Source organism: Schistocerca serialis, chromosome 3 (genome assembly GCF_023864345.2).
Source record: "Schistocerca serialis cubense isolate TAMUIC-IGC-003099 chromosome 3, iqSchSeri2.2, whole genome shotgun sequence".
In the NCBI taxonomy this organism is placed as follows: Eukaryota; Metazoa; Arthropoda; class Insecta; order Orthoptera; family Acrididae; genus Schistocerca; species Schistocerca serialis.
In genome coordinates, this window is record NC_064640.1 from 490,401,056 (window position 1) to 490,689,413 (window position 288,358).

The 288,358-nt window shown below is 41.0% G+C and overlaps 1 protein-coding gene across 3 annotated transcripts; it reads right to left on the minus strand.

The window, feature by feature from the left end:
* Positions 1-14,863: 14,863 nt before the first annotated feature.
* On the minus strand, positions 14,864-159,961 carry LOC126470375 (uncharacterized). Of its 3 annotated transcripts, XM_050098200.1 has the most exons (9): positions 159,805-159,952; positions 139,862-139,914; positions 125,159-125,281; positions 94,998-95,075; positions 70,719-71,217; positions 54,841-54,987; positions 54,495-54,747; positions 48,398-48,600; positions 14,864-15,579 (listed from the first exon to the last, which is right to left on the minus strand). In XM_050098200.1, exons 3-9 carry the CDS (start codon positions 125,266-125,268, stop codon positions 15,286-15,288), a joined length of 1,584 nt encoding a protein of 527 aa, XP_049954157.1. In that variant the 5' UTR covers positions 125,269-125,281; positions 139,862-139,914; positions 159,805-159,952; the 3' UTR covers positions 14,864-15,285. The 3 variants fall into 3 exon arrangements, with proteins under 3 accessions (XP_049954157.1, XP_049954156.1, XP_049954158.1); XM_050098199.1 differs by lacking the exon at positions 139,862-139,914 and having other exon boundaries at positions 159,805-159,961; XM_050098201.1 differs by lacking the exons at positions 125,159-125,281; positions 139,862-139,914 and having other exon boundaries at positions 159,805-159,944.
* Between the last annotated feature and the right edge of the window lie 128,397 nt (positions 159,962-288,358).

The following is a 288,358-nucleotide window of genomic DNA, read 5'->3' on the forward strand; positions in this document are numbered from 1 at the left end:
GTGTTGAATGTTTGGTTTTGTTTCCTTCTATTGTCACTTTTTTTGTATCTTCTAAGTCGTTTGGCCAATGCTTGTAATTTCTGCTTCTTTTCATCTAATTGCTCTATCACTTCTTCTTGTGAGATTTTACCTAACCTTTTTCGTTTTTTTTTTTTTTCTCTGACATTTCATTTCTTATAAATTGTGTTAGCTGTCCGATGTCTTTTCTCAGTTTTTCTATTCTGATCTGTAGCCTGTGTTGCCATGCTGGTTTTGTGGGTTTCTTCTGTGTGTTGGTTGGTTCTGATCTCTGCCTAGTGTGTATATTTAGTGTCGTGAGTGCTCCTATATAAACCAGTAGTTGTAACTCTTCCATAGTTGTGTTTTCATTTATTTTGTTGTGTATGATTGTGTTGATAGTTTTTATTGTTGTTTCGACTTGTGGGTTATTTGGCGGTCTATGCAAGAATGGTATGATGTCTGTATTTGTGTCTTTGTATTCTATATATGTCAGCTGAATTTTTTCTTCTATATCTAACATGTGTGTCACTTCGTGTTCTATTTGTGCTTGTTCTGGTGGCTGTCTTAAGATTTCGTTTTCCTCTGAATGTTTAATTGATGCGTGTTGTCCTTTGTTTGTTTGCTCTGGGATGTTTGAATCCATTACTGTATTTTCTTCTTCTTCTGATTGCACATTATTTTGTTCCAGTATTTGTTGTACTTGTTGTTTGATGTTTTCTAATTCTGACTGGGGTATCCTGTTATTTTTGATTATTATTGATCAGCTAGTCGTTGTTCTGTTAAAAATTTTAATTCTGGGTATCTGGTAATAAATGTTGTGTATACTTGTGATCTGTATCCAGTTGTGTTGGTTCCTAGGTTTGTTGCTTGGTAATAACAGAACATGAGGTGTCGGTTAACTTCATCTGACCATCTCATCCTCTGTCTTTGTTTTCCTTCTAGGGTGGTTGCAGGAAGCATATCCTGCAAAACACCTCTATTTGGATTTAAATCATTTTCCAGTTGGCTAGCAGTGTCGTTACCATTGTGGGCGGGCATAGGGTTCAAGCGTCGTCCCCGACCATGATGGCGCATGTCCGAGGCTTCTTTAGTTCTGTCCTGAACCAACTAATCACACTAAAAGGGGGGTTAGCCCTATTAGTGGTTTGTTCTTTTCATCGCCTTTTACGACTGGCAGAACATACCGGAGGCCTATTCTTTTCCCAGGCCTCCACGGGATTTATTATTATTATTATTGTTATTTGAGAATATATCCAATTTCTCAAATGTTGGAATTGCTTGAGGAGGAAACTCAGGGTAGACTTTTTCCATTTGAAGTGCATTTACACCTCATCAGTATTCAACTCACAATCTTGAATGAACTTTGATGGCAGTTTCAATATCTCACTTATCTTTTTTCTTGTTGATTTCTGTCTTACTACCTGCCATGTTGAAACATCTTCCAGCAGCCTGAAATGCAGCATGTACTTTGAGTATTACACTCCTGGAAATTGAAATAAGAACACCGTGAATTCATTGTCCCAGGAAGGGGAAACTTTATTGACACATTCCTGGGGTCAGATACATCACATGATCACACTGACAGAACCACAGGCACATAGACACAGGCAACACAGCATGCACAATGGCGGCACTAGTACAGTGTATATCCACCTTTCGTAGCAATGCAGGCTGCTATTCTCCCATGGAGACGATCGTAGAGATGCTGGATGTAGTCCTGTGGAACGGCTTGCCATGCCATTTCCACCTGGCGCCTCAGTTGGACCAGCGCTCGTGCTGGACGTGCAGACCGCGTGAGACGACGCTTCATCCAGTCCCAAACATGCTCAATGGGGGACAGATCCGGAGATCTTGCTGGCCAGGGTAGTTGACTTACACCTTCTAGAGCACGTTGGGTGGCACGGGATACATGCGGACGTGCATTGTCCTGTTGGAACAGCAAGTTCCCTTGCCGGTCTAGGAATGGTAGAACGATGGGTTCGATGACGGTTTGGATGTACCGTGCACTATTCAGTGTCCCCTCGACGATCACCAGTGGTGTACGGCCAGTGTAGGAGATCGCTCCCCACACCATGATGCCGGGTGTTGGCCCTGTGTGCCTCGGTCGTATGCAGTCCTGATTGTGGCGCTCACCTGCACGGCGCCAAACACGCATACAACCATCATTGGCACCAAGGCAGAAGCGACTCTCATCGCTGAAGACGACACGTCTCCATTCGTCCCTCCATTCACGCCTGTCGCGACACCACTGGAGGCGGGCTGCACGATGTTGGGGCGTGAGCGGAAGACGGCCTAACGGTGTGCGGGACCGTAGCCCAGCTTCATGGAGACGGTTGCGAATGGTCCTCGCCGATACCCCAGGAGCAACAGTGTCCCTAATTTGCTGGGAAGTGGCGGTGCGGTCCCCTACGGCACTGCGTAGGATCCTACGGTCTTGGCGTGCATCCGTGCGTCGCTGCGGTCGGGTCCCAGGTCGACGGGCACGTGCACCTTCCGCCGACCACTGGCGACAACATCGATGTACTGTGGAGACCTCACGCCCCACATGATGAGCAATTAGACGGTACGTCCAGCCGGCCTCCCGCATGCCCACTATACGCCCTCGCTCAAACTCCGTCAACTGCACATACGGTTCACGTCCACGCTGTCGCGGCATGCTACCAGTGTTAAAGACTGCGATGGAGCTCCGTATGCCACGGCAAACTGGCTGACACTGACGGCGGCGGTGCACAAATGCTGCGCAACTAGCGCCATTCGACGGCCAACACCGCGGTTCCTGGTGTGTCCGCTGTGCCGTGCATGTGATCATTGCTTGTACAGCCCTCTCGCAGTGTCCGGAGCAAGTATGGTGGGTCTGACACACCGGTGTCAATGTGTTCTTTTTTCCATTTCCAGGAGTGTATAAAAGGTACTAATAACAAAACATTGGGTATCCTTATGGGTAAAATTCTATAATTAATCCACCTACTCATAAGAAAAATTATCAACATTTGAATTTTTGAAATGTGTGTTGTACCATTGAAATGATCATAGGAACAGTACGTGTTTATGGTCAAGGGCACAGCAAACTGTCAGCATCTTTTTACAAATCATGCTATTTGCTTAATACTTCTTGGCTGATTAAAACTGTGTGCCAGACTGAGGCTCATAAGAAATTAAAAGATCCATTATTGTGGATTACCAGTTACAAAAACTGCTGGTGAGATCAGAAACTTTCTTGTATGCACTATTTAATACACGAATGTGTGCTGGCAATGAAATATTTAAGAAAGTCTTCGAGCAGATTACATTTTTATTAATCCTCTGACTGAAGTATCTTTTAAATACATCTGGTGACTGCCAATATACACTCCTGGAAATTGAAATAAGAACACCGTGAATTCATTGTCCCAGGAAGGGGAAACTTTATTGACACATTCCTGGGGTCAGATACATCACATGCTCACACTGACAGAACCACAGGCACATAGACACAGGCAACAGAGCATGCACAATGGCGGCACTAGTACAGTGTATATCCACCTTTCGCAGCAATGCAGGCTGCTATTCTCCCATGGAGACGATCGTAGAGATGCTGGATGTAGTCCTGTGGAATGGCTTGCCATGCCATTTCCACCTGACGCCTCAGTTGGACCAGCGTTCGTGCTGGACGTGCAGACCGCGTGAGACGACGCTTCATCCAGTCCCAAACATGCTCAATGGGGGACAGATCCGGAGATCTTGCTGGCCAGGGTAGTTGACTTACACCTTCTAGAGCACGTTGGGTGGCACGGGATACATGCGGACGTGCATTGTCCTGTTGGAACAGCAAGTTCCCTTGCCGGTCTAGGAACGGTAGAACGATGGGTTCGATGACGGTTTGGATGTACCGTGCACTATTCAGTGTCCCCTCGATGATCACCAGTGGTGTACGGCCAGTGTAGGAGATCGCTCCCCACACCATGATGCCGGGTGTTGGCCCTGTGTGCCTCGGTCGTATGCAGTCCTGATTGTGGCGCTCACCTGCACGGCGCCAAACACGCATACGACCATCATTGGCACCAAGGCAGAAGCGACTCTCATCGCTGAAGACGACACGTCTCCATTCGTCCCTCCATTCACACCTGTCGCGACACCACTGGAGGCGGGCTGCACGATGTTGGGGCGTGAGCGGAAGACGGCCTAACGGTGTGCGGGACCGTAGCCCAGCTTCATGGAGACGGTTGCGAATGGTCCTCGCCGATACCCCAGGAGCAACAATGTCCCTAATTTGCTGGGAAGTGGCGGTGCGGTCCCCTACGGCACTGTGTAGGATCCTACGGTCTTGGCGTGCATCCGTGCGTCGCTGTGGTCCGGTCCCAGGTCGACGGGCACGTGCACCTTCTGCCGACCACTGGCGACAACATCGATGTACTGTGGAGACCTCACGCCCCACGTGTTGAGCAATTCGGCGATACGTCCACCCGGCCTCCCGCATGCCCACTATACGCCCTCGCTCAAAGTCCGTCAACTGCACATATGGTTCACGTCCACGCTGTCGCGGCATGCTACCAGTGTTAAAGACTGCGATGGAGCTCCGTATGCCACGGCAAACTGGCTGACACTGATGGCGGCGGTGCACAAATGCTGCGCAGCTAGCGCCATTCGACGGCCAACACCGCGGTTCCTGGTGTGACCGCTGTGCCGTGCGTGTGGTCATTGTTTGTACAGCCCTCTCGCAGTGTCCGGAGCAAGTATGGTGGGTCTGACACACCGGTGTCAATGTGTTCTTTTTTCCATTTCCAGGAGTGTAGATGTGAAACACTGATAAGAAGAGGGGATCTGAATTAACAGCACCTGAGATGCTGACCTTAAGTCTAGATGTAAGTTACTAACCTGAAACACCTTTTGGAACTGAGAAACAAAGCTGCCATTTGCCAATGATACTTCTGAAATGGAGGTAGAGATGGAGAGAGAATTCTGTATTTACTTTATATCAGAGTGGAGATATCAATGACCCAACATTCAGTGTTTGTCGGTGCTGTGAAAGAACATTCTACAAAACAGTGGTATCATCATTGTTAACACTAACAAAGACATAGATTTTATGAGAACTTCAATAGTTTTTAAGCAAACACAGTCATGGCCTGCCAGGGTCACAATAACCACTGTAATTAATATTCACATAAAAAGGCTACAAGCCCCTCACAATTTCAATTACTATTGCTGGTTTCAGCCACCAGATGCAAGCAGCAACAGATCTGTGAAAACTTCTATAGATCTGGTGATATTCACATCTGATGAGGGAAACTGGTTTTAGTCAACCAAACTGTATGCAATGTGTAGCTGCTGTATCTTTTTATTAACTTCAACATTACTTTCAGTTTCAAAACAAACACAAATAGAAACTGAATCTGAGAGGTGGCCGCCTGTTCTAGGCCTTACTTCACATATTATACTGCTTTGCAAACCCAATTGGCATATCAAACTTTAATTTCTTTATTTTGCTTTCTGAATTGTTCTGTGTTTACTATCGCTAACTCACAGTTGGACGGACATAACTCATGAGTGGTTAGACATAGTTATTAATGTTACATGGGTGATCATATGGGATTTTGGTATGAAGCTCATTTCTGGTGACATTCAGGTTTCTCTGTTCACATCTTGGCTCGACAAGTGAGATCTCTTCTAACTGTGGAACAACAACCTTCCCACACACTGCAGAGAGACATGTCAGTCAAGCCTCTTTTTTCCTAGTACCTAGGTTTCCAAGAAGACAGTTATGTGGCAAATGGTGGCCTGGAGATTATTCGATGACTGCGTCTGGTCAATAGGAGACAGATCTGATGGTGCTCATGTGAGCTTTGCAGACAGTAGCGTATGGTACCTCATGGATGGTCAGACTGAGACCTGGCCATCATTAAAAGCCATTGATGATTGGTTTTGGCTGTCCACAGTGAAACTGCCTGCTTTGTGCTAGTGGGACTGTCTTCCCCAGCCAGAATATTGATGCATGTGCATTTCGAAAACCTCCGCAGCACTCCTTCTGTTGGAATGAGCCATGAAGCCTTCCTAAAATTTGCAGAATTTCCCATTGTGAAAGACCAGTGGTGGGAATCTTTGCCTGGTCTCTGCTGATAAGCAAACTATAGTTTTCATTGGCTGATGCACATTAAATTATATGGCGGGAAGACAGGGAACCAATTTCTAGGTCTGGGGTTGGCGATTCACCCAGGCCCATTTGCTGATTGGTCACAGAGGGGTTTTTGGAAGTGCTGTTTGAGGAGAGAATGCAGGGCTTGCATGCCAGTGTGAGGGGAGTCAGGTTGATGGTTAGCTAAGTGAAGGTGTTGTTCGGACTTTGGCCTTCTGTCATGTCATTCTGGAGCTATACTTTAACTTTTTTGTAACTTTGAGATTATGCAGCCACATCAGTATCAACAAGATGATGCTTTTGGCTTCATGTATTCAACTCATTACAACCAGTGGTATTCTCCATTAGCTGCTCTCATGTCTCAGTGCTCAGTGCCACCACCTTCACCTCTAATTATGCCACCGATAGTTACACAGCCACTGTTAGGACTGCAAATTGCAATGTGTGCCTTAAATTTCAGGTTATGAGGTAGAATGGGGAAAGAGAGACTTGACTTCACTTTACAACTCGGTTTAGTGTTTGTGAGGCAGCACGGTTTGAGTATCTTGAAGTCAGGCACTTTTTTTCCTTTTTTTTTTTTTTTTTTTTTTCAAAGCAGCTTTTCTTTTCTTGAGGATTTTCAGTTGCTAACCTCTCATCAATCAATTAATTGATGCTGTTATCACCTGTAGGACTTGCAACTGTTATGATGATCTTGCAACTCCTTGATTCTGAATTCCTTTCCAGCTGCGTACTCCGTTGAGGTCATACTAATATGATTCTTTTTTTTACCACGTTGAAATTATTATTTGTGTGTCTGTAAGTTGTTTTGTGACCACCATTTCAATCAACTTGTCCAGTGTAATGCTGGCGATGGCCCTTTGTAATTAATTACTCAATATTCATCTTGTTAAAGAAACCCATATTTCAGTAGCTCTTGTGTTTCAAAACTATTCATGAAGTTTTCTAATTTACCTAGTTTCTTCATGAAGAATAAAAAGTTACCTGATCCAACTCTTTCATTTAGTAGTTATTAATTTACCCTACATATTTATTGCCTGAATTCTCTAACCATCAGCTAGTGCACCAAGCCACTCGATAATTTCACGTATTTAATTTCAGCCTTTCGTATGTGGAAGAGTCAATACATCCATGTAATCCACGTGCCCCATGGGAGTATTTAATTCTCTGTCAGGATGAGATGTGATAAATTACCAAGATTTGGTTATTTGCATATCCATAGTGAATTCGTTGAAGCAGTGTCTGTGCTCACAGAACATCGACTTCTGGCATAATTGGAAACCCTGCCATTCCTTCAATTCTGGTGACTCAGTGATGCATAACTGGCATTCTTGACATTCCTTAAATTTTTGGGACTCAGTGATGCATAAATGACATATGGTCTGGTGACTAACTTTCTCTTTTGATTAGTAGTCAAGTTCAAAATTTTTGCATGAACCAAATACTCAAAGTGAGTTTATACAAAGGAGGAAACAAAAGCCAGTTACTTTTTAAAATTGTGAGGGATTTTTCTCATTTAAATTTCTGTGCAGCACAATTTGATAATTTTGTGCCTTTCTTTTTCAGCATGATGTTCTGTCCACATAGTTGCATGCTTTCAGTGTTGTTAGTGTTAGGGTGTAGGTGTTTTTCTGGTACCATATTTCACAGGTTTGGCAGGTTCCTCATTCCCACAGTGAATGAGGACTAGGAGCCAAACCTGGCAACTAAGCACAATGGAAAACATAATGGTGTTAGTTCACGTAGATGCAGAACAAGCAGTTGAAGAATGGAGTTAGATAATGTGCAGCATCAGGGGGAAAGTAGTGGTGATGCATTTGATACCCCACTGGGTCAAGCAGAGGATCAGTTAGCAGCAGGGAAAAAATGATAGTTAACAAGCGTTTGATGGTACAAACAATGGTGGATTAGTTGGGGCATATGATAGAATGGGGGAAGACATAGGAGAAGACTCTTTGCAGGACATGGTAGCTCAAATGAGCCAAGCAACAGAGCCACCCACCAGATCTACTGTATGCACACATAAGATGACTTTTAGTGTATAGTTTCGTACCTCATACTTCAGCAGAGTGAGCAGATGAAGAAGATGCTGGCTGATCATAATGCACTTCAATAGGAAATGTGACAATATAATAAGGAACAGAAAGTGGAGATCAAAACAATTCTCAATAAATTCAAAGTTCATGAGGTGCACAACAAGAAGGTTGACCATATGTTAGAGAAGCCAGAAGAGCAAAATAAGGTAGTTGTGGATAAGCTAAGCAATCATGAACAGTTTATCACATACATTTCCAAGGAGTTAAGAAAGTTTTAGAAGTCTTTAGGAGGAATAAGATGGTAGAAACAGTAGTTAACACCACTCTGACTCAAATTCAGTGCCAGGTCATGACAGCAATATGAGATTTAGACCTAGGATCTGACAGGACATCCCCTGTCCCAGTTTCCAACTACACAGACACTGAAGATTTGTTACAATTTAAAGAAATGCAAGAGAACTTAAATACAAGCTGCAAACAGGGAAAGGAGGTGATCATGAAGAAGCTCATTACTCTGCAGTGTAAAGTGAAGCAAGCTGTAGGCGTGATGGATTACCCTGGAGTGCCTGACTGTAGCATACAGTCTAGCCTAGATGCAACATTAGGTACTAACCAGAATCTGTCACAGACAAGCAACAGAAGTTGGCGGTCTCGACTAGCATGTGGCACATGTGTCGAATCACATCTGCCCTTTAAAGAAGACATGAGGTCAGTAAGGAAGCAGTGTTTGAACTCCAGTTACTTCTCAAAGCTCAGGAAATTTCAGGCATTTTTGGAGAATAATTAGAATCTGCACTCCAAAGCTTCTATAGAGCAATTTGATCATTCTGTTCCACCCACATGGCTGGTTCAATTCCAACTCAAATTTATTTGCAGATACCTCAAGGTGAAAGCCTCGTCAAAAATATTATCAGCAGCACTAAGCTGTCAAATGTACAGTGAGTTTAAAAGAAAGTTCCTCATGACATATTGATCACAGGAGGTACAATCTAGACTCGAAGATAAGATTATGTTAGGGATAAACTTCACAAATTTTGGCATGTGCAGTCCAGTGACATATTTTGAAAGGCCTTCTCACAAAAATCAATTCCTCGACACCTTCTTCCCACATAAAGATTTCATCTAACTCTGCAACAGTAAACTCCCACAGTTGTACCAGCAGACACTGGTTGGGAATTGTGGAGAGTATGAAGAGGCTTTTAAGAGAACATTGTTAAGGCTTTCATGGCCACTTGTTGACAAACTGCTTATTTGCTTCTGTCTCAGGTTCTTTGGCCAACATTCGTCTGATGATTTTACTGACGTTTCGCCAGCACGAGTGGCTGGCATTGTCAAAGCTTCACCCTCCATTGCCGGTGGTGAACTGGAGCTGAGCTCGCAGTCGCAGACTACATGTACCTGGTGCGCCAATGTCTGAGGGCTTCTCCGCGGTCTTTTCCAGTGTGGTTCTCCTCTTGTTGCCTGTGACAGTCGTTCACTGCAGTACAGATCCTGGCTTCCCGTACTGCAGCGAATGACCATCGCAGGTAGCAAGAGGAGAACTGCACCAGAAATGACTGCAGAGAAGCCCTCGGGCATTGGCATGCCAGGTACATATAGTCTGCAGTCGCGAGCTCAGCTCCAGTTAACCACTGGCGATGGAGGGTGAAGCTTTGACAATGCCAGCCACTAGTGCTGGCGAAACGTCAGTAAAATCATCAGATGAAAGTCAGCTGAAGAATCCGAGACAGAAGCAAATAAGCAGATTGTCAGGCTTTTAAGACCTTTAAGACCTTACTAAAACACGTTGAGTACAACAGCAGCTTGTTATGCTGCAACACCAGTACAATAAGCGCAGGGATGAAAGATTCCAATCATAGTGAGGCCACCCTATCATAGAAACAATACTAGATGGGTGTCCGTTATTGCTTTTCACCACATCAGATATTTTGCTTACAATCTAACATAATGATTTTGTTGACTGTGTGAGTGTAGTGGTGCTGACAGGGCACTACATGCATTTTGTTAGTGCTTATCCACAAGTTCTGTTTCAGAAGTTTTGGAGTCAAGAAATCTAAACCAGCCTAAATTATATGCCAGAGTCATAAAGTATAAAATGATGAACCCCAACTCAATGCTGAACATTCTGACAGCAATCATCCACAAGACAAGTATGTGATGGACTGGATCAACTGTCCACAACAGCATGCACACAGGATGAGTACAACTAACAGCTGATGTTCTTTCCTAGGAGGGATTTGCAATGTTTTACATGTGAGGTGAAAGTGTCTGGGCAAGATATATTGTGTTTGATGTGGGAATTTTGTTGTTGAATTGATAACTTGGGTATGCATATTGCACACTTGTAAAAGATATCTTACAGAAGCAGTAGCCAGAAGAAGATATAAAGATGGAGATGATGGAGGAATTGATGAGCTAGGTGATGACGTTAAGGGAGTATTGAAAAGAAATTTTTTAATTTGGCCACATAGCAGATGCCACTATAAAAATGACAATGATATGAGTAGTTGATTAGAAAACAATCACAAAGCAGGAAATATGGTATTGTCTAATCCATATTTGTGTGGCATGATGACAGCAGAGCACATGAAGTTGCCCAGTGCTGTGTCATGAATATACTACAGACATCCGGTGTTGAGATACTACTCTAGATTAGGTAACATCTACTTTGGGCACAGTTAAAGCATGTGATTAACCACTAACCTGGAGTAAGTCATCTAACAATGAAGATGAATGTATGATAGAAGATTCTATTTCTTTTCCTCTCATATTTCCTTGATTGTACAGAATCTACAGATTCCTCTATTGTCTGCCAGTTCAGTGTTCAAAGGTCATGTCATTTTCTATCCTATCTGTACAAAACCTTTTGAGCAAGAGAGCCCATGTAAATCATTAATTCTTAGTTGACTTCAACTGAAGCATAGAAACTTGAAGCACATTTTCACATTAGTTTGATGAATAAATATTTAATTTTTGTGAGGCCAGCTGCTTATTAAACTATAATTTTGCAATGAACAGTTTGAGCACCTAGGCATAATTTAGTCACCCATAAGGTGCAGGAAATTGTGCTGTTAATTGTCTGAACACAATTACTGACATGTTTAGTAATCCAGGTATTGTTAGTATACAGAGAGAGTAGGTAGAAACACAAAGGCACTCACATGTGCAGCTCCATCGGCGGTGCGAAATGGGGCATCTGACACGGCCAGAGGGGTGCTGATGTGTCTCAGCTGGGTCATAGATAGCTGGACGACAAAACAGCTGTCCTTCAAACACTGAGACCAAGTAAGTGCCCCAAAGGGTGGTGGCACATGATTGACACAATGAGAGCCTATGGACTACAACACTGTGGCAGCTCGTCTGGTGTCAGGTCTATACAGCTGTGCAGGATGAATGAATAGGGACAACTGACACAGACAGCAGTTGGTAAAGGACAATAAACTGCTTCCAACAAGCCCTCTTGTCTAGTCAACAAACAGGTGTCATGCAATACTTACTATGTGTCAACTGAGGTTATCCTAAGCCAAAAGTACATTTTCTCTTGTTTGTCGAGCACCAATTTCGTGTAATTCGTCACGCATGATGACAAAGCACGCAACTATGCATCAGATCCGTTCTCAAAAGGGAATGTCATCTCAATTCCCAGTGTGCCTAGTGATACCATAGATTAACACCACTATTTTTGTCTCCTCGTGAATTACAATACCCCTATTCACATGCAGTGAAGAACAATCACTCGCCTGATTAAATGTGACATCCTACAAGCACACTCATTTCCTGCCACAAAGCAACTACCTAAGTAACCTAATCACTAACTTGCACTCTAGCCTGTGCTGCAACACTGTAGGTAAAAATCAAGAAATGGTGTACGGTCATCCCACGTGCCACCAGGTGTAACCACTCAGATGTCCTCCACAAATCACAATCTGCCACAAACTTTTGATTGAATATTCTTCACAATAATGATCCATGTGCAATGTGAATGCAGAGCAATATTACAATCTTTATATCACATGCTGCTGCTAAATTATTGTCATATCTGGAAGTCACAGTGAGGCATATTGTGTTTCCTCAGATCTCACAGAGATGTGTAAAGGTTTGTTTCCCTGATCATTTGTCATGTATTTTTCTGCAGACATTTGAAATTGTTTTCATTATTATTATGTAAAATGGGCTCAGCATGTTTTGTCATGGCATCAGTCTATGCTATTTATTGTTTCTTAATTTTGTTCATGGTTGCACAAAACACACATGCACAGTGACACATACTACTGTGATTTTGATGTTTTTTTGTGGGTTCTGTTCACAACACACATTTACACACATATAGATGATGATTCTTGTACAAAGTAACATGTCACAAAGAGTTGCATGAGCTTTATACTGATGAGTTTTAAAAAATGCTGCAGTCGCACATCATATTTTATAAAGTTTCACACTTTATGCTTGTACAATCTTGTTTGAATATGCACATCTATTGTCAAGAGTGTCTTTCCTTTTCTGAGAAAATTAATCATTTTTCTTACTCATTTACAACTGCGGTAGAGGTTGGTGTTTAACTTGTATGAATGTGTGGCAAACTGAAGCCAATTCTTTCTATTTTAGATTCATTTCTCTAAGGTCTTTAGCTTAAGTGTGTCTGTGGATATCATGTAATAATGAAGAGGAATACTGCAGAGGCACAACAGATTCTCAATGTTCACTCTTCTCCTCTTTCAGTTTTTCTACTATGATTCTTACATTTTCGCTATTTGTTGGGTTGTGAAAAATTTTCTGGGAAAAATCTCACCATATTTCTTGGTGAAACCTCTACTGGCGTCAATTTTAAATATGACACAAGGCTGATGTGAGGCAGTATATTGTTCCAGGCCTTACCTCACATACATCCTGCTTTGCATGAGCGATTAGCATATCAAACTTTGTTGTCTTCATTTTTCTTTCCAAATTGTTCTGTGTTTAACATGCATGACTCACAATTGTAAAGATTTAACTCATGAGTGGTTAAGCCACAGCTGCTAGTAATGGAAATTGGTGATCATACTGGATTTTGGTATTGAGCTCACTTCTGGTTACATTCAGATTTCTCTGTTCAAGTCTTGACTCAGCATATGGTACCTCCTATAACTGTTGAACAGCAACCTTCCCACACACTGCTGAATGACATAGTGAAGCCTCATTTTTCCTAGTACCTGGGTTCCCAAGAGGACAGCCATGTGGCAAACAGCAGCCCAGAGATTATTCAGTGGCTGTGTATGGTCAATGGTAGATGGACTTGAAGATGCTCAGGTGAGCTTTACAGATAACAGCATCCGGTACCTCATGGGTGGTCATGCTGAGACCAGGCCTTCATTAAAAGCCATCAGCGAGTGCTTTTGGCCATCCACAGTGAAACTGCCTGCTATGTTTGCACTCACTGCACTGTCTTCATATGCCAGAAATATTGACACATATGCCAAAAGCCTTCTCAGCACTCCTTCTGTTCAAACGAGCCATGTAGCCTTCCTTAAATATGCAGAATTTCCCATTGCGTAGAACCAGCTGTGGGAATCTTTGCCTGGACCCTGCTGGTTAGTGAATCTAAGGGGTTCCATTGGCTGATGTATGTTAAATTATTCTGTTCCTATTTCTAGGTTTGGGATTGGCAGTTCACTTAGGCCGTTTTGCTGATTGGTAGCAGAGGGGTTTTTGGAAGTGCTATTCTGAGGTGAGATGGAAGGGCTTGCGTGCCAGAGTGAGGGGAGTCAGGCTGGTGGTAACTGAGTGAAGGAGATGTTTGGACTTCGACCTTATACCAAGTCATTCTGGAGTTATACTTCAGCTTTTTTGTGACTTTGAGATTATTCAGCTGTGTTAGTATCAACAACATGATGCTTTTTATTCATGCAGTCAACTTGCTACTATCAGCGGCATTCTCCATTAGCTACTCTCATGTCTCAGTGGTCAGCACCACCACCTCTAATGATCTTGCAACTCCTTGCTTCCGAATTCGATTCCAGTAGGATACTCTGTTGAGGTCATGCTAATTTGATTCTTTTTTTTTACCATAATTGAAATTATTATTTGTTCGTCTGTAAACTGTTATGTGGCCACCATTTGAATCAACTTGTCCAATGTACTGGTGGTGGCGACCCTTCGTAATTAATTACTGAATATACCGGTACATCTTGATAAAGAAACCCATATTTCAATAGTTCTTGTGCTTTGAATCTGTTCATAAAGTTTTCTAATCTTGTTTCTTCATGAAAAATAAAAATAAAAAGTTAAAAGATCCAACTCTTTCATTTAGTAGCCACCCTAAATATTGACTGCCTGAATCCTCTAACCGTAAGCTAGTGGACGAGGCTGCCTGATAGTTTCAGGTATTTAATTTCAGACTTTCTTATGCACAAGAATCAGTATATCCATAAAATCCATGTGCTCCAGGGATGTATTTAATCATATTTCACAGGATTAGTTATGATAAATTAGCATAATTTGGTCATTTGCATAGCCACAGCAAATTCATTGAGGCAGTGTCTGTGCTCACAGAACACTGACTTCTGGCAAAACTTCCTCACAGATTAAAGTTGTGCGCCCAGACAACTCTCTACCAATAGAAAATTGCTCATGGCCTTACTTTTTCTAATGTTGGAGAGGCATTGGCACACTGAAATTTGGACTCAGGTTATGAGGCAATAATTAGATGGCAGAGATCTGCCTGTGAAACATAAAGAAATAGATTTGAGCCTTTATTCCACACATACTTTTAGCCTGTGAGGAAGGTTCACAATTGCCTGAACTCAGCTGGAAGTTTCATTCTAAACAGAAAGTGTTCTTCTTGATGATGGTTTCTCTGATACAACAGGAATGGATTTTGTATTACAACTTTATTTCACAACAAATGGATTAATAGACGAATAAGAATGCAATGTTCTATCGAAAAGGATCTTCAATACATGTTCCAGAATCATATCCTCAATAAAACAACAGTAAACAAATATTTAAAAAGTAATATCTGTTCACAACCAAGTGAAATTCGATTTACATACACACACGAAAGTTCAGAGGTTTACCCCGAATTGATAATTTCCAAAATCTTTCTCTTATTCCTTAGGCATCAGACATTATCATCATACAAGTTGAGTGTTTTAGCGCCAATTACAAAGTTTCATCATCAGTAGTCTCAATTTTATCTGATGGAACATTGTTTATTTCAGTATTATCATTTATGATGCAATTATTTTTAGTGTTTCTTTTAAGTGACTTTCCTGATTTCTTTTTAGAACTGGAACTTTCCCCTTTTCCAGGAAGTTGTTGTTTTATTCTGACTTTTTTAGTAAGAGAGTTCTTTGGGATGCGATCAGTGTAGTTAGTAATAATATAAACTGGTTGCTGAGGAAGCGCTTCATACGATGAGCCTGGTACACTATTTCTTCCTCTGGGTTTAAATATCTGCAACAATGAAATGAATATAATAATGTAAGAAACAACTTTCATAGTTAATTAAGCTTAAGCTTACCAAGTCTTTGTATTAAAACAAAATTTTACAAAAATCCAGACATTAGCTAGTTAAAAAACCAAGACTCATTAAAATAGAGCACATATTCCATCTGCATTTGTTCACTTTTGTAATTATAAAACAAGTAATTAATGCATTACGCTATTCAAGAAGAATAAATTAGAGAGATCACACAACTAAAACGAACTGACAATATAAGACAAGACAAGCTACATAAATAAGAATTATGAGCAAGTTAAATGGCTACAGAAGTGTTATGATGAATCAAATAATACTTATAAAGATTATACACTGAAGAGCCAAAGAAACTGGTATAGGCATGCATATTCAAATACAGAGATATGAAAACAGGCAGAATATGGCACTGCGGTGGGCAATGCCTATATAAGACAACAAGTGTCTGGCGAAGTTGTTAGATCAGTTACTGTTGCTACAGTGGCAAGTTATGAAGATTTAAGTGAGTTTGGGTGTGGTGTTACAGTCAGCACATTGGTGATGGGACAGAGCATCTCCTATGAAGTGCAGATTTTTCTGTGTGACCATTTCATGAGTGTACTGCGAATATCAGGAATCTGGTAAAACATCAAATCTCTGACATCACTGCGGCCGGCAAAAGATGCTACAAGAATGTGACCAACGACAACCGAAGAGAATCATTCAACGTGACACAAGTGCAACCCTTCTGCAAATTGCTGCAGATTTCAATGCCGGGCCATCAACAAGGGTCAGTGTGCAAACCATTCAACAAAACATCATCGATATGGGATTTCGGAGCCGAAGGCCCACTTTTTTACCCTTGATGGCAGCACAACACAAAGATTTATGCCTGGCCTGGGCCTGGCAACACCAACATTGGACTGCTGATGACTGGAAACATGTTACCTGGTCAGATGAGTCTTGTTTCAAATTGTATTGAGCGGATGGATCTGTACAGGTATGGAGACAACCTCACGAATCCATGGACCCTGCATGACAGCAGGGAACTGCTCAAGTTGGTGGGGGCTCTGTAATAGTGTGGGGCGTGTGAAGTTGGAGTGATATGGGACCACTGCTATGTCTAGATATGACAGAAGGTGATACACACAAAAGCATCCTGTCTGATCACCTGCATCCATTCGTGTCCATTGTGCATCTGATGGACTTGGGCAATTCCAGCAGGACAATTGGACACCCCATACATCCAGAATTGCTAGAGAGTGGCTTCAGCAAAATTCTCCTGAGTTGAAACACTTCCACTGGCAATCAAACTTCCCAGACATGTACATTATTGAGCATATCTGGGATGCCTTGCAACGTGTTGATCAGAAGAGATCTCCACCCCCTCATATTCTTATGGATTTATAGAAATCCCTGCAGGACTCATGTTGTCAATTCCCTCAAGCATTACTTCAGATATTAGTCGAGTCCATGCCACATCGTGTTGTGGTACTTCTGCGTACTCGTGGGGGGCCGACACGATATTAGGCAGGTGTACATGTTTCTTTGGCTCTTCAGTGTAATATACACATGCACGGTGTTCATGAAATGTATTTTCATTTGCGAATATGAAAAACCACCAGCTGACAATGAAAATTTGTGCTGGATCAGGAATCGCAGGCAGATTTCCCACTTATTGTGAGGGGTCACCTTACTATTAGGCTATCCCAATACACTCCACAGCCAGACCCAAACTGCCATACATTGCCAACAACGTGTCTACAGCTTGCACTCATAAATTCATTATGTATGTTCCTGTACAAAGAGACATTTTAATTATAGATTGCTTGCCAAGTGTCAGCAAATAAATATGATATTGAGGTGCCTGTGTTGTTCAGAATTATGATGCAATGTTGAAACTTCCTGGCAGATTAAAACTGTGTGCCAGACCGAGACTCAAACTCAGGACCTTTGCCTTTCATGGGGAAGTGCTCTACCAACTGAGCTACCCAAGCACGACTAACACCCCGTCCTCACAGCTTTACTTCTGCCAGTACCTCGTCTTCTATCTTCCAAACTTTCCAGAAGCTCTCCTGTGAATCTTGCAGAACTAGCACTCCTGAAAGAAAGGATATTGCGGAGACATGGCTTAGCCACAGCCTGGGGGATGTTTCCAGAATGAGATTTTCACTCTGCAGTGGAGTGTGCGCTGATATGAAACTTCCTGGCAGATTAAACTGTGTGCTGGAGCGAGGCTTGAACTCAGGACTTCATTTCAGCGCACACTCCGCTGCAGGGTGAAAATATCATTCTGGAAACATCCCCCAGGCTGTGGCTAAGCCATGTCTCTGCAATATCCTTTCTTTCAGGAGTGCTAGTTCTGCAAGGTTCACAGAAGAGCTTCTGTAAAGTTTGGGGTCGGCCTTGTTACTATGGATTTGGCAATGTTAGTCGCAGACATTTCTGTGGCAAGTAAAGTACTTTCAATTTATGATAAAAATAAAACTTTAGTGAGAATAATTCAACTAAATTACTGATAAATAAGAAAATACATTTACAAAAATTAGGCCTATACACAAGTGTATGTAAACAAAGTACTGACGTAAAGTTTCTGAATCAGACAACTTGAAATTAACACTACTTTCTGGAAATATGAACTAAATAATGAAGAGATATGCTCTACTTAAATTGCTGGAGAGAAAAAAGAAGAGTTAAACCAGTTTCTCTAAGTTCATTACACCAAAACATAAACAGAAATTTGACTGCAACCCAATTTTACGATGTTTTTGTATTTTCTGGAATAATTCATGTAGGAAAGTGAAACTCTTAAAAGTAAGCTTATAAAACACACTAATTCACATATTTATTGAGTAATCTGTATAAACTAACTGTTAATACAATCTAAATAACTTATCTTTACAATAGCAAAGGGATGCCAACCTCAGAAGAAAGAAGTGGGATAAAGTGAAATGCTGCCAAATGTTTTGAATCCTTCATCTCTTACAGGAAACAAAGGGAGTCATTAGGAAAGACTCATGTATTAAGCTATGAGGCATCATCCAACTGGGAACTAATTATATATGGTGTTCCACAAAAGGTTATTTTAAATGGCATCCCACTGGAGATTGTTAATGATGGTATGAGCATATGAAAAAGGTTCCAGATATGTGAGTGGTTCGAAGACTTCTTAAGTGATAGAACCCAATACATTGTTCCTGATGGCGAGTGTTCATCAGAGACAAGGGTATCATCACGGGTGCCCCAGGAAAGCGTGACAGGACTGCTACTATTTTCTATACACATAAATGATCTGGTGGACTGGATTGGTAGCAGTCTGTGGTTGTTTACTGATGATGCTGTGGTGTACGCGAAGGTGTCAAAGTTGAGTGGCTGTAAGAGGAGACAAGATGACTTTGTCAAAATTTCTAGTTGGTCTAGTTGGTGTGCTGAATGGCAGCTGGCTCTAATTGTCTAAAAATGTAAGTTAATGTGGATGAATAGGAAAAACAAACCCATAGCGTTCGGACACAGCATTAATGCTGTCCCACTTGACCCAGTCACATTATTTAAATATCTGGGCATAATGTTGCAAAGCGGTATGAAATGAAACAAGAATGTGAGAACTGAGAAAGGGAAGGCGAATGGTCAACTTTGATTTACTGGGAGAATTTTAGGAAAGTGTGCTTCATCTGTAAAGGAGACTGCATACCGGACACTAGTGTGATGTATTCTTGAGTACTGATTGAGTTTTGGGATCCACATCAGCTTGGATTACAGGAAGCCATCAAAGCAATTGAGAGGCAGGCTGCTAGATTTGTTACCAGTAGGTTCAAACAACAAGCAAGTGTTACAAAGATGGTTTGGGAATTCAAACGGGAATCCCTGGAGGGATGGCGATATTCTTTTCAAGGAAAAATACTGAGAAAATTTAGGGAATCAACATTTGAAGCTGACTGCAGAACAATCCTACTGCAGCCAACATGCATTTCATGTAAGGACCACAAAAATAAGGTATGAGAAATTAGGGCTCATACAGAGGCATACAGAAAGTCATTTTTCCCTCGTTCTATCTGCAAGTGGAACAGGAAAGCAAACATCTAGTAGTGGCGAGGGCTTTTAGAATGTGTATGTAGATATAGACGTAGATCTCAGGGTCCTTACTTTTTCTTATGTATATCAGTGACATTTCATCTGTAACATTACCAGATGCCAAGTTTGTTTTGTTTGCTGATGGCATTAACATCGCAATAAGAGCAAATGATGTACAGTCTTAAAAAGATTGGCTAATGAAACTGACATCAATAAATGGTTCCTAGCAATTCTTTGTCACAAAATTTTGAAAAAAGAAAAACCACACACCAAGTGCAGTTTAGAACTTGTAATAGTTTCCCTTCAGTCTATGCTTAAAATATAATGACAAAGAGAGAATAGAAGTTGGCAGTGTTAATGTCTTGGGTTTACAGCTTGATAATAGATTCAACTGGGAGAAGTGTACCACAGAACTGCTGAAGTACCTGAATAAAATTCCATTTGCAGTGTGAATGTTGTCAAACATAAGGTAATATAAAAACAAACAAGCTAGCATACTATGCTTACCTTCATCCCATAATGTCATACGAGATTATTTTTGAGGTAACTCATCAAGCCAAGTTAAAGTTTTCCATGTCCATCAATACTAGAAATAAGACTAGTCTTCACAAATATTTAAAGTCACTTGCTTTGTTCCAAAAAGTTGTCCATTATTCAGGAACACACATTTCCAATAATTTGTCAGCAACCGTAAAAATTTTAAGCCTTAAGGATTTATTGGTGGCCAATTCCTACTCCAATGATGAATTTCTAATTAGAAACAACTAATGTGTGTATGTTACTAATAATACCAAATAATGAGAGTATTAGTACAATCTGATTTCTGTACAAGTTCAGTGCAGTAGTAAGTGTTGTAAAATGATTTTTCTACTTGATGAATATTTCTATTTCAAGAATTATCAAATGCACCTCAGTGTACTGAACATTTACATGTTTTGTGAGTGTTAATTATTACCATTTAGATTAAAATATGATTAAGATTTTTTTAAAATTTATTCCACATCCAATGGGACCATTCCACTTGGGATTTGTGGAAGGTACATTAGCATATTTGCTTTTCTTTGTAAATATTTATTGGATATTCCTGCTTTTTCTGACATGTTCTACAGTCCAGAGGATCTCCTGATTCTGGACCTATTGAAATGAGAAGTACATGTAATTTAATCTCATCTAGTCTAATCCAAATGCTTAAAGATTCCTATTACTCTGACACAAGTGTTTTGATCAGCAATATCTTTCATACACAGATGATACTCATCCATTATCCTACTGATAAATCAAAATCTGCCAAATGCCTTACCTACACCAGAGTCTATGTCAGTGATTCCCAACCTTTCTGATACTGTTACTCTGAACAAAATCATACAGAAACCAATACCCCAACAGAGTTTAGTATCTAACTAAAGCTTAAAATGGAGAAAACTTGCTTCAACATTTCTATTCTTAAAATTACATAAAAAAATAGTATTTCATTAACATTCAACAAATAAAACTCTCATGTTTTTGTATGTGTTATACTAAATCAAAATATAATGAAGGTCAATAAGATGATTGGTACTGCTTATTTCTAACAATATTTTTTATATTTGGTTTGTTCTTGGCCAGAGCAAATTATAAATTGTGTTCTAGGTTCATTTGGATCCTTGCTTTTGTTTTCATTGCCATCACATTCACAAATCCACTTTCGCACGTACAAGTTGTCGTGAATGAAATCAATATTCTTAAAACTTTTTCTGATAATAATGAACACTTGTCACTAATCTTTCTCCACAATATTGCTAATTCTGTTTTAGAGAAATCTACTTTCCATGTGTTGCCTCCACGTAGTCCGATACATTGTGTTCTGGCTAGAACTTCACTACCCAAAAATATTCCTTGATTTATTGAAGATGGTCTTAAAACTCAGCTTTTACATGTTAATTGTCTCATTCAGGAAAACAGTTAATGACAGGATTTACTATTAATGATAAGAAATAACTTCACTGCTGGTTGTTGAGGATCACTATCAGTTCTGGTAACATCAAAACGTGTTAGCTTCAGCCCTGCACTGTTAAAGCTCCAATCTGTGAAGAAAACTGACAACTTCACCTTGTGCTGTCAAAATATTCATCATATTTACTTGCAAACTGAGGTTATGTATATTTATTCCTACAAAGAAATCCATAAAATATGCCACTTTGGAAATCAATGTATTGTGTGTTTTCTTTTGGTATGGAAAAGAAATGGTTACTGGCAATATGTTATGAATGGTGTGTGCTGCAAAACAATTGAAAAGGAAAACAATATGTAAACTTTGGTGACAATCATTGATATACTTTGGATATCTTGAACAGATAGGTCAAATTAATAAAAGAATCTAGTTGCCAGAAAGTGCAAAGTTGTTGTCAGCCTCTCTGTGAGATATTACAATTGTACAAATTGTGTTCATTATTCATGGTTCAGATACAACATATGTTCAGAGTATTCGACTGACATTTGGTAACCCTTCTGAACTGTCTATTCTCACCAGTATGCAGTTCACAGGAAAGACTATTTTTGCAACGCACTGCTCACAGTTTAGCAATGATTTCAGCCACTAATGATGGCTTTTTCCTTAAATAAAAAATGATGGTACAGCATAATAAATCCTGCATTTGCTGTCTTGACTTGCTCCAGCTGCAAGCCTGCATTCACTTAAACTCACCGCTATTCACAGTGTATCTCTGCAAAGCTCTGCATGGTGTGATGCAGCCCCATCCAAACTGAGAGTGCAAAAATGCTCTGCCTCTGGGACGCACCTTCATATAGTAAGATATTATTTGTTTGGACACTTTGAAATTATAGACAAGACTGGTAAACTATTTTCCACTGGCTATAAAGAGATATAGGTGTTGTACAATCATAAATATTTATTTTGATATGATAGCTACATTTTGTTCACAGCAACATATAGCTTAAAGTGCACCAGCTGAAAAGTAGTGGCAGTGTATAAACATTTGGTGGAGTCCTGAGCTTAAAGAAGGAAACAGAGTTGGGCACAAATTTTCTTGATGCCTCAAAAAAATGAAGGGTGGAAAATTTCTTGCAGATGACAACAGAAGATTTTGTAAGACTTCTGGAAATGGTTTGGGGGACGAATTTTTTAAAAAAATGACAATTTTAGATTGCCAATTTTTGCTGCCTTCAGATTAGTAATCACACTCTGCAAATTCTTCAGACAATGGGCTGTGAGTTACTTAACTTCAAACTTCAAGGAACTGTGGTAATTAGTCTGAACAATGAATCAGTGCATACTAAGCTTTACAAGAGGAATGTTGTCATGTGCTACATGTCTAGAACAGACATGTTCAGGAGGTGACTTGGCAAGTACAAGAGCCATGATAAAATGCATTACAAATTGTGTGCTCTCTTTTGAGATATGACCAGATGTCAACCTGTGTGTGCAAATTTTATTCTGCAGTGAACAGATGGCTTGAAGCACATGCTGAATTCAGTTCTGTCTTTACTGTGAAGTAATTTTTAGTCTGTAACTGTGTACATCCTTTACAGTGACATTTTCATGATCACTGCTCAGTGGCACCACAATTACACACAAAAAACTGACACACCTACTTATATCTTACTTACTCAGCTATTTATGTTCAATAGTATATGAAAGATAGTGCTGTAAATTAGCAATTGCTTAACCAGTAGTTGGTACTTGAACAGGAAAAATTCATTCACCTCTTCTTGAGACTCTTCTTAACAATCCAAAATACACTGAGAAAGTTGTGAAATGGGAAGCAGCAATAATGGATTCACTTCACATGTCTGTCAACTTGGATGGCAAGCAAACAACTGACTAACAAAAGCAGAACAATGAGCAAGCCAATAACTAGGTGGAGCCAACAATGAACATACCACACCAAGGAAGTGGCAGGCTGCATCTAACTGTCATCGTCAACTGCATGCGGATATCAAATTATGTAATTAATGCATTCGCTGTGGCTGCTGCCTTGTCATGTCATGCATTAATGCTTATATCTGACAATTTTAGAATTAGTTACCTACCTAAAATTATTAGTCTAATGAGATAGGGATGGATGGATGGATTGAAGAGGTTAAAGGAATCAAACTATGAGGTCATCAGTCCCTTAATCCTTTGTGTTTCAAGCTGGGAACAGTCCCTAGAGAGGAAGTACACAAAGACAAATCCAAATGGATTTGACTGTGTCCAAGAATCAAGAAAGCCAAGAGAGAGCAGCAAGTAGAAATGAAACAGGGGTAAAAGGGTGAATGTGGAAGAGTTTCCCCATCCATAAAGCAGCTGGAGGTCCCCAGAAAACATTATATGACCGCAAACACATCCTTTGCATCCAACTGGTGCTTCCACACCCTCTATTGCCACAATAATACTAGCTACATAGACAAGATAAAAATTTCAGGAAACAGAACAATGATGATGAGTCTGTCAACTAGTGACACATGTATGAAATAAGAATTAAAATGGCAGGAAGGGCAGCAACCAGGTCAGACCACTGAGCAAAGGCACCATGTGCCTCTCAGGTCAGAGCAGGCAATGGGGTACCCCTCAAATCGTTCAATCGGCCGACGAGGCTAATGTGCCCTGGATCAGAGAGATGAGTAAAAACCACTTCCACAGGTAAAATGGAAAACCAAACCAGCTGCTTTGGCATTGTCGTCTAGGTTAGGTTAGGTCATGTCAGAGCAGGCAGTGGGGTACCCCTCAAATCGTTCAATCGGCCGACGAGGCTAATGTGGCCTGTATCAAAGAGATGAGTAAAACCCACTTTCACAGGTAAAATGTAAAACCAAACCAGCTGCTTTGGCATTGTCCTCTAGCAACTGATACAGTGTGTCAGCAAGTTTAAGGTTTTACAGTAAGGTTGCCAAATTAGGGCAATCCAGTAGGATGTGGGTTGCCGAACCTGGGCACCACATCGACAGTAGGGCTGATCCTCACACCGAAGGATGGGGCCATGGGTGAGCCAAGTATGGCCCATGCAAGGCTTGCAGAGGACAGTAGATTCCCTCTGAGAAGCATGAAGGGAAGACTACCACATGGTCATGGTCTACTTTATGGTTTGCAGTTTATTCGGAGAAATCAGAGCACACTAATCCACATTACAAGCCTCCAACAACTGTCAGCATAGAATCAACCAAAGATCTGGTTCAGGTACTGCCACCTCTAAAGTGAGCATCCTGGCAGACAACCTGGCCAACCGGTCACCACGTTCGTTCCCTGGGTGCTCCCTGTTATCAGGGGTCCATACGGAAGACTCACCATTCAGTGTGGTGGAGGTCATACAGGAGGTCCTGGTTAGTGACAATCAATGGGTGTTGACAGCTTGAAGACTACTGAAGGAGTCACTGCCAATTAAGAACAACTAGCCAATGCAGGAGCAAATGTGACTGAGGGCTCACGCAATGGTCACCAATTCTGCACTGACTATACTGCAGCCATTCAGAAGGAGTATAGTTTGCTGCATCTTGCATGTGCCTACTGTGGTGTCACCGCCAGACACCACACTTGCTAGGTGGTAGCTTTAAATCGGCCGCGGTCCATTAGTACATGTCGGACCCGTGTGTCGCCACTGTGTGATCGCAGACCGAGCGCCACCACAAGGCAGGTCTCGAGATACGGACTAGCACTCGCCCCAGTTGTACGGACGACTTTGCTAGCGACTACATGGACGAAGCATTGCTCATTAGCCGAGCAGATAGTTAGAATAGCCTTCAGCTAAGTAAATGGCTATGACCTAGCAAGGCGCCATTAGTAACATTGCATGTATCTAAAGAGTCTCACTTGTATCGCCACAATCTCCAGATGTACCAAAAGGATGGATTAAAGTTAAGTATTCCAGAAGCTACGTACTTTTCTTTATAGCATTCATAACATATCCTGTTTCAGACCTCACGCACCCTGCTTTGACTTAGCGCGTGCCTTTCGGCTTCCTCTCATTGTGTCTAGGCTGTCTTGTCTAGACACAACACCTACAATGGGGGTGCTCACAGTTTCTCACTGCCAAGAGAAGACAGTGGAGAAAGATGGAGTTCAGAGCAGAGACTGTATGTGACCTGCAATTGTGACTCCAGGCCTTGGCCTCTGTTGTGGGAGGTAGATATCCCTACCAGGAAATAGGACACAGTAGTTTGGATGCTCATGGAAGCAGCAAATGTGTATTACATAGCTGAACAACAGTTGTTGGAGTTTGATCTGTAAGAGAGGGATGCCAGCCTCCATGAGTTGGCTGTTCACAAGGCTGGTGAGAAAGACACCTATTGCAAGTAAGACCTCCCAATGGTGTATCAGGTCTAACATCCGCAATGTTAAAGGTGATGCTGAGTCATATGCCAAGCTCCTATAATCAAGACACAACAGGATCATAGCTTTGTTGAGCCACAAAAGTGTAGGGTGATCTGCATCCCAGATGGTGTTACCGAGACAGCGAAAAGTATTAAGGTGTGAGCAGCATGTTTGTTTTGACCTGAATGTTGGTTAAGTTGGTGAAGACAGGGAAGCCACTTCAACTGGCCATCAAAGACAAATCCCAAAAAACTATAAGACTTCACCACACTGAGCATTTGGTCTTCGAGGTAGAGTTTGGTTTGGGGACGAGCAGTATGACAGTGACAGAATTGCAGGACACGTGTCTTGGTGGTGGAAAACTGGAAGCCATGGGTGATAGTTCAGGACTGTGCCTTGTGTACGACATCCTGCAGTCAATGTTCAGCAACACCCACAGTTGAGGGGCAATAGTACATGCAAAAGTCATCAGCATACAGGGAGGGTGACACTGTAGACCCCACAGTGGCAACTAGAAAAAGGTGCTCTCTCAATACAGATCCCTGTAGAGCCCCATTCTCTTGTAAATGGGAACTACCTCAAGTACGCAGAGCCGAGGGAAACCGGAGTGCAACAGCTGACAGGGTGACAGCGTCAATGGGGAATCTCCGGTAAAACACAGACACACACAACAGGGACAACTGACCACAAAGAGAGCATACAAATCCACCAGCAACAAAAGCAACGATGAATAGAGATATGATCATCTGCACTGTCAGAAGACAACTATGGTCTGAGGCCCGGTGTTACCCGCTTTATAGAACCCCTGTGAGTGCCGATAGATAGGCGCAGCAAATATGGCCCAAGCGTAGCACTGTGGCAATGACAGCAGCACTCGCAGATTATATAGGCGTCACTTAGTGGCTGTTGTCTATGTCCATGTCTTTTTGCAGGCTGTTAAAATTGTTGGACCAGGATACCAGAGTACCACAGAAAGCACCAACTTGAGCCCAGAGAGTACAGTGAGATGAAAAGTTCCTGATAAAAGTCGAGAGTTGGACCTGATGGTCCCCCTCATGGAGGGTAGTGAGGTTGTAGTAACATCATATAGTGTTATACATCCTACACAAGTAAAAAAAAGAAAAAAAAACAGTGATAAGATGCTGATGTTGAGCAAAAGCTGACTGAATAGCAGATTTGAGGCAGACCAAATTGTCAGTGGAAGAACAGCCTTAGCAAAAACTGCCCTGGGACAGAACCAAAAGACCCAAGACTCAAGGTACCAACACAGCTGTTGGATCACCATATGTTTGAGCAACTTGCAGAGAACATTAGTGAGGCTAATTGGGCAACAGCTGTCCATATCAAGGGGGTGTTTACCCAATATCAGTACTGGGACAATCACACTTTCTCACCATTAAGACAGAAACCCAACCAGATATGATTGACAATGGCAAAGATGTGTTGGAAATCCACTGATATGGGTTTGAGGATTTGTCCATAGAGATGAGTCAGGGCAAATAGCTAGGGCAGTGAGGAATTCTCACTCACTGAATGGAGTATTATAAGGTTCTAGGCGGTGTGCAGTAAATGGTAAAGGAAGTTTGAGGACATGAAATGCTGGCTGATGAATCTCAGATGCAAAGGCTTAACCATAATGAAAAGCAAAATGTTCAGCAACAGCATCTGGATCAGTGCAGACATCACCAATCAAAGAGATACCAGGTACACCTGCAGGGTACTGGCATCCATAGGGGATTGACTCTTTACCCAGACCTGTGAAGGAGGGGTATGGAGTCCAATGGTAGCAACATATCACTCTCAGCATTCTCAGTTCTGTTGGCAGACCTTAGCATGGAGCCATTTAAAGGCAACGAGGTGCTCCATCGATGGATGTCACTTATGGTGTTGGAGAGTCCGCCTGCCATCTGTAATGGAAATGGCTATTTTGGGGGTCCACCAAGGTACTGTCTTCTTACAGGTGGATCCCAAGAAAGAGGGGATTGCTGAGTCAGCTACCAACAGAATGGCTACAGTTGTGCTCTGGAAAACTGCAACAATACCTCCATGTGGCGAACTATGAAGGGCAACGGCAGTGGTGAAAGCATCCAAATCAGCTATGTAGAGAGTCCATCTGGTTGGGCTCCCAGGCGAGTGAAGCTGTAAAAGTGTCAAAAAGTTTGGAAAATAATCACTGTCACATAGGTCATCATGGACTCTCCAGTGGATGGATGGAAGAAGACCTGGGCAGAAAATGGAGAGGTCAATGACTGAATAAGACCCATACGCCACACTGAAGTGTGTGGCAACACCATTATTCAAGAGGCAAAGACTGAGCTCTGCAAGCAAATTTTCAACAGTTTTACACCAGCCAGTGGTCGTAGTTCCACCCCACAAAGGGGTGCGGGCATCACTCAATACTAGGAAGGGTGGGGTGAGTTGAGAGAACAGTGCAGACAATGCATTCTGGGACAATTCACCGTCGGGAAGGAGATACGCTTTACAGATGGTAAATTCCAGAGTTGTTTTTACACCATCAGCCACAGTTCCCAAAATCACGTTGAGCGGCATGTGTTTCTGTAAAGAGAGTCCAGAACGTACATGCAAACACCACCCAATGCTCTTTCATAGTATGTGCTCTTCTTAAAATAGCTCCAACAGTCGCAGAGGGTAGGAGTCCGCATTGCTGGAAAACAAGTTTTCTGGAGGACAATGCAAAAAGGGGAAGTGCACGGAAGATGTCGTAACCCAAAAAAGTGTCAGAAAAAACTGTTACAGTTCCACAAGAGGATCATGCTATCAGTATCTTGTGGGGCATGAAGGGACCCAGAAGACATATCACACCTCCATGCCACATGCTGCCACTGGTTGCGAAGATACACCATCAATACACATTTGTCCAGAAGCAGGGTCCATGGGAGGGTTTGGGGCCATTGGGGCCACCAGGAATGCTGCCTTGGACACAGAAGCAGAACATGCGGGGTCTGGTAGCATGGGGGCCATCAGAATCTCCCTCTTTTTGTCCTTAAGATGATTTAGCCTTTGGCAAGAGCCTGTTGCCCCCCCCCCCCCCCCCCCCCATATTTTGGAACAAAAGGAACTCAAAGTTGTATGACCTGCAACCTGTGGCTCCTTTGGTCACCAGTTGGCTTCCAGTTGCAGGTCAGCAGAGCTCTGGGAAGAGTATGTCTGAAGGAACCCTTTCCAGGTAAGTGGTGCTGGAGGAGGGAGTTGCTTCTACAGCTGGGGTTGGGTACTGATGTCCCCGGCAAATATGAAGCTGACGTTCCCAAAAGGGGTGTGGGGGAAGCAGTATGAGGAGAACCACAACCACCAGGGAAGCAGGTGTAGTCGGGTGGCCCTGAGGGTCAGATGTAGAAGATATGGAAGGTGATAGTGCAGTCACTAAAGTGGACAACATCGTTGTAACAGTAGCATACGTCATTGTCACATGTGTCAGATTTAGGTGGTTGTACTTCTTCTTGGTCTCTTGATATGTGAGGCAATCAAGGGTCTTGTATTCCTGGATTTTCTTGTCATGTTTGAAAATGGTGCAATCTGGTGAACAGGAGGAATGGTACTCTCCAAAGTTGACACAGATGGGGGGCAGGGCAAAAGGTGCATTCTTTTCCAATTGACGGCCACAGCCCCTTCAGGCTAATCTGGTGTGCAACACGAAGACATGTGTCCAAATTGCATGCATTTGTAGCACTGCATGGGAAGATGAATGTATGGCTTGACACAATGCTGATGCACTACCACCTTGACCTTCTCAGGCAATGAGTCACCTTCAAAGGCCAAGATGAACATTTCACTATCCACTTTGATTTCTTTTGGTCCTTGCTGGACACAAAGGACAAAATTCACATTTCACCACTCCAAATTAGCACACAACTTGTCATCAGTCTGTAAAAGAAGATCTCAGTAGAAAATGGTACCCTGTACCATTTTAAGACTTTTATGGGAGGTTATAGCAACAGGAATATCATCCAGCTTGTTGCAAGTGAGCAGTGCCCATGACTGAGAAGGGGAAGCTGTTTTAAGCAGAATGGAGCCACTTTTTATTTTTCAAATCACTGCCACTTCCACAAATCTGTCCTTGAGATGTTCAACAAAGAACATATGCTTTGTAGTAAAAAATGAATCATGGTCCATCATCCTAGAACATACCAAATATTGGGGGGAGGAGTAGTCCTCACTTTGTCTCTGAGCCCTATGTTCCTCCCGTGACATAGCTCAGGAAGGGAATAGGGTCATACTTCTCCACATTGTAATATGTCTTACCTTCAGAAGAGACTGTTGGGGCTGTGCAGCCACCCGCAGAAGAAAGTTTAATTTGCTTAATGTGTGAATGTTCTGCCATGGTACCACTCACTCCGAATGTGGGCTCTCCTTTCACAGGCGCCACTCAGGCCACAGCAATGGTTACCTGTACAGTATTTTATGGCTTGAATGCTACAAGCTGGCCGGCCGGGGTGGCCGAGCGGTTCTAGGCACTACAGTCTGGAACCGCGCGACCGCTCCAGTCGCAGGTTCGAATCCTGCCTCAGGCATGGATGTGTGTGATGTCCTTAGGTTAGTTAGGTTTAAGTAGTTCTAAGTTCTGGGAGACTGATGACCTCAGCAGTTAAGTCCCATAATACTCAGAGCCATTTGAACCATTTGAGCTACAAGCTGTAATGATAACCATGTATTCAAAGGCTGCTGAAATTTTACATTTTGTGAAATGTAAACTAATGTATTTCTCTTCATTAAGAACAATTTGTCAGTTTTAGTATGATGCTGATGTTTTGGCAAAGATCTAGATGGATATCACTACAAAGTTCATAGGACAACAACATAAAACAAATAACTGTATTACCTTTGAAAAGCTTTGAGGTTGGAATTACATTATCCACTGGTCACAAAGATATAACATGAATAGTAAAGGCTCTAAAAACTTCTATGGTCCCCACTTCAAATGATTTTCAAGTTTGTAGATGATTCTCCATCTAAACAGTCACTGACTTTATCTTCCTTACATCTAAAATGAAATGCTAAGTTCTGCCATTGAAGAAGTTTCCAATCCAGACAGAAATCTTCTTAGATGCACCATACAAACATATGGTATTCAATAAGAATTGGTGTGGTCTTTAAAAATTTTGAAAGTTTAGGAACACTAAGTCAGCAAGTACTTATGTCAGCAGGTCTTATGATGTCACAAACGAATACTGCCAGCTGAGCTTCACATGACCTAAATCTATATCTGCATTCCATAAACCACCATTGAACATGGGACCAAAAATATGACAAATTTTCCAAATACCGTAACGGGAATCAGTTCCACTGGGATGTCAAACAATTACTTTAGACCAGACAAGAGAGGAGAGATGTTTTCAGAATTCTTACTGAATGAAATGGATGGCAATTTGTTCAAACTCAGAATATGATGAGGAATTATGCTACATCCAGATAGAGACTGGTAGTTATGTTGGTCTGTTCTGCTGCCTTTCTTTTTTTTCCCTAGGTGAGTGTGACATGTGATCCTTTTCAGTGTGTGTGAACAGTTCTCTGCTAACATGTCAGTAAATTATGATTAAGAGCAGAGCTAACTCAATTACAAATCTACTTCTGTAGAGAACCCAACAGCCACTATGTCAGGCCCTGAGGCCTTGAGTTTGTTGCTTTCCAACAACAATAACCATGATAGCTATATCAGTTCTATTGTATGACAGCTGAAAGGTGGCAGTATCTCTTGATTTTCCTTTGTGGAAGAATATTTGAAGAAAACATTAAGAACTGATGAACTCAGAATATGCCAAGGTAATCACTGCTAATTTTATTAATAATGATTTGTGATATAATTACATGGGTTCTCCATACAAAGAGTGGTTTCTGTTGTACTCTGAGCAGATTCCTCGATCCACACACTGATTAATGAATTAGTGCTGTGGTCTGGATGGAAACCAAACTGTTCTGGGACAATGATGATTTTGATATTTTATAGAAATCCCTGTTCCAATCTTCACCAAATCATTACAATAGTACTTGACTTGTGAGTTAAAAGTATTTTTAACAGTGAATAAGTGAAAGATTCAATTGTTACTGGACACATGTATTGGAGTGATTCTGACAGCAATCTATCTCGAAGGAAAACAATAAAGCTTGTGACTGCACATGTATACAAATATATGATTTATAATAAATGATAGTGGTATGTATTTGATAGGTAAATCCCTAATATCATTTGGATTAGACATGTGGCTTGAATCTAGTGTTGGGTTCAGTTTAATGTTTTTATTCTTTTACCCAGCTCATCATTTCCGACACTTTCATCCTCCTTGTAATCTAATTTTCTCTCAGCTGATATTTTACAAATACACTCCTGGAAATTGAAATAAGAACACCGTGAATTCATTGTCCCAGGAAGGGGAAACTTTATTGACACATTCCTGGGGTCAGATACATCACATGATCACACTGATAGAACCACAGGCACATAGACACAGGCAACAGAGCATGCACAATGTCGGCACTAGTACAGTGTATATCCACCTTTCGCAGCAATGCAGGCTGCTATTCTCCCATGGAGACGATCGTAGAGATGCTGGATGTAGTCCTGTGGAACGGCTTGCCATGACATTTCCACCTGGCGCCTCAGTTGGACCATCGTTCGTGCTGGACGTGCAGACCGCGTGAGACGACGCTTCATCCAGTCCCAAACATGCTCAATGGGGGACAGATCCGGAGATCTTGCTGGCCAGGGTAGTTGACTTACACCTTCTAGAGCACGTTGGGTGGCACGGGATACATGCGGACGTGCATTGTCCTGTTGGAACAGCAAGTTCCCTTGCCGGTCTAGGAATGGTAGAACGATGGGTTCGATGACGGTTTGGATGTACCGTGCACTATGCAGTGCCCCCTCGACGATCACCAGTGGTGTATGGCCAGTGTAGGAGATCGCTCCCCACACCATGATGCCGGGTGTTGGCCCTGTGTGCCTCGGTCGTATGCAGTCCTGATTGTGGCACTCACCTGCACGGCACCAAACACGCATACGACCATCATTGGCACCAAGGCAGAAGCGACTCTCATCGCTGAAGATGACACGTCTCCATTCGTCCCTCCATTCACGCCTGTCGCGACACCACTGGAGGCGGGCTGCACGATGTTGGGGCGTGAGCGGAAGACGGCCTAACGGTGTGCGGGACTGTAGCCCAGCTTCATGGAGACGGTTGCGAATGGTCCTCGCCGATACCCCAGGAGCAACAGTGTCCGTAATTTGCTGGGAAGTGGCGGTGCGGTCCCCTACGGCACTGCGTAGGATCCTACGGTCTTGGCGTGCATCCGTGCGTCGCTGCGGTCCGGTCCCAGGTCGACGGGCACGTGCACCTTCCGCCAACCACTGGCGACAACATCGATGTACTGTGGAGACCTCACGCCCCACGTGTTGAGCAATTCGGCGGTACGTCCACCCGGCCTCCCGCATGCCCACTATACGCCCTCGCTCAAAGTCCGTCAACTGCACATACGGTTCACGTCCACGCTGTCGCGGCATGCTACCAGTGTTAAAGACTGCGATGGAGCTCCGTATGCCATGGCAAACTGGCTGACACTGACGGCGGCGGTGCACAAATGCTGCGCAGCTAGCGCCATTCGACGGCCAACACCGCGGTTCCTGGTGTGTCCGCTGTGCCGTGCGTGTGATCATTGCTTGTACAGCCCTCTCGCAGTGTCCGGAGCAAGTATGGTGGGTCTGACACACCGGTGTCAATGTGTTCTTTTTTCCATTTCCAGGAGTGTATATTTCACACAGCTCCAAAGTTTTTCTGGTGCCTGTATTCTATGCCACTCTACCATCATAATGAGCTAATGAGCCTTACAGATTGCTACAATTCTTTTGTTAAGAGACCTACAGTCAATCCATATTGTTCTTGACTTCATTTAATATTTTCTGTTGCCAAATCCAAATGGCACTCAACTCTCTCATGCAGAGAATCAGTTTGTGAAGTATTTGATGGTTGGCAGAATACCCATGTTAGTCATATAATTTTCTATTGCTGATAAAGCATCTTAGTAATCTCAAGTCATCCATACCAAAACAACATATTTCATGTGAACTGTAGTTGCTTTCCAGCATGCTGAGATACCCAAAGGCAGTCTGCTTGTAATAGCTTTTACTTGATTTACATGCTCAATTTTCAGTATTTCTAGCAAGTTATGTTACTTAGTTAAATCTTTTTTAGATAGTATACTTTTGGATCCAACAGTGATTTGGATTCCTTGCCTAGCATGGACATGGACATTTCAGAGGTACTAAGGCTGTCAGCAGTGGTTGCAGGCAGCTATTGTAAGGGGAGCCACTGCTGAGATACACACACCACTTGGTGCCATTCGGTGTCAACTGTTTGTCATTGATCTTGTGGCCCAGGCTCACAGCATGGCTTACTCCTTGCTATATTTTGTAGCTGTTTGTAACACACAATTGCACGTCCAGGTTGATTTAGTTTGTTTCTGGATACTAATCTGGAACCGTTGTATTGCTTCGTGGACTTTGCTACATCCTGAACTTGTTAGTGCGTCATTCACTTCGTGAACTCAGTCTATTGCAGACTTATAGGGCAACGTGTTCTTTTCCCCATGGTTCAGTGTACCCACTGGAGCAAGAGAGGATAAACAGTTCCTAGCTAGTTTCTAGCTATGCCAGGCAGGATAGAAAATGTACAAATAATTGTTAGGATCCAGAAAGAATGTTCACTCTGCAGGGGATTGTGTGCTGATTTGAAACTTCTTGGCAGATTAAAACTGTGTGCAGGACCAGGACTCAAACCTCGGACCTTTACATTTCAAATGCAAGTGCTCTACCAGCAGCTATCTAAGCATACCTCATGACCTGCCATCATAGCTCCACTTCCACCAGTACTTCGTATCCTACTTTCCAAAAATTACAGAAATTATCCTACTTACCTTGCAGGATTAGAATTTCTGGACGAAAGGAAATTTTTCACTCTGTGCAGGACTGTGAACTGATATGAAACTTCCCAGTAGATTAAAACCATGTGTTGGAATGGGACTTAAACCTGGAAATTTTACCTTTTGCGTGCAAGTGCTCTACTGACTGAGCCATTCAAGTACGGCTCACAACCCACCCTCACAGCTCTATTTCTACCATTACTTCTCCTACCTGCTGACCTTACAGTTCTACTGCATAGTTTACATCACTACCAATCCTAGAGGAAAGGATATTGTGGAGATATGGCTTAGCCATAGCCTGAAGTTTAGAAGGTAGAAGATGAGGTACTGGTGGAAGTAGAGCTGTGAGGATGGGTCATGAGTTGTGCTTGAGTAGCTCAGCTGGTAGAACACTTTTCCACAAAAGGCAAAGGTCCAGGTTCAAGTTCCAGTGCGGCACATTGTTTTAATCTACTAGGAAGTTTCAAATCACACACAGTCCACTGCAGAGTGAAAACTCATTGTGAAAAAAAAAAATAAAAAAAAACCTCAGGCTGTGGCTTAGCAATATGCCCACAATATCCTTTCTTCCAATATATTTTCAGGAGGTGGTGACCCACAGCTCATAAGTAACATATATTCATTCATAGCTTTATCACCAATTGCTTAGGTTACATAAAAGAGTGGACTGCCCTGCATAGTTTATATATACTGATGATGTAATTTATATTACAATGTGGGGACAGTGACTAATTCATGGTTTTATTATCAGACACCAATGATTTAAGAACCTGATGATGGTCTATAGACTGAAACTGGTTGTTAAATAAATAATTTTAGCAGCAGCTTAAGAGGGAAACTATGACATTTTTCAAACACTAACAAGGTATGGTGCACCACCTTCTGAAAATACACTGGAAGAAAGCATATTGTGGAGACATGGATTACCTAAAGCCTTAGAGATATTTTCCAGACTGAATTTCCACTCTGCAGATGAGTGTGCATGATTGAAACTTATTGGTAGACTAAAACTATGTGCCAGACTGGGACATGCACCTGGACCTTTGCCTTTTGTAGGCAAGTGCTTTACTGACTGAGCTAACTTAGCACGACTCACAACCCTTTTTCACAGCTCTTCTTCCACCATACCTCATATTCTACCTTATAAACTTCACGCTATGGCTAAGCCAAGTCTCTGTAGTATCCTTGCTTCCATGTGTCTGCAATATCCTTTCTTGTAGAAATGCTAGTTCCGCAAGGTATGCAGGACTTCTGTGAAGTTTGGAAATAAGGATAAGGTACTGAGATGGCAGGTCATGAGACATGCTTGGATTCTTCAGTTGATAGAGTACTTGGTTGTGAAAGGCAAAGGTCCCAGGTTTGAGTGCCAGTCTGTTAAACAGTTTTAATTTGCCAGGACATTTCCATTTTAAGATGCTTGTCCTATGCTCATTGCAGACAGAAAAAACTTTTGCTGCCTACCTCACTAGCAGTCTATATGCATAACTTGGCTACGTGAAGCGGGTGCAACCAGATTTTACGTCGGCATTCATGACTGTTGGCTTCTAACTAAGATAAATTGAGATACATTAACTGTTTGGGGGAAAGTTGATTCAGTGTTGTACAAGGGTTAGAACTTAAATAGTGGCAACTATTTATTCGCAACCGATACAAAAGAGTTACATGTTCGCACCTGTTACTGTCCTTCAAAGTAGTCACCAGCATTGTGTAGAACCCATTGTGAGTGATGTGGAAGGCATAGTATACCGTTAGCAGAGCTTGTTCTGTTGATCATGCGAATGGAGTGGTCTACTGCCTGTCAAATCTCTGGAACAGTTCTGAAGCGAATGCCATGAAGTGGTTCCTTCATCTTCGGAATCAAATCAAAGTCACAACGACTTAAGTCCAGGGAGTATGGTGCATGGTACAGTATTTCTGAGTCCCATCGACGAAACAGAGCAGCCACAGCTTGCGCTGTATGCACCCGTGCATTGTTGTGGAAACTGATGGAGGGGGGGGGGGGGGGGGGGGTTGCGCAGAAAGTGTCGCCGCTTCTTTCGCAAAGCTGGTAGCAGGTGATGTTCCAATGTTCCAAAAACGAACAGTAATACTGTGCACTGATGGTCTGCCATGGAGGAATGTAATGTGTTAAGATTACACCATCACAGTTGTACATGAGAATCACCATAACTTTAGACCACTCCATTCACACCATCAACAGAACAGGCTTGGTAACGGTATACTACGCCTTCCACATTGCTGGCAATGGGTTCTACACAATGCTGGTCACTACACTGAAGGATAGTAACAGGTGAAAACATGTACCTCTTTTGTATCGGTTGTGAATAAATAGTTGCCATTATTTAAGTTCCAACCCTCAAAACAGGCCTATTTTGTTCCACGTTGAATATTAGTTACTGGTAAGTTAGATGTTTTCCAATAAAGGAAATGGGCTTCTGTGACAGTTTACTTACATGGAGGTGGGAAAAGGTAGTGTAGAAGAGTTCTGTAAATCTTACTGCAGCTTATTTGATTTACTAGAGTGGTTTGAAAAGTTTTCAGAATGAAATAGAAAAAGAGTACTTAAATCACTGAAACTTTTTTTATTTTTCTATGTAGTCTCCTTGTAGATTAATGCACTTGGTCCATCAAAGTTTCAGTGCCTTGATCTTATCTCAAAAATGAGTTTCCTCAGGACCTGCAAAATAGTTGTCAACTCCGGCTATCAATTCTTCAGTTGAAGTGAATCTTCATCCACCAAGAGAAATTTTCAATTTTGGGAAGAGATCGAAGTGTGTTGGAGCGATATCAGGTGAATAAGGTGGGTATGGCAACAATTCATACCTTAGTTCATGTAATTTTGCCTTAGCAATGGCTCATGTGTGTGGATGTGCATTGTCTTGATGGAAGATGACTTTCTTCCTTACTAAATCTGGCCTTTTTTCACATATCTTTTATTGCAATTTGTCCAAGAGGTTAGCATAGTATTCTCCAGTAATTGTTTGCCCAGTGTGGAGATAATCTACAAACAGAATCCCTTTCCCATTCCAGAAAACTGATGCCATGACCTTTCCCACCGAAGGAATTGTCTTTACTTTCTTTGGTGGTGGAGAATCAGCATGTTTACACTGCTTTGACTGTTGTTTTGTCTCTGGGTTATAGTAGTGCTCCAAAGTTTCATCTGTAGTCACAAACCAGTGCAAAAAATCTTGTTCGTTTCTCTCATGGGTTTTTGATCCAGCGTCAAGAGCTGCGGCACCCATCTTGCGGATAATTTTTTCATTTCTAATTCTTCAGTTAAAATGTGATATACCCTTTCAGATGACATCTGGCAAGCATGAGTAATTACATGCGCTTTCAATCGGTGATCCTCTATGACCATTTTGTGCACTTTTGCAATGATTACTGGAGTAGTGAGACACCTTAGCTGACCACTGTGCAGATCATCATCTAAGATCTCCTGACCAAATTTAAATACATTTGTCCACTTGGCAACAGTTGAATATGAAGGAGCAAAGTCCCCAATGTGTTCTGGAAGTTTGTTTTCATACCTTTCTTTATGAAGTACTTAATCACTGGTCGAATCCTGACTTTTTCCATCTTTGCAAATCATTACGTGGGAACAACAACAGAGTCACATCACCACCACAGCTATCTTCCAAGAGCACTGACATGGCATGTGTTTACAGGCAACAGTCCAATGAATATCACGTGAACAACTCATTGCGCTAGTGCTGACCTCTCGTGGTGATTTTGAGAATTTTTCAATCTACCCTTGTAACTGTCCTAAACAATACAATTTGTAGAGAAACACTACAGCTTCTGGCAGCAGCAGCATTATGTTTTAACTCCAAGATTAATAACAGTAAACTCCAGGTCTGTGGTTGTAACAACATCACATCCTATGTCATAGCAAATCGGTGTTTGTGTTTTGCAGTTACTATAAATTAGCTCTGTTTTTTAATAAGAAATTATATTCCAGAATGAGATTCTCACTCTGCAGCAGAGTGTGCACTGATATGAAACTTCCTGGCAGATTAAAACTGTGTGCCCGACCGAGACTCGAACTCGGGAGCTTTGCCTTTCGCCCGTGAAAGGCAAAGGTCTCGAGTTCGAGTCTTGGTCGGGCACACAGTTTTAATCTGCCAGGAAGTTTCAAGAAATTATATTGTCTGCATTTATCATAAATTAATGCTACTGTCAAATTTTTTCAGTGACCTTAACCTTAAAAGAGTTTCAGAGAAACAGTGAAACCCGTACAAAGTTTTCTGTTGTCATAACAGACATGTCATGTTTGGCTGTAGATCACTTTCTTTCCAATAGGCTACTGGTAATGCATGTACAATACCAGACTCAGATATTAAAAAGAGTGTCAGCAAGCTTAGTATACACTTATTTGTTTATTATTCTGTAAAATACTGCATCAGGCACAAGGTATTTGTTTATTGTTCTGTAAAATATTGCACCTGGCATAAAGCAGCCCCACTGTGCTTGCCGTTCTTCAAGAGGGAGAGTAGGTTACTACTCGCATGCAGCTGGAAATCATTTTGACTACTGTCAAGTGATTAAAGAGTGGCATGTCAATGGTTCAATGGTATGTTTAGATGTAGTGTATAGTGTAGACAGATTAGGAAGAACTCAGGATGTTCTAACCATCATTTAGGTGTATTGTATAGAGTTGACAGATCAGGGAGAACTCAAGATGTTGCAACCATCCAACCAACCAACAAGTTTGAAGGTGCTGTCTCCCACTGGAACCAAAACTGAACCAGTGAGACTCCCTTCACCTGGTGGGAAACCTGCTGCGTCCTGTGTCAACAGGCAGCAAAAGCAAAGGGGTAGGGGTCAAGTAGTCAACAACAGCTCAAATGCATGGCAAATAATTGCACTACTTATGGAAATGGCACCAAAGGATGGGAAGGAACATCAGGTGCACATAGTGTGTATACCTGGACGCCTCATTCAGCATGTTGAAGAGGCTATTCTGGGAGCCACTGAAAGAACAGTGTGCAATCAACTGCAGACTGTGTGCACATTAGAACAAATGATACTTGTCATCTGGGCTCTGAGGTAATACTCGGATTATTCTGCTGACTAGCAGAGAAGGTTGAGAATACCAGCCTTGCTAACAGAGTTTTAACAAAGTTCATAATCTGTACCATTCTCCCCAGAAGAGACTTTTTTTTTTTTTTAGACAACTGTCCATCCAATCTAGATAATGACAGCTGTAGGAAGCCCAGAAGTATAAGCATAAGATCCAGAGAAATGCCATCACACAGGTGAAAGTATTAAAATCCTAGTAGTTAACCACCAAAGCATTTGCAACAAAGTACCAGAGTTTGAAGTACTCCTAGAAAGCACTAAGCTTACATAATATTAGACACAGAAGATTTTTAAAACTAGAAGTTGACAGCAGTGAGATCTTTGGAGAAAATTTAAGTATATATTGCAAGGATGGGGACATGGGAATTGGAAGTGGTATATTTGTCCCAGTGGGCACGAAAATAAAAATCACTGAGACTGAAATTGAAGCTGCATGTGAGATTGTTTGGTCGAGGCTCAGTATCAAGGCTGGGTATAATATTAATTTAATGGGATCCTTCTATCGACCACTAGTCATCTCCTGATGTAACCAAAAACTTGCTTCCTTAATCATACAATAATCATTAGAGGAGACTTAAATCATCCAACTATCAGTTGGGATAATTATAATATTATTGTTAGTGGTGGGCATGAGAAAATATCCTGTAAAACATTACTAAATGGCTTCTCTGAAAACTACCTAGAACAGACAGTTTGCAAGCCCACTCATGGTAAAAATATACTACATCTAAGGGGAACAGAGAGACCTGACTTCTTTGAGGAAGTCCACATCAAAACTGGTATCAGTTATCATGATGTAGTTATAGCAACAATGAATACCAAAGTACAACTGGCAACTAAAATAAGTAGACAAATTTACATGTTCAGTGAACTAGACAAGTGTCATATCTCAATGAAGAACCTGAAACTTTTAGCACTGAGTAGGTGCATGTGGAGGAGCTATGGCTCAAACTTAAAAAAATGGTCACTATGCATTGGATAGACATGTACCATTGAATGATTCATGACAGGAGACATCCTCTGTAGCATACAGTCACTGTAAAGAAACTTCTAAAGAAAGAGACTGCTGCGTAGTGGATATAAAACAAAGCAGAGGGCTATAGGCAGAGAGGTGTTGAATGAAATGCATTTGGCTCTCAAGAAAACAATGTGTGAAGCCTTCAGTGACTACCTTATCAGAATATTGTCAAAAGATCTTTCACAAAACCCAGAAAAATTCTGGTTATATGTAAAGGCTGTTAGTAGCATCAAAGTTAGCGTCCAGTCACTCTTGGACAAGACAGGAACTGAAACTGAGAGTAGTCAAACGAAAGCAGAAATGCTGAACTCTGTTTTCAAATTTTCCTTTACCAAGGAAAACAAAGGACTATTCCTTCAATTTAATCCTGTTACCACAGAAAAGAAGAGTGAAATAGATATTGTGTTGGTGACAGTGAGAAACGGATGACATTGTTAAAACTGCACAAAGCCCCAGGGCCAGATGGAATCCCCATCAAATTCTACACCCACTTTGCAGCTGAGTTAGCCCCTCTGTTAAGTACTCTCTACATGAAGGGTAGCAGAAGTGACCCACAAAACGAATGTCCACAATATCATTGTCATCCATTTGGTGTAGAATCTTAGAACATATTCCAAACTTAAACCTAATGAGGTGATTCGAACAGAACAACCTCTTCCATGCCAACCAGCATGGATTATGAAAACATATAACAAGTGGAACAAAACTTGCACTTTTTTCACATAACATCCTCAAAACCAAGGCTCAAAGTAGTCAGGTAAATGCAGTATTTCTCAATATCTGAAAAGTATTTGACTCAGTACCACACCTATGCTTATCATCAAAAGTATCATTGTATGCGGTATCAGGCAAAATCTGTGAATGGATTGACAATTTTTGGTAGGGAGGAAGCAGCACTTTATCTTGGATGGAGAGTCATCGACAGATGTAAAAGTAACTTTGAGTGTTGTATATTAATTACCTTGCAGATGATATTAACAGTAACATCAGACTTTTTGGAGATGATGCTGTTATCTATCATGAACTGCAGTCTGAAGGAATATTCAGTCAGACCTTAATAAGATATCTAGGTAATGCAAAGATTGGAAACTTGCTTTAATGTTCAGAAATGAATAAACATAGCATCCTACGAACACATCAGTGAGTCACAGCTCGAATTGGTAAATCTATAAAAACACCTGTGTGGAACACTTAGTAGGGATATGAAATGGAATGATCATATGGATTCAGTCATGGGTAAAGCTGGTAGCAGACTTTGGTTTATGGTGGAACACTAGGGAAATTCAGTCAGTCTACAAAGGAGATCACTTAAAATCGCTCCTGTAAGCATCACAGTGTAGTGTATCCACCATATTTGGTCAAAAAGTATGCCAGAATGAAAGTGAGTTGCAACAGAGCCAGCTGCAGGCAGGCAAGAGTGTTATGTGTTGTGAAGCAAAACGCGGCTGACAGGCATTGCGAAGCAGAGCCAGCTGGGCCCGGTATAGCAGCAGCCTACGCTGCAAGCCTTTCCTCACTTTCTACCGCAGAAGTGTTTAGAGTATGTGCCTTAAGCCCTAAATGAACGTCATAGTCTGGAGCATATAAGTGCTCAGCCATTTGTGTACTAAGATATTCTCATCTGAGTATCACAGCCTACACCATGAGCCTGTGACATCCACAGCAACATCCTGGAATGCAGTATGGGGTCCGCTGTACAATCAATGGTCAGGGCACCCTACCCTCAGTCATGAGAGTGCCGCTGCCAGAGCAGAGAGCCGCCCATTTGCTGGAAGCTGGCTTCTCCACAGTATTGTCAGATGTGCTGCCATACTGTCATCACAGCTGCAGCTGGAGGCATCACTGACAGTGGCATTCCAGTGATGTCATGCTCACCCCACTTTTGCACTGTCACGAATGCCAGGCATCTATTGTTTTGCATGCTGCATCAGGTACAGAATCAGTTCCAGTAAAATGTTATACATGTAACTGTTAGGGGCAGACAGCTAGGCAATGCCTGGAGTTGGGATGGCTCAATATTAGATGTAAGAATTAAGTTAATGTATTTTGTTTTCTTGACTTGTGAGTGTTAGATCTCAAGTCTTCAACAGTACTAGAATTGCGATCATCACAATTGGGTGCAGCTTTGTCAGTTACAAGTTTAACTGCTCCTCTTTCTGGTAAGGTAACTGAGAATGTGAAGCCTTTGTGTGAGACCTTGGAAATCTACCAGAGATGGAAAGTTGGTATGACAAGGAATTATTGAGTGTTGCAAAGTTGAGATTATTAGTGGAAGCTAAGACTTGTGCAGGGCATACAGAAGCTCTCACAGGAGTCACAACATTCGAAGAATTTACAGAAGGGTTAATTCAGAGATGTATGAAATGAAATAGTGGCAGACACTATAAGGAACGCTTAGGGGTAATAACTAAGAGAAACTGTGGAACAATCTGCAGAAAGGATAAGAAAATTAATGGATGTGCCTATGAATTAGGACAAGATGCTGCAGTCAAAGAAATTATTTTGCAAGAAGCTAAGCAGAAGGTGCTGGAGTGTGGTTAGCTATAGGGTGTGAGAAGATCAATTCGTTAACTGGAATGCAGAGTAAATAGTCTGAGTTTGTAATTAGTATAAAATGTTTTAGGTGTGAATGAACAGGGCATGTAAGGATCAATGTCCCCAGTCTCAGGGTGATGTGACTAAGTAAGAGGAAGTAATAGTTTTAGAAGTAGATGACAAGGGAAGAATAAGGTGTTAAATGCCATTGGGAAACCCAGGTCCACCTACGGCCATTCCCAGTAAGACTGGGTGCTACAAAATCGTACGCAGAGGTGGATTGTGCATCAAGAGAAATAGTAGGAAAAATGATTGCCGGATATTACTGGCCACTGGGGTGCATGTGTCGGTCACCAGTAGTGATCTGATGAAATATAAGCAATTGTACCCACCACAGTACATTTAGTGTGGGGTGGGGGATAAAGATGTCACACCATTAGAATCGGTGACCACAGACTTTTGCTGGGATACGGTTCAATTTAAACAATGTGTAGAGATTGTGCTACATGTGAGTGAGGGCTACAACATGATTTTAGGACTAGATTTCTTATATCAGCATTGCACCATAATCGATCTTTGGGCAACATAGGCTAGAACTTGACAGAAAAATGTTTCAGTTAGGTGAAGCCACTGCCAGTGTAGTGATGCTGCGAGGGGAGTCTGTCCTGCAAAACAAACCGATCAGACTAAGACTTTATTCGCATGATTGTATACTTAAGGGTACTGGGAAATCACTTTGGGTCAGAGTTGAGTCTAGCTTACCGGTATGAATTTTGTGTGTGGTGGAACCATTAGAAGAGAAAGACATATAGATCAGGCGGGTCACTTAGTTAAAAGAGGTACTGTACACATACAAGATATAAAGGGTGAAAGGAAGGACAAAGAATTAACAGGTTGTTAATCAATATTATGGATATCCTGGAGGGAGAAGAATGGAACATGAGGGGTGTCAGCCACAGACAATTCTGGATGCCATGCAAACAGCCTTATGAGGAAAAGAGAAGCACCTAGACAGAAGCAATAGGGAACAGTTGGAAAAAATACTTTTGGAATTTAAGGATTTATTTTCTTCGAAAGGTCTATTACCAGCCACGCATATTACACAGCACAGCACACCAATGGGAAATGAATCACCAGTCTATGGCAAACTGTACAGAATACTTAGGACTTGCAGCCAATTTTGGAGGAATTTATCAATCAACAGCAGAAAGATGGAATAATTGAAGAAAGTAATAGTGTATGGGGGGTAGGGATAGTCATTGTGTCAAAAAAAATCAACAAATGGAACACCAAAATATAGGTTTTGTTGTGATTACAGACACCTAAATGCGAAAACCATAATAGATGCCTACCCTTTGCGAAACATCACAGAAACGTTGGATCATTTAGGGCAATGTAAATATTTTTCAACAATGGATTTGAGGAGTGGTTATCACCAGACAGAGGTTGCACTGCAAGATCAACACAAAACAGCATTTTGAGCAGCTTGGGGACACTACCAATTCAGAAGAATGCCAGTCGCATAAAAAAAAGCTATTTCCTCTCAAAAGTAACCCAGATTAGACAAGTTTACAAAAAAGAATCCATGGATTACAGAAGAAGTAAAGGTATCTAGTAAGACACAAATGAAACTGCACCTGTCAGACAGAAATTGCTCTGATGTTGATGCTACAGCTCACTGCAAGTGATACCTCAAAATATTGAAGATCCACACATCAAAGGAAATTCATTACGATAAAAAAAATAGTCACATCAGGTAACAAAGTAGAGACAATGTGGAATACAGTAAAGAAGGAGTCTGGTAGAACCAGCGATGAACAGAAGTAGACTGCATTAAGAGTAAATGATATATTGATAACATATATGTTCAGTGTTGTAAAATATTTTAACAAGCATTTCATTAATGTTACTGGAAGATGAGGTAGTCAGATTCAATAGATGCAGCCACAGAATACCTCCAACCAGCCCTTACAAATAACTTCAGTAATATGAATATGACTCTTACAACATTAGTACAATTAATGACCACCATTACACATTTAAAATCAAAAAATTCTGATGGTTAGAATAAAATATTGTGTTTCATAAATAGAGCAGTAGTGCAACCCCCATATGACCAGATGAGAGGAAACACCGCTGCCAACTAAAAACATGGAGATCCATCCAACTGATGATGCCTTAAAGTGAAAAAAAACGTGAAACGCGTCTGGGAGAATAAAATATAGTGCAGCAAGAAGAAGCGTTTTTTATTTACAAAACAAATATTCCCCGTCAAGATGCTCCAAAACATGATGACTATTTCCACCCTCTTTCCCGCCCAGAACGCCCCAAACCAAGTGACCTCCTCATCATAAATAAGTTGCAGATTTTTTGTCTACTGTCCACTGTTTATGAAGACCATCAATTTTAGTGCTTCAAGCAATATTGTGTTACAAATTTTATTTGCCATCATTTTATAATGATTATCAATAATAAGTCCCACATTAGAACATGAATATCTTTTCAATGTGATTTCACAAAATAGTAGAGCTAACTCCTGTTAGAAAGAAACAAAAGCAATTACTTATTTCACATTTTTTAAAAAGAGGCAAAATTTAATATGCTTTAACTTTAAATTCTGCACAATATTAGGAGAATGTCAGTATGAGTAATTTATCCATTTTCACTTGTTGTGTTGCATACGCTTTCATGGATTTTACACTTTCCTGCATTTTACACTTTCCTGTATTTTACACATTTTTGGGCCAGTCTGCTGAAAAGTTTTAAAAGGGGGTTTTACTGTAACTTAAAAACTGAAAACTAAAAAAATAAAAAAGTTTCTGCATGGGGCTTGACCCCATGACCTTAGCATTTCTGTTCTGTATCCTTTCTGCTGTGTCACCTCCTGCCTGGGAACCATGCCTGGCCCAGATGGAAAATGCTTTTTTTCTAAACACCTGGACATCTGGAGCTCCCATTTACGTTATTTTAATTTTGGGCCAAGGCCTGCATATACCAAAAGTTTGGACAAAACAAGTGATAACAGTTAGGTGCAGTCCCCTTGTCAGACAAACATTACATTGGAAGTTTGCAACAGAGTTGGCAGAAATGTGTTTGCTACTGTTGCTTAGCAATTAACTGATTGGTTCAGTTGATGAATGCTACCAAATGCATTGTGTAGTGTTTAAATGTTCAATTTGTTTTTAAATTATGGTGCTTTCAACTGAGGAACATATTTTTCTTGTTGAACATATTTTTCATCAAGGTGATAAGTACATGGATTTAGTGCAGGAGGCATCTGCTGAAATATTTCCTGAAATAACTGTACCTCATAGTAATAGGGTTCATCAATTTATTGAGAAATTCTGAGGGACACACTCCATGTAAGATTCTGAATGAGATGGAAGATCATCTAAACTAAATGAACAGAAGTTGTTGGATATTTATGATTTCACACAGCACAGCCTAGCAAATCATTATGCAATCTGGCACAAGAAAAAGTTACTGAGCTTGCATCAGTGTTTAGGCAAACACTGAAATTTTTCTCATATAAAGCAACAGCAGTAAAAGAACTGAAAGATACAGATAATGAAAAGTGAATCTATTGACGCAAATGGTTTATATCTTATATTTGGAGGAATACCACTGATATTCTTGATGTCACCTCCCATACAGATGAGGCCTAGTCTACCTCTCTAATCATGTTAACACACAAAACACATGATTATGGTCAATGAAGAATCCTCATGCTATGCTTCAAATGCCATTGCGTGATTAGGAAATTGGAATGTGGGTAACAGTATCCAAATGGTGCATTATCAGACTTCTATATTTTGACGAAACCATAAAAAGTGATCACTGCTATTTAGTGATCCATGACTTTACTGGCCAGCTAAAGGAACGCCAAATCAACTACTCATGGTTTCAACATGTTGGTGCTACTGTGCACATAGCTAACACCACTATGTGTATTCTGGAGGAATTTTTGGGGAACAGACCTTACACCACCACACTTTTTTCTTGTATAGATGACTGTGGACATTATTTTCAATATATGTTGTAAATGTGCAGCAACTTTGCAAATACCCTGTATTATTAATAATACCAAATGTGAGTGTTATGTAAAATCTAACTTCTGCATGAATGTGGTAAATGTAAATAAGTGCAGTAAACTGACTTTCTCTTTGATGATGCACGTCATATTATTCCACATCTGTGAGGATAATTTTATTTGGGACCTTCAGAAAAGGCATTAGCATATTCCCTTTTTGTGGCTACAAATACATATTAGTTACTCTTGTTTTATGAATGTTCTACATCCTTGATAATCACCTCACTATGGGTCTATTGAAAAAATTACATTTAAACTAATCTAGAGGAAAATGGCAACTACATTCCAACCCTTCTGTACTGATGCAACACTTTGCTTTGGTCTTAACATGCTTATGCTGCCTCCATTGGAGAAGATTCAAAACCAGCTCATTAAATGTCCCAATGGGCCAGGTTACATAACAGTGTTAATAAAATTTTCTGCTAATTTGCTGCTCATATTTGATGTTTTCTTACAAAAATTATTATGAAAATAAAAATAAATAAATTAATTAATTTAAAAAATCTTCTGCAGGAGTAAATCTGCAAAAACAGAAGCTGCAGCTATCTTCTATATTTCGATACAACATAAATTATTTCACATTTTGTGATGTGGAGCACCTGAGCCTGAAGATAGCCACATGCTGTGTTATGAAGAAGTTGTCACAACATGTTGTTATACGGTTATTCTAAAATTCATGCATAAATCCTAAAGGGGCATAAGAGTTTTACATAAATTGTGAATACAACAGGTATTACAAAAACAGACAAAAATATACTTCTCAACCAAGAATGCCAATGAAGTATGGTACTTGAGGATCATTACCTGGCTTCTACTATCTGGATGAAATGAGCTAGCATCTGGTTCTGTATCACAAAATCGCTGACCTGCAAATGTATAAGGATAATTGTGGCTTCCAAGACCTCTGCTTCTACCATGCAGCCCATAACAGCAGAAAAAGATCACACTAATAATGATCATGACAGCTGTTGCATATACAACCATTCCACGCAAGAATGGTTGTGATTCTGAAAATTAAACACTAGAATTACTATGTATCTTCTCAATTATCTTACAATAAGCTACTATGTTTCAACACCAAGAAAGAAAAAGATAGTAAAAATAACAAATAATCTTAGATAGTCAGTTAGGGAGCAGATTTCTGGACAGGCTGCAGCCTAGGGAATGTTGGATAACCATATACACTAGAACACACAAAGAAAGAATAAACACATCATACAATTTTCAAGTTTCATATATCATTCTACAGCAACAGAAGATTTAAATGACTGACTGAAGTTGTTGTTTAAATGTTTTAAGAGGACTATTTCATTAAAGAAATTTCTTTTTAACTGTAATGAAACCCCACTCTTTCAGTCATTGTGGTTCATGTGCCAGACATGGAATAAGAAAAACTGGCAAAACAATTTCACAAACTGACAGTAACTGTTCTGAATGTGGAAGGAGAACTGATTCTAGTTTGTTTCACTGATACCTTTTTTTTCCTAACTGTTAATATTCTGCAGTCCATTCCATGAAAATGAATTTCTGCATAGTAGAAAAAGCCTTAAGATTTAGATGACATCTGCAGAGAAATCTTTCAAAATATACAAAACATAAGAAATAATTCAATCTACTTGAAAGCATGTATAGCATGTAAATCTTTGATACTTGGTGAAGGACCTTGGCATGGACAGTGGTAGGACACTGGCAATTTTTTATTCACCTCAGGGACTTTAGAAATGCAAAAACTAATCAGACTGATGTATGAACTCCACAGACTGACCCAGTCTGCTCTCTCACAGTGTGCTGTGTGCCGTTGTGTTTGCTACTGGTTATCATGATTTCTCTCTGGCAACTTTTACAATATTCTTCTCAGGTTGTGTCAGGATACTTATGATCAAGCACTGTGTTTTCCTTTAATGTTGTGTAATTAACTGTGGCAACCTATAACTATTCTAAGTAATTTTTCATTGTTTATTTGAGTCTTGAATTATGAAAAAGAATCTGTATCAAATCTGACTGTCCTTCAGCTGTTTCATATCATAAACTGAGGAATCAAAACCTGCTTAATAGAGCACTAGTCCACCAATGGAAGACAACACAGCAGTGATCTGCGTAGCATGTATTCAACAAGTCCTTGACAGGTTTCTAGCAACACTTGGCACCAGATGTCTACCCATAGGCCACTTCACTTAAAATTATGGGCTGCTAATCTGTGGACACAAAACTGGAATCCAATAGCATCATGAATGCATCCCATTGGGTTTCAATCAGGCAAATTTGGTGGTGATGACATCAGTGTGAGTTCACTGTCATACTCCACAAACCACTGTAGCATGATTCTTGCCCTGTGACATGAACAGTTATCCAGAAGATGCCATCATGACAGGGCAAAACATCAGGCCTGAAGGGATGTGGTTGGTTTGCAGTAATGTTCACACTGTCCACAATTGTCATGGTGCCATCGACTGCTATTGCAGGTCCCATGGAAGTCCCTGTGAACGTCCCTCATACTTACTGCTCCCACCAGGCTGAGTCCAAAGCATGGTGCATGTTTCAAACCTGGATAACAGTATATATGGACAGGACCAACCAGCTGGTGTAACAATATAAAGGATTCATCTGAACATGCAATATGTTTCCATTTACTCACAGTCCAATCTCAATGATCTCATGCCCACTGAAATCAAAATTCATGATTCCGTTAGGTCTACATGTGAACACGTAGGAGTCATCTACTGGGGGGGGGGGGGGGGGGGGCTCCATATTCAACAATGTGTACTGAACGACATGCTCCAAAACAATTGTGCCTGCATCAGCAATGTACTCTGTCATCATATCTGCCATAGATCACCAACTATCCTGATTTGCAGAGCAGGCAAGCCTCTGCCTCCACATTATGAGATACGGGATGGCTTTCGAACACCTTGTCACTTCACCGTCATATTAACCAGTTTCCACAGATGTCCACAACAGTACTATGAGAACAGCTGATCAGATTCACCATTTACAAGATGCTCATACACAGATGCTAGGCCATAACAACTTGCTATTTGTCAAAGTCACTTATTTCAATGAACCTTCCCATTTTCAGCCTGCATTGTCAATAGAATATTTCCTTATTGATCACTGCTCCAATTTATACAATTTTCTTATCAGAACACATGCCTGCAATGGCACCAGGTACCATTGAATATCACAATAAGATCGTTGTTCTCCGACAATGTTACACAATATTATATGTGTACATTATGTCTGAGATTAGCATCTCTGATCATAGAATTAAAACAATTTGGAATACTGTTAAAAGGGGAACAGGGCAAGGCACAGGAAGACTGTATTTCTATTAGACCCAATGAAAAGATTGTTAACAAAAAGCCAGAGTACAAATATTTTTAGTAATCATTTTTAAGTGTTATAGAGAAAATAGGAGCCAGATGTCCATTAGAAAATGCAAGGCTGTATATGGAACAGGCAATGCCTATGCAGTTTGATAAAATTGTAATTCAGCCAACCTCTCTTACTGAAATTATGAAAATAATAAATCCACTCAAAAGTAAAAGTGCACATGGAATTGATGGCATTTCCAACAGAGTACTATAAGCTTGTTCCCAATAGATAAGTAGGATTCTCAGCCACATATGTAACAGCTCACTGAAACAGGGCATTTTTCCAGATAGACTGAAATATGCTATTGTTAAATAATTGTATAAAAAGGGAGATATGTCTCATGCTAACAACTACAACCCAATCTCACTTCTGACAGCTTTCTACAAAATTCTTTAAAAAGGGATTTATTCTAGAGTAGCTTCACATATTTGTAAAAATGAAGTACTAACAAAATGTCAATTTGGTTTTCAGAAAGGATTTTCAACAGAAAAAATTCTATATATGATTTCAATGATCAAATATTAAATGCCCTGAATAATGAAACATCACCCATTGGGATTTTTAGTGATGTCTCAAAGGCTTTTGACCGTATGAATCATGAAATTCTTCTAGATAAGCTTAATTATTGTGGTATGAGTGGGACAATGCACAAATGGTTTAATTCATATTTAACTGGAAGAATACAGAAGGTTGAAATTAACAGTACAGATAGTCTGCAAAAATTAGCAGAGGAGTGAGGAGGTATCAAGAATGGTGCCCACAGGGTTCAGTCTTGGATCCCTTATTGTTCTTAATATATATCAATAACTTGCCACTCTATATTCATAAAGATGCAAAGCTAGTTTTTTTTATGGTGATACAAGTAGAGTAATGACACACAGCAAACAGGAATTACGCGAGGAAATTATAAATAACGGCTTTCAGAAAATTATTCAGTCCCTGCAAATGGATTCTCACTAAATTTTGAAAATATAGTATATACAGTTCTGTAAAGCAAGTGGCATAACACCACTGTAAATATAAGTTTGAACAGAAGTCTGCTGCTAAAGCAGAATATTCAAAATTTCTGGGTGTGTGCACTGACGAGAAATTGAACTGGAAGAAACACACTGATGATCTGCTGAAACGTTTGAGTTCAGCTGATTATGCTATTAGGGTTACTGCAAATTTCTGTGACAAACATATCAGTAAATTAGCCTACTATGCCTGTTTTCATTCACTGCTTTCATATGGCATCATATTTTGGGGTAATTCATCAGTAAGAGAAAAAGTATTCATTGTTAGAAAAGCTGGAGCCCACCCAAGATCACTTTCCAGACATTTATTTAAGGAACTAGGGATATTCACAGTACCTTCAAATACATATATTCACATATGAAATTTGCTGTTAATAAGCCATCCCAATTAAAAAATAATAGCAATGAGCATAGCTACAACACTAGAAGAGATGATGATCTTCACTACTCTGGGTTAAATCTTTTACACAGAAATGGGTGAATTAAGCTGCTACAAAAGTCTTTGGTCATTTATCAAATAGTATTAAATGTCTGGCAGATCACCAACCACCATTCAAAAACAAACTAAAAATAATTCTGAATGACAACTACTTCTACTTAATACATGAATTTTTACATATTAAGTAGTAACTGAAAAGAGAATAAGATTTAATTATAACATGTAAAGAAACCTTATGTTAAAACTGACATGTTCCACATCATTACAAAATGTTGTACTCATGATCTATGGAACAAGAATCAATGTAATGCAATGTAACCATACACTTATTTCCACATGTGTAATAGCTCTCTGAAGCAGGGTATTTTCCCAGATAGACTGAAGTGTGCCATTGTTAAACCACTGCATAAAAATGGGGATACGTCTGATGTCAACAACTACCGCCCAATCGCTCTCTGAAGCAGGGTATTTTCCCAGATAGACTGAAGTGTGCCATTGTTAAACCACTGCATAGAAAAAGGGATACGTCTGATGTCAACAACTACCGCCCAATCTCTGTTCTGACTGCAGGGTCCTCTTGCCACAGCAGGAACCCCATGTTATTTGAGTGTACGCTATCTGTAGCGAAGTGAAATAGATTCATCTCATCTCAGTGGCTGAAAGGAAGTAGAGCACAGCCAAGTAGTTGATTTTACAAGCCACAGTTTATTGTCCATCACTTCCAGGCTCTATTCTTCACATCAAAACATGGTGCTGAAATTTAACATTATGGACCTAGCATGTCAAGAGGACAGCACATGTAACCCTGAAAGTTTGAGTACAAAGTGCCCGTCTGCTAATCCATTTTCCTGAATTACCATATTAGCTGGTACCCAGTAGAATGACTGCTCCTTTTCCCATCATCCCATCATTGTAGGTGGGGAAGGTAGTCCTAGATGTTCTGAGGATGTCTGCCTGTTGGGGACATGCTCTGTATAAATTTATGAGCACTCAGGGAGTTATAGCAGATAAGGATTTGCCTAGAGCATGGACAAAGCACAGTGGCAATCTATGTGGAAATCTGCTCCCATAGCAGCAACCAATGAGGGTGTTTTGTTGCCACATCAGCAGAGACCAGTGTCAAGCACTGGCGGCAGCATGATCGAGAGCCTTGGACTGTATCCCTATGACATGGTCACCACACCACTGCACTAGGTCCGCACCTGGAGCTGGCTGGATAGATGCTGGTGATGGTGTAGGGGATATAAAGGTGGGGCCCAGCAAAAGACAATCAGTTGTCAGGACTGCCTGAAAATGCCAAGAAATTGGCTTGCAAAATATCGTGCCTTCTGGACAATGCAGCACTGCTGAATACCCAAGAAATATTCAAAATCTTCCTATACCAGGAAAACGTAAAATCACACATTTTATATTCTTTATAAAAGGTGAAAATGTTATTCTGAAATAGTTCACAGTATGCATGAGATCATAAATACGGAATTTATTCATGACCAAATGCTTTAGCACATACAAAAAAAGTTAATGCTTAGCCTGTTTCTTATTGTATACAACTTCTCAGTGTTCAGAGTATAAATTGTGATGCTAGCTTCTCTTCTTTTTCTCCTGACATTGTGCAAAGTTTTGCTTCACTATTCAACACAGTCTGCAGTAGCATAGTGTTGTTTATTTGTCTTAAAATAAACATGCTTATTATTGTGATCCACAGATTTAGTTTTGTGCTTTATTCCAATCCTCAGTTCAATACAATTGTTTTACTTTTCTAAATGTTTGTAACTGTACGGATCACTGTGTCATTGTTAAATAACTACGTTTCTGACATGTCACTTACAATTTTCTGTTCTGTATGTTTCTTTCCTCCTTGTTTCTAGCAGTGTAACTGTTACTGCACAACAAAATTACAGGATCACTTTTCTGAAACCCCATAATAGTCTCCCATTGTGACAGATAAGTTTGAAATTTGTATTTTTTTAAAGCTGTGGTTGCAGAAAGTACTGCCTTGCAATATGTTCTTTGGCTTTTGAAAATACGTACATGATTTTCAGAGGAATGACATTAAAACATACAGTAAACTTACCAAATATTTGGCTTGAAAAACTTGAAAACATGATCCCAAACTGCTCCAATGGTTGGAATATGATAACTCCTATCATATGGGATATGACATTCACTGGTGTAACTTCATCAGAGGGGTCAATGTGCAAAGCATTCCATCTTTTCTGGCATTCACTGTCACTGCTGGACCCAAATATACTGTGATACCAAGATCGTTCCTGTGGTGTACATGTTAATGTGTCTGATAATATTCTCTCGTTCTTTTCTCTTGCTTTCTGTGGCACAAAAAGGGAAGTCACTCACAAATTCATAATACTACACAACTACCAAAGATTTACCATTTCATTATTAATTTTGCATAAATTTACCATCCGAAGGAATCTATAAGTTCCATAGTAGCTCACAGAAAAAGTCATAAGTAATGTGATACAAATAATTCTTGTTATTCTTCCACCCAGTATGAACAAAAATGACGGTAAGATGGCAAAACTGATTACACCAATTTCCATCCAGACCTGAAAATTCATTTACAAATTTATTTCATAGATTGTATTCTTACAACAGCATTGTAATCTTAAAATTATAATATTAATGTTTTACAGTCTAATAATTTAGATATGAAAGGCTCAAGTCACCGACATGGCAATCACCATAGATAACAAATAAAAAAAAGCGTAGTAATACTAGTATAATATACAATCAAGTAATTCTGTACAAATTTTTTATGCTGTGAATGGTATCAGCATTAGAATTTCCTTCTAAGATGCCTAGAGATGCCTAGGACTGATGCCATGGAAAACCAAATACATTTATGACTTCTTTGGGCTGGGGAATGGAAGTGGATGTTGCATGGTAAAAATTATTTTCACCTAATTTGAAAAGTTCTAAGCAGCATCCAGCTACATTCACATAATTTCATTTCACAAGAGTCATTTAACTGAAGTAGCTTTCCATTTTTACTTACTTCAATTCCAACAATTACTTTCTTATAGCACAAGGAATTGCATTAATTGAGCTTAAAAGCATTCCAGTACTGCTTAAACTAGTCATTAGGCAGTGAAGACTATAGCTTGCAAAACTGAACAAATGCTGAGAAGCAAGAAAAGAGAGAGAGAGAGAAAGAGAAAGAGAGAGAGAGGAATCATGTTATGAGGATGAACTTTATCTGAAAGCTTTGCAATTTACCTTTCCTATCTGCTGACTAATGACTAAGTGCGGCATTAAGGAAAAGAAAAAAAAAATGAAATTATATAATGTAAAATCTTGGTTTCATCTGGTGATTTGGTGCAAAGACATCAACAATACATTTCAAATATATATTCTGAGTAACATCTAAATTTTCAGTTGTTTACAGATCCAGCATGTTCAGTCCACACTTGTCTTAAATTTTAGTTATTTTCCAAATATGATTCTTTACTAGTTCATTTCCCTTTAAATACAAAAAAAGCCTTAACTGATAATTTCCAATGAGGAAGAGCAGTTACCTCTGGTATGTCGATCTGTGTGCCTTGCAGGGGGGGGGGGGGGGGTATTTGTGTAGTTTCAAGGGGTTCTGCTGTGGCTATATCAGTGCCCTTGTTGAAATAATTAAAACAAGTGTGCTTAAATTGCCTCAAATATTTGAAAAGTATAAAATTCAATCTTGCTGAAAGCTATGCTCGCTCTCTCCAAATTTCACTCTCATCCACCCACACATTTTATCACACCATGTAAAATATTACACATTTTAGCCAAATGCTCTAAAAAAATTGTAAAACACAGGTAATACAAGGAGGAGGATAAAATAATACCATGAGTATGTATGGCTAACTGACCACTTGAAAAGAAAAGACACAAATCAACCCACAACCCTTCAAAATTATTAAAATTTCCTCTCTAATGTCATTTTAAGCATGACTTCTTAACTATCTTAGAATTTTTATCACATTCATCTCACTAGCTTCTGAAAAGCAGGGCAGATCCACATGTAAACTAGCCTCTGCTATCTTGTCTAAGTACAGACCATTGTCAACTAAAAGTTAACACACTATGATCTGTACCCCACAAGCATTGTACACTGGAGGGTCCTCTTGTTGGAGCATGAGGTCAAGCATCTTAGGACAATGTCCTGTATAATAGGCAAATGCAGGTAACCACATTTCAACTGTGAGGGAGGAGGCATGACTCTGCTGTATTGCTGACTTTCCAAGCCACAGCTTATTATTTATCACTTCTTGCTGTTCTTCTCTCGAGCTTCACACAATTCTGTGCCTCCTAAGGCAGGATGTAGGGGGTAGCACACTGACCCATCTCATTATAACTACATGGCTCCTTGCTTGCTACATGTACTAATTTGTTTCCATTAATTCCCATGGGTCTTGGAATCCTACAGAATGACATCTGCTTCAACAGCCTTTGTGCAACTTTGCAATCCAAAAGACTGAGTGATCATAAAAATTGGAATGTTTGTTTTTTGGAAAGAATTGTGTTTTCTTGTCTACATCAGTGTTATCCCTTCAAACTAGTCCCTCATTAGATATTATACATTTATGCCACCACTTCTTCAGATCCCTGAAACACTCCTGGAACTTGATGTGTCAGCTATCTTTTAGCTAGAGTAATGCATTTTTAATCTCATCTATGCTTGTAAAACAAAGATCTTTGAGGTTTTATTTATTTTTGGGAACAGAAAAAAGTCACCTGGAGTTATGGCTGGTGACTATGAACACTGGGACATTGTTAAAGTATTGTTGTTGAGCAAAAATTAATGAACCAACAATAAAGTATGAGCAGGTGCATTATTGTGATACAAAAGTCATTAACTGTTTCATCAGAAATCAGAGCATTTATTCAGATTCCTTCATGCAACAGCACTACCAGAAGTAGTCCTTATTGATTGCTCAACATTGCAGTAGGAAATCATAGTGCACTATGCAGTTAAATTTGAAGATCACAGTAAGCACAACCTTAACGTCTGACAGCAATTACTGAGATTTCGTCCCCCCCCCCCCCCCTCTCAGCATCTGAAACACTGCTGACTTCATCTAGTGACTCTTGATCAGCTTAATTCGGTACTACTTTTGTCTGAAATTCAACAATTTCGGAACAAATTTTGCGTAACAGGTTCACCACAAGTGATATTTGACTTTCTTAAAACTCTGTGCACTCTATTTTATTTTAGGAAAAATTTATACAAGTACTATGATCAATTTTTCATTCAAAATAAGTAATCACTGATACTACTAAAACACAAGTGTTACTTTTGACAGCTGACAACAGACTATATATCAAACTAGCTGATCCGGTGAACTCTGTTCCACCTTAAAGCTAATAAATAATCAGATTTTGGATGTTAAGTTCAATTTTTTATTGGAAATACAAATAAAAAATTAAGTATTTTAATGATTCTTTATATTTTTTGGTGCATAGCTTCCACTCTTCAATTAAGTACCTGGTGATGCATGAAATTTTTTGTTTTATTATCAGGCGCAAGAACAAACAATGCAAATGGTCTTCCGACCTGTCAACATGCCACATATAACTGACCATGTGAAACACATGGATATTCCAGATTTAAACCACAAACTTTCAAGGATTGGCTTTGTGATTTGTTAATGGTCATGGTGAATGCAAGATGGATCAGAAATTGAAGTCTTTTAAACTCAAATGGCATATCGGTTGGGATCATTGCGATCCTTGGAATGAGAACCTCTTCACCTTCAAATTTTCCCTTTGAGTATCGTCACGTAAATAACATTGTTCATCAATTTACTTACCACCAAACATGTACCGTTGCACAGTTTTGGTTGGTTTATGTTTCGAAGCATGATTACTATGGAGCCAACTTTTAGGTGTGAATTGTGTGGTGGTAAGCCAGGCACATCCAAGGAGTTTAAAAATTCAATTGGATAGTTGGTGGCTTCATCTTCATTTGTTACACAGTCAATAGATTTGAATGAATGCATTTTACCAATGATCTCATTCTGAATTATGTAGTTTAGGTCATCTACATCTTTATTCTTAGCAGCTAAAATTGCTCGCTCACTCACTCAACCATTCATTACTTTTGTAGTTAGTAATGATGTTTGCGAATACTTTGTTGATAAGTTCATCTTTCGATGAGACAAAGTTGCAGAAATTATGAGGAAATGAAGTAATCTACTCGATTCTTCGACAGTTACTCGACCATTACCAATAGTCAGCAATTGCTCAGAGAAATCTTCAGCAGATGTATCATTATTCAATGCAACTCTCATATTTGTTGTCAGCTGAAGTTTCTTCAGATAGCGCCATAGATTCAATGATTTGAGGCAAGCATTTATTTCATCTGCAGCTGTCGATCTTGGAAATACTGGCAGTGTTTGGCGGAAATCGCCAGACAGTAAAATAGTTGCTCCTCCAAAATATCTCAAGTCATTGCATAGATGTTTCAATGTTTGGCTAAGTGCCTCTAATGCACGTTTATGCACCATTGTGCATTCGTCCAAGATGATGATCTTGGATGTTGATAAAACTTCAGCTATTGCTGAGTTTTTTGTAATATTACATGTTGGTTCTTCAATAGCTTGAAGATTTAACGGTAATTTTAATTCTGAATGAGCCGTATGGTATCCTTCTAACAATGTGGCTGCTATTCCAGAAGAAGCAACTGCTGTTATTCCATGTCAGATGCGTTTTTGTTATACCATGTTGTATAGTGATGTTTAGCTGACATGTGTGTTTTGTTATTCCATGCCAGATGCGTTTTTGTTATACCATGTTTTATAGTGACTGAATGGGATAAAAAGTATCCTCTTTCCGTCTCCTGGTTCTGAGCTCCACCAATTTTCAGCCAAATCGGTCCAGCCGTTCTTGAGTTATAAATAGTGTAACTAATACGACTTTCTTTGATATATATAGATAAGCTGGGTTTCCACAGGCATGAATTACACATGCATGCTCCTGCTACCACTTGGGTAAACCAACTTACATCTGGAAATACCGTACTTGCACACTGTCATGCCAAATTATGCAATGAAAGTTAGAAGCTGTTTAATTTTCTTGTATGAAGTCAGCTCCCCCACCATTGCCTATGATTTCCTCCAACCACCACACACTGGATCAGTATATTACCATCTGTCCAATTGTTAACTTGTGTCACAAACTACCAACAGAGTGTTTCTTCTTGTTTAGCTTTGTCAGAACTTCACTTCTGATATCTTGTATAGCTTCCTGTATGGCCAATTCTTCATGAAAACTTACAGAGGTGTCACTCCAGCATATTTAAGTCTTTGAGTAAATATGCCATGTGCCATTGACGGATCACAAATATCATGGTAATCTTTCCAAATCAGCACAACATGATAATACTCTACATGAAATACCTTCATAGTTAGCAGAATTACTAACAGTTTGGCACTTGATTAATTTTGACATTTCCTGAGAGGTTTTAGTTTTGACATTAATGTCTGTTGGTTGTACATGCAGTGTCTGCTGAAGTAAATTTAATGCATCTGTATGTAGTTGTTCATTAATGGGTACCATTTTTGCTGCTACTGTGAGGCAGTAATCATCAAATCTGGTGACCAATGATGTCACCATTTCTGTTACAGTTATTTTCTGTGGACTTGATTTCAGATGCAGTACTGTTTTTGTTTCTTGCTTTGTCTGTATATATGTCTCTCTCTCTCTCTCTCTCTCTCTCTCTCTCTCTCTCACACACACACACACACACACACACACACACACACACACACACACATATATATCTACATGATTACTCTGCAGTTCACATTTAAGTGCTTGGCAGAGGGTTCATCGAACCACAATCATACTATCTCTCTACCATTCCACTCCCGAACAGCGGGCGGGAAAAACGAACACCTAAACCTTTCTGTTCGAGCTCTGATTTCTCTTATTTTATTTTGATGATCATTCCTACCTATGTAGGTTGGACTCAACAAAATATTTTCGCATTCGGAAGAGAAAGTTGGCGACTGAAATTTCGTAAGTAGATCTCGCCGCGACGAAAAACGTCTTTGCTTTAATCACTTCCATCCCAACTCGCATATCATATCTGCCACACTCTCTCCCCTATTACGTGATAATACAAAACAAGCTGCCATTTTTTGCACCCTTTCGATGTCCTCCGTCAATCCCACCTGGTAAGGATCCCACACTGCGCAGCAATATTCTAACAGAGGATGAATGAGTGTAGTGTAAGCTGTGCGCTTTAGTGGACTTGTTGCATCTTCTAAGTGTCCTGCCAATGAAATGCAACCTTTGGCTCGCCTTCCCCACAATATTATCTATGTGGCCTTTCCAACTGAAGTTGTTCGTAATTTTAACACCCAGGTACTTAGCTGAATTGACAGCCTTATCAAGTAATCGAATTCCAATGGATTTCTTTTGGAACTCATGTGGATCACCTCACACTTTTCGTTATTTAGCATCAACTGCCACCTGCCACACCATACAGCAATCTTTTGTAAATCACTTTGCAACTGATACTGGTCTTCGGATGACCTTACTAGATGGTAAATTACAGCATCATCTGCGAACAACCTAAGTGAACTGCTCAGATTGTCACCCAGGTCATTTATATAGATCAGGAACAGCAGAGGTCCCAGGATGCTTCCCTGGGGAACACCTGATATCACTTCAATTTTACTCGATGATTTGCCGTCTATTACTACGAACTGTGACCTTCCTGATAGGAAATCACGAATCCAGTCGCACAACTCAGACGATACCCCATAGGCCCGCAACTTGATTAGAAGTCGCTTGTGAGGAACGGTGTCAAAAGCTTCCCGGAAATCTAGAAATACGGAATCAACTTGAGATCCCCTGTCGATAGCGGCCTTTACTTCGTGCGAATAAAGAGCTAGCTGCATTGCACAAGAACAATGTTTTCTGAAACCATGCTGATTACGTATCAATAGATCGTTCCCTTCGAGGTGATTCATAATGTTCGAATGCAATATATGCTCCAAAACCCTACTGCAAGCCAACGTCAATGATATAGGTCTGTAGTTCGATGGATTACTCCTACTACCCTTCTTAAACACTGGTGCGACCTGGGCAATTTTCCAATCTGTAGGTACAGATCTATCGGTGAGTGAGTGGTTGTATATGATTGTTAAGTAGGGAGCTATTGTATCAGCGTAATCTGAAAGGAACCTAATCAGTATACAATCTGGACCTGAGGATTTGCCCGTATCAAGCGATTTGAGTTGTTTCGCAATCCCTAAGGTATCTACTTCTAAGAAACTCATGCTAGCATCTGTTCGTGTTTCAAATTCTGGAATATTCCATTCCTCTTCCCTGGTGAAGGAATTTCAGAAAACTGTGTTCAATAACTCCGCTTTAGAGGCACAGTCATCGGTAACAGTACCATCGGCACTGCGCAGTGAAGGTATTGACTGCGTCTTGCCGCTTGTGTACTTTACATACGACCAGAATTTCTTTGGATTTTCTACCAAATTTCAAGACAATGTTTCATTGTGGAACCTATTAAAGGCATCTTGCATTGAAGTCCGTGCCAAATTTCGCGCGTCTGTAAATTTTAGCCAATCTTTGGGATTTCGCATTCTTCTGAACTTCGCATGCTTTTTCCGTTGCCTCTGCAACAGCGTTCAGACCTGTTTTGTGTATATACACACACAAATAAATAAAACCTGCATTGGGCTAACACAACATGCAACATTTCAAAATTTTGGTTACTTTTTGAATACACCTTGTACATTTAATCTGCTCCAGTGTCTTCAAGATCACATGTAATTCTGCATTACTTACAATAAAGTTCTTAGGTACTGAATCTTGAGGACAAAGTCAGGGAAAGTCACAAAACAGGCAACAGTCCTCCTGCTTGGACCCCTCTGGGAACACAGGCAGAGAGTTGTAGTGTTCATTTAAAATATCATAAAACACTGCATTAAAAATATTTGCAGAAATGCAGTCTCTTCTGTACCTCACCAGAACTAAAATTACACTGGGCCTCTTCAGTAACCTAAGAGACAGTTGGTTCCAACATTGGGTTTGGATCAGTACTTGTCTCTAGTTCATGTTTCAAACAGATCCCAAATGGACTGATTCATCATAGATGATTTGAGCTAATTTATTCCATAGTAGGGCAATCCATAGCTTGGTATGATGGGGAATTTGAGGAATATTAGCTATGTTAGCCACAACAGTTTTGAATCAAATATGAGGCCCAGAAACCTAAGTGAATCTGTAAAACATGAGATGGTGTGCATAATTTGCAAGTTTGAGAAATTAAAAACACATCAAGAACAATTAAAAATACATATACTTATCCAAAAAAAATTAAAACCTATCTTTGCAGCCCACTCCTCAAATCTTCTAACTGAGAGTTGCAACTAATGAGTTGCTGCAGCAGGGTTAGAACTGTCCACAAATAAGGAGCATTGCACATGGCTTCTGATTGTGGATGTTATACTATTTATGATTATGGTAAGGAGGATAACACTTAAAACACTCTCTTTGGGGACAAGCATACCCATGGTCATTGCTGTCAGGCAGAACTTCATCAACATGGTACCTGAAAATACATTGTGGACTAAATGAATATAGGCAGATGGTTGTGGAATCCCAACTTTTGGAGCTGCCTGTTACTGTGAACTCTAATATGATATGTATGGTAATACTTAAAGGTGAATGTGTTGAAAATATGTATTTTTCAGCTGATTATAATACATACGCTGAATGTTTACTAACTGTTGAACATGTGTAAACCTGGCAATGTACACAATAATACAAGAAATATCAATGTAAATTAAATCTGTTCTATCTCGGAAACCATTTGGAATAGGGCATATAGCGATATGAATTTTTTTGCTTCAAATTATCATTCATCTCATATTCCTGAATATTGACTATTCCTCCTAGGACATACTGTATTGTTAGTCAATTATCCACCCTTGCATTATGCACTGATTCCTGCGTTTGGCTATAATTTGCTACATTTGCAACTTCCCTGTTTACAATGTCATCTACAAATAGCCTTGCGGACTTTTTGATATTTCATCAGCTAATTCATTGTGAATGACGTGCTTTGTTACAATGTGGTGTCCAAACGTTCTTGAAATATATTAGTTAAAATTATTACAGCTTACCTAGATCTTATTTTGCACCATCACCTTCATGGTAGTCCCCTTCGAGTGAATATACTAACCCAACTGTTTGTATGACACGTCTGTGGACAGTCTCCCCATATCCTTCCTCAAATTTCTTAGAATATCACTCCTGAACTCTTTATTGACCATGTGAGCAGAGAGGACAGCCTCCTTATGAACATGAAATAAAAATTAAACAACATGCAGCTGTCTCTTTTCCATTTAATTAATGTATGCAACCAGTTTCAATGTTCCATTATACCATCTTCAGGCAGCTTGACCAATGTAAACTGGAAGGAATCCAATCTCATGTGCAGTCATAACAGCAGCCAATATTAAATAACCAGTGTCTGTAGACACTATCGCTTCATTAACAAACATGGCTACATAAACTTTCGCAGCATATTTAGTGGTAATATTCTTGCCGTAATGTAATTTTAAGGTATAGATCCCCAGTGGTGAAAGTTGGCAGAAACAATGAGTTGCTGCGGAGTACGTGCCTCTGTTTGTCAAGTCAAAGACTTTTCTTTTTTTAATATCATAATTATGAATGAAACATGATTTCTCATTTTACTTAAAGGATAACCCTCCTCTCTATTTATAATATTATCTTCCAATCTACACTCCTGGAAATTGAAATAAGAACACCGTGAATTCATTGTCCCAGGAAGGGGAAACTTTATTGACACATTCCTGGGGTCAGATACATCACATGATCACACTGACAGAACCACAGGCACATAGACACAGGCAACAGAGCATGCACAATGGCGGCACTAGTACAGTGTATATCCACCTTTCGCAGCAATGCAGGCTGCTATTCTCCCATGGAGACGATCGTAGAGATGCTGGATGTAGTCCTGTGGAACGGCTTGCCATGCCATTTCCACCTGGTGCCTCAGTTGGACCAGCGTTCGTGCTGGACGTGCAGACCGCGTGAGACGACGCTTCATCCAGTCCAAAACATGCTCAATGGGGGACAGATCCGGAGATCTTGCTGGCCAGGGTAGTTGACTTACACCTTCTAGAGCACGTTGGGTGGCACGGGATACATGCGGACGTGCATTGTCCTGTTGGAACAGCAAGTTCCCTTGCCGGTCTAGGAATGGTAGAACGATGGGTTCGATGACGGTTTGGATGTACCGTGCACTATTCAGTGTCCCCTCGACGATCACCAGTGGTGTACGGCCAGTGTAGGAGATCGCTCCCCACACCATGATGCCGGGTGTTGGCCCTGTGTGCCTCGGTTGTATGCAGTCCTGATTGTGGCGCTCACCTGCACGGCGCCAAACACGCATACGACCATCATTGGCACCAAGGCAGAAGCGACTCTCATCGCTGAAGACGACACGTCTCCATTCGTCCCTCCATTCACGCCTGTCGCGACACCACTGGAGGCGGGCTGGACGATGTTGGGGCGTGAGCGGAAGACGGCCTAACGGTGTGCGGGACCGTAGCCCAGCTTCATGGAGACGGTTGCGAATGGTCCTCGCCGATACCCCAGGAGCAACAGTGTCCGTAATTTGCTGGGAAGTGGCGGTGCGGTCCCCTACGGCACTGCGTAGGATCCTACAGTCTTGGCGTGCATCCGTGCGTCGCTGCGGTCCGGTCCCAGGTCGACGGACACGTGCACCTTCCGCCGACCACTGGCGACAACATCGATGTACTGTGGAGACCTCACGCCCCACGTGTTGAGCAATTCGGCGGTACGTCCACCCGGCCTCCCGCATGCCCACTATACGCCCTCGCTCAAAGTCCGTCAACTGCACATACGGTTCACGTCCACGCTGTCGCGGCATGCTACCAGTGTTAAAGACTGCGATGGAGCTCCGTATGCCACGGCAAACTGGCTGACACTGACGGCGGCGGTGCACAAATGCTGCGCAGCTAGCGCCATTCGACGGCCAACACCGCGGTTCCTGGTGTGTCGGCTGTGCCGCGCGTGTGATCATTGCTTGTACAGCCCTCTCGCAGTGTCCGGAGCAAGTATGGTGGGTCTGACACACCGGTGTCAATGTGTTCTTTTTTCCATTTCCAGGAGTGTAATTTCAGCTGATCCCTGTAAGGAACGGCCTTAATAGTAAGATGCAGGAGCAATTATAAATAATATGGAGCTACTATTATAAACAGAGACAAGGCCTATCCTTCATTTGTTGAGCTCCTCCATCCCCTTCTCTCTCCACATTATCACACTCACACCAATGGGTGGCTGGTGGTTTTTACACCAACAGTATTTCTTTCCACAATGTAACTAATATGTGTACAAAATTTGACTGAAATCATTCCAGCAGTTTCAATGAAATTTTTACCTGAGGCTTTGTCCATGTACACACATGTCAAATATATTTCACATGTATTTAATATATTTTACTTGTATTTGTACACATATTTCACCTGTATCTCTAGCTCTGTAGTATCATTTTCATGCTGCTCAATGTTTATGATGATGTATCTTCTGAACTATGTGCTGTACAATGACATAATGTTGCAGATACATTCCAGTGGCATATGTGGCTACTGTCAGTGAAAAGTGTTGTAAATAGAGTTAGTAGCGATGAAGTAATAGATTTAAGTGTTTTGCATGATGAGGCAGTTTTCATGCATCTGTGTTCGTGATGTCATATGTCCTGAACTATCAGTCGTATATGTGTCATGAATACAGTTAACAGTAAAGAGCTAGTAAATTAAAATGTCACCCTTCATGCTGCTGTTTTACTGCATGAACAGTGAAAATGTTGATGATATTTTTCTTCCTTTATCATTCTGTTGGGGTAGTCAGTGTGAAAAAGTTTCTTAAAGGTTTGAAATTATGTTTAAGGTTTGGTGCAAGTCTCTAAGTGCTCTCATTCTCAAATACTGGATGACTAAAGTATTGGTATTTGCGTGTTATTGGTTACATTGCTTTTTCACCCCTACCCCCACTCTGTTGATAGGTAGGTGGTTCTTGCCCCCACAATGATGATTTCCAGACAGTAAGTGATATGTGTGAAAAGTTGGTTGAAATCCGTCCAGTGGTTTAGGAGGAGATGTGGAACGAACACACATACATCCACATACGTTCATTTTTACAATATGTATGAAAAAGAAACATTCATTTGGCCGGCAAGGACATGCTACACAGCATTTCACCATTTCTGCCAGTTTTCCACCACCGAGACACTGTACTTTCAATTTAAGTAACGGAGCAGCAGCAACAATTTCTCACATAGATGCTTTTAGTAAAATGTAAACTTCCACAGCCGGAAATGTCACACTTAATAAAATGTTCCAGGCTGTTACACCATGGTTGAATGGATTTCATCTTAAAACCTGATGTTTCATTCTCACCTGCTGAGGATATTTTCAAGGAGGATCATAGCTTTGTTGAATGTCTGATTCGAACCTCACTACTGACTACAGCAAAATTCTGCTTCCGCACAGTGGCATGACATCACACATTTTGAATACGCAAGTGCAATTGGCCCTTGTTGACTGGCATCGTTCGTTGTTGCTATCATCCCGTAGTGCAAGAATGGACCACATCTTCTTCAGCACCGAAATCCAAACATCATTCAATTTAATGTCGTCCTCCTTCCTATTTGAAATTCCTGGGGCACTTTACAATATCTATGGCCTCTCTGTATAGCCTTTCATGGTATCCACTTGTACCTGCTAGTACTTGAGTCCTATCAAAATGAATGTGATGGCCTCCTGGCTGTAAGTCATGTTACGCAACAGCTGATCGGTCAATCTCCCCTCTTCTGCAATTGCCCTTGTGCCCTTCAAGTCTTTTTGACAGTTCTTTTAGTAGTATCCACGTCCACCTCCCGACAAATACACAGAATCCTACAAATTACAGCTTTTCCCAGTGGTTATCAAGCATTGTTGGCCAGTTTTAGGTGATCTTGTATCTTCCGCGTAGGTGTGATGTTCCAATTCTGGTCTCCAGAAGAAGAGACTGTAGCTTTTGTGTTCCTTCACATACCTGTCTCGCTGCAGAGCAGTCAGTGTTATTCCAAAGTTTTTGAGAATTAATCTACTATACAACTTGGCCAAGGCACAGAGGATTTTCAAATGGACAGAAGAGGCTTTACTATGACAGCGAATTCAACAGATCCATTGGAACCTGGCAAGCACAGACTGTAAGTTAATGTCTCTTCATATTACTATCAGCAATAAATTGTGTAGTGGTGACTGGGATAGAACTGACAGACCATTGCACAATACTATTAGGAAGAGTATGTTGACAATGTCTAATAGACAGATGAAGAAATTTGATTATCTGCAGCATAATAAGGCACTTCCTGCATGGTTATCAACTTATCAGGAAGTTTGTTATCTGACTATGAGAGATCTGTGTTTGCCAAGAGTGGATATTTTGCCATTAGCCTGTGAGTTGTGCCCATGGAAGTAATAATAGCCAGTGTAGAAGCAGGCATTAATAGTGTGGACCAGGTTACGGCTATCCACAGCTCGTGGTCTAGTGGCTAGCCTTTCTGCCTCTGGATCACGGGGTGCCGGGTTCGATTCCTGGCCGGGTTGGGGATTTTCTCTGCCTGGGGACTGGGTGTTTGTGTTGTCCCGATCATTTCATTATCATCATTTGTGACAGTGGCTAGATTGGCTTGAGAAAAAATTAAACTGTGTAAAAAATTGGGTCTTTGTACAGGCATTGATGACTGCACAGTTGAGTGCCCCACAAACCAAACAACAACAACATAGTCAAGGTTATGGCTGAAGAAATTCATAAAGGAGCTGTAAGAGTACTGTCTCACACAAAGCCTATAAAAGGTAATTTAACTGTGGGTGAGAGGAATGCCATAAAACACCTGAATGAGGAAGACAGTGTCATCACTCTCTCCACTGACAAGGAAAATGCAATGGTTGTTTTGAATGTGACCAACTATTATAGTAAGATTAATGACTTATTAGATTTGCAAACATATATGAAACTAAGTAAAGACCCCACTGACAATGTTCTTAGAAGTGTTATGCAGTGGATAAAGAAGCATTCAAAAACGTCTGTTCGATTCAGTAACCCTAGCACCAAGACTTTATGGATTGCCAAAGGTGCACAAAGAACATGTTCCTCTAATGCCTATAGTGAGTGCTATTGGTTCACTCTCCTATTCAATTGTCAAGTTCTTGACAACATTATTACGACCGTATGTGAGCCGATCAGATTCATATTTAAAAAATTCGGCACATTTTATCAGTACATTAAATGGCATAGTGATACAACTGGAGGACATATTAGTTAGTTTTGATGTGGTGTCTCTGTTTACAATGGTTCCACTCAGTAAATTGTTGCAACAGCGGAATCATATTTTTCCTCCTGATGTTGCGAAACTGTTTAAATATTGCCACACAACCACATATTTCAAACGGAATGAAGAGTTCTATGAACAGAAGGATGGTGCCACTATAGGAGGCCCCTTAAGCTTGGTTATAGTGAACTTCTTTAAGGAAAAAGTTGGGTAGTAGGCTTTGGAAACTGCAAACAAGACACCAAATATCTAGTTCTGTTATGTGGATGATACGTTTGTTTTGTGGCAGCATGGCAGGGAGGAACTGGATCGTTTTCACAAACATCTGAATGGGATCAACCTGAAGATTCAGTTTATGAAGGAGGAGGAGGCAGATGGAAGATTAAATGTTCTTGATGTACTAGTTTTCAAGAAAGAAGATGGTAGCTTGGACCTCATGGTTTACTGAAAACCCACACACAAACCATTACCTACACTGGGATTTGAACTAGCACTCACAACAAAAGCGAGGCATCATAAAAATGTTGGCAGATAGAACAAAGAAAATCTGTGAACCAGAGCTGCTTGAAGCAGAATTAAAACATCTCATCAATGCATTGCTCAAGAACGGTTATTCTTTGAGCCGGGATGAGAATCAGACATTCAACAAAGTTACGATCCCTCACGAAAATGTCTTCAGCATATGGGGACACAATGCTGGGTTTTAAGGTGAAATCAATTTGACCACAGCATAATAGCCCACAACATTTTATTAATTCTGATAGATGCTTTTAATCCAATGAGGCATTAAAAACAGCTGCTGTTCATGGTAGGAATCAGTTACAGAAAGATTTAGCAAACAGCATTTGCCTTTAAAGATGGCAACCGGCTAGACTGCTAGAATATTGTGTTAAGATTATTGTATGATCCAGTTGCAGATCCAACAAGAATATTATTACAATAATATACTATGTCAGATGATTGAAGCAAAAAATTACTTACAGTCACATGTATTTCACAAACTGACCATTACATTAAATCAGACAATTCACAAATTGAACAGGAAACAGTTGCAGTTCATGAAATACCCCCACCATGCACCATAAGGTGGCTTTGGAGTATTAATGTAGATGAATGAACTGCTGAAGCCTTTGGTGTTGCCAGCAGCGGCATATTTCCAAACTCTGAATCTTGATGGCAGTCAAGTCTGTTTTCACATTAGCAACTGGCTTGGATTTAGTGACTGCAACAGTTAAGACTGTACTGGAGATGGTTTTGTTAGTGTCACTGATAAAACCGTGCTGAGGAGACAGATTTACCATCTTCATTTATGATGCATTTTGTCAAAATCTCTCTCCCTACTCTTCTTCCCTACCTCTTACATCTTCCCCTTTCACCCCACTCATCAGAGCTGATACCATTGCTCACTAGAGTTATGATACAGAATTAGTGTCTGGCAAAAAGTTGAAAGTTTGAGAAATGTGCTAAGGCATTCAGTGCTCCTCATTTGTGGAAAAAATTGCATTCTGTTAAACATAGCTGTATGCTACTCAGTGGATTTTCTCACAGGCAAATGGTTGACTTTCCTAAGACCATATGTTAAAAGGAAGATAAAATAAAGTTCTGAATTATAGTTCTGAAAGGTATAAAATTCATTATTTTCCTGCAATTTATTGAGAAGTATAATGGAAATTCTTAAAAATAGGTCTAGAAAATTGTGGAAAACTAACTACAGCTTTGTAACATTGCACTAGAGGCCACATTCTCAATTAAATCACACATCATTCAGCAACACAACTTTTTGTTATCCATGCATTGACCAGCCTATAAAGAGCACTCACTGGCAGACTAAGGGTAGATGACTAGAGTCAGTTAAATGCATAATTACATGTCTTAAAACACAAGTGCATCTCTTTAATTTTTTCTTACCTCTTTTGAAGAAATCATTCGTATAACCCCATGAAAAAATGAAGAGTAGTCTTCCTCATGGTCATTAAATTTCATATCTGAGATTATGGTATTTAGCAGTCTGATGGCTGGGGCAACATCTCTGTCATCTTTCAGTCTTTGTAGTTGCTTCAGTTCCTCTGGTGAAATTTCTAATGTAACTGAAATCTTTTTTTGGATTTCATTATTTTTACTGACACAAATGTTCACCAGTAAGTTAATAAATCTTCGCAGGAAGTTATGCTCCATTTCATTTTTTGCACATCGACAAATGTCTTCCTTTGGCAAATTTTCATCAGACTTTGTTTTACTTTCAGTTTCTGTGCTTTCTCCTTCATTTTTTTCAAGCATATTTGTAGAAACTTCCAACTCTTCATTTATTTGCAGAATTTTTTTGGTGCTCTCTACATTTCCTGGTAGTTCAGCATTTTTACTTTCTTCTGGTAATTGTTTGATAATCTCATTCTCAGATGAAGATTTTCTGTAATGAGAGAAAAGAACAAATACTAAACACACATAGTTCTTTATAAGATGACACCTTATGATTGTTACAGTAATAAAAGCCAAAAGTCCTGTATTCTGAGAAAAAAGTAAGAGAAAAATATTATACCTATTGGGAAACAGAGCATATTCACCAATGGAAATTAGAGGAATAAAGGCAATAACACCTGAAATTCCATTTAGAGACAAATTGTAGCATCTCTTACATGTAATAAAAGTTTTGTCACAAGTACGCACACAAAAATCAAATGAACACAATATTAATTATAGAAAACTTTGTCAAAATGGTAATAAGTGGGAAAAAATTATTGTTCTATTATCGTTAAAAACAGAACTGGGTTCTGCAGTAATATTTACAGATTAATGTGTGTCCCCAGCCTCCAGATACCAACAATTGGTTACCACATTGCTAACAAACAGGAGATGATGTAAAATCTCTTTTTTCTCCCACTACATTAAAAAAAATTGAAATAATCCAATATGAAAACATTTTTGATGATGTAGAATTTATTGTGGCCTCTGAACACCCTGCTGTAGAATTCAGAATTTTTCTATCAGGTGACACTAATTTTTGTTTTTCTTACTCTTATTTAAATGATTGCAACTGGTAAAAGTAATTAGATGTAGCAATGGAAAAACATAAATGAATATGGTCAGCAACAAGTTTCATAATGTGTGACCAGAGCTATCATTATGAACAGCAAGGAAAGAAAATATGTTCTGGTAATGATTATGGAAACCAATAGTGACCATACAGCCTTTTCTCCAAAGTATATCACACAGACACAATAAAATTGAGATCTGGTGACAGTCGCAGCCAGGGCAGCTGCGTCATTTAATCCTCATGTTTACAAAACCAGTCCTGGATGATGTGAGCCATGTGAGCAGGGGCCCTGTCATCTTGGAACACAGCATCATCATTATTGTACTGTGGAATGGACCTGAACAGCCAAAATTGTGACATAATCCTTGGCAGTAATGCAACCTTGCAGAGTAAGCATGGGGCCCATGCAGTATCATGATATTGCTACCCAAATCATCAATGAACGCCCACCACATTTCAATCTCGGCAAAAAGAAGTCTGCATCATAGGCTTGTGACAGCATACACCAAATGTGAACTCGGCTAGAAGTTGGGGACAGTGTGTAGCAAGACTCATCTGGCCAAACGATTTTTTTCCATCGCTCCAGTGTCCAAGTTCTATGGCTTTGGCAGCATGTTTACCTATTACAGGCATTTGCATTACTAATGTGCGGTTTCAGAATTCCAGCTCGCCCTGTAATTACAGGCTTATGGAGCACCTTTTATGTAGTTTTGGTGCTGACACCTTTCATGAGTGTGAAATTCAGTTCTGCAGTGACTTTGCAGCTGCTGTCCCCTTATTTTCCATCATAATCGTCTTTAATGACCGTCTGTCATGGTCATTGAACACACATTATCATCCGCATTGTGACTTAGCAGATGATGATGTTTTTGCTGTATCTACACTTCTTATTGAGAACCCCAACATACACAGATTTACACTGGGTGATAACTGCATGCCAAATAATGACAAGGTTAGAGAAACATTAACAGAACCATTAACTGCCCAAGTACAGAGTCCTATGGCTGGCATGTCTCTGGCTCAAGAACATTCACATACAGTGAAGAAAACACATGTGGATGAGGCCCTGCTGCAGCAGCCTGATATATTTATATTTATATTTGTATTTGCTGGTCAAGGTGCTGGCTGCAGGTGCACCTGCTTCACCCAGCTGCCGCTGACACCAGATACAAATCCTGCAGTGGCAGATTGTGCAGGTGTGCTGCCATATCCCTCCCCTCTTCTGCTGAGCTGGTGAAAACAGGAGGACCACGCTGGCCAGGTCGATGCTAGCAGAAGGTCGGCATAGGTGAAGAAACCATCAGATGCATCCAGAAGACCCGACAACAATGATAACGGTGACAGCAGTGGTGCAACGCCAAATTCATGGCAACGATGTTGGCTTCCATCGGTTGATCCACATCTGAAGAGGCAGCAGCCCCACAGGGCTTGGCTGTCAACTGTCTCTGGCCTGGCGGGGTGTAAGAGCTGAAGTGGCCCCGACAATTGTGCACTGGCCATAGTGATGACCACACATGTGGAGGCTCTGTGGGCCAAATGGCAACAAGCGTTGCAGGCTGCAATAACAGGGGAAGGTCTGCCCCATGCCCTGATGAGCAGGCGATATCTGGCCAGACGCTTTCCTACATCAGTTAAGGGATCAGGGTGGGCAGTAGATCCATCTTGACATCAATGATGCCTGCTGGCAGGCTGTGGTGCAGGATGGAGTGGATGTAGCAGCGTAGGTGTTGTTGGCCGTGTAGGACTTCCACTAGGCTGCACCTGTTCAGGGGGGTGATCCTCTAGGTGCTTAGGAACAGAGGCTACATCATATCAGTAGACGAGTTCACCAAGCACTTTGCCATTTGCATCTTAAATGCATGCACCATATGTTCCACCTCACCACTCCATTGGAGGTGAAATGGTGTGGACGTGAGGTGACAAATACCAGCCTGGCTGCAGAAATCATGGAACAATGTCAGGGCAAACTGTGAGCTATTATCGGAGTCAACTGTCTGTGGTAACCTTCATCTGCAGAAATCTACATTAGAGCCCGCACAGTCATGTCGGTTGAGATGCAACTCATGTGCATGACTTATGGGTAATTTGACAGTGCATCCACAACTACTAAATACACGGAATGACAGAAAAGACCCGCAAAATCGATACGGGTGCAGTCCCTCGGCTGATCAGGAGTGGGTTGGAATGACAGAAAAGACCCGCAAAATCGATATGGGTGCAGTCCCTTGGCTGATCAGGAGTGGGCCATGGAGCAAAATTTCGAGGAAGGGCGGGGGTTCCCTGACGCTTGGCACACTATTTGCAGCCACGCGGAGGGGCAAGCTTCTCAACCGCTGAATGAGGGCTGGGCCAGTAGACAACATATCTTGTTAGCATTTTCATGTGGGTTATGCCACAGTGGAGAAACCACAGGACTGATGGGATGCCAGTGTGGGCTTTATCCGAATCCATACTAAGGAGGAGGGTTTCATCAACAATCGCCAGCTGATTACTGGTCAAGTCTTTGTGTGGTCCTGCAAGGAAGCCAAGAACGGGGGCCAAAAAGTGCCACAGGTGGTTTATGGTTGGCAATGAAATGAAATTTGTTTCCATATAGGAAGGCATGGAATTGTAGACTGTGTAGACTATCATCTGTTCTTCCTTTTCTATTTGTGAACAATTCATTGAGATGCTATCGACATCTTTGAGGCCAGCTACCCACGCTAAATAAGATTGGCCAGAGTTCTTTTGCTGTTGGTGAACTCCAAATAGGCAACTACCACATGGGTTTGCTTATGATAAGGAAGTCACACATTTCAGAAAATGACAATGCAGATGATCTTTCAATAGACCAAGTTTTTGAAGCAAATGAAATGTTCCAGATGCAGTCCATGACAAGAAAAACGCTGAAACGTTGCAAAATGTTGCTGCTTACATCATACTTTTGTGTTCAAATGTTTTTCTTTGCTTCTTGGAATGGTGGGAAACCTGCGGGTGAGAGGTGGAGGAGGGAGGGGGGGTTGCACGGTCAGGCACATGACAGCTAGTGGCTGGGGAGGGGGGGGCGGTGGCTATTGCTCCCACTGAATTTGTAAATATAATTGATGAAAAAATCCTAACTGCTGCTGCTGTCACTCAAGTTGTTGCAACTGAACCAATGCCGGATCCGTTTTCACTTATGAAAGACATGCGTGGAATGAACTATATTGTTGCCAAACAACTGCATGCTGAATAATGACTAGGATAGGGAAACATGGACACAACTATTAACTGTCCAAGTACAAAGTGCTATCACTAACAACAAAAACACACCAGCACAGTGCTGGACTGACTCAAGAACATTTGCATACAGTGGAGAAGATGTAAGTGGACAAGGACCTGCTGGCAGCAACCCGACATGTTTGTATTTGGCGGCCAATGATACTGGCTGTGGGCAATGGTGGCACCCGACTGCCGCTAGTGTCAGATATAAACATTGCAGTGGCAGATTGTGTAGGCATGCCACAGCAGTTTTTCTAGTATCCATGCATTTGGTATTTCTTTCCGACTGTGTCTCTTCAAATACAAAAAAACTTCATCTATCTTGGTTACAGAAGCACCCACCATACGAGGACCAACAGTTTTCCCACATTTGAATTCACTATCTCCAATATAATGCATGCACAACTACACACAACACTGTTCTGACCACAACTGACACTTGCAACATAACAGATGGGCCCTGCATTCAAATGGTTAAATAGGAAGCGAAATTGTTATTACTTTTATCTTCAATGTTAAAGCATTTAAGTCTCTTTATATGAACGTTGTCACTTGTGCAGTCAAATAACTAAAATAACAGAAGATTCATTTGGTGATTTTCTGTCATTTGAATATTTTATTTTGTTCTGAATGACTGAAAGATGATTTTATTGTGACAAAAATGTTTGCTATCTACATGTAACCACATTTCATTTGTCATTTCCCATAATAACTATATTTGGGTCCTGTTTGAGACTTCCTGGTTTTCTTTTTGACAAAGTCCCGTATAGTTTTACTTTTAGCTTTGGGTTAATTAATTTTATAGATAATTTACAAATTTATTTGTTACTGCAATGTGAAAGGTGATGTACTTCCTTGCTTGTCCTAGCCTGTCCACATAGTTCCCTATTCATGATATTTTAATTTCCTTCTTTATCCGTGGTCAGCCAGAACATTTCATAATTCCCATATGGAAACAGATTTAAAAGGTGTATATAAATTTAGCCAGAAATATATTAAACTTACAAATGGCACCTAATGCATTATAATGCCACACATAATCCAGGATCAAATACCACTTCCAATAGCCAGAGCATCAACAAGAAGTAACAGTTCCTCTGAAAGCACATTTATTCTGCACACACTAATGTACAGACAGAGCAGAACAGCTGGTCTCAGCAAACATTGCTCTTGTTTATATGTACATATGTTCTAGTAAATTCCAAAATTAGGTCCCAAGTTATTTCAGAATTCTTAAATTATAAATAAATGCAGGAGGGAATCAAACTGGCAATCTGCAAGTTACCTGCTAGTGATTACAAGTGCTACATCCCAACATATGATGTACAGCATAAAGCATTGTTCCTCGTCCTGGAAAAACTGCAACCCATTGTTTCAGAATGAACTAGAGCTTTCTGCCACTGGATCTAGCTGGTGGATCTTCATATAACATTACTGGAAGAATGTCATATACAAGTTGTATTGTCACTTCCTCATCTTCAATATGACATTCAAAATTGAGTTTATTCCATCGAGGTATCACATCATCAGGCAGATATTCATCTTCAATATATGGAAAGCCCCTATTATTGATCTGCAGTTCAGAATTAAGATACAATTTCATGCAAAGTGCACAAGATCACTCCAATTTTGTCTCCTCTATTTAGGATCATCATCCTTGGCTTTGTAGGTGATGTCTGACATGTGACATAGGATTTGGTACACATTAAAGTAGTGCTTTTATCATTTTTCTTACAGCCTGACTATCCACACAGTGAAAAACTGCCTACTAAGACACGAGTTGTAGATTACAGGTTGGTATTTGGTATTATTATTTTCACAGTCCTTATCCTGGGCATCCAAGGGTTGAACACATGCCAACTGTCTTTCTTCTTTAGTTCTGAATAGCGATGAGCTGTTTTTGTAATCCTTCTCAGCACTATCAGGTTGTAATGAAAAGAGAGTATCCATTGTTGTTTCAGACTCTCAACCATGGATCACGTGAAATGATTAACAATGTGTATTGTCTTGCTTTGCTGTCATGTACATGAATGTCTTGACTGGCAGTACCATATCCCAGTCTCTGTCTGATGTCAATGTACACAACAGGTCAAAAGTTTTCACTTACCCATGAAAGAAGCTATATACTATATTCCAATGTACAAATACATTGTACAAACTAAACAGACCAACAAAATAAATATTTTCTCTCTCTATCATCAAGTACGACACAATATGATTTAGATTTTAGCTTCTTCAAAGTATCCACCAGCTGATCTCAGAACAGCTGCACAAACTCTCAGCATTCTGGAGATAAGATTTTGTAGTGTTTTTGCAAATTTTGCCTGTGAATTACTCTCCAGATTTTCAGCCTGTTTTCTGATCTCCCTGTCAAGTTCATCCCGTAAGAGTTCAATGGGATGTAAGTCAGGTGACTGACTTGGCAAAATCATAGTTCAGTTGCCCACATTTCTCTTTTCTATTGACATACCCTCTGTAGTGACCCGCATAGCTTCCACACCCACAATTGGGTTGCACAGTTGTAAGGTGTGAAATGATGCTAGCACTGGCAGAGGCCATCACTCTTGGATGTGCATGAAGCCTCTCTGCAGTGCACTACACCAGTCGGGTGATGGCTTATAGAGTCAGGCCAGGCCAGCCTCACTCTCCATCATATGTTGACATTTGGCCTATGTTTATCAGACTAGTTGTGCACCCATCCATGGCAAGTGTCTTCTCGTACAAGTATTCTAAGCATAACAAAGTGTTGTGTCTGTTATTATTTGTGAGTACTTGTGCTCAGAACACGCTGGCAATGAGCAGGGTCCTTTTTTTTTCATCTGTTGCTTTTCTCACGCTGTTTTGACATCGAGTGACTGCTTCAGATGTTGCTGCAACAACAGTAGGAACTACTTATGGTCATTTGACAAGCTGTGCTGGTGTTGCGCTCTCCCCCTTCATCTCCAACTATGTTTTCTCCTCAGTTCCTGCCTTTGACGAGACAGCGGAAGATTGGGACATGTACTTACTTTGCCTACAGCAACATTTCCATGCCTTCCACATTACGGATGTGAGGGTATGTTATTAGCTGTTTTTGTCATCGATTTCTCCCACCATTCATCAGGTGTTGCAGCAGCTGTCCCATTGCAGGAACCTTCCCGATTGGAATTTTGAAAAGTTATGCTCACTGCTGTCTTCCTATTACTGCCGCCGCGCACATGTCATGGCCCCTAGGGTTGAAGTGCACCAATGCATGAAGCAGTCCCATCAGTCTAATCATGCCTAGGCCTTGAGCATCCATGGCCTTAGTCACAAGCACCATTTTGTCACAGCAAAGTCAAAAGAGTCATATGCGGACATCATGGTTTGTGATATTATCATCTGTTCCCTCCCCCTGAATAAGGATGTCTGGCAATGGGCCCTCCAATTAGAAAGCCCCTCCCTCGAAGAAGTTTTGTCCATTACCCCATTGTATGAGGTCTACACTGGTGGCCAGCAGCTGGAAGCACTGTGTGGTGTCACAGCAGTACAGTGTGGCCCAGTGGCATCCACTGCATCCAGACAGGACGACCTCTCGGTGGTGCAAGCCAGACAATCAGGCAGCTTCTGCACGGCATGTAAACAGTATTCCAGCTGCCGCTCCCTGTTGCCATTGTGTGCATCTTGTTACTCCAAAAATGACAGATCAAGTGTTTCTCCAGCATAGGGCTGTCTGTCAAAAAAAAAAAAAAAAAAAAAAAGCCCACATTGTGGTAGTCTGCCACATAACTGCACAGAATGCAGCATAAGAGTACATGGATATAGACATCCAGGAAGAGTCCTCATCAAAGTCCATTCTCCATCAGGATTCTAACAAGTTTTTATGAAGGGTTTTGGTTCTTTTGCGACATCTGTACCTGCAGGTAGGCACCGGTGCTATTTTTTCCCTCCTTAATGGCCGAACATATTCAGATCTCGGCCCACTGCTGCTGTCACTTGTAAACAGGTGCCTACAGAGATATGGTGATCAGCAAATCCCCTTGCCTGGCCATTTCATGATTGATGTCACCTATAGATCAGTGACTTGGCCTATTACCTTTACGGTCATGCACGATGCTAGTTCAGCAAACCTTCTCGCATTTGATGCCTTTTATGCCTTTGGCTTTTCAAAATCAAATGCATGTGAATTCTAGGAAAACTACAGTTTCCATAATGCAGTGGAATGATGCTGGGTTGCACAGCACTTTTGTCAAATGGTGTTTATACGAGGTCAATTCTCCTTTGCTTAAGATACCGAACTTAGCATTTTCTAGCATTAGTTTGACATTTTGATGTGTAGTGCGAAAGCATACTGAGTGTGTTCTACAATAACCGTTCTGCAAATTTAGAATGGTTCAAATGGCTCTGAGCATTATGGGACTTAACTTCTGAGGTCATCAGTCCCCTAGAACCTAGAACTACTTAAACCTAACTAACCTAAGGACATCACACACATCCATGCCCGAGGCAGGATTCGAACCTGCGACTGTAGCGGTCACGCGGTTCCAGACTGTAGCGCCTAGAACCGCTCGGCCAAACCGGCCGGCTGCAAATTTAGAAAATCCAATCTTCATTGCTGGAATTTAGTTTTGAAATAATAAGTCTTTCAGGTATTACTATTCTTAGAAAATCCAATCTTCATTGCTGGAATTTAGTTTTGAAATAATAAGTCTTTCAGGTATTACTATTCTATCTCCATCTCCCCCCTTCACAGTTGCACAGTATTTCTTCCTTGGCATCACTCTGCTTATTTTGTCATTTTCATAAAAATAATTACTCACTGATTGCACAACTTCTTGTGATAATAAATTCTCTCACAGTTTTTGATCAGGATTTTCTAATATACTTCTTTCCTTTTTGCCTGGCGTACTATGTAGTTGGGAGCATTGAATTCACGCATTATCTTCCTAATACTCCACGATTCAGGCAAACAAGTTAGTAGCATTACTTTATTTTTCCTATTACTTGAACAAAAACTAGCTTTCAAGTTACCTATTACAGACTGCTCCAATGGTTCATGTTCATTTTCTGAGGAATTCTTTGCATTAACAAATAACTGTCTTTTTTTAGTGCTCACTCAATGGTTTTTAATTTTTTGTTTTTTTGTGGACTGCTCCTTCATCTGATGTACAGGGTAATCTCCTAATCCTGAAGAGACATATTTAGTGTCTCCGGAACAGCAGAGGTGGAGGAAAATAGCCAAAGAATTTTTGCAGTCATTAATTTCTTGAATATTTTTCAATGAACCAAACTGCTTCCTACAATTATCAAAAATTTTTGATATCTTTGGGGATCAGGAAACATATCAAACATCTATTCAGGCACATTTCTTAGTCTCTTTATGTTTTTAATTGAATGATTATATATATTTTTTTAAGGATTGCAACACTGTAGTGCAAAATATCTTTCTTCCTGAGTCATTGCATAATACCACCCGCAATTAAAATTTATAAATGATTCTCTACAGAACGCTAAGAAAATATACTGAAATAACAAGTAATGACTTAGATAATAATTTTGTTCACTAACAAACACCCTACAGAATATTAATGAAGCTTGTATCACTACATAATTACCAACAACATTTACATTAACTTCCACTAAATGAGCATGAAGATTTATAGGTTTAAAGCAACTGAATCATAACATCTTTGGACTCATAATTACAGATGGCTCGACCCTGAATTGGAATAGCAGGGCCTGGACTGCAGCCACCTAAGCTACAGTAATAGTAATTAGCTATTTATTATTCCTGGAATCAACCACTGGAACTTCTACCCCAGTTTGTTCTTTTTGCATATAGTTATCACACCTGTCTGTGTGCATCTTAGAGACACTGAATCTGTACCTGTTATGGTCTGGGGTAAAATTTTAAATGACAACAGGAGCACTCTCATGATTATCCCACAAACCCTGACTGCAAATTTCTACATCAGTCTGCTGATTTGGCCAGTTGCACTACTATTCACGAACAGAATTCCAGGGGGTGTTTTCCAACAGGATAAAGCTCACCCAAATACTGCTGTTGAAACCCAAGAAGCTCTGCAGAGTGTCAACATGTTGCCTTGGCCTGCATGATTACCAGACCTGTCTCCAGTCAAGTACATATGGACATCATCAGATGACAACTCCAGTGTCATCCATAAACAGCACTAACCATCCCTGTAATGACCAACCAAATACAACAGGCAAGGAACTGCATACCACAAAATGACATCTGGCACCTGTACAACACAATGCATGCATGTCTGCATGCTTGCATTCAACATTCTCGTAGTTACACATTAACCTGTGCTCTAGCAACATTAATCACTTAAATATGTTACCTAAACAAATTTATTCCCAAAATTTCATTATTCTACATTAATTATTTTTTGATGTTATGATTCTTTTCCATCAGTATACATCACTCCAATGTCTGAAGTTCACTGTTATGAAATAACACCCTTTTTCTTGTCAACAACTGTTTATGGGTGGTCATTTTGTTTATAGGGGTTAATGGGTAATTGTAGTTTGAAAGACAATTTGTAACTGCATTGATGTTAATGTGACTGACCTTACAACACATAAAAAAGAGGAGTAACCCTTATTAATATACTACTGCACTGTTTGGTTATTATTGTTGTTAATATTATTACCATACACTCTCCCAGTGCTACTGACCTTGCCATTGGCTGGGTGGCTTGCATGCCTCAGTGCTAAAGATAGCCGTACTGCAAGTGCAACCACAGTGGTAGGGTATCTGTTGAGAGGTCAGACAAATGTATGGTTCCTGAAGGAGAGCAGCAGTCTTTTCATTAGTTGCATGGGTAACAGTCTGGGTGACTGACTGATCTGACCTTGTAATATACACTCCTGGAAATGGAAAAAAGAACACATTGACACCGGTGTGTCAGACCCACCATACTTGCTCCGGACACTGCGAGAGGGCTGTACAAGCAATGATCACATGCACGGCACAGCGGACACACCAGGAACCGCGGTGTTGGCCGTCGAATGGCGCTAGCTGCGCAGCATTTGTGCACTGCCGCCGTCAGTGTCAGCCAGTTTGCCGTGGCATACGGAGCTCCATCGCAATCTTTAACACTGGTAGCATGCCGCGACAGCGTGGACGTGAACCGTATGTGCAGTTGACGGACTTTGAGCGAGGGCGTATAGTGGGCATGCGGGAGGCCGGGTGGACGTACCGCCGAATTGCTCAACACGTGGGGCGTGAGGTCTCCACAGTACATCGATGTTGTCGCCAGTGGTCGGCAGAAGGTGCACGTGCCCGTCGACCTGGGACCGGACCGCAGCGACGCACGGATGCACGCCAAGACCGTAGGATCCTACGCAGTGCCGTAGGGGACCGCACCGCCACTTCCCAGCAAATTAGGGACACTGTTGCTCCTGGCGTATCGGCGAGGACCATTCGCAACCATCTCCATGAAGCTGGGCTACGGTCCCACACACCGTTAGGCCGTCTTCCGCTCACGCCCCAACATCGTGCAGCCCGCCTCCAGTGGTGTCGCGATAGGCGTGAATGGAGGGACGAATGGAGACGTGTCGTCTTCAGCGATGAGAGTCGCTTCTGCCTTGGTGCCAATGATGGTCGTATGCGTGTTTGGCGCCGTGCAGGTGAGCACCACAATCAGGACTGCATACGACCGAGGCACACAGGGCCAACACCCGGCATCATGGTGTGGGGAGCGATCTCCTACACTGGCCGTTCACCACTGGTGATCGTCGAGGGGACACTGAATAGTGCACGGTACATCCAAACCGTCATCGAACCCATCGTTCTACCATTCCTAGACCGACAAGGGAACTTGCTGTTCCAACAGGACAATGCACGTCCGCATGTATCCCGTGCCACCCAACATGCTCTAGAAGGTGTAAGTCAACTACCCTGGCCAGCAAGATCTCCGGATCTGTCCCCCATTGAGCATGTTTGGGACTGGATGAAGCGTCGTCTCACGCGGTCTGCACGTCCAGCACGAACGCTGGTCCAACTGAGGCGCCAGGTGGAAATGGCATGGCAAGCCATTCCACAGGACTACATCCAGCATCTCTACGATCGTCTCCATGGGAGAATAGCAGCCTGCATTGCTGCGAAAGGTGGAGATACACTGTACTAGTGCCGACATTGTGCATGCTCTGTTGCCTGTGTCTATGTGCCTGTGGTTCTGTCAGTGTGATCATGTGATGTATCTGACCCCAGGAATGTGTCAATAAAGTTTCCCCTTCCTGGGACAATGAATTCACGGTGTTCTTATTTCAATTTCCAGGAGTGTAAACCAGAACGGCCTTTCTGTGCTGATACTGCACATGGCTGAAAGCAAGGGGAAACTACAACCATAATTCTTCCCAAAGGCATGCAACTCTACTGTATGGTTAAGTGATAATGGCATCCTCTTGGGTAAAAAATCCTGGAGATAAAATAGTCTACCATTCAGATCTCCAGGTGGGGACTATTCAGGAGGATACTACCATCAGGAGAAACAAAACTGGTGCTCTAAAGATCAGTGCATGGAATATTAGTTTCCTTAATTGTGCAGTTAGGCTAGACAATTTAAAATGGAAAATATATTCTCAGTTTGAATATAATAAACTTTCTTGAGACAAAGAAGCTTATGCCCATGAATCAGCATGGTTTTAGAAAGCATCACTCATGCAAAACTCAGCTTGTCCTTTTTCACGTGATATGCTGATAACTATGTATGAAGGGCACCATGCAGATTACATATTTCTAGATTTCCAGAAAGCATTTGACATGGTGCCCCATTGAAGGCTGTTAACAAAGGTATGAGCATATGGAATAAGTTTACAGATATGTGAGTGGCACAAAGACTTCTTAAATAATAGAACCCAGTATGCTGTCCTCGACAGCGAGTGTTCATCAGAGACAAGGGTACCATCAGGAGTGCCCCAGGGAAGTGTGATAGGACTGCTGTTGTACTCTATATACATAAATGATTTGGCAGATGGGGTGAGCAGCAATCTGCAGTTGTTTGCTGATGATGCCGTGGTGTACAGAAAGGTGTCAAAGTTGAGTGACTGTAGGAAGATACAAGATGACTTAGACAAAATTTCCAGTTAGTGTAATGAATGGCAGCTAACCCTAAATGTAGAAAAATGTAAGTTAATACGGAAGAGTAGAAAGAACAAACATGTAATTTTCAGATACAGTATTATTAGTGTCCTGCTTAACACGGTCAAGTCCTTCATCTGGGTGTAACGTTGCAAAGCGATGTGAGGTGAAATGAGCATTTGAAAACTGTGGTAGGGAAGGCAAATGGTCGACTCTGGTTAACTGGGAGACTTTTAGGAAAGAGTAGTTCACCTGCAAAGGAGACTGCATACAAGATGCTGGTGCGACCTATTCTGCTAGAGTGATTGGGATCCATACCACGTAGGATAGAAGGAAGGCATAGAAGCAATTCCGAGGCAGGCTGTGAGATTTGTTACTGGTAGGTTTGAACAACACGCTATGGCCGACTTATTCGTGTGACCCAGGCGGCAATTCCTCTTATGTTCAACAAGACGAGTGTTCACACTTCTCTTTGTGGTACAGATATAAACCTGTCCACAACTACAAGGAATTTTATATACCCCCAGTGTAGCCAAAGGGTGTCGTGCATCTTTTGCTGATCTTAAATATTCTTTTATTTTCCTGGTGGTTCTGAAAATAGTTTCCACCCCATACTTGCTTAAATCTTTCCTGATGTGATCTGTGACCTTACTAATGAACGGAAGAAAAACTTTGCCCTTGGGCGACTGTTGTTCATCGTTGCTCCTGATTCTCTGCCTAGAGTGAAGTGCTCGATCTATATCCTTGCTAGAATAGCCATTCTTCACGAAAGTTGACCGTAGATGTTCAATCTCGTCTTTTAAATAAACAAGATCATAAATTTTGTATGCCTTGTCTACCAAGGTTTTCATTACACCTCTTTTTTGTCTAGGGTGGTGGTTTGAATCTTTATGTAGATAACGATCAGTATGTGTGGCCTTTCTATACACCTTATGGCCCAATGTTCCATCCCGTCATATAATCACAGACACATCCAGGAAATTCAATTGCCCTTTCCTTTCCATCTCCATAGTAAATTGGATTTTCGGATTAATGCTGTTTAAATGTGTCAGCAACCAACTCCTCTGCTCCATGTGTCCATACTACAAACGTGTCATCGACATAGTGATACCATCTGGCTGGTCTCTTACTGGCAGTCTGCAATGCCCGTAGTTCAAAAGTTTCCATAAATAAGTTAGCCATAGCAAGACTAAGAGGACTGCCCATAGCCATCCCATCAATCTGTTCATAAAAGTTATTATTGTATTGAAAGTAGGTTGTGGTGAGGCAGTGTCGGAATAATGCCACAATGAAATTCCTTGTAGTTGTGGACAGGTTTATATTGGTACCACAAAGAGAAGTGTGAACACCTGTCTTGTTGAACATAAGAGGAATTGCCGCCTGGGTCACACGAATAAGTCGGCCATAGCGAAACATGTTTACCAGGAAGGTGATCATGAAATAGAATTCAGCAAGACGAGCTTTATATCAAAAGCCTCGCATTATTATGCATGCATGTATAGAGAGGCTATCGAGATTGATAAACACCATAATAATTTTAACAGGAAAGACAAAGGTGTTAAACTGGATAAAATTTGGATGTCAGCATTGCACCGCAAGCGTGACGATCGATTACTTTCAGTTAAGAATGTTGGCATTACCACAGACAATCTCATAGCTGATGCCACGTGATCGACAGTGGCGATCTCTGTACTGCCATATAATCAGCGCTTCCTCAAGTTCTCTTCGCAGTTCGCCGCTGTACCTCCGAGGATGTCTCCCGCAGTCGGAGACGAAATGTCAGGGGAGACTTTTATACTTCGACCACGGCCTATCAGCCCGGAAGTTTTAAGTGAAGACAATACCGGCCATGAAAGCTTAAATTGTATGAAATAGAGGTAATGCAGGAGTAGGTTTAATAATGAATAAGAAAATGGGAATGCAGGTAAGCTACTATTTAATTGTGATAGGGAACTGGAATTTGATAGCAGGAAGAAGAAGCGAAGGAAAAATTCTAGGTGAATGTGGACTGGGGGAAAGGAATGAAAGAGGGAGCCACCTGGTAGAATTTTGTGCAGAGCATAATTTGATCATAGCTAATACTTGGTTTAAGAATCATGAAAGAAGACTGTATACATGGAAGAGACCTGGAGACACCAGATGGTTTTAGATTGATTATATAATTGTAAGACATAGATTACAGAAGAAGATTACAAACTGCGAGACATTTCCAGGGGCATATGCGGACTCTGTGATCAAGTTATTTGTTATGAAATGTAGAATAAAACTAAAGAAACTGCAAAAAGGTAGAAAATTAAGGAGATGAGATCTAGATATGTTGAAAGAGCCAGATGCTGTTGGGAGTTTCAGGAGGAGCATTAAGCAACAACACTCATGGGTAAGAAATACAGTATAAGCTGAATTGGAAGCTTTGAGACATGAAATAGTGAAGACTGCGTAGGACCAAACAGGTGAAAAGAAAAGGTCTAATAGAAATCCTTGAATGTCTCAGAAGATATTGAATTTAACTGATGAAAGGAGAAAATATAAAAATGCAGCAAATGAAGCAGGTGAAAGGGAATACAAAGGGTGCCTAGAAAATGAGACTGACAGGAAGTGCAAAATACCTAAGCAGGAATTGCTAGAGGACAAATATAAGGATTTAGAAGCAAATTTCACTATGGGAAAGATAGACATCACACACAGGAAAATTAAAGAGGCCTCTGAGGAAAGAGAAGCAGATCAATGAATATTAAGAGCTCAAATGGGAAACCAGTACTAACCAAAGAAGGGAAAGTTGAAAGGACCTATACAAGGGAGATGAACTTGAAGGCAACATTATAGAAATGGAAGAGGACGTAGATGAAGATGAGATGGGAGATATGATACTGTGAGAAGAATTTGATAGAGCACTGAAAGACCTAAGTCGAAACAAGGCTCTGGGAGTAGACAGCATTCCTTCAGAGCTACTGGTAGCCTTGAAAGAGCCAGCCATGACAAAACTCTTCCATCTGGTGAGCAAGATGTATGAGACAGGCAAAATACTCTCAGGCTTTAAGAAGAATGTAATAATTCCATTTCCAAAAAAAAAGCAGGTACTGACAGGCATGGATATTACTGAACTATCAGTTTAATAAGTCATGATTGCAAAATACTAACATGAATTCTCCATAAAACAATGGAAAAACTGGTAGAAGCTGAACTCAGTGAAAATCAGTTTGGATTCTGGAGAAATGTAGGAAGACGTGATGCAATACTGACCCTAAAACTTATCTTAAAAGATAGGTTAAGGAAAGGAAAACCTACATTTATAGCATTTGTAGACTTGAGAAAAAGCTTTTTACAATGTTGACTGGAATACTTTCTTTTACATTCTGAAAGCAGCAAGGGTAAAATACAGGAAATGAAAGGCAGTTATAAGGGTCCAGGGGCATGAAAGGGAGGCAGTGGTTGAGAAGGGAGTGAGACAGTGTTGTAGCCTATTGCCAATGTTATTCAATCTGTACACTGAGCAAGCAGTAAAGGAAACAAAAGAAAAATCTGGTGTAGGAACTGAAGTTCAGACAGAAGAAATAAAAACTTTGAGGTTTGCCAAGGACACTGTGATTCTGTTTGAGGCGGTAAAGGAAAAGCAGTTGAAAGGAATGGACAGTGACTTGAAAGGAGGATATAAGATGAACATCAACAAGAGTAAAACAAGGATAATGGAATGTAGTTCAATTAAATCAGGTGTGCGGCACTGGCCGCATCCAGTCAGTCCTACATTAAAATATGCACATCATTAATCATACTGCTGCACACCCTACAGCCGCCACTGCAGTAAGAGAGTGCTGCCATGAACACAAACGCTGCTGCCAATGATATGCAAGCACCCCTCTCTGGATCTTCATTGGTGGGTCTACTTAAGTTCAAACATCGATACACAGTGATCTTTTTTGTGTGTTTGCTATTTCATAATATTTACAGACTTTCATAGTGGTCAGGGCTTGTCATCTATGGCAGTCATCGTATTGAAGATTGACTGAATTGCTATTTGGGCAGCAGAACAACTGATGTACTGCTACAGAAGAAGCTGATTATATGGGTAGAACACATAACTAACGAGGTCGTACTGAACAGAACTGTGCAAAAAAGAAATTTGTGGTGCAATCTGACTCGAAGAAGAAATCGGTTGATAGGACACACTCTGGGACATCAAGGGATCACCAATTTAGTACTGGAGGGAAGTGTGAGGGGTAACGATTGTAGAGGGAGATTAAGAGATGAATACAGTAAGCAGATTCAGAAGGATGTAAATTGCAGTAGTTATTCAGAGATGTAGAGGCTTGCACAGAATAGAGTAGCACAGCTGCCTCAAACTAATCTTCGGACTGAACACCACCACAACAACAACAACAACAACAACAACAACAGCAGCAGCAACAACAACAACAACAATAAAATAATTAAAACTTTAAAACTGAAGCCAAAAAATTATTCATCAAAATCAGACACACTCCCACACAAGCAAACATTCAACACTCTTTCACACAAAATCCAATACTGTAACTACACATTTGTTTTAAAAGTAGGCAAATGTTAAAATACAAATAGGCAAGCAAAACAATTAATTCAGAATGTTGAGGGGAAATCCAGATAGACTCTAAAATCTTGTAACTAACAATTCAAGTAAGTCAGATGTCATAAAACACATTCAATACATGTTTTGCCATACTTGAAAACAGAGGGCAGATTAGCTTACAAACTGGTTTCTGCATTCTTGTCATGATACAAAACACATTCAGTTAAAATGTGGCATACAGAGGATCATACACCACAAATGGTGAACTGTGATGGGCCTTCTCGCTGAAGGAGAAACCTGTGTGATAGGGCTATAGGCTACCCAGAGGCACATTACCTTAATTTCCTCTCACCTCAATGAATTGGCTTGACCAACTACAGCTTCTTGTTCTGTACATCCAGCTTTTCCTATTCTTCCTGATACATGATCCTGTGCCTTAACAGCAAGGAGATAGCATGTAAAGTGACGACAAATTTTGCCACAATATGTCCTGTGGAAGCACGCTTATCTGATTCATTTGCAGTGCCATTTCCATGAATTCTCACATACACTGATACCCTGTAGAATGATACTTCTTTCCTTGACTCAGTAGGTGAAAAAGTAAGTCCTGGAGGGTTTGTACACTGCCACCTGCCAGGTACAGTAACTGAACAGACTGAAGGGCACTTTGTGGGTATGAGCATACCTATCTGGCAAATTTGATTGAAAGTTATGTGGAGGATTTCCTCTCACTAGTTATTAAGATGTAGCAACATGTAGTACTGAATATGATCACTATCAGGAGCAGTGTGTGGAGCTTGGGACAGAACTGATTCCAGCTCACTCTTGAGGAAATGAAAGTTGTTCTTTACTTCATAGCTGTAAATAAAATAGCAACCACCCATGTATATGATCTCTTTACAGCATATAAAAACCTAGATCTGCGATAGCTGCAGCATTTACACTAACATAAGGTTCCACCATTGCTATCACTGCAGCTGATATAGGTGACCTGGATTCTTTGTTGAAGATCCTTCTGATAGCTTCCCTTTCTTTAGTGCAATTTATTCTTTGATTGAGTTTAGGAACTCCTGTCTTGACAATTCATTTTGGCACCTTCCTTTCTGGGCTGCTCTGTCTCACAAGTTGCTTTATATGGGGGAGCAGTTGCCTGAGGAAGATACGAAGCCATTTACCACCAAGCAGCATGTCTCAAAAAAATGACATAACAATAGTGAAGGATGACCATCAAGCACTGCTAAAAAGTCATAAATCATTTCTTGAGGAGGTATAAGTTCTTAGAATAGATAAGAGTCTCAAAGATTCTTCCTATGGTGCATGTAGACAAGTCTGACAAGTCTCATAGCATATAATGTTCTTTAACATTCCCCTGAGGAATGATTTGGGAAGTTGAACAATGCAAACTAGCAGTCTCACTGTCTACAGGCTCACTTTGCAGAAGATGCAGTGAGCGCACATTATTAACTGAAAAGCTGTGGTGAGGCTGACAACAGGTGAGACATGATATTCATTGGCACTGAAAAACTGTTGCATCATGCACGACATTTTAATTTATTACTTCTTTACTACTAACTCTATTCTCAGTTCATTTCACAGACAGTATCCACATATGCTGCTAAATGTACCTGCAAAATTATATAAACGCACAACACATAGCTGAAAGGATAAGACCTCATAAAAATTGAGCTGTGTGAAAACAAAATTCACTAGAGATATGGGTGAAATACATGTACACAAATGTGTGAAATACGTTACCCTAGATCAATTTCAGTCAAACTTGGTACACATGTAACTTACTATCTGGAAAAAAATACTGTGGGATAAGAGCCATCAACCTCTTATTGGGGTGGAAGTGATGGGCAGAGATGGATGGAGGAGGAAGATATGAATAGACACAGAAAGGGAAGGAGGAGATGGGCACAGATAGAAGGGTGGAGATGGTCAGAGAGAGGGGGAGGAGAAAATGAGTAGAGAGAGGGGAGTACGAGAGGGACAGAGATAGGTGGAGGAGGAGTTGGACAGAGATAAGCAGAGGAGGAGATGGACAGAGAGAGGGACAAGAAGAACTGAGAGAGAAGGGTAGAAGGAGATGGACAGAGAGAGTGAGGAGGAGGAGATGATGATGTTTGGTTTGTGGGGTGGTCAACTGCGCAGTCATCAGTGCCGTACAAAGTCCCAATTTTTTCACAGTCCAATTTTTACACGATCCAATCTAGCCACTGTCATAAATGATGATAATGATGAAATGGTGAGAACAACACAAACATCCAATCCCTGGGCTGAGAAAATCCCCAACACAGCCTGGAATCGAACCCGGGACCCCATGATCCAGAGGCAGCAATGCTGGCCACCAGACCATGAGCTGCAGACAGGAAGGAGGAGATGGGCTACTAGAAGGCTGGGATAAATACTTGATTAGGCAATACTGGGTACTCAGCTACTGTATCTACACAATAGCCACACAAAATTTTAGTGTTAAATATATTTTGCCTCAACATGCTGTTGAGATTACAAAATTGTAATTGGGCTTATAACCCTGTCCTATATTCAGATGGTACTGCCTTCCAAAATATGTTAATTTAATAACCAAACAGTTTTCTACTTTGTGATCTGTTTTACAAATGGTTCAAATGGCTCTGAGCACTATGGGACTTATCATCTGAGGTCATCAGTCCCCGATCTGTTTTACAAGTCTACACAGTTAGTACATTGTTTGCCCAAAGTTCAGCTCATATGGCACAGTTTTTACGTATTACAGATGTATACTTATAAAACTCCTGTATGGTCATAGCAATCTCTACTCATTTTGGAAGTGATCCAATACTGTGTCAGCTGTGCTGCTCAGTTCAGCCCATCTGTCAGCAACACACAGAATTTCTTAGATGTCATTATATTCATATCGCAACTGTCAACAGTGCAAGATGATGTGCTTGGGGGAGCCTCTCTCCTCACATGAGCACTTGCTGTCTTGATGAAGCTGGACGTGATGCAGATATACAGGGAATGGGCTGTGGTCAGTCAAGAAATGAACCAATGCCTCCTTTATGTGGTTGGTAGAAATCTATCTCCATTTCATATAGTTATGAACTACACTGGTGACCAAACGTAGGCAACAAATCACTATTTCCCCATTCTGTGTCTAATCCATGATATAATCATACAAACTGTCAACAGACATCAGTACAATCATGTTCTGCATGGAGGATGGCATTCCAGTCAATGGACAACCGTGTCAGTGATGATGTCAGGGCACCTATCAAACAGGATAGTGTTTGCTGGGTAGTCCCACATCCACAGTTGCTGTGTATACAGTCACAGACGGTGCAGTATGACACGAAGAAGACACCTACAAGAAACTTTGTGGTGGAAGGCCATAGGAAGAATGGGAACAGGGCAGTCGCAACCTGATGTGGTCCGATTGCTTAATGTGAATCGTTCTGTTGTACCTCGGATGTGGTGACATTTTACAGTGACAAAAACTAAAGACTAAACTTGTTTGGAATGTCATCCGCATTCTGCATCATCTAGTCCATAGTCTGTTTGAGATACCTAACTTTGCTAATGCTGTTCATATGTTTGGAAGCCCTTTTTACCTTTGCATTCATGGTTTTGTATTTTGCAGGGCACACAGGGCATCCATGTTTTGAAAATCCTTCTGTTTGTGTCCTAATTCATCATAGACAGAGCACTCCTGTTTGTGTAGCCTACAGAGTTTTAAGGAATGCCAAAAGTCACAACAATTGAAGCACTTTGTTACTGACACAAAGTTCTGTATACTTAGTGCATGGAAGTTTATGGAGACCCATTCTTGATTAAGGAGCTGGCTTTGCACCCTTGGGCTTATCTCAATAATGTTATTTTCCACTCCTCTGTCCCTTGGACCTGTCTTGAATCTCAATCTATCTTCATTTTGGTCATCCTTGCTAGAAAGGATTTCACTCAAATTGAGCTCATACATTTCCTCCAGGAAGTCATTGGCACATTGTAAATTGCCATTAGGGGACACCTCCTTTTCAATTCTTCACAACAAATTTCTTTCAAACATGCTATTTATTTACATGATTCTCTGGCAGTCTTCCTTTGAGTATGTCTCCATAATCACAATGTGTGCTGGTAACCTAACTGTCTTTATCTTGTCAAAGAATTATCACTTTGGTAAGTGTATCCTTTATAGGTTTTTTTTTATTCCCATTAACAAATAGCATCATGGCTTGTTTGGCCTTGATATTTGCTATTTTTGAACCATCCTATGTTTCCCTGACATGACCCCCCCCCCCCCTCCCCCCACAGCCACCCCAGCTGCAAATGACACAGTTTGTCTTTACATCATTCACATGCAACTTTTCATTTTCTTCTCTGAGATGCTGGGCTTCACAACATGGCATTTTCAGCATTCCTATCTGTTCCTTGTCTTGAAATGACTTCTGCTTCAATGATTTGTTGCTTTCCTTTAACACATCTATCTCTTCTGTCCCTTTTTGTGTCCTTTCTAGTTGCTGTTTTGATTTTTTTTTTTTAAATCTTAGCAATTCTTTGTGAGGAAGACATTAACATGTCCTTCTTGGTTACATTTTTCCCTACTGTGGTGGTATCCTAGTATTTTCCTTAGAACCAGTGTCTATCATGGGGGAGGTACCGTTCTCTTTGCCATTTCCCCTCACTTTGGGTTGTGCTCTTCATCGATATTTTCATTTGTGTTTCCACTGACTCCTAAAGGAGGTTCACACTGTGGCTCCATGTATTGCCAAAGAGACTCCGTAACTCACAGCCACTGTCAGCACATTCGCATTTAATACCTACAAGTCTGCATACTTCAGTACAGAGATGGAACCAAACACAGGTCAGCAGTCAGACCCACGCATCCCAGCTACTACACATTCATGGAACAGTGGGAGCCATGTTTGAACCACATGCCTTATATAGTGTAGTAACGACTAATTCCTACGAGTATACCCCTTAGCGCATTTGCTATCCTGCTTAAGCTTCAAAGATCTGTGCTGGTTAATGAATCATTATGGTATTTTGGGGCATATGATAAGAGAATTCAGTCTCAGCTGTAACCATGAGACAGTGGACAAACCAAAACACCCAGTTGTACCCTTTCTTGTGGAGATGTCATGCCACATCATCTTGACAAGTTTGAAAGAAATGGACAGAAGCCCATGTCTAACTAAATGTTTGAGTCAGTCCATTAGACGTGCTAAGATAGCACACTCAGATGTTAATGAACTGGATTCAGCCCCTAGTCCATCACAAAGTAAAAACTTTTCATATTTAATCAACATTTATTTGAGCATTTTTCACTTATATTTCCTAAACATTTTGTCACACTTTTGTATAGTCATGTCAATATGGTACACAGCATTTATGATTTCTTTCCACATCTTGTATCAGGGCAATTTAATAAATACCCTTGACATTGAAATAGCATGCTAGAATATTTGTCACTAATCTTAAGTACAGTTTCCTTAGCACATGCGCTGAACTTCCCAAAATCTGCAACCCCCTTTTCTCCTTAACACATGTGTTTCTTACTTATACTTTCTCTGGTACTGATGTGATTGTTTCATTTTCTTCGGTATGACCTGAGGTTTTTAAGTTACATGAAATGCTGGATAAAATTATGATTAATGCTATAGCCTGAAACATCATGTTTTTTTCTTGTTCTTTGCATAACCATTCGTTTGTATGAATCTGAGGTGACCTAAACCTGCTGAAAATGCTGTCCAAGTAGTTTGGTATATCCTCACAGTCATGCAGCAATATTACTTTCAAGTAAACATCATCATGGTGAACAATATGTGTGTGCTAATGGCCTTGTAAGGCAAATCATTTATGGATACTGAGAGCATTAACGATTCCATCACACTTCTATGGGGTAAGCCAAACATTACATTAATCTGTGTTAAACATTCATCATTCACTATAAAGAAACTGATCCTTCTTGATTTTCTTCTTCTTCTTCTGTGTTTCAGGGACTACACAGCTGCTGTTTTGACTTCACAATTCTATCTACCTCCTATGTGGTCACTCTATATTCCTCTTACCTACTAGATTGTATTTCATTACAAGTTTAGGTACGAGCATTTGTAACAGTCTCTGAATGGTGCTACTTAAGTGAGGTGGGACATTTCTATCTTTTATTGGCTTCCCTTGGAAAAAATTCTCTAAAATGTTTTCGTGATGTGTCTGCATTTTGGTCACAATATTTCTATGTTTGTCATATCTGAACTAAATGATCACATTAACACAGCCTTGAAAAATGCCTCCACACACTAATATAGCTCAGTAGCATCACATAATACATACATTAGAGTCTTCTGCAAGTTCCTGTGACCTTCCAAATCTAATGGGTCCATCCAGTCATCAGCAGCAGTATTCGTCTTACTGAAACATACAAAGAATACTCAAGTCTGAAAGACACTTATCATAGTGCACATGACTTTACTCAGAATTATTGTATGCATTTTATACCTAGTAAGCAAAACCTAGTAAAAAATCATTTATAATACAAAAATGACAGATACTGCAAAAACAATGACATTAATTTCTAGTTTTAAGTTTTCGTTGGACTACAACAAAATATTCTAACAATACGCAGGGAGAGGAGGAGAGGGCCAGGGGAACAAGCTCCACCTCTAGAAGCCAACATACATCTCTGTTTTCGAGCTTCCATAAAATAAAAATGTGCATGACAGAGGTAACGACCAGTTAAATACTTTGTGTTATCAAAACTGAGATTGCTGTTTGTATTCACAAGTCAAACAATTGTCTCATCACTTATTTTCAAAACAATCATGATCAAAACAGCACAATAGTACACACCACAGTGACAGAACAGCTCAGCGAGGATGCAGTCAACACCTACAATCAGTATCCTATATTGTTGGCAACAATCATCCCCAAACCATTACGGCACAAAGCCTCCCAACTGCTGCTGAGTGCTACCAATCAGAACTAGGAAGTCTATGTGTCAAGTTATAGTACTCACTTAGTAATGTGTTTGTGAAAGTGAGTGCAGCTTAACACAGAAAAATATACCACTTCTGTGGTGAGTGGCATGAACAGTTTTTTTGTTACAATGCATAAAGATAGGTGTACACATTTGATATGTAGCTCTAACTTAATACCTAAGAAGTGAGTATGGAACCTCATTCAGGAACAGTTCACAAAGATTTAGAAGAAGAAGCAGCTGTCAACAGTGAGCTGAGAAAGAAGAAACTTTCTAGTCTTAAAAGCAAAGTAGTATTTTGTAAAGCCTGCAAAGAGTATTTAATCAAACATAGCATCATTTCATGTATCACAAATACTGATCAAATATGCAAAATAATTTTAACAATGGCATGGTAGTTATGCAGTGCTTTCTTGGGTCCTTGTTTTCCACATTTAACAACAAGTCAGAGGAAACATCAGCCATTTGAGACATGCCTCTGTCAAGAGCTACTATAACAATGAAAGTGGAATTAGTGGTAGAAAATATAAAAGGTCAACTGATAGCAGATTTGCAATCCTGCTTGCGTTTCTCATTGGAGTAGCCAATAGATGGAATCCATACACTTCAAGTTACGACTTTTGTAAGACTGAATTTTTCAGATTTCAATATAAAAGCATACTTGCATACAATTTTGACCTTGAAATATATCACACAAACAGAAGATGTTTACATTGCATTCAAATTCTTCATTTCTGAATATGATTTGCCAATTCAGAAACTTGCATCTATTACTACTGATGGAGTGCCTTGCATGATAGGCAACACAAAGGTTTTGTTACCTTGTGTGCAAACAACAAATCTTTCCTGTCTTTCTTTAAGTATCTTTGTACTCATCAGAAAGCACTTTATGGAAATATTTTGAAAATGGCACATGTTATGATTACTCCCAAAAAAATTGTGATTTCAATTCACTCACAATCACTGCAGAGAAAAAAATCTTACAGCACTGTTACAAGAATTGAACAGCTAATCCACACTGAAGTTCGACAGATGAGTACAGGTATGCTTCTAAACAGATTTAAAGAACTTCTGTCAATGATAAAATCTTTTGTGTCTGAAAGAGAGGAAGATTACTCACTACTGGATGATCTGAGTTGGTTGTTGGTTCTGACATCTGTAACTGATATAACAGTTAAACTAAATGAGTAAAATGAAGAATTCCAAGGAAAAAACCAACAGTCATAACTCTTTATGTCTTCTATTAAATGTTTCATGTGAAAACTTGACATTTTGATAGCATAGTTACAGAAAATAAAAATGTGAAACACTTTCCTCAAAAATGAGATTTCCACTCTGCAGCGGAGTGTGCGCTGATGTGAAACTTCCTGGCAGATTAAAACTGTGTGCCCGACCGACACTTGGACTTGGGACCTTTGCCTTTCATGGGCAAGTGCTCTACCATCTGAGCTACCAAAGCACGACTCACGTCCGGCACTCACAGCTTTACTTCTGCCACTATCTCGTCTCCTACCTTCCAAACTTTACAGAAGCTCTCCTGCGAACCTTGCAGATCAAGCACTCCTGAAAGAAAGGATAATGCGGAGACATGGCTTAGCCACAGCCAGGGGGATGTTTCCAGAATGAGATTTTCACTCTGCAGTGGAGTGTGCACTGATATGAAACTTCCTGGCAGATTAAAACTGTGTGCCCGACCGAGACTCGAACTCGGGATCTTTGCCTATCACGGGCAAGTGCTCTACCATCTGAGCTACCGAAGCACGACTCACGTCCGGTACTCACAGCTTTACTTCTGCCAGTATCTCGTCTCCTACCTTCCAAACTTTACAGAAGCTCGCCTGTGAGTACCGGACGTGAGTCGTGCTTCGGTAGCTCAGATGGTAGAGCACTTGCTCGCGAAAGGCAAAGGTCCCGAGTTCGAGTCTCGGTCGGGCACACAGTTTTAATCTGCCAGGAAGTTTCATATCAGCGCACGCTCCGCTGCAGAGTGAAAATCTCATTCTGGAAACATCCCCCAGGCTGTGGCTAAGCCATGTCTCCGCATTATCCTTTCTTTCAGGAGTGCTAGTTCTGCAAGGTTCGCAGGAGAGCTTCTGTAAAGTTTGGAAGGTAGGAGACGAGATACTGGCAGAAGTAAAGCTTTCAGTACTGGACGTGAGTCGTGCTTCGGTACCTCAGATGGTAGAGCACTTGCCCGTGAAATGCAAAGGTCCCGAGTATGAGTCTCGGTCAGGCACACAGTTTTAATCTGCCAGGAAGTTTCATATCAGCGCACACTCTGCTGGAGAGTGAAAATCTCATTCTGGAAACATCCCCCAGGCTGTGGCTAAGCCATGTCTCCACATTATCCTGTCTTCCAGGAGTGCTAGTTCTGCAAGGTTCGCAGTAGAGCATGTGTAAAGTTTGGAAGGTAGGAGACGAGATAGTGGCAGAAGTAAAGCTGTGAGTACCGGACGTGAGTCGTGCTTCGGTAGCTCAGATGGTACGGCACTTGCCCGTGAAAGGCAAAGGTCCCGAGTTCGAGTCTTGGTCGGGTACACAGTTTTAATCTGCCAGGAAGTTTCAGAGTTACTTTCCCCAAATTTGATCAGAACTGTTGGATCAACAAACATCACTGGATCAAGAAGCTGCAAAGAAGTATTCAACTAACCTGCAAGCACTGAAGACAGAGCCTGAAAATGATTTTCAGATTTCAAGTAAATGGAATCTGTTCTAGCTTTTATAGCTCAACCCTCCCAAAATGTGGGTGTGGAAGATATTTCAAGTACAAGGGCATTCAATACCTAATGCAATATTTCTTTTCTGGAAGCAGGTTGGTTTGATTTGGGATTCCAATAACCATATTATTCCCCGCTCTTTTGGGTACAAAACCTATTTTTCAACATAATATTTGTTCAATGTGGTGGTCTTTCACCCTGCTGCCACCTCTGAATTAGCTCCAGTTTCTGGCACTTGAAGTATAAATAGCACTGGATGGGAAATCGCTGAAATAACAGTCTGCCTCAACCTACAATGACATCATCAGATCAGAAGAAGAAAACAAAGTGACTTAAAACCTCTAGAAACCTGAATCAAAACAAGCAAACCATAAGATACATCAGGACTTACTCATTCATACTGGGGTCTCCTTGAGTGAACGCTCATGTCCTTTCAGCTATTCCCCTTCTGAAATGGGTTCTCCAAGAAGCAGAAGAGAACAGGGGAGACAAAAACCTCATTGACAAATAGTTTCTGTACCAAAGCTGAACATGAACAGGTTCAGAAGATATGTGGAGATGCTGAAACTGTTAGCACAGGAAAGACTGATGCCCCTGTGGTCGGAAGACACAGCCTCCACCAAAAAGGTGACTTCAGCAGTGATGGAGCTATAGGTGAAGTATCCGTCAATGTGGTGACACACAACATTCCACTCCCATCGGCCTTGGAACAGTTATTCTGGCAGTTGCTATAAAAGTGCACATTCCAAGTAAGGTTAAATTGAGTAACATTTATTTACCACTCAATGAAGCTCTGTTTGGAAATGCACTCTCTCACCTGATTTCACATCTACCCTAACTACTCCTACATGTAAGAAATTTTAATGCAAATATACGCCATGGGCATTGATGTCAACTAGGCCTAGTAGCACACAATTCAGCAGTTTAGTGGTGTCATTCTACTTTGCTGACATCACAGGCATTGCTCAGTGGGATGTGGTCAATGACTTTCAGTCGAGTAATGACCAATTCCACATCTGGAGCCACCTATCAGATTGAGCAGTTCCCGAAAGGTAACCACCACCCTGGATCCTCAGCAGAGGAAACTGGATGCTGTACAGCCAAGTGGCTGCTTTTGAACCGTGATACAGCATCCAGAAATTGGTGGACCACATTAAAAGCATACGCCATCAAGCAAGTGATGTATCTATCCCAAAGTCCTGACTTCAAAGGCAACACATTCCATGGTTGGTTGGTTGATTTGGGGGAGTGGACCTAACAGAGAGGTCATCGGTCTCTTCGGGTTAGGGAAGGATGGGGAAGGCAGTCGGTCATGCCCTTTCAAAGGAATCATCCAGGCATTTGCCAGAAATGATTTAGAGAAATCACACAAAACCTAAATCAGAATAGCCGGATGTGGGTTCCAAACCGTCGTCCTCCTGAATGTCAGTCCAGTGTGCTAACCATTGTGCCACTTCACTCAGTAGATTCCATGATGAGACATGTGCCACTCAGCAATTAGGATCATGTGCATGGCTTTGTTGTAGTTCAAACACCAGCCATCTGCTGAGAACATCACAGCCTTTCAGGTCATTAGAGAAAGGAGATTTAGATCAACGAAATAGTGCAAGAAAAGGGATGACAACTATTTCTGAACTCAGTACTCTGTTACACCAGTTCTCCTAAGGTATGGGAAGCCACAACAGGATATTTGGCATATAACTGTTGTTATACCAATAACTGGTGTACTGAAGCAAATAACTGTTGTTATATCAATAACTGTTGTACCAAAGCTGGGGTGTCTCCAGTCCTGGAGACATTGTGTATGCAATGGCAAAGTCCAGTACCTCAGCTCAATCACTGCAACTGAAAACCAGGACCCAACTTTAAATCACCATCAGGTATTAAGGGAGAGGGGCAGTTGGAATTTCCTTTTCAACAGCTCCAAGAAATATAACTGCCCCTTTTTTTATATGGGAACAGGATTGTGCATTATCTCATGCCAAGTGTGAAATAAGTACAGCATGTGGGAAAGCAAATGAGGTTTTCTCCCATCTGACAATAGTTTTTGACACACAGCATTCTGTGCTGAGAGTGTAGTTGTGATGTCACAGTCTGTTGCGCATTAATTTTGGAATTGTTGGATGATTTACATGCTGTAAATACATAGTCAGTGCATAGAGTGCACCATGAAAGCACATTCTGTAAAGTTGGTTCAAAATTTAACATACATCTTTTTGATGTGTCATGTCCAGTAAGGAATGGAGATAGAGAGCTGTAAGTAAACAGTAATGTGTATTTTATATAAAGAAAGCATTCCATGTACCTATGTCGAAATAACTTTCAATCGGATTGAGTTATTCTGAAATTAATGATTTCAGTAAATATTGTAAAACCTCAGAATAAATATTTTGATATGTTGTATGTTATCGAAATTCATGAGGAAGTATGGTTTCCAAGCAATGTACAGTTACTACCAAATTAAGTCACAACGAGTTCTTTCAGAGCCCACATCTGACTATATCATGTTTTGTAGACTAGGTTGAAAAGACCACCAAATGTTAAAAGACTATCAAGCTACAGCACAGACTACAATGGAAATGCTAAGTGTAATTTAGTTAGTTGGATGGATCACATTTTGCTTCAGCTGAAAGCAGCCACTAGTGAATTGAAGGTGGATGTCCCATCTGCTGTCTGCTCCATCTGACAAAATCTGCTCACTTTACTGTCCAGGAAAGAGTCTTGACAGTACAAGGATGCTATCACTGGTGTTAGTTTGCACTCTGCCTCAGAAACTCTGTTGTGTGTGATTTTTTTATCAAGCTAGATGGGGGACTTAGGAATTAAATCTACTCCCCACCTGATTTCAGACTCTAAATTTGGTCGAGTAGCTGAAGCACTGTACACATTATAAACTGTTTCTCATGAAATGCCAACTTATACTACTACATGATGAGTGGATTCATTTTGTATTAACTTCACACTTTCAAGAATGCACTTTAGGGCAAGCTCTGAAGTGGATTTTGCCAACATAACTTGTAACTCCTCAGCCAGTTTATAAAGCCATGGTGAGTGTAGCCTCTGACAGGAAAAATCTACTGTATCATTGCACAAACAACTGCTGTAAAGGACTTGATCATATTACATCTTTCTGAAGAGACTGTTTGTTAGTTTATCTAATGGTCTACAGATTGTGTTTCTTTTCTTTGCACTCAGTTGCCATTCTACTACATCTAATAGCTGCAATTGAGGAGTTGTTTTACAGGGAAAATACCTCAAGGGGCTTGCAGGTAGGGAGATAGTCGGACTCACTGCTTTTTTCAGTAATTTTCAGTTGACAATACCATCCAACTTACCCTTACAGAGTGGGATGGAGAGCATATTGTCGTAAATAACAACTTGCATATGAAAGAACAGCGAAAAGCTTGGAAAGCCTGTTAAAAAATCTAAAAAGTAACATGAAGGTAAGCAATCCTCCTATCTCTTCGTAATAAAATTTGACTGTTTGGAGACATTTCTGATTCACAGAGTGAGGCAGTTTTATTACACTTCCTGAAACTAGAGAAGGCTTGCACCTTCCTCAGTAGTTATCACTGCATGGCACTCACTGGGTGTGTAGGAAAGATACTATAATGCATGGTCAACAGGTGTCTGACCTGGGATCTAGAATTGGAAGAACTACTTTACTTACTTCCAGTGTGAGTTGTTGAGGTATTGTTGGGCCATTAACAATCTCATCCTGATGGAGGCCACAACACAACAATATTTCCTATGCAGACAGCATATCATAGGTATATTGCTTGATCTTGTAGAATTCATGGATGTCCACTCAGTCACATTCTAAGTTCTCCATGATATTCTAGCAGAGTCACTGCTTCTTCAAGTGATTCCTGATGACACAAAGAGTGATCAATGATGCAGTAATGTTGGTGCTCAGGAAAGGACTAAACTTCATCCTGACTCCACCATCACTACTAATTGTGAACATTGTATGCAGTGTGGAACAAGCCACCTACACTTTATCAGTTAACGAAACTGAAGAAATATGCAGTGAAATTTGCCATGCACTCACCAGGGTCACACCACTGAAGACAAATATTTCAATGGTGGAAAGAGTGCAATGGTGATAATGACTGTTCCATCTTAAGAGCTATACACATTGCCACATAGCATATATTAATTTTCAGTGCTTTTTTATAAAGGCATCTGCCATCCTCAAGATTCAGGAGGATAAACCAAGAATGGCAGCCACTGAAGCATATACAGGGTGTTCACCAATTTCCATGTCAGGAACCCCAGGTTAGTCGAACCTGGAAACAGTCAAGGCATGCCGCATTCCCTGGCATGCTCACAGATATGGCATTCAACTTGGAGCTAGTTACAAGAAACACTCTGACAACCAATGGGGGTAGGTTGGTCCTTCCATTTTAAGGAAGATGATTAAAACTGTTGCCCTCCACAAGTTCAGAAATTGTCCTGTCTACTATGTTGTAATGAAAAGTTCTAGAAGGATTTATTTTTATAAATCTCTGAATTGTTGGGCCTAGTGGTAAAGCACATTTATGTTTTTGTTTATTCACCTGGCATTATTTTTTCAATGGTGATGGACATTTTGGCATGCTGCTCTTTTTTTATAGTTTTGACTTTCTTTGGTATGATATAGCTGTCTTTTTGGTGGTCTCTGAAACTTACCATAACTGTTTTACTTAGCACTGGTTTGACGGTATTGGTTGCTTTGTAACTACATTTACAGGAGCATGTATTTGTGGTTACACTATTGGTCTGCATCTGTGTGGACATGCCGACTTTCGACAGTGAACAGTTTCTTAACTACTGACACAAAGGATGTCATGAACGTGGGCTGCTGCGTCATCTTGTGTTACCTTCTTCCCTCAGTGTAGGGTACCTGCTTATTTATTTTAATCTCTTGCACCTTCTTTGCTTCTGGAATATTTTGCAGCTTCAGTTCCATTCTGCATGGTCACCACCACAACTGATATAGAATTCTGAATTCCCATTTCATGCTAGGGTTGTGTGACCGTATTACCGTCATTTAAAACAGCACAGGGGATCTACATCTATCTACATCTATATCCATACTCCGCAAGCCACCTGACGGTGTGTGGCGGAGGGTACCTTGAGTACCTCTATCGGTTCTCCCTTCTATTCCATTCTCGTATTGTTCGTGGAAAGAAGGATTGTCGGTATGCCTCTGTGTGGGCTCTAATCTCTCTGATTTTATCCTCATGGTCTCTTCGCGAGATATACGTAGGAGGGAGCAATATACTGCTTGACTCTTTGGTGAAGGTATGTTCTCGAAACTTTGACAAAAGCCCGTACCGAGCTACTGAGCGTCTCTCCTGCAGAGTCTTCCACTGGAGTTTATCTATCATCTCGCGATTACTAAATGATCCTGTAACGAAGCGCGCTGCTCTCCATTGGATCTTCTCTATATCTTCTATCAACCCTATCTGGTACGGATCCCACACTGCTGAGCAGTATTCAAGCAGTGGGCGAACAAGCGTACTGTAACCTACTTCCTTTGTTTTCAGATTGCATTTCCTTAGGATTCTTCCAATGAATCTCAGTCTGGCATCTGCTTTACCGACGATCAACATTATATGATCATTCCATTTTAAATCACTCCTAATGCGTACTCCCAGATAATTTATGGTATTAACTGCTTCCAGTTGCTGACCTGCTATTTTGTAGCAAAATGATAAAGGATCTACCTTTCTGTGTATTCGCAGCACATTACACTTGTCTACATTGAGATTCAATTGCCATTCCCTGCACCATGCGTCAATTCGCTGCAGATCCTCCTGCATTTCAGTACAATTTTCCATTGTTACAACCTCTCGATACACCACAGCATCATCCGCAAAAAGCCTCAGTGAACTTCCGATGTCATCCACAAGGTCATTTATGTATATCGTGAATAGCAACGGTCCTATGACACTCCCCTGCGGCACACCTGAAATCACTCTTACTTCGGAAGACTTCTCTCCATTGAGAATGACATGCTGCGTCCTGTTATCTAGGAACTCCTCAATCCAATCACACAATTGGTCTGATAGTCCATATGCTCTTACTTTGTTCATTAAACGACTGTGGGGAACTGTATCGAATGCCTTGCGGAAGTCAAGAAACGCGGCATCTACCTGTGAACCCGTATCTATGGCCCTCTGAGTCTCGTGGACGAATAGCGCGACATGACCGTCTCTTTCGAAACCCATGCTGATTCCTACAGAGTAGATTTCTTGTCTCCAGAAAAGTCATTATACTCGAACACAATACGTGTTCCAAAATTCTACAACTGATCGACGTTAGAGATATAGGTCTATAGTTCTGCACATCTGCTCGACGTCCCTTCTTGAAAACGGGGATGACCTGTGCCCTTTTCCAATCCTTTGGAACGCTACGCTCTTCTAGAGACCTACGGTACACCGCTGCAAGAAGGGGGGCAAGTTCCTTCGCGTACTCTGTGTAAAATTGAACTGGTATCCCATCAGGTCCAGAGGCCTTTCCTCTTTTGAGCGATTTTAATTGTTTCTCTATCCCTCTGTCGTCTATTTCGATATCTACCATTTTGTCATCTGTGCGACAATCTAGAGAAGGAACTACAGTGCAATCTTCCTCTGTGAAACAACTTTGGTAAAAGACATTTAGTATTTCGGCCTTTAGTCTGTCATCCTCTGTTTCAGTACCATTTTGGTCACAGAGTGTCTGGACATTTTGTTTTGATCCACCTACCGCTTTGACATAAGACCAAAATTTCTTAGGATTTTCTGCCAAGTCAGTACATAGAACTTTACTTTCGAATTCATTGAACGCCTCTCGCATAGCCCTCCCCACACTACATTTCGCTTCGCGTAATTTTTGTTTGTCTGCAAGGCTTTGGCTATGTTTATGTTTGCTGTGAAGTTCCCTTTGCTTCCGCAGCAGTTTTCTAACTCGGTTGTTGTACCACGGTGGCTCTTTTCCATCTCTTAAAATCTTGCTTGGCACATACTCATCTAACGCATTATGTACGACGGTTTTGAACTTTGTCCACTGATCCTCAACACTATCTGTACTTGAGACAAAACTTTTGTGTTGAGCCAACAGGTACTCTGAAATCTGCTTTTTGTCACTTTTTCTAAACAGAAAAAACTTCGTACCCTTTTTAATATTCCTATTTACGGCTGAAATCATCGATGCCGTAACCGCTTTATGATCGCTGATTCCCTGTTCTGCGTTAACTTTTTCAAATAGTTCGGGTCTGTTTGTCACCAGAAGGTCTAATATGTTATTGCCACGAGTCAGTTCTCTGTTTAACTGCTCAAGGTAGTTTTCAGATAAAGCACTTAAAAAAATTTCACTGGATTCTTTGTCCCTGCCACCCGTTATGAACGTCTGAGTCTCCCAGTCTGTATCCGGCAAATTAAAATCTCCACCCAGAACTATAACATGGTGGGGAAATCTACTCGAAATATTTTCCAAATTATCCTTCAGGTGCTCAGCCACAACAGCTGCTGAGCCAGGGGGCCTATAGAGACATCCAATTACTATGTCTGAGCCTGCTTTAACCGTGACCTTCACCCAAATCATTTCACATTTCGGATCTCCGTCAATTTCCTTCGATACTATTGCACTTCTTATCGCTAAAAACACGCCTCCGCCTTCACTGTCCAGCCTGTCTCTGCAGTATACATTCCAATCTGAGTTTAGGATTTCATTACTATTTACATCTGGTTTCAGCCAACTTTCTGTCCCTAGTACTATATGGGCGTTGTGACCGTTTATTAATGAGAGCAGTTCTGGGACCTTTCTGTAGACGCTCCTGCAGTTTACTATTAGCACATTAATATTGTTATCCCCTGTTGCATTTTGCCTACTCCTACCTTGCTGCGTCTCAGGAGGCATTTTGTCGGGCCTAGGGAGGGGATTCTCTAACCTAAAAAACCCCCATGTGCACTCCACACGTACTCCGTTACCCTTGTAGCCGCTTCCGGCGTGTAGTGCACGCCTGACCTATTCAGGGGGACCCTACATTTCTCCACCCGATAGCGGAGGTCGAGAAATTTGCACCCCAGATCTCCGCAGAATCGTCTGAGCCTCTGGTTTAAGCCTTCCACTCGGCTCCAAACCAGAGGACCGCGATCGGTTCTGGGAACGATACTACAAATAGTTAGCTCTGATTTCACCCCGCGAGCGAGGCTTTCCGCCTTCACCAATTCCGCCAACTGCCTGTACGAACTGAGGATGACCTCTGAACCCAGACGGCAGGAGTCATTGGTGCCGACATGAGCAACAATTTGCAGTCGGGTGCACCCAGTGCTCTCTATCGCCGCCGGCAGAGCCTCCTCCACATCTCGGATGAGACCCCCTGGAAAGCAGACAGAGTGAACACTGGCCTTCTTCCCTGACCTTCCCGCTATTTTCCTAAGGGGCTCCATCACCCGCCTAACGTTGGAGCTCCCAATAACTAATAAACCCCTCCCCCCGTGTGCCCGCTCGGACCTTGCTGAAGGAGCAGCCACACTTTCAATTTGAAGAATCCTGCCTTCACATATTGCAGCACATTCTGTGAGTCAAAGTTTAGAATAAATGAATCAGTCTTTTGAAGCCCACCACTGAAGCATTTAATCATGTTTTATGCATCTATTACCCCCTCATCAGACCATTTTACCAGCAATTCCTTCATCTTTATATACATAACCGGTTTGAGTTAAGCGACTTATGTTTTTCTATCAAAACAGAAATTCCCATAGCTCCTTACATTTAAGCAGCTGGTAAGTTTGTTTAGCTGTGCTTCTTTCTAATTATATCATCACATCTCTAGGCTGTTTCACTCATCTGCGTGATGTAATAACACACTCTAGTGCTTTCTGAATACAGAAAGGACACTTTTTTCAAATGTCCCTTCATCCCATTTAATAATTATACATAAATATTGATACAGCTGTACCCTATTACAATTCAATGTTGTCATATATGTTGCTGAGAGCTCTGGAGGAAGAGCCTGTTAAGTTCTCTTTGGTCACTGGATGGTAGATACAAACAGTGATCTACTCAACCTGCTGGGGGATTTTGTGGTTTAAGAATCATGAGCCACTTTGGTCCCACAAACAACTAAGGAAATAAGGGTCCACCAAAAGCTCCACTTGCGTGGCTAAACTTTATGTAACTTAAGTGTAACAAACTCCCCAGTGGTTGCCCCCTACCAGCTGTTTCAGCTCAACATCTATTCACCACATTAACATGTACCATTCATTGAGGTTCAAGGATTTTATAGAGGTTTATATCATGCTCAAAATATGGGCAGTCAAGCAAAAACGCATGCTTCCTGTGATGAGCAATGTTCCACAGGGCCACCTCACAGTGGTTGCCAGAGCATGCCCAGAACTTCCAGTTAGAGAGAACTAGTGGCACTCACTGGTCACCAGTTCAGGAAACCTAGGTTCATCAAATCTGTAGCCAACCCATGAAGATCTAGCTTCCTGAGGTACTCTCCAATTGGTATGTGTGCCTTACCAAATGTCATGGATGCAGCAAGCATTCTACAGTTGGTTTGGAACTCACTACAGGTTACACTTCTGCAACTGCATTTGCATGGGAATGTATTTTTGCCTGCCTCTGAGTTCTGTCTCTGAAAAAGTACATTATTATTATTATTATTATTATTATTATTATTATTATTTTCATACTGAGCAATTAGGCTGATTTAAGAATTTAAATTCCTCTTCTTTTTCTTGTTGTTTTCTATGTTTCCATTACTCCTCCATCTTCTCCCAATTTCTTATTTTTTCTGCATTGAAAGCTCTCTAAATTTAATATTTTATGCTTGAAAAGATTTGTGTCAGTAATATAAGCATTCTGGTTGTACCACATTGGTATGGTGTTATACTTTTGTTTTTCTTGATACACATTTCTTATTGTAAATGTTCTTCATCAAACCATACGCTCTCTCCATTTTGTTAACTCTTACATCTACTGCTAATTTTTGTAGTCCATTGGCTTGTATAATTTCTCAAAGATATTCAAATTTATGTACTTACTCTATTTCACCTACTTCTACGAATTTTGGTACATTTTTTATGTTTGTCAATAAGTTGGTTTTTTCAGCTGTAATTTTGAGACTAGTTCCAATTGCTATTTCTTCCAGATTTATTTGATGAACTGTGTCTGTCAGATTTTCTGAAAGAATTGCAAAATCGTCTGCAAATCCCAGACAGTTTACCTTAATTCCATTTGTTTTCCTTCTTAGAATTATTGGTTCAATTTTGTAGCAGAGATGCTGAATCGCAGATAGACACAACAATAGTACTGTCAAACAAGTCATTATTCCATCCTGAATTTTACATTTTTTAATTCAATTTTGTGATCCTTTAGCTCCAAATTCCATACCCTTACAATGTTTTCTACGATGCAGTTAAACAGTGAAGGCGATAAATCATCCCCTTGTCTTACACCAGTTTCTATTTCAAATGGCTGAGATAGTTCTCCCATTTATTTAAATTTAGGTATCACTTTTGTTAGAGTTTAATGAATTATGTTTGCTAATTTTACTTTCACACCATATACTCTAATGAGTTTATCTAATGTCTCTCTGTCTAATGAATCAAACACTTTTTTGAAATCAATACACAATACTATTAAAGGTTTTCTGTTAACATTCTAAGGGGAAGTATTGGTTTTAGGTTAAAAATACATTCTGTGCAGGATCTTACCTTTTGAAAACCTCCCTGATATTGTCGTAATTGTTTGTCTAAAGTTTCTACCACTCTGTCCAGGAGAAATTTTGATAATATTTTGTATGTCACTGGCAGAATTGTCAATCCTCTGTAATTGTAGACATTTTGTCTGTCTCCCTTTTTATGTAGCAGGTGGAATAATGCTGTTTTCTTCCCTTCTGAACTCTTTTCAATTTTCCAAATGTTGTCAAAAAAAGAAACTGTAGGTAATTTATAATCTCTGGTTCTGACCATTTCGATAATTATGCTTTAATGGAGTTTTCACCACTTTCTTTGTTGTTTTTGATGGATTTGATAGCTTCATGAATTTCTTGCTCTGTTAGTGGGAAATCTTCTTCCAGATATTGTGGTACTGCTGGAAATCCCAATTTAACTGTTGGAGCTGACCAGTTTAAGAGCCTGTCAAAAAAATTTGCTAGTACCTTGCATTTTTCTTTGTTATTTAATCCTATTTTGCCATTTTCATCTTTGAAACAAATACTTGGCACTTGATACCCTTTAAGTACATGTTTAAAAGTTTGGTAAAAATTTCTAGTATTACTTTTGGTAAAATTTTCTTGTATTTCCATAAGCTGAGTTTTTTTCAAAGGTTCTTTTGATCTTTCAGATTATTTTTACTGTTTCTTTTCTTTATTGTCTGAATTCTTCTAAATATTGTTCTTTTTTTAACATCTTCATTTTCTCCACTTCTGAGCTCTTTGTTCTACTGCTTCTTCACACTCTTCATTCCATCATGTCTTCTTTTTATTCTTTGCCAGACCTAAAGTTTTCTCTGCTGCTTTAGTAATTTGTGCCTGGAGTTCATGCCAGTCACCTCATTTTGCTGTCTCAATTTCTTCTCTAAATTTTTCTATATTTTCTGTCCGCCTGCATAGCTGAGTGGTAACATGTCTGCCTACCACGCAGCAGGTCTGAGTTCAATTCCCAGCCAGATTGGAGATTTTCTCCACTTATGGGCTGGGTGTTGTGTTGTCCTCATCATCATTTCCTCATCATCACTGGTGCACAAGTTGCCCAGTGTGGCGTTGACTGAAATAAGACTTGCATCTCGGTGGCCGAACTTCCCCAGATGGGGCCTACTAGCCATCAGTGCCACATGGTCATTTCATTTCTATATTTCGTATTGTAGTATTAGCTACAGTAGAGTTGTATCTGATTACTTTGTTGGTTGTATTTTTTGTTTTAGATGCGAAAAATTGTATTTTGATCTTGGAGAGATAACAATCTGAATCAAATTCCCCATTTCCAATCACTTTTTTATTCATAATTTCCATTATATGCCTTTTAGATATGGCTATGTGTTTCAGTTGAAATTCTCCCAGGTTTGTATTTGGAGATTTCCAAGTTTTGGCTTTTCTTGGAAGTTGCAAAAATGTGTAGACATCAGTTCTAACTGGAATATTTTACACATATTGATCAGTCTGTCACCATTTCTGTTCATTCTTATGTGTACTGGATATTCACCCACAATATTCTTAAACTTCTTTTCTTTTCCAACTTACACACTGAAGTTGCTGAGACATATTTGAATACTGTTTTTAGGTGTGTTGGAGATTTCAGATTCTAAAAAGGTCCATTTCAGATTCTAAAAGACCCTAAACCTGATTTACTTTCTCCAGATTTCTTCTGTTATCATCATTTATAGGCGCATGGCAATTTAGCTTTTATTCTTGCACTGTATTGTTAACATGCACATTCTTTCTGATTTCAACATAAATTCTGTTATACTATCTACAATTTTTTTGCTTACATAAAATTCTGTTCCAAACATTAGCATGTTTTCTGGTATCCTTACTGCTGGTTTCTCTTTATAAATTCTGTAATTTTGTGGGTCAACTACATTCTTATCAAAGAATCTCATTTCCTGCACTGCTAAGATTTATATCATTCTTCTACAGAAATATTTTCAATTCCTCCTGTTTCTCAATCTTCAGAAAAGAATTTACATTTAATGTTCCAAAGCAGTACTTCATTTTGAACTTAAAACTTGGAGGGCTTCTCAGTACAGTCTCTCTCTTCATCACCATGCTTGTTAATATTATTCACAGCTGATGCAAATGGACAAGTACATGATGTGAATAATACTGCAAAGCAAGGGGGCATAGAACTATGTGTACCACTCTGTCCACAGTTTATGGGATTCATTTATCACTTTGAAGTCTTGAATCTTCTTTTCATCACAGAAGACAGGACACACTACACCCCATACAGGAAGACTGCCTGAACAATTTACATAAACCTGGGAATCTGCACACCTTGCCGATTCATACTTCCTACATGTTGCCTATGCTTTACATTATGCAATGGTGTGCCCAAAATACAGACATTTGAAACAATGCATGGGTTTGTTATACACGGCAATGACACAGCACAGATATGACAAAAGATAAACACAGAATTTTCCCAAGTGCACCACTGAACTGTTTCACTATATTTAAACAATGGAAAATGTTGGCCGCAAGCTCACTTTCTGACAGTCTTTTTGCTATGTCTATCTGCAACTCAACATCTCACTATATTGTGAGTATCAACTATACTCATTATAATTTCATTCCATTTAACTTCCTCTTGACAAATTTCTTTGCCCACTCCTCCTGAAACTCAGGTACGCTGATGTGTGTGACACCATTGAATGTTACGAAACCTTTGCTGTAACTAAGGGTACAGTGCAGTTCATCAGTAATTTCATGCTTTTAGATGCCAATTGCACTGTAGCTGACACCAGTGTTCCATCACAAAATGCCCAATCAATAATTCATATATAACTAGAATCCAGTCTGTAGGCAAGTTCACAGACTTGAATATAGCAAACTATATAAGTATGTACGCAGAAGAACACAACCAAAAATGAAAATCAAAGAGCAGCACTTTATGCCTGGCCAGTGACAGCTGGCTGAGACTGAGGCAGTGAGGAAGTCTGAGAAAAATGACATCTGTTCATCTGTCAGTGACAAGATAATGTTTGAGGCACTACAGTATATTTGCTTTAAGGTGAAGCAAAGTTCAAACCCACTTCTGGCAATATAATAGTTTCCCACAATTTTCTTAAGAGTATAGCAGTGGTTCTTTTGGGAGAAAAAACACTAATTCTTCCCCAACTCAGTTAGCATTCCATCTTTAATGCCCTATTTGACTGTATATAATGTCAGGATGGGCAGTCAGGGATATCCAATTATGTTAAAAAAAAACCTTATAGCAGTGTATTCAACATGGAAATTTATTACAAAAAATTACAATAGCGATTTCATATACTAATCAATATCGGCAACTACAGCCAATCGTTTACAAAATGTAACATACACTTTTAGCTCCATATAACCCGTTACAGTTTTTATTACAAATCCGTTTGTAGAAGAAGATGGATATGTTGATTCCTCCACCTAATATATGGCATGCTACCTATATATAAATGAGATACATCATGCATAGGGGATATGCAGTCAATAGGGACTTCTCAAAGAATCCAATCTTTTCGACTTGCATTTTAGCATCACTCAATATTGTTCTAGTCAACTGAGTATCTTGCCTAATTTCACTACTTTTGCCAGCAACAGTCCGCCACTTGTCAACTAAACAATTAATCTTATGAAACACAAAACTAAACTTCCTCACAGTCAGGTTACAATACTTAAAGGCATTTTCCACACACAACTGATTAAGAACACTCTTAGTATCACATTCAGATTTGATTGCAGAATCAGTAAAATCTCCACCACGATACTTAAATTCCACATTAAACGGAATATCTAGAGATGCTACAGTGGAGCACACAGGCTTCAGACCATATAAATATTGGGCATATCTATGAGTCCGATGACGTTGATGACGATAACTGTTTGTCGCATAATAACATCATGTCCACCTCTGGTGCCTCTGACCTACAATCATGTGTTGACACCTCCATACACAACCTACTCTCTGCCGCCTCGATGTCGATGTATGACACAATGGGTGATACAACTTCCTTTGAAACCTCATCTTCTACTTTAATTATTGAACACTGCGAAGATGATGCATGCACCTCAGCAACCTTAAATGATTTCTCAATTCTTCATCATAAACGATATCTTCATAAGAAATAAATATTGCAAGACCACAATACTGAATACTAAATCCTGGAGCATTTTTAACACTAACTGTGACCCTCCTACCCTCAACAATTAATTTAAGAATATCAGCATACTGCAACCACTTTGACCAATCAAACTCATCAAACAAAATTACCTCACGCACATTTGAAATATAGCCACCACACCCAAATTCGGAACACAAAGGTCGACCCCATGAACTCATCACGACCAATGATTTTGTCAACAACAGTAGATTTATGAATATTGATGGGACCAACTATATAGAGTTGTTTCTTGTGCAGAATGTGATTCCACCAAGGTTCATAATACCAATTCACTACTTCACCAGTCCAACCACAATACTGCTCATGATAAGAACAAAGTCTACCACACTCCACATTCTTCCTATGGTAAACATCATGGAACTTCTCTCTCAATAAATTTCACAAATGTCCAGTTACTAACCATAAATGGGTGCATATAATCAGTCACAGATATTTTACATGCCCAATTATGAATTTAAACAAAAAAACTTAAATGACTAACAGAAATATTAGTCAAAGGATTTGCATCAGCTTTATTATATACTTCAACCAATCTTGCAGTCTCTTACAGGATTGGAAATCCAAATGAACATCTTCACCAAAATTATATCTAATCATTTCAGATATATCATTGAAGGCTTGACCAGTAGCATATCTAATAAAAGAATGACAGTGAATACCTCCCTGCACTTTGCCAATCAACTTGAATACAACAAGAACGTCTGCTTTACCAGCAAAGACTTCACCAATAGTAGCAGCGAAATGTCTGGTACATGGGCTTTTATACTTCTTGGGAGGCAAATTTGCATTTAAAGAATACTCAAAAACATCAACAGGTCGCGCCAGACCTTGCTGTGGCTGGAAAATATTTGGCTCCAGTTCAGCAGCGATTTCAACAACCTCAAGGTTGGTTTGACCACCTTTGAACTGACTTAACCAGGTAACTTTAGGGGGATCCACAGCTTAATGTGAAGTGAACCACAGTCCAACTTGGCATTTTTAACATACACATCTCATTGCCGGAGGAGAAAGGAGACTCTGCTGGAGGTGAAAGGTGTAATAAGCCACAGAAAAAATCCTAGAAGGAATTTTGGATTGGAATCCAAACCTTAGTATTTGTAGTCTGACACTTATCAACTAAGCTATTGGCCTGTCTGTCAATGTGACATTGAACTCTAACCTTCTTTGTCTCCTTTTTCTTTGCACAATGACATTCCATATTATTACGCTGTCTATTACTGACACATACCACTGGGAGCTAATTTCTCCTTATGGATTCTGAACTACTTAGAGCTGAAAAGGTGCTGGGATTTTATTTATGGTGCAAGTCTTACAATTGGATGCCACTTTGGTGAGTTGTAAGTCCCTGAGCCAACAACACCCAACGTTTCCATGTGGTCAACCACATATGTACTAACCAGACCTGACATTGCCTAACTTCAGTGACTGGGTGAGAGCCGATAAATCTGTAGCAGTGTCACTGCATAAGGTAGTTTTAGTGTGAATTTGGAGCAGTAGTTTGCAGCCATACCTGTAATTCAGGCGTGGGCTTGTTGATAATAGTTCTGTGAAAGATGATGTATGAAAGTATGGCAGGCTGGCACAGGCACAAGAGTTGCCGAAATGGCTCGCTCAGTGGGACTGCGAGTAAATTTTGTCACAAACCGCCATCAAAACCAGCGCACTGGCTTAACTTAATAAGTGTCTGTACATGGCTTAAAGAAGTGAATTTGCAAAACATATGTGTACTGCCGAGTATAAATTGAGAGCAGTCAGGTAATATCAATGTCTTCAGTGTCACAGCTCTCTTGGACGATGGTGCTGTGCTACACGGGTGGCCACATGAAAATTCCAATGAAGGACTGCAGTTTCAGTCTGTGGCAAGGCCACAGTTCGACCCTCGGATTTCGCAAGGGACTCGCAACCAGCCAGTAGTGGACCAGACCAGGTCTTCCAGCAGCACAGTCGACTGCTGCAGGGAGGCAGGTGGGACGCCACAATCACGGGTACTGCAGAGGACATTTACCCACCAGCATCCACCTTCTGCTGTTGTGGGGAGTGGGTCAGTGTGGTGCAAGTGCCACATGAAATGGTAGGCCACCCCACAGCCGTCATCAAAGAGTTCACTACTGAGGTAGCATGCCTCAGTGCCACTGTCGCAACTGGGCCACAGGCAACAGGATTGTGTCCTCAGCAAAACAGTGAGACTAAACTGCTGAGTGAGTGGGACAACAGACACCTCTATCATCTGAGGCAAAGGAAAACATAATGTTTACAGACTGTCGCAGTATCTCTCTGCAGCCATGAGCTGCCCTGTGCTCTGCCCTATGGCCTCCGCTACAGCATCCCCTTACTCTCGTGACTTCATTTGGTGTCACAGTAACTGGTGTTGTCTTTGCAGTACGGCATTCAGATCCACCGCCTACATAATCTGTAAGAGCTATTCGGATACAGCAGTCACAAGGTGTGGTGAGTGATGAACAGTTTTGTTTTGTAACGTGGAAAAGGCATGGGAGTTGTACAGTTACATATGTTTTTTTATCAGTGTGTTGGCTATTAAGAAAAGGGTGCTGAGAAGCATTTCAGAATTGTTTTGTTGTGAACATAAGTGAAATTGTAGAATGTGGAACCTGTTGTTGTTTTACAGTCTTGTGGGGGTAGGAATCATAATTCTTTGGTACCTGTAGGACACAAGCAGTGTTTGTTGGGTTATTCTGATCCTTATAATAAGTCTGCGGCACTAGTGTGTTACATTTGTTGCCGTTTTGGCCATAATGTGAATCAATGTTTTCAGTTTAAGCAGTATGGCATAGAAATTAGGGTTGTTTCGTTCTATGTTGTATCTGTGTGGTTTAGTATAATAAGTGTGAGGAGTAGTGGCTTGACCAGGCTGAGAAATTTTTCTTTTTGTGGTTGTGCAGTTTGTGATTTGTGATTTTGAAGCCTAAAAGCAGTACAATGGCAGAGTCAGGGATGCAAGGCATGTCATAAATTGAGGTGGTGCAGATTTTACTGGAAAAGGTAGCTCAATTAGTAGTGGATAATACACATTTAAGTTATCAGTTAGCAGTGAGGAGTAACCAGTGATCATTGCCTAAAATGCAATAGTAGGAGATAGATCGAGCTGCCGCAAGGTTGATTGTGACATTTTCGGGTACAGCATCTGAGGATGTGCATTCTTTCATAGAGGATCTAGAGAGGTTGGACTGATAATCAGTTGTTGCACATGGATAAGTTGCTGTTAGCGGGAGAAGTTAAAATGTATGTTAAGTGTTCTGAGGCTTTGAAAAAGGTGACAGTGTTTGAGCAGTTGAAGGAAAGGTTGTTCCAGAGACATACGAAACAGAATAGCACATGGTACTTTTGGGAGAGGTTGAGTACGATGTTAAAGAGGCAAGGGGAAACAGCAGAGAAATTCACATATAGGATAAGAGAGATGAACAAGCACACTTATGAACTGGAACAAAGTCATAAGGTTCTGGTACAAGAGGCCAAGCAGAGAGCACTGAATGTCTTTTTGAGGGGGTTGCTGACGAATATGTCTAGAAACGTGCATGTAGGAACACCGAGGGATTTGTGTTCCGCCAGATGGCGATTCAGTATGAGGAAACAGACATAGTAATGGGGGTATGTGATAAGCAGACAGTGTTTTTGACTAGCATAAGGTGTTACAAGTGTGGTCATATGGGACATGTGCAGAAGCAGTGTTGCAAGCCACCAGGGCACATGGGTAGATGTGATAACCAGCAGTGTGGAGGATGGAGGGGTGGATGTGGTAATGTTAAGCAGTTGTTAAATGGCAGAGGAAACTCAAGGTCCACCTACGGGATTTCCCATTTAATTTCAATGCTACAAGTACGTATGTATAGGAGGAATGTTCAGTGGTAGGATTTACAGGAACCTGGAAATTTAAGTTTCTGTTGGAGACAGCAGCGCATGCATTCATGACTAGTAAGAGCCTAGTAGGTCAACAGAAGTTGAACCCACCACGTTATAAGTTGCATGGAGTAGGGGATGAGGAGGTCACACCATTGAGGACAATGCACGTGGATTTTTGAAGGTTTAATTTGACCAGTGCGTGGAGGTTATACCACTTGAGAGAGAAGAATATGACATGATCCTTGGGATAGCTTTCTTGTTCCAGCATCATGCCAAAACTGACTGTGGACAGCAAACTGTGGAGATTAGTGGAATGTTATTTCAGCTAGAGGAAACCATTGTCAATGTGAAACTGTCATAAGGGGTGTTAAAAGTAATGAACAAACCAACTGAACCATGTACATTAACATTAAGGGTCAATTCACATGATTGTGTGTCTAGTGGCACCAGGAAGCCACTTTGGGTGAATGTGGAGTCACATCAAACTGTAGGTATGGTGTGTGTTGTCGAACCATTAGAAGAAAATGGTGTCTTGGATTCATTAGGTTGTTTTGTGAAATGTAGTATTGTACTTTTATAAGAGGGGAATGTTGGGTGAGTAGTATCTGTGAACAGGGGTAATTATAGTGTTATGGAAGTGAATCTGAGGAAAGGGATACTGATAGCAAATTTACTGATTGGTGCATAATGGGTGCCCACAGCGGACAACCATGAACCACAGGTAGAACTGCATTACGTAAGAAAATTGAGCATATGAAAGAGATGAGAATGTGTGGATGGAAGAGTTGTTATAGGAATTTGAGAATTTGTTTTTTTCCACAAGAGCCAGTGCCAGCAACTTCAACAGTTCAGCATAGAATACCAACAGAGGAGGCCGGCCATGGTGGTCTCGCGGTTCTAGGCGCGCAGTCCGGAACCGTGTGACTGCTACAGTCACAGGTTCGAATCCTACCTCGGGCATGGATGTGTGTGACGTCCTTAGGTTAGTTAGGTTTAAGTAGTTCTAAGTTCTAGGGGACTGATGACCACAGCTGTTAAGTCCCATAGTGTTCAGAGCCATTTGAACCACTGAACCAACAGAGGATGAAGCACCAGTTTACTGTAAACCCTATTGTATTCCAAGGTGTCTGCAATCAACAGTGGAGGAGTTAATTAACCGGCAGCTAGCTGTCAGTGTAATAGAACATAGGAATAGCACTTTGGGAGCTGGAATCATGGTTGTGCCAAAAATGTCTATGGATGGGACAAGGGAATACATGTTCTGCTGTGACTGTAATCATCTCAACAGCAAGACAATAACAGATGTGTACCCCATTCAAAATATATCTGAGATTTTGGAACACTTCAAACAGTGACAGTAATTTTTGACCATGGATCTGATGAGTGCTTATCATCAGTTAGACATTGCTCCAGAAGATCATCTGAAAACTGCGTTCTCCATGCCTGTAGGCTAGTACCAATATAGGATGCCATTCAGTCTAAGGAATGCTCCCACAATGTTTCAGAGATTGTTGCACAGTCTGTTGATGGATTTGAAATCACGGCAGTGTCTCGTATGCCTAGATGACATCACAGTATTTTCAAGTAGCATGGAACAGCATGAGTAGCATCTAACGAAAGTGTTTCAGATGTTATGAGCAACATGTTTGACATTGTGACTGGAGAATCAGAGAAGGTGAGATATTTGGGCCATATTATAAGCACAAATGGAGCTTGTATGAATCTGAGGCTGGCAAGGCACTATGGGATTTTCCAGAAACAAACACAATTAAGGCAGTCCAGTCCTTTCTTGGGATTTCAAATTTCTATAGAAAATTTGGGAAGGGATTTACTGACATAGGACAGCTGTTGACACAGTTTATATGGTTGTTATGAAAAGGTGTGAAATTTGAGTAGGCAGGAAGTACCGGGAAGCATTTGGCAAGTTAAAGGAAGTGTTGACATCAAGTCCGGTTTTTGTTTTCCCAGATTTTGAGAAAGAGGTTATTCTGGCATGAGACACATCTAATCAGGCACTGAGGTGTGTTCTTAGCCAGGAAATTGATGGGAAGAAGCATCCTGTGGCCTATGCATCAAGACAATTGAATGCAGTGCAAAGGAATTACTCAATTACAGAGAGGAAAATGCTTAATGTGGTTTATGGGGCTACGTATTTTAAGTGTTATTTGTACAGGAAAAAATTTCATGCGGTAACAGACAATGTCACTTTGAAGTTGTCACTCAGACTAAAAGACACATTTAACAGGCTTGCAAGGTGGGCTTTAAGCTTAGTGAGTTCAACTATGAAGTTATACACAAGCCAGGGGAAAAAAATACAGTAATGCAGACACACTAAGTAGAAAAGTGGCAATAGTGAAAGCCTGGGTAACGATCTTGCAATATGGCAGAAAATGCAGGACACTGATGGTGATTGTGAGCAGTACCAGACACAGCCGCAGTTTAGCACATATGACAGTCCTCTGTGCAGAGAAATGAGGTTAGCACCATGAGTAGTAGTGCCAGCAAAGTTGAAGGAGGAAATATTAAGGGCCGTCATGTTGTCTGTAGGTTCACGAACAGGAGATTGGTGGAGAGGTACTGGTGGAAGGGAAGGAGAAATGACATAGACCAGCATGTGAGGAGTTGTATATAGTGTGTGCAAAGAGCCGATTTGAGTCATAAGCAGGTACAACTGCAGAGATTGACAGAAGCATCAAGCCCATTATCTGTGTTGGGGATTGATGTCATGGAACCATTCAGTCAAACACCAGCAGGGAACAGATTCGTTCTAATGATAATGGAACATTTTTTGAGGTATGTAGAAATGGCTGCCATGCCAAATCAACACTCTGCAATGGTCACACAGGTGTAGGTGAACAACTGGATTCTGAAGTTGGGTGTACCCAAAATGATAATTACTGACCACAGCAGCAATTTTATGTCAGGTCTATTGAAGGAACTTTGTCATTTGCTGAACATAAAGAAGTTGAGGATGAGTGCACTGCATCTGCATGCAAATGGGATGATGAAATGTGTGCATGCCATTATTGGTAAGACGCTCAAATACTACGTAAACTCACATCATCAAGACTAGGATGAATATCTGGGATATGTTGTTTGCACCTACAACTCAAAAGTCCACACAAATATGGGGTTGTTTCCACATGAGATAATATATGGATGGAAAATGCCATCTCCATTTGACCTGATAAAGGTAGGAAAGGGAAGAAATGGGGAATCAGAGTGCGAGTTTGCAAGAACAGTTTGAGAAATATGGAAATGGGTGCAAAAGGCAAACACAAGAGCTTTGGAAAAGCAGGAGGAGGCACTGAGATGAATGGCGAGTTTATCTCAGAACAGAGTGGGGCAAAGGGTGATGCTGTTCGGCCCATATACACTGAAAAAGGAGACCAAGTAATTCACCACCAGGTATCAAGGGCCATGTCATGTAGAAGAAACCAGCCCACCTGCAATGTTAAACTTCAAGTGCCCACCAGAATGACAATTGTGCACCTGGGCATATGTGGCTATTTAAGGATTGTCCAGATGTAAATCCCACAAGGGAAGGAAAAAAATGATAGAGTGAAGGTAGGAACAGAAAGATGTGATTGGGCTAGAGAATGAGGTGCCATACATGTTATGAGCTAGGGAGTAGTAGGAAGTATGTGTAATTTTTTATATTAGTTAGTAGCGAATGACTGTTCCATATAATTGTAATTTAGTTATGTTGTTTGATTTATGTAGAGCCTGCTAGGGGCAGCAGTCTTTTGAAAAGGCAGGAAAGTTGCTGGTGATCCCTGTCCTCAAGTTACTGAAAATGGGAATCTTGGCAGTGATGCATCTCATCATCCTCGTTGGGATGGATGCCTTGGTAGGTGGGAAAATTTTGAAGACAGTATTTGGAACGGCAGATGAAAGTGTTGTTAGGGATCTAAACAGCATATTGGAAACTGTAAATAAATTGGCAGAGGAGACTAAAGCAACAGATGTGTAGCACATGGCAGATAGAGAGTTTGGAAGGGGAAGTCTTGAACAACATGTGGTTATTTCATAAGTTGGCACAAAATGTGGTGGACTATGCTTAAACATCATAAGACAAGAACCAAAATCTAGGAGCCTTACAGGGATGCTTGTAAGTGATGGCTATCATGATTGCACTGATGACACTTTTGCAGGGAGTAGCTGACAGTGTTTGAAATGTGCAGGGAGTAGTGACGAACCTGCAGGAAGCTTTGCATCACACCTTGCATGGGCAGCTGAGTACTAATTTGTTACTTCCGGGCTGGTGATTGCTGGCATTATGTAATGCACAGAAAGAACTGCCTCTGGGGTTAAGTTTGGTAATGGAACCTAGAAAGCAAAACCTACCATTTTACTATCACATTGCATCAGTGGTAGCAAAAACTAACCAAGCACAACTATGTGTTGTGGTTTGATTTCCAGGAATGGGGAAGCATGCAAAATTCCAGTGCTATACCATCCATTCACTTTCAGTAAAGTTGGGGGCTTTGAGGAAGTTCACGGAAGTCAGGATTGAGGGGATGACACTAATCTTGGCAAATCATAGCAGGTAAGCTAGAATTTCAAGGGCAGAATTTCAAAATTGCTATAGAGGAAGGATAACTGTGTGTCCATCCAGAGTGATAAACACTGATCCAAATGCAGGTGTAGTGCAATTATTTCTAGCCAGACAAAAGGAGATAGTTTGCCCAGGGGGTATAGTGAAACCCAAGCTGAGTCTGCAGCGAGTTGGGTTGCATTGGGTTTACCCCATCTGCGAAAGTCTGGAGGTAGTAGCAAAATGCTTTGAGTAGGGTGATTTGTGGAAGCTACACACATAGAACTCAGAGGAAGTGGAATACTGATTAATGGGACTGTGTGCAATATAATACGACCAACTTTTCATCTAGCAGCATCAGTTTCAAGGGTCACACAACTTAACATCACACAGCTGCAGCTGTACTGGCTGGCGGCAATGTTAGGATTTTTGTCTCAATGAAATACAGTATAACCTTTCTGAATCAGTCGTTGGAGCCGGGTCTGATGCAGTTCATGGAGCAAGAAGAGCACATCTCAGTTGAGCAGCTGATGCAGCACGTCATGCGTTACAGAGAAGGACAACGGCGGGTAACAATCCTTCTGAGTGCCACCGTACCGAATGCCATAGTGGCCCTGGCCCTGTTATGTGTTGCTTTCATTCTTATAAAGTGAAAATCCAGAAAACCAAGGGAACCATATGTGGTAAAAATCCCAGTGGATTGGATGCCAAGAGATGGAGAGGAAAGGGAACTCCAAAATTTTTGGTGCCTAGTGCTTAAGTAACAGTGTAACAGTAGGACCCATGTGCATGTGGGCAAGGCAAAACACCTGCGGTACCACAAATAATATATGTTATTATGAACACTTGAAGAAGACATGTAATAGATTAGAGAAACACATGCAACCGAGTTTTCCCACAGGGGAAAATACTGTAGCGGCATCACCGCATAAGGTAGTTTTAGTGAGAATTTGCAGTGGTAGATTGTAGCCATACCTGTAAGTAAGGCACAGGTTGTTGATGGTAACTTTTTACAACATGGAGTATCAAAGTATGTCGCGTTGACATGGGTGCACGAGTTGCCAAAATGGTGTACTCAGCAGGACTGCGAGCAACTTTTGCTACAAACCATAATCAAAACCAGTGAACTGGTGCTAACGTAATGTATGGCAGTACATGACTAGAAGAACCATGGATTCTCAAAACATATGTGCTCTGCCGAGTATAAATGGGGGCAGTCAAGTAATACTAGTGTCTTAGTGTCACAGCTCTGTTGGACAATGGTGCTGTGCTATGCAGATGGCCACGCGAATCTTCCAATGAGGATCACAATTCCAGTCTGTGGCAGGGAAATGGTATGAGCTTCTGAGTTCGCAAGGGACTAAGAGCAGCAGGACAGACCAGGTCTTCCAGCAGCATGGTCAACTCCTGCCCAGAGGCATGGGGGTCGCATCGTGGCTGCTGCAAAATACATCCGCCTTAGCGCTTAAGGGGAGTGGGTCGGTGTGATGCAAGTGCCACTTGTCATCGGAGGTCAGAGCACGGTTATCATTGGACAGTTTGCTGTTGGGGTAGTGCACCTCACCGCAGCTGTTGCAACTGGGACATGGGAGACAGGGCTCTGTCTTCAGCAAAGCAGACTGACCAAACTGCCAAGTGAGCGGAATTTGATATGAGCAGGACAACGGTCCGCAGCTCGTGGTCGTGCGGTAGCGTTCTCGCTTCCCGCGCCCGGGTTCCCGGGTTCGATTCCCGGCGGGGTCAGGGATTTTCTCTGCCTCGTGATGACTGGGTGTTGTGTGATGTCCTTAGGTTAGTTAGGTTTAAGTAGTTCTAAGTTCTAGGGGACTGGTGACCATAGCTGTTAAGTCCCATAGTGCTCAGAGCCATTTGAACCATTTGAGCAGGACAACAGACACCCATATCACCTGAGGCAAAGAAAAATAACATGTTTACAGGTTGCCGCAGTCTCTCTGCAGCCTTGAGCTGCCATGTGCCCCGCCCTGCAGCTTCCACTCCAGCATCCCCATGCCACTGGTGACTTCAAATCCAATGTGGCAAGGCCTTTGGCTCTGGGGCCCTACAGAAACGTACAGTCTGACATATCTGAATAAACCATAACAAATAGGGTTATGCAAGTTAGTGTGAGACTGCTTGATCCCCATTCTCTGAAATGCACAATATATCACCACCATGTCTAATAATGGTTGCTGAAGTGTGTACAGAAAGTAATATACAGAACTGGGAAAGCTGAACGGCTCCCAGCTTAGTAATGTACCCATGAAGTGTCAACTCAATAATGTCTAGCTGAGATTCCTAAAGTTTATGCCCTAGTGCCACTTAGGGACAATGTTTAACTTGAAAAATGTTCATATGTTCAGCTGTGTGTGAATTCCTAAGGGACCAAACTGCTGAGGCCATCGGTCCCTAGACTTACACACTACTTAAACTAACTTTAACTTATGCTAAGACCAACACACACACCCATGCCCGAGGGAGGACTCAAACCTCCGGCGGGAGGGACCTCGCTATCAGTGACCTATAACCGCACAGCCACTCCACACAGCATTGACAGATGCCTATGATTGCAGTAGATTTTCATGTAAAGTTGTCTTTGTTGACTGACGATAGATACATCACTGTAACCTGTTTCATAAAATTTTGGGTGTGTAGCTGCATGAATTTCACTTCTTCTTTTGATATTTCGGCTATATACTGTCCTGCCATATTCAGAATGAGTCACCTAGGCTCACTCTGAAGATGGCTGGACAGTATACAGATGAAATATCATTAGAAGAACTGAAATTCATGGGTTGCATGCCCAAAATTTTATGGAACAATCATTGAGTTGTGAAAATATGAAGATACACATCATTATAACCTATTTCACATAGAGTCTGTTAGGCACAAATCTCTGGCATCTGTTGTACAATATTACAAGAGGCTGCAGAATGGATTACAAGTTGGCAGCACTGATATTTTCTGCAGCCAAGATTATTAATGGTCTTGTTGAAAAATCAACATTATTAACTAACATTGAGGTAATTTTCAAGCAGTTGACTCAGACACACCAACATGCTTTATCATCTGATATGATTCTAATGTAATTTTCCCTAATTTAAAACCAAATGGAGAATGGCTATACTAATCTCTAACATAAATCATGAATAATCAACATATAGAGAAATCATCAACACAAAAGCACTCACCAACAATAATTATCTTCATTCGGTATTTTATTTCAAATGATACACGAAGTGCTACATATTACTTTTACTGGTTTAACTGAAAAAAAAAAAAAAAAAAAAAAATTTGGGAACTTCTGGACAGCACCTTGTACTACATGGACCATAGTTATTTTGACGGAGAAAGGTTAAGAATGTATGCATTACACTTGCACAAATATTATCATTGGGCTGTTCCCTCTATTACCTTTCTTACTTCCTCAGTTCTCAAGAAAGTAACTGCTTACATCTTAAAATACTTTCCTTATTTCAGACACAAAATTTTCCTTTTAGTCATAAAATGGATACAACTATGAAAGTCACGTAATCAGTTTATTATTCTGTGACTTTACCTGTCTATATAGAATGGATCAACCCAGTTATCATCCTCATCTCCTTTCTCAGCATTTATTACTGGAGATGAAAGCAAAATTATGGCAGCAATCAAGATGGCACAATACATTTCTGTAACAAAACTGTGCAACAAGAGATTAAATGTCTGGTTTACATTTTTCCTCAAACAGTAACAACAATAATGCACATCAAATATAAGTAACATGAAACAGTTTATATCTAACATGGTGACATTACGACAGTATTGGCAGAGAGATGAGAAAATTTGTGATATCTCTTTCACTGTATGTTTCTTACGGCTGATAATTCTCACCTGAGTGTGGCTTCAGTATATTTTCTGAATTTTTAGCAAAACTGCTTATCGACTTAAACCAGTTCAAAGTGACTACAATAATCTGTAACTAAAGATGATGTTAATATAAGGAAAACAGAAATAATCAGTATGGAACTAAAACTGGAAATAATGTAAAAATGTGTTGGTGAGACACATTTCATTGCTTTGGTCAAGACTTAAGAGATTGTTCTTTGCAATAGTACATTAGAGGACATCAAATAGGAGGAAAATAGGTTACTGTACGTAAATCTAATAATGAAAATGATTTGGATGTCATCTAAAGATACATAAAAATTCAAATTGGGCCTGGGTAACATAAAGAAAGAAGTGGGACTGGGGCTTAACACTTTGATGGTCATAGGAGATGCAGCCCGAACTCAAACTGGACAGGGATGGTGCAGGTAAATTGTTGTGGTCTTTTAAATGGAACCTTCTCTGAGTTTATCTTCAGGGGATATGATGCCAAAACTGATAAAAACAGTCATTTAAAAAACAAATTATTAATGTATGCTGGATGCCTTCTGGAAGAGCTTGATATAAGAAATTTATATGTTTGATGTAATTTAAGAAATGTTAACTGATCTTTGCTCAACATTCTTCCATCAAATGTCATTCCCCTGTTGAAATTAAAATGATGTTTGCATATATTTTCAAGTCTAAAATAAAGAATTTTCAGTATCAATACTGTTTTCCACTCTTCTTGTATAGGGCTGCACTCATTCACTGTTATGAAAGCTTTGCACTGTAGCTTTGTGTATTTCCAATCAAGTTTTGTTTTGTTGCATTGTGGCATGTTAGCACATAAGATGCCTAGAATTTGTTGCTTCATCATTAACAAACATCATCACGGCAACTGATACATGGCAAAGTGTGCTTCAATAACTGCTGGCAGAGAAGAACCATGCACAGGCTTTTTCTGCAAATAGAAATAGAGACCATCAAACTTATCTTCAGAGATGATTCAAATGAAAACTTATTGATGAATTTTCTTAGCAGTACCCAAAACCCAAATCAGATCTTTAACTAATGCGTGTGGGGTAGGTTCCAAGAAACACTTTTGTGTGACGAAACACACTTACAATCTGAATTTATGATGAAGTTTAATGTTTCAGTGATGGTGTACAAACAGGAAATATGTTTCAGAACAAATAAGAATTCAGTTTGGTGTGAACTGCATGAAAGCAATAAATATGGAGCATGGAGTGTAAGCAGATAAATTATTGTTGCATGATACAAAATCAAGAAGAGCGCATAGAAGAATATGGAAAGGAAGTAAATTAATGTAGAAAGTGAAAAAGAAGTGGTTATGGCATTGGGCAGTTTTAAATGCATTTAAATGCAAAAAGATACTTTACAGACCTGTTTTGGCAAATGAAATTTTTGAGTACCTACAACACCTAATTTTTATCCTTATAAACCAACATGCCTTTAGTGCAACCCTCTCAAATCAGTTAAAAATGTGGTAAAATTAAGATAAGTAATTACATATTTAATTTCTTTTCCTAACAGAGATGTTTAAAATTAATGATTTATTCAGTTTTTGATCATAAATAATTTAAGGAATAATGGTAATAACTCACTGAGTTGTAGAGGTGATGAGTTGTTACTATCCACATAAACAAGATAAAGAACTTTACTTTTACTATAGAGGAAGGGAATACTGCAGGGAAAAGGATGTCTATGCAGGATGAGTGAAGATAGGGTCCTGGAGGGGGAGCAGGTGGAAGTGGGCATGAGACAAAAAGATTATAGGATGGAAACGTGTTGCAAGGAGAACATGCGTTTATCTAATTCAAAGAACCTGATTTAGAGGGTGAGGATAATGATGTTGGTTTGTGGGGCGCTCAACTGCACAGTTATCAGTGCCCATACAAATTCCCAACCTTTGCTCAGTCCAATCTCGCCACTTTCGTGAATGATGATGAAATGATGAGGACAACACAAACACCCAGTCATCTTGAGGCAGGTGAGATATTAGAGGGAAGGATCCAGAAGGGTAGTGAGGCAGCCATTGAAATCGAGCTTGGGCTCAGTAGTATGTTCTGCCACTTGGTAATCAACTCTGCTCTTGGCCACAGTTTCGTGGTGGCCATTTATTCGGATAGACAGCTGGTTGGTGGTCATGCCCACATAAAATGCTGTGCAGAAACTGCCACAGAGCTGGTATATGAGATGACTGACTGCACAAGTAGCCCTACCTATGATAGGGTAAGATAAGCCTGTGGTGTACTGGAGTAAGATGTGCTGAATGAGTGTATTGTGTATTGGACAGGTCTTGCACCTGGGTCTTTCACATAAGTATGACACACATGGCCAGAAAGTTGGGAATGGGTGTGGAGTAAAGATGGACTAGGACAGTGTGCAGATTGAGTGGGCAGAGGAATACCACTTTGGGAGGGTAGGAAGAATTGTGGGTAGGATGTTCCTCATTTCCAAAAATGATGATAAATAGTCACATCACAGGTGAAGGATAAGATTCAGTTGTTCCAGTCTGGGATGATACTGGGTTAGGAGTGGGGCACTCATTTGCAGCTGCGTCTTGGGGGCTGTCTGGAGATTAGCAATGTGCGAAGTGTGGAACATATGTCTGTGGACTACATTTGGAGGATAGTGCCTTTCAGTGAAACCCTTTGTTAGGCCTTCAGCATGCTGGGCAAGGGATTTCTAATCATGGCAGATGCACTATCCATGGGTGGTCAGATTATACAGGAGAAATTTTTTAGTGTGGAAGGGATGGCAGCTATCAAAATGTAGGTACTGTTGATGTTTAGTGGATTTAATATGCACAGTGGTATAGATGGAGCTATCAGACAGATGGAGGTCAGTGTCCAAGAAGGTGGCACATTGGGCTGAGGATCAGGTAAAGCTGATGAGAGGGAAGGTGTTGAAGCTGTAAAAGAATGAGGATAGGGTGTCTTGGCCCTGGGTCCAGATTACAAAGGCATTCTCAATGAACCTGAGCCAAATAAGGGGTTTGGGGTTTTGGGTGGCTAGGAAGGTTTCCTGTAGATGGCCCATAAACAGGTTGACACAGCAGTATGCTATGTGAGTGCCCATGGCCATGTTACAGATTTGTTTGTGTATATTCTCCTCAAATGAGGAGTACAGGAGTTGGACCTAAATATGGAAACACCAAAAACACAACACACTACCATGTCCAGTGAAGAACTAATGGCTGTTTCATCTCAACAGTTATTCATTCTCATGGTGTGTAGTGCACTTTGAGAGTGTCCCTGAAATCCTCTTAATTGTCACATCACAATGAAAGGCATCATGGAACAATCTATGGCGTTCACAAATTCCTGCCATGACCTACGACGATGACAGTTTTACACACCCATTGGCATGGTTATCAGCACCCTTGCTAGATACGAATATATGCGTTTAGTGAGAGGAACAAACTCTTTCCTCATAAGCAATCTTCTTTTGGCAATCTCCAATGAACACTTTGGAGACCACCTGACAATATGACAATATCAACATTTGGGAGAGTGAGGGAGGACAGATCTGTAGTGAAAGTTAACTTCCTCAATCCATGCCAACACCAACACTGTCTGACCTATAGCTGCCTCTTGCAATGGCATTCTGAAACATTCCCTCACAACACTGGGATACCCAGACATGGAGAAAGTGGCATTGTAGATTAATATTTCTCCTTTTTCTTCCTGGGCTTTATCCTGTGCCTTCACAGAGTCGGCATATTAATTTCTGGATATGGCCATGTTAACAGTAGAGGGTGGCCAGATGTCCTTCTTGTGACTGATTCTCCCCCTCAGAATGTAATTTACGCATCCCATTTGTCTCTATCATGTGAAAGTGTGCCAACTTTTTCGAAATGTTTGCGAATCATGTAACTGAGTTTTCATCTAGCCTGATGTGGAAAACCAAGTGAAAATCACATCCAGGATGGCTGGCACACTGGCCCTTGTTGTTAATCAACCATGTGGATTTGATCTGAGGTCTGCATGCCTCTCCAAACCACAGAAATGGCATGCCAATGCATGCAGCTATCTGGGTGGGTCATGATGAATTTTTCAACATGAAATGGTATTCACAAACCAGCATTTTATTGAGAATGCTTGGTTATGTGAACATTTAGGAGATGAGAACAAACTTCCAGTGAGTACCAACCCTCCCAACCCAAGTGAATGCCAACACTACCTGTCCTACTATTGTCACGTGTTGGGGCAGTCCATAAAATTCTCACTAAAGACTGGGAAGCCCACAGATGGGCAGCAAATCAATCAGAGAACAGGCTTCCAGTTTATCTGTCCTGAAGACTGGTTTGGTGGCATCAGCAATGTAGTAGATCAGCTGGTGAAATGATCCACTCATTTCTGGATGATGCGTCTATGTTCACACAGAGCCACGTGACTTGCTGACTGTTCGTACAGCATTACTTTGCTTTGCTGGGTACTCAAACTGAAGGTTTTCTTTTGAGCCCCAGTCTGTCTGGAACCTGAATCCATATGGTGAAGTGATCACTGGAGTGTAGATCACCACCCACGCCCCACTGAGCTGTTTGTGCAAGTTTTGGAGACCATAATGAAAAATTAATGACAAAGAATAACCCTATGGCTGTATAAATGTGCTTTCCCTCATAGTAAAAAAAAAAAAAAAAAATCTTTTGATAGCAAGACTCTCAACAACTTGGCCTTTTGGGGTAAGTAATACAAAGGATGGTCATAAAGTTTTAATTATCACCTTGAAGCAATAAAGTTGCAAAAAATAATATTTTGTTCGTTTGCAGGTACATGTCTAGTCCTGGTACACATTGAAATCCCCACACCTCACTACCCTAGCATGCAGCCAAAGGAGCCTAGACAAAATAGCACAGCCCACTTATAAAGTGGGGTTGTAGTGTCCTGCGGTCGGCAAGAAAGAACTAACAGTCAATTTGAACACACTTTATTATAATCAAAGAAAAACGCCTTCTTGGCATACACTAAGTTTTAAATGCAAGAACAACAAGAAAATCCACAACTCTTGTGGTGGTAAACCAGATAAGGAAACACAACAATGGAAGAAAATACTGACCAAAATCTACTCTACCAATCACAAAATACAACGTGCTACTACAACGCTACGGCGAGTGTATACAATGCTAGGGACAACGTAAGTACTGGCCAGAGCTGTTCCTAGTGGTAGGTAAACACTGCTGTTCTGACTGTCTGGGCGTGCTTATAAAGCCGGGTCGGCAGAGTGCTACATGCGTCACGAGTTCCAACTGGTGGAACACTGTTACATGTTGTACGACGAAATAGTTCCGTGTATATTTGGAAAACCTGTTATTGTTCATATCCGCTGGCGATGTTTCTCTCTGCGCTCCTATAAGGAGGTCGGCAACCCAACTTGCATGTCAGTCATGTGGGTCCTCTAAATAAGGGGCCACTATGACAGGGGTAAAATATGGCAATTCATTATCTATGTTTGAAGGGGACCAAGCCTGCAACAATCCAGTGAAATTATATAGTATGACACAGTGAATTGGTGGCACAAGTCTGAATGATGAAGAACAAAATAGCACACCATTTCTCTTCGAAGAGCTCGGAATCACAAGAAAAGTAGAGAGCCTGATGAAAAACTGAAAATCAGTGATGGATCAAGTTTCAAAAGCTTGCACAAAATTCTAAACATAATAAAAGCTGCCACCTGCTAAGTTCCATGACTGCTCACACTCACTCAAATAGTCTGCCAAACTGAGGCAACACATGCTGCTATTCAGGGCTATCAAATTATGCCTTACATCAGGATTCTTCTGAAATGGCACATGCTGACTTCTTCCATTTCCATCCGGATGAGAAAACCATTGCACAGCAGGTATTTTCAGAAGGAAAACAAGGTGACTTTTGACGTGTAATTTTTCCTGAACAGAGAAAATGGAGACTCTACAACCAAGGTCTCTGCCAATTCTTCCACTGTTGGGAAAAATATGTTGCACTTAAGGGTGAATATGTAGAGAAGGACTAACAATGTTACCCAGGAACTAGGCTCAAACATGGGGCACAAAAGCTACAACACTAGCCACTGTGCCACCACTTCGGTTGAACTTACCACACACCAAAAGGCATCTACATTATACTGAAAACTTTGACTATCATTTTTTCAGAAATGTCAAGTATCTGTATAAGCTGAGATGTGTTCACTTATTTTGACCCTTCATCCGCTGTGCGAAGTTTCTGGGAAATAGGGTTATGGCCCTTGCTATGTTCTTTGTGTTCTCCATGTTAGTTGTGGATTGGCTTCTGAGCTCTTGATATTCACATTCTCTTTTCTCCAAAAGTCTCCTTCATTTTCCCATACACAGCATCTATATTTCCCCCAGTCATGAATGTTTCTACAGCTTTGCATTTGGCTTCTAGCTATACCTTCTTAGCCACTTTGCACTTTTTGTCATCTCATTTTAAGGCATCTATATTCTCTTTTCACTGCGTTTTTATGTTTTACCCTTTCATCAGTTTAACTCAATATTTTGAGTGCTATCCAAGAATTTCTAATAAGCTTTGTCAATTCGCCTATTTATTCCTCTGCTACCTTCTATTTCTGCTACATCTGCGAGTAGCCAGATATCAGTGCACACATCAGAACCTGGGAAAGAAACAAGTGAAGCCGCAAGGCCTGTGGAAGAAAACAAAAACACACAAACACTATGTGGTAGTCAACACAGCTGACTGACGGCAGACAAGACATAGACTAGGACAAGCCAAAAGTACGCTATGCAACAACAAGGTGCAAAGTACAAACGTTCTCCAGAATGATGTCAATACACCAAGAGCACAAGGAGAGACACTTCAAATCGTGACCAGAGAGAAAGACCAAGTGTCAAGTGATGATGATAACCAGCAATATCAGACACGAGTATGGAACTGACTGTTCACTGAGCAGCCGTATTTATACTGGGTGCAAGGAACACCATTGGCTGACGTATTCAAGTGGCAAGATGGGTAGTGCACTCACTACGCAAGTGCATCCATATTGTGATATTATGTTCTCTAATGACCATCTCCAGCAGGCATTAAACTCCCACTGGGTCACATACCATATACCTCCTCCCATAACAGGTGTGTAAGGGCAGAAACACCCCGTATGGTGCTGTAGGGAGTGGAGTGAAGGCGCATATGAAGTTCTGGTCCCTTCGACTGCCAGCTGAGGGATGTGTTTGGCAGCATCCATTGCAATACTGCTGGCAACGGGCATGCCTTGGGGGTTTCCACTGATCCACATGGATGTGAAATGGAAAGCCAGTGTAACTGTGGGGATTCACAGGCAACCCACCAGGGGCACCAGTCATGGCACAAAACTGCCAGCTGAAGGCAGTGGACGAGGTGGCAGTGAATGCAACACCTGCAGTCGAGGCCTCAGTTGGCTGTGCTGGCAGTGCTCAAGCCCCTTGTGTGCCTGTACTGATATAACCCATTTCCTGTGGGTCTCCACTACTGTTGCTGGTGTCCAACCCTCAGTACTCTCATAGGAGCAAGCCCATATTGCCACGCCAGTCATGTAATGCTGAAAGGGATGGGAGAGGAACTCTGAAAGCAACGGTGTCAAAAGATGAATCAACATCTGTGGTTGTTGCCCATGGAGTAGCTTGGTGGGCCTACAATTGCTAATCAGTGTAGTACAATAAGTGCTCACAAACAGGGTGAGGGCCAATGAAGTGGTAGAGGAATCAACAGCTTTTCTCATTCGCTGCTTAAAAGTCCAAATGAGAGTTTCTGCTTCACTATCTGAGGAAGGATGGAACAAAGAGCGAGAGCACCAGCAGCAGCGAGCACTGTTTGTATAAAGCGTTTATTTTGCATTTTGTTTACGACCTTCCACTAAGGAAGGGATTCTATTTGTGTTTATCTGCTCTGCATAGTAACTAACAGTTCTTGATAAAACTTTACGTAGTTTTCGTGTTAGATTTCTTAGTGTTTTCTTGATCATTTAGAACAGAAAGCGCCCTAAAACCGTCTTTTGTTTGTTTCGCGGCCGTTAGCCACTAGTCACTCGAATCAGCAGTTGTCTTGTGACAGCCAGAGCGAGAGCACCAGCAGCAGCGAGTACTGTTTGTATAAAGCGTTTTTGTACTTATTTGCTGCGCTTAGCTTTTAAATAGTTTTTCTGGGAAAACCTAGCGTAGTTTTCGCGTCTCGTATTTCAGTGAGTGTTTCTTGATTATCAGAGTAGCTCATCAGAAGATTATCTTGGGAATTTGTCACCGTATAGAGTAGGGTAAACATAGTCATGTGTAGGGACTGTGGTTGTTGTGAGCGGACGCAAGGAGAATTGGCCACTCTTCGGGGGCAGGTGGAGGCTTTGTCTGTTAGGCTCATCGAGCTCAAGGCGCAGGCGTCGACTCGTAGTGGCATTGGGGCAACTGTGGTGAGACCTATGCCTACTTCGGTGGCCTTGGAATCACATGGAACCCCTGATGTCGCTGCGTCTTCCGGCAGTGAGCATCTTACCGGTCAGCCATCACTCCAGGGTGAATGGCGGACAGTGGTGGGCTCGCGCGTGCCTGGCCGAAAGGCGAAGGTGGGATCTGGCCGCGTGGCAGCTGCCTTACCCCTTTCCAACAGGTACGGGGTGCTTCCTAGTGGTGATGACATCATTTCCGAGCCACCACAGGATGCCTCGCCTGTTGGGCCAGTGGCCGATTCTCCGGCAAGGTCCCGACAGTCACAGAGGGCGGGCCTATTAGTTATAGGGAGCTCCAACGTTAGGTGGGTTATGGAGCCCCTCAGGAAAATAGCGGGTAGGTCGGGGAAGAATGCCAGTGTGCACTCGGTGTGCTTGCCGGGGGGTCTCGTCCGTAATGTGGAGGAGGCCCTTCCGGCAGCTATTGAACGCACTGGGTGTGACCGGCTGCAGATAGTAGCACATGTCGGAACGAATGACGCCTGCCGCTTGGGTTCTGAGGCCATCCTTGGTTCCTTCCGGCGGCTGGCTGATTTGGTGAAGACAACCAGCATCGCACGCGGAGTGCAAGCTGAGCTTAATATCTGCAGCATAGTGCCCAGAGTCGATCGCGGTCCTCTGGTTTGGAGCCGTGTGGAGGGTCTAAACCAGAGGCTCAGACGACTCTGCGACTATAATGGTTGCAAATTCATCGACCTCCGTTATTGGGTGGAGAACTGTAGGGCCCCCCTAGACAGGTCAGGCGTGCACTACACACCGGAAGCAGCTACTAGGGTAGCAGAGTACGTGTGGCGTGCACACAGGGGTTTTTTAGGTTAGAGGGACCCCCCCCCTTGGGCGAAACGATAAAATACCTGACGGCTTACCAGAGAGGACATTATCATCGTTGATAAAGAACGTCCGTCCTCAGAGACCAAAAACAGGAAAAGTTAACGTAATATTGGTAAACTGCAGGAGTATCCAGGGCAAGGTTCCTGAATTAGTATCTCTTATTGAAGGAAATAGTGCGCATATAGTATTAGGAACGGAAAGTTGGTTAAAACCGGAAGTGAACAGTAACGAAATCCTAGACACAGAATGGAATATATACCGCAAGGATAGGATAAACGCCAATGGTGGAGGAGTATTTATAGCAGTAAAGAATTCAATAATATCCAGTGAAGTTATTAGCGAATGCGAATGTGAAATAATCTGGGTTAAGTTAAGTATCAAAGGTGGGTCAGATATGATAGTCGGATGCTTCTATAGACCACCTGCATCAGCAACCGTAGTAGTTGAGCGCCTCAGAGAGAACCTGCAGAACGTCGTGAAGAAGTTTCGTGATCATACTATTGTAATAGGGGGAGACTTCAATCTACCAGGTATAGAATGGGATAGTCACACAATCAGAACTGGAGCCAGGGACAGAGACTCTTGTGACATTATCCTGACTGCCTTGTCCGAGAATTACTTCGAGCAGATAGTTAGAGAACCAACTCGTGAAGCTAACGTTTTAGACCTCATAGCAACAAATAGACCGGAACTTTTCGACTCCGTGAATGTAGAAGAGGGTATCAGTGATCATAAGTCAGTGGTTGCATCAATGACTACAAGTGTAATAAGAAATGCCAAGAAAGGAAGGAAAATATATTTGCTTAACAAGAGTGATAGGGCACAAATCGCAGAATATCTGAGTGACCACCATCAAACGTTCATTTCTGAGGAAGAGGATGTGGAACAAAAATGGAAAAAATTCAGAAACATCGTCCAGTACGCCTTAGATAAGTTCGTACCGACTAAGGTCCAAAGTGAGGGGAAAGATCCACCGTGGTATAACAATCATGTACGAAAGGTACTACGGAAACAAAGAAAGCTTCATCATAGGTTTAAGAGTAGTCGAATCATAGCTGATAAGGAAAAGCTGAACGAAGCGAAAAAGAGCGTAAAGAGAGCAATGAGAGAAGCATTCAACGAATTCGAACATAAAACATTGGCAAACAATCTAAACAAGAACCCTAAAAAGTTTTGGTCATATGTAAAATCGGTAAGCGGATCTAAATCCCCTATTCAGTCACTCGTTGACCACGATGGCACCGAAACAGAGGACGACCGAAGAAAGGCAGAAATACTGAATTCAGTGTTCCGAAACTGTTTCACTGCGGAAAATCGTAACACGGTCCCTGACTTCAGCCGTCGCACGGACGCCAAAATGGAAAATATTGAAATAAACGATATCGGAATTGAAAAACAACTGCTATCACTTAGTAGCGGAAAAGCATCCAGACCAGACGAGATACCCTTAAGATTCTACAGTGATTATGCTAAAGAACTTGCCCCCTTTCTATCAGCAATTTATCGTAGATCGCTGGAAGAACGTAAAGTACCTAGCGACTGGAAGAAAGTGCAGGTCGTTCCCATTTTCAAGAAGGGTCATAAATCAGATGCGAATAATTATAGGCCTATTTCGCTTACGTCAATCTGTTGTAGAATAATGGAACATGTTTTGTGTTCTCGTATTATGACGTTCTTAGATAATACAAATCTCCTTCATCATAACCAACATGGATTCCGCAAACAGAGATCATGTGAAACTCAGCTCGCCCTATTTGCCCAAGAAATTCACAGTGCCGTAGACACTGGCGAGCAGATTGATGCCGTATTCCTGGACTTCAGGAAGGCATTTGATACGGTTCCGCACTTACGTTTAGTGAAAAAAATACGAGCTTACGGAATATCGGACCAGGTTTGTGATTGGATTCAGGATTTCCTAGAAGAAAGAACACAACATGTCATTCTTAACGGTTCAAAATCTGCAGATGTAGAGGTAATTTCGGGAGTACCACAGGGAAGCGTGATAGGACCTTTATTGTTTACAATATACATAAATGACTTAGTTGACAACATCGGTAGCTCCGTGAGGCTATTTGCAGATGACACGGTTGCCTACAAGAAAGTAGCAACATCAGAAGACTCGTACGTACTCCAGGAGGACCTGCAGAGGATTAATGCATGGTGCAACAGCTGGCAGCTTTCCCTAAACGTAGATAAATGTAATATAATGCGCATACATAGGGGCAGAAATCCATTCCAGTACGATTATGCCATAGGTGGTAAATCATTGGAAGCGGTAACGACCGTAAAATACTTAGGAGTTACTATCCGGAGCGATCTGAAGTGGAATGATCACATAAAACAAATAGTGGGAAAAGCAGGCACCAGGTTGAGATTCATAGGAAGAATTCTAAGAAAATGTGACTCATCGACGAAAGAAGTAGCTTACAAAACGCTTGTTCGTCCGATTCTTGAGTATTGCTCATCAGTATGGGACCCTTACCAGGTTGGATTAATAGAAGAGATAGACATGATCCAGCGAAAAGCAGCGCGATTCGTCATGGGGACATTTAGTCAGCGCGAGAGCGTTATGGAGATGCTGAACAAGCTCCAGTGGCGGACACTTCAAGAAAGGCGTTACGCAATACGGAGAGGTTTATTATCGAAATTACGAGAGAGCACATTCCGGGAAGAGATGGGCAACATATTACTACCGCCCACATATATCTCGCGTAATGATCACAACGAAAAGATCCGAGAAATTAGAGCAAATACGGAGACTTACAAGCAGTCGTTCTTCCCACGCACAATTCGTGAATGGAACAGGGAAGGGGGGATCAGATAGTGGTACAATAAGTACCCTCCGCCACACACCGTAAGGTGGCTCGCGGAGTATAGATGTAGATGTAGATGTAGATGCCATTGGCCTCACAGAAATCTTTGAAGGCAGATGCCATGAATTGTGACCTATTACCAGAGACCAATGTACAAGGCATCCCTACAATCGCCAAAACCTGGGCCAAGGTGGTGAGGGTGGCATCAGTCACGGTGGACACCATGTGTACAACACATGCGTGCTTCAAGTAAGCACCCACAACGAGAAACCACATCAATTCCAAGAACCAGCTTGCAAAATCGAGATGGATGCGGTCCCGGGTGAGGCAGGGTGAAAGCTGGAGGGTGAAAGATTTTTGGGGTGCTGTCTGATGCTTGTGCATGTTCTGCAGCACACACCATTCTTTCAATATTGCTGTTGATCCCTGGCCAGTAGATATGTTAGCAAGCTAATGCCTTTATGTGGGACATCCCCCAATGTCCCCATTGAAACAAGCTTAACATCCATTGATGCAATACCACTGGGATGACCACCCAATGTGTGTGTGTCTCAGTGTTCACATAAATGATGTCACTGACAACCAAGAACCTGTGAGAAATATGTTTCCATGAGCTGAACTCATTTACCAACCAATGGATGAGGTAAGTGGCTAGGCATGGATCACGAAGAGGAGGACCTGCCACAAGGTAGAGTGGCAACACAAGCAGCTGTAATGTGGTAACTGCACATTGTATGTTGCTGCTCAGTATTGATGTGGAGACAGAGGACCTCCTGTTGCCTGAAACTGGGGTCTGGCCCAGTGAGGAGATGCAACAATGCATCAGCTTTGGAACAGTGGGCCTTGGATTTATACAGGATGGTATAATGTGCAGTCAGGAACAATGCACAGCACTGGAGGCATTGGGATGTCTGCTCTGGGGCACTGGAACATGATCCAAATAATGCCACCAACAACTTGTGATTTGTAATTAGAAAGAACTGCTTCCCAAAAAGGAAGCTATGAATTATTTTAATGGTTGGTTGGTTGGTTTGAGGAAGGAGACCAGACAGCGAGGTCATCGGTCTCATCGGATTAGGGAAGGACGGGGAAGGAAGTCGGCCGTGCCCTTTGAAAGGAACCATCCCGGCATTTGCCTGGAGCGATTTAGGGAAATCACGGAAAACCTAAATCAGGATGGCCGGACGCGGGATTGAACCGTCGTCCTCCCGAATGCGAGTCCAGTGTCTAACCACTGCGCCACCTCGCTCGGTAATTATTTTAATGAAAAACACTATTGTCATTGTTTCCTTTTTGATCTGGGAACAGTTTCACTGTGCAGGATTCAATGTCTTGGATGCATATGCATCTTCATTCCTGTGTGACAAGACTGCCTTGATGCCATAGGTGGATGCATCAGCCACCACAACCCAACAAGTGACCGAGACAGAATGGTGTGAAGTGAGGAGTGTATTTCAGCATGGTTTTCAAGTGAGTAAAAACCTGGTCACAGGCATGAGCCCAATTACAAGGCACACCATTTTATGCACCTAATTAAGGGGTTGCGCAATGTGGGTCACGCAGAATAGGAACTAGGAATAAAAGTTGATTTTTGTCCAAAAACATCTGCAATCCAGATAAGTTTGTCAGGAGGAGGGGGGAAGATGCCTATTGCAGCAACATTCCTATCAGTAGGCCAGATCCCCTCTTTGGTGAGCCAATGTCCCAAATACATCACTTGTGGTTGAAAAAACCTGCACTTCTCCAAACAACAATTCAGACCTGCATCCTACAGGGTCATAAGAATGGTGTGGACGTATCAAAAATGCTCCTGCAACAATGAGATCATCCAAGTAAACCATGCAAGCTGGAATATGCTCCATCAGCTGTTCCAGAAATCATTGGAAAATTGCAGGGTCTGAGGCAATGCTAAATAGGAGACACTTATACTCGTATAATCCAAAAGGTGTATTAAAAACAGTGATGTTCTGTGATTCATCATCTAGGGATAACTGGAGGTATGCAATGGCAAAGTCAATCTTAGAGTTATAATCCCCTACAGCAAGGTCTTCCAGCCAAGGTATAGGATAAGTTTCCACCTGTGAATGGGCACTGATTGTAGCCATGAAATCTTCTCACAATCGGAAAGAACAAATGGGCTTTCTGTAATTGCTAGTGGAATGGCTCATGCACTATATTTCATTGGCTTGATAAGCCCAGCAGCCTGGAGATGATACAGCTCTACAACAGCACATGTGGCTACCAGAATTGGTATGGAACAGTAAAAATGAGACATATTGGGTGGCTGATAGCTGACATGAGTCTTAAAGTTTGAGGCTCACCCAAAATCCAGCTGAAATATGGATGCAAACACAGTGCAGAGATCACCCAGGTTCTGGAAAGAAAGAAACTGCAGTTAATACCATCTTTACTTCATCTGAAATACAAAACCAAAACAACATAAAGGCGTCAAAGTCAAAACTGTTGATGGCAGATGGGTAGTGAATGACAAACACTGTGATGAGCCACGTAACGCATTTGTAGACCACAATGATTGAGAACCATACCTACAGGCCACCAAACACCATTACAAAGGGGACAATTTGGTCAAAACCAGTCATGCATACATCACCTGGTTTATTACAGAAACAACAGTCTCTGTGTCCACCTGGAAACATCCTAGTGAGAAATGCAATGTGTGAGAAACAATTTATATGTGAAGGAGTTGCCCGGAGGGACTACTGCATGTACAACGTCCTGGTGCACTCATGGGGGTAGGATGGAAGCAGGTTGCACAGCTTTCAAGCACTGAGCACAAATGCCCCTTGTAGCATATAGCTGGTGCCTTATGATCCAGCCACACACCACAGTGTTGTAGGTTGCCGTCCTGTCAAGACATCTGAGAGTCACGCAGCTCAGCTTGCACTAACCACTACAGTACTAAGGGCATCATATTCACTGGATAAAGCCACCAATAGCTTATATCCATAACCCATGTGACATAAGACTATTTCCTGGTATTCCTCTGCTAAGGGGCCTTTATAGGACACCACCCAGCAGCTCACCAGTGAGTGCGAATCTGGCTGCGACACTGATGTACACTTCAGATGTGCTGTGAGTCTCTTCCTCTGAGTATAGCACGTTGCAACAAATCCAGTACATCACCAGCACAAGTTATACAGACCGTGACTAAGGCAGTGGCTCTACAACAGATTGAGTGCTCACCTGCACCATCCAGAAATGCATTGTAATAGCGACAGTTCTTCAGAAGATGTCGGCATTCTTTGTGTTGTCTATTCTAGGAAGCTGTTTCTGCTGTTCACATTACTGTGTACTTTCTCTGTAGTAATAAAGTTCTACTGCTCTTGGCTATCTGTGTACCTTTCTCTTCTTGAACACGCATCACCCACAATGGGATACTTTCATTAGCAACAAGGGTAAACTTTTCTGACACTTTTGACTCTGGATCTTCAACCTCTGGATCTTGTGCTCCACCAGATGGCACTTCTCTCTGTGTCTCCCCAAGCAGATTACACGGTTCTGTTCCACATTTAAACAACATTGTTTCTGCTTCCTTTGGGTTGCATTTGCTGTGCACACTTTATTCTCTACTGTTCTGTGCTTCTATGTCCTATTCTTATTTGTTTTGCTTTGTCTGCATTTAATGCTAGTGTCATTTTCCTCACAATCTCCTTCTCTTGTCAATGCTGATTCCTCTTCAGTGTTTTTTTCATTGGTCTTGCTTACCCATTTACTGTGACTCCTTACAATCCACACCTTTCTGTTCGGCAGCTTTCCCAGTTACAAGGTCAACTGTGGCTCGGTTGACCTGGAATATCACTCACCTGATGCAGCACTGTTCAGTGATGACATCCACAAGTGCTACAGCCAGGACAACACAGCTTCTGCATCTTGCTGGGCACTTCCTGTGCACCCCAGTGCTTCTTCAATGGTGGCACCTTGCTCTCCAGGAGCCTCTCCAGCTCTGGACTCAACAAAGGTGTGTCTCTTTCCTTCAGATTTTGCCTTAGATCCTTGGCCCATGTTCCTTGTTGCACTGAACCAGCTCCTGCACGTTTCTACTATTCTCAATGCTTCTCTCCTGGCCACCTGCAGATCCCAATCCCTATGTCTCTTGCACACTCACTTCTTGTGCTGCCTCTTCTGCCCCCAATCTGGTGCCACCAGCTCTGGTGCCTCCATCTCCTAGCTCCTGGACTGCCTGCTCTTGCCCCATTGCAGTCCTCACCACTGGGTCAGGCTCACCTGCTGCTTCACCCTGCAGCTCCACCTCTTCCACAGCTGACCTGGTCTGTTGGACCCTCTCCTGTCTTTCTGGTGCCCTCGGCGGCCAACCACTTTGTTGACTCAGCTACTCTATCCACTGGTGCCATCGCTCATCTCTTTGCCACTTCTGCTGATTCTAGACTGTTACCTTCTGACACATCTCCAATCATTCTGCTTGGTATGGCAGCTTCAGGTCCAGCTCCGCTGTCCTTTTACACCTCCTGACCCTCCTCCCTTATGAGTGTAGGTGTCACCAGTCTCTCGTTCTCATCTTCTTCTCTAACAGGCACCTCCATGGTACATGTTCTGCCTTCAGTGGGGCTCTGCCTGGTGCTGCCCACATCTGGTCACCTTCCTCAAATGTCCTTTCTCATGGCTACCTCTAGTGGCCTCAAGGACTTCCCTGCACCTCCCGTCCTCTGGTCTTGGAAGTTGTGCACAAGATCTGGCTGCACCTGGTCTTGCCAGGTTTGGCAATTTGGTTGTCCATTCTTGACAATGGCTCTGCATGTTTTTCGTTCTTCCAGGTCTGCTCCTCACCTCATCTGGCAACTGGCCCTCCCTGGCAGTGCTCAACACTGCTTGCACCTTCTGCTAGAAGCCCACAGCCATCGCTGGCTTCCTTCTGAGCACAGCTGACTACTCTGGGCTCCTCCCACCAATGGCAACGGTATGTCTGACAATCTGCTGGAATGATTCCCATGCTCTGTCACATCTGCATCTGGCTGCTGCCATGTTCTCTACTGTGGTTCTTGCCTGGCCGGCACCACTGGCACCCTTGCATACTGCTGACCACTGTTGGTTCCAGCACCTGTTTCCCATCAGGTGCCAGCACCCTGACACTGTCCTCTCAGCCAGTCTGTATTGATCTGACATGAAATGCTTTGTGGTCCCCACACTGGTGGCTCCTGTGACCTGTTCCAATGCCAGAGGCACTCTCGCCACTAACCTTGGTGCCTCCTCAGGTTACAGCAACACCAGTACCCTCCATACCTCCATCAGTGCACTGCAGGTCACACATTGCTGGCTACTGACTGACCGCCTCTCCCTGGTATCTCATATGCCATCGGCTTCAGCCTCCAGCATGCCAGCACCTACTCAGTCATCTGGTGGCATCTTTCTGTTCTCTTTCGCCCCTGCAAGTCACCCCTTGTCCCCTCTGGCTGCAAGGCCTGTTGTCAGCATTCCATCTCCATCATCCAGGCCCTGCTTCCTTCCTGGGACTACTCCCCCAATTGTGACTCTCACATGGCTCTTGCACAGGGATTTTTCTTTCATAATAGACATCTTTGCAGCATGCCATACACCTTTGTCATGATCCCGCTCTGTGCCACTCTGTCCTGGTTGCAGGTTGCAGACATCTCCAACTGTGGTCCTGTCCTATGTTCTCCATGGTCTTCCCCTATCTGCAGTGTGCTGGAGTCTTCTCTTTGTGCCACCCCCCACCAGGGCTTCCATTGGCCTTCATTGGTGCTCCTGTTCTCCGGGCCACTTCTCCCGGATGGCTTTGTCATCTCCTCCATTGGGAAGAAGAATGATGTATCTTCTGCTGTCGTCTCCATTGCAGCCACCATCTACGCAACAAGATTGCTCTGCCATTGCTTCCAAATGGAAAAGGAATGTGGCATATAGCTGGTGCCTTATGATCCAGCAACACACCTCACAACACAGTGTTGCAGGTTGTCGTTCTGTCAAAACACCTGCAAGTTGACACAGCTCAGCTTGCCTGCACTGGACACTGCAGTACTGAGGGCACCACATCCAATCAATACAGTCGTCACCAACTAGTATCTGCACACCACCTGACATGAGAATATTTCCAGGAATTCCTGTCAGGTAACCTTTACAAGATGCTGCACAGCATCTTGCCAGTGAATGTGAATCTGTATTTGACATTGATATATATTTCAGAAGTGCTGTGAGTCTCTTCCTCTGACTGTAGCATGTTAAATCCGAACCAGGTTGTCAACTGTACTGACTGTGCCTACAGGAATGGCTCTTGACTGTGACAGACTGAATGCTCACTTGGACTTTCCAGAACAGTATTGTTATAGTAACATTCTTCAATAGAGCAGGATACTCACTAAGTTGTCTGTACAAGGAAGCTGTTTCTGTTGTTCATGTTATTGGATACTTTCCCTGTAGTAATAATGTTCTATTGCTCTCTGCTTCCTGGGCACCTTTCTCTTATTGAGCTTGCATCACCCACAATAGTATATTACCCCTCTTTGCCACAGCAGATGCAGAACCCCCATTAATCCGGACAGTCTGCTCGGGAGTAAGCAAAAGAATACTCCCAGTAACAAAGGGTGTGATCCCGTGACCATTAATGAGGGGCGACCAGAGTGTCTAATGCCATAGAGATACTGGCCAATGATGAATCACAATATTGTTGCAACCTATGGGTTGACCCAAACCTGTTACGCATGGGTGGAAAACGTGGTGGTGAATAATCATCACAATTTGTGACCCTGCCATAAGCCAATACAATTTTGAAGGACTGCACAATAAGCAAGATGTCCTCCATTCAGCTGCAGTGCCAGTGTGTAAATATCAGGGTCAGGTGCCAGCTGAACCACATCATCATGAATCATGGAGTCCATGTATAAAGCCTTGCAACCTTGACTGGTACAAGTGAAATCGCATTTGAAGCTGAAAGCTTGCAAGTCAGTGACCTGGGAGCGGTACGGCTGTCCAGGCTGTTTATGGTATTGGTGAAACATGAGCCTGGTAGCAACAAAATGATATCTCTGGGTATAACAATTAGTCAAAAGAGAGAATATCTCCTGAAAGGAGAGTGTGGTGGGGTCAGACAGAGGCACCAATTTTTGGAGCAGAAGAAATGTGTCTGGTGATGCACATTACAGAAATAACAGTCACTGCAATGAATCATCCATGACTTGAAATGCAGTGCAATGTTGATTCAGTCAATGCTAGAATGTGACCTAGTCCTCCGTAGTTTCACTGAGAGGTGAAAATGATGGAGGACAAATAGCTTTGTTGACCATGGGCGGTGCTGAGGCATGGTGTGAAGTGGCCTCGTCCACTCGGAGTTTTTTCACATGAAGCTAAAGTGACTTTTATAACAGATCTGGCTGAAGCTGCTGCTGTTTCTCCAGCGGGCAAACCAATTTAGCATCCATGTCACCAAAATAATTCCTTTTTCCTCATTGCCAATGCTATACGAGCAAGTAATTGGATATTAATGCATACATCAGAAGCATGAAAATGTGGTGGTGAAGCCACAAAGCAGAAAGGCCACTTGTGGAAGTCAATATGACATCAAGTGGTAGTCAAGCTAAACACGGCTGACTGATGGTGGACAAGACACAGACTAGCACAATCCCAAAGCAACCTTGTCAACAGGTCAAGGGAAAAGAAAGAGACACTATCCAAATTGTGATAAGAGAGAAAAACCAAGTGCCAAGAGATGTTGTTATCAAATAGCCCATAGCGAGGCAGGTGGAGCACTCACTATGCAAGTGCAGCATTACAGTGATTATGCTCTCTAATGGCTATCCATGTCCATTTCCTCTGGTGGGCACTCAAATTCTGTGGAGGCGGGTACCAGATTTCAATCTCTCAAAACTAACCATTCCTCTTCTATTATACTTCTTTCCCCTGTATCTATTAATCGTTGCCTAGTGGTCCATACGAAACTCTCAACAAACCCAGATTTTCAATTTATCCAGGTCTCATCCCCTTAACTTTGTATGATTCGATCATCATTAAGCCATACTGTACAGCTGCATTCCCCTACGAAATATGACAGCTATAGTTTCCCCTTGATTCCTGCCATATGCAGTATCAACATAGCAATTATATGTTGGTTAAATATTATAAGGCAAAATCAGTCATCTGGAGTTTAGCTCCTGCACTTACTGAAAGGGCTACTGCCCCCTTCACAAACCTCAAGTTTATCTAGTCTTGCCACAGACACCAGTTTGTTGCTGTTGCACCTACGGTACAGCTAACTGTATCACTGAGGCATACAAGCCATCCAATCTCGTCAAGGTTCATGTTTCATATCTTCCACTGCAAAATGCAACCCAACTTACACACGAAATTTTGCATGATCTTCAACCTATATCTTTCCATCATGGCATGGATGTTGAGATGAGGCTCTCTAAGTGGCTTGATGGTTCTGTAAGACAGATTACAATGTCTGGATCAACTATGTAATTTCATCTTCTTCACATCCATCACACAAGAACAGTGCAGCACAGTCTGATGGCTTGAGTTACTTCTTTTGAGCTCCAGTTTCTTCACTGCACCTTTTTCCTTGCGTGGAGGAAGTGTGGCCTGCTCAATTTGCTGGCAGTGTGGAGAGGTCAAATTAGTTTGTGGCAATTCCATAATTGCAAGTGAATTTGGATAAGCCAGAGTTCATGGCCACTTCAACCTGTAAAGTTTGCTTTGGAGTAACCATTGTCACAACTATTGCTTTGACCACTGAAGCAGATTATGTCACAAATTAGTGGTTTCTGAGAAAAACATATGTTTTGGATACTGAATAGAGTATTCTTCTTGTGCTTTTTAGCTCCTGATTTTTCTTTTCATCAATTATGTATTGACAGTCAAGGTACTAAATAGTACTGTTGACTTTGCAGTTCACTAAAAACAGCAGATATTAACAAGGTTCTCATCTCCAAGCACAACTTGACCATACTTTCCAGTTGTTGCATGTCCATTGTACTGTAGACAATGAACTGGGTTATGAATGTATTGTCTTATTTGCAGATGGATGAGTCCAGCTTTTATAACTGAGACATCACTGGATAACTGGAAGTTAGCAAAAATTCAGTTGTCTGCTCTAGTTTGCTGTTCCCACATCTACATGCATTAGACACCTGCTAACAACAACCATATGAAAATTGTGGGTAGAGTGTAATTTATGCACAAATGAACATTCACCAAGCACTTTTGATTTGTGTATTTGTTCTGCTTGACACTATGAAGCTGTTTCCTCCCAAAGTACATGTTTCTCAAACACTGGACAGGTTCTGGCATACTTGCTATACAATGCAAGTCTTTGTGTGCATAAAAAGGTGATGTCTCTTCAAAATTTCACAGTACTCTCTCAGTTATAAAGAACACATTCTGATATGCATTTAGTTTATTGTTAGCCATTGAAATTATTGTACAGGATGTAGCTCATAGTGGCCTACCTGAAGACATTTTTTTTCTTGAGTGGGTGTTATTGCTTTATGTTTTTAAATTAATAACTGAATGTCATGGTGTTCCCACACGTGAATTGTAAAATAAAGGCTGATCTAGACAGTCTTATTTATCTGAACAAAGTTTATACAAATGGGGAGTATCAGGTAGCTCAGAAGTTACCTACTAATGACTGTTTCACATCCACCCATCCCACTGACACATTGAGTCATCAGTCTTCTGACTGGTGCAATCTTGGAATGCCTCCCCTGCACTAACCTCTTCATCTCAGAGTACCACTTGCATCCAATGACCTCAATTATTTGTTGCATACATCCCAATCTCTGTCTTCCACTACAGTTTTTACACTCTGCTGATTTCTTAACAAACCTCTTGTCAACCTGTCCTTTCTTCTTGTTAGTGTTTCACATACATTCTTTTCCTCATCAGTTATGTGGAGAACTCCTCATTCCTCATGTTATCAGTCCACCCAATTTTCAACACTCCTCTATAGCATCACATCTCAAATACTTCGATTGACTTCTGTTTTGGTTTCCCACTGTCTATGATGCACTACTATACACTGCTGTGCTTCAAACATACATTCTCAGGAGTTTCTTCCTCAAGCTAAGGCCTATTTTTGACACCAGTAGATTTCTCTTGGACACGAATGTCCTCTTTGCCTGTGCTAGTCTCTTTTTATGCCCTTGTGTCATCCGTCATGGGCTGTTTTGCTACCAAGGTAAGAGAATTGCTTGGCTTTGTCTATTTCGTGATCACCAATTTCTCACTATTCTCATTTCTGGTACTTCTCATCACCTTTGTCTTTTTCTGGTACGTAGCAGTGTTCACCATCCCACAGCTAAGAAACAGAGAGTTTACAAACACCGTACCAAATCAAAAGACGAGTGCTTGCCATTTGGCACAACCCACTATAAACATGTTGCTTACCAAACGCTATGGACAAAGCAAGATTACCTCTCACAATTCTACTGCCTGATGGTCTCAACTGCATTCTTCTCTTTTTTTTGTGATGTAGGTTTACATCTGCTTCATCACACATTATTTTTAATGGATTTCTCAGCTGGGGAATTTAATTTTTTGTGTATATTTCTTCTGTTGTAGGTAATGGTAAGCACACCTACATGTTGAAGTACTACTGTGTGTAATATGGGTTCCTCAGTTCTCATACAAAATACCTTTTTAATGTTTGAAGCAACAGGGGGTACCCCAGCGGGAAATTTTTAATCTGCCATTTTCACCTTTTCCTGCTACACATCTCATGATTACCAGAACAGCACATGCAGACTAGTGAGGATGTGAACAATCAGCATTTGTCATGTGTATATAGGTCACACTTACTGTGTACTACTTGTCCTTTACACATAAATGTAGTAAGTCCATACACATAAAGAAAGGAGGTTTGCATTCAACATCATTTTATTACTGACGCAGAACAAATGATCCTACTGGGGAAAATAAATAATTCATTGCCTTATTTAAGGAACTAGGTGACTGATTGCCTCAAATAATTAAATAAAACTAAAGAAAACTTAAACTGGGACTACCAGACAGAGATTTGAGCCCCTGCCAAATTAGAATTTAGACGTATCAAACGATTTTAAGTGTCTGTGCATACAGGTTCCATGATAGGTTAGAGAACCTAACAAATACACACATAACAGAGTAAGCCTAATACAAGCTAGATGCAGAAAATGCAACACACACAGCATGCTACAGACAGCTTCACTTCAACACCCAGTCATGCAGCTGATCCACTTACTGGTTTTGTACTTTGCTCATCTTAAGGTTGACATCCTTTTTACAGAGGTATGTACCAGCCTGGGGGGAAAATGGTTGGCTGATCATTAATAAATCTACATTGTTTGTAACGAATGAAGACAGATGCTGACAAAACTGCTGTTGGTCTATATGCAACCATATATGCTCAGTTGAAATGTTTAGCAGGTACAGCAGTTAAGATTGATTTGAAACAAGAGCTGAAAGCAACTGAAAGATGTATGATTAGCAGCATCCACAGATTCTGTTCCACCATATCAAATACCATACTGAACAGTACGTGATGCAGCAGTGGAATGTAAATACAATGTCACCTCCGTGAGGAAAGCCAAAAACACACAGAAACCCTGCAAGTGATACCAATACTATTACCATACATCAGGAGATGTTAGCACTTACACATTACAGTAAAGTTACAGCACAAACCAAGGATCATGATACTGAAAAACACCACAGGTTAGGCAAATGTAAAATCTAACACAGGTGTATTGTAGAACAAGGTAAGAGCAGGCACATGATATGGACTGTGAAATCATACTAACAAAAAGGCTTCAAAATGCAAGACATGGATTACAATCCTTTGGCAAACGTCCTGCTACCTCATGCAGAAGAGCAAACGAAGTATTCACTGGTGCCAAAAGTAAACACAGAAGGGTCATCAGTTACAGCAGCAACCAAATGAGGGCAGCAACTGAGACAAAGGACACTGTAGCCCTTAGCAACAGCAGCCAGACAGTGTAGGTGCCCAAGCCCTGGGAGATCTGCAGTAGAAGCACCCAGTCAGGGTATGTGACTGAGACCTAAGAAGCCTCCTACATTAAGTGAGATTTTTTATGGCATCGTGGGAACCGCAGAACAGAAAGTAAGGTTACAAGACAAATATTCCTGGAGTTTCACCTGTTATGGAGAAATTAGTAGTGTGTGATAATTCTCATACCTGTGATTGGCAACTATGGAAAGTTTCAGCCACGTGCCACCTACAACACTAGTTGTGGGTACACACAAATGGCAACTCGTTTGGAAAACTGGTCTCACAAAGAAATCTACTCAGTTATTTGATTTCTGTGGAATGTGTAGTCACAGCTGAAATTCACTGGCAGCTGTAGAGATATATGAAGATACTGTAATGTTTTATCAGTACGCCATGGAATGGTGTCAAAAGTTTGTGGCCTGTAGAGAAAATGTCACTGATGAGAATTGCAATGACTGACTCAGCTCGGCATCAACAGATTTGAACACAGTTTACATGGAGGAGATGATTTAGAACAGGAAGATCATGTTATGACGTATGCCAGTAGAACTGGGAGAAGGTGAAACACTTTGTGACAATGTATCAGAACAGGCAAGGACAGGATTTTTACTAGGAGCATGTATACAAACTCAACCTACAAAGTGACTAGCACCTAAACTGACATGGAGACTATGTGAAAAAATAACCTAATGTATGTAGGACTACCATCAGTTGGCTGTATTGATTGCGTGAAATAAACCATAAATGTAACCTTAGTTTCTGATCACCCCTTATCAAATATTCCTTCAAGCTACTGTGACACCCAGGTACTAGTAGACCATTTGCCATCATGATAAGACATTAACATAAAGACTGTTTGAAGTTATCAAAAACATAATACACAAATAAAAAAAAGTTTTGCATCACCTCGGTTCCGAGACTTCTGGAACCTGTCCAGAAAATTGGAATAGAGATCAACATAAACATCATTTCCACCCTTTTTATTGCTCATGAAAACTGCACATTGCATGTTGTACCACTATACAGCGAGACCTTCAGAGGTGGTGGTCCAAATTGCTGTGCACACCAGTTCCTCTAATACCCAGTAGCATGTCCTCTTGCACTGATGCATGCCTGTATTCGTCGTGGCATACTATCCACAAGTTCATCAAGGCACTGTTGGTCCCAATTGTCCCACTCTTAAACAGCGATTTGGTGTAGATCCCACAGAGTGGTTGGTGGGTCATGCCGTCCATAAACAGCCCTTTCAATCTAGCCCAGGAATGTTCGATAGTATTCATGTCTGGATAACATGCTGGCCACTCTAGTCGAGTGATGTCGTTATCCTGAGGGAAGTAATTCACAAGATGCACACGATGGGGGTGCGAATTGTCATCCATGAAGATGAATGCTTCGCCAATATGCTACCGGTATGGTTGTACTATTGGTCAGAGGATGGCATTCACATATCATACAGCCATTACGGTGCCTTCCATGACCACCAGCGGCGTACGGCCGCCCCACATAATGCCACCCCAAAACATCAGGGAACCTCCACCTTGCTGCACTCACTGGACAGGGTGTCTAAGGAGTTCAGCGTGACCGAGTTGCCTTCAAACACATCTCCAACGATTCTCTGGTTGAAGGCATATGCGACATTCATCGGTGAAGAGAACATGATGCCAATCCTGAGCGGTCCATTCGGAATGTTGTTGGGCACATCTGTACCGCACTGTATGGTGTCGTGGTTGCAAAGATGGACCTCGCGAGTGAAGTTGTGCATCTTGCAGCCTATTGCACACTGTTTGAGTCGTAACACAACATCCTGTGGCTGCACGAAATGCATTATTCAACATTGTGGCAATGCTGTCAGGGTTCCTCCGAGCCATAATCCATAGGTAGTGGTCATCCACTGCAGTAGTAGCCTTTGGGCGGCCTGAGTGAGGCACGTCACTGACAGTTCCTGTCTCTCTGTATCCCCTCCATGTCCAAAAAAAATCACTTTGGTTCACTCCGAAGGACCTGGACACTTCCCTTGTTGAGAGCCCTTCCTGGCACAAACTAACAATGCGGATGCGATCAAACCGCAGTATTGGCCGTCTAGGCATGATTGAACTACAGACAATATGAGCCATGTACCTCTTTCCTGGTGGAATGACTGGAACTGATCGGTTGTCGGACCCCAATCGTCTAATAGGCACTGCTCATGCATGGTTGCTTACATCTGTGGGTGAGTTTAGTGACATTTCTGAACTGTCAAAGGGACTGTATCTGTGATACAATATCCACATTCAATCTTCAGGAGTTCTGGGAACCGGGGTGAGGCAAAACTTTTTTTGATGTGTGTAAAAAATGAAGGTAATGACAGAAAAATGGTAAGTAATGTATGTAGACAATGATGCAAATACTAAATTGAACCAGTTATTATCTTTATTATTATTATTATTATTATTATTATTATTATTGTTACATGTCCTGTCATAAATAGGCTAATTTAACTAATACCAAAAAAAGAAAAGGTAGCTGAGTGAGTGATTGGAGAGGTAATCCATTAACCCATGCAAGAAATAAACTGAAAGTGTATTATGACTTCTCAAAAAAAAGTACAAAGCACAAATTAGGCTTTCCAGGCGGGAAGGAGCGCCTGGTCCCTGGCACGAATCCGCCCGGCACATTTGTATCGAGGTCCAGTGGACTGGCCAGTCTGTGGATGGTTTTTAGGCGGTTTTCCATTTGCCTCGGCGAATGCGGGCTGGTCCCCCTTATTCCGCCTCAGTTACATTATGTTGGCGATTGCTGCGCAAACAAGTTTTCCACGTACGCCTACACCACCATTACTCTACCATGCAAACATGGGGGTTACACTCGTCTGGTGTGAGACGTTCCACCGGGGCCGAACTGCACAATAGCCCTGGGTTCGGTGTGGGGCTGCGGAGGGCTGAAGTGGACTACGGTAGTCATGGTGGGGTTGTGGACCACTGTGGCTGCGGCGGGGACAGAGCCTCTCCATCGTTTCTAGGTCCCCAGTTAACATACAATACAATACATACAAGCACAAAATAAAAAAGTAAGAGTATTGCAGTTGCATCACAGAAATAAAGCTAAGACAGCTGTATATAAAGGAGAAAATTACTCAAATGATTTATTAAAATGACTTGTGGTCCTTCATAAATGAAGAGAGGGTAAAGGAACAAAATGGACAGAGGACACCTGCCCACTGAAAGATGCAAAAAGGATGTATATCCTCTAGAAATGCAAACAACTTTAACAGATACTACACAACAGTAGCAGATGAACTGATAAAACAGATGAAGAGAGTATGATACCAAAACTTCCACATATCAACCATACCACAGTATTCATCCCAATAGCTGACACAGAAGTTTCAAACCTAATAAAGAAAGAACTATGGACTCTGATGTTGGTGGGATGGATTGCATGGTTCAGCAATACAGACAGCCATACTGTAGGTGCAACCACAATGGAGGGGTATCTGTTGAGAGACCAGATGACCATGTTCTTTCTGAAGGTGGGAAGCAGCCTCTTCAGTAGTTGCAGGGACAACAGTCTGGATGATTGACTGAACTGGCCTTGCAACATGAACCAAAATGGTCTTGCTGTGCTGCTACCAGGAATGGCTGAAAGGAAGCAGAAACTACAGCCATAATTTTTTCCGAGGACACGTAGCTCTACTGCATGGTTAAATGGGTCGACAGAAGCGTCCGATCCAATGCGTCGGCTTCGACCCGTGACGTAAGGGTGTTGTCGTGTGTGACGTCATGACAGCGCGGAGTTTGGTTTGAGTGTGGCTGTCTCCAATTCCGTTTTATCTTATTTTATTTACTTTTCTGATCTGTTCGTTTTATCTCGTGAGATTTTTTAAAATTTAAAAACACTTATTACTTATTTTAATTATCTGTTTCCTCGAATTTCTGTTTTAGTTTATTATATTTATCTTTCTGATCTGTTTGTTCTATCCCGTGAGATTTTTTTTAAAAAAGACAAAAAACACTAATCAGCTACTGAAGCATCTTTATCTTCTATGGGTTGCAGGGGTTACGACCCCTGGGGAGGTGGGTGGGTATTCATGCATGGCTGTCTTCACTTACACGTTGTAGCTACGCAAGGCGTCTAAATTTGTTTATATTTAGTTTGCCCCCCACCCAAAACACCCCATTTCCCGCGCTTGTCCCGTTAGTGTCATTAGGCTTCTTGTAGAAAGTGTGTGTGTTTGTTTTTGTTTCCGCCATATTTGTGACGTCATGGGTCAAAGCAGACGGGTGGGATCGGACGCTTCCGTATTTCCGGTTTAATGATGATGGCACCCTATTGGGTGAAAACTTCTGAAGGTGAAACAGTTGAAACAGTTCCCCATTTGGATCTCCTAGTGGGGACTACTCAGAAGGATGTTGTCATCTGGAGAAACAAAACTGGCATTCTACGAATCAGTGTGCAGAATGTTAGATCCCTTAACCAAGCAGGTAGATTAGAAAATTTAAAATGGGAAAGGAATAAGTTAAAGTTAGATATAGCAGGAATTAGTGAAATTCAGTGGCTGGAGGAACAGGACTTCCAGTTAAGTAAATACAGGTTTATAACTACAAAATCACATAGGGGTTACATTGGAGTAGGCTTAATAATGAATACGAATATTGGAATGCGGGTAAGCTACTATCAACAGCATAGTGAATGCATTATCATAGCCAAGATAGACATGAATCCCACACCCTTCACAGTAGTACAAATTTATATGTCAACTAGCTCCACAGATGACGACGAGTTTGAAGAAATGTATGTGGAGATAGTATGTGACTAAAGACTGGGGGAAAAGAATGAAAGAGGAAGCCACAAGGTAGAATTTTGCACAGAGCATAATTTAATCATTGCTAAAACATCAGTTTAAGATTCATGAAAGAAGGTTGTCTATGTGGACGGAACCGATTTTAAATTTCAAAACATTTCCAAGGGCAGATGTTGACTCTGACCACAATTTATTGATTGTAAAGTGTAGATTAAAACTGAAGAAATAGCAAAAAAGGTAGGATATTAAATGGATGAGATGTGGATAAGTTGAAAGAACCAGAGGTTGTTGAGAATTTCAGAGAGAGCATTAGGCAATGGTTGATTACAACATGGGAAAGGAACACAGTCAAAGATGAACAGGTAGCTTTAAGAGATGAAACAGTGAAGGCGACAGAGGATCAAATAGTTAAAAAGACAAAGCCTAGTAGAAATCCTTGGGTAATATAGAAGACAATGAATTTAACTGATGAATGAAGGAAACATAAAAATGCACCTACTGAAGGAAGTGAAAGGGAATAAAAAATTTAAGAAATGATATTTACAAGAGGTGTAAAATGCTGAACAGGAATGGCTCAAAGAGAAATGTAAGGATTTAGAAGCATATTTCACCAAGAGACAGATAGATACCACCTACAGGAAAATTAAAGAGACCGTTGGAGGAAAGAGAAGCAGCTGTATGAATGTCAGGAGCTCAGATGGAGAACCAGTTCTAAGCTAAGAAGGGAAAACAGAAAAGTGGAAGGAATATATAGAGGGTCTACACAAGAGAGATGGGCTTGAAGGAAATCATATAGAAATAGAAGGGGAATTAGCTAAAGATGGGATGGGAGATACAATACTGCAAGAGGAATTTGACAGAGCAATGAAAGACCTAAGTCGAAACACGGTCCCAGGACTAGACAACATTCCATCAGAACTGCTGACAGTCTTAGGAGAGCCAGCCATGACAAAACCCTTTGATGTGGTGTGCAAGATGTATGAGACATGCGAAATAAATATGTGTGAATTCCTAAGGGACCAAACTGCTTAGGTCATAGGTCCCTAGACTTACACACTACTTAAACTAACTTATTCTAAGAACAATACACACACCCACGCCCAAGGGGGGACTCGAACCTCCAACAGGAGGGGCCGCGCAGCCCACGACATGACGCCTCAAACTGCGCGGCCATTCCACACGGAAGAGGTGAAATACCCTGAGACTTCTATAATAATGTAATAATTCCAATTCTAAGGAAAGCAGTTGCTGACAGGTGTGAAAATTATCAGCCTATCAGTTTAGTAAGTCATTGTTTCAAAATACTAACACAAATTCTTTAATGAAGAATGGAAAAACTGGTAGTAGACCAGTGTCGGGGTGGATCAGTTTGGATTTCGGAGAAATGTAGGAACACAAGAGGTGATACTGACCCATGACATTAGAAGATCGGTTAAGGTAATAGACTTAAAAAAAGCTTTTGATAATGTTGACTGGATATTCTCTATGAAATCCTGAAGGCAGCAGGGGTAAAATACAGAGAATAAAAGGCTATTTACAGCTTGTACAAAAACCAGATGGCAATTATACGAGTCAAGGGGCATGAATGGTAAGCAGTGGTTAAGAAATGTGTCAGACAGGTTTGAAGCCTATCCCCAACGTTATTCAAACAGTACAATGAGCAAACAGTAAAAGAAACCACAGAAAAATTTGGAGCAGGGATTAAAGTTTATGGAGAAAAAATAAAAACTTTGACGTTTACTAATGACATTGTAAATCTGTCACAGACAGCAAAGGACTTGGAAGAACACCTGAACGGAATGGATAGTGTCTTGAAAGAAGGGAATAAGATGAACATCAACAAAAGCAAAAAAATAATGGAATGCAGCTGAATCAAATCATGTGATGCTGAGGGAATTAGCATTGGAAATGAGGCACTTAAAGCAGTAGATGAGTACCATTATTTAAGCAGCAGAGAGGATATAAAATGTAGAGGGGCAATGGCAAGAAAAGCATTTCTGAAGAAGAGACATTTTGTTAACAAGTGTTAGGAAATTTGTTCTGAAGGCATTTGTCTGAAGTGTACCCATGTCTGGAAGTGGAACATGGATGATAAACAGTTTATACAAGAAGAGGATAGAAGCTTTTGAAGCTACTGAAGAATGCTGAAGATTAGATGGGTAGATAACGTAACTAATGAGGAGGTACTGAAAAAAATTGGGGACAACTTGACTAAAAGAAGGGATCAGTTGATAGGACACATTCTGAGACATCAAGAAATCATCAATTTACTATTGGAGGGAAAACAGGCAAGGGGAGGGGGAGGGGGGTAGAAATTGTAGTGAGAGACCAAGATATGAATACAATAAGCATGTTCAGAAGAACGTAGGTCGCAGTAGTTTTTCACAGATGAAGAAGCTTGCACATGATCAATCTAAAACAATGCATGTAGCATTCCAAACTAGAGTGAAATGTGTAACGTAAATAGAACATTACATAGTGAAACAGTTAAAGAAGTAAGCAGCACAATTTTTTTTAGGAATTATTATAAACAGGCATTTGACATGGGGTGAGGAGGGGGGGGGGGGGGAGAGAGAACATAGATGTACTGCGTAACAAGATAAACGCACAGATTTTCCTCATGCACAAAACTGCAAACACTGTGGATGATAAAGTTCTGACGACACTTGCGTTTTCACACTTGTCCTGCTCAATTTATATGGAGGGGGGAGGGGGGGGGGGAGGGGGGGGGGGAGTGCACAAGGTAGCTACTTAAAAATGGCATTCAAAATTCAGAAAAGAGCAGTGAGCCATATAGCAAAAATATCACACAGCCTGTATATATATCCAAATATTATGGTAGTGAGAGTAAGTGATAAACATCTTCGATATAAATATCTTAGGAGTAAAGGAGATCACTCACTGAAAAGTAGAAGTACTGAGTCATCAATAGGCCAGATGCAAAAAGAGAGAAAACATGCTAGCTTTCAGAATGTATTTGTACCCCAGTTCGAGAAAGCATAAATCCCAAAAGCTAGCAAGTTTTCTCTCTTTTATACCTGCGAATGACTCAATGCCTCTGCTTTTTGGGGAGTGGTCTCCTTCACTTCTAAAGGGTTTACAGTCTATCAGACCTTTCCTACTATAATTATACCTCCGAAATAAAGACATACATCAACTCATAACAAGAGGAAAGGAGAATTATTACACAGGACAATGACATCTCAAACTGACAATGAGTGGTCCAGATGAAGTAGGCAAAAGTATTTTACCAAGCTACCAAACTCAATCAAGTACAGAAATTAAATTTATTTCAAAATTGTTTGAAAATGGATCTTACAGAGACATGTTTATACTGGTACAATACGAATGAGTATTAAATATCAAAATATATGTTAGCTGTCATACTGTAATGGAAAATAGGTAATAACCCTGTATGTGCCTGTAAAATGTAATCCTGTTTTCATTACTGTACATTTATTGTAATAAAAAATTGTATGATGCACCCGATACTCTCAGCTGTAAATTATCAGCTAATGTCCATGGGCAAAGACTAACTAAACATGAATCTGTAACACTGTGATATTCTTATGGATGCACACACAGCTGGAACATGATAGGTGAATGGTGCATTACTCCCTGTGTAAAGTATAACAGAGTAGCAGCTGGGATAAACAAAAACGTCATTCTAAACTACTGGCTTTATGATAGTATTACTAACTATGGATTCGAATGTACTTTGAGATGAACTCTCTTTGAGGTAATAGTTAGTTATTGACAACCCCCCCCCCCCCTCTTGCATTTTGATTTATTTTGCTGTTTTAGTCATCCATAACGAAAATCACATTATGAACTGAGCAGACATAAAACTTGGGATAAAGAGTAATATTTGGTGCAAGTCATTAGCTTTTACCAGTGACATAGTAAACATGCAATAAATGGTGCAAACAACATGGTGACCTAATATGATGTCAGTGATAATTTGTTTCAAAAGGGCTACACTCAGCCTGTCACCACAACTAAGTTCTTTTTTTACTTTTACATTTGTTAACTATACCAACTATCAAACAAACTGTCATCTCCTGACATAACTTAGACCTCAGGTTAAGTGACAGATCAATCTGTCAAAACTTTTGCTTTTTGTTGGCATTACCAAGTAACAACAAAAGTGTAAATATACTCACCAAAATGTAACATCACAGCAGCCATTAATTTTACATCACTGGTCAAAGCTGATGATTCGTACATGACCCAAAACTTTGGCTACACTAGAGATTTACCACAACCAAGATTTTGAAGGGGGACATTATCACACTCTAATCCTCTTCTGTTGCCCACATTTCACCAACAATATGAAACTGGCTTGTACTTTTTACAATGTAAAAATGCACCATTCCAATAGAAAATTTCAGGTAGGAGTCTCATAGAATGGGAGAAAACAAAACGGACCACTCATCTCAGTAGTATGAACTCGTCTCAACTGAGAATCTCTGGCCTGAAGTACATGTTATTTGTCAACTAAGCTAGACCATACAGAACCAACTGCAGAACAGTCTGACATTGGATCAGATACGAAGAAAGTCATAAAAGAATGGGAAGGACTGCAGCAGTGCAGTCTCCTACTAAGTAATTTCATATGTATGTTCTGCCAATAATGCCTGCAGCCAAGAAAATGTTCTCTGAATAATTGCAGTTAAACTGTTGTGGGTGTTGAATCTAGTAATTATTCAAAGTGGTCAATGCTGATCATAATAATATGGCAAGCATGTATCTAACAGATCAAATGGGTTACCAAAAATATAACAATATCCATCTGTGATGTAGCAAATGGAGAGCTTGATAATGTATGGCAACTTCTATTTGCCAACCAAAACACACGTATGTGCTTGAAGAAAGGCACATGGTGCAATGAACATCAGGTGACACGATTTTCTATCGTAACATACGGATACTACATCAGTCGAGTTGTTTCTGAAAATACTGTCACGAATCGGGTGATCATCTACATCAGCAATGAAGTAATTTTCGATTATTGTTGGTCATACAATTCTAAAAAGAATATTTCAGTCTAGTGACGTTTTATAGTAGTTTAAAAAGAATTTTACAAAAATTGTAGCTACACCTGACCCTCTTTATACTGTAGACATGAATTTCACTTCGTTATCGATTTTTTTTCTGGATTTACCAATACACATGTTTAGACTGAGACTAGTCAAGTAATTGTCAAATGTAGCAAACGACTGTTTCTTAAATTTTATTTGGATACAACACTGTATCTTTTGTGTTGATATTTTCAGATTCACTGTAAAGGAGATCAGTTGAGGGTGCGATTAAATCTGCCATGACATACGTGATCTACACACAATGCAGTTACTTAATACTAGTGCAGAAATAAAATTTGGGCATTAGCAGTTAACAGTGTAGAAGATTTGTATTGAATGTATGTGTTATTTTTGTACGCAACACACATCCAGTAACTGCAAAACTATCCCGAACAATTAATACATCACTGATTCAGAGTTAAATCTTACACGATTCAAGTCGAGATGTAGAGTTATAGCTGCATGTCTCCCAAATAAAGACTACCATTTTCTGGACCCTTACTTCATAACAAACATTGTTTGTTTACTAGGCAGAGATGTATACATATCTACATAACAGAACAGCACAGTACAGACCAACGACGCTACAGTTCCGACCATAGATACTACTACTCCCCACGTCCGCTTACTTCTCCGACCAAAACTTGAATTCTTGGCAACTCAGTCAAACTTATGCATCGGCCAAAGACTGTCAGGAGGTATCAACATCTCCAACTACAAAAATATTATAACATTTTGATAGACCTCTGTCTGAAATGAAGCATTTTACGAGGAGGAAAAGATGCACGAAACAAGGGAAAACATCGAAATCCTCAAGGCACTAACGGTACCTCCTTAAGCACGACGGACTTCTCACGTTCATTTACTTCGCGAGTAGAACAGCGATCAGGAAGACGACAAATTATTTGAGAATGGACACATACACATTCAAATATTTACTGCAGTGCCACCATTGAACAAACAATAGATTTGCTTGTTACCTCAGTTAACCAAAGGAGAGGCTCAGGTAGATTTAAGTGCAGTTAATACTAAACAAATTTTCACCAGGCAACCAACTGTTTCAAAAAAATTAGGAAGTAGAAGGAAAGTTCAGTTGTTAGGTAGTATCCATGCAGGAGATGAGGACCAGATCATAAAGGAAAAATTAGGTAACAGTTACCAATACACAAGCTTTTTTCAAGCCCAGTGCATGTCTCAGCCAAGTGATAGAGCATGTAAGACCATTGTACAAGGGCTTTAGAAGCAGGATCATATTACTGTAGTGGGTGGAGCTGGAAACAGTATTGATAGGCATCAGTTCTACAATATTAAGTGTGACCTGGTAAAAATAGCATCTGCAACGAACCATACAATTGGTTCCTGCTTTCATGTGGTGTGATTAGCTCCAGCTGAACAGCTCTGTCAGGAGGGTGAATATGGAGCTAGAGCAGCTGCTTCAGGCAGCCACTTTGTCAAGCATAGGTTTGGTTCCTGTTGATGCTGTTGGTAGGTGGGACTTAACAAGGCATTGCCTGCAACTCAGTAGGAAAGGAAAGTGTAAACAGGGTGGGACGATATCAAAATTTTTTAAGGAGAGGGCACTGAAACACATGGAAGTACCACTTTTTAGACTAAGATTAGTTTCCAGTGACTCAACATTGAATGAAATTTAGTTTAAGAAGAAGATCAGACAAGCAGGTTCTAGAGATGGTGAGATCTTGCAAGAGTCTCATAAAAGTGCTGTGAAAAATGATGTTAGTATGTCACAAGATTCTCATAAAAGCACAGTGAAAAATAATGTTAACACATTGCATCAGAATGTCAGGGGATTAAAAAACCAAAGTACATGAGCTACTTCGTTGTTTAGAAGATTTAGAAACTGAGGGTGGAATAAATTTACTATGCCTTTCTGAACATCATATAGTCACTGATATGGAAAAGATAAATATAGATGGATATAAGCTTTCAGCACATATAAGTAGGGACACTATAGAGAGAAGAAGAGTTGCCATACATGTTAAACTTTATGACAGTGTGAAAAATTTTGAAAGTAAACATTTTTGTGTAGAGTAAGATATAGAAGCATGTGTATGTGAACTTACACCAAATAATGGTACTTTTATAATTGTAGCTTTGTGTATGTTTCCATTGACAAATTTTCAGATGTTTTTGAAAAACTTGGATTCTTTTTTGCGCTATTTGTCAGATGGAAGGAAGAAAATTATTGTTTTTGGGGATTTCAATGTAGATTTTCTGAAAGAGTCTGATAGGAAGCTTGACCTTGAAGTATTACTTTTTCTTTCAGTTTGACATCAGTTATTGATTTTCCCACTTTGGTGGTATAGGAAAGCAGCACAATGATGTTTTTATAGATGAATAAAAACTTTTCATGTTAAGAATGGTACATATGATCATGATGCACAGCTAGTTACAGTTTATGACAGAACTCCATACAGTAATGCAAAACAGTTCTCCAAAATAGTGTGCTCAATTAGCTACTGAACAGTTGAAAATTTTAGGGAAAGCTCGCAACAATTAGATTGGGATGAGATGTATAGAGAACCTGATGCTAATTTAAATTTAACCTATTTCATGATACCTTTTTTAGTACATCTGAAAGCAGTGTCCCCTAAGAAAACAGTGAAACATAATTGCAAGAAAATCTAAAAAGCCATGGGTTACTAAAGAGATAAAAATATCTTGCAAACAAAAAAGGGAAATGTATCTTACAACTAGACGGAGCAATGATCCAAGAACAGTCAAACATTATAAAAGCTACTGTACTGCATGAAGAAAAGTTATTAAAGAGTCCAGAAGCATGTGCATTATGTCTGAGATTAGCACCTCTGATAATAAAATTAAAACAATTTGGAATATCGTTAAATGGGAAACAGGGTAACTGAGAGCACAGGAAGACTGTGCTTCTATCAAACTCAATAAAATGTTTGTTAACAAACAGTCAGAAGTAGAAAATATTTTAAATAATCATTTTTAAATGTTGTAGATAAAATGAGATCCACCTGTTCATTAGAAAATACGAGGATGTATATGGAAGAGGCAATGCCTATGGAATTCGATAAAACTGAAATTCAACCCACCTCTGCTACTGAAATGAGGAAAAAAATAAATTCACTCAAAAGAAAAGCTCACATGGAATTGATGGCATTTCCAACAGAGTACTAAAAGCTTTTTCCCAACAGATAAGTAGGATTCTCAGTCACATATGTAGTAACTCACTGAAACAGGGATTTTCCAGATAGATTGAAATATACTATTGTCAAACCACTGCATAAAAAAGTGGATAGGTCTCATCCTTACAATTACAGCCCAATCTCACTTCTCACAGCTTTATCCAAAATTCTTTAAAAAGGGATATATTCTAGAGTAGCTTCACATATTTGTAAAAATGAAGTACTTACAAAATGTCAATTTGGTTTTCAGAAAGGCTTTTCAACAGATAATTCTATATATGATTTCACTGATCAAATATTAAATGTCCTGAATAACCAAACATCACTCATCGGATTTTTTGTGAACTCTCAAAGGTTTTTGACTGTGTGAATCCTGAAATTCTTCTAGATAAGCTTAAGTATTGTGGTATGAGTGGGACAGTGCACAAATGATTTAATTCATATTTAACTGGAAGAATACAGAAGGTTGAAATTAACAGTGCAGATAGTCTGCAAAAATCACCAGAGGAGTTGGGAGGTAACAAGAATGGTACCCCACAGGGTGCAGTCTTGCATCCCTTATTGTTCTTAATATATATTAGTAACTTGCCACTCTGTATTCATGAAAATGCAAAGCTAGTTCATTTTGATGATGATACAAGTAGATTAATCACACCCAACAAACAGAAATTAGGTGAGGAAATTGTGAATAATGTCTTTCAGAAAATTATCAAGTCTCTGCTAACGGATTCTTACTAAATTTTGAGAAAAAATAGTATATACGGTTCTGTACAGTAAATGGCGTAACACCATTGTAAATATTAGTTTGAACAGAAGTCTGTTGCTAAAGCAGAATATTCGAAATTTCTGGTTGTGTGCACTGATGAGAAATTGAGCTGGAAGAAACATACTGATGATCTGCTGAAACATTAGAGTTCAGCTGCTTATGCTATTAGGATTACTGAAAATTTTGGTGATAGATATATCAGAAAATTAGCCTTCTATGCCTATTTTCATTCGCTACTTTCATATGGCATCATATTTTGGGCCAAGTCATCATTATGAGAAAAAGTATTCATTGCACAAAAGCGTATAATCAGCATAATTTCTGCAGCCCACCTGAGATCATCTTGCAGACATTTATTTAAAAAACTTGGCATATTCATGGCACCTTCACAATACACATGTTGACTTACGAATTTTTTTTTAATAACATAATCCAATCCAAAATAATTGCGAAGTGCATACCTACAACACTAGAACAAAGGATGATCTTCAGAATTCTAGGTTAAATTTGACTTTGGCACAGAGATGGGTGAATTATGCTGCCACAAAAATCTTTGGTCGCTTACTGAATAGCACTAAAAGTCTGGCAGACATATACTGGTATATGAAGAAGATAGTTGTTAGTGCAGTGTCTTGCTGATAAGCATTGGACATTAATAAATGCTCTGTAAGAAAGACTACTGTTTCACATACAGCACAGGCGAATAAAAGCATTTTAGTACATGGAAAGGAGGGCAACATGAAACTTGTCTCTTGCTGTTACATATCAATTTGATGCATTGTTTTTGAGTTTTAAATGTAGATTGACTGAATGGTACATTTCCCCAGGATATTATTCTGTACCTGATAACAGGTTGGAAATGTGCATGATATGCGTTTAATGCCACTTCCGTGTTACAGTTTTTGTTCAATACTTGTAGCATAGAACAAACAGAATAGCATTTTTAGGTGCTGCAGGCAGAAGACATGCTTTGTCAGTGTTGCACTTTTTCGCGGTTTTGACTGAAACAGACTGACACTGCAGTGTTTACCTTCAGGATGCCAGTGCAGAAGTTGTCACAGAATCAGGTAAGTAAAAATCCGTGCAATTGGCTAGTACGTTTATTTATATTTAATAGCTAACTTCAGAATTTTCCTTTGTGTGAGACCACATGTGTCAGATTTGTGTGTCCTTTTGAAATTCTGGAGTCTCATATTTTACTGTTTGTGTCACTTATGCATAATCTTTCATTGATTATGTGAATACTATACTTGTTTTTATTGTGATTTATTGTGAAATTTCGAACATTTGCGAGTGCCGCGATAAACTTGTTTTCTTATAGTCAGCGGTAGGCTTACTGTTATTTGTGCTCTTTTAAAAGTTTTGAGAATAGCAGGCCTCTCCTTATTCAAAACAAACTTTCTCTAATTTCATTGTATAACTACTTGAGTAATAGGCTATTTTTGGGAACTTTCAGACACTTAAAAAACTATTTTTGAAAATTTTCGCATGTTACCGATATGTGTGTTGCAGGTAACTTATATCGTGACAAATCAGCGTTTGTGACTCACATTTACTGCTGAAGAATAGATCACCCCAGATGTCAGTGTATATCAATGCAAACAATCGTATATTTTTTGAAAATTTGCAGAACTAAATCGTGTGTTACATCTAGTTTTCCATTCAAGAGGAGTATATATTATCTACACGTATCGTACAGTAACTCTATTTTCGAGTTTTTTAAAGAACTATAATGAACCTCAAAAAGTTTTAGGAAACTAGTAATTTTTACCACAGATTTTTCTGTTGCCTTAATAGAAACCTCATTTCGCGTATTTACTTCACTTCTTATAGCCACCTGGTAATTTTTTAGCTCAACAGATTAAAAGATAGTCAGCAGGCAAATTTTACAGTTATTTGTTAACTGTCCTGTAATACAGAGTACCAGCCACAACGCAGCCCCACAGTGAATGTTGCTATCGAACACAGGATGAGTTAGTTGACATTTGTAAGCAGCTGGAAATCGCCCTGACTACTGTCAAATGGTTGGCAACTGCTGCAGCTCAGTGTGTTGGAAGAGCTTCCAACAATTGTGTAGCTCTGGTACTGGTACCAAAGGCACCTCAAGTACTGTCCCCACCTGTTTGTCCTGCGTCCTCTGCAGGAAGTACAGAATGTGTCATTACTCGGCCACTTGACTGCAAATGGCGTCAGTGGTAGATCTAGGCGTCCTGTACAGGTGAGAGCTAGGCAGGACTTATGATGTTATACTGATCCCCTATCCAACAAGTTTGACGTTCTGTCTCTCAGTGAAACTGAAACTGAGACAGTGGGACTCACATTGCCTGTTTTAGGGAAACCTCATTTGTCCTGTGTCAAGAGGGAGCAAACACAAAAGGGTAGGGGTCGATTAATCATCTGCAGTTCAAACATATGGCGAGTGATGGTAGTTCCTAAGAAAATGCAACAAGGGAGAGGAAAAAACACGAGGTGCCAGGTGTAGTCTGTATGTATGCCTGGGGGCCTTCTTCAACTTTCTGAAGAGGCTATTCCAACAGCCATTGAGGGAACAGGGTACAATCAACTGTAGACTGTGACGCATATTGGAACAAATGATGCCTGTTGTTTGGGCTCTGAAGTCATTCTTGTGTCGTTCCAGTGACTGGCAGAGAAGATTGAGAAGACCAGTTTTGTGCGTCCAGTTCCAACGAAGCTCACAATTTGCAGCATTGTCCCCAGAACTAATCGTAGCCCCCTGGCTCTAAATCGAGTGGAAGGACTGAACCAGAGATTTTAGAGGTTCTGTGAGAAGCTAGGCTATGATTTTCTGGACTTGCGCCGTAGAGTTGAGAGTTGTAGGGTCCCCTAAATGGGTCAGGTGCGCATTACACATCAGAGGCTACTGCCCATGTGGAGTGCACACAAGGGGTTTCTAGATAGACGATTCTCCATCCAGTCCAGATAACGACAGCTGTAGGAGATGCAGAAGTATAAGTGTAAGATTCCAAAGAATGCCCCCACAGATGATAGAATTAAAATTCAAGTATTTTACTGCCAAAGCATTTGCTACAAAGTTCCACAGTTTGAAGTGCTCCTGAAGAGCAGTAAAGCTCACATAATACGAGGTACAGAAAGCTGGTTGAAATCTGAAACTGACAGCAGTGAAATCTTTCGGAAAAAAGTTAGTGTATATCGAAAGGGTAGGCTACTGGGAAATGGAGGTGGTGTATTAGTTGCGGTAAACAAATCTACTGAGATAGAAATTGAAGCTGCATGCGAGATAGTTTTGGCAAGATTCAGTAACAGGGGCCGACAAATATGACAACTGGCTCCTTCTTTTGACCACCAGACTCGTCACCTGTTGCAACGGAAAACTTTAGAGAAAACATCAGTTCACTTGTACATAAGTTCCCCAGTCACACTCTTATCATCAGTGGAGACTTTAATCGTCCAGCTATCAATTGGGAAAATTACAGTTTTGTTAGTGGTGGGTGTGACAAGACAATCTGTGAAACATTACTAAATGTCTCCACTGAAAATGAGCTGGAACAGATAGTTTGGAACCCCACTCACGATAAAAATGTATTGGAGCAAATGGCAACAAACAGACCCAACCTCTTTGAGGAAGTCTACATTGAAACTGGTATCAATGGCTATGAGGTAAGTATAGCAACAATAAATATCAAAGTACAAAGAGCAACTACAATAAGTAGAAAGATTTATATGTTCATTGAATAGGTAAAAAAGCAGTAGTGTCATATTTCCATAAAGAACCTGGAACTTTCAGCACAGGACAGGGACAGGGACTATGGCTCAACTTTAGAAGAATAGTTGATCAAGCACTGGGTAGACATGGACTGTCATCTCTCTATGCTCGTCGTCAAATAAGCGGTGTCTAGGAATCCTGCACAGTCATTTCGCTAGACAAACATTCAAACAAACCGTATTAATGAGTTTTATTACAAAATGAAAAGATACAGTACTTAACTTTGTAATTGCACAGATGTGTCGCATGCAAAGGGTGACATACGAAATAATCTAGATTCTTCAGAATAAACAATTCCAAATCTGCTACATAGAGAGTGTTGACGCTTCTGTGCGAGTCGCTCATCTTGAAGCTGCTGGGCCGTCACCATTTTTTATAATTTTCTTTATAAAGGATGGGGCCCGTCCACGTCCACACCAACATGGTGACCAAACCAAAAGTTCTACTGTCACCTCCGTTTAACATGTTAGTTTTCAAATCGTGAGTCACAGGATGCGGGCTGTGATGTTATCCATGTGTCTGGGTAGGATTACTCTTTGACATGATCCATCAGGAGACAGAAAGTGGACGAAAGTGATGGAAGGGTAGCGGTTGGTAAGGGAAGAGGGAAAAAAGTGCCAAGGGAAGCGCCAAGGGAGAAAGACCTCTGCGACAGTAGGACGGGTAGTAAGGGCAAAAGTCGCTTGCTAGCTGCGACAGTGCATGCAAGATGTGGTTATGTTAGTGAGAGGTATCGTGCATCGTTACCTTTGTCGTTGCGGAAGCTCGTTGAAGGGATGGCTGCAGCTGCTGCGTCCCTGTAACAATTCAGGGTCGTCATACATTAGTGGGCGATCGATCATAGATCAGCTCACAGTGTAGGGGCTGCTTTGCGTGCTGCTGTGTACAGTACGGTTTCCCTGCGATTGCCTGTTTTTCGGCGGGTCGAGCATCTGGGATTGCCAGTAGTAGCTGTGTTGCAGGGGCTCGCCAGTACTGTCGTGTCAGCGTGCTATGGACCATAGATGTTTAGTTGCTTGCTAATAGTGTCTTTGGTCTAGTATGTTTCCATCTATGGTTGTGGTTGTAGTTGCCCAGAGAAAGGATAAACGGGTTACGCGAGTGTCTCGTGTTACTGTAAAGCCGTGTGGAGAGTTTTGGAATACCTGGAAGATGGTATCTAGCCGATATTCTCGGTGAAGATCCGCAGCGCGTGTGTAGCGCAGAGCGTTGCTTATGATTCTGAGTACTTTGTTCTGTATGAGGTGCAGACGGCGTAGGCGTGTGGGCGCAGTGTATCCCCAGACAGGGACTGCATACGTCATCGGGGGTCGAATAAGTGTCATGTACATGGACCTGGACAACCTCCTATTCAGTGTGCTACGCCTGTTAAGCATAGGGTAGAGTTGTTTGAGCCTCGCGTTTGCTTTGTTGGTCACGTATTGAATGTGGACCCCCAAAGTAGTTTCCGGTCTAGCCAGACACCGAGGTATTTGACGCTCTCGCGGAAACGTATTGGGCGAGCATGTAGTGTTATTGGGTTGCAGTGTTGATGTCTGCGCAGTAGTCTCGGTCTTCTAGTGAACAGAACCACTTCGCACTTGTCGACGTTTACTCAACACGCCATTTCACCAGCCAAGGCTCTGCTGCTCTGAGTGCAGTTTGTAATCGTGAGTTAATGTTAGACGGCTTCCAATCTTGCGCAAGGATGGCAGTGTCATCCGCGTAGATTGCCACCGTCGTGTTGCGTGTAGCTGGGAGGTCGTTAATGTAGAGGTTAAACAGTAAGGGCCCTGGGATGCTTCCTTGGGGTACTCCTGCCTGGATACCATGTCGTGTCGATTGTTTGCCCTGCAAGTCGGTGTTGATACCCCTGTCCGTCGAGATATGAGTGTATGAGACGTACGAGCCCGTCGGGGAACCCTGCGTCACTGAGTTTGCGTATGAGGCCGTTGTGCCACAGACGATCGAAGGCCTTTTCGATGTCCAGGAACACCGCCCCAGTTGCTTTGTTTGTATTGTATCCGTGTGTTATGTATCCGACGCGGAGGAGTTGTTGTGTTGTCGAGTGGTGATTCCTGAAGACGAATTGCTCCGGCCTCAGGGTGTCGTTTGTGATGCAGTGCCTAGTGAGTCGTTTTAGTATTATCTTCTCAACGATCTTGCTGAGGGTGCTCAGCAGACTGATGGGTCGGTAATTTTGTGGGAGGGAGTTGTCTTTCCCCGGCTTCCTGAACATCAGGGTCGTCGCCAGTCGGTCGCGGCGCTTATATCCTCTTCACATAGGGGCCATGGCTGCCGTGTTGTCGTCTTGGAGAGGGGTCAGTCAGTGTACGATTGCTGATGTCTTCTCACAATCATCTCTTCTCTATCTTTTCCGACTGGCGTGCTGGCGCTTGACTTCTTGAAGCCACAACATTCTTCTCCCCCCCCCCCCCCCCCATCAAAGCGACGGACCGTCGTCGTATATGGAGCACGACGACGGGAGGAGAAGCAGGAGCTTGGACACTTTGTGGGACCGGACACTGTGGGTGCAGGGGACCTCAGACTTACGCTTGTACCCCGCCATCCGGCCTTCGCTCTCGCGGAGATGTCCCCCGGAAACCGCGCAGATGGGTACGCGTCCACCTCCTGAGGCCGATACCACGCTGTAGAAGTCGTCAGCTGCTGCGGCGTGGGCGGCGATAGGACGCGAGGAGGCGGAGGAGGCGAAGGCTCCGCCTCTATGAGGTCGTCCCGCGGTGTCGTGATGACACCCTCTGGCGGCTGCTGTGGCCACGCTGTCCCTGGGATCCATGAATCTGGGGGAAGAGTTACAGAAGGATCTTCGTGCACATGATACTGGCGAATTTGATTGTGATATCGGCGCTGCAATCTGTCTGGGCCTGAAATGAAATAAATGCATGCGCCAAGTCGACGATGGATCTCGCCTCGCACTCATCGTCTGCTGGCTCTAAAAACCCTGAAAAACACAATATCATGCAGTGCGAACCGATACTTGCGGCCTTCCTTCAGCGTCGGATGCTGAGGAGAGTGGAACGGGTGGAGCAGTGTCCATGTTATCTATGTAAACGATTTGGGAGACAATCTGAGCAGCCGTCTTAGGTTGTTTGCAGATGACCCTGTCGTTTATCGACTAATAAAGTCATCAGAAGAGCAAAGCAAACTGCAAAACGATATAGAAAATATATCTGAATGGTACGAAAATTGGCAGTTGACCCTAAATAACGAAAAGTGTGAGTTCATCCACATGAGGGCTAAATGGAATCCGTTAAACTTCGGTTACACGATAAATCAGTCAAATATAAAGGCCGTAAATTCAACTACATACCTATGAATTACAATTACGAGCAACTTAAACTGGAAGGAACACATAAAAATGTTGTGGGGAAGCAAACCAAAGTCTGCGTTTTATTGGCAGGACACTTAGAAAATGTAAAAGATCTATTAAGGAGACTGCCTACACTACACTTGTCCGTCCTCTTTTAGAATACTGCTGCACGGTGTGGGATCCTTACCAGATATGACTGACGGAGAGCAGCACGTTTTGTATTACTGCGAAATCTGAGAGAGAGTGTGACTGAAATGATACGGGATTTGGGCTACACATCATTAAAAGAAAGGCGTCTTTCATTGCGACGGAATCTTCTCACGAAATTCCAATCACCAACTTTCTCCTCCGAATGCGAAAATATTTTTTTGACACCTACCCACATAGGGAGAAACGATCACCGCGATAACATAAAGGAAATCAAACCTCGTACGGAAAGATATAGGTGTTCGTTCTATCCGCGCGCTGTACGAGATTGAAATAATAGAGAATTGTGAAGGTGGTTAGATGAACCCTCTGCCAGGCACTTAAATGTAATTTGCTGAGTATCCATGTAGATGTAGATGGCGCCGGCCGTGAAACAATTCCGCCGGCGATGGTCCATCTCGCGGATGCGTACGATAGGAGGCGAGAAATAGTTGCAATACTTGATCCCAGGTGTGTGCGGTGCGGAGTTTAGCCATTTGCTCCTTGAAGGTTCTGACAAAACGTTCCGATTAACCGTTTGACTGTGGATACATGCTGCATGCCATTGCGATCACAGAATGTTTCAAATTCATTTGACGTGAACTGAGGGCCGTTGTCCGACACTATGACTTCAGGTAAACCTTCGAGGTAAAAGATAGAGGACAACGCCGAAACTGTGCTACATGACATTGTCGAGTTCATTGGTACAGCAAAAGGAAAGTTGCTAGAAGAGTCTACCACAATCAACCAACGAGTGTTCCAAAAGGTTCAGCAAAGTCTATATGCACGCGTTCCCATGGTGATTGCGACTTAGGACGAGCAGAGAATGTTTGTGGCGGCGTTCTACGAATCGGAGCGTGAAATGTCAAGTCGCTTAATCGGACAGGTAGGTTAGAAAATTTAAAAAGGGAAATGGATAGGTTAATGTTAGATATAGTGGGAATTAGCGAAGTTCGGTGGCAGGAGGAACAAGACTTTTGGTCAGGTGGATACAGTGTTATAAATACAAAATCAAATACGGGTAATTCAGGAGTAGGTTTAATAACGAATAAAAAAATAGGAGTGCGGGTAAGCTACTACAAACAGCATAGTGAACGCCTTATTGTGGCCAAGATAGACACGAAGCCCACGCCTACTACAGCAGTACAAGTTTATATGCCAACTAGCTCTGCAGATGATGAAGAGATTGAAGAAATGTATGATCAAATAAAAGAAATTATTCAGATAGTGAAGGGAGACGAAAATGTAATAGTCATGGGTGACTGGAATTCGACAGTAGGAAAAGGAAGAGAAGGAAACGTAGTAGGTGAATATGGATTGGGGCTAAGAAATGTAAGAGGAAGCCGCCTGGTAGAATTTTGCACAGAGCATAACTCAATCATAGCTAACACTTGGTTCAAGAATCATAAAAGAAGGTTGTATATCTGGAAGAAGCCTGGAGATACTGACAGGTTTCAGATAGATTATATAATGGTAAGACAGAGATTTAGGAATCAGGTTTTAAATTGTAAGACATTTCCAGGGGCAGATGTGGACTCTGACCACAATCTATTGGTTATGAATTGTAGATTAAACTGAAGAAACTTAAAAAGGTGGGGATTTGAGGAGATAGGACCTGGATAAACTGAAAGAACCAGAAATTGTAGAGAACTTCAGGGAGAGCATTAGGGAACGATTGACAAAAATGGGGGAAAGAAATACAGTAAAAGAAGAATGGGAAGCTTTGAGAGAAGAAATAGTGAAGGTAGCAGAGGATCAAGCAGGTAAAAAGAAGAGGTCTAATAGAAATCCTTGGGTAACAGAAGAGATACTGAATTTAATTGATGAAAGGAGAAAATGTAAGAATGCAGCAAATGAAGCAGGCAAATGGAATACAAACGTCTCAAAAATGAGATCGACAGGAAGTGCAAAATGGCTAAGCAGAGATGGCTAGAGAACAAATGTAAGGATGTAGAGGCTTATCTCATTAGGGGTAAGATAGATACTGCCTACAGGAAAATTAACGAGACCTTTGGAGAAAAGAGAACCACTTGTATGAATATCAAGAGCTCAGATGGAAACCCAGATCTAAGCAAAGAAGGGAAATCAGAAAGGTGGAAGGAGTATATAGAAGGTCTATACAATGGCGATGTACTTGAGGGAAGTGGAAATGGAAGAGGATGTAGATGAAGATGAAATGGGAGATATGATACTGTGTGAAGAGTTTGACAGAGCACTGAAAGACCTAAGTCGAAACAAGGCCCCGTGAGTAGACAACATTCCATTAGAACTATTGACAGTCTTGGGGGAGCCAGTCCTGACAAAACTCTACCATGTGGTGAGCAAAATGTATGAGACAGGTGAAATACCCTCAGACTTCAAGAAGAATATAATAATTCCAATCCCAAAGAAAGCAGGTGTTGACAGATTTGAAAATTACCGAACTATCAGTTTAATAAGTCACGGCTGCAAAATACTAACGCGAATTCTTTACAGACGAATGGAAAAACTGGTAGAAGCCGACCTCGGGGAAGATTAGTTTCGATTCCGTAGAAATACTGGAACACGTGAGGCAATACTGACCCTACGGCTTATCTTAGAAGCTAGATTAAGAAAAGGCAAACCTACGTTTCTAGCATTTGTAGACTTAGAGAAAGCTTTTGACAATATTGACTGGAATACTCTCTTTTAAATTCTGAAGGTGGCAGGGGTAAAATACAGGGAGCGAAAGGCTATTTACAATTTGTACTGAAACCAGAAAGCAGTTATAGGAGTCGAGGGACATGAAAGGGAAGCAGCGGTTGGGAAGGGAGTGAGACAGGGTTGTAGCCTCTCCCCGATGTTATTCAATCGGTATATTGAGCAAGCAGTAAAGGAAACAAAAGAAAAATTCGGAGTAGGTATTAAAATCCATGGAGAAGAAATAAAAACTTCAAGATTCGCCGATGACATTACAATTCTGTCAGAGACACCAAAGGACTTGGGAGAGCAGTTAAAGGAATGGACAGTGTCTTGAAAGGAGGATATAAGATGAACATCAACAAAGGCCAAACGAGGATAATGGAATGTAGTCGAGTTAACTCGGGTGATGCTGAGGGAATTACGTTAGGAAAATGGCTCTGAGCACTATGCGACTTAACTTCTGAGGTCATCAGTCACCTAGAACATAGAACTAATTAAACCTAACTAACCTAAGGACATCACACACATCCATGCCCGAGGCAGGATTCGAACCTGCGACCGTAGCGGTCGCTCGGTTCCAGACTGTAGCGCCTAGAACCGCACGGCCACCCCGGCCGGCAATTACGTTAGGAAATGAGTCACTTGAAGTAGTAAAGGAGTTTTGCTATTTGGGGAGCAAAATAACTGATGTTGGTCGAAGTAGAGAGGATATAAAATGTAGACTGGCAACGGTAAGGAAAGCGTTTCTGAAGAAGACAAATTTGTTAACATCGAGTATAGATTTAAGTGTCAGGAAGTCGTTTCTGAAAGTATTTGTATGGAGTGTAGCCATGTATGGAAGTGAAACATGGACGATAAGTAGTTTGGACAAGAAGAGAATAGAAGCTTTGGAAATGTGGTGCTACAGAAGAATGCTGAAGATTAGATGGGTAGATCACATAACTAATGAGGAGGTATTGAACAGAATTGGGGAGAAGAGGGGTTTGTGGCACAACTTGACTAGAAGAAGGGATCGGTTGGTAGGACATGTTCTGAGGCATCAATGGATCACCAAATTAGTATTGGAGGGCATCGTAGAGGGAGACCAAGACACGAATACACTAAGCAGATTCAGAAGGATGTAGGCTGCAGTACGTACTGGGACATGAAGCAGCTTGCACAGGATAGAGTAGCATGGAGAGTTGCATCAAACCAGTCTCAGGACTGAAGACCACAACAACAACAACCCTGCCAAGCACAGTGTCGACGCGCTGTTTCGTACGAATAATCCCCCGTGTCCATGGCGAAGAAACTGTAACAGGTCTTTTTGCAAAGTTTTAGGGATCAACACACGTGACTGTCCACTGTCATTTTAAACAAGAGTCACACCATGCTGTATAGCGAGGCTATGCCGACGGGCAAAGTATTGGCGCACTACAGAGTTCTTTATGCTATGCAATGGGAGAGGCCAAGATGTGCGAATGTATTTTAGCAAAATGTTCAAATCTGAATCAGCTTTCGTGGCCTGTGCAATTTTCCTGTAGCTCAGAGGAAAAGATTGAAGATATTCAGAACCCTGAGCATCGATGTGACTACAAGACGCAGTAGAAGCGTCAAAGTCTGTATAAGGGCCAATCACCGAGCGAGGTGACGCAGTGGTTAGCACACTGGACTCGCATTCGGGAGGCCGACGGTTCAATCCCGCGTCTGGCCATCCTGATTTAGGTTTTCCGTGATTTCCCTAAATCATTCCAGGCAAATGCCGGGATGCTTCCTTTGAGAGGGCACGGCCGACTTCCTTCCCCGTCCTTCCCTAATCCGATGAGACCGATGACCTCGCTGTTTGGTCTCTTCCCCCAAACAATCCAATCCAGTCCAGGGCCAATCGGAAGACGTGAAAGTGCGTCCGTATTACCATGTTGAGCTGTCGGACGATACACAATCTCTTACTGGTATTGAGACAACAACAAAGCCCATCGCTGCAATTTTTGGGCAGTTCGTGCAGGAACCGGCTACGTCGGATGGAACAAGAACTGCAGTGGTTCAAATGGCTCTGAGCACTATGTGACTTAGCTTCTGAGGTCATCAGTCCCCTAGAACTTAGAACTACTTAAACCTAACGAACCTAAGGACATCACACACATCCTTGCCCGAGGCAGGATTCGAACCTGCGACCGTAGTGGTCGCGCGGTTCCAGACTGTAGCGCCTAGAACCGCTCTGCCACCACGGCCGCAACTGCAATGGCTTGTGATCCGTTACTAAGTAGAATTTTCTGCCATACAAATAGTTGCGGTATTTGGTGACACCATACACAATAGCCAATGCCTCTTCGTCTGATTGTGTATAGTTACACTGAGCTTTGGACAACACTTTTGATGTGAAAGCAAAATGCCTGTCTTGATCACCAATTCTGTGGGAAAACACTGCACCGATTCAATAAGAGGAAGCGTCAACTTGCAACACAACTGGTTTGTCAGGATCAAAGTGAACGAAGCATCGATCACTGAGCAATGCAGCTTTAAGTTTTTGAAAAGCTTCTTGACACTCATCTCTCCACAAAAAGGGAACGTTCTTGCGATTCGAGCCATGCAATGGAGCTTCGATTTGTGCAGCATTCAGTACGAACCGAATATAATAGTTCATTTTCCCTAAGACTGACTGCAATTCTGTGACATTGCGACGAACTGGCCGGTCACGTATGGCTAACAAATGTGCCTGAAGAGGATGTACACTTTGACTGTATATGACATGACCAAGGTACTGCAGCTCAGATTTAAAAAAAAAATCACACTTGTCCAGTCTACACTTTAGTCCTGCATCAGATAACGCACGAAACGAAGCACCCAAATTTGCAATGTGTTCTCCTGCTGTACGAGCTGCTACGACAATATGGTCCAAATAGTTTGAACAGTTTCGTACTTGAACAGTCAGCTGTTCCAAATACCGTTGGGAAACGGGGGATGAGGAAGCACTGCCAAAATGCAAACGCAAATATTGAAACAAGATCGATTGAGTATTCACAACACACGCGGTTTGAGATGCTTCATCTGGTGGTATTTGAAGATATGCGTCGTGCAATTCAATTTTTGAAAAGTGGCGACCAGCGCCTAATCTTTCCATGAGATCCTCTGGACGTGGCAATGGATAAGTATCAATCACAGCCTGTGGGTTGACTGTAGACTAAAAGTCAACACAGAGGCGAATGCGACCTGAGGTTTTGGGGAGCGAAGTCAGTGGACTTGCGCATTGACTAGCTTTTATGTGCGCAATAACTCCGCTAACTTTCAGTTCTGTAAGTTCAGCAATGAGAACAGTTTTGGGCCTGCAAAATTTCGGCTGAATATTGTCTTTCATAGTAATATGTGCAACAAAATTTTTCGACTTGCCCAAACCTTCAGAAAAGAGTTCAAGATATTCTCTCAGCAAGCTAGCTATGCTGTCGTTGGCACTGAATGCAGTCACTGACAACACATTGTCCTGAATTTGAAAGCCAAACAAATCAAACGAATCAAGGCTAAATATGTTTTCAAAATCGCGTGATTATAGCACAGTGAAAGTCACAGTACCCGTATGCGAGCGATGCATGGTAGGCAAACTACATTTTCCGAGAACGGGAATGTCTTGTCCACTATAAGCCGTCAGTTGCGTGCTAGTTTTAGACAGGCGTGAGGAGCCTAAGAGCTCATATGTGTTACGATTCAGCAACGTAACAGAGACACCTGTGTCCATCTGAAATTTCACACGTTTTCCACTAAGAAGCAAATGAACAAAAACTTTGTTGGTCTGGCGTAGCACTGAAGAAACTGCTTGCTAGTTTTCCTAATGCCTGCAGCAGGCTTCGAATACACTGCATTGATTACATAGGCCTTGGGACTAGATTTTTGTGAGTGGGCAGACTTCTTATACTTCTCATGTTTGTTCCGTTGCAAACATATGGATTGTACATGACCTTTCTTGCCACAAGCATGACACTGTGCTCATCTGGATGGGCAGTCTTGGCGTTTGTGCCTTGAATAGCACCGAGGGCATGACTTAATTCCATTTGCCTGTTTAGAGAACTGTTTATACAGCTTGGATCGTGCGGGCTGTCGCTGCCTACTGTGCCGGTCGGAAGCAATGGACGACTCAACCCGACAAATTGGTGGCTGCTCAAATTTATCAGCCGCTACAGCACCTGAATCATGTGGCTCCTACCGTGTATAGCGATTTTACGCCTATGACTAGTGGGGCCTGAAGATGGCATCAATGTAATGCCGAAACTGGTAGCACATAGAAGTTCATAACATAAAATAAATTTCTACAATACATACGGCTGTTGGTAAATTATTGCATCAAGAAATTCATGCCAGCCGTCGTCCCACGATCCATATTGGATCAACGAAGATTAAATCATACTGGTCTAGAATTTGCTTCATCTGGTGAGGTATGACTGCTAGTCATACACACACATAGTGGGTGTAGTATTAGTGAGCTTGCTGTCCATGTGTAGAATGGGGAAAGTACACAATCTATCTGAGTTTAACAGAGTGGGTATCGTGATGGCCCTGAGGCTTGGCATGAACATTTTGGAACTGCACGACTTGTCGAGTGTTCAAGGAATGCTGTGTTGAGTGTGGTGAAATCATGGGGAAGCCGTGTCCAGGCATCGTGGGGTTGCGGCGCCACTCCTCATTACAGATGTAGAATATCATGGCTGGGCAGACTGGTAAAACAATACAGACAGCAAACTGTGGCGGAAATAACATCAACTTTAAAACTGGATATAGTACGAGTGCATCTGAACACACGGTGCGCTGAACACTCCTAATGATGGGCCCCACAGCCGACGACCCATGCATGTGCCAATGTTAACACTATGACATTGGCAACTATGACTGAAATGCATATGTGACCATCACCACTGGACATCAGCACACTGGCAGAGGGCTGTGTGGTCTGATGAATCCGAATACCTTCTCCATCAGCCAATGGGAGGACACGAATCCTTCATCTTCCAGGTGAACAGGTCCTTGATACCTGTACAGTGGGACAGACAAGGTGGCAGTGGCTCCATTATGGTCTGGAGAACATTCATGTGGGCTTCCATGGAATCAGTGTAGGCCGTGCAAGGCACCATGATGGCTAAGGAGTATTGTACACTGGTTGCAGACCATGGTAGTAGGGCAAAGGGGTGTGGCCCCACTCTGCATTCTTGCCAAATTTATGCAAGATGGCGGATCAAAGATGGTGGCTGTAGATGTGGCAATGTTGCACTGATGTTTTGACAGGAAGTTCAAATTTAAAATAGATCAACTGGAATATCTCTACTAACCTAACCCCACACCCCCTCCTCCCCTCCCCACCCTCTCCTCCCCTCCCCACCCCTATTCCCCTCCACTCCCTCATCTGGAAAGTGGTGGGAAAAGAACTCAGTCTGTGCTGTGCTGCTCGACAGGATGGCCATAAGTCCTTATTTTGTAGGCATTGCAATATATTGTTTATTTAAGCAATTTGAGTTGTCATCGACAGTAGTTCGATCCAATACGTTCACCTTGAGGTCCGGAGTCCAACCGACCTAGTTCACAACACCACCCTGAGAGGCCGCTGTTGGCCCTCCCCCTTCCCCTTCCCTTCCCCCCTCTCCTCTCCTGTGATGTAATCCAAGATGGTGATCTGGGGAAAAATGGCGGGAACTTCGCTCAATCTGTGCTGAGCTACCCAAGGGGATGGACATAATTGTCTACTGTGTACTATGTGCTCAATGGATGAGATTTCTGTGCTGGAGAAGGAAGAAGTTAACAGGTATATTAGCTGTAACTATGCAGCTGAGGACTGTGTCTACAGCCATCAATGATATTTGGTGAATTTATGAAGAAGACCAATATGCTTCATCAAATAACAAAGATGAAGAAGGATGGGGCTAAATTACACTTCAAAACTCATGCTGGTAAATGCATGTGTTGTAACTGTAGACAAAAGTCCAGTTAGTCTTCTGAAGTGGAACAGGCAAGACATTCACCCACTCTGGCGCAAGCATCTATGTGTACAACTGAGAAAATGCTGGTGATGAGCAGGGACGAATTTGATACGTGTACTACATGCAAGTGCACAGCTGACGACTGTCTCCACAGCCTCCTATACGATGAGTGGAAAGACGAGATAATGGATGAGTGTATGGTGAATACTTTTTGACAAATAATGGAAATGCAGCAAGATGGCATGATGATGCATTTCAGAACTCATGCAAATAGATACTTGTGCTGGAACTGCCTCATCTTTTGAAATTGTCTAACATCCCCGTATCAACTTCGCGCTATTGAACAATGAACCATATGTGTTCAACTCGAGGTTTGGAGACGAACTGACATAGTTCACAACACCACCACCAGAGGGCGCTGTCAGCTCTCCCCCACTACCCTCCCATAACATCATCCAAGACGGCAGTCTAGAAAAAAAGGGTGGGAACCAATAGGAATGCTGAATCTTGTCACGTGATTGGCTTTTGCCAATAGAATGACGGTATCTGGTGATGTCATCGGAGGTGATGTAGGGCGGGCTCAAGAGCTCCATGACCCTAGTCTCACTCAATCAGCCAGCAGCAGCAGCAGCAGCATAAGAAGAAGAAGAAGAATCATGAAGCATCAGCTGTAGCAGGAGATCCAGCACAGCCCTGCAGGCAGCCACATATCTATGATATTTGAGGGCGTCAGAAGCAAAGTGACATAAGTGATATTTTTGAAGAAAATGAGATAAATGCACATATATGTTCTGGAATACTGATTCTGTTGTGAGGAAAAGTAATATACGTGACGCTCCATCCAGAGCTGCACTCTGGTGTCTGAATACATGTACTACTTCGGCTCTGAGGTTTTGGCTCCAAGGAAAAGTAATACAAGTGCATTGTTTACATTCGTTGTGTTGCTCCTTGTTCCTGTTCGTGCATTTATTTGCCACAATGAACGAAGGTGAGTTATTGTTGATTTAATTATACAAAGTTAGTGCCTTATAGACTGAACTTATTTGGTAAATAGATTGTGAATATGTAGGAAAATCGATACAATGGTGCAAGTTTGTTTTATGTGGTAATGTGGATATGATTTTGGACAATGTTTCGTGATTTACTGTGTACACCTGCGTATCCAGTGCAAGAAACGCGTAGTTGTCCTAAAATAGTGTGCAGTTATATGGAAAAAACGTACTTTTCCTAGGAAGTAGTGATAGTTTTATCAGCTTGTGATATACGCTAAATTGTCGTATTACATGAGTTACTGTGTAATTAAATACCAGATGAAAATGACGCAATGGTTTTTGTTTTATTGTAAATGGGTCCAGTTCCGATTCTTCGTATCTATCTGCAGATGATAGCGACTTCAGGCCACCGGATTGTGATCGTAGTGACAGTGATGATGAATCACTAGTAAAATCAACATCATCTCAATCTTCAGATATTGTGCATTCTAGAAGAATTTTGTCAGAAGAATCTTCTGTGTCAGAAGAAACCTCATCTTATGCTAGTGGTACTTCACCAACTGATGAGAATTCTAATAGAAGGGGAAGAAAACGCTTACGAAATCCAGTTAACCATACGTGTGAAGTTGCAAAACGGCTGCGAAATGCTCGGAAATACTATGCTGGACACCGAGGAATAGAACATCAAGAGAAATATGTAAGACCATTCAATCACAATTGTCGATATCAACGTAACAGCAATTTTTCAGAGAGAAAGCGTGAAGAGCTATTTACTGCATATTGGGCACTTGGATCATGGAATGTACAAACTGCAGTTCTTGGAGGCTGTGTTGAACTGAAAGAACCAAAGCGAAGAAGGGGAAATGTCACAAAAAGGAAACTTAGTACTGTTATAAAACTTAGTGGTGTACGCGTTTATAAAGAGTTTCTGCTAAAGACATTTGATGTATCAAATGTTCGCTTCAGTAGAGTCGTGTCCAGTATATCCATCAGTGGAGTATCACCGAAGGACCAGAGGGGCAAAGTGCACCATCAAACAAAATACATGCTTCTAAACTGCAGGTTGTTGAAGAACATATTTAGTCTTTTCCCACTTATATTTCACATTAGAGCAGGATTCAGAACCCTAACAAAAAATACCTCCTGGAAAGCCTGAATATTTCTGTAGTGTACCAACTTTACAGAGGTATGTGTGTGGAAAGAAATGAAGACCCTGTGAAGGAATGGACATACCGGCACGTTTTCAACACCCGTTTTAATTTGGGTTTTCACCGTCCTCGTACTGGTACATGCAATAAATGTGACAAGTATAACAATTTGTTACGTATCTGTGACCCTAATAGTGATGGAGAAAAATACGTGCAGCGACAACGGATGCTCCATCACTGCAAGGCTGAACGTGCATGACAAGAAAAGAAATCTGACAAAGAAAGAGCATCAAACAGAACAATGTTGCGGTGATGTGTTTTGATTTACAGAAAACTGTACCATGTCCACGCCTTTCTACTAACAACTTCGTCAGTTGTGGACTTATAATCTTAGCATTCACAACATAGTATTGGCAAGGCCAATATGTAGATGAGAGATGAAAGCACTAGTCGAGGATGTTGAGAGGAAATCGGTTCTTGTTTGTTGCCATTTGTAAAATCTTTGGATTGTGGCGTTAAGCACATCATAGCTTATTCAGATTGTTGTTCTGGACAAAATCTCAATGTAAATATTGCCAAATACTGGATGCATATCGTTTTTCACACACATATTGAAACAGTCCATCACAAATTCTTAGAATCTGGGCACACATTCAACGAGTGTGATCAAGATTTTGGTCTTATTGAGAAACGCAAGAGGAATGAAACCCATGAGTACGTGCCTCAGGATTGGGCAGACGTCGTTAAAAGGTCCAGCAAACAATTCACAGTTACCCAAAATGAATCAGGCAGATTTTGTACCTATCGCTAACATGAAACTCTTGACCAAGTCATCCGTTCCACGAGATACCGAAAGGAATGTATTTGCGTGGCGGTCAATTAGGTGGATTCACGTAAAAAATGAATGCCCATTCATCATGCATTTTAAGATTTCTTTCAATGATGATGCTGAATTTTATACAGCTGACTTCTCCAAACCACTTCGTGGGAGACCCCCACAGATTACACTGAATACTTTGTACAGTGCTCAGTTACCCATAACGTTTGCGAAGTGGAAGAACCTGCAAGAGCTGAAATGCTTCATTTCCGATATTCACCACGTTTTCTTTGATAATCTGAAGTATGAGAAACAATCTTCAAGTACAAAAAGCTCAGGATGTCGAGGACGACAGGAGGAGGAGGGGCAGGACAACAGGGAGAGGCAGAACGACGTTATGATGAAGAATAATGTTTTGACAGGCCTAGGGGAGTAACAACAGGCATGGAAGAAAAATGGTTCAAATGGCTCTGAGCACTATGCGACTTAACTTCTGAGGTCTTCAGTCGCCTAGAACTTAGAACTAATTAAACCTAACTAAACTAAGGACATCACACACATCCATGCCCGAGGCAGGATTCGAACCTGCGACCGTAGCGGTCGCTCGGTTCCAGACTGTGGCGCCTAGAACCGCACGGCCACTCCGGCCGGCGGCATGGAAGACTTAACAGATGTTGTTAGTGACATTGTGGACAGTGACTACGACTAAAATGTTACCCTATGTTATTTAAAATGATCAAAGGTGTACTAGTTACTGCATAATAAACTAATTAACTTGTTCACGTGCACCTGTATTACTTTTCCGCTAAACCTTTCCCATATCAAAATAATATAAGTGACTTTAGGCCCTTTGTTTACCCAGAATGGTGGTAAGAAATTGTGTCATTTTTTGTCTGCAGAACATCTAAGTTCTATAGCACACTATGTGATCAAAAGTGTCCAGACAGCCCTAAAACCATACGTTTTCCATATTAGGTGCATTGTGCTATTACTTACTGCCAGGTGCTCCATATCAACGACCTCATTAGTAATTAGACAACATGAGAGAGGAGAATGGGGCCCCTGCGGAACTCACGGACTTCGAACGTGGTCAGGTGATTGGGTGTCACTTGTGTCATACGTCTGCATCCGAGATTTCCACACTCCTTAACATCCCTAGGTCCAATGTTTCCGATATGATACTGAAGTGGAAACGTGAAGGGACACGTACAGTGCAAAAGCGTACAGGCCGACCTCGTCTGTTGACTGACAGAGATTGCCAACAGTTGAAGAGGGTCGTAATGTGTAATAGGCAGACATCAATCCAGACCATCGCACAGGAATTCCAAACTGCATCACGATCCACTGCAAGTACTATGACAGTTATGAGGTAGGTGAGAAAACTTGGATATCATGGTCGAGCGGCAGCTCACAAAACACACACCACGCCGGTAGATGTCAAAGCCTCGCTTGTTGTAAGGTGCGTAAACAATGGGCGATTGAACAGTGGGAAAACATTGTGTGGAGCGATGAATCACGGTGCACAATGTGGCGATCCAATGGGAGGGTGTGGGTATGGCGAATGGCCCGGTGAACGTCATCTGCCAGTGTGTGTAGTGCCAACAGTAAAAGTCGGAGTTGGTTGTGTTATGGAGTGGTCGTGTTTTTCATGGAGGGGTTGCACCCCTTGTTGTTTTGCGTGGCACTAACACAGCACAGACCTACATTGATGATTTAAGCACCTTCTTGCTTCCCATGTAGAAAGAGCAATTCGGGAATGGCGATTGCATATTTCAACACGATCGAGCACCTGTTCATAATGCACGGCCTGTGGCGGAGTGGCTGCACGACAATAATATCCCTCTAATGGACTGGCCTGCACAGAGTGCTGACATGAATCCTATAGAACATCTTTGGGATGTTTTAGAACGCCGACTTCGTGCCAGTCCTCACCGATCACATCGATACCTTTCCTCAGTGCAGCACTCCGTGAAGAATGGGCTGCTATTCCCCAAGGAACCTTCGAGCAGCTGATTGAACGTATGCCTGCGAGAGTGGAAGCTGTCATCAAGGCTAAGGGTGGGTCAACACCATACTGAATTCCAGCATTACCGATGGAGAGCGCCACGAACTTTTAACTCATTTTCAGCCAGGTGTCCGGATACTTTTGATCACATAGTGTATATGCACCCATTCTCTGGAGTTGAGAGCCAGACATGGCCGCAAATTTGTCCATGGTGCAGCGTATACTGATGTGCTCACCTCTCTTAACGGGATATACATACAGAAACTCTTGGAAATTTCGCCTGTACCTACCATCATTCAGTTTTCCGTGTCCGGATACTTTTGATCACATAGTGTAGACTGAATATTCACTTGTAGATGGATGCGAAAATCCAGATTATCGTGCATAAAGTTGGAGGCACGCGCAGGGAACTAGACACGTATTACCGGACTCTTCTGAGAATGATCAGTGCATTAAATGAGTTAATTAATGGAATCGGTAAGGAAGAAGCGACTATCTTGAAAAAGTTGAGGCTTTTGAGATGTAGAGGACATTGTTATTGAGAAGGGTGAGCAGTTATATAATACCTCACGCTGTAGAGACGTCTGATTAGTATACACCGAGATGTCAACGAAGCAGAAAGTCATTCAGGCGCGGAAAGCCGTGAGAGAAAAATTACGGTCGCAAAGGTTGTTGGATATGTATCGACAGTAAACACTAAGTGAGACGTTTAAGCCGGTTACTGAATCTCTCAGGCAGCTCTCAGCAAAAACAAAACTGCACGGACTGATAGTTTTCCAACGACGAATACTACAGAAGCAACGGTGATGGTACTGACATTGAGGATAAAGCAGTGAACAACCGAATACTGTAGTATACACACTGAAGCGCCTAAGAAACTGGTATAGGCATGCGTATTCAAATACAGAGACATGTAAACAGGCAGAATACGGCGTTGCGGTGGGCAACGCCTATATGAGATAACAAGTGTCTGGCGCAGTTGTTAGATCGAATACTGCTGCTACAATGGCCGGTTCTCAAGATTTAAATGAGTTTGAACGTGGTGTTGTAGGTGGCGCACGAGCGATGGGACACAGCATCTTCTATGAAGTGGGAATTTTCCCGTACGACCATTTCACGAGTGTACTGTGAACATCAGGAATCCGGTAAAACATCAAATTTCGGACATCGCTGCAGACGGGAGAAGATCCTGTAACAATTGGACCAATGACGACTGAAGAGAATCGTTCAACGTGATAGAAGTGCAACCCTTCCGCAGATGGCTGCAGATTTCAATGTTGGGCCATCAACAAGTGTCAGTGTGCGAACCATTCAACGAAGCATCATCGATGTGGGCTTTCAAAGCCGAAGGCCCACTCTTTTATCCTTGATGACCGCACGACACAAAGCTTTACGCCTCGCCTAAGCCCGTCAACACTGACATTGGACTGTTGATGACTGCACACATGTTGCCTGGTCGAATGAGTCTCGTTTCAAATTTGCATCGAGCGGTTACGGGTATGGAGGCAACCTCATGAATTCATGGACCTTGCATGTCAGCAGGTGTCTGTTCAAGCTGGTGGAGGCTCTGTAATTATTTGGGGTGTGTGCAGTTGGAGTGATATGGGACCCCTGAAACACCTAGATAGGAATCTGAAAAGTGACACGTACGTAAGCATCCTGTCTGATCACCTGTATTCATTCACGTCCATCGTGCAGTTGTTTGGACTTGGGCAATTCCAGCAGGACAAAGCGACACCCCACACGTCCAGAATTGCGAGAGTGGCTCTAGGAACACTCTTCTGAATTTAAACACTTCCGCTGGCCACCACACTCCCCAGACATGAACATTAATGAGCAAATGTGGGATGCCTTGCAACGTGCTGTTCAGAAGAGACCTCCATCCCTTCATGCTCTTACAGATTCATGGACAGTCCTGCAGGGTTAATGATGTCAATTCCATCCAGCACTGCTTCAGACGTTAGCCGAATTCAAGCCACGTCGTGCTGTGGCTCTTCTGCGTGCTCGCGGGGCCCCACAAGTTATTAGGCAGGTGTAACAATTTCTTTGGCTCTTCAGTGTATATTATGACGACCACAACGAGCTAATAGATCGGCTACATCTGATCATGGCATCAGCTGCTGCAGGTAATACAGCTCACTCGAATGAGGCTGTTTCAACTATCTCTGAGCTTAGAGAGAATGTAGGTGATTTGGTACGTATCTCAAAATACACGACAGCATTTGAGAACTAATACCTTCCAAATTGGTCAACATAGATATTTACAGTTTCAAAGGTGTAAAGAACGAATCCTAGAACTTATATCTTGAAGGACAGTAAAGCTGAAGAAACTGCAGGTTGCTTCTGTACCGAGGAGTTGCAGAAAAGCTTAGAACCGGCTGTGTTTTTCTTGGAGAGAGTCATAAGACGTCGGGGAAATAGAGCATTAGTCAAATGACTTGGTTTTCCTGCAGCTCAAAACTGTTATATTTATGCTAAAGATTTGCCATATAGTGGGGTCCGGAGTCCACAAGCACGGCAGTAGCATAACATGCTTTTGAGGAAGTGGTGGTATTCTAGACAAACTGCCAGTGGAATTACATATTCCGGGATATAACTACAGTGAATCTGGAACAAAGCTTCAAGAGCTCTTGGCGGTAGGTGATAAGGCGATTAATCTGCTTGACGAAGCGTGTATGAAACACGGCATTGGGTACGCTGCAAATAAATGTCTCCCAAGTTGTCACATTGCAGATAGGGTTTTAGCTGACAAGGCTAAGGCGATTTGCAGAAGAAAGGATCTGATAAGGCTAAGGTAATACGCAGAAGAAAGGATATTGATAAAGGTCAACGCACTGCAGCATTTGCAGTTGATAAAACCATGCATCGAAAAATTTAATTGTTTCTAGGAGTGAGTAATTTCAAGCGAGTTATGAATGCTACATGTTGTACACTAAAGGCGAAGAAGAAGTGTGGGAAGCAAAGGTGTTTGAAGAACTATATCCCGACAGCATTGTATGCAGCTAAAAACGCTCTGAAGCGAAGGGAGCAGGAAGAAGATGAGGATCAGTTAAAGCACCTCGAGTTCTACCAATACCCAAGACGTCTGGTGGTTTTCTTCCATTCCTCGTCCCAGCCGTCTCAGCTCTCTCGGCTGTAAGGCTCTCGCTGGTGGTGCTGCAACTGTTAGCTCGAACAGTCAGGAACGCCCAGAACTCCCAATCGCAGTTAGCAGAAGCAAAGAGACATAACAGCATGATGGAAGCCGCAGCCATCGGAAAGGGACTATACTTGAAACGGTACAGGAATGTACTTAGTATACTCACAAATAAAAAAAGCTCATTAGCAATCCTACCAGATAGGGCACTCACAAATAGTGGTCTTCTTAAGCTTTTTAGAAAAAAATCAACATTCCAAGATTCCGTGGTGTGTTTATGCGGAATAATTACCGAGTAACTGGTGAAAATGGTACTGTAAATTTAGATGTTACTGGAGGCCCCGGTACCCCTGGGTGTCATATGTTATGAAAAATGCTAATTCCGTCTACTATTTCGACTTTTTTCGTGACCTGCAACCGCCAGAAGAATTGCAACATTACATCACTCACAGAAGATATGTCTTCCACAATTTTCTGCGCTATCGGGATTTTAATACAGACCTCTGCGGACGTCTATGCATCATGTGTCACTTGACGTTTACAAAGAAGAAGAATATATAAGGAAGAGCTTTAAGGTTCAGATGCAATGTCGCACACGTTGACTTTAAAAGAACGACCATCTGTATTACGTACAAATTACTTACCACTAATTGATTTTAGCATGGGTGAATGGAGTATTGCATTGATTGGACTGGAGACGTACAACATCATCCCAGATATTACGGAGGCTAACAACAAACTGCTTCTGAATGTTAATGGTGGAAAGGAAATCGTAGGGATAGAACCTGGCGCATACGACATCGCCGATTTAAACGAAGTCCTAAAACAGTCTGGAAAACGTATTGAGCTAAGTGCAAACATCAATACACTTAATTTTGAAATAAGGACTGTGAATACAACGACTGACTTTACCCAGAAAGGTTCGATAGGACGTATACAGGGTTTCACAAAAGGACAGGTCCTGAAGTAAATTTTACAAGTCAGATCAGACTGTGGACATACTGCCTGTCAGCGCAGTCTGAGTCGAGTGTAACACTGCAACGATCTCCTATCTCAACGACAGTCTGATTCATACTATTTACGGAGTTGGTTCAAATGGCTCTGAGCAATATGGGACTTAACAGCGGAGGTCATTAGTCCCCTAGAACTTAGAACTACTTAAACCTAACTAACCTAAGGACATCACACACATCCATGCCCAAGGCAGGATTCGAACCTGCGACCGTAGCGGTCGCACGGTTCCAGACTGCAGCGCCTAGAACCGCTCGGCCACTCCGGCCGGCATTTACGGAGTGTTTCCCTCAGTTGCAACAGGCTATAAGATTGTTGAGACTCCCGTCAGTGCAATATACTTTACAATGACAGTTCAGACACTGGACTATTTGGAGTTGCGTACTGTGGATCAGAATAATCAACTTGTTTGCTTTCGCGATGAGGAAATCGTTGAACAATTGCATCTAAGGCAGGATGGGCTTACGGTATAAAACCAGTGTACGAAATCCACAGCACGTCACTTCGCTCTGAACTGCAAAATGATAACATGTACGAACTACAAGTTTCTTAAATCAGTTGGCTTGAAACCTTGGAATCACGTCCGCACATAACAGAACCAGTCCAGTAGAATATTATGAGCGAATTATATGTCGGGAATACTTACCGCATAAATCTTATGCTTCAACCATATTTAACAAGAATGATGAAATTAGTATTTTCATCCAGCACCAAGACGCACTGACCCTTCCGTGCAAGACATCATACATTTGGAAGAATAATTCAAGAAAACCGACTGCAGTGCTACAATGGGATCCAAGCTTACACGTAATGCTTTAACATCCCTGCTTCAAGGGATACGCTATATACTCAGTGGGTCTGAGATCGACCTTACACGCAGTTTCGACATAACATCAACCCTTAAAGCATATGTTTCTGCATCAAGGTGTGAACATCATTGCAGACGTTCAGTGTTTGTATAATGATGATCGTAGACAGTTCATATTTAAAAATGTTGCAGCAAATGCTGCATCACCGAGGTCTTTCAAGGATGTGAAGTGCACTAAATCACGGAAGAGTGCAAAGTGCTTAACACATTTGTATCACGAAATTCAGTGGGATGATCCTGGTATATCCTATAAAGATATGGTGACGTCGCTTCGATTATTTGACCACAAGGGTATCATCATCTACGTAAAGGGGAAGGAGAACATCTCACGGATGCGTCGAATCTTCAAGTTTGCGGCCACTCAAGATGGGTCCCTGTTGTCCATCGACTCAAGAAGAAGATGTGTGAAAATAGTGTAACTGTGTCTGCTTAGGGTAATGTAAAGTTGCTTTTAAGTTGGATGAGAAATAAATGAGCTTTTACCTCATATATTGTGTATTATTTCTCTTCACTCTATTCCCACTTTGATAGTATGCAGTTTCGTCCAGGTACTATGTCTGTGGTTTCTTCAAGCGCAGGAGATATAATTTTAGACATTTTTGCTATGTGTATTTGTAAGCAGACTTGGTCACGTGCCTCCTGCCAATTCGTGCAGCACGAAAGACGTAATTCCACGCAAACATTTTATGTATTTTGTTATCTATCACCTTAAACTTCACCTCCTTAATACCACATATCTTCAGAAAAACTAAAGTCATTTGTATCATGCACATCCTTTATATATTTATACACAATGCAGTAGGGGATGGCTTTTTTTGTAAATGACAACAAAGACGTATGGTATCGATTTTTTTCGTTTATTCAGTTCACACAAATACAATATCGTTCTTGAGATTACAATTCAGTTCTTGAGGTACGGTTCAGTTCTTGAGGTACAATATAGTTCTTGAGGTACAATTTGACTCTGTTATTTGAAGGCAGAGATATTTTTAAGTTAAATGTTATAACAGTAACGCTGGTTGAGAATCTTTATTACAATTTTTTCCAGTAGCACTGGAGGAGAATGTTTAAAATTTTTTCAGATGTTTAAGTCTATGCTAAAAAATAATGTAGAAATACTTTTTTTACTACTACTACTTCCACAGTCCCAGTAACATAGCTTTTAGAGTAATTTTGATAGACTGTGTACACTTAGAAACTAATTTTCATAGCCCCAATAGCAAACGTTCTTACAATAATTCTGATGAGCTGTGAGTTGTATAGATATATACACTTGAAAACTAAGCTGTCTTGGATGGCTAGCGGCAGGAGAAAAACTTAAAAACTACTTTATTTACAAGACGCACATTATATATATATATATATATATATATATATATATATATATATATATATATTATGTGAACAAAAGTATCTGGACACCCCCAAAAACATACCTTTTTCATATTAGGTGTATTGTGCTGCCACCTGCTCCCAGGTACTCTCATATCAGCGATCTCAGTAGTCATTATACATCGTGAGAGAGCAGAATGGGGCACTCCACAGAACTCACGGACTCCGAACGTGGTCAGATGATTGGGTGTCATTTGTGTCATACGTCTGTACCCGAGATTTCCACATTTCTAAACACCCTTAGGCCCAACGTTTCCGATGTGATACTGAAGTGGAAACGTGAAGGAACACGTACAGCACAAAAGCATACAGGCCGACCTCGTCTGTTGACTGACAGAGACCACCGACAATTGAAAGGATCGTAATGTATAACAGGCACACATCTATCCAGATCATCACACAGAAATTCCAAACTGCATCAGGATCCACTGTAAGTACTATGACAGTTAGGTAGGAGGTGAGAAAACTTGGATTTCATGGTCGAGTGGCAGCTCATAAGCCACACATAACGCTGGTAAATGCCAAACGACGCCTCGCTTGGAGTAAGGAGCGTAAATATTGGACGACTGAACAGTGGAAAAACTTTGTGTGGAGTGACAAATCACGGTGCACGATGTGGCGATCCGATGGCAGGGTGTAGGTATGGAGAATGCCCGGTGAACGTCATCTGCCAGCGTGTGTAGTGCCAACAGTAAAATTCGGAGGTGATGGTGTTATGCTGTGGTCATGTTTTTCATGGAGGGGTTACCCCTTGTTGTTTTGCGTGCCAATATCACAGCACAGGCCTACATTAATGTTTTAAGCACCTTCTTTCTTCCCACTGTTGAAGAGCAATTCGGGGATGGCGATTGCGTTTTCAACACGATGGGGCACCTGTTCATTATGCACGGCCTTTGGCAGAGTAGTTACACGACAGTAACATCCCTTTAAGGGATTGGCTTGCACAGAGTGCTGACCTGAGTCAAATGGTTCAAATGGCTCTGAGCACTATGGGACATCAGAGGTCATCAGTCCCCTAGAACTTAGAACTACTTAAACCTAACTGACCTAAGGACATCACACACAACCATGTTCGAGGCAGTATTCAAACCTGCGACCGTAGCAACAGCACGGTTCTGAACTAAAGCGCCTAGAACCGCTCGGCCATCGCGGCCAGCTGACCTGAATCTTATAGAACATCTTTGGGATGTTTTGGAACGCCGACTTCGTACCACGCCTCACCGATCGACATCGATATCATTCCTCAGTGCAGAACTCCGTGAAGAATGGACTGTCATTCCCCAAGAAACCTTCCAGCAGCTGATTGAACGTATGCCTGCGAGAGTGGTTCAAAAAATGGCTCTTAGCATTATGGGACTTAACTTCTGAGGTCATCAGCCCCTTGTACTTAGAACTCATTAAACCTAAGGACATCACACACATCCATGCCCGTGGCAGGATTCGAACCTGCGACCGTAGCTGCGAGAGTGGAAGCTGTCATCAAAGCTGTGGGTGGGCCCCAACACCATATTGCATTTCAGCATTACCGATGGAGGGTGCAACGAACGCCGGCCGCTGGTGGCCGAGCGGCTCTAGGCGCTTCAGTCTGCAACCGCGTGACCGCTACGGTCGCAGGTTTGAGTCCTGCCTCGGGCATGGATGTGTGTGATGTCCTTAGTTTAGTTAGGTTTAAGTAGTTCTAAGTTCTAGGGGACTGATGACCTAAGATGTTAAGTCCCATAGTGCTCAGAGCCATTTGAACCAGGTTTTTTTTTTTTTTCAACGGACGTGCAAGTCATTTTCAGCCACCAGAGCGGGTCACCAAATTCGATAAGAACTTTGTTGCTGTGAAGACGGCGAAGACTGCAGGTGGGAAAAAAATAAAAAATAAAAAAAATTAAAAAATCCGGATGCATAAACAAAAAAAAACAATATATTTATATTGCCGCGTGGGATTAGCCGAGCGGTTTAAGGCGCTGCAGTCGTTGACTGTGCGGCTGTTCCCGGCGGAGGCTCGAGTTCTCCCTCGGGCGTGAGTGTGTGTGTTTGTCCTTAGGATAATTTAGGTTAAGTAGTGTGTAAGCTTAGGGACTGATGACCTTATCAGTTAAGTCCCATAAGATTTCACACTCATTTGAACATTTTTTTATATTTGTATTATTTGTATATTTATTTATTCAAACACAATTGATGTGTTATGCTTTCTTAATTTTTTTATTTTTTTTTATACACATGGTGCACATCCTCACATAAATAAGTTTCGTAAATTCTACTGCAGTCTTCGCCGTCTCCACAGCAACAAAGTTCTCATCGAATATGGTGACCCGCCTAAAATTTGATCTGGCAATGAATTTTGTTACCCCATAATGCCCATCCCATTTGGTTCTAATCAAAATTTCACGCCATGCCCTCAAATTCTCCGTTGTTTTGCCGAATATTCAAGTATTCATTAAGTTATAAACATCTTACTCAATTTCACACATTGCGGAAGCTCACTGTATCATATTCAGATCAATATACTCCTTTAACCAGGGGGACTGCTTGAAGGAGTTAACGTGGGTGATTCTAACCAGCCCCATTCCCAAGCTGAGACAGTGCTGGAGATTACGATAATGAATAATGTATCTCCACTTATTCCCCAGCATTAACATCAGTTTTGGGGGTGGATCCTCCTCACGGAATTAGTTGCTCTGGATACAGCAGCAAATAGGCGTGCGCATCATGCAAACTAGTAGGGTGCATTAAGCAAACTAATAGGGTATGTGTGTTCTGCCTCCGCCATATACCTTACATCAGAATCAGCTGCCATACGCTCAATGGCTTTTCCACCTAATCCCTTGCATTCCTCGAACCCATCGAAACTCACCAATAGGGAGTGATGGTTGCATGACGTGCCTGTATAAGTTATTTACATCGCAATAAATTATGTAACTCGAATCAAGGGATGCGTTGAACCTGTCACCCATCCGTGGGTTATTTGCCGTTGCATGCCTATGGACACATTGGCAAAGTCCCCCGCGGATCCCTCGCTCAAAGAGAAAAAGAATTTCAGCATCGGTCAATAATTCGATGCTGCACTTTTTTTTCTTGAGCATTGTGCCCCAAGACAACCCAGGTGCCCTGCAATAAAAGGCGGAATCCAGGGAATATGTGGTCATGCCTTGACTCCGGAATTTCTCGAAAACGTCCGCAAGCAAGCGCACTTTTGTGTCCATGTAAAGCCATGCGTACTCTCCTAAAGTGGAGATGTTGAATTCCTGCCAGACATTCACAGCATGCGTACACTCTGTATCCGTGATGACATCGCCTGTAAGGTTGCTGGAGAACGCAGTCATGTCGGGTAGCCTGGTTTCGTTGGATTTTGCCATATTATCCACATACTCGTATGGGAAAAGCCCCTTCCTACCCACAAGTTGAAACTTTTAGTCGTCGGGAAATGCAGCTCGAGTGATATGCATATCCCCTCGAGGTAGAGTTTCAACTAGTTTCTGGAGTGGCGCCTGCATAAAACGTATCGTGTTAAGGAAGCAGAGCGTTATTCTTGGCGTCATTCGTTTGGAGATGGAAATTTATTTCTCGACGCTCTCAGGTAGGGCAATGACCTGATTCGTCCCCAGCCAAAATTAGCCAAGTCCTCAACTAGAAAGTGAGCATCATATCCACTTAAATTATGGAAAGAAACGCGTATGTGCCTTAGTAGCTGGTACATCAAATTGCACGAATTGTGAGCTGCACCACGGAACTTCATTGTAAGATGACAGTGGTCCCCATCAGAAGTTTCCGCTTTTCTGTCTAACGGCAGCCCGCAAATGTGACAGTCAACCGTGTTATTGTACAAGTATTCATTGTCCTTCTGTTTCGTCACGGGAACGTTGTCGCTGTAGAGTTTAACAACCTTCCATGACAGTATTCCGAGCTCAGTGAGCAGCCAAACTGCAGGATTACATCCGACTTATTATTTATAGCGGTTAAGAGTCGAATCATGGACGATACAATCTGGTACGCTGCCGCATATGGTACCTGTTTTTCTGTAAAGGGACATGTGAGGTGACCTCCACAGCGGGTCACAGGAGCGAGGAGGCACTGAAAGTCGGCGCATACTACAAACGGGCATCACTACTGGTGGTCAGCATTTTTAAACTTAATGAATTTGTTTTCCTCAGTAGGCATAATGACACTCACCGGATCATTGGAAGCGTACTCGACTAGATGCACTGCTAGTAACCTGTCTGAAGAAAAGGCATTGAGGCACCTTAAGGAAATATGCGTTTTACACTTTCGGTTACACAACTGAGAGAACAGAAGTCGGGACATGTCTTTGATACAAACATAATGATAATAATCGCCTTCAGAGAAGAATAGCATGTTTACATGGATCTCACGCTCACCGATAGATTCTGAGAAATAGAGAGGACCGACGGCTATATGCTTGTAATGCTCGACTGGCTTGCTTTTCCTCTCCAGGCCACAAACATGAACCGATATGCTGGTATTCTGCACCTCAAATTAGGGTATGTTCTGGAACTTGACGGGGAACTCGATACGATCAAAGTTATAACACCTAAAAATATTATCACCTACATGGTATGTAACGGGACGCTTAGGATGATTGCTACGATTGTAATTTCTCTCGCAAGCCAGGACTGACCATGCAAAACAAGCCTGATCCTTTCTATTTTCGACATTAGTGCATAACTGCTTATTAGCTATATCCTTAGGGCGCTTGTTATAGCTAGACCCTCCATTTACCGGATCATAGACATGTGTATGGATGTCCAGGTGTAGTACTCGGCTGAGTGCTTTAGCTGACCATCTCACTTCCATCTCGGAAAATCAGGGCAGTATAGTACTCAAGGTGGATTCACGAAACCACTCGGCGATTGACGTGCTCCGTGTTATCACGCCATTTTACCAATAATGATAATGAAGACTTGTCTCTTCAGCGCCAGAGGCAACTCTGGCGGGGGTGCAATAGTTCGACGCAGAGTACTGCACTGCGTTTAATGGCGAGATACCGCGGATCATTGACTGCTTTGACGAGCTCCGTTTGCCGCGCGGGATTAGCCGAGCGGTCTGAGGCACTGCAGTAATGGACTGTTCGGTTGGTCCCGGCGGAGGTTCGAGTACTCCCTCGGTCATGGGTGTGTGTGTTTGTCCTTAGGATAATTTAGGTTAAGTAGTGTGTAAGCTTAGGGACTGATGACCTTAGCAGTTAAGTCCCATAAGATTTCACACACATTTGACCATTTTTTTGACGAGCTCCGTTTCCGCAACAGAAAGGCACCCTATTAGAAACTCGACAAGGCCGTGGTACCCTCTTGCTGGATTCTCGATCCTTGTGAACGAGATACGCTCCACCAAGGCGTCTGCAATCATCGAGTACTCTAACTGCAGTGTGGTGTCACTGACCTGATGTCCTTCACTAAAAGGACAGGAGAGGGAACTGCCACTAGTCACAGGATCATCTCTATTACTAAATATAGCTACTTCTAGAGGGCGATGGGATCCATCCTGTTGATGATGGAGTCGGCGAGGTGCACAGGGATATCTGCACCTTTCGTACACGACGATCATTTTGACGAAGCTGAGAAGGAGAATAAGGTGGCACTACCGGCTCAGACCAGTGCGAATAGCCTGGTTGTGGCGACGGCTGCCGATGCTGCTGCTGCTGCTGTAGGCCTGACCCGCTAGTCTGAGGGGTGGTACCTCCTTGCTTGATCCAGAGACGCTGTGCTGGGGCGGCTGTGGCGGCCGCGGTGGTGGCTGCGGCCTCTCGCGCGGCGACTAGCGGCGCCCTTGCTGGCGAAGTGTGTCGCACAAGACTTCGCCTTAATGTTACAGGGTTCACCGTCACCGGTACCCACATCATAGTGTCCTGTAGCCGCTGTAGAAGAGAGAAAGAATAACGAACACAGTTGTGTACAACGTTGTAGACATTGTTTGTTGCTGCTGCTGCAAGGAAAGAAAGAACACTGATTATCTGTAAGTGGAGTGAGTAATTACCTTTCACGCTCTGGGTGCTCGTCAGGTATCTCTACTAGCCTTTCAGAAAACTCATCCTCCAAAGGGGCCAGATCACGCTGCCTTTGCAGCTCTTCGTCTAGGATTTCTTGACCCGTTCAGGTATGTCGTCCTCGTCGGAATCGTTATGGTGCCGACGATCTGTCCCGTCTACAACAACAAACACAAACAAACAAAAATTACTATTATCTTTTTCCACCTATAGGACTGCTCTACTGTCTCACTGGGTGCCGGAAATTGCTGCTGCATTTGGTGAATAGCCTCCAGCTGCCTGTCTAGGAAGTCTAGCCTCTCTAGAATTCATAGCTACTACTACAGAGATATTTTTTCTATATTTAGGCGACTGTGGGCGCTCTGTACTCGCTGCTTGTGGCTGTTCCACAGTATATGGCCGGCGATTTTTTCAGCCTCCCACACTGTCTGCAGCTCGAGCTGCATTTTCACCATGTGAGCTGTAACAAGAAAAAAGTATGAAATGGGCAACAAACCAACGATACAAAAATCAAATTACACTGCTACTAATATGAATTTTTTTAATACTCACGTGGCAGCTCTAGTTGCATGCTCTCCATAGGGGACTGGACCTCAAAAGGTAGAGTTCGCTGTGGTCCAGCCTCCTCCTCCTCCCACACCCGTCTACCATCGAAATCTAAGATAAAATTCTGGAGTTGCGCTGTAAAACTGGGAAAAGAAACTGAGTTACCGAAGAGACTTTTTTTTACACACTAAATTTTTTCCCGATTTCTACACCATAACCACATATTCACAGAAACACATTATCTACTTACATGGCAGTTTATATTCTTCTTCTTCTTCTACAATTCTACGTCGTTTGCCGCTATAACTGATAGTGCTTGATGTCGCTGAACGCTTCATTTTCAACAACAAACTGACGCACATGCAACGAAAATAGCAACCACACTGGAGAACTGACACTGGCAGAATGAGACCAGGCGGGAACCAATCAGGAAGCGCGGTTGATGGAAAGTCCTGAACAGTATTTTCAGGAGCCAATAGGAGTGCAGCATTGCACCCCACCTACCGATGGATGCTGGTCTGTGTACGCAGGACAAGGTCTGCTGGCCATGGATTGCGTGCGCTTTTGCACGTGGGGCTCTGGAAATACCTAGTCGTTCTGCTGATCCGTTCTTTGTGCTGGAGTGGCTCCGCTTCCCGTCACCGCTTCACTCTCTGGCGAGCTGCGGCCGCTGACGGATGCGCCGCGGTTTCGCGGGTCGCGAATTATGACAGTGCCTCGTGTAGCAAACTACTGTGATAGCGTATTTAACAATCGTCTTCAGAGTTTTGACGCGGTATATTTGCGCTCATTTATTTTAGTTTCAATTTATAAACAATAGTCTTGCCCAATGTACTTTCGAGTGCTTTTGCCATAATGTAGTTCTGTTCCACGTGCATCTGGGAAGATAATACAGTGCTTTGTGTGTGAGTGTATTTGAAACAAATTGTTTAAAACAACATTTTCAAATGTAATGAGGCGTTAAACACTTTACATAATTTGTTTATGCACGGAAATTTTCCAGGGCAGTGGAGAGAGACTGTGAGGTTTCACAGGTGTGCCACAATCTTTTTAGAGTCTGTGTTCAAGTATGGCGGTATGCATCGCAAAACTGAAGCACACTACTGTACAGCGATCTTTCTGCAAGTGTATTTAGAGGCGTATTCAATTGGATTTAATAACTCCTGAAGCAGCTGTTGCTCAGAGACAAGCGAAGGTTGTGGCATTTCCCACAAAAGCGCGCGAAGTATCTCAGGGAGGTTTCACAAGTGTGCTCTGATCTTTTTGAGTCTGTGTTCAAGTGTGGCGGTATACATCGCAAAACTGAAGCAAACTACTGTGCAGCGATCGTTTTGAAAGTGTATTTAGAGACATATTCAATTGAATTTAGTAACTCCCGAAGCAGCTCATGCTTAAAGACAAGAGAAGTCTGTGGTATTTCCCACAAAAGCACGCGAAGTGTCTCGGAGAGGGCGGGGCTCACAAATGTCTTGTGATCTTTATTTTAGAATCAGTGTTCAAGTGTGGTGGTGGTATTCCTCGGAATAAAACGTTATAATTGCATCGCAAATTCTTTCAATATTCTTGCTCTCTCTCTCTCTCTCTCTCTCTGCTCTCTCTCTCTGTTAGTGTAGTGGTACATTTAGTCCTGTAACATCTCCAAGGTATGTATGTGACAATGTTCTGCACATTGCTTAAGCACCAGATTTAATAATTCCTGAGGCAGTTCGGTTCAACGACCAGGGAAATCCGTGTGCTACAAAGATGGCTGAGGTATTTCCAGTGCGACAGGAAGTGCTTAGCGAACGGCCGCCCTGTGGTTGTTGGTTGCCGGTGCTGCAACCCTTCTTCCTGCGGGCGCGAAGACTCTGGGGGGCAAGGAGTGCACGCTCCGGAGAGGGTGAACGTCTTGCCTTTTGGGCTTTCGGAGACTGACTGGATCTTTATCAGATGACCTACAGTTATAGCACACATATTTATCAGCATGAGTTGCGAAGTGTAACTTAGCCCTAACCTGCTGCATCTTCATTATTTGATGAAGCTTATTCGTCTTATTATTGAATACGTCTCCCTGCCGTCGTTGGATAAGCAGCTGCAGCAGCAAGTCGTATACTCCTAGCTCATTCATTTGCTACATAGTTTAATTCTTAATTTCTTTGCGTGTTTTTGGTACTTGCATTGTCTAATTCATAAATTTCTGGCGTATTATAGTATTTGAGAGCTGTAGCATCGCGTTTTAGTACCTGAATAGTGTAAATTCGCGTAGTCGTTGGTCTTCTGTTTTTGTTTTGAACGGCCAGTGTCGGTTGGTCACAGTCAGTGTGCTCCCTGCCGTCGTTGGATAAGCAGCTGCAGCAGCAAGTCGTATACTCCTAGCTCACTCATTTGCTACATAGTTTAATTCTTAATTTCTTTGCGTGTTTTTGGTACTTGCATTGTCTAATTCACAAATTTCTGGCGTATTATAGTATTTGAGAGTTGTAGCATCGCGTTTTAGTACCTGAATAGTGTAAATTCGCGTAGTCTCCTTCCGCCGCCGAGCAGTGTGTCAGCAGTGCGCAAGTAGCAGCATTACTGCATTTACTAGGCAATCTTGTAATTTAATAACCGTTTAAATTTTGTGTCGATTTGTTTGCGCTCTATGTAGATTAGTTCAGACGTTCTTTGCACAACAGTTTTTAGCATGGATAGGGACTGCAACTGCTGTGTTCGGATGCAGGCTGAGTTGGCATCCCTTCGCTCCCAGCTTCAGGCAGTGTTGGCTTCGGTCACACAGCTTGAGGCTGTTGCCAATGGACATCACTGTGGGGTTCAGGATGGGGGTTTGTCGGGGACGGCCAGCTCGTCCCACGCATCCCCCGATCGGACTACGACTGTGGTTGCCAGGGATACTGCCCGCATTGAGGCTGATCCCTCACCTGTGGTAGAGTGGGAGGTCGTCTCAAGGTGTGGCAGGGGGCGAAAGACATTCCGGAGGGCTGAACGGAAGGCCTCTCCAGTTTGTCTGACGAACCGGTTTCAGGCTCTGTCTCAGGCTGATACTGATCTTCGGCCTGACAAGGCTGCTTGTCCTGTTCCAGAGGTTGCCCCTCAGTCTGCAAGATCCGGGCGGTCGCAGAGGGTGGGCTTACTGGTAGTTGGGAGCTCCAACGTCAGGCGCGTAATGGGGCCCCTTAGGGATATGGCAGCAAGAGAGGGGAAGAAAACCAATGTGCACTCCATGTGCATACCGGGGGGAGTCATTCCAGATGTGGAAAGGGTCCTTCCAGATGCCATGAAGGGTACAGGGTGCACCCATCTGCAGGTGGTCGCTCATGTCGGCACCAATGATGTGTGTCGCTATGGATCCGAGGAAATCCTCTCTGGCTTCCGGCGACTATCTGATTTGGTGAAGACTGCCAGTCTCGCTAGCGGGATGAAAGCAGAGCTCACCATCTGCAGTATCATCGATGGAACTGACTGTGGACCTTTGGTACAGAGCCGAGTGGAGGGTCTGAATCAGAGGCTGAGACAGTTCTGCGACCGTGTGGGCTGCAGACTTCTCGACTTGCGCCATAGGGTGGTGGGGTTTCGGGTTCCGCTGGATAGGTCAGGAGTCCACTACACGCAACAAGCGGCTACACGGGTAGCAGGGGTTGTGTGGCGTGGACTGGCCGGTTTTTTAGGTTAGATGGCCTCGGGCAAGTACAGAAAGGGCAACAGCCTCAACGGGTGCGGGGCAAAGTCAGGACATGCGGGGACCAAGCAGCAATCGGTATTGTAATTGTAAACTGTCGAAGCTGCGTTGGTAAAGTACCGGAACTTCAAGCGCTGATAGAAAGCACCGAAGCCGAAATCGTTATAGGTACAGAAAGCTGGTTGAAGCCAGAGATAAATTCTGCCGAAATTTTTACAAAGGTACAGGCGGTGTTTAGAAAGGATACATTGCATGCAACCGGTGGTGGAGTGTTCGTCGCTGTTAGTAGTAGTTTATCCTGTAGTGAAGTAGAAGTGGATGGTTCCTGTGAATTATTATGGGTGGAGGTTACACTCAACAACCGAGCTAGGTTAATAATTGGCTCCTTTTACCGACCTCCCGACTCAGCAGCATTAGTGGCAGAACAACTGAGAGAAAATTTGGAATACATTTCACATAAATTTTCTCAGCATGTTATAGTCTTAGGTGGAGATTTCAATTTACCAGATATAGACTGGGACACTCAAATGTTTAGGATGGGTGGTAGGGACAGAGCATCGAGTGACATTATACTGAGTGCACTACCCGAAAATTACCTCGAGCAATTAAACAGAGAACCAACTCGTGGAGATAACATCTTGGACCAACTGATAACAAACAGACCCGAACTTTTCGACTCTGTATGTACAGAACAGGGAATCAGTGACCATAAGGCCGTTGCAGCATCCCTGAATATGGAAGTTAGTAGGAATATAAAAAAAGGGAGAAAGGTTTATCTGTTTAGCAAGAGTAATAGAAGGCAGATTTCAGACTACCTAACAGATCAAAACGAAAATTTCCGTTCCGAAACTGACAATGTTGAGTTTTTATGGAAAAAGTTCAAGGCAATCGTAAAATGCGTTTTAGACAGGTACGTGCCGAGTAGAACTGTGAGGGACGGGAAAAACCCACCGTGGTACAACAACAAAGTTAGGAAACTACTGCGAAAGCAAAGGGAGCTTCACTCAAGGTTTAAACGCAGCCAAAACCTCTCAGACAAACAGAAGCTAAACGATGTCAAAGTTAGCGTAAGGAGGGCTATGCGTGAAGCGTTAGTGAATTCGAAAGTAAAATTCTATGTACCGACTTGACAGAAAATACTAGGAAGTTCTGGTCTTACGTTAAATCAGTAAGTGGCTCGAAACAGCATATCCAGACACTCTGGGATGATGATGGCATTGAAACAGAGGATGACACGCGTAAAGCTGAAATACTAAACACCTTTTTCCAAAGCTGTTTCACAGATGAAGACCGCACTGCAGTTATTTCTCTAAATCCTCGCACAAACGAAGAAATGGCTGACATCGAAATAAGTGTCCAAGGAATGGAAAAGCAACTGGAATCACTCAACAGAGGAAAGTCCACTGGACCTGACGGGATACCAATTCGATTCTACACAGAGTACGCGAAAGAACTTGCCCCCCTTCTAACAGCCGTGTACCGCAAGTCTCTAGAGGAACGGAAGGTTTCAAATGATTGGAAAAGAGCACAGGTAGTCCCAGTCTTCAAGAAGGGTCGTCGAGCAGATGCGCAAAACTATAGACCTATATCTCTGACGTCGATCTGTTGTAGAATTTTAGAACATGTTTTTTGCTCGAGTATCATGTCGTTTTTGGAAACCCAGAATCTACTATGTAGGAATCAACATGGATTCCGGAAACAGCGATCGTGTGAGACCCAACTCGCTTTATTTGTTCATGAGACCCAGAAAATATTAGATACAGGCGCCCAGGTAGATGCTATTTTTCTTGACTTCCGGAAGGCGTTCGATACAGTTCCGCACTGTCGCCTGATAAACAAAGTAAGAGCCTACGGAATATCAGACCAGCTGTGTGGCTGGATTGAAGAGTTTTTAGCAAACAGAACACAGCATGTTGTTATCAATGGAGAGACGTCTACAGACGTTAAAGTAACCTCTGGCGTGCCACAGGGGAGTGTTATGGGACCATTGCTTTTCACAATATATATAAATGACCTAGTAGATAGTGTCGGAAGTCCCATGCGGCTTTTCGCAGATGATGCTGTAGTATACAGAGACGTTGCAGCATTAGAAAATTGTAGCGAAATGCAGGAAGATCTGCAGCGGATAGGCACTTGGTGCAGGGAGTGGCAACTGACCCTTAACATAGACAAATGTAATGTATTGCGAATACATAGAAAGAAGGATCCTTTATTGTATGATTGTATGATAGCGGAACAAACACTGGTAGCAGTTACTTCTGTAAAATATCTGAGAGTATGCGTGCGGAACAATTTGAAGTGGAATGATCATATAAAATTAATTGTTGGTAAGGTGGGTACCAGGTTGAGATTCATTGGGAGAGTCCTTAGAAAATGTAGTCCTTCAACAAAGGAGGTGGATTACAAAACACTCGTTCGACCTATACTTGAGTATTGCTCATCAGTGTGGGATCCGTACCAGATCGGGTTGATGGAGGAGATAGAGAAGATCCAAAGAGGAGCGGCACTTTTCGTCACAGGGTTATTTGGTAACCGTGATAGCGTTACGGAGATGTTTAACGAACTCAAGTGGCAGACTCTGCAAGAGAGGCACTCTGCATCGCGGTGTAGCTTGCTCGCCCGGTTTCGAGAGGGTGCATTTCTGGATGAAGTATCTAATATATTGCTTCCCCCTACTTATACCTCCCGAGGACATCACGAATGTAAAATTAGAGACATTAGAGCGCGCACGGAGGCTTTCAGACAGTTGTTCTTCCCGCAAACCATATGCGACTGGAACAGGAAAGGGAGGTAATGACAGTGGCACGTAAAGTGCCCTCCGCCACACTCCGTCGGGTGGCTTGCGGAGTATAAATGTAGATGTAGATGTAGACATTCACCAAATATCATTGCTTCCCAAGCATTGTGCAGGTGGCTATAGACACAGTCCTCAGCTGCATGATCACAGTTAATATATCTTTTAAACTCTTCTTTCTCAAGCATAGGAATCTCATCCATTGAACACACAGTACACAGTAAACAATAATGTCCGTCCTCTTGGGAAGCTCAGCACCGACTGAGCGAATTTCCTGTTTTTTTTTCCTTCACTACCATCTTGGATTACATCACGGGAGGGGAGGGGTGGGATAGGGGGGAGGGGAGGGCCAGCAACAGCCTTTGGTAGTGTTCTTGTGAATTAGGTCAGTTAGACTCTGGACCTCAATGTAATAATAATAATAATGGCGTGTGACGAGGGCCTCCTGTTGGGTAGGCCGTTCGCCCGGTGCAAGTCTTTCGATTTGACGCCACTTCGGCGACTTGCGCGTCGATGGGGATGAAATGATGATGATTAGGACAACACAACACCCAGTCCCTGAGTGGAGAAAATCTCCGACCCAGCCGGGAATCGAACCCAGGCCCCTAGGATTGACAGCCTGTGGCGCTGACCACTCAGCTACAGGGGGCGGACGGACCTCAAGGTGAACACACTGGATGGAGCTACTGTCAATGAAAACTAAAACTGTTTAAATAAACAATATACCACAATGCATACAAAATAAACACTTACTTTTGTCCTATCCAGCAGCTCAGCACAGATTGAGTCCTTTTCCTGACAATTCCCAGATGGCGGAGGGGAGGGAAGTGGAGGGGGGGGGGATGGTTGTGGGGTGGAGAACTTCCTGCCATGACATCAGTGTGACGTTGCGACATCTATAGCGGCCATCTTGGATCCACCTACTTGAATGGATTTGGCAAGAATGCAGAGTGGGGCCACAAATCCTTCGTCCTACTACTTACAACCCTTCATGACAATCAAGTTTCCCAATGGCAGTAGGATTTTTCCACGAGATAATGCAACATGTCACAAGGCAGAAGTGTGATGGAGTGGTTCGAGGAACACAATGGAGAGTTGCAATTGATGTGCTGCCTCCCAGCTCACCAGATTTGAACCCAATCAAACACATATGTGATGTGACTGAAAGTGGCGTCAGAGCTCAACGCCTCCCTCCAAGGAATTTATGGGAATTAGGTGACTTGTGTATGCGGATCTGGTGCCATCTCAACCCAGCGACCTACCAAGGCTTCATTGACTCCTTGCCATGACACTTTGCCTCTATCATCTGTGCCAAAGGTGGAAATACTGGCTATGAATTAAATAGCCACAATATACTTGCTGACCAATGTATAATGAATTTTCAGTTGAGTGAGCCCCTCCTGTAACTATAACCTATCATAAATCTCGAACAAAAAACCCTGCCCAGTAGTTTGAAGAAAGTACAGGTCACACCCAGTCATAAAAAAGATAGTAGAACTGACCCATAAAACTGCTGTCCAGAATTTTTGACACTGGTTTGTTGTAGTATCTTAGAACATATTCAGAAGTCAAACATTAGGAGGTATCTCGAACAAAATGATCTCCTCCGTGCTAACCAGCATGGATTCAGAAAATGTCTTTCATTAAAACCAAACTAAGACTTTTCTCACATGCCATACTGCCTTTGGATGTAAGCAGTCAGGGAGATTCAGTATTTCTTGATTTCTGAAAAGCCTTTCACTCAGTACCACATCTACACTAGTAGAGAATAAATGTAGGTTACAGATCATTAGACCAATTTTATAAAAAATTTAAAATTGCTCATTCACACTCGCATTTTATATTTTCCATAAAATTGATATAATAACCCAGAACTGACATTTATTATCTACTATCCATTTTACCTAATAGTAATATAATATACTAAAATAAAATAATAATAGCTATAATAAAAAATCATTTTATTTTAGATACATTTCCCATAGGTGAACGTAATGTAATCAAATATATTAGAGAATTAACTATTGTTTTCACAAACAACTATTAAAATAGCATTTTTAACAACTTTTTCTTAGCCCTAAAAATTGTTCTATTTTCCACTTTCATGAAAAACGTGTTTTTTAAAATTATATTAAAGGAAGGTATATAAAATTATTAACCTTCTGCTTTAGCAGCCATAAGATTATTATGAGTTGTTGTTTGTAAATGTTTTTTGCAATAACACTTATTTACAGTTCTACCACATTTACAAGTCAACTTAATTTTCTTATATTCTTTACATACATAACAATGTCCACCTGTTCGATATTTATCTTTATAGATTTCCTCAATACTTTTTTTAATCATACATTCACTACACTGTCTCAACAGTGGCTTAGTGTTGTCCATTTAAAGAAAAAAAATAATGAGAAAAATAATTTTACATTGTGAATGCAAGTAAATAAAAATATATTATTTAACAAAGCACATTTTAGAAAAATATTATTAATATAAACTCTAAATTTATTTTTGTAAAAGTAATAAAAGTTTTTCTACATAAATGGAGACAATAATCAAGAAACTCAATGATGTTAGTGTCTCAAAAGAGATTAAAAATATAAGTGAACTAGAGACAAATATTTTATATGATATTACTGACTGTGAAAATTTAAATACTAGATATGGAGAAAAAATTTGTATGGAACTTAATAATGATTTTAATGTTATTTTACTAAAAAGATATTACATATTAATTGATCCTTGGGAACATGAAAAAAGTAGGAAAGGGCAAATGAAACTGATATATAAAGGAATGAAGAAACTTAAAAATATAAATAATGAATTTCATGATACAGAGTTCACAATGTGATTTTTTAACAATATTGTAATTTTGAAATTGTAGCTAAATGATTATTTTTTATTTTTTATAAATCTAATAAAAATTATTTCTTATAAATAGAGAAGCAAAACGAAATGCAAGCTAAACAAAAAGATACTTATGATATAATTGAGATGTGAGAAAAAGATATTGTTTGTCCTATTTGCTTAAGTGATGAAAGTAATATTCACTTTATAAAAACAAATTGAAATCAAATTTTTCAGAAAGAATGTATTGACAAATGGTTAAAGAAAAAAGAAAATTGCCCACTTTGTAAAACTATTATTAAAATAAAAAATCGACATCAGTTTACATATTGACAACACTTGATTCTTTACAAGTAACTACAATTAGATCTTTTGATCAATTTTTTGATTCCTTACCAGAAACCACAAGCTCTTTTAATCGTTTATTTGACAGAAATTGACAATTTAGCAATAAGGATTCTGAATCTGATGATGATTCAACGATGATTATTTTTAAATAATTTATATGAACAATTAAAACTAAAATTAAAAAATTATAAATATTTACTTTTTGGAATTCTAGTAAATTTTTATATCTAAATGGGACAAGTTCAACAAGATTGTTTTGTTACACCAAAATTTTGTAAATATTATAATACAGAGAAATCATTTGATAATTTTACTTTACAAAATTTACAGAAGATGGCTATAGAACTATATTTAGACAATGTTTAATAAATATCATGTACAAAATTACAATACAAACCGAATTCCTTGTGTATGTGGAAAAGATTTTGCTAAATATTATTTTAAAGAATATTTAAGATGAAATACAAGTGAAGACCATACAAAATAGTTATTAACAATGAAAAATGAAGACAAATCTAAATCTACAATGAATAATGAGGAAGTTATAACTGAATAAAAATCTACATCTAAAAAGAAATGAAAACTTTGTCATGAAATTAAAGAATTACATTGTTGTTATATAAACCCATCACATAAAGATAAACATAATAATGAATCTAAGAAATGTACTTTAGAATATAAAAAGAATAAGAAAGCATTAAAATTATGATTTATTATTTATGAAATAATAGTACTTTACAATTAGTTATCTATTATATAATAATACATACACATCAATTAAAGAATTATTAATTTATTAATAAAAATAATTCTTACAAATCTAATGAATTTTTTGTAGTAAATAGAAGAGCAAACTAATTGATTGTTAAATTTAAGAGTAAACTAAATAGAAAACTAATTATTTTAAAAACTAATTGCTTAAAAACTAATTGATTGTTAAAGTTAATAATATACTATTTCTCTTTTTAATTAATTATTAATTAAATAACTATCCATATGCACCTATTAAATAATTATCATTAAAAAACAGTTTTTACAAAATTAATAAATTTTCTTTTAGTAAATAGAAGAGATAAATGGAAAGCAACATTATTGCACAACAATTCAATGTTGCAAAACTTCATGAGTTTTGTAAAATAAATAATTTACTAGAATATTCAAATTTACATAAATCTTATTTAATTAGATATATTATTAGTAATCGTTCAATTATTATTAGTAATCATCCGTATTTTGTTAGAAATAATGTATGAAACAAGTGAAAATAAAACAAATATTGTTCAAAAAATAATCAATCTGAAGGAAGTGAAAATAAAGTGAAGAAAGTATAAATTACAAAAATTCTGTTATAATTCATATACCTGAACACAGTGAAAATAACAAAAATATTGTAAAAAATAATAATAAATATGTGAGTAGTGAAAACCCTTAGAAAAAGATGCCATTTTATTATATTTATAAGGTTCTTCTAACTAAAGAAGATAAACCATTAAAAGAATGTTTCCATTTTCTACAAATATATTTGTAAAACCAAGAGACAGAAAGACAATTAGAGATTACTTAGTTGGAAGAGCAATTGTAATTAGATTACAAACTATAATTTAAAAAATAGTATTTAAATACTTGATCTTAACCATTTCGTAAATGCAGTAAAAACAAGTGTTTTTAAATTGTTGCAGACTATTTGACAGTACATCATGGAGTAAACATAAATTTTTTTTATATTGTGTATGTAAAATACAAACAGATGAAATAAATGAAAAATATCAAGAATTTGGACAAGAAACACCAAAATCTACAATTTTACCAGAAAAATATTAAAAAAAATTCAAATATGATAAAGGACATATTTGAGAAAAATTTTCTAATTATGAAGCACAAGGATTAGGATGGTCGTTAAATAGAATTATATGTTTACAACTAGCAGTTAATATAAAAGGATCATCTTATATTGAGTCACCTGAATTAATAAAAAACAAAAAATTTTGCATTAATGTAAAAAATGTTTTCTATGGTCTATAAATGCAGCTTCATTTCCTGTAGATAAAAATGCTAAAAGAAGAACAAAATGTAGATGTTGGACTTGATCTTGATAAAAAACTCGAAAATATTGAATTTCCTGTGTAATTAATGTATCTATTAATGTTCAGTCATGAAGATGAAAACTATTAAGTATATCCATTAAAAATAACAAAATCTAAAAAAGAAGGACATGTAAATCTAATTTATTTTAATAAACATAATAATACATATAACTGTTATTTAAAAAATTTATCTAGACTTGTATCAAGTCAAATGACTAAACATACTGAAGCAAAATTTATTTGTGATTTAAGTTTACTACATTTTAGTAGTAAAGAAAAATTAGATAATTATACAACAAACTGTTTAACTAACATACCATTAAAAGTTGAAATACCAAGTGAAGAAGATTATGTAAATTTTAATAATTATAAAATTACACAAAAATATCAATTTGTTATTTATGCTGATTTTGAAAGTTTACTTTTCAAAACTGATGATTGTGTACCAAATCCTGTAAAATCATATACAATGAAATATCAAAAACATGAACCAAGTGGATTTTGTTATTATATTAAATATATATATGAAAATTATGAAGATCCTGTGGTTTATATACTAGCAAATTGTCATAAAAATATTTATTGAATGCGTAAGCAAAGAACTTGAATAAATTGGAAGAATATATTCTGAAATTGAAGATGTGAGTCCCTTTACACTTCATGAATACAAAATATTTCATAAATCTTCAGTTTGTACACTACGAAATGTCATTATATAAAAAATAATTAATAGGTACGTCATTATGATCATTTTACTGGAAAATATATTGCTCAATTATGTAGTAATTGTTATTTAAAACAAAAACATCCTGATTTTGTAACTATTTATATGCATAATTTATCAGGTAATGACACATCTTTTTGTAAAAGATGATAAGGAAATAGTACCAAATAATGTAAATAAATATATTATATTTGGTAAATATACACAAATTTTAAAAATGAGATTTGTTGATAGATTTAAATTTAGGGAGTTTTCACTTGATAAACTTTCATCAAATTTAAAGAAAAACAATTAACAAATATTAAAAAGAATTTTTGTTCAGAATTATTTAATTTAGTAGATTTAGTAAGTTTTAGAGTAAATTAAATGATTGTGATATAACTGATGAAAATTATGAACATGCAAAATTAGTTTGGGAAGAATTCAGTATAAAAATATTGGTGAAAATCATGATTTTTATCTTAAAACTGATGCATTATAGTTAAGCGATGTTACTTAGAATTTTAGAAAAGCATGATAAATACATATAATCTAGATCTTTCTTGGTATTTTACAGCACCAGGATTATCTTGGGAGGCAATGTTAAAAATTATTGAACAATGATATGCTCTTAATGTTGAAAAAGGAATAAGAGTTCGAATTTCACAATGTTGTAAAAGACATTAAAAGCAAATAATAAATATTTAAAAGATTATAATAATAAAGAAATATCAAAATATATAATGTTTCTAGATGCAAATAATTTTATGGATATGCTATGAGCCAATATTTAAAATATGGTCGATTTAAATGGGTAGAACCAAAAAATTTTGATTGTACAAAAAGAAGGGAAATTTCAAACAATAGTCAAGATTGTTATATAATTGAACTAGATCTAGAATATCGAAAAGAATTACATGATTTACAAAAAGATTTTCCATTATCTCCTGAATCAAAACTTGTTCCAGGTACAAATGAAATTAAATTAATAGTTACTTTAGAAAAAAATTATAAATATGGAGTTAATTATAGAAATCTTAAACAATATTTCTCTTTTGGAATGCAACTTACAAAAATACATAATGTTTTAAAATTTAAACAATCTAATTATTTAAAGAAATATATAGATCTAAACACACAGTAAGGACTAAAGCTACAAATGATTTTGAAGAAGTTTTCTATAAAGTAATGAATAATTCTGTATTTTGTAAAGCAATGGAAAAGTATCAGAAATAGACAAGATAAAAAATAGTTTCAAATAGTAAAATACGTGGTAAATGTCTAGCTAAACCATAAAACTATATTTAATGAACTCTCGTTGCGATAGCCGTGAATATTATTTAATAAACCTTTTATATTGGATTAAATATACTTGATTTATCTGAAGAATTAATCTATAATTTTCATTATACACTTATGAAGCTTAAATATTAAGAAAATATTGAATTATGTTATCGAAATACAGATAGTTATATTTATAATATTAAAACAGAAGATTTCTATGAAGATATGAAATCGATGATTGATTACTGTGATAAAAATGATTATCTAACCGATAATAAATATAATATTCCACAAATAAATAAAAAAGTAGTTGGTAAAGTGAAAGATGGATGTAATGGAAAGGTAATGGATGGATTTTGTGGTTTAAGAGCATTTAAAGTTGGTGACAAAATAGAAAAGAAATGTCAAGCTATTAAAAAAGTGTGTTGTTAAAAACAGAATATATTTAGAAGATTACAAAGATTGTTTTTTTAACAATATAGAAAATTTAAATTAATTAAAAGTGAAAAACATGAAATATTTATAATTCAAATAAACAAAAATGCACTATATCCTCATTATAGTAAAAGATATGTATTGGAAAATAAAATAGATACATTACTACATGGTAAATATTGCAATATAAAAAAAATTGTATATAATTTTTTTACATATAAACGGAATCTTTTTACGAAGATAAAATAAAATTTTACAAAAATCAAATAAATCGTATCTACAAAAACTACAAAGGATGAATAAATTAAACAACGAGATAACTTAAATGAAAGATGGTAGAATTCAATTAAAAGATGAAAGTATTAATTAAAAGACGAAATAATTAAAATAAATGATATAACTAAATCCAAGATGTTCTTATTTAAAATCTGATAGAAAGATTTGACACTTATTTTTTAAAATGTAATGGAATGTCCAACTAAATAGTAAACTACTTCTTTATAAAAGTAGTTCTTCTTTACGTATCCAATGGTTGAGTTAATTATCAAAACCTAACCATTTAAAATAAAATTTATCTCCTTTCTTTCTTAAAACTTTTTGAACTATGTATACATCTGTGTATTTCGTTTTCTGCAGTTCTTGTTCATAAACATTTCCTTTTTATCTTTTAATTTATATATAATTGGAATAGAATGAAGAACACCTACATTATGAAATACTTCTGTTGACCATTTAGCTGTATATCCTCTTTCAAAAAGACTTTTATCTTTACTAATTCTAACTTTATCACCTTTATTAAATTTCGGTTCTTCATTAGTTACAATATTACTTATTTTTAATGTTTTGTCACTTACTTCTATTGTTTCATGTTTGTTGAATGTTTTGTATTATGATATTCTTGAATTACATTTTAACTGAATTAAACCATTTATAATTTCCCTGTAAAGCAAATTTCTTTCACATCTTTTCATTAAGTGTTTCTGTTAAAACGTTCAACAACAGATGCTTGTTATAAAATACTTTACCATTATCTGTGTATAAATTATTTGGCTTTCTAAATGTAAAAATAATTTGAAATGCATCAACTAAAATTTTTTGCTGTTTTAGTTTTAATAGGTACAGCAAAGGCATATTTTGAAAAAACATCAATTATTGTTAATAAATATTCATAATCTTTATTTATTTTAAAAATTCGTTTTACAATTCGAGAACCAATTTCTACTATATCAGCTTGCCATATATCATCTATATTACAAGAAACAACATTTCTTCTTTTAAAATTCTTTCTAATGGGTTTATGTAATTCATTAATTATATTTTCATGGATATTATTATTCAAACCTTCACCAACTACAAAATTATTTTATCAAAGTTACTTTTTTTAGATATAGATATTGTACAAAGACATTCAATTCTTTGTCTTCCATTTTTAGTAAATACTCTATGTGGATTATGTGTTTCAGTAAACTTCCTACATTTTAAATAATAACTATGATAATCATGGTTTTCCATTTATGTAAATAAGTAATCTACTATAGTTTTTATTATTTCATTAAATACAAATATATTTACATCTACAGGAACAGATTTAACAGAATCCTTAAATGTTACATTATAAAATTTTATTTGTGTACCCTAATTGATTATTATTATTAGATACAGCTTATCAACCACATTTACTGTTATTTGAACATCATCATAGTTAAAATCTCTATTTATATTTTTCAAAGAACAATATTTCTTTTAAGTATGAAAATATATTCAAAATTGTAAATTTTTTGTTCACCACCTGTTATGAAAGAAAATTCAATAATTTGTTTTTCATATACCTTATCTTTAAGATTACTTAACTTATATATATGTTTTTGTGTAATAATCTGAAAAAGCTTTTTCTATTTCCTTTTTTGTAAAGAAATTCTTGAAAGTGTTGTAGTTATCTTGATTAGTTTGATTAATTTTTTCATTAAGTTGTGTGTTGTTGACATAGTTATTAAATTGTGTTAGAATGTTTGTGTATGCAGGTTTTGTAACATATTCCTTTTCTAAGTATTCTTTGGTAACAGCACTCTTGAGATCAATTGAATCATTTACATTAACAAGTCTTCTGTATTTAAAACCAATATAGCCTTTAGCTATTTTTAAAATAACTTTAAATTCTTTTTATAATTGTTCAATTACATTACTTATATTTGGATTTGTAGATGACTGTAGTTGTATAATAATATTTTCAATTTTTAAAATTATTTCTAAATTGAACGTAGATGTATTAACTATTTGTTCATCTTGTTTAAATAAATGTATCTTATTTCCAAAAATGTCCATTTCTCAAATCTATAATATCATTAAAATTATAATTTTCACAAATGAATTTTACAACAAATAATCATATAAGACCACATATTACTTCATCAAAATTTTATATTCTTTTTGTATTGTAGTATAGTTCATTTTTTTGCTAAGTAGTTTAATAATTGTTTTGGTATATTACCAACAAATGAATCAAAAATCACAGTTTTATTATTATTTTGATAGTAACAAATCCAATGAATACAAGGATTGTCAGCTGTCTCTAAATTAACCATACCACATTCAATTTTAAATGGTTTACTTTGCAATTCATCAAACATATGTACACATCCACAGTTTTTAATTTTTAATTATTTAGTTAATTTTTCTATGTCAAAATTGCTTAATTATTAGGATATTTATTTATTATTTTTTTATTTATTCCATTACCTACTTTATTTTCCATTTCTGAGTTATGTCTTTTCTGTTCTTCTTATAGTTTATAATTTATCTTTTTAGTTATTGCTGCATTTGCAGTTGCTGCATATTCTCCAGCTAATGAACCATTGATGCTATATATGGTAATGCAGCTAATAATAATGGTAAAAATCCTCCTTCAAGTTGTTCATTCATTTTTGTTAAATATTCAATAATGTTTTAACAACAGGAATACCTAATGTAACAAGTAAATTTCCACCAAGTTTCTTTTCCTTTTTCCTTTATTGAACATCTGTCAAAAATGGTTAAATTACATTTAATTGTTCATTATTTAATTTTAATTTAATTGATTTTCGTTTAGTTTTGCCACTAGGTAGCAAAGTATAATCAAATGTAGAGTTATTCATTTATTGAATTAAAAATTTAATAAGTATTTTTAGAAAGTTTAAAAAATTATAGTTTATTTTTATATAGTAAAAAATTTAAGGAGTTTAAAAATTTATAAAGTTTTTTACAATCCCCAACCATTTTCATCAGGATCTAAACCCATAGCTAATTTTATTTATCCATACATTATTCCTGTAATAGCAGCAGCTGCTACTTTTTCACCAATGAAGCATCACTTGCATACATATTTTCTTTTGCAGTTAACTGAAGTTCACATCAGCTTCATATCTTTTTTGTAAATCTTTATTACCTCTGTAATCAATATCATGTTTTTTACAAGTTTCATCTAATGGATTTATATCTTTATTACCTTTCTTTAACCTTTCTTCTAATATTGTACCTGGACCACAATAATTATAAACAGGCAAAGGCGATTCAAAAGGTAGTTTTTACTTGAAGTGTTTTAAATCCTTTTCCATATTTATCACTTTTCCAAATCCGTGTGGAAGATTATTTAAAAATCTAATTAAACATGTAATTTCTTTTGCATTTTCAATTACAAAATGACAAAATATATTTGTTAATATTTGTGCAATTCTAACTTTTTCATTATGATAAGTTTTATTTCCAGCTAGTTCTTCACTATGAATTTCTGCTAATCTATCAATTATTTGTCTACCATCATTCATCCAAACATATTCAATTGATTTATCTGCATATTTTTTAATTAAACCTTTACCTTTTGGTTCTGGAGAACTATTATCTGAAGAGTCTACAGTTTGTTTTGTTAAATTTGGAGAATATACATCAACAATTTCTTTTATTAAGTAATTATAGTCATTACCTCTACTTCATCTTATTTTATTTGGATTATTATCAGAATATAATGCTTCTAATTAAAAATGTATCTTTGTAATTTGATAAATCTACAGCATCAAACTTTTTATTTAAATATTCCATAGTAACTGTTTTTTCACTTAAAAGTTCCATCAATCCATCTGTACCTTCATATGTTTTAACACCAATTTTTATATTATCACCATTAAATTCTTCAGGTAAATTACCATCATATTTAAACATACCAACAGGTTTTAAACCAAATACTTTATCTTCACAAAGATTTATATACTTTATCATTCTTTAGTAACATTTATGTTTTAATTTCGTTTATATTTTTACTTGTATTTCCATTTATATTTTTACTTTTATTTTCTTCATCATATTTATTAAATATGTCATTAATTTCTGTTTCAGTTAATGTATAATCATATTTTCCAGGAATATCATCAGACGAATCTTGTAATGTTTTAATTGGTGATAAATCTCCAGAATCTTCTATATGATAACGATGTGGAAACATTTATTTTTCAACTTCCCTATTTTCTTCAATTGCTTTTACAACATTATCACCTAAACACTCAATATCTCATTTTACTTTTTCAATAGCATCAATAACATTTTGATCTTTCTTTTTATATTTATCATATTCTGTTCGTGGTAGCGTTTTCCAAAGTTTACAATTTTCTTATAATTCTGCAGCTTCCTTTCGAGTTTGTTTTTCTTTTTCTTACAAATACCTTATCATACTATGCAAACATTTATTAAGGAAGAAAAAACATTAACTATGTTTAATGTTTATGTTTAACATTTATATCTATGTTTTACGTTTGTATTTAAAGGTTATGTCTGTGTTTAACATTTATATTTAATGTTTGGGTTAACATATATATTTAACATTTATGTTTATACTTATGTTTATGTTTATGTTTTTGTTTAATGTTTGAATTAATGATTTTATTTAATAATTATGTTGTTAAAAAGGTATTTTATTTCTAAATTTTCCTCCTTTAAATTTTCTAGTCATACCTATTGTTAAGAAACCAAAGTCATCATTGCTACTTTTACTGCACATTTCTTTAAAATTATCAAACTTTAAATCTCTACAAACAAATTCATCATAAATATTATTTAAAATTGTATCATTTTGCCTAAATATATTTAAAAACTTTAAATTTTCTGTAGCTAGCTGTTTTGGTATTTTTGAATATTTTTGAGCTAAATAAAAACAATCTATATCATTGTCTTTGCCTGTTGTAAAATAATCTCTAACAAAATCTTGATTTTCTAAATGAAAATCAACAAATACAGCAACTGAATTTTCTTTACATTAATCTCATTGCATAATGTCTTCATTATTTTCAATAAAACAAACAGTTTGTTTATTAATTGTTATCTTCAACTTTTTAGCATTGTTTTATAAATTCTTGATACTTTAGTTATCTAACCTTTTCGAAAAAATACACAAATGTTTAATTTTATTCCAATTTAACCATCCTGGAGCTAAAATATAATTACAATCATTAATATTGTTTTTCCACGACCACTTGATCCAATTATTGGACATCTAATAGAATTTGGTAAAAGTTTACTGTGTTTGTTTTTTAAATTATTTTCTAGAATTGTTACTTGATGTTCCCAAACGGTTTTGTTCATTTACTTAATAATTTTTTATTTATTTATATTTTATAATTTATTTATATTTTTAAATTATTTATATTTTTACATTTATTTATATTTTTCTCTTTTTATTAATTTTTTACTTATTAATAATTTTTCAGTAGTAAATAAGTCATCTTTTTCAACTTTGTGATAAATCTAGTATACTTAGAAAAAGGTTAACGGTTCCAATACATGATAATTATGAGAATGATTTATTAGTTGGTTTTTATTCAATTTTCTTAACACCAAATATTACAACAAAAAATAATAACCTTATTGTGATGGTGAAACAATAGAAATTTCTGTAGGTCAATAGAGCATAAAAAGTTTAAACAAACTTATACATTCGGAGAAACCTAATGTACACATTAAAGCAGATGAAATTTTAAATATAATTATTATTGAAAGTGAAGTAAAATTATATATGGATATAAAGGATATCTTTGGAAATGTACTTGGTTGTAAATGTGAACTTGTTTTACCTAATGAAAAAGCTGTAGCTAAAGATGTTCCTAAATTAATTCCTTTTGAATTGATATGTATAAATTTTTATCTTGCTGATGGAATGTATGGAAAACAAAATTATCATTTTCATAATGAAACTAATACTATTGCTTCATTTAAGCCTAATGCAGGATTTGGTGGACAAATAATTTATGAACCAAAATATCTTGTAAATGTTCCTATTTTCACTACATTTCAGGAATTAGAAGTTACTATAACTGATGTAAATGATAATTGAATTGACTTTTATGGTGCTACTGCAACAGTAATTTTAAAATATCTTTCTTTAATAAATAATTACTAAAATAATATTAGACTGCATCATAAATAAAATTGAAATTTATCAATTTTATTCATTTCCTGTTAATGAAAAAACAAAAAATACTTTAAATGTTCCTAACACTATACAGAAATTGAAATAGATACTGGTGATGGTTGGCTACATCCAAATGATGCACAATTATACCTGAATTTTAGTATTATTGGAAATGATGGTACAGATTATCCAACTTATGATGGAGAACTAGACACAAAGTTAATTGATAATTATCTAACTAAATTGTTTGGCTATGTAACAATAAAAAAAGGAAATAATATTTTATCTAGAATTGAACATCCTTTTATTTTATCAACAGTTTTATTACAATTAACTTCATCTGTTAGTGACAAAATAAGTTTAGAAGGAAATATTCTTAGCACAGGAAAAATAAATAGTAAAAAAAATAAAGTACTTTATCCATTATCATTACTTGGTGGATTTTTTTAAAGATTATAAAGGAAATATGTTTCAAGGATACTTAACTGTAAATTTTACATGTAGTTCATCTTCTGGTGATGAAATTCTACATTGGTCTGATACCAATGATGCTGGAATTGAAATAAAAGATACGTTACCTAAAGAAACTAAAATTATTTTAGAATGTATGGAAATTCGTGTACCTGTTGTTAAATATGAACCAAATTATGAATTTGAACAATGTGATTTTTAAAAATCGCTAAATTCCTATTTTTTTATGAACTTCAAACAGAAGAAGTTGCTGGTTTACCTGGTAAAAACAGTTTTGAACTAGATATAACAAAGTACTATAACTCTACAGAATTTGACGTGCCATAAATTGTATTTGTTGTATTTCACACAAATCGTAAAAATAATCAGTTGATTATCAATATTTGATCATGTTAAACCACAGAATATATATTTAAAAAATGGCAGAAGTGAAGTTTTTCCTCAATAAATTTGGAATATCAATCCTCCAAATAATTTTCTTGAAGCATATGATGCATTTCTTGATTTTAAAACAATTATTTTACTAAAATCAGATATTGATATTAGTCCATTTATTTTTATAAATAATTATCCAATTTATGTAATCAATATGACACGTAGAAAGAACATTGTAACTACACAAAAACAATTATGAAACTTTGTGCAACTTTTAATGATAAAGTTCCAAATGATACACTTGCTTATGTAATTATGTGCGGTAAAAAGAATCTTACACACGATGCACAACATAGAATACTTACTGAAAATGTTTATTTATTAATATTTGCTTCTATATAAATGAACGAAAAACTTAAAAAATTTATAAAAATGCTAAATTCATGTGTATTTACTTTTCTGAAACATTTTAAGAAAGATACAAAAATAAAAACTGAAAATTTTAATATAATTTAATTTTTTAACTACTTCATTTTAATTATTTAATTTTGACAACTAATACATTTTAATCATATACACTATGGTTTTTAAAATAATGTACTTTGTTAAGTAATTCATTTTATTTATTTTTCCATTTCATTTCATTTCATTTCATATATAATTATATTTGCTAACTAATACATTTTTATTAATAAATTGTTTTAAAAAAGTAGCTGAAACTAGGTAGCTGAAAGCAAAGTAAAGTACTTTTATTATGTATCTGAATGTGGTTAAACTGTAAATAAGTCTTATCTCAAAAAACATTTACAAACAATGACATAATAATATTATGGCTGCTAAAGCAGAAAATAAGTAATCTTATATACTTATTCTTCAATAGAATTTTATAAAATCACGTTTTTCACAAAAGTCAAATATATGACAATTTTTGGGACTAAGAATAAGTTGTCAAAACATGATTTTTATTTACTTATTTTTTAATATAATTTTTTAAAAAACACGTTTTCCACAAAAGTCAAAAATAAGACATTTTTTGGGGCTAAGAAAAAGTTTTTAAAAATGATTTTTTGAAAATTGTTTTTCAAAATAATAGTTAATTCTCTAATATATTTAATTACATTACATTCGCCTATGGGAAATGTATCTAAAATGATTTTTTGTTGTAGCTATTATTATATTACTTTATTATATTATATTATTATTAGGTAAATTGGAGAGTAGATAATAAATGTAGGTTCTGGGTTATTACATCAATTTATGGAAAATAAAAAATGCGAGTGTTAATGAGCAAGTTTTTATTTTTTATAAAATTTGTCTAGTGGTGCAGAACCTACATTTATTATCTACTTACACTCACTGTCAAAGATACATCCACATGGATTATCAGGCGAAATTTACGACTGACTGAGGGTTTTCTGGTAGGGAGGTGGCAGCATGTTATTCTGGATGGAGAGCCATCGTCACATATAAAAGTAACTTCGGGTGTGTCCCAGGTGAGTGTACAGGGAGCCTTGCTGTTCACGTTGTATATTAATGACTTTGTACAGAATACTAATAGTAACTTCAGACTTTTTGCCGATGATGCAGTTATCTATAATGAAGTACTGTCTGAAAGAAGCTGCATAAATATTCATTCAGATTTTAATAAGATTTCAAAATGAGCAAAGACTAGCAACTTGTTTAAATTTTCAGAAACGTAAACTTCTGCACGTCACAAAAACGTGGTATTCTATGTCTGTAATGTCACTGAGTCACAGTTGGAGTCGACCAGCTCATACAAACACCTGGGTGGAACACTTTGCAGGGATATGAAATGTAATAATCACATAGGCTCAGTCGTGGGTAAAGCAGGTGGTAGACTTCGGTTTATTGGTAGAATACTGGGGAAATGCAATCAATTTACAAAGAAGATTGCTTACGAATCACTCAAGTGGCCCATCCTAGAATATAGCTGAAGCCTGTGGGATGCATAGCAAATAGGACTAATAGGGGATATTGAACATTTACAGCGAAGGGCAGCACAAATGGTCATAGGTTTGTTTGACACATGGGAGAGTGTCGCAGACACGCTGAAGGAACTAAATTTGGAGACTCTTGAAGACAGATGTTATCTATCCCACGAAAGTCTACTTATAAAGTTTCAAGAACCGACTTTAATTATGACTGTAGGAATATACTACAACCCCCTACATATCACTGTTGTAGAGATCGTGAGGACAGATTAGATTAATTACAGCATACACAGTGCCATTTAAAAAAGTGTTCTCCTGTGCTTTGTATGTGAATGGAACAGGGAAAAAGCCTAATAACTGATGCAGTGGGACCTACCCTCTGCCCCTCTGAAGTGCATGGTTTGAAGAATATCGATGTAGATTAAGATGTAGCTATAGATGATAATTTGGTTGAAGAGTTTGAACGTGTGTGTACCCTTTTAGGTCACTCTACAAAATTATACATAAAAAATTCATATCATTAAGCAATCTTTAACTTTTGCTGTTTATTTTCAAGAAATGATAGTTGTTTTCCTAACTTCATAGTTAAAATTCCGGTGTTTCTAGGCAGTACAGTTTTCTATTTAGCATAAACAGTATCACTTGGATCAATAATGTATGGTATAAGAGAAAGAAAATTACACTTGATGTGGATCTTTGCAGAGAACTATATTTCATTAAAGTTTTATCTGATGAGATTGTGCTTGTTTTTGTGATATGTCTTGCTTAAGAACACCTTGTTTTTACAGTTAGTGAGGTAGTATTTAATCGATTCATATATTGTACTGCCAATCCATTTTATTTCGAAATCATTCAGTAGAGCAGCATGACCTATAATATAAAACGCTTTGGACAGGTCTGGAACTATTCCAGCAGCCATTTTCTTAGCAGCTGAAGCTTTTAGGACAGCATGTAGGTAGTTGTGGATAGTAGTGGTTGTGGATCTACAGTGATCAGCCAATAAATTATGACCACCTACATAATAGCTAGTATGTCCACGTATGGCAGAGGAAATGTTGACGACACCCCATGGCACTGAAGCAGTGAGGCCTTGGTAGGTCGCTGGAAGTAGTTGGCACCATATCTGCACACACAAGTCAACTAATTAGCGTATATTCTGGAGAGGGGGCGATGAGCTCTGACACCACATTCAATCACATCCCAGATGTGTTTGATCAGGTTCAGACGTAGCGAGTTGGGAGCCAGCACATCAATTGGAAATCGCCATTGGATTCCTCAAACCACTTCATCACACCTCTAGCCTTGCAACTTGGCGCATTATCTTGTTGAAAAATGCCACTGCTGTTGGGAAATATGAACGTAACGAAGGGGTGTACATGGTCTGCAACCAATGTACGATACCCCTTGGCCTTCATGGTGCCTTGCACGACCTCCACTGGTCCCATAGATACCCACATCAATGTTCTCCAGAGCATAATGGAGCCACCAGCAGCATGTCCCCATCCTGCCGTACAGGTGTCAAAGAGCTGTTGCCCTGGAAGACGATGGATTAGAGCCCTCCCATCGGTATGATGAAGAAGTTATCAGGATTCATCAGACCATGCAACGCTCCGCCACTGCGACGTCCAGTGCCAATTCCTGTCATATTTGCTGATGTCATCGTGTTAACATTGGCACATGCATGGCCCGTCGTCTGTGGAGGCCCATCATTGGGACTGTTCTGTACATCGTGTGTTCAGATGCAGCATTAAAGTCTGATGTTAGTTGCGCCACAGTTCGTAGTTGTCCTGTTTGACCAGTCTGTCCAGCCTACAACATCCTGCATCTGTAATGAGGGGCGCGGCCCAATCCCACAACGTCTGGACGTGTTTTCACCTTGGTTTCGCCAGATGTTGGCGACACTAATAACAGCACTCCCCGAACACCCGACAAGTCGTGCAGTTTCCGAAATGCACATGCCGACTCTCAGGGCCACCACAGTCTGCCCTCTGTCAAACTCAGATAGATCACACACTTTTCCCATTCTACACATGGATAACACGCTGACTAATGCTACATGAACGACGTGTGTGTCTGACTAGCAGTCATTCCCAGCCAGGTGACACTGCTGTCTCCTGGATGGGTTTGTATCGATAGTAGGTCCGTGCTCATAGTGTTCTGGCCGATCAGTGTATGTGCTCTGATACTAAGCTAGTAGTTTGATAGCACTGAGTTTTGTTCATAAAATCTTGTAGCTTATTGAAAAATAGGTGTTTAAAGATAATTGAGAAACCATTAAGCTGTGCTACAAGCACATAATCATGAACATTGTCTGTAGCTCCATTTTTGTGATCTTAACAACCTTTAGAATATTTTGAAGTGTTCCTGACGGCAACGAGTGATTAATTATAGGCTTCAGAGGGTCTCCAATACAACGCCCTGGCCGTTTTATGATACAACCTGGAACATCATTAAAATCACATTTCAATTTCTTTAGTGATCTCATTGCTAAAATGAGCTCATCTTGTCTGACCTGGTTAAGAAACATTGATTCTCTGTGTAGAGTGCTATTTTCGTTGTGGTGCCTATTATGAGTTCCAAAGCCATGTAGGCTGTCATCATTTGGTTTTGACATTGGTTGTGGACATGTTTCAGATTCGATGTTTTTTTCATCTGGCCTCTGTTTTTTTTATTTGGAGGTGTATTCATCATTACCTTATTTTTATATCTTTAATAAGTTCTTTGTAGTGGTAAATCGTATTGTGTAATTTGATATAATTTTGAATTTTTAGTAATATACGATTTAGCTAGCTGCATGGATGGAGAAATCATTTCTTTGCACTGGACATTATTATGCTAGCTGTAATCCAACTTTTATTTCCAGGTTGTATAAGTCTACATTGTTTAACTGGAGTGGCTTGGTCAAAATAATACCTACATCTTTCATTAAAGTTACTGAACATGGCATTTACATCTGTCTCACTGAATACTTCACCCCATCTTAGAGTGTAGCATAAGGTTTTAGTACTACCATTGCCGAGGTCCCTACACCCACTTGCTTTGATGGATGATCTATTTTCTGAACATAGTTTGTGAGTTTATAGACTGTATTTAGTGCTCTGGTATTGTATGGAGAGTATGTTTCTTGAAAAATTAATGTAGAGTAGTTTTAGTAACCCTTGAGATTCTAGTTGGTGTATCTACTTATAGGATTAAATTGAGTCTTGGTGTTACGTTCACAAAATCATCTTTTTAATCTGAGGATTTCAGGAAATCTGTGTTGTTCTGAAGTAATTACTGATCTTTAAAATTTTAAAAAGAAGTGTTAAAACTCTCTATCAAGGAATCATTAAAAAGTTACGGTCAGTAGCTCTCATTTCAAAGTCGTTTTCCGTTATCAGATCGATATATGCTTGAATTGATTTTTGCTAGTATAAGCTGTGAAAGAGCGCGAAAGTTTTCAAGTGACTGCGAGTCATGTAACTGAGGGGGAACGTGGGGATCAGCATGGCATTCGCCTAGCGGGATGTGGAAAACCGTCTAAAAACCAATATGTTTGAATTGATCTACGCCTTAAATTCTGCTTTCCAAAGATGGTCATGCCTCTATGTTTATAATAAGATCTGCAGAAACAGCTATCTAGGAGAAAACCAGGGTTATTTATGGTTTCTATTTGCAATTTTCCTTGCCATACTCTGTTATGCAGATAACATCAATATTTATGTCAGATATTAGTATTATTTACGATGTCTATAATTTATAGGTTAGAGATTGAACATTATGGACCGTTAGCTTAAATGAGAGAGAGTTGGTTTTCCTTTTTTTGCTGTTGGTATTGCTTTAATTATTTCAGGTGAACCACTTACCTGAGATAAAATATTGTCTCTGTTTATCTTAAGAGCTTCCTGTTAATTCTGATTTTTTTTCTGTAGGTGTTTCCATTTCTTTTGCTGGTAATGTTGCTGCTGTTGGTATAACCCTGCTGTCACTGATGTTGGATATTTATCTGTTGCTGATGTTACTTTGGATACTTCTGATGATTCTGGTGTGGCTTCTGATGATTCTGCTGCTGCCGGTGTTATATGATTCTAGTGCTACTAGTGATGTTGATTTTGCTGTTTCTGGTACTAGTGCTGCTCCTGTTACTTTTGTTGTTCCTGCTGATTCTACAGTCGCTACTGTATCTGGTGATGTTATCAGTACTGGTGTTGGTACTGCAGACGTTTGGTGTTGCCTCCTGATTTCTTTGGGTAGTTTTTGCCTCATAAGATCCTTCATAAGGATATTCAAGTAAAATATTTGTGAATTATGAAATCCATATGCAATGCTGAACATTTTTGTTTTCCATTTTTTTCTGCTTCTGTATCTTTATATCCAAGACCTCACATTTTAGGTGGAAACATTAAATTTTTTGCAAACTCCAAATCTTTCGTCCTTTTAGCGGTTTTGTCGTCTCTCTTGATATCTGTCTGACTGTTTCTTGTTCTGTTCTGTTGTATGGAAAAAATCCTATTTAAGGTAAAATTATTTTAGATGACAAGGTCTTTGAGAAATTAGTCTATCATTATGCAGCTATTTGGCTTGTCAAATCGAGCATGATTCCAATAAAGATCCTGAAACAAGGTTGGTAAGACTTGAACATATATGTTGAACTATCCACAATATTTCCAAGAAAAAAACCTAGCTAGACACAAGAAATAAGTTCTATAAACCTATGGCTCTTTCCGCCCTCTTATATGACAGTTGAAGCTCGTGGCCAAGAAATAGAACACAGCACTAAAATGACATTTCTAATAACAAGTGGTTACTGTGAGATAAAACCGTGAGAACAATGAGGCAAAATTAAATAGGAACCGTGTTAACACCAAATGCTTTATTATATTACTGATGATACACATGTAATTCACAAAATCGTACATGTTACACAAGCGAATTATACAAAGACAAGGCAAGAAACGGAAAGCACTCCAAAGTAAGTAATCCAGTCGAAGAAAAGACATACATTCCACGCCTTTTGTCATAATAATCAACTGTTTGCATCGCCGCACATTCAGCCCCTACCCCTGCCCACCTCCTGCCGTGTGGAGCGAAGCTCCCAGAAAGAATGGATATTTGTACAGGACAGTTCTGCCAGCCCTGGCTCGTACTGCATATAGTGTTGGAGGAACTGGGTGAGTGTTCTGAGAGTGTTCTTCCTGTGGCGGCGTAGCGTCATTAGTGGCTGCATCTGTTGGCAAAGGTAGGAGAGCGGTGGATCCGTCCGGCAATAGCGTAGGTTGATTGGCTAATGCATACTGCAGCGTCGTCGTTGGGTGGCAATAGAGGCAGAAACTCACAGCATTGTCCGTCTGCAGCTGATAAACTGTCTCGACATGCTCTGCGGAAGCCTTGGTGTGTTTAGCATTAGTGAGAATCGTCACTGTGTGAGCACTATGGCCCAAAAGCGTGTACGAACCTGTATAAGGCGGTTGCAAAGGGCTGATGGAGTCTGTACATAGCCTCACGTGAGAACATATAGATAAGTCTTGGTGCATAAAAATGGGAGAGTGTATGTGGCGGGACACAGTGGGTGGATAGAAACTGGAAATGAAGTTTCAGATATATTGGATTAAGAAGGAGAGGGGTCTTGAGGAGGGTAGTCCGTTGTTCACTGAAAAATTCCGAAGCAAGTCTGACGGGGTGATCAGGTTCGAATGTAACATGCAAACCAAATGATACAAGGGACAAGCCCGTCAACCAAGAAGAGTTGTGACACATTAGGGTCGACTTGATAGTCCAGTGCAAATAGTCTACCATGCTGTTGCTGGATAGGTGGTAGTTGGCGCTATGATGTTGTATAAAACCACATTAATCCACCAGTTCACACGAAACAAGGTTCACTCAAATTGGCGGCCTTGTTCCATCTGCGCGTCCGCAGGGCAGCCAAATTGTGAGGTCCACATAGTTAACGTTTTTGCGACCGTTTCTGCTGAGATGCCCTAGATGAGTGCATTTTCTACTCGTCGGGTGGACATATCAGTTGCAGTGAATACGTAATTAAAACCTTGCATGGGGGTGAGCATCAGTATTGTCAATTCAAGTACTGTAATAAACTCCATTAATAAGATTTGTTTGTATGTTGTTTAGCTATCCGGAAACGCAGCTTCCTAGGCACCCTATATTACAGAATGTACCAAAGGTTGGTAGACCTGACGTCCCACTCTAGCTGGATGAAAGCCAAACAAGTTTTCACCCATAACCGGCAATCACGCCACACGCCCGGCCACACAAATCTTTTTGTGACCATATAGTGGTGTTGACTCCTTCATGAGTGAGTTGATGAATTGTATTAAAAACCTGTTCTCGAAAACTCGATGGAACGAAAAATTGTGGTTGGTTTTAACAAATGTGGAGCCACATGAAGAAGATGTCCACTGGTAGTTTCTGCTGACAGAGTGCTGTGTTTGATTTTTCGATAATTCCTGTAGCTCTGTGTCTTGAACAGCAGCCAGTTGTTTTAAGTCGACGCTCGTGGAAATTGCATTTATTCGAGAGCGCCCTGCAAGTGACGAAGTTCAGTTGTAAACCGGTCGATGAATTGTATATGGTGGAACTGCCGTGGTGAGAAAGGGTTGCGGGGGTGGAGAAAGTCAAGCAAACTGGTTTGCGATCAGCAAAAGCTGTAAAATGGCGTGTCTTTACATACAGTCTAAAATGCTTCATGGCTTCATAGACCTTCAAAAGTTAACTGTTGCAGGCACTCTATTTTGTTTTTGCTTCTGTCAATTTACAGAAAAAGAACCCAAGTGGCTACCACGTAACATCAAGTTACTGCTCTAGGGCAGCTCCTGTCACGGTTTGGCTCACATCCACAACAATATTGTTAGTAGTGTAGAGGGAAGACGGTTAGCACAGTGTCTGTTAAGCTGGATTTGACATCTTCGAATGGTGATAACACATCTGGGTTTCATGTTACGGAGTGTTGTCCTCATGAAGTTGGGCACTACAGTACAGCTGTTAGTGGTGCTTGTGTAGCAGTGGCGAGGGGCAGGTGGCATCTGTAGAAGTTTGCCATATTCAAAAAATTGGAAGTTCTCTGGGAGGGGAACCGACTGAATCAAGTTAGCCTTAGTTTGTTAAGTTCGAATGCCTGGGAGGGTGACCCAGCGTCCCAAGAAGTTCACCTATGTTGTCAGAGCACACATATGTCTTTGTTGGTCTTTATTTCGTATCGGGAAAGTCCATCAAAAATAATTTGCAGACGTTTCTCGTGTTCAGCGTCAGAGGCCGAGCAAGACAATAAATATTCGAGATACGTGAAACATATGAGCAGGCCACGAAGGACTTCATCGACCAATCGCTGCCATGTTTGAAGCACATTCTTTAGGTCAAAAGGCATTCTGATAAATTCAAAGAGGCCAAAAGTCGTGATTACTGCTGTCTTTTGTATATCTGCTGGGGCGGCGTTGGAATCTGGTGATATGCTTTTTGAAAATCAGTCTCTTGCGACAATAGAGTGCGTGCTAAACACAGCCGTAAAATCCTGGAGATATGGAACAGTGTAGCAATGAAGTGTAGTCTGCGCCTTAAAGGCACAATATTCTCCATAACCCCATAAGCACCACAGAAACCATCTTTTTTCTTTACTAAATGTAGAGAGGGAGGGGGGGGGGGGGGTGCCCACGGGCTGTGAGAACGTCAAATAATTTCAGGAGCCAGTAACTTTTCAAATTCCTTCTTCACTGTAGTATATTTCGTAAGTGCCAACCGGTGGGCTTTGGAAGCAAGCGGCGTTCCCAGCGTAATGAAGATGTGGTGGGTAGTACAATGCTGTATTCTGAGCTGTGACGCGGACTGCCGGTTCGTGCTGTCCAAGGTTCTGTAGGAGTGACATCATCCCGTAGCCTACTTATATGAACCATGGCCGTCTCAAGTGCAGCTATGCAGTCAGTAATGTGAGCTGTACACAATAACGTGTCCTTTAATTTCCTCGATGACTTAAAAAGTTTTGGTATGTAGGACATCTGCAGCTGTGAGGCACGATTAATTAAAGAGTTCCGCCCATTTGTACCAATAAATTTATTCCAACCACGGCCGGTTTCGGGATAAAAAAAAACGTATTTTGTAACGCATAACATGCAGTCAGGCCGGTCAGTGCAAGGGCTCCAAATCACTGCATCTTGGCTGAGACCAAGAGGTGAATAAAGCAAGCAGGTTCAGAAGGTTGTAGGTTCCAGTAGTTATTCAGAGATGAAGGCGCTTGCACAGGACAGAGTAGCGTGGAGAGCTGAATGAAACCTGCCTTTGGACTGGAAACCACAACAACAAACTTCCTTGAGTGAGCGTTCTGTGCAAGCAGTTGCTACGTTTTATTTCACTTTTCTTCTAGAGAGTATAACTTCACAGAGAGAATATTTAGCGAGACTAACACTGTCAGGAAATTGTTTAACATATTGATCACCTGAAAGATGGATGCCTCAGCGATTTTGTGTGAATCAAGTAATGTCTTTGAGTGGTATCAGTTGAGGGATGTACCACTAAATCAGTAAGATTTCGTGATACAGAATAAAAACTTGCACCGCAAAAAATGCAGAAATTGAAAGTGCTACTGATGAGCGATATTCACAGACTGGCTTGGTAGTCACGGGCTCGTATTGTTAGTCTACCAACAGATTGTAAAAATACTTAGGAAGTTTAGTTTTCGTGCAAACATACACTTCTTTTAAAACTGACATTAGGAAGCTAAAAGTCGGGTAAATTTGAGTATCAGTGGTACCTGTTGCAGGATTTTAGTGCGAATCGCATTGTGAAAAGCCCTCACACCGACATTTGTACAATACCTGTTGTAACATAGACTAAAGAACAAGACAAGTGCATACACTAGTTATGTAGGTTCTGACTATTAACGAGATAATTGACCATCACAGGTTGTGTTCAAAATGCGCACCGTCGGCGGCAATACACGTTTCCAGTCTTGTATGGAACGAATTCTGCACACGTGCTAACATTTTAGTGGATACGTCTGAGCAAGATGTAGTAATACATCGTTGCATGTCATTGAATGTAGTTGGTATGTCGCTGTAAACAGCGTCTTTCAATTTTCCCCACAGAAAAAAGTCTGCAGGTGTCAAATCCGGGGAATGGACCGGTCAATGTACAGATCCTTTACGTCCAATCCAACGAGTTGGAAACAATTCCTGAAGAGATGCTGTAGTACTTCGTGCACTATGGGCTGGATAGCCATAACTTTGGTGCCACAGGTTCCTCCTAGTCTGCAGAGGAACGTTTTCTAGCGTCCGTGAAAGATGATCTGTTAGGAGGCTGCGATACTTGTAAACGTTCAGCGTTCTGTCTATGAAAACCGGGCCTATGAGCTGATGGTTCACTGTCCCACACTACACGTTTACACTCCATGGACGCTGACCATCCACCTGACGAAGCCAACTGGGATTGTCAACAGCCCAATAGGGCATGTTTTAGCTGTTTACCTGGCCATGATTGGTAAATGTGGCTTCATCACTAAACATGATACACGACACATTTGAAGTATCCTGTCTTAATGCCCATGTACAGAAGTTAAAAGACTCTCCTAATCGTTTGCATTCAGCTCTTGATGGACAGAGACGTGACAAGAATGGAACCTGTGTAGATGGCGAATGACCGAGCGGTCTGAGGCGCTGCAGTCATGGACTGCGCGGCTGGTCCCGGCGGAGGTTCGAGTCCTTAGGATAATTTAGGTTATGCAGTGTGTAAGCTTAGGGACTGATGACCTTAGAAATTAAGTCCCATAAGATTTCACACGCATTTAAACATTTTTGATGGGGAATGAGTAGGACACTTGCCTGACTCATGCCACTTCCTCGTGCGACTGCGCGGGAGCTAACGAACGGATCAACTGCAACAGCAGCAACAACATTAACCACTCTCTCATCTGTCGTCATATGTTTCCATCTGTAACACTTACTAAGTGCTACATTACCACTTTCACGTAAATGGTTGAAGAGGATGATAAATAATTGAAGAGATGGTTATTGTCTATTGGGATATCTTGCCGCCTACACCGTACAAGAACGAACTGCATTCTTCCTACACTCTCTATACACCATGAGCATAGCGGCTTTTCTGCAATAGTAAATCCCTTTGTCCGCTCACGAACTACTGCTTGGACTGTCACATACCAACTGACTAGCAAATCACGTCGCACTCAAGGAACACACAAGCACACTGTAAGCAGACATAATAGCATCGTTCGTAGAAACTACACATTATCAATGGCACACAAACATTTGTCGGTGTGGAAACTTTTCAAAATACATCTCATAAACGACTCTCACTAGAATCCTGCAAAAAACACCACTGACATTGTAACTTAGCCTACTTTTAGCCTGTAAATGTCAATAGGCACTGTTCGATTTAAAAAGTGTATGTTTCCATAAAAAATGCACTTTATAACTACTATTACAATCTGTTTTTGTCTAATACGAGCCGCTGCTACCAATTCATTCTCTGAAAACTGTGCATCCATAGCACTTTCCATTTCTGCAATGCCGGCCGGAGTGGCCAAGCGGTTCTAGGCGCTACAGTCTGGAACCGCGCCACCGCTACGGTCGCAGGTTCGAATCCTGCCTCGGGCATGGATGTGTGTGATGTCCTTAGGTTAGTTAGGTTTAAGTAGTTCTAAGTTCTAGGGGACTGATGACCTGAGAAGTTAAGTCCCATAGTGCTCAGAGCCTTTTGAACCATTTATGCAATATTTGCGGTGCAACTTGTAGTTGTTCACCTGTATATTAAAATCAGTGTGTGTACAGTCACTTTTTGTATATTCTCTCCTGCCCAACTTCAGATAAGTATTTTCTCTGTTGCGTAAAATAGGTGGGCTGCAGTGCTGCCTGGTTTCATAGTTAACTGAAGAACGATCTGACATATTTTTTGTCAAATAATTTTATTTTTCAGGCATGAACCAAGTCAAGTTGGAGTTTCATTATTACACTTCATATTGGCAGGTATTAAATAGTTCAGAAAACAGGAAGAAATACGTGTTTAGTGCATATTGTCAAGATTGTCACAAGAATAAACAGACTCATCTGCATGAAACTGGCAAATTGTCCCACATGCTCAATGACTATAATAACTTCACAGTGAAATAGTGTAGAGCTGTCTGTCCAGCTCCGAACACTTTCTGCTTTGAGAGTTTGCCCTCGATGCATCTGACGCTGGCCGCCAAATTTAACTACCGAGATCATCGTTCCCTAAGCTTACACACTACTACATCTAACTTAAAGTAACTTACGCTAAGGACAACACCCACACCTATGCCCGAAGGAGGACTCCATCCTCCGACGGAAGGAGGTGCGCGGACAATGACAAGGCACCTCAACCCACGCAGCTACTCCGCGCTGCTGCCCGCCAAATACTGGCCGCTAGGTGGTACATCTAGGAGTAAACATCATGCAGTGACGACAGCGATGTAAGAATCCCGCATGGAGAGTATATCGGGATGAATATTTAAGTGCGGCATGTAATTTTCTAACCAGTGTTCAGACTGACAACCATAGCAGCAATAACAAATATACCATCGTACTTAAAATTTATCTGAATATATTAAAGTTGATGCAAAGGTTTGTAGCGCTTTCCCACGGATTTTGACGTACAGCTTACTACGATTATATTTACCAACTGTAATTGTTTGTTAGGAGCTCTAGTATATTTCAAGAGGATATACACTGAAGCGCCAAAGAAACTGGTGTAGGCATGCGTATGCAAATACAGAGATATGTAAACAGGCAGAATACGCCTCTGCGGTTGTCAACGGCCTGTATAAGACAGAAAGTGTCTGGCACAGTTATTAGATCGTTTACTACTGCTGTAAAGCCAGGTTATCAAGATTTAAGCGAGTCTGGAAGTGGTGTAATAGTCGGCGCACGAGCGATGGGACACAGCATCTCCGAAGTAAGGATGAAGTGAGGATTTTCCAGTACGACCATTTCACGAGTATACCGTGAATATTAGGAATCCGGTAAAACATCAAATCTCCGACATCGCTGTGGCCGGAAAAAGATCCTGCAAGAAAGGGACCAACGACGATTGAAGAGAATCATTCTACGTGACAGAAGCGCAATACTACCGCAAACTGCTGCAGATTTCAATGCTGGGCCATCAACAAGTGTCAGCGTGCGAACCATTCAACGGAACATCATCGATATGGGCTTTCGGAGCCGAAGGCCCACTCGTGTACCCTTGGTGACTGCACGACACAAAGCTTTACGCCTCACCTGGGCCCGTCAACATCGACATTGGCCTGTTGATGACTGAAAACATGTTACCTTTGCGGACGAATCTCGTTTAAAATTGTATCGAGTGGATGGACGTGTGCGGGTATGGAGTCAATCTCATGAATCCATGGACCCTGCGTGTCAGCAGGGGACTGTTGAAGCTGATGGAGGCTCTGTAAGCTAAGGTTTGTAGCTCCGAACACTTTCTGCTTTGAGAGTTTGCCCTCGATGCATCTGACGCTGGCCGCCAAATTTAACTACCGAGATCATCGTTCCCTAAGCTTACACACTACTACATCTAACTTAAAGTAACTTACGCTAAGGACAACACCCACACCTATGCCCGAAGGAGGACTCCATCCTCCGACGGAAGGAGGTGCGCGGACAATGACAAGGCACCTCAACCCACGCGGCTACTCCGCGCTGCTGCCCGCCAAATACTGGCCGCTAGGTGGTACATCTAGGAGTAAACATCATGCAGTGACGACAGCGATGTAAGAATCCCGCATGGAGAGTATATCGGGATGAATATTTAAGTGCGGCATGTAATTTTCTAACCAGTGTTCAGACTGACAACCATAGCAGCAATAACAAATATACCATCGTACTTAAAATTTATCTGAATATATTAAAGTTGATGCAAAGGTTTGTAGCGCTTTCCCCCGGATTTTGACGTACAGCTTACTACGATTATATTTACCAACTGTAATTGTTTGTTAGGAGCTCTAGTATATTTCAAGAGGATATACACTGAAGCGCCAAAGAAACTGGTGTAGGCATGCGTATGCAAATACAGAGATATGTAAACAGGCAGAATACGCCTCTGCGGTCGGCAACGGCCTGTATAAGACAGAAAGTGTCTGGCACAGTTATTAGATCGTTTACTACTGCTGTACAGCCAGGTTATCAAGATTTAAGAGAGTCTGGAAGTGGTGTAATAGTCGGCGCACGAGCGATGGGACACAGCATCTCCGAAGTAAGGATGAAGTGAGGATTTTCCAGTACGACCATTTCACGAGTATACCGTGAATATTAGGAATCCGGTAAAACATCAAATCTCCGACATCGCTGTGGCCGGAAAAAGATCCTGCAAGAAAGGGACCAACGACGATTGAAGAGAATCATTCTACGTGACAGAAGCGCAATACTACCGCAAACTGCTGCAGATTTCAATGCTGGGCCATCAACAAGTGTCAGCGTGCGAACCATTCAACGGAACGTCATCGATATGGGCTTTCGGAGCCGAAGGCCCACTCGTGTACCCTTGGTGACTGCACGACACAAAGCTTTACGCCTCACCTGGGCCCGTCAACACCGACATTGGCCTGTTGATGACTGAAAACATGTTACCTTTGCGGACGAATCTCGTTTAAAATTGTATCGAGTGGATGGACGTGTGCGGGTATGGAGTCAACCTCATGAATCCATGGACCCTGCGTGTCTGCAGGGGACTGTTGAAGCTGATGGAGGCTCTGTAACAATGTGGGGCGTGTGCAGTTGGAATGATACGGGACCCCTGATACGTCTAGATACGACTAAGACAGGTGACACGTACCTAAGCATCCTGTCTGATGACCTGCATCCATTCATATCCATTGTGCATTCCGACGGACTTGGGCAATTCCAGCAGGACAATGTGACACCCCACACGTCCAGAATTGCTACAGTGTGGCTCCAGGAACACTCTTCTGAGTTTAAACACTTCCGCTGGTCACCAAACTCCGCAGACATGAACATTATTGAGCATATCTGGGATGCCTTGCAACGTGTTGTTCAGAAGAGATCTCCAACCCTTCGTATTCTTACAGATTTATGGGCAGCCCTACAGGTTTCGTGGTGTCACTTCCCTCCAGCACTACTTTAGACGTTAATCGAGTCCATGCAACGTCGTATTGCGGCACTTCCGCGTGCTCGCGGGGGCCCTACACGATATTAAGGAGGTCTAACAGTTTCTTTGGCTCTTCAGTGTATATTGAATTTTGCAAATATAAAGTTACTGAATATTTCTATGGGTGTTAAAATGAGTGTCAAGTTAAAAAGTCAAACGTTTGTGATACACTGTTCATTTTTGGCGTAACAGAGGGATGAAGGCAGCAGAGGCAGTGTGAAGCACTTTTGCTATGTAAGGAGGTGAGGGGATGGGGTTTGGGGGAAGTGCCTGCTGAAATATCACATCAGAAAGTGATGGACGTGTGTAGGCTGTCACAGCCAGAGACAGTTACCTTTAACTTTTCAGGGTATGGTACTGCATCATGTTGTAAAATAACTGTTACTGAATAAAGCTGACGTTTCAGCCACAGGTTTATTCAATGCTATGTGGTACCATACCCAGGGAGCTTTTACGTTAACGGGCGAAAATGGTTTTATCCTTTCAGGGAATCTTGAATTGTTCTCCACATTCTGTAAGATCTAAGAGCTTTGATAAAGACTCTTTAAAGGCTTCAGTTCATGATAGTCTACTCCAGTGTACCCGATAATTATCAAATGTGATGAACTACGACTATTTAATCTTTGTGCCCTATTTTAATTCAACGGTCAAGGTCCGAAATAGAGGTGTATTGATACTGCACGTTACAATTCAAAACAACGTAAATCACTGGGTGGCTATACACGCGTTTTTCTCGAACATTGTAGGTTTTTTCATGAATTACACCGACTATTTCTGTCTGTTATCGTTAATAGTGATGTAAATATTAGTATCTTTGTGTCAACTTCATAAAATGAAAGTAACGGGTGAACTCTAACAAAAACATCTCTTCAAGAATCCATAAAAGATGTGCATCCATAAAAGATAATCTTCTGCATCTGGTGGCACAAAGAAGGTGTTTTGTACGATGGCCTGCTGAAAAACAGTGCCTCCGAATTTTATTATGTGAAAAAACTTAAAATTTTTTAACATTTTCGCTGCCATGCGGCTTATGTGACTGTTGTCACCCCAGGCCAAAAAAACAAAACAAAATTTTTTTTTCTAACTATGTATTGAATATGTTCTAATGTTGTGACGTGCACCCCGAATATATGAAAGCTCGAAATCCTTCAAAAGACGGTTTAATTGTGAGGTAGCCGGAGTCTTCATGGCCCAGAAGTGAAACGAGTTTCAAAGAGGGTGTCATTGTGAGTTGTGAGGACGCCGGCTACCTCACTTCTTACAGGACGTGATAAAGAAACAAGATATAAATTACATGAAAATACATCCAGTTGATTGTTATTTATTAGGTGTATATAATAAACAATATACAAACATAGGAACAAAAATTGTTTTTCTTATAATTTGTGTGTTTTTGAAAAACAGTAAATGCAAACAAATTCATGACATTCCTTGTAGGTTGTGGTTGTTTTTGCTACAAGTTTCTGCTCTCCATTTTTTCCTTTATCTCTTGAAATCTTCAAGTAGCAACCTCTGCACCTCCCCAGTATTTTTCTATTTCGCTTGTCTGTCTGCATGCTCTCTACAAGGTATGGCTCTTGAAATTTTAAGAAAATCGATTGGGAGTCGGTGTATCGACGCTGATCTCCAAGAGGCTCATGATTATTTCCTCTCTAAAATTATTTATAGGAATATTTGTTCCGGTAAATATTTTTTAAAAAGTGAGCATTTACTACTGCTGTGTTGAACGTAATTTCAGACGCCACTTTATGGTACCATCTTATTGTTTTCCTCAGTGGTGAAAAATAACATCTGATCTGCCACATCGATCCCTCACTTTGCCGCATTATAATCCAGAATGACTGCAGGCTTAAATATTTTCTTTCCAGTTTTCTTGCTTATCTTCCCAGTGCTTCGCCATGCTCAGTAGTGAGAAACATCACATCTCTTTTGGCTTGCCATTTTGCTATTACTATTCCATTACACTCTCTTCCAGTGTGTTCGCCTTTTCTTATTTGTGACGTCGTGATGGAAATGGAAATGGAAATGGAAATGAGCGTTTGGCGTCATTGGCCGGGAGGCCCCTCGCGGGGCAGGTCCGGCCGCCATATCGCAGGTCTTATTACATTCGGCGCCACATTGGGCGACCTGCACGCCGGATGGGGATGAAATGATGATGAACACAGCACAACACCCAGTCCCTGAGCGGAGAAAATCTCCGACCCAGCCGGGAATCGAACCCGGGCCCAGAGGACGGCAATCCGTCACGCTGACCACTCAGCTACTGGGGCGGACGTCGTGATGGTAGGAGCCCAATGCTTTCTGTTTTCTCTCAGGGTACCTACAATGTTGGTATTTATATCCAGCAAATGCCTAATTAATGACACGCTTGTGTAATAAATGTCACTAACAACGGTGCATCCCTTATCGACACCCTTGTCTACATGTTTTTCCATCAAGGCTAAAACTACTTTTTCTGCAAGATTTTTATTGACATTGTACAGCCATCCTGTGTAAAAACTCATTCTCAGCGTATAACCAGCTTGGTTACAAAGTTTGAAAACCTTGGTCCCATATCAATGGGTCTTGTTGGGGATGTGCTGACGAAATAAAAGTCGGCCGCGAAAGTGTACCATCGACTCGTCCACTGCTAGCATATCACCTACTTCATATTGCGAGCAAAATTTACTCTGGATCATATCAAGGAGTTCACGGATCTTGAATAAATGATCACTTTTATCTGCGTTGTCCTCGAAATGGACGAACCTCAACGGCAGTTGAAATCGATTACGGGACATAGTTCTAGCGACTAGGTTGTCCCTGTGAAAAACACCTGTACTCCAATAGCCGGTAATGTGTACCTGTTAAACTAGCTTCATGTAGATAATCACGCCAAAGAACTTGCGCATCTCATCAGCGTTTGTCTCCTTCCAAGCCGTAGCCCTTGTATTACCTTGGGCTGAGTAGGAGACAAGAATTGTACAGTATTTCTGTTTGCTTCAGTAACAATTAAAACTACAATATCGTCCCCGATGAAAGTTCTGAAGACTTGTATAAGTTTCAGATCGATCCGATTCTCGGGGTAATGTGGGTCATTATATTCAAAGGTTTACCTACTTTTGAATTGTATGTTCCTCAGTGTGCTACAGTCCACTTCGGCCCAGTTTTTATTTTTACTTCCTTCTAGAAATTGAGGAGAAATAGGTTGTGTAATGGATGGCTCATTACCTTCTTCCAATTTCTCGTCAATTTCATTCTCAGACACCATTTGTTGCTTGGGTCAGGAAGCTTCGTTAAGTGCCTAGTCATCATCATTGTCGCCACTCAAATCACAAACATCAGATAACTCACCATCATGAGCATTGAGAATTTTTAACAGCGATTGTCTGTCAAGATATCAGACTAATCTTTCCTTCCTTGTTTACCAGTAGAGGGACCGGGGCTTGTATCTCCACCGCGTTTCGTCCGTGGCCTACCATTAGACTGCGACATTTACTGTACAACAGAGAGCAAAATAATAGTGCCAAACCGAGCGAGGTGGCGCAGTGGTTAGACACTGGACTCGCATTCGGGAGGACGACGGTTCAATCCCGCGTCCGGCCATCCTGATTTAGGTTCTCCGTGATTTCCCTAAATCGCTCCAGGCAAATGCCGGGATGGTTCCTTTCAAAGGGCACGGCCGACTTCCTTCCCCGTCCTTCCCTAATCCGATGAGACCGATGACCTCGCTGTCTGGTCTCCTTACCCAAAAACAACCAACCAACCAATAGTGCCAAAATATATATGGTGTTTAGCAAGTGATTACAGACTAATTCGTAATGTGCCAAACAGTTACCTGAGATATTCTTCAGTTTCTTATTCAAAAACTTACAATCACACTGCCGCACGGTTACGCAAAAATTATTTCTAAACAATTAAAACAAAACTGGGAAAACAATTTATCAAAACCATGTCACACGGATGGCAGGGTTTTACAAGCAAATGAATCTGCTATATAATAATCTGTGAGTACTATTACAGTGTTACCCATAAGGCCGTTGAAAAGGCAGATTTGGGTTTCCTGCCAGGCTAGCCTGTTTCAGAGTTGATTGAATGTAACTGAAGCTGAAGGAGCTGACGCCCTCGTGGACTGTGAGTAACCCACTTCTGAGGTTACTGGCGCCCTCCTGGCAGCGAAAGTGTTAATCAAAACAAACTTTATTAACATTTTACATCTTTATTATTTATATCTACATATTCATTTCTCAAAATAGTCTCTCTGGCACATTTCTACCAACGGCGGACCAGTTTGTTGATCTGTCACTGTAGAATGTTTGACTTTGTTGATGGAGTCACAACCTCACCTCTGCTTGCACCATCTCATCACTATCAAAATGAAGTCCTGTTCTGAAAACATATGAACATCGGATGGGGCCAAGTCGGGACTGTGTGGAGGATGAACGATGACAGTGAATCCAAGGCGTCCGATTGTTGCAGATGTCAAGGTGCTCGTGTGTGGTCTGGCATTGTCATGCTGAAGGAGAGGGTGCTCCACGTGTGGACGAACTCTTCTAATTCATGCTTTCGGTTTTCCGAGGGTCTAACAGTTACTTGCAGTGTTTAGGGTGGTGCCTATGAATTCCGAATGCATCACAATCTGGACATCCCAGAACACACTGTGATCATGACTTTGCCTGTTGATGGTATATTATTTAACTTTCTTGGCGTCGGTGATGCTATGTGACGGAACTCCATTGATGCTCTCTCGTTTTCGGGGTCAATGTAGTCAACCCACCTTTCATCACCTGTCACTATGTTGTTAAGGAACACATGACCCTAACGCTCAGAACGGAGAAGAAATTGAAACTTCCTGGCAGATTAAAACTGTGTGCCGGACACACACTCGAACTCGGGACCTTTTCCTTTCGCGGGCAAGTGGTCTTCGGGTTGAAGAAATTGTTAACAAATATCCGTTCTCCTCTGTTTCATGTTAGGAGTGACCATTCGAGACAATCACAGTGCACACGTCTTTTTGTACCAGTACCGCAGATTTGCAGTGATGACTTGTAGATGCTTTCGTGATATGCCACACTTATCTGAGAACTGTGTCTGTGTTATCTGACGATTTTCTCTGATGAGCCCGTGAACCCGATTCCGATGAATCTTGTCGGTTGTCGTAGGTGGTCGTCCACTTCGAACTCTGCCACACACGTTGCGGTTAGTGTTGTGGATTGGCAAGACAGCCAACCCACTATGAGAGGAAGCCGAAAGGCACGCGTTTTAGCTCACGCAGGCTGGCGTGAGGTCTGGAACAGGTCAAGGAAATGAGACTAACAAAAAACGTACGTAGCTGCTGGAATACTTAACTTTAATCCATAATTGGTGAACATCGCTCTTGACGGTACATGTTTTACAGCATCAATAGTAACTGGTAATGGCGCCTTGATAGGTCGTAGCAAATGACGTAGCTGAAGACTATGCTAACTATCGTCTCGGCAAATGAGAGCGTATTTTGTCAGTAAACCATCGCTAGCAAAGTCGGCTGTACAACTGGGGCGAGTGCTAGGAAGTCTCTCTAGACCTGCCGTGTGGCGGCGCTCGGTCTGCAATCACTGATAGTGGCGACACGCGGGTCCGACGTATACTAACGGACCGCGGCCGATTGAAAGGCTACCACCTAGCAAGTGTGGTGTCTGGCGGTGACACCACAGTTAGCACCACAGTTTCTTTCATTATGAGCATGAACAACCCAACGATGGCCCATTTTCTGTGGTTAGAAGCTGGATAACATGTTGTTTCTCGTACACCAACATACACTATGTGATCAAAAGTATCCGGACACCTGGCTGAAAATGACTTACAAGTTCGAGGCGCCTCCCATCCGTAATGCTGGAATTCAGTGTGGTGTTGGCTCACACTTAGCCTTGATGACGACTACCATTCTCGCAGGCATACGTTTAAGCAGGTGCTCGACGATTTCTTGGGGAACGGCAGCCCATTCTTTATGGAGTGCTGCACTGAGGAGAGGTATCGATGTCGGTCGGTGAGGTCTGGCACAAAGTAGGTGTTCCAAAACATCCCAAAGATGTTCTATAGCATTCATGTCATGACTCTGAGCAGGCCAGCCGATTAGACGGATGTTATTGTTGTGCATCCACTTCGCCACATGCCGTGCATTATGAACAGGTGCTCGATAATGTTGAAAGATGCAGTCGCCATTCCCAAATTGTTCTTCAACAGCGGGAAGCAAGAAGGTGCTTAAAACATCAATGTAGTCTGTGCTGTGATAGTGTCACGCAAAACAACAAGGAGTGCAAGCCTCCTCCATGAAAAACACGACCGCACCATAACACCACCGCTTCAGGATTTTACTGTTGGCACTACACACGCTGGCACATGATGTTCACCGGGCTTTCGCTATACCCACACCCTGCCATCGGATCGCCTCATTGTGTACCGTGATTTGTCACTTCACACAACGTTTTCCCACTGCTCAATCGTCCAATATTTACGCTCCTTGCACCAAGCGAGGCGTCGTTTGGCATTTACCGGCGTGATGTGTGACTTACGAGCAGCCACTCGACCATGAAATCCAAGTTTTCTCACCTCCCGCCCAAGTGTCATAGTACTTGCAGTGGATCCTGATGCAGTTTGGAAATCCTGTCTGATGGTCAGGATAGATGTCTGCCTATTACACATTACGACCCTCTTCAAATATCGGCGGTCTCTGACAGTCAACAGACGTGGTCGGCCTGTACGCTTTTGTGCTGCATGTGTTCCTCCACGTTTTCACTTCAGTATCACATCGGAAACATTGGACCTAGGGACGTTTAGGAGTGTGTAAATCTCGCGTACAGACGTATGACACAAGTGACACCAAATCACCTGACCACGTTCGAAGGCCGTGAGTTCCACGGAGCGCCCCATTCTGGTCTGTCACGATGTCTAATACTACTGAGATCACTGATATGGAGTACCTGGCAGTAGATGGTAGCATAATGTACCTAATGTGAAAAACGTATATTTTTGGGGGTGTCCGGATGCTTTTGATCACATAGTGTAGTTACGTTGCTCACCGCCATGTTTCCCTCTAGCCTCAGAGGGTTGCAACTTGCATCATCGAAGCAGGAAAGTCGACCGACTAATACAGATGACATGTAATATACCAGTGATATTGGGAACAGAATAAGAAATTCGGAGGTATTACTTTTCAGCACCTCGTATTATGAACTGCTTCCCTGAGATGCACCCTTCGCCACTGGCATTTTTTGTCAGCAATTGAAACGCCTTGCGGACTAAATCTAACGAAAACGACAAGAAGACTGCATCAAGTGCAACTACTGCACGACAACGCCTGTTGCACTCTAGTAATTTGACGACCAAAGCTATCCGGAGGGTTGGTAGGAAGGTCATCCCCCGCTGCAGTTATATTTCTGATCCTGTGAGACGATAACTTCACCTTTTTCACTCTCTATCGAAGTTCATGGACGACCCATGCTAGATGAAAATACGCTTCAAACTTGGTTGCTGAGTTCTTTAACTTAAAACCAGTATATTTTTATATGCTTGGAATAGAAGAACTAGCCAGACTGTTCCAGATAATGTGAGAAAATATATTGTTACTGATTAATTTCTCTCTTAACAGTAAACTAACAAAAAAAGCCACAAAATTGTACAATGTACGACTACTAATACAAGTGAATTACATCTGGTATAGCATTATGGCGCTGGTCTTTTTTTATACAACAGTATGTTTCCCTGGCGCGAGTCTGCCCAAAGCTTCACTAATCACTAAGATTTTACACATATTTGACCAAGGAGCAGTCTCTGTCTACGTGCTGTGGGAAAAGGCCCGTAAAGAAATTCAGTAACAAATTATTCAATCAAAATTTGCCCCGGTATCCTCAAAAAATTGAAAATTATTTAGGCTGAAGCAGAAACACATTATATGATCAAAAATATCCAGGCAGCCCTACGTAAGGCGGAATTGACTATTAGATTGCACGAGAGGCGAACCCTGTGGTATAAAAGGAGGCAGGGGAGTATTGTGCTGTCGGTAGACAAGCAGTAACTGGAGAATAGGTCGGTCAGGAGAACTCAGCGACTTTGAATATCATCAACTCATTGGGTGTCATTTGAGTATCAGATCCATCAATGGCATATCTATCCTTCTACAGCTGCCCAAGTCGACTGTTGGTGATGTGACTGTGAACTGGAAACGTGAAGGAACAATCACAGCTAAAATAAGACCAGGTAGACCTCATATACTGACGGACAGGGGCCGTTGAGCATTTTGGAGGCTGGTTGTAAAAAATCGCTTTAAATCAGTGGAAAGAATAACTCGTGAGTTCTAAAGTGGTACCGACAAGTCAGCTAGCACAACACTGTGCGTAAGAAGGTGAAAAGAATGGGGTACAATATGCGAGCAGCTCCTCATAAGCCGCACATTTCTGCAGTCAGTTCTAGTCTATGCATGAGGTGGTGTAAAGAGCGACACCAATGGACAGTGGTTGACTGCAAACGTGTGGTTTGTGTTGATGAATGAACTATATCCTGTGACAATCCGGTGGAGGGGTTAAGGCTTTCGTGATTAGGGTGTAATCCTCTTGATGGGCTTAAGAAGACGCTAAATGCAGAAGGATATCAACAAATTTAACAGCATCGTGTACTGCATACAGTAGAGAAACAGTTCGAAGACGAAGATTGAATCAGCGTGCTAACGCACCTTCTTATGAAGCAGCATCGATCAGGCAGTGGTTTGTGGACAGTACTGAAATAGACTGGCCTGTCAACAGTCCCATCCTGAACCCAGTGGAACACCTTTGAGACGAGTTCTAACGTCGCCTTCCCTCCAGGTATCAGTGTCCAACGTCACTATCTTCTCTGGTCACGACTCTTGAAGATGGGCTAGCATTCCTCCGTAGACATTCAGATACCTGATTGAAAGTATCTCCAGCAGCATTCAATCCGCCATAGAGGCAAAGCATGGACACTCCTCGTATTAATATACTCTAATAGATGTCCAGATACTTTTGATCAAATAGCGTATACAGTTACTAACAAGTGTGCACTTCAACAATTTCGTAAGTTTTTCAACTACCTATCTTTGTATGTGTTGAATCGACGCTGTAAGCAAACAAGAGGCAGAGATTTTATTCAAAATTCCTTAGACGTTTTCGACCCAACAATCTGCAGCTCAGTTCGAAAGGAACAATAAAGTTGACGAAGTATACCAGTACTCCCTCAGAAATGGAACTGACAGTTACATAATCCTTCCCTTCTTAAAGCAATCATGTGAATATGGATCTACCATATCCGCTGCTCACTCATTGCCATAGTGATGACTAAGATAGATAATGTGTATCATAAAAGGTAAGAATAGTTATAACTACTGCTTGGAACGACCTCGATGTCACGTCTCAAATGAGAATCACTCAGATGAGAAAACATCAAGTGAATGTACCAGAATAGTTCAGCACCAGTTCAGCTATAACAGAGTTATCAAACATTTTCCGCAATGTTACCAAGTTTCAATTCCACGTGCGGCAGGAATAATGTTTTCTAGCTTACATGTTTCATATGCGAGACGGTGATACCTTGCCGTTATGAAGCACAGACTACTTCGCCAGGCACTCACAAACGTGATGCAGGCACCTGTCAAGTTGATCAGCAACCGAAATGACCTAAAGAATACATTAAAGAGTTTCAGTCTCATTTCTGTAACAAAGGTAAAGGGCTAAAGCAAAATTACGGATGTCTTTAAAATGCACTGATTTGAATCTGAATATTGTTAATGAAGAGGAGAAGGATTTTGTTGGGTGGCTAACCTTTTGAACAGTTGAATGTTGTGTTCACTTCAGGTAGATACCCAGCATTAAAGTAGTATAAAGCAAACCACATACCACAGATATCCGTAGCTAATGGAAGTGAGCTGCTAACATACTAGCTACATACTCTTCATAGGACAATATCTAAAACAAATCATTAGGCACGATAACAATCATTTATTGTGATACAATACTCCAACATATACTCAGCTTAGCTTGCAGAGAAGACATGGTACTGATGTAAAGTTCCATGCCTAATTAAATCTAATATAAAGGATGATGACTAAGTGATCTAACTGAAGCCCAGTATGAACTGGTGTTCTGTGAGTTTAGGTTCAGTCGCTGAATAGATAAGTACATTGACTATTACTTTTATTTTTATTCGACAATCGGAGTAAATTGTGTAACGTTTTATCAACTCAAATGTACTAAAATCAGAAAATTTTGATCACCACAATTGATTAGCTTTCTTTGACAGAGCATCACATGTGGTTATACTGTCAACATTAAGCGTAGTTGATACATTATTGTCATTTGATTACTGTAGACTCAAGAAAAGTACTTCTTGAGAATACGTTCATTGGCACTATACCCATAATAGAGAAACACAGATGAAAAGACAGTAACGCATCACTGACTGCAAAATGTGAGCAACCACAGCTAAATGTGATAAGCTTCGAATATTATTAAATTTCAAATCAAGTGAACTGCTCAAGTAAACTATGTGCATTAACTGAAAGATCAGGCTCAAAGAGCCATAAATAAATTGAACCATTTGAAGCATGCAGTGTAAGTTAGATTACAGCCTTTGTTAATATGAAAGCAGAAGCAGTTATCAACAAGTAAAAAGGAACACATAACGCTAACATTAATCTCTTGAATATATAATCCTTAACTAAACTGTCAGTCAGTCTGAACAGATGATGTTTTGTCAATAAATACGAAAAGCATCTGGGGAGTGAGGTTTTCGATTTGCAATGTGCTGAAGACAGAAAGGAAACACAATAAAAATAAAAGATTTTCATTAATGAGTTTTGCTTTCGATACAAACGTTTCAGAGATAGTTATATAGGTGAGAGTGGTCTCTCGCCAGTGGATACCACGTCGACACAAAAGAACTGTGACGCAATCATAGGTTACACTTTCAGTTGTGTCACATGGGCGTGACCAACTGCCTTATATCTAGGTTAAAGGGGGTCTACCACGACAGCATCAGCACTCTCATGGTACACGCCTATGCTGTTTACGATGGTGAACTACCGGAAGGGCTCAATGGATTCTACATCAACATATATACACCGCTAGCCACCAGGCGATGTATGGCGGAGGGCACAATTCGAGCCAAAGTCATATTTCGTCCCCTTTGTTCCACTCGCGGATTGCGCGAGGGAAAAACGACTGTCTGAACGCCTCAGTACGAGCTCTAATTTCCCGTATCTTTGAATGGTGATCACTGCGCGATTTGAAAGTTGGTGGTAATAATATATGCTCTACATCCTAGGCGAAGATCGGATTTTGGAATTTAGTGAGCAGCCCCTTCCGTTTAGCGCGTCGTCTATCTGCAAGTGTGTTCCACTTCAAACTTTCTGTCCGCAGCTCGTGGTCGTGCGGTAGCGTTCTCGCTTCCCGCGCCGGGTTCCCGGGTTCGATTCCCGGCGGGGTCGGCGATTTTCTCTGCCTCGTGATGACTGGGTGTTGTGTGCTGTCCTTAGGTTAGTTAGGTTTAAGTAGTTCTAAGTTCTAGGGGACTGATGACCATAGATGTTAAGTCCCATAGTGCTCAGAGCCATTTCAAACTTTCTATGAGATTTGTAACGTTCTCGCGATGGCTAAACGTACCAGTCAAGAATCTTGCCATTCTTCTTTGGACCTTCTCAATCTCTTGAATCAGACCCAACTGGTAAGGGTCTCATACAGACGAACAATACTCTAGGACTGGAAGAGCTAAAGCATTGTAAGCAATTCCCTTTGTTGAAGGAGTGCATCGCTTCAGGATTCTACCAATAAACCGCAATCTAGAGTTCGCCTTACCCGTTACTTGTGGAATCAGATCGTTACGTTTGAGGTTATTTCGAGTAGTCACACCCAGATACTTGACTGATTTTACCGTTTACAAAGACAGGGCATTTGTTTTGTACTCGTATATTAATGGGGATTTTCGCTTTGTGATACGCAGTGGGTTACACGTACCAATATTCAGAGATAACTGACAGTCATTACACCACGCATTTATTTTCTGCAAATCCTCACTGATTTGTTCACAACTTTCGTGTGATACTACTTTCCTTTAGACTACGGCATCATCGGCAAACAGTCTGATGCCGCTGTCAATACCATCAACCAGATCGTTTATGTAAATCGTAAAAAGCAAGCGGACTTATTACGCTGCCCTGGGCACACCGTAGTTACGCTTGTTTCTGTTGAAGTCTCCCCATTCAGGACGACATACTACTCTCTGTCTGTTAGAAAACTTTCTATCCAACAGGATATGTCATCGGATAGACGGTGAACGCGCACTTTTTGGAGCAAGCGACAGTGCGGAACTGAGTCGAACGCCTTTTGGAAGTCGAGGAATATGGAATCAGCCTGGGAGCCGGTATCTAGAGCCTGTTGTATATCATGCACAGGAAGGGCCAGCTGTATCTCGCATGCCCACTGTTTCCTAAAACCGTGATGGTATCTGCAGATGAGCTTCTCACAAGGGAACCTCCCCATCGCACCCCCCTCAGATTTAGTTATAAGTTGACACAGTGGATAGGCCTTGAAAAACTGAACACAGATCAATCGAGAAAACAGGAAGAAGTTCTGTGCAACTATGAAAAAATAAGCAAAATATACAAACTGATTAGTCCACGTGCAAGATAGGCAACATCAATGAACCCCGGAGCTCAAGAGCGCCGTGGTCCCGTGGTTAGCGTGAGCAGCTGTGGAACGAGAGGTCCTTGGTTCAAGTATTTCCTCAAATAAAAAGTTTACTTCATATTTTCGCAAAGTTATGATCTGTCCGTTCGCTCATTGACGTCTCTGTTCACTGTAATAAGTTTAGTGTCTGTGTTTTGCGACCGCACCGCAAAACCTTGCGATCAGTAGACGAAAGGACGTGCCTCTCCAATGGGAACCGAAAACGTTTGATCGCAAGATCATAGGTCAACCGATTCCTTCACAGGAAAACACGTCTGATATGTTCTATACGACACTGGTGACGGCATGTGCGTCACATGACAGGAATATGTTGTCGAGCCACCTAACTTGTACACTTGGCGAATGGATAAAAAGATTATTCTACCTTGCGCGATTTAGGTTTTCTTGTGGATGTGATAATCACTCCCATAAAAGTGATGAAAACATAAGTGTTTGTCACATAAACTGAAAATAAAAAATTAAACTTTACACTGGAGGAAAGACTTGAACCAGGTACTTCTCGTTCCGCAGCTGCTCACGCTAACCACGAGACCACGGCGCTTTTGAGCTTATACCATCCTTGATGTTGCCTATCTTGCGCATGGACTGCTCAGTTTGTATATTTTGCTTATTTTTTCATAGTTCCATACTACTTCTTCCTGTTTTCTCGATTGATCTGTGTTCGGTTTTTCAAGCCCTATCCACTGTGCCAACTTATAACTAAACCTGGGGAAAGGGGGGGGGGTGCGATGGGGAGGTTCCCTTGTCAGAGCCTAGAAAGGTCACTATGTCTGAACAAAATATGTTCCATGATCCTACAACAAATCGATGTCAGTGAAATTGGCCGGTAATTATGTGCATCCGATTTTCTAGCCTTTTTATAGATTGCTAAGATCTGGGCCTTCTTCCAGTCCCGTGGAACCATCCGCTGTCCCAATGACCTCTGATAGATGACGGATAAGAATGGTGTTACATTTGTAGCATAGTCAACATAAAATATTACGGGGATACCGTCTAGGCCAGATGCCTTCCTGGCGTCTAAGGATCTTAACTGTTTTACAATCCCAGTTACACTAAACACTATGTCAGCTATCCTTGCGTTTGTTCGATAATTGAAAGGGGGAATGGTGCTGCAGTCCTCTACCGTAAACGAGTTTTTGAAAGCTATGTTTAGCATTACGGCCTTGTGTTTATCATCATCCGTTACATTACCCGTACTGTCAGCAAGAGAAGATATTGAATTATTTGTAGCGTTCGTAGATTTTACGTACTACCAAATTTTTTTTGAGTTATTTTTAGAATCTGCAGGTAAAATATTGCTTCCAAATTCCTTAAAAGAATCTCTCATTGACCTTTTGACAGCTGCTTTCATTTCGCATAATTTCTGTTTGTCAGAGGGGCAGTGACTACGTTTAAAACGACTGTGCAAAACTCTCTGCTTTCTCAGCAACTTCCTAATATGTTTGTTCAACCAAGGTGGATCCTTTCCCTCACCTATATTTTTGCTAGGCACATATTTCCCTAGCACGTAGTGGACAATACCTTTAAATTCCGACCAAAGATGCTCAATATCTTTGTGTCCCACAGTGAATGCTTGGAGTTGACTATGAAGATATTCATTACTAACACTTTTATTTGCTTCCCTTAGTAAGAAAACTCTACGCTGTTTCTTTGGTTTTTTTTTTTTTTTTTTTTTTTTTTTGCAATTTTCAGTGACATAGAAGCCACAACGACATTATGGTCACTAATAACTTCTTCTAGATAAACTTCCTCAAGAAGATCAGGTCTGTTTGTCGCCAAGATATCTAATATGTTCCCATCTCGAGTTGGTTTTCTAACCAATTGCTCAAGGTTGTATGTTGAGAGCGCTCCTAGAATAACTTCACACTTGTCTTTGCTTCTGTCCCTTGTGATAAACGTGTAATTTTCCCAGTCAATAGCCGCCAGATTAAAGTCTCCACCTATAACTAATGGATAATTTGGATATTCATTTCCTATGTACTCAAGAATTTCCCTGAAGCGTTCTGCGACGTTTGTTGCGGATGCTGGTGGTCTATAAAAACATCGTATTACAATGGTCACCCCTTGTCTGATTGATGGCTTTATCCAGACTATTTCACAGTCCGACCCAGTATCGATCTCAACTGCGTTTAAAACAGCTTTCAATTGCAATGAACACACCATATCCCATAGCATCAGTCCTATCCTTCCTAAACATTGTCCAATCCTAGTTCAAAACTTCACTGCTATTTACGTCTGGTTTCAACCAGCTTTCGGTACCTAATACGATAGTGGCATTACTACTGTTTATTTCGGAAAGTAACTCGGGGGTCTTGTTACAGAAACTTCGACAATTTACTAACATGAGATTTAGCATATTTAAATCCTTTGGAATGACCTGTTTAGGCGAACAAAAAATTTTTACAGTTGGCACACCCACATCAGTGTCATGAACTGATAATTTTTCAGGCCAACGGTTTGTTTCCCGTGGGGAGGAACCTAATCTAAAAAAAACCCATGTGCACGCCACAAGTACTGTGCTATCCATGCAGCTGCTTCCTTTGTGTAGTGCACCCCTGATTTATCGAGGGGCATCCTACAATCTTCTACCCCATAGCGTAGGTCGAGGAATCTACAACCATTTTCGTCACAGAGTCGACGTAGCTTCTGGTTTAGATTCTCCACTCGACTCCAAACCAGAGGACCCTGGTCCACCCTGGGTACAATGCTGCAAATCGTCAGCTTGGCTTCCACTCCTCTAGACATGGAGGCCGCCTTCACCAATTAAGCCAGCCGTCCGAAGGACCCAAGGATTTCCTCGGGACCCCGACGACTGGCATCGTTGGTGCCGATATGTGCAACAATTTGCAGCTGGCTGCACCCCGCACGTTCGATAGCCGTCGGAAGAGCCTCTTCCACATCCAGGACAAGACGCCCCCCCCCCCCCCCCCGACAAGAACACCGAGCGAACGTTGGACTTCTTCCCCGCCCTAGCCGCTATGTTCCTGAGGGGCTCCATGACCCGCGTAACATTGGAGCTCCCAGTAACTTACAAACCCCTATCCCCACGTGCCTGTCCGGACCTTGCTGAAGGAGTGGCCACTATCCTGGCAGAAGGTGCATTCTGATCCTGCTCAGCCTCCGCCCCCCCCCCCCCTCCCAGCATCAGATAGCACACTGAATCTATTAGCAAAGTGCCTTAAGGCTCGAGACGACACAGTCCGCCAGCCACACTGACGTGAGAGTGGGCCGGCCGGCTCAGTCGCACCTGAGGTCGGCTCAGTGACAGAGGGCTGTGACATCCCCCCCCCCCCCACCCTCCCTGCACATCTAGTAAAGCAGAGGCTGTCCCAGGCACCTCATCCCCACCGCACCTCAAGGTGGCACTCTGGAGCCTGTTGACTGTGGCCAACAAAGCTTCCAGCTGCGTTTGGACTGTGGCCAACTCCTCCTGCATCCGCACACAACAGAGACAGTCCATATCCATCTACCTAATATGTGATTTACTATAAGATTTGTACCAGACTGTACACGCATGCCCTCCTGTGCTGTAACACGTTGCTAGTACAATCGTTCACAGGATTTGAGGTCGAGAGCCCCACGTGCTACCAGTGATCTTGCGCACTATATTTTTTCTGACTTCAGCCTTCATTCTTGTATTCTCGTAAAGCTACTTGTAGGTCAGAGTATGATCCAGTCATGTATGCCATCTTATCTTCGTGCAATAAAGCGCGGCTGTGATCCGACATAAAAGCGACAACGAGGTATTCCGAATTTTGTATGTGAAACTGCTGTGGTAGTTGTCCCCAGTGTCGACTTACATTTTAATAGGTTTTGTCGTATATTGTACGGCTTACGCTGTTGTACGGCAGCAAGCATTTAAGATCGGTAGCAGTCGCTATCCTATATACCGACAGCTGTGTAGAGAGCATGAGGACGGATATGCAATTAGGAGTCGTGTTTTATTAGAGGCAGCAGAGAATGCGGTAGTTCACACTGAGAGGCTTCTACATCTACATCTACATCCACACGCATATTCCGCAAGCCACGGTCGGTGCGTGACGGAGGATATGTTGTACCACTACTAGTCAGTTCCCTTCCTGTTACACTCTCACACAGAGCGAGGGAAAAACGACTGTCTATATACCTCCGTAAGAGCTCTAATTTCTCTTATCCTGCGTTCATGATCTTTAGGTGAAATGTACGTTGGCGACAGTAGAATCGTTCTGCAATCAGCTCCAAATGCCAATTCTTTACATTTTCGCCATAGCGTTACTCGGAAAGAACGTCGCCTACCTTCCAGTGTTTATCATTTGAGTTCCCACAGCATCTCCATAATACTTGCATGGTGATCGTACCTACTCGTAAAAAATGTAGAAGAACGCATATTAGTTGCTTCGATGTCTTCCTTTAATCCTACCTGGCGAGGATGCCAAACACTCGAGCAGTACTCAGGGACAGGTCATACTAGTGCTCTACAAAGTGTCCCAGAAATGTTGCCATGAACTACGAGGGGCTTAGAGAGTGTCTTGAGGAACAAATCGACGATAGGAACCCGTGTTCGGAAACGTTATCCGATGACGTTACAGAGCGTCGAGGTTGTTGGCTCCGGTACCTGCCACTAGGCCACCTTTTCGGCTGCAAACGCGACTTCGTACGCTGACGGACCGTAGGTGGAACGTCTCGCAATGTTGTTTGTTATTCAGTGATCGTGACCGAGTGACACGATCGCCAGTGGAGAAGATGGAGCTAGCAGCTGCATAGACAGGCCTTGTCTCCTATGAATGCGATGCTCTGTTGCCTCGGTGGATGACGGTTTTGGACACTGGTTTCCATCTGCAGTTCATTTTTCTCCTGTATTTTAAAGGGTTCAGGAGAAAAATACCCTGCGGATGGAAACCTGTGTGTGAAACCGTCATCCATCGAGGCATTCATTGGAGACTAGGCCTTTCTATGCAGCAGCTAGTTCCATCTTCTCCACCGGCGATTGTGGCATTCAGTCGTGATCATTGAATAACAAAACACGTTTCGAGGCGTTTCGCCCAAGGTCCATCAGTGAACAATGTCACTTTTGCTGTCGAAGTAGTAGCCTAGTAGTAGGCGCTGGCGCATATAACATCGACACTCTGTCACGTCGCTGGTTGACTTTTGTGAACACTGGCTTCTGTCCTCGATTTGTTTCTCAATATACACTCTACAACCCCTTGGCGTCTTTTGCAACATTTCTGGGATACCCTGTACATGAAGTCTGCTTTACAGGTGAACCACCACACTTTCTCAGAACTCCCCCAATAAACCAAAGTCGACCTTTTTGTCTTCCACACTACAATCCCTACATGTCTGTTTCATTTAACATCGCTTTTCGACGTTACACCTAGATATTAATGCTGTATTCGAACATTACAGTACTGTTTTTCTCACTCATCTGCATTAACTGACATTTTTCTACATTTAGAGCTAGCTGCTACTCATCACACCAGCTAGAAATTTTGTGTAAGTTACTCTGCATCTCCTACAGTCATTCAACTACGATATTTTTCCGTACACAACAGCATCATCAGCAAACAGCCGTTGTTCATCTGTCAGTTGGATTCGTCAGATCATTTAGCGGCGAACGCGTAACTTTGGTTATTAATATTTACTGTTCAAATGTTTATATACGACTCCAATTAGACTGTCGACATTATCCACATTGACAACTTCTTACCACGATTTCAGTAATTCGAAAAAGAAGCTCACATTTTAAATGGAATTTTATACCATATTATCAGTCATTGGCAGACTAACCAGACCAGTCAGTAACGTACCCTGTGTAGGTAGGCGCGAAATACTGAAGCTAGATCATCAGCCAGTTTAGAACGAACTTTCAAGCAGTACACTGACATGTGGCCTTCGATTAGTATTCAGGCAGAAAATATGTATTTATTGCATGTGGATATTTTATGTTTTCCAACTTAAGTGAAAGCATTATTCGGCCTCAGGAAACGTCTATGTGCGATCTCACGTGTGTGTGATCTCGTGTGGTAATTAAAGCCTTGTGGAGATTTTCGTGAGGTTGCATTGGTCTTCGATAAGTGAAGATTAGACTCTGTGAACTTAGGTTCAAATGTTACCGTTAGACTGGCCCTGAAGACTGTTATTTTCCATTAGTTTTATTTAGAAAAGATGGCATCTCTTCATTTCGAGACTCACTGAAGTAGCGTTGAGACTTTCCCACTAACCATTCCATCATTCACAGTTGATTATATGCATGAAGAAGAAGTCCAGTTGGGACATCGAGACAATTTTACAAGACTCGACGCAAGGCAATTACTTAATCATACATTAGAGAAGTTGCAGATATGCTGGACCTTCTCTTTACCGGTTGGTCAACGTAGCCCTTCACACGCAACAATTTGTGAGGAACGACTCGCGCTGTTAGTATGTCCGTAGCATTAATATGTTACGGTAAGAACATTCCTTATATCTCATCCTAATTAATTTATTAGCTAGGCAGAAGGGTATAAATTTAAAAGTAGCCACTGAACGTGGCATACCTTGTGTGGGGAAAATGCTGTGAATTTTAGAAAAAGGATCACTACACAGAAACCAGAAAAACGGACGATAAATTCCTGTCAGTTCGGGAACAACAGATGAACTTGCACGAACAATAAATGGAACAAGAGCAGCGACGAAGAGAAACATTAGATGCGCGATATCAACAGCATCCACTTATTGAGTAACAGCAGCGGCAAGAAGAAAAGTTAGAGTCGCAGCAGAAGCGATTGTGGGACTTTGTTATGAAACACGAAGCACCATCGACAATCCACCAGCAGTCAGTTTTACAGCTGCCTGCAGTCTTGTCACTTGCATTCCCAGCACTCAGTGACGATAAAAGTGACTGGCAATGGAATGTCAAACAACTGCAGCATCACTTCACAATATTTAAGGAAGGCTATATGCATAAGCAGTAAACATTCTTCCTCTTTTGGTACGGACTACATATATTTAAAATATTCCTTAACTTGGTCCCAGCAGGGGGCCTCACTTCATATTTTTTTGCAGAAATGTGTGAAATGCTGATAGTATTCCATCTAAAGCAAACGCTTCTAGGAGCAGGTAGATTGCATTTTCGTTGGTCATGTAAAAACGCAGACCTAACCAATAAAAGCTGAGTTTTCAGGCTGCAAGCGTTCAATTCAGAGGAACCAGTGTCATGTATCATATCTGGATTCACTAATGTGTAGTGTATCACTCGTCAAGGCAACCACTTGACGCACCTCCAGTGCCAGTTGCCTTCCTGCAGGCACCTATGGTAAGTTCGCAGGGCCGGCCGATGTGGACGAGCGGCTCTAGGTACTTCAATCTGGAACCGTGCGACCGCTATGGTCGCAGGTTCGAATCTTGCCTCGGTCATAGATGTGTGTGATGTTCTTGGGTTAGTTAAGTTTAAGTAGTTATAAGTTTCATGGGACTGATGACCTCAGATGTAAAGTCCCATAGTGCTGAGAGCCATTTGAACCATTTTTAGTTCGCAGGTTTTCTCGCTGAAGGCACATTTTTCACACTCTTAATACACACGTCAAAATAAGTTTTGTATCACCCCAGTTACCAGAACTCCTGAAGATAGATGTTGACTGTGGATATTGTATCAAAGAGAAACTCCCTTTGACTGGTCAGAGATGTCACTAAACTCGCCCAAAGATGTAAAAAAACCATGCATGAGCAGCGCCTATTAGATGGACCGGGGTGCGACAGCCGATCACTTCCAGTCATTCCACCAGGAAGGAGATATACGGTTCATGTTGTCTGTAGTTCAACTATGCCTAGACGATCAATACCGCGGTTCGATCGCGTCCACATTGTTACTTTGTGCCCGGAAGGGTTCTCAACAAGGAAAGTGTCCAGGCGTCTCTGAGTAAACCAAAGCGATGTTGTTCGGACATGGAGGAGAATCAGAGAGACAGGAACTGTCGATGACGTGCCTCGCTCAGACCGCCCTAGGGCTACTACTCCAGTGGATGACCGCTACGTACGAATTATGGCTCGGAGGAACCCTGATACCAACGCCACCGTGTTGAATAATGCTTTTCTTGCAGCCACAGGACGTCGTCTTACGACTCAAACCGTGCACAATAGGCTGCATGATGCGCAACTTCACTCCCGACGTCCACGGTGAGGTACATCTTTGCAGCGCGGTACAGATGGGTCACCCAACATGCCGAATGGACTGGCATCACGTTCTCTTCACCGATGAGTGTCGCACATAGCTTCATCCAATCGTCGGAACGTGTTTGGAGACAACCCGGTCAGGCTGAACGTCTTAGACACACTGTCCAGCGAGTGCAACAAGGTGGAGGTTCCCTGCTGTTTTGGGGTTGCATTATGTGGGGCCGACATACGCCGCTGGTGGTCATGGAAGGCGCCATAACGGCTATACGATATGTGAATGCCATCCTCCGACCGATAGTGCATGTTGGTGAGACATTCATCTTCATGGACGACAATTCGCGGCTCCATCGTGGGCATCTTGTGAATGACTTCCTTCAGGATAACGACATCGCTCGATTAGAGTGGCCAGCGTGTTCTCCAGACATGAACCCTATCGACATGCCTGGGATGGATTGAAAAGGGCTGTTTATGGACGACGTTACCCACGAACCACTGGATCTACGCCGAGTCGCAGTTGAGGATTGGGACAATTGGGACCAACAGTGCCTTGATGAACTTGTGGATAGTATGCCACGACGAATACAGGCATGCATCAATGCATAAGGACGTGCTATTGGGTATTTGAGGAACCGTTTTGTACAGCAGTCTGGGACACCACCTCTGAAGATCTCGCTGTATGGTTGTACAACATGCAATTCGTGGTTTTCATAAGCAATAAAGGGGTGGAAGTGTTGTTTATGTTGATCTCTATTCCAATTTTCTGTACAGGTTCGGGAACTCTCGGAACCGAGGTGATGCAAAACTTTTTTTTGATGTGTGTAAATGTTGGCGGATTCCACCGAGGTTACTGTCGAACTGGAGGGATGGGGGTGGGCGGGGGAGGGGTTGCAGGGCTTAGAGGGACCATTTGCTGTTTTATTCGCGCGTGTGTCAATCTCGCACCTGTCCATGATTACTCTACAGGAAGGCGTGAAACAGGAGCAGTGAAAAAGCACAAGAACCCTTTACTGCTTCGGACCACGTTCAAATTTAATGGAATGGTTTTGAATTGTCCCTGGTGATTCCATCTTGTACACGAGAGCAAAATTTGCTGTCGTACTGTACTCCAGAGGGATGAGATCACGTTCAGTGGGGTTGCTAGCCTATGATGTCTTTAGAGACGTCAGCAGTATCAAAGATCGTCAAGAACATCTTCCTGTTGCTCGTCGCATTGCGGTTTTCGTCGGCAAAATGTGTGGGAATTATCTTCCTTTTCTTGCCTATTCTGAGCGGTGGTGTGTCTGAAATGTTCTCCTCGGGCACTCATAAAAAAAAACCGCATGATTCCATCACTGGGCGTCGCGGCTCTGACCTCCATCGTAGAAGTGTTAAAAGAATGGACGAAATGTGGATAAGACAGAATGTGACGACCTTCACATCGTGTAACACACCCACGGCGATATTGTGCAGAATTGTGGTGAAATTTGGTACCAATATGGTATCATTAACCCACTTTATAGACCACATGAACTTCAGAGCTCTGGCCTTTTTTTCGTTTGTGTCGGCACCTTGCTGTTTGAAGTGTTGTTGAGCCCTTGAGTGACGTCGCAGGTGGCCACACTTTTGCACCATTACAGAGGAAGTTTGTAGACATCTTTGAGCCAAACTTCAAAGCTATGAGTTGCAGTGGGAGACAATTACTGGGTTTCGAAATCGAAAAAGTGATCCTTTAATTCTGTTGCTCATTGTAGATCAAATAGTTTCAAAGCTAGCAAAGTTTTTAAACATCGGCCAGATTTCAGCCGAAAGCGAACGTGGACTAAACTAACAGCACGTCAGATTTGATAGAAAACTGAAATGTTTCCCCTCCGTAGAACACAGCGGAGACTGTAAATGACGTGCACTTTCTAGCACAACTATGCACTTCCCGCACGATTGGGGTGAAAGGAATGGAAAGGAAACGGGATGGAAAAGAGATAAGAAGGAAGTTATGACTTCCAGTCGTACGGGGCATTGCGGAAATGCAATGCCTAGACTGAAAATTTGTGCCGGACTGGGATTCAAATCTGGATGCTCCGCTTCCCTTGAGTGGTTGCCTTAACTACCCATTTCTTTATGAAATATAGTAGACATATAAAAGTAAAAACTTCACAACCGTGAACCTAAACTAGTATTACCACAAAAACGGCACGGGAGAGTGTTCTATCCTGTAATTTATAGTCTCTTATATTCCTGCAATACTGAGATACTGTGATCCGACATAAAAAAGTTCACAAAGCTGAGCGTGGGATAGAGTTCTTAGCCGGCCGCGGTGGTCTAGCGGTTCTAGGCGCGCAGTCCGGAACCGCGCGACTGCTACCGTCGCAGGTTCGAATCCTGCCTCGGGCATGGATGTGTGTGATGTCCTTAGGTTAGTTAGGTTTAAGTAGTTCTAAGTTCTAGGGGACTGATGACCTCAGAAGTTAAGTCCCATAGTGCTCAGAGCCATTTGAACCATTTGAACAGAGTTCTTATGCAGCATCTCACAGATGGCGCTATTAGCTCTTAGCTGAATGTCTGATGGTTTCATAGAAACAATGCCTGTACGTTATTCGTAACTTCATACGAGAATTATCGAAGTATGTTTGTTAGGACAGACTCCTATTTGTGAATAAAAATGGTTCAGGTAGAGTCGCTAATTTTTGTTTTATCCACATGACATACGGAATGTTGTCCGAACCGCTCCGACTATTATGTTGGATCTCTCGTGAAATTATGACAATCATATCATACTGCAGACACGCAGAAAGTTCTTTCCTCTTGTAAGAGATAAACCTACTTAGCTGCATGTTGCTGTGTCCAGAAATTAATATAATAACTCAGAGATCATTCTGCTGCGAAGCTCAATAACAGCAAGTACTTCAATAAGAAATGGTTCAAATGGCTCTGAGCACCATGGGACTTAACATCTGCGGTCATCAGTCCCCTAGAACTTAGAACTATTTAAACCTAACTAACCTAAGGACATCACACACATCCATGCCCGAGGCAGGATTCGAACCTGCGACCGTGGCAGTCGCGCTGTTCTGGACTGAGCGCCTAGAACCGCGAGACCACAGCGGCCGGCACTTCAATAAGAATGTAAAAAAACTGTAGCTTCGAATAGGTTTTAGAAACAGTACCCCGGAGTAAACTCTAGGGATACAATGCAATAGTAGAAACAGGCCCACTGTACAGGAATGGGTGGAGTCTATCTAACTGCTGCTGATCTGTGATGGAAACCGCAACCATTTTCAACAGTACTCACTGGCAATAGGTTTATAATCTGAGTTGCTCTTTTTTCTTTTGTTAACCAAGGAATTTATGAGCAGTGTGTGAAGAACAGCAACTTCCCTATACACGCACTCGAAACAGACCTGCTATATTATAGTTAATTGCAGCAGTATGGCCTAAGTTTAAGCCTTTCTGCAGCTAATTTACCTTCATATGTACTAGATTCGACCAGGTTGTGGAGGCTGTAAACAAATGTTCCAGACTATGAGCGAGCCTGCACCCATGCGTCTCCTTGTGGACATCGCACAAATTATGTTTGTGGATCAAATAAAATGATTTTTTTTCTGAATGTTTTGCCCTGTTTGAGCTAAAGCCCTCGGATGAAGAGGTGCTGCAGAAACTTAAATCTTGTTAGTGGTACATAAATGAAATTGTTGCAGCTCAACCCTACGAGGTTCTGGCATGTCAAAAAGCAATCATAAAAGTTTAGACTATTATAAAGGCTCGATAAGTTCTTCAAGATAGCTCTTGATCACATCAGTCAGTCCCCAGTTCTTGCTTAACTAAAAAACTGGAAGTCGTAGAAACAGCGGAAGAGGAGAACGATAAACAGACGTGAAGACTAAGAATCTCACACTCATCACGAAAGAACTTGCAAAAATTGTTAAAAAGCCTAAACTGGTAAGGCAACAGTCGCGACCTAGGCAAATTCGTTGCTTCCGTATGTTACCCAAGGTTTATCTGTCCATAAATGGTGAAAGAACATAAATAGATGTCATTAATATTTTCTCTGGGTCTTTGTAGCGGCTCAGTTTGTTGGCTCTAGGTCGCAGTGGCAAGCGTCAGCTACTGTCGTCAATGCAGTTTTGTGCTGAGGCATGACACAAGCTATGCAGGTAACTCCTCTGAACCATGTGTAGTGCAGCACGTGGATACTGACACTAAGTCGATGGCTCGAAACACATTACAGAGTGAACGTTACGACTACACTTAACGTTAACTCAAACCAATACTGATGAAAATAAGCCGGAATTGTCTTAAGCAATAGAACACGCCAGAGTTCCAAACGTCATGTCTAGAAAAGAGAGGAACAGCTGTATTCGTAAATCGTATGGCAAAAGATTCAATAATAATAATAATAATAATAATTTTATTGTCATTCGGCCATTACAGCAATAGACAACGTCATATATATACTAAAATACAATTAATAGTTTGAAAGAAACAACAGGTTTCTTGTTAACATTATAGTATTATATTACAGCTGATAAATTCTCTTATGTCATAGAATCGGTGGAGGACTAGCCAGTCATGAATTGTTTGTTTGAATAATTGTTCAGGTAATTCTTGAACAGATTGAGGAAGTTTATTAAATAATTTGTACCCCATGATTTCGTAGCTGTTGAGTGACTTTGACAACCTGTGGTAAGGAATATAGAGGCACCTATTCCTTCTTGTATTGTGGCTGTGTACATTTTCTCTGGTTTTTGTTTCTGGTAATTTCTTCTTCGTATAAATTAGAACATAGTATATGTACAAGTTTATAACAGTAATGATTTTCTGTTCACAGAACAATGGTTTACAGTGTGCCTTATATGCAGAACCAGTAATTATCCTAATAGCTTTTTTTTGCAGTATTAATATGTCATGTACACAGCTAGAGTTCCCCCACAAAATAATTCCATATGTTATTATACTCTGAAAGAATGAAAAATAGTATGTTCTAACATATTTTTCAGGAACACAATCCATAAGTCGCCTTAACAGGTAAATAACTCTAGACAATTTACCACTAATATATTGTACATGTTGACCCCAAGATAATTTATCATCAATGTATACCCCCAAAAATTTGACATAACTTGGATCGTCTGACAGAAGCTTGTCTCTAAGACTACAGACCATCTGCTGTGTTTTGTTTTCATTCAGCAGGAATCCATTTGCCTTGAACCAGTAGGATTCTTGGTCAATTGTCTTTGCTGCACAAGTTTTAAGGCTATTGAAATCCTCACTAGCATGAAGAAATGTTGTATCATCTGCATACAACACAGTGGTGGACTTGATAAATGACGGCAGATCATTTATCATTATCAGGAACAAAAAGGGGCCCAGCACAGATCCCTGTGGAACACCTACCTTGACTTGCTCTATACTCGACATTTCTCTCCCTACACAAACAACTTGCTTACGATTCTGAAGATATGATTTTATTAATTTAAGGCTGTTATGTCTAATGCCATAGAATTCCAGTTTTTCTAGGAGTGGCTTATGCTTTACACAGTCAAAAGCTTTGCTTAGATCACAAAATGTGAGTTGAGCATAACCCTTATCCTCAAACACTTGATGTAAGTATTTGACTACAAAGTCTATAGCATCCACAGTAGACAACTTTTTCCTAAAACCATACTGAGATTCACTAATTATTCCTAATTTTTCAAAATAGACAGATAGCTGTTGGTAAATTACACATTCCAGTATTTTAGAAAAAGCTGGGACTATGGAGATTGGTCTGTAACTGCAAGGTGAGTCCATATCTCCCTTTTTATATATTGGAATTACCCTAGCCACTTTGAGTTCTTCGGGAAAATATCCTTCAGATATGCATTTATTTATACAGAATGTTAAGGGGTACACAATATAGTCTATTACTTTCTTTAGTAAATTACAGGATATGTCGTATATATCTACACTGTCTGAAGATTTCATCCATTTTACAATGCTTAGGACATGACTAGGTGAGACCTCGGAGAACATAAACGTACCTGTGTCTGTTGGTGTTCTGCAAACATTTTTAGAAAGTAACTCTGATGAATTGATATCAGGTTTGATTATAGTATTTCCTACATTTTCAACAGATTTAATAAAGAAATCATTGAATTTTTGGGGACTTATATTAATTTTTTTGCTTCTTACATCTTTAGCAACACCATTTATTAATTTCCATGCAGCTTTGCACTGATTTGTGGAATTATCAATGGTATTGAAATTATGTGCTTTTTTGGCTTCCACGATGGCTTTTTTATACTCATTCCTGCATTTTATATAGGCTAATCTAGCATGTTCTGTTTTCTGATTGCTACATATATTGTGCAACACCATAACTTGGTTTTTCATACTTGATAATTGTTTAGTGAACCATGAATTTTGTCTGTTTGTAGCCCTGTTTGTAAAGCCTTTGTCAGTTAATTTGCATTTCTTTATGGGGATATTGTCATTAAATTGTGTCAGAAATGTTTTAAAAAATCTCTCAAATAATAGTTTCCCTGACAAATCAGCACTAAGACTATAACTTGTGTCACCATGACATTGGTTGAACCAGTCTCTCTCAGCAAGGGACTTACAGAGCTGAACAATTTTGTCATCTGTGACAGGCCTGGTGATTATAACTTTTGGGACAGGCTTAGGAATATTACTATTATCAATACAGAACCTACTTGTATAGTTTAAAGATACAGAGTCATGATCTGAAAATGGAAACGCTGTAACAGCACATGATTCTTCTGTAGTTTTAAAGTTGACAAAAATATTGTCAAGACATGCGTTATCTCTTGTGGGCCTGTTATTGATTGAGTGCAAATTGCACTGTCTTAAAAGATTTTTCAACTCAGTCACAGTACGTTTATGTGTTGTTATATCAAAATCTGCATTCAGATCTCCACCAATTACTATGTCATAATGCAACCATCTGGTCCCTCTTAGTACATCTAACAGCATGTCCAATTTTTCTAGAAATACATTGATGATACCCTTAGGTGACCTGTAAAGGGATACTATTACTAACTTAAGACTGTCCATAATTATACCAGTGGCTTCAAAGTTCTGTTCCTCACATAAATAATCTAGGTCCAACTTAACAATGGAGCAGCTGAATGACTGATTAATAAATATTGCCACACCACCGCTTATATGCAGTTTTCTACAGTAACTATTTGCTACATTATAGTTATGAAGTTTGACAACTGTAAGTACACTCTCAGTAGCCCAATGTTCACTCAGACAGAAAATATCAAATTTGTTATCTAGTCCAAAACTGTTTACAATAAATTCTTTATCTATTAGTCCTTGAACATTCAGATAGCAAATTTTAAGATCATAATTGTTGTTTATTTTAGATTGAACGTTTTGGTGAGGTGTTGTGAAATTTGTTACACTACTTATCTCCTGGGCTGCTTCATCCTGCTGCCTTCCACTAAAAAATCATTTAGACGGACAGGAGGTGCTGTTTTCCGTCTACACATAACACTTGATGCTGCTTCTCCTGCTGCAATTCTCATTTCTTCTTTTAGAGGCACTATAGTTACTGTTGCTGGTGAAACTTCTGCTGTTGATGCTACTGTTACTTCCTTTTCCACTGCTGCTACTGATAATGCCACTGGTGACTGTGACGCTTTACATGTTTGCACAGTTGTAATTTTTTCATCATAGGGTGTATCTGCAGATGTTTCTTTCTCATATGCTGTTGGTGCACTTTTCTTTTCTGTTGTCATTGGCAGAAAACCTGTTGCAGGTAGTGCTATTTTTACATAGGCACCCACTCCTGCTGTCTTTATCACCTGGAGAATTTCTTTCGCCAGCACTTTCTTGCCTAGGTTGTTTCTGTGCAGTCCATGTCTAGTAAAATGCTCTCTTACTGAACTCGTTGCTTCAATGAAAGTTGTGTGCACAAAACCGCTACAAATCTTCCTGAATTTCCGATTTGTCGCGATGATTTCTTTGTTTACACACGAGTCTTCCGTTAAGTCGTGTCTGTAGGGAATGTTTACAACAAATACCTTCGCCTGTGAAATTTTTCCTAGCGATTCTTTCAGTGTTCTTACAGCAAGGCTGCTTTCATTTTTATAGACATCGTTTCCCCCTCCGATTATGACACAGTTGACGTCGCTTTTCACGGAACTTTCACAGGTTTTCAGCACTTCTCGTAGAGGAGCACCAGGTTTCGAAATTCCAATCACTTTATATTCGGACTGCATATCAGACATGATTGTAGCCAGTCCCTTGCCATGACTCGTCGATAATATGTATATTTCTTCCTTCTTCTTCTCTGTTTCCTTTTTTGTCTCATGTTCAGTTTTATTACAAGTTGCTCTCACACGATTTTTTCGTTTAATAGTATTTGATGGTAACGTGTTTCTGCTGGCACTTTTTTGTTCAACAGATCTTTCCGAGCAGTTACCTGTTACACTGAGATTTTTTGTCGGTGATTCTGAGCTGTCTGCACTTAGAACATCGTATTTATTCATTAGTGGAACACGAAAAACATTGGTATTTAAGACAGGTCGAGAGATTTTCTTAGGCCTAGTATATACACACTCTCGTTTGCCTGTTTGCGTATCTGTGGGAAGGTCCATATAGTCGATCAAACTTTTCAGCATTTCTGCATATTGTCTAGCTTTACTTAAGTCACTTTGCAGTTCTTCCGTCACACTTATTTCGAGTCCAGCGTTGCACATTTCAAATGCAGTTTCAAGACCGTTGCACTCAGTTCCACAGTCACATGTAGGCCTATGTTGACCGAGATCTGCTTCCACGAAACAACAAGAATGATACCATTTATGCGCCACTACACATATTTTAACACCTTTTATCACTTTTTTTGCACATAGCATACAATTCACTGACGGTAATTTACCGATATTCACGGAGCGATTTGCCACTACATTCATATACGCCGCCAGACATTAAATGCCAGTCCCCCAGTCAAATGGCTCTGAGCACTATGAGACTTAAATGCTGTGGTCATCAGTCCCCTAGAACTTAGAGCTACTTAAACCTAACTAACCTATGGACATGAAACACATCCATACCCGAGGCAGGATTCGAACCTACCCTGCAACCCCTGGAGTTTCAGCAGTCAAAACTGGAATAATCTGACACAAAAATAATATATAAGGTTGGTGCATAAATTCGTAGCATTTTTGTTTTCATGTTGGTATTCTGGTTGCTATGTGTTTATTTGTTGACTGTCATTTTTTATTTTTAGTTAACTGTTGCTATTTGAGTTTACATACAGTCATTTAGTCGTTTGGAGATAGTGAGTGGAATTGTGGTCGTTACAAAGTGGAGTGCCAAGTGGAGAAATTGGAGCGTTTCCGACTTATTCTCCTGTTTCAGTTCAATAGAGAGGTGACAGCAGCGGAGGCAGCCAGAACATTTGCGCTGTGTGTAGGGATAATGACAATGGACACAGCACGGCATGAAAACGGTTTTCTCGTTTTATGGAGGATCGTTTTGACATCAGTGACACTTCATGTTCAGGAAGACCTTCGGGGTTTGATAAAGACCGTTTAAACGCATTAATCCATATGATTCACGTCAGTGTACTCGAGAACTGGCGAATGTGATGTACTGTGATCATTGCGCCATAGTGCGACATTTGCATGCAATGGGGAAGGTTCAAAAACCGGGTGTATGGGTACCGCATGCTCTAAGCTAAAATCACAAAAATCAGAGGGTTACCACATGCTTGCTCGTCATCAACTGGCTCGTGAACAACACCGGCTATTCCTAAACTGTATCGTTACTGGTGACGAGAAATAGTATCTTTATGCTAATATTAGGAAACGAACGGAATGGTTGAGCCCAAACAAAGCGTAAACTCCCCATACAAAGACCTGCGCGCGTCCACAAATGATAATGATATGCATCTGGGTGGGGGGGGGGGGGGTATTGATTGTGTGATGTACTACGAGTTGCTTCACCAATGTGTAAACATCACTGCTGACATTTATTGTCAACAACTGAGACGTCCTGCAGACAGTCCAAGAACAGAGACCAGGAAGAGTGCGTGAAGTGATTCTACTCCATTGTAACGTCTGCCCGCATTCTGCTAGACTGACTAAAAACGGTATACAGAGGTTGGGTTAGGAAGTCATTCCACACCAGTCTTATTCCCTTGATCTTGCAGCCTCATATTTTCCGCTCTCTGCCGATCAACTTCCGTATGAAAATAAGCTCCGAACATGGCCATGGCCCAACAAGTTCTTCGTAGGGATGGAAGTAGTACCAACAACTTGCGGGGGGGGGGGGGGGGGAGGCGAAGAGATTCCAGGAGGATGGGATAGTATGTGGAGGTTTAGGAGGCGGCGGTTTGGACCTGTACCGAGCGAGGTGGCACAGTGGGTAGCAGACTAGACTCGCACTGGGCAGGAAGACGGTTCAATCCCGCGTCCGGCCATACTGATTTAGGTTTTCCGTGATTTCCCTAAAGTGATCCAGTCAAATGCCGGGATGGTTTCTTTGAAAGGGCACGGCCGACTTCCTTTCCCGTCCTTTCCTAATCCGACGAGACCGATGACCTCGCTGTTTGGTCTCTTCCCCCAAAACAGCCCAACTGGACCTGTACCTGCTGAGAGACGTAGGTAACAGCAAAATGGCTCTGAGCACTATGGGACTTAACATCTGTAGTCATCAGTCCCCTAGAACTTAGAACTACTTAAACCTAACTAACCTAAGGACATCTCACACATCCATGCCCGAGGCAGGATTCGAACCTGCGACCGTAGCAGTCGCGCGGTTCCGGACTGAGCGCCTAGAACCGCTAGACCACCGCGGCCGGCAGGTAACAGCAGCAACAGTCTTGGGAACCTGTTGCTGCTGTTTCTCATTAAGATTTCGAAGGCACTAAAAATCAAAGGTCGGTAGTCTCTTATTCAACCATGAGGACAGAATATGTGTTCCCCATCTGTCACGGCTAAAATTAATCCCATGTGCAAGTGTCTGAACGTTTTCTAAATGTTTGGATGACGTGTATCTGAGACGGAACGTGGGTACCAACCTGATATTTACCTAGTGGAATATGGCAACCGCCTGAAAACGACATCCAGGCTGTCCAGCTCACTAGCCCTCGTTGTTAATCCTCATCTTGGGAACATACTTTGGTCCTAACGACATCGTGTCAGTACCGGGAAGTCATTTAGTTGTTGTCGAAGCTAATTTTGATGTCATATGAGGTGTATTTGTGCAGCCGCTACTGCAAACTACGACCAGTGTCAGATCACCGTGATGCATGATCGCATGTGTGAGCCCAGTCTAAGAGCCCATAGGGTACTACAAGTATTTTGAAGCCCAAAAAGTAATACAGGTACATGCGAGCCCAGGCTAGAGAGCCCATGAGATTATATAGGCATGGCTATAAGGTAATGCAGGATTGGTGTGAAGGCTTGGCTAACAGTATTGGGCACAACAAATCGTAAAGCAGATAGTGTTTACACCCATGCAGCATATAGGTAGAACTTGATCTGTGTACAGGAGTGGAACTGTACATAGTGATGAAGAGTGTCAAGGTTTCTTCACAGTTTGGCGTTATCATAATTTTATTGATTTGAGCCTTGGACGTTCTGCACTACCACTACCATTTTGAGTTCGACATAGGATCGGATGGAGTTGTGGTCAGGTGCGTCATTATGTTACACCACAGAATAATTTCGTTGTACATACTTAAATTTTTGAAGTTCTACCTGGCTAGCTCAGAGCCGAGACGGCTAGCTCTGGGCCAGTATGCCAGTCGTAAAGTCAATCAGCTGTACTGCCGATGTAATGGATGTCAGGGCAACAGACATGCGTTGCGACACAACATCCAAGTGAGAAAAGCAGAAACACAAACAAGGTATTATGACGTAACACTGCATAACTTCAGTGCCAGAGCGCCACTGAAATAGCCAAACATTGCAGAAAGATCCGACCTCAGTGACCCACAATAATTACGGAATTACGAAAGCGAGGCGAAGAGTGCTGTCGAGACCAACAACCGAGGGCAAATGCGATAATACTCTCAGACGCACCATGTCATACCATACATACAAGCTCGCGTTTTCGGATGTCAAGGGCACATCCAGTCGTGCTGCCATTCTGTTCATGTACTTAGAACTAGAGAGAATGATGGTATATTGAGTTTCAGGGAAACCAACAAGCTGATCAATGATAGTCCGCCTGCTACCCGCTCAACGCTACCTGCTAAACGCTCTGACGCAGCCAACCTTATGCACACCACAACTGTGGTGTACATTGTTGCCTACTGGGACAACACGGATGAGGAGAAGACTGGTGTGTGACCAACCTTCGATGCACTGAGGGTCAACCGCGGATGGTCAGCAAGCTGTCGGCTTCACACTGACCAAGTGTGGCACTTTTGCACAGCCTCCTGGCCGATTCGCGAACATCAGTTTTTTTCGATCCATAATGGATGACCAGGGCCTAGTCTCCACGACAACCGATGCCCTGAATCACACAGTCGGCTGCTCTCACTTCAGCACGCAACAGTCTGTCTACAAGAGTGATGAAATGTGATTTGCACCTTACCACAGAACGTCTGGGCAGGCGAAGCCTTTCCGTTCTCACGCTGCCGACAGCGCATCATGTTGCCGTGGCTCATTTACTTGCTGATGCAACATCACAATTCACTGACGAGGCGTCACTACTTCTTCGCAGCATGTGCTAACGTCCAGTCGACGTCGGATACCCTGATACACTTTATAACTCTGTAAAGCCAGCCTGAGAAATGTTATTGCAGATACCACTGTCACTGACGCCTCTGGACATAAACTGGACTACTCTCCCACACATCATGACTGGCCTTCTGCACACAACACAAGTGCAGCTCCCTTGGTTGCAAAGTTATTATCGTAATTGGGTGTCACCTAAGGACTTTGGTGTCAGTTGAGCTGCGTCTATAGCATCGACCATCGTCTAGTAATACCAACAATATGGCGAGGTGAGTGAACTTTTTTTGTTGATGGCAATTTTAGTGAATGTTTGTCTGTTTGGGCCATGTTGAGTCGCACAGACATCAGCAGCTTTATTAAAGTGTCATTTGTTAAAACTGAGAAGCATGTTGATTTGTCATTATTTAGAGAGAATGTTGGGGAAGCGTATTTTAACACCAGTTTGGAGTCAGTTTCGTACCTTGTATGAAGACTGTGCTAATCACTTGTAGTACTTCTTAAGAATTTTGGCATTTGGTACCAGCTTGTTCTGAGTCCCATTGCGCAATGATATGCCGAAAGAATCAGTGCATAACTATTGTTATGTGTTGGGGGTGCAGTTCCTCTATTTTAACATGTTATTGTTGTATACGGTACTGGTAGATTACGCAAACTACCATACACACGTTCTGCTACTATGGTTGAGACTGTTGCTGTTTTGATGGAGCATGTACTGGTATGAGGGCTATTTGGAAAGTAAGTTCCGATAGGTCGCGAAATGGAAACGACAGCGAAAATCCAGTTTTGCACAGATGTGTTGGGCAGAGTCTCTAATCTGCCTGTCAATCGCGTCTTGTCGTTGTTTTCAGTTCTGAGCACAAGGTGAACACGTAAAGGGAAAGATGCTTAGAACAAGTGTCCCCCACCAAGTGTGGGTGACCGCTGCGAGGTTTCGCCTGATTTCATGCAACCAAACATAATTTACCTGTGACACATTTCCTTCTTCATGACAGGTATCAGTCGCACACTGCAGGGGCAATAAGGAAGCCCCTGCAGCGTTTAACATGGGAAGTGTTTAATCACTTACCATACAGCCCGGACTTGGGTGTATCTGATGTACATCTCTGCTCACATGAAGCGATGGCTATAAAGACTACGTTTTGACACAGACAGCGAACTGAAGACCAGCGTAGAGAGGTGGTGGAAAGCGCAGGCGACTGACTACTATGACGAGGGTATTGTAAAGTTGGTACAACGCTACGACAAGTGGCTAAGTCGGAACAACGATTATGTAGGAAAGTAGCTGGAAAGTGTAGCAAACTGTTCAAAAATAAAACATTTTTGAGTTTCACATTGATTTCAATTTCGCAACCGATCGGACCTTACTTTCCGGATATCTCTCACATTATCAGGGTAGACTTCTCAGCAACAACAGGAAAAAGATAAGCTATGTGGCAGGTTGAAGTTTTACAAACTGAGGTTCAGCAATTGCTATCAGAGACAGAGGAAGCCAAGGCAGTAGTATGTGTACCTTTCCCTCCTCCCCAGATCCACTGCAGACTACTTTAATAACGCCTTTTTCTTGCAAATCAATAGGGGACGTATCTGCGTTCACTGGCGATGTGAGGGCAGCCGTCGCATTGAGTGATTAATTAGACGATATTTGTATCCGTGTGGATAATTTATTATTCACAGGCAAGACGAAAACATGTGTGTTGCAAAATGGTTCGAATGGTTCTAAGCACTATGGGACTTAACATCTGTGTTCATCAGTTCCCTAGACTTAGGACTACTTAAGCCTAACAAACATAAGGACATCACACACATCCATGTCCAAGGCAGGATTCGAACCTGCGACCGTAGCAGCAGCGCGGTTCCGGACTGAAGCGCCTAGAACCACTCGTCCACAGCGGTCGGCTATGTGTGTTGCACTATGAATTCTCACTAAGGTAGAGGAATTCCAACAGTTATATGACGGCTTACGACAGCGTTATCAGAAGCAAAGTAGCACAACTTTATTTCGAGAAAAACTGAGTACTTTGCAGAAGCATAAGTAATCAATGGAGACGTTTCCAGACAGGATCCGCAGGATCAATGCGCTGACATAGCGACTGACACAAAACGCAAAAGCGGACAGAGTCTTTCTGCGGGGAGCCGAAAATAGGGCTTTGGATGTTTTTCTACGTAGAATCCGAGATGTCATGTGGGATAAGGATGGAAAATCCTGGGGACTGGGCTGCTGCACTTAGGATCGTTACGCAATTAGAAGAGATTGACATTGCTACAAGAATACATACTGAACGCCACATTCTTTTTTTTTTTTTTTTTTTAAGAGAACGTAAAGGTCATGTACAGAAGCAGTGTTGGTAACCTGGCCAAGTGTGGCCAAGTTAGGCACCGAACACAGGACTGTGAGAAGCAAAGACAGGGAGAACAACGTCAACGGAAGCAGTCGTTAAACACAAATGGGAGTGTATCGGGTTTCGGAAAGCATATTAAGTAGCACGTGACGCTACACCATTAGATACGCAGAGAGAATGATGTTTAGCAGGCTTTTGTGAGAGTCAAGGAAAATAAATTTCTGATGGACACAAGTGCGCATGTGTCAGCCGTCAGTCTGAACCTTGTAGGCAGAAGGAGACTTCGGGCCCCACATTTCAAATTGCGTGGAGTGAGTGATAATGTAGAGAGAATCACTGGGTACGATGTTGCTGTTTTATTGTCGAAACCAGAAATTTTCTTGAACGTAGGGAAATACTACCGTACGAGAGTGAAGGTATTCAGCAATATTCTTGGACTAAACTTTCTCGACGAACATCATGCCAAAATCGATTTTTCGCAGTGTACAGTGGAACTCAGTGGAACTTTGTTTCCAGTAGGGATACAACTGCAAGCGAGGCACTGTCGCGAGGGACACCACTCATAAAGGAGTTGCCGACTAAGATGCGTACACGTACGCTAGACTGGTTATTATAATAAAATACCTGCAGGTATGGGAAAGTTAGTGCAGCTTTCCGTTGATACTAATTTACAACGTGAAGCTTTAAATGTGGCAGAACCACTGAGGGAAAATGAAGAAGCAGACAAAAGTACTGTTTCGTGCTTAGAAGCATATAATAGTGGGCTCTTCAGTACTGATTATTTAATTTGAGATAACCTACACGTTAGGAGAATAAAAAAATTATAGCTGATGTAACAGAGGAAGTAAAACTAATAGTACTTAATGATGCATCAACCAGAACAAGCAGCAGTGCGGTATGAATATGTTTCACTGTCACTAGCCCGGTTTTGAGTCTTGTTGGAGCTTGGTACGATGTCCATTTTCCTTCAGGAACAAAACATACTGCGTAATCTTCAATTGTCCTCAGACAACCTGATGGGCACTTGTACTTCCAGAAAAATATTTTGCCACGCTTTCGTTTGAAAATTTTATTAGGATGTTTCGGCATGCATCCTGTGGAAAAAGTGCACTTATCTGGCCCCCAGAGGCTACGGGACCCGGTACCTGAATCCTAGGAGCACAGCTGAGATTATATCCAGATATATGTGCACTATATGAACTATTCTCCGAATGATTTCCCTGCTTTTTGAGCCACTGTTCCCTGACAATTCAACCCGTCATTTGGATGAAAGGGTGTACTACGCTAGAGAGCTATTTCTAATTCAGAGCGAATGAGAACATAAAAATCGTGGTCCCTAGACTTACACACAACTTAAACTAAGTTAAACTAACTTATGCTAAGAACAACACACACACGCATGCCCGAGGGAGGACTCGAACCTCCGCCGGGCGTAGCCGCGCCGCCCGTGACAGGACGCCTCAAACTGCGCGGCCACTCCGTGCGGCCGGGTATCACTAAATCACAATAGATTACTGTTACATTCCAGTCTACAGTTCAGCTCCACATTCATAGAAAGTTACGAGACACGTAGTATTTTGTACTGAACCATATGTATTAAGCTTCCTGCACGTTCCAGGGAAAACGTAAAGTGTAAGAGAAATGTCTCTTTTTAGCTGCGTGGGCACTGTTGCTGACCTGCTTCTATATTCACGACCTCTATGGGAGCAGAATACAAGGAACTGTAGTACACATTTAGATTCATCATATAAAAACAGTTTTCAAATTTAAAGAAAGTACAATGTCCCGAAATAATTGGCATCTTTTATTGAAAATATCTCAATTAAGAAATGTCAGCATTTCTGTTGAACTATCCTGCGATTCGAGCTAATAGATGACCGAATCTTCCTGTCATATTAAAACTGTATGCCACACTAGGACCCGAAACCAGGCCCTTGTTCTTCAAGGACAGTACTATTACCTACTGAGTGGTCCCAGCCCAATTCACGATCCACTTTCACGTTTATAGTTCCGTCAACTTCTCTCACTTACATTTCATTGGAAAACATGTGATTATTCGTACCTTCCTTGTTTACAGAAATTTAGCCGAACGTGATATGAATCCCAGGTAAGTAAAGAATGTCTCTTTCGTGGACAAACCTACCTCTTGCATTATCCATACTTAAACTATATGACCGTTCCAGTTCATATTGCACGCAGTCTCCGATTCAGACATGGCATTACACGACTAATTCCAGTTATGACTCATTAACAGTGTGGGATAACCATTCCTACAATAATTAAATAAGCAGGTGTTACGAAACCAATGCATAATCTGTTTTGTGCGTACAAAAAATGATGGTATACAGTAATTAGTTGTGATAATCAGATCATTGTAGTTTATAGAGCTAAAGAAGTCTGATACACGATTAAAAAGTTTTTATTTATTAGTACTTGTCACCTTGTAGATCCAGTCATTTCACTGGTGAGGAAGACATAATTGAAAAGAGTATTCTCATAAGTCGGATTAAGCGAATGCTACATTGGTTTCTTCAATAAGGAAACAGCCGATTCCTTCCCTGTTGTTATCCATTTCTAGCCGTTGAGTCGTATTTAATGATGTAATTGTCGACTGTATGTTAAACTCTATCCTCTTTTCTTATTATTTACAGGGTTTCTTAAAAACTGATAGAACACGTAAGAGTTATCTGCGGTCGAACAAAATCTCTAGCGTATCTAGGCTATCACATGGAAATGCCTATTGTCATTCTCTACATGTGTATTAGTCCCTTACGATAGTCACTGTAAAGCCTTTATCTGATTTTACTAGGAAATAGTGACATGTAGAATGTTAGAGTACTACAGTCGAGGTTCTACATCATCTACATAATAGTCCATAAAAAGACTGGGTAAAGTTTATACTGATGTTGTTCGTAGTCTCGTTTTATTTTCTGGCAGAACTGATTTCATGTGGACATCACGATCGTTACGGAGTGAAAAATGAACACTGTAACTGGAAGGATACGAGCTGAATCAGTGTGAGGACGTCACCCTGGCGCAGCCTGGATGAGCCACTATTGTGCGGTAGCTTTTCGTCCTTGACATTTGAGAACAAGCGGTAATTCAGGCGGACTTGCTCATCTGCCGTCATGCTACCTGGGAACTCTTCAGCCTTTCAAGGCTAACGGCTTCAACCATTACCATTAAGTCAATCAGTGTGAAGTCATTTTGTACGAGAAAAAGCGGTTACTCAATAAACACTACTCTGCGGCAGACAGCAAACATGAGGCACGCAGGGAAAGTGATACCTTTTTTCCATTTTTGTATACGTGGTAAAAACTTACGACTTAATCTTTTTTTAAAAAGCTGCTGTTGAAGTGGCTTTTTGTGTTTTACTTAGAAATATATAATTTGAAGTGTCTCTTATTAGTTTCACAAACAGCATTTGTAACGCCGTCGGATTGCGTCATTGGCTAAGATATACACCGTTGTGTGCACTGCCTGCAGTCTGACGTCGCCTAAGTTTCGCATCTTACTTAACAGTTCGAATTTAACTAAACACAATTAACTGGAAGAAAGACAACTAGAATCTTCATGAATAAATATGTCAGCCCCCAGTATCTGAGTGCTTGAGAAAGATGTAGCGCTGGCACGGTAGCTCAGCGTATTCGGTCAGAGAGCTGGCTGGCCTCTGTAATTAAAAAAAAAAAAAAAAACTGAGTGAAAAGATCAACAACGAACTTCAACGTATGTCATGTGACGTCCGCTACGTCGAAATAAAAAAAAAAAGAAAAAGTGGTCAGCGCGACAGAATGTCAATCGGAGATTTTGTCCGCTGAGGGACTGGGTGTTGTGTTATCCTAATCACAATCATTTCATCCCATCGACGTGCAAGTCGCCAAAGTGGCGTCAAATCGAAAGACTTGCACCCGGCGAACGGTTTACCCGACGGGAGGCCTTAATCACACGACATTTACATTTTTATGAGTATCTATGATGGTATGGACTTGGTTTCGGTATACATCATAGGCAAGTAACTTGGTACGTTTATTATGGAGATGCTAATATTCCAAATTAAAGTCCAATAAAGGGTATCCTAGGAGAAACTGCAACATGCAAGACTCAGATCTTTCAACGAAGGCTTCTTAGTACGAGGAATTAGGTTTCTACTAAATTTGTTGAAATTAATTTAACAGATTTATAACTGATTGTTAACATTTGAAATATCAACGTCAAATGAAAATAAAACTCCTTCCGTTTGTTAAACATTACATCTATTAAAACTGTTTTACCTAATGCGGGATGAATTACGTTGCAACAAGACTGTTTTAATTAACTGCCTATTCCTAATTACGTGAAAGGCATAAAAACTACAGATAACTCCGACAGCAAAATACAATTATTTGTTCTTCATAGTTCTTCCTACTTCGTACATTATTTAATTTTTTTGAAACTTGTAGCACGTGAAACTTAAATAAATAACTTAAAAACAGCTATTGTTAAAGTCAAAATTTTTCGTTAATGAATGTACTGTTCTGTATTATTCATTCAGACTGTGAATGAGCAGCATGTACTCACGTATAAAGGTGAAATATGTCAAACAGCTTGTACACTAATTCATTCCAAGTTATAGCAATATGCGGTGTAAATGGTATATGCAACTTTTAGTCCCTTGTGTGTCTTGCTACCGGTGGATATGATGAAGTACACTATGTGATCAAAAGTATCCGGAAACCTGTCTGAAAATGACTTACAAGTTCGTGGCGCCCTCCATCGGTAATGCTGGAATACAACATGGTGTTGCCCCCCGCAGGCATACGTTCAATCAGGTGCTGGAAGGTTTCTTGGGGAACAGCAGCCCATTCTTCACGGAGTGCTGCACGGAAGAGAGGTATCGATGTTGGTTGGTGAGGCCTGGCACGAAGTCGGCGTTCCAAAACGTCCCAAAGGTGTTCTATAGGATTCAGGACAGGATTCTGTGTAAGGTAGTCCATTACAGGAATGTTATTGTAGCGTAACCACTCTGCCACATGCCGTTCATTATGAAGAGGTGCTCGATCGAGTTGAAAGATGCAGTCGCCATCCCCGAATTGCTCTTCAACAGTGGGAAGCAAGAAGGTGCTTAAAACTTCAATGTACGCCTCTGGTGTGATAGTGCCACGCAAAACAGCAAGTGCTGCAAGCCCCCTCCATGAAAACACGACCACACTATAACACCACCGGCTCCGAACTTTACTGTTGGCACTACACACGTTGGCAGATGACGTTCACCGAGCATTCGCCATATCCACACCCTGCCATCGGATTACCAGATTGTGTACCGTGATTCTTCGTTCCACACAACATTTGTCCACTGTTCAATCGTCCAATGTTTACACTCCTTACACAAAGTGAGGCGTCGTTTGGCATTTCACGGCGTGATGTGTGGCTTATGAGCAGCCGCTCGACCATGAAATCCAAGTTTTCTCACCTCCCGCTCAACTGTCCTAGTACTTACAGTGGATCCTGATGCAGTTTGGAATTCCTTTTTGATGGTATGGATAGATGTCTGCCTATTACACATTACGACTCTTCTTCAACTGTGAGCGGTCTATGTCAGGCAACCGACGAGGTCAGCCATTACGCTTTTGTGCTGTACGTGCCCCTTCACGTTTACACCTCACTATCACATCGGAAACAGTAGACCTAGGGATTTTTAGGAGTGTGGAAATCTCGCGTACAGACGTATGACACAAGTGACGTCCAATCACCTGACCACGTTTGATGTTCGCGATTTCCGTGGAGCGTCCCATTCTGCTCTGTCACGATGTCTAATGACTACTGAGGTCGTTGATATGGAGCACCTGGTAGTAGGTGGTAGCACAATACACCTAATATCAAAAAGATATGTTTTTGGTGGTGTCCAATTACTTTTGATCACCTAGTGTATCAACATTACTTACAGTTGATGCAGAGGATTAACACTTTTTTAATAGTGGTGATGGCTGATATACTCTGATTTGGCATCTACCTATCTCAAGGTACCACGTGGAACGGAGAATATGGTTTAATATTTGTGTACACAATTAATAAATTGCCCGGAGTATTATGCCGTGGTCCAATGAATTCCAAATTTAAACCCAACGTTTCGTCCTCATCTGCGGAAGAAATTTTCAGGGGGTATAGTAGCTTCTTCAGGTGTCCGATTGACCCCCTGGCTCGCTACTGGCGGCATGAAAACACCGTTTACGCGTGCTCCTGACCAGTGGCAATGCTCTGGTGAGTTTTTTTAGTTCCACGTCCAGCAGCTCTGGTTCGCAGATATTCATTGACCATTCATTCTCTGCCAACGTTTTGTTATGGGCACACGGACCGTTACCTACTCCGGGATTCGAACCACCACCCACAACAAAAGCGGGGCATCTCCGAACCAGATCTGCTTAGCGCGTGATAAAAACATCTCACCAATGCATTGCTCAAGAATGTTTGCCCGGCCGCTGAGATAAAAAGAGCATCAAGACCGCCGCGTTAAAATCGTACCGATTGTGAAACTGGAAGTTTTCTTTCCTTTCATTATGGACGTTACTTACCGCATAGGAAAAATCTTGAAAACATGGAACGTCGTGGTAACCTAGAAACGTACCCGGTGGATACAAGATCACCTAAAATGGGCTAAGGATGCTTTCAAACCGCTGGGAAAAGCACGAATTTATGATTCCGTATAGTTGTGTGTTTGTCGGGGGGGGGGGGGGGGGGGGAGGTGTGTACGTGAGTATTACAAAAAGAATGGACAAAAAACAACTATAAGATCACAAAGGTAATCGTAGACGGGGGGAGACTGACAGATCAAGTGTTGCGGAACTTGCTTTGCAGCCAGGAGATTTGATATGACTCAAGTACTGACAGTCACAAGCGGATACCATGAAACACTACACACAGAGGCCATAGAGATTGTAGAACAGCCCAGGGATTTCAATAGCAAGGAAGAGGATATGAAACTGAAGAATGTTTGTATACCAGTGCTAAAGAAGATGTGTACCAGTCGTTCGCAGTGGGGTGACAGCAACGAACAGTGGACGACGGCAAGCGACAGTGGCCAAATGCGCTCGGATATTCAAAACATGTCATGTCACTCCGCGGGAGCACGCGTAAACTGAATTTTGCTGCAGTCAGTAGCGAACTAGAATGTGTATCGGACACTTGAAGAAGCTTCGATTCCCCTTGAAAATGTTCTCCAGAGATAGGGATGAAGCTTTGGGTGTAAATGTGAAATCCATTCGACCAAGGCATAATAGTTCAGAATATTTGATTAACTGTGACACTTCTGACAGCGAACGTTTACATTTCACAATTTGTTTACTGCAACACTACAACTGAAAAATGGTAGTATACTTTCTACTCTGAAGTTATTCGAAAATAGCTCTCCTTTTTCATTAACATAGTTAAAATTTAAACTCTAATACGCCTCAAAAGTTTTTAGAATCATCAAAGTCTCAGTACGCGACTACATGCATTAGCTTTTTCGATACAACCGCACTCTCCTGTCATTGGCTGTTCGTTTCAGTCCCACAAAATTGTCATATTCTATACCCTTCACAATGTCTTCCAAATTCTTCATCCCAGGCTGTCCTTTTCCTTTCTTTCTCAGCACATTCCTTCAAGAACCTTATGGATGACCGAGCGAGGTGGCGCAGTGGTTAGACACTGGACTCGCATTCAGAAGGACGACGGTTCAATCCCGCGTCCGGCCATCCTGATTTAGATTTTCCGTGATTTCCCTAAATCACTCCAGGCAAATGCCGGGATGGTTCCTCTGAAAGAGCACGGCCGACTTTCTTCCCCATCCTTCCCTATTCCGATGAGACCGATGACCACGCTGTCTGGTCTCCTTCCCCAAAACCAACCAACCAACCAACCTTATGGATGAAAGCGTTGTGCCTGATGACATATCCAATAAAATTTATTTTTCCCTTTTCCACTTCGTTTAATAATCTTCTCTCTTGGTTGACTTCCTGACTTCCCTTAACACTTCTGGTGTGGTGTCGTCTGAAGAGCGGGGTACCAAAGCTAGGTTGGCAGCTCGCAATGAAGCCCCGGGCGGATATATAGGTGCTGCAAGCCACACTGATGAATGAGGAATGTCGGCGTAGGCACGCCTCCTAGAATTTCGCTACGCCGCTGCAATCGACGGTCTACTTGTGGCTGAGCAGAGGAACGCTCGCTCCAGTTCGCAGTCAACGATCACGATGACAACATCGGCTTAGATAGGACATCAGCGTATTAGATGTCTTAGGCAGAAATTGATGTGAAAATTCTGTCAGTTATTCTTCAAGTGAAGATGGTTCAAATGGCTCTGAGCACTATGGGACTTAACATCTGAGGTCATCAGTCCCCTAGAACTCAGAACTACTTAAACCTAACTAACCTAAGGACATCACACACATCCATGCCCGAGACAGGATTCTAACCTGCGACCGTAGCGATCGCGCGGTTCCAGACTGTAGCGCCTAGAGCCGACCGATGTGGCCGAGCGGTTCTAGGCGCTTCAGTCTGGAACCGCGCGACCGCTACGGTCGCAGGTTCGAATCCTGCCTCGGGCATGGATGTGTGTAATGTCCTTAGGTTAGTTAGGTTTAAGTAGTTCTAAGTTCTAGGGGATTGATGACCTCAGATGTTAAGTCTCATAGTGCTCAGAGCCATCTGAACCATTTTTGAAAAATGCCACTGCCGTCGGGAAACATGATCATAACGAAGGGTAGTACGTGGTCTGCAACCAGTGTACGATTCTCCTTGACCATCATGGGGCCTTGAATGAGCTCCACTGGACCCATGGATGTCCACATGAATGTTCCCCAGAGCATAATGCAGCCGCAGCCAGCATGTCTCCGTTCAGCAGTACAAGTGTCAAGGAGCTGGAGGGCGACGGATCCAAGCTCTCCCTTCGCCGTGATGAAGAAAATATCGGGATTCATCAGACCATGCAACGCTCTTTCACTGCACCGACCTCCAGAGCCGATGGTCACGTGCCCGTTTCAGATTCAAATGGTTCAAATGGCTCTGAGCACTATGGGACTTAACTGCTGTGGTCATCAGTCCCCTAGAACTTAGAACTACTTAAACCTAACTAACCTAAGGACATCACACACATCCATGTCCGAAGCAGGATTCGAACCTGCGACCGTAGCGGCCGCGCGGCCTGTTTCAGTCGTAGCTGCTGATGTCGTGATGTTAGCATTGGCACATGCGTGAGTCGTCGACTGCGGAGGCTAGTCGGCTCTTTGCGTGAATCACATTTTTGCTAATCTAGGTCTATGGTCGTCTCCACAAACGCCGTCATCGAGGTGAACGGCGGCTCGAAACGTGCAGCGCAACACGGACGCCGCCTCGTTGGATCAGTGTTATGCTATGGGAGATATTCTCCTGCGCATGCGTGGGACCTATGGCAGTAATCGAAGACACGCTGACAGCTGCGAACCACCTGAATCCCTTCATGCTTGATGTATTCCCCGAGGGCGATGTCATCTTTCAACGGCATAACTGTCCGTGTCTCGGAACCAGAACTGTGCTACAGTAGTTTGAGGTGCATTTTAGTGAACCCACGGTCATGTTTCGGCGACCAAATTTACCTCGTGTAAATCATATGGAACCCATCTGGGTCGCTATCGGGCGCCTTCACCGAGTACACAAATCAGCGGCCCGTTATTTATGCGAATTACTTGACCTGTGTGCAGACATCTAATGCCACATAGCTCCACAAACCTTCCAACAAACTGTCGTATCCCTGATACACAGAATCAGTGATGTATCTCGTTCCTAAGACGGGCAAACACACTATTAAGCAGCTAGTCATAATGTTTTTGCTCATCAGTGTAAAATTCAGACAAACTGAACAAGAGTAATTTTAATAAGGAATTTTTCCAGATATTTGTCTGGAACGTAGCCTTGTACAGAAGTGAAACGTGGTCAATGAACAATTCCGATTAGAAGAGAACAAAAGCTTTTGTAATATAATCTCACTGAAGAGTGATCAACATTAACTGTGTAGTACTAACAATGACTGAAGAGTTACTGAATCGAATTGGAAAAATTGTTGCATAACGTGTAAATATGGGATGTAAACATTGTAGAGAGGAAGAAGGTTCAAGTACAGTAAGATGTTCAAAGGTATGTGTTATGAAGAAGTGAAGAGACTTGTAGCATGAAGATTTGCATGAAACCAGTTTTCGGAATGAGGAATACAACAATATCTTGAGAAAATTACTGCAAAAATTCAGTTTTGTGCAAACTATCTTGACGCTATTGTAGTGACAAGTCACAGCAAATCTGAGTATATAAATGACTTGTATGCAGTATTCTCTGCAGTATATGAGAAGGGATCTCAAGTGTAACGCTGACAAAGTTTTTAAAGTAAATTAGGAACGCGCTTAGTGCAAAAATCATTACTCCCACAGAACATAATTTCGTAATTACTAACGCACTGCCAAGCTCAAAGAACCTACCAGCATTACAAGCGCTCTTAGTGAAAATTAATTATTACATGAAATTAGTTGTGCAAGCAGCTGTCTCAAGCATCTGCTCAATAAACTACACTGCGAAGTCGTTACATTTACTTTGTTAGAAGAAAGAGACCGTGGATTTCAAATACTGGAGATGAAACTAAGAATATCTCCCTGTCTATGTATATGCCTGTAAAAACTATAGTAGTAGCAACTGATGCCTTCCAATATGGCACTGGTGCAGTGCTTGCACGTCAAAGTATAGACAGGTTAGTGTAGCACATGGGTTTTGCCTCAAAGACGCTAAAAACAGTCCAATAAAATTACTCACAATTAAAAAACCAACACTTTCGATAGTCGTCTCAATTAAAAATATAACGTAAAGTTACAACAATTCATTCCCTGCATTATTTGATCCCCTGTCAACTAACACAGAAAAGATAGCTGATAAATAATATGTACGAATAGAACGTCTACTCGTATGGCTGAAAGATACGCACCGTAAAGTGCCCTTCACATGCTCAGGTTTGTTTGAGCAGATCCTGTTTGCAAAAATCGTCTGCACACCTGTTTTTCAGTATACAGCTCGCATTTATACCTTCCAATAACAATGCAGATTTCGCAGAGACCTGAATCAGTAGCTCAAAAGTGCAGAGTATTTTTTGACCGTGTCCAGATTAAATAAATTTGCTTTCAAGATGATTATTCTCTCTTGTGCTATAATTTCGGATGTTATAAAAAGGTAAAGACAAGTACGGAGAAGATAGATAAAGAGTGGCATCTAAACTGTGTAATGCTTTCGCATGCTAATCTCTCGAATGGGGTAAAAATTGAAAAAGTGGACTAGTTTAACTACCTATAACGAAGAACATTCCTTGTGTTGCTGCAGTATGTTACGCCGTATCTAATAAGAAATGACACTGTAATGAGAAAATCAACAAGTGCTCCAGAAAGACTAATAGCAATATCGAGCTATGCTGATCTTAAATTTTCTGCTGTTTTATCATCTTCATCGTTGACCCATATCATTTTGGAAGCATGTCGTTTCATATTACACACATCAGACTATTACTTAGTGTCCCTTTAAAATGCCTGGAAAGTGTTATATGCCCAGTTGTAGAGGAAACAAATCGTATGATAAAGAAATTGAAGTCACTGTTTTTACATTCACTCTGATGGAGTTTTAAGACGAAATTATATCTATGAAGTACAAGAATGCCTGGGTCCCCGGAAAATAGTCCGTCGTAAGTATCAGCTCATTTATTTTGATTAGTGAACTGTTACTTTTTTTTAACAACGTAATGCTACATCAATGAAAATACTAAACATAAAGTATAACAAAGCATTATAAAACCTCTCCCTATGCAGTACCCTTTAGTCAGTTTTTCTTTGTTCAGTTTGTCTTAAATCTTTAGCGCTAAGATTTATGTTTCTTTTTATATACATGAATTGAATTTCAATATGGATGACATTTTAAGCACGACCAGCATGTACGATCAAAGAACTGTCTCACTGTTTATATGACTTTTGGACTGTCGATGTTTAAAGGAAGGCGGGTCAAAATTTGCTCAGAAGATAGCAGAAAAAACTTTAATCAATTTAAAAAATAAAAATTGAAGTACGCTTTAATTTTGATACGTTGTTGATAATGGTCAAGTATCAGTATATGATACACACCAAAAAGACAAAAACAGTGTAAGGATTTACTAGATTAACTTCATGTGTATCTCTTTATTTACAGATTATGTTCATCAGAGCTGTTAAGATTCTATACGTATTTGTCTTCAAAGCAGACGTCTGCTCTAAAAGATCCAGATAGTCACTGAGAACTTTTAGGAAATAATAGACATTAGACAGCCATTCAGAAAAGTGTGGCATCAATTGCAAAAACGATTGAGAGGATTTCATTCAGTAGTTTAGGAGAATTGAAAACTAAATTATGCAATTGTGAAACGCACAGTGACTGGATCATGATAAACAAACCAACTAGCGTGTGCCTTATTTTGTTAAAGGGTGATAACTTATCCCAGGGAAATCGTGATTTATTACTAAGTGCTTTCGTTAATGTTGCAGGGTGTAAGAATTCTGGATACATGAAGTTACCTATGAAGAAAGTGATATTCATGTGGTAAGTAATGCTCCGAACGAAATGTATGTAATGTTTAATGATATATTTGGAACTCCAATTAAGGCAAGTTTGTCCTATACTGAAAACTTTTGGGATAAAATCTTAGAAAAAATATCCAGAAATGGAGATAAAATTAAATGTTTTAAAAAAGAAATTTAATTTCTGAGATGGAAAAGTTCAACGCAGTTTAGTTTTGTAAGTAATTAAATGAGTTTATGGTCATCCGCCTATTCTATCAGTCCACATGCTGATCAATTTTTGAGAAGTGTTAGCGCCGGCCGCGGTGGTCTAGCGGTTCTAAGCGCTCAGTCCGGAACCGCGCGACTGCTACGGTCGCAGGTTCGAATCCTGCCTAGGGCATGGATGTGTGTGATGTCCTTAGGTTAGTTAGGTTGAAGTAGTTCTAAGTTCTAGGAGACTGATGACCACAGATGTTAAGTCCCATAGTGCTCCGAGCCATTTGAACCAAGAAGTGCTTGCAGTTTTTCCGTATCAAGTCTCAATACTTTGTTAAGGATTTCTAACAAACTTTCAACAAACCCAATCGCTGATTAGTAGAGTTCTTTAGTATATCACAAATAAGACTGGAGCTTGTTCTATAAAGGACAGAATTGTACTCCAGTTGATTCATGAGAGCCGTCTGAAGTCTCATCTTGATTATAGATATGGAATTATTGTAGGTGATGCTTTTAATATGGAGAAGTTTTCCTGTGTAAACTGTATCTATTTTTCCATGATCCACAGCTTGGATTCAGTTTACAAAGATGTGCTACATATACTCCTAGTTCACACTCTTCAGATTGATGCACATGCGTCCGTAAGGGGGGGGGGGGCGGTAGCAAGAGGGGGCACCTACCTCTTCCTGGAATGCGGGTACTTGCTTTTTGTTCATTACGGGATTATAGTACTGAACCGCTGCGATTCTACTAATCTGTAGACTTAACGCCGATAAGTGGGACGTGATGCTCTTCACGGGAAATGCATTCATAGACCTGTGGCCCGCATCTCGTGGTCGTGCGGTAGCGTTCTCGTTTCCCACGCCCGGGTTCCCGGGTTCGATTCCCGGCGGGGTCAGGGATTTTCTCTGCCTCGTGATGGCTGGGTGTTGTGTGCTGTCCTTAGGTTAGTTAGGTTTAAGTAGTTCTAAGTTATAGGGGACTAATGACCATAGATGTTAAGTCTCAGAGTGCTCAGAGCCATTTTTGAACCATAGACCTGTGAATTCTGCAGTCCAGATGGCATGGCTGCACTGTAAGGTGATAAACTGAAGAGGACTGTCTAGGTTCTTCTAAGTTTATTCCTAGGCTGTTAAGATGGAGTTTACTGGCCAAGCTGAGGACGATTTTCGGATGTTTGTCGCATTTATATAGTCGTATATTGCCCCTGGTTTTCACTTCACCTAACCAGTCTAAAAAAATTAAGTTTTCAAAACACATTTCTTTCAACTTCATTTATACAAGTCACCATTAAAAATAAAAAGCATTAAACTTAAAGATGAAGAAAGAGGTTTGCATATGTTATTGAAATATGATTAAATATTAACCGTTTGAGATAAATAAGTATTGTATACTTTCTTCTTACTTCTTTGGTCACCAAATGTTTCAAAACTCACTGACTCAATTATATAAAAAAAAATTAATTTCAGAATCTTTCCCCCTAAACTTCTGCGTATATCCATGGACTGTTACCTTAACAATGTAATTTTACGCTAAAAGCAATGAGGTTTGTTAAGGTGAGTCCAGTAATAGACAATAATGCCAGTAATGAAAAGCTGTTTCATACTTTTACTACCTGCCTAATGTTAAGATGAAATATATTATTCTCGTGCAGTCCTTCTCACAACATCTGCTTTACTATATTGTGGACACTGTTCACTTTTTAAAATGCATCGGCAACAAATACACTGATGTCCAAAATTAAAGCAACATACGGAAATTTTACAAGGTTGCGTTTATTTTGCCACAAAACAGTATAAACAGCTAATAGCAAAGTAAAAACAACGTGAAGAATACAGAACATAAACAACTGTAACATATATAACAGTAGACGATAATGTTCATTGTCTTTTACAACTTAACAGATCTGCACACACATTGTGACAACTGGTTAATGTGCCCACTATGGGGTGTGATCATCTTTGGCAGCAATGCAGGCCTGACAACTACCGAGCATACTGTGAATAACGTCATCAATGTCATTTTGAGACAGTAATGCCCTTTCTTCACTCGGAGCTGCTCGCGAGTCTTGGAGAATGGTTGGTAAACGTCGAGGTGATGCTACCAGTCTGCCTAATGCAGACGTGACCTATGGGTTTCAAATCGGGAGAGCGACTAGACCACGCCGTGAGTGCAGTGTCTTCCATTTCCAAGAAAACACCAACCACTCGGTCTCTATGAGGTCGAGCGCTATCATCCATCAATACGAGGTCTGGACGCACAGCACCTCGCACCAACCGTAAATGAGGTCCCAAGACTTCGTCACGATACCTGACGGAAGTAAAAACTTTCCGATTCACCCGTTCAGTTTCATGAAGAGGTGTCAAGTGGTCAACACAATCTCTGACCACACCATTAGCGATCCTCCTCGATATCGGTCTCTTTCCAGTATGTTCGGATCTCGAAATCGTGTTCAAATGCGAATCTGTCGAGAATCACTCTCCAGACCAAATCGGAACTAATCTGTGGAAAGAACATTGGCCCACTATTCGACTGTCCAGGTTGCATGTTGTCGACTTCACTCCAGACGTTCCCTTCTCTGAAGACGAATCAGAGGTACACATACAGCAGGTCTCCGACAATAAATGCCATTCTGTCGAAGCCCTCTCTACACTGTTTGCCTCTATATAACACGTCCAGTGGATGCTGAGACGTCAGATGCCAGCTGCTGTGCATTACTAAGGCGGTACCGTCGTGCCCTGACAGCCAGATAACGAGCCTCTCTTTGTAATGTCGCCCGTGGTCGGCCCTGCCATGGTCTTTGGGATACAGTTTCGGTCTCTATAACATGTCGCCACATCCGAGAACGACAGAACGATTCACGTCAAGCCATCGGGCCACATGAGTTTGCGACTGTCCTGCTTCCATTCTACCTATGGCCCTCCACCGCAGAGAATCTGGTAGGCGTCTTCTCTGTGCCATACCGCACCGTCTGTGACTATGTACTGGGCGACTGTGGATGCGGCACCACCCGGAAAACACTACTCCGTTTGATAGGTGCCCTGACGTCACCTTTGGCGTGGTTTTCCGTTGGCCGAAATGCCATCTTGGTGCATAATACGATCGTACGGACATCCGTTGACAGTTTGTATGATTATATCGTGGATTAGACACAGGACGGGGAAATAGCGGTTTGTTGCTTTAATTTTGGATGCCAGCGTAGTTTAATCAAAATCAGCAGAGCCTGTACTTTCCCAGCTTAAGTGATTGCTTCAAGAGGGGTCTAACTTCTGTCCAGCATTGGAGGAAGTAAAACTAATAGAAAAAGGTGAACTGCTGCAAAGTGCTAACATTATCACACTTCGATCCCTACATCCAAGTTGAATTAAGGGTCAAGGTTTGAAGCCAGAGATGCATAATTTTAACAACATGACAGTTGTTGGTTTGCACAAATTAGGCTAAAGGAAAGATTTTGAAAACTGTGATTGTGCTGTCACATGTATAAAAATATTATGCCATTGATGGGATGTTGTTAATGTTAGAACATTAGTTAAAGGTCAAAGGCTGAGAAATGTTTTACAGGAGCCTGTGACTGTCAAGTCACAACAGATTCCAAATTTTTTGAAAAACTTTCTGTCATGGTGTTCATGACAAGATTTCTCAAATGTAAGGAAGCAGTCCAGAGAATGCTGCCTTGATTGATTTTAGCAATTACTGGCTTAGTGAGGAAAAGAGAACATAAATGAGTCTTAAAAATTACAGTCAGTTTAAACGACAGGTTTAGGAAATATTGCCAAGTAAGTGGGGAAATTGCCACATCTCTTTAAGGCAAGTATTTGAAACGGAAAGTATGTTAAGAGCGCGAAGTATGTCTTCTCTTCTACTGAAATCTGATATGATTTTTTTTATAAGGACTTTCATATTGATACTGCTTGTTGTGGAATTTCAGACTTAAAATATACAGCTGCACAAGAGTTTTTAAATTTAGTAGTGGACGATAATAATGTTGGTGAAATACAGGCAGTGCCGGCTTAAGGTCCAAGGGACACAAGCCACCGCTTGGAGGGCCAAGCTGAGAGGGGTGCCGAGGGTGCCACACCTGCAAAATTTCTACAAAGGACGTAGCATAGTGTAGTAGCGGCCGCTTAGTGCGCCTGGGGCGCGCAAACGCAAGATTTGTTTCATTGCTTACTAAATTTAGTAGCAAAAAGTGATACAACTGACAGTGCAGGGGAAAGGGAGGGATGGCCAGTGACAAGTCGTTTGTATGGAAAAATGTTCTCGAACCGGCCCTGAACAGAGGAAAACACTTAGCCATTACTCCTTTACATATAAGCCTATTGTCGACGCTAGGTGCTTAAAAATTCATTGTATATTTTGCCAAGAGTTTCTCAATTCTGAAGAAATGAAGCAAGCAGATAATTTAGTAGTGAGCCGTATTAGGATCACATCGTAAGATACAACTGTTGAAGAGAGGGAGACTTTTTGTTGTTAAGACTGTCGAGGTTAAGAAGAAGCCCTATGGAGGCTGCCAGGGCTCTATGTTTCCAGACCATAGGTGAGATACTGGAATTTCTGCGAGTACAATTTCATTGCTACAGGGCAGTACTCTACAGTGCCAGAGTTATGTTTTTAATTTTGTCATGTGGCTCAATACCAGAATGGCTCTAAGCACTATGGGACTTAACGTCTGAGGTCATCAGCCCCCTAGACTTAGAACTATTAAAACCTAACTAACCTGAGGACATCACACACATCCATGCCCTTGGCAGGATTCGAACCTGCGACCGTAGCAGCTGCGCGGTTCCGGACTGAAGTGCCTAGAACCGCTCTGCCACAGCGGCCGGCTTATCGAAAACTATTTAATATTTCACAAATATAATAGATAGAGAGCAAATGGAGAAAGACAAGAAGGAGAAAGAAGACACGTATTTGAAAGTCAGAGAACAGAGGTAGGACAAGAAAAGTTTGTATGTTGGGGGTGGGGGTAGGAGTGTATGTGTGTGGGGGAGGGGGGGGGGTAGGGAGGGGGCAGGAGAGGGAAGCAATGACAGAGAAAAGAGAGAGACAGACAAAAAGTGGGAGAGAAAGAAATAAAAGATAAAGGGAGAAATGAACTGTACAATGAATAAAAGTCAAGACTGCTAAATTCCGTGGCCAGTGAATTAGAAAGGGAATAATGAGGAAGGCAGTACCGTGGATGTGGCAATATAGGCCACTGACAA

Bases quoted from the DNA above. Each gene is read 5' to 3' on its own strand.
- LOC126470375 (XM_050098199.1), bottom strand. From the start codon at position 125,268: ATGTATTGTGCCATCTTGATTGCTGCCATAATTTTGCTTTCATCTCCA. The intron at 95,076-125,158 runs GTAAAGTCACAG...TGTATGTTTCAG, and splicing joins GATCCATTCTATATAGACAG to TAAGACGAATACTGCTGCTG. The intron at 54,748-54,840 runs GTAAATTTATGC...TTTGTGCCACAG, and splicing joins CTTATAGATTCCTTCGGATG to AAAGCAAGAGAAAAGAACGA.